The 288,358-nt window shown below is 41.7% G+C and overlaps 2 protein-coding genes across 2 annotated transcripts; both read right to left on the reverse strand.

The window, feature by feature from the left end:
• Nucleotides 1-11,292: 11,292 nt before the first annotated feature.
• LOC124594064 (Down syndrome cell adhesion molecule-like protein 1 homolog) lies at nt 11,293-148,935 on the reverse strand. Its single transcript, XM_047132414.1, has 16 exons — nt 148,808-148,935; nt 144,878-144,999; nt 140,486-140,721; nt 135,026-135,263; nt 116,047-116,193; nt 112,111-112,266; nt 108,153-108,292; nt 107,669-107,937; nt 107,362-107,516; nt 107,168-107,185; nt 81,776-81,874; nt 81,282-81,467; nt 59,260-59,553; nt 44,946-45,122; nt 18,103-18,404; nt 11,293-11,799 (listed from the first exon to the last, which is right to left on the reverse strand). Exons 1-16 carry the CDS (start codon nt 148,933-148,935, stop codon nt 11,686-11,688), a joined length of 2,781 nt encoding a protein of 926 aa, XP_046988370.1. The 3' UTR covers nt 11,293-11,685.
• Nucleotides 148,936-171,433: 22,498 nt separating this feature from the next.
• Nucleotides 171,434-184,389, reverse strand: LOC124594065 (Down syndrome cell adhesion molecule-like protein Dscam2). The gene is made up of 7 exons (XM_047132415.1): nt 184,371-184,389; nt 182,963-183,121; nt 182,552-182,836; nt 176,357-176,525; nt 172,594-172,718; nt 172,036-172,461; nt 171,434-171,519 (listed from the first exon to the last, which is right to left on the reverse strand). The coding sequence occupies exons 1-7, from the start codon at nt 184,387-184,389 to the stop codon at nt 171,434-171,436; spliced, it is 1,269 nt and encodes a 422-aa protein (XP_046988371.1).
• Between the last annotated feature and the right edge of the window lie 103,969 nt (nt 184,390-288,358).

Raw genomic sequence — 288,358 nt, forward strand, 5'->3', positions numbered from 1 at the left:
TTCAATTAGTTGTTCGACCTCCTAGACTGGCCTACACCTGGTAACTTCTGACCCTAGGTGCGGCCCTTGTATACCATACATTAAAATATATTCTCTTCATTTTATCCAATTTCCTGTTAAATCACTTAACGGCAGCCCTGGATGCCCAGTTACAAGTACTGACCACTCAACCTCCTGTATGTTATTGTTGCAAGCCGAATCCAATGACCATGTCCCCCTTCCATGTCCATGTATGGTGCCAGAAGTCCCTATGGCATCAGAATTTTAGTTTGTACAGTGGAACTTGATCAAAGCAGACCATGCATAATTTAGAACTCTGCTAAAACTGTACAAATATTTCAGTCCCAATGCGTAAGTACATTTTTAAGTACTAATTTTTTGTATAAAGCACAATGTGCTGAACACAGAAATGGAATGCAAATTTTAAGACTTAATTCATTGTGCAATGTGAAAAAGAACTTACACACTAGTACTGTATTACAGTACACTTTGGTTATTCATGACTCTACAAGGACACTGTCTTTAACAAAAGTGTCTTGTTTACTATTGTTACTGATGTGTGAGGGTCCATGATGGAACATTGTTGTGCACCTACAAACACTCTGCTGCGATCTGCACCTTGAAGGAGGTAGGTGTTGTTCTGTTAACAGTGGTCTTAACTGGCAGGGTTAAGCATTCCAAAGAAACACACTACCTGCACTACACTGAGGTGACAAAAGTCATGAGATAGTGATATGCACATATACAGATGGCAATAGTACTGTGAACACAAGGTATATAAAAGGGCAATGGATTGGTGGAGCTGACATTTGTACTCAGGTGGCTCAGGTGAAAAGTTTTCTGTCATGATTATAGCTGCATGACAGGAATCAACATACTTTGAACATGGAATGGTATTTGGTGTTAGATGCATTGGAATTCCATTTTGAAAATCATTAGGGAATTCAATGTTCTGAGATGCACAATGTCAATTGTGTACCGAGAACACCAAATTTTAGGCATTACTTCTCACCGTGGACAACACATTGGCTGATGGCCGTCACTTCACAACCAAGAGTGGTGGTGTTTGTGTAGAGTTTTGTTAACAGACAAGCAGTAGTGCCTGAAATAGCCACAGAAACCAATGTGGGATGTATGACAAACATATTCATTAGGGTGGTGTTGCAAGTTTTGACGCTAATGGACTATGGCAGCAGATGACTGACATGAGTGCCTTTGCTAACAGCATGACATTGCCTACAGTGGCTCTTCTGGGCTCATGACGATATTGATTGGACCCTAGGTGAATGGAATACAGTGGCCTGGTTGGATGAGTTCTGATTTCAGCTGGTAAGAACTGATAATAGGGTTGTGTGGTGCAGACCCCATGAATCAATGCACACAGATTGTCATCAAGGTGCTGCGCAAGCTGATGGTGGCTACATAGTAGTGTAGGCTGCATTTACATGGAATGGACTTGGTCGTTTCAACTGAATTGATCATTGGCTGGAAATGGTTGTGTTTGGCTGATTCAAGGCTATTGCAGCCAAACAATGATGGAATTCTTATGGACGACAGTGTGCCATGTCACTGGACCACAATTATTGTTCACAATTGGTTTGAAGAACATTCTGGACAATTCAAGCAAATGATTTGGCCATCCAGATCACCTGACATGAATGCCATCGAACATTATGGGACATAATTGAGACGTCTGCTCATGAACAATATCCTGCACTAGCAACACTTTTGCAATTATGGATGGCTACAGAGGCAGCATTGCTCAATATTTGTGCAGGAGACTTCCAAAGACTTTTCGGTTCCATGCAATTTCAAGTTGCTACACTACATTGGGCAAAATGAAGTCTGACATGATTTAAGGAGGTATCCTTACTTTTGTCACCTCAGTATATTTTCAGCCAGTTTCATTTGACAAGCAGCATTTTAAGTGATAATCTGATGTCAAACAAACAGTATGTGTCACTAACACTTAATGAAATGTTTAAGATAATCGAGGTGAGTGAGAAGGATAAACTCTATACGTGAAGTAATGTTGCATTTTAAATGTGGTAAAACACAAGTTTATGATAGTTTAAGAAACAAGGATGAGGTATGGGATCAATGGGTGAAAGGGAATGGGAAAATGAAAATAAAGATGAAGAAGATGGGAAACTAAGTAATTAATGAGATAGTGTGGGAATAGTTCATACATGCATGAGCTAAAAACTTACCTCTGCCTGGACTGATGTTGCAGAGTGAGGCACTGAAAGTCACTAAGGAGCTTGGAAATATGAAATTTAAGGCATCCACAGGATTGCTGGACAATTTCAAAGTAAGCCACAATGTCACGAGGAATAAAGTGTGTGGGGAAGCTAAGGATGTGCAGGAAAGTGTAACAACAGAATGGAAGGCAATACTGTACAATCTAATTGTTAATCAAAATATCCACGGGTATGCTGCCGGTCTATAGTGTCCAACGGGCACAATATTTCGGCGATCAAACATGTCGCCATCATCAGGTGAACTGACGGACTGAGCTCCTGCGAACGTGCCGACACGGAGATCCGTACGCTATGGCTGCTCAGCGGGAACTGGGTTCGGTCGCAGCGGCGGCCGATTTAAATACCCTCCGCCCGCGGCGCGCTCCCTCCGCCATCCGCGCCCAGCGCCACGGTCGCGCGGTGGAACAGATTGCGACGGCGTCTGAGATGACGTCGGTGTGATGGCTCTGTCCGCCGTGGTCGTCACAACTATACGTCTGCTCGATTTACTCTTGATTAACCCGATCGCTGGTTCCCAAGCCTTGCTAAGATTATAGCCACAGTCACGGTTTATGAGGTCGTCATTGGTGCGAATTTCGATGGCCTCTCTAACAACGCTGTCCCAGTATCTCGACGTCTGTACCAGAATCCTCGTGTGGTCATACTCCATGGCGTGATTTTCCGACAAACAATGTTCAGCGACCGCCGATTTGCTCGGATACATCAGTCGAGTGTGCCTCTGGTGTTCACGGCATCGATCCTCGACGGTACGCATCGTCTGACCAATATACGACTTGCCGCACTGACACGGAATCTGGTACACGCCGGCCTTCCTCAAACCGAGGTCATCTTTGGCGCTCCCCACCAGTGCACGAGTTTTATTTGGAGGACAAAACACAGTTCCGACCCGGTGTTTCTTCAGAATGCGGGCGATTTTCCCCGAGAGTGCGCCTGTGTATGGAATAAATGCAGTGCCTACCTCCTCCCTCGTGACTTCATCCATCTCGACAGGTTGTGCTGCAGTGGTTGGGCGGAGAGCACGTTGAATCTGCCACTCTGAGTACCCATTTTTTCGAAATACAGTTCTCAGATGTTCCAATTCCTGGGGTAGACTCTCTGCATCAGAGATAGTGCGCGCCCTATGTACTAGAGTTTTAAGTACCCCATTCCTCTGTGAAGGGTGGTGGCAGCTGTCTGCATGCAAATACAGATCAGTGTGCGTAGCTTTCCGATACACCCCATGACCTAGGGTGCCGTCAGCCCTTCTCTTGACCAAGACGTCAAGGAAAGGTAATTTACCCTCCGTTTCAGTCTCCATAGTGAATTTGATGTTGGGGTGTATGGAGTTTAGATGTGTAAGGAAGTCAAGGAGTTTATCCATACCATGTGGCCAGATGACGAACGTGTCGTCCACGTAACGGAAAAAGCAAGTGGGTTTCCATATGGATGACGACAGGGCTTCCTCCTCGAAGTTCTCCATGTACAAATTCGCTACCACCGGTGAGAGTGGGCTACCCATGGCGACTCCCTCCGTTTGTTCGTAGTATTCTCCATTAAAAAGAAAATACGTGGAAGTCAAGACATGCCTAAAAAGTTCAGTGGTCTTCTCGTCAAACTTCTGACTAATCAATTCTAGTGACTCTCGCAGGGGTACCCTCGTAAACAAGGAAACGACGTCAAAACTCACCATGATATCTGACTCATCCAACCTGAAGCTATCAAGGCGTTTAACAAAATCCACGGAATTACGGATGTGATGAGGGCATTTACCCACATAAGGACTTAATATTCCCGTCAGGTATTTGGCCAACAAATATGTAGGTGCCCTGATGTTGCTGACAATGGGGCGTAATGGTACCCCCTCTTTGTGAACCTTCGGCAGTCCATATAGTCTAGGCGGTACCGGACCTTGGGGTAACAATTTCTTAGCGTCACCCTCCGGTAAATCTGCGTCCTTGAGAAGCGCCCTCGTCTTGTTCTCCACCTTCTTTGTAGGGTCAACGCTGATCTTCCGGTAGGAATCGTCATTTAGCAGGCTCTGCATCTTATCAGTGTAGTCCTTATGGGAGACAACAACTGTAGCATTGCCTTTGTCAGCCGGTAAGACAACAATTTCAGAGCGCTCCCTCAGATCACGAATGGCCGCCCTCTCTTTACTGCTGATATTTGACTTCATCGGCTTGGATTTCGTCAACGCATGACAAGTTTCACGACGTATTTCCTCGGCTGATTCTGGCGGAAGTCGAGCTGCAACCTGTTCAACAGCACTAACAATTTCTGCAACCGGAGTGAACTTGGGGGTGGGAGCGAAGTTGAGACCTTTCTGCAAAACCGAGACCGCATCATCACTCAACACCAGGCCACTCAAATTGATGACAGTCTTGCACGGAACCTGCAGGGATGGTTTGTCAAGGAGACGTGAGAACTTAGCTGTTTGACGTCCTGTAGCCTTCTTATGGGCGGAATCAGCTGACACCCAGGTGACACCATCAATCCAATCCCAGGAACAAGAAGTGAACTTACTAGCCAGTTGCAAATGTAGTTTGAGTAATTCCTGTGAGATAAACTCAAGGCTCCGGCGGGTGAATTGCACTCTCTCACGTACCAATGCGAGGCTGGCTCGTTTCTTGATTCTCTTAGCTGCTGCAGAATCGATGTGATGCATAACCTTAGCAAAATTTTTTAGCAAAATTTGGAACAACATTCTCGGAACGACATCTCTTTAGAAAGGCAAGAGTACTTAGCAAACGACATCTACGGTGGCGCAACTTTTCAAATTTCTTCATGCCGAGGAAATACGTCGTGAAACTTGTCGTGCGTTGACGAAATCCAAGCCGATGAAGTCAAATATCAGCAGTAAAGAGAGGGCGGCCATTCGTGATCTGCGGGAGCGCTCTGAAATTGTTGTCTTACCGGCTGACAAAGGCAATGCTACAGTTGTTGTCTCCCATAAGGACTACACTGATAAGATGCAGAGCCTGCTAAATGACGATTCCTACCGGAAGATCAGCGTTGACCCTACAAAGAAGGTGGAGAACAAGATGAGGGCGCTTCTCAAGGACGCAGATTTACCGGAGGGTGACGCTAAGAAATTGTTACCCCAAGGTCCGGTACCGCCTAGACTATATGGACTGCCGAAGGTTCACAAAGAGGGGGTACCATTACGCCCCATTGTCAGCAACATCAGGGCACCTACATATTTGTTGGCCAAATACCTGACGGGAATATTAAGTCCTTATGTGGGTAAATGCCCTCATCACATCCGTAATTCTGTGGATTTTGTTAAACGCCTTGATAGCTTCAGGTTGGATGAGTCAGATATCATGGTGAGTTTTGACGTCGTTTCCTTGTTTACGAGGGTACCCCTGCGAGAGTCACTAGAATTGATTAGTCAGAAGTTTGACGAGAAGACCACTGAACTTTTTAGGCATGTCTTGACTTCCACGTATTTTCTTTTTAATGGAGAATACTACGAACAAACGGAGGGAGTCGCCATGGGTAGCCCACTCTCACCGGTGGTAGCGAATTTGTACATGGAGAACTTCGAGGAGGAAGCCCTGTCGTCATCCATATGGAAACCCACTTGCTTTTTCCGTTACGTGGACGACACGTTCGTCATCTGGCCACATGGTATGGATAAACTCCTTGACTTCCTTACACATCTAAACTCCATACACCCCAACATCAAATTCACTATGGAGACTGAAACGGAGGGTAAATTACCTTTCCTTGACGTCTTGGTCAAGAGAAGGGCTGACGGCACCCTAGGTCATGGGGTGTATCGGAAAGCTACGCACACTGATCTGTATTTGCATGCAGACAGCTGCCACCGCCCTTCACAGAGGAATGGGGTACTTAAAACTCTTGTACATAGGGCGCGCACTATCTCTGACGCAGAGAGTCTACCCCAGGAATTGGAACATCTGAGAACTGTATTTCGAAAAAATGGGTACTCAGAGTGGCAGATTCAACGTGCTCTCCGCCCAACCACTGCAGCACAACCTGTCGAGATGGATGAAGTCACGAGGGAGGAGGTAGGCACTGCATTTATTCCATACACAGGCGCACTCTCGGGGAAAATCGCCCGCATTCTGAAGAAACACCGGGTCAGAACTGTGTTTTGTCCTCCAAATAAAACTCGTGCACTGGTGGGGAGCGCCAAAGATGACCTCGGTTTGAGGAAGGCCGGCGTGTACCAGATTCCGTGTCAGTGCGGCAAGTCGTATATTGGTCAGACGATGCGTACCATCGAGGATCAATGCCGTGAACACCAGAGGCACACTCGACTGATGTATCCGAGCAAATCGGCGGTCGCTGAACATTGTTTGTCGGAAAATCACGCCATGGAGTATGACCGCACGAGGATTCTGGTACAGACGTCGAGATACTGGGACAGCGTTGTTAGAGAGGCCATCGAAATTCGCACCAATGACGACCTCATAAACCGTGACTGTGGCTATAATCTTAGCAAGGCTTGGGAACCAGCGATCGGGTTAATCAAGAGTAAATCGAGCAGACGTATAGTTGTGACGACCACGGCGGACAGAGCCATCACACCGACGTCATCTCAGACGCCGTCGCAATCTGTTCCACCGCGCGACCGTGGCGCTGGGCGCGGACAGCGGAGGGAGCGCGCCGCGGGCGGAGGGTATTTAAATCGGCCGCCGCCGCGACCGAACCCAGTTCCCGCTGAGCAGCCATAGCGTACGGATCTCCGTGCCGGCACGTTCACAGGAGCTCAGTCCGTCAGTTCACCTGATGATGGCGACATGTTTGATCGCCGAAATATTGTGCCCGTTGGACACTATAGACCGGCAGCATACCCGTGGATATTTTGATTATCAAATACGCCGTGCTCAGTGCTGATGAAATGGGACTTTTTTATCGTTCAGTGCTTTCAAAATCTCTAACAATTCGAGGTGAACAGTGCAACAGTGGAAAAGTGTCCGAGGAAAGACTCACTATACTGCTGTGTGGAAACGTGTTAGTTGAAATGGAGAAGCCACTGGTGATTGGAAAGGTGTAGCATAACCATGTTCTTTCAAGAACATAGATGTCAGTAAGCTTCCAGTCGCATGGTGAAGTAATAAAAAGGGAATGGATGGAGAGTGATCTTATGGAAGAATGGCTGGGCTCTTTCAATGCCAATATGCAAAAAAAAAAGAAAATTTTAAAAAAATGTCAAGTTCTCTTTTTCCTAGACAATGCAACCTGCCACTTGAAAGTCAAGTTATCAAACATGAAATTGGCTTGGTTCCTATCACGTTCAGCCAGCCTCACAAAACCTGTGGAGCAGGGAGTTATTTACATACGCAAGTCCCATTATAAGTGATTATTGATACAGTCTCTTATTCTTAGTGTTGAAGAAGCTGAAAGTGCATTTGCTCTTGCACATTCAGTTTCTGTCCTGGATGCAGTAAGTTCCTAATGAATTTTATGTAGCCTAGTTAGCATTGTGTATTGTGGAAACCTGTCCAATTTGGGAAATTATATTTTAGCATCCATGCAATTCTGTTTTGAGCAAGTTTTACTATATAATTTTTGATTATTAAGAACACGCTTCAGATTTTTTATGTTTATGTATTATGCTTTCTTTGTCACTGAAAAGAATTTGTCAAGGTTTGCAGGATTTAATCTGTTTAACTACATTTTCAATATTTCACATGGGAAATTATGCCTGAAATTCTCAATGATATCTCTGTAGTCATGTTTTATTGCTCTGTAACTATATTAAGTCTGTCTACTGGTTTTAAACATCTAGTTACACACATTTTTTCAAAGTGTTTGGTACAAAAATAGAAAATATGGCACATATTTTTAGTTTTTGCCTTCTATATGGTTTTGGGACGGACTATTTCCCTTCTGCATTGTTTTGTAATGTTTACATCATGCCCACTTCTCCAGTTGGTATAATTTAATCTGAAATTGAAGTTATAACATCTTTCAGCTTTCAGTGCAGATGAAGAGTTTCAAAGCTGGTGGCCAGAATCTTTTGAATTTTGTTTTTGCTGTAGCTTCAAACAGAAACTCACTAAGACCCAAAGAAAAACTTGAATTGTTTACAGCAAAGATTTGTCAATTCTTATGCAAAATTGATACCAGAAAATACTGTTGCTGGTATTCACACACAGAAGTTGGCCATCAACAGCTACAGGATGGGCATTGTATCACACTGCCTCAAGCATGGACTGGGCCATGCAGCTGGCACTTGTTGCCACATGCTCACAGTTTCTCAAGGTTGTTCTGTGCAAACACGGATTTTGCCTGCTGTGTGAAGAGCCAGGACACATACTTCCTCTCTCCCATCTCAGGCACCTTCCCTCCAATGGAGACATGGCTCACTGCCATGAGAACTACCCCCTTCTCATAAATTTCTTCAGTCTTTTAGAAGCCTGTCACCGCTCTCTGCCTATTATCCTTTTGTTCTCATGTGATTTTAAATGACATTTGACAGTTCCCAGCTGTGTGCGAATTCTCACACCATAACATGTCAGGTTTTGAACGGAACATCGTGATCTAATATTTTGAGTACTGCTTGTGAACTGAATATATTTTTTCTCTACATAACACATAACTAAGGAACAGCCTTTTTCACATTACCTGTGATACCATTACTTTGAACACACTGATAGTGTCATATGAGTAGTCCCTTGCCACCCATTGTGGCTAACATTTTAAGGAAGATCTTGAGGAGAGAGCATGCCTGTCATTTGAGTTAAAACATACTTGCTTTTGGTGTTATATGGATGACATCTTTGTAATCTGGCTTTCTGGCTTGCATTACTGGATGTATTTTTACAATTTCTGAATTATCTTCATTCTAACATCAAGTTTATAGTGGAGATGGAGAAAAAAATTGAGTTGCACTGCATACTGTAAACCTGTACTCACAAACTTATGTTTGTAGACCACCAGCTGTCATGATCCTTTACAGTGAAGTGGCATACTTGGACATTGGTCCACAGAGATGATCTGTTTCAGATTCAGACAGCTTAACTGATGAGTTACACCATCTCCATACCAAACTCCTACAAAAAGAATATTCCAAACAGGAGAACCATCATGCCTTATAACCAGCATATGTAAGATGATGTGAGGTGCTTGAACAAAATGAATGACATGGAGTAATAGCCATCTTGCCATTTGACAGCAGTGTTTCTTCAAAAATAGGAAAATATTTTAAAGAAACAAAGTTAAATGCATGTTTCATCTGCCAATTCTTAGTTCTTCTAGGCTAAGCGAAGGACAATCTAAGTTTTATAAGGCCTGATATTTATAAGATTCTACCTACATGTTGCAATCCATACACTGGACAAATCTGTTGCACAGTGGAACGCAGATGCAACAGACATCGATGACACGCATCTGGACTACCCATGGAAGTCTGCAGTGGCCCACATTTTCTCAGCATGGGGCACAATATGGGCTACAATAATATCAAAGGACTCTTATCAACATTTTTACAGTAGGTTAGCATAATTAATGAAGAGGGGAAAATTTGCAGCTGAATAAACCTTGTGAACAGAGAGAGAGAGAGAGAGAGTGAGAGAGAGAGAGGGGGGGGGGGGGGGGGGGGGTTCCAATGTAGCACAATACTGAATCCATTACTGATGGTTTGAAGTCATGGAGACCACAAAAGAGATACATTGATCAGACTAAGGGTGAGGCTTTGGTAGTGACTTAAGTATTTGGATGACAATAGTGGACATGAATTTCAGCTTGCAGCTTCTGTAGGAGGATGCTGGGGCAGCTAATGGCAGCATGCTAGGAATGACAGCCTTTGCATGTGTGCTGAAATTCTTGATGCATAATCTGGTTGGTGGAACGGCTATTCTTCCCAGTATCAATGAGGAAGTCTTTGTAACTGGCCACTGAATTTGGCCCCTTCATACCTGCACATTTGCTGTTCAGACTGGCTTAAGTAGTAGTTGTAGGATGCAAGTGCTACTCTGAGATGAAGAGGTTGACACAGGAGAGGAATTCATCACAGGCTGCATCAAACCAGTCAGAAGACTGATGACTCAAAAAAATAAAATAAAATAAAAGTAGGAAGCTTCAGTGACAGCTCAGCATTGTGTTCATCACACTTGAAGATGTCAGCCAGTTGTGCTGATGGAATGTCAGAGGGATTGCACAATTACATCCAACATCTCATCCAAAAACCATTTCTACAGTAACAGTGTAGCTGAGAAATTTGTTTAAGAACACTCAAGGTACCCTAGAGGATGTAATATGATTCTGAGGTTCTGTTCTCTTTCCTTAAAAATATCAAGTTTCATTCACTTTGATACACATTAGATATACTCAACACAGTATACAACAATCATTTTATTTTTCTGGTTACAACAAGTACATCAGGATTGTATGATAAATAACTTTTTGTGGAGGTTAATTCTGTTCAAAATAATTTAATTTCTTTCTCTTTCATTGACAATAAATATATCAAGATGCAAACATTTTATAGCTTATATTTCCAACAAAATTTTATAAGACTGCAATAATCTGGTGAAAAGTTACTTCCATCTGTTGTTGTTTGAATTTTCAAGAAGTACAAGAAGCTTCAAAGTATTATCTGGTGAGATAAACAGACATACATCATGTAACAAGTTTACAAAACAGAAGAGCATTTCTTATGTCAAATACTTGACAAACAATACTATAGATACCATCTTCAATTCACATATTTTACTTATCATTTTTAATCACTGTGACATTATGGCCTGTTCTAAATGTCAGCGTACCTGTTAACTTCCTGTGAGCATGACTTCATTCATGACAACATGGTTAACACTGTTGCATTCAAAACTTAAAACACTAATGATGTGTGATTATTTACCCCATTGAAGTACACTTACTGAAGTATTTATTTAATATGTCCAAAATAAATACTTGTGGATTGCAGTATTTTGGTATATTATCTTGTATACATCTGCACAGGACTTCTTGAAAAACTCAGTGACACAAATACTGCTACAATCAATTATAAAAATTCATACAATAATGAGTAGTATTATATAGTCACAACAATGATGCAACAAATATTGCAAAGGGATTTTCCAGCTATTCCACATGCATTTATTCTGAAATGTATGCCATACAAATGGAAGGGAACACTGAGAAATTGACACATATTTTTAAGCCTTTGCATGTATATGTTTCTCACATTATTCTTCCAGTTATTGTGCTTCAGTGTACTGCATTACATTGAGGGTGCAGAAGCCTCAAGCACTTGTACACAGTGGGCACTTAAGGTGTAGCTGAGGAAATATTTTCTTTTGACTGGCAACTTGAAAACTGTACTCACAAAATTTTAGAAAAAGGCACTTGAATGTATTGTAGACCATTAAATCCATAAACTCCTCCTCATTTGTTTGTATGCAAATGTCACAAATTGGAGGAAATGGTTTGGAAGACAGAGGCCTGCTTGCCACAAAACAGTTTAATGTCAGTACCTGTGGGATTTGTACAAACTGTGAAGTGGGATCCAGTCCACAGCATCATCATCATACTGTGATGTTTTACAAATTTTTGTGTAGACAGAATCTGCACTGCTGCCATACTGAAAAAGAAGACAAAAATAATATTTAGTGGTGTATTTATGAATATGAGTGAAGTATATGATACACAAGGGCTTTTTTTTTCAACCTCTGATCACTTAGTATAGAAGCTATGCAAATGGCAGAAAGTGGACATGCACTGTAGGCTGCTGCACAACTCTTGCACTACACACTCTGCCATTGCCGACCTCAAGGCATCAGTCTGCATTGCACTACAGCCATGTAAACATGGCTGCTGCCATTGTTGCTCCCACCGAGTGGAAGCAGAAGGGAATATTGCAGCAGAAATTCATTGGGGAATGAGCCGAATGTATGGTGATAACTTCATGACTTATGGTGTTGTGCATGAATGGTGCCGAAAGTTTAAAGATGGCCAAAATGATGTGCATGATGAATGGGGCCAAGGACACAAGTCTGTCGTTACAGCCGATATTGTTGAATGAGTTTTCGGACCAAAAAGGGGTGTTGCTTTTAGAGTTTATGTAGCCTGGAACCACTATCAATGAAGCTACTTATTTTGAGACTTTACAATGTTTGCAGAGAGCCATTCAAAACAAATGAAGAGGATTGCTGACTTCAGGAACCCTGGCACCCAGTGACTTTCACTTTTTTCATGAACTGAAGATGTGGCTAGGAGGGCAGCACTTTCAAACCAATGAAGATCTTCAAATCAACATCAATGCTCATTTGAAATCATTGGCGGCAACATCTTTTGAAGAGGGTATTGCAAATCTTGTCCACATCTACGATAAATCTCTCAATCTTTTTGATGATTATGTTGAAAAGTAACTATAAGTGTACAAAACTTTTGGTAATAAAATAACTGTTTTCTATGAACTTGTCTTTTATTTATAGTCTATCAGAAGTAAAAAAAAGGCTGTCTGTTAGTGAAAGGTGCTGGAATGAAGATAAGTCATGAGAGTGGAGAAAGGAATTAACAAATGATGCCGCTCTGAAACAACCAATGAACAAGAGTGCCAGAATAAAAAAATTCACAGTATATTCACTAAAACAGATTAGTGGAAAGTGGGAACAACATTTCATAAAAATGGTGATGTTGACCTGAGAAGATTGTTAAATCCAAAACAGTGGAAAAAAAGGAATCATATTCTTTGACAATCTGTACAAACTATCTGGTCCCCTTCTTCTTAAACTTGAGGTAAAGTATATAGGATATCTTCCTTTTACCCTCTCCTCATAATTATTCAGAAAGAGACAGGTTCACCAAGTCAACTTGGATTCCTGTAAGTAAAAAAAAAAAAAAAAAAAGAATACATCATTTACTACCTAATGATTGTTTTTAAACTACATACAATAGTGTGAACTGTAGGAGGGGCTTTATGCTCTGCCTTAAGAAAAATGGTAACACTTGATGTGCTGACAAGGTTGGTGAAGATGACAATCAACATCATGTGAAGCAAAGTAGTGGTTTTAGGAATAATGTCCAAACCAATGAATATTTACAGTGATGTCCTGTATGGGGATGAACTAGACTGTCTTCTTCCCTTTGTAACACTGGAAAATGTGATGAGAGGACATGTAGTCAGATAACCTATGAATCACTGCAGTGTTAGCTTACATCATGAGGTCCTGTTACAAGATCTCAGAGGGGAATAGAGAAGTTCTTCTTTGTACTAAGACAGGGGATTGACTATCAGTGAATCAGAGGCTTGTAGAAGAGTACATATGGGAAACATGCTGATATCAAAAACTACATGTAACTGTGAATTTAAGAGGATTGAGCAGTTTAAAACACCTGGGATAGACCATAACTGAAAACAATACCTTTTACAAAATTATAAATGACTATAGTTGAGACAGCATTAGAAGATCCCTGACAGCTCACAGAGCTGTTGCTGTCTGTCAACTGTGGAATGCCTATTAGCTGCAGGTGAAAACAGTAGCTGTTTGCAGAGTTGTGACAGCTCTGTGGCACTGCCATAGAGATATTTGTAAAATCACTTCATGTTATTATTTTAGGTAGGCTCACAAAACTGCTGTCCCATCCCACTGCAACTGTCATGGATCAACTTATGCCTATTCAACTATAGTTATAGCCAATGGAACCTATTTTGGTACAATGAAAGTACTTTCTTGAAGAGTTTTATCTCACAAGGCTAAATAGCATATAAAACACTTGTGGGATCAGTGTCCACATACACCTCAGAAACTTGGCCACTAACAGTAAGGAAAACACCTACATACTGGATGGCTTTGAAAGGAAGGTGCTCAGCAGAATAATAGGTCACATTATGAAGGTGGAAATTGGAGAATGGTGTAAAAATGGACTTTATGCTACCTGTAAAAATTCACCAATCAGAAAAATAGCAAACTCATTAAAACAGATAGGAGCCCATGAATAGATGGTAAAGAGGTGCCAAAGAAGAGCTTAACTGAACATTTCAGAAGTTGGTGAGAGTAAAATCACCCAAAAACAATGTGGGTTGATGGTGCTGAAAAAGATCTGCAAACAATGATATGTTGTAATTTAAAAGAATTAGCAGAAAATCAGATTACTTGGCAGAAAACTGTGTAAGAGGTGATGATTCACAATGGATTGGAGTAGTGCAACAGAAGAAGGAGGAGAAGATGATGATGATATGAAAAAAGTTCTAGCAAATTGTAGCAGTTGGTTTCGTTTTTCTTCCTGACAACTCTGCAGAATAAGCTATATAGATATTTTCTGCCAGACACAAATTAAGTTTTCAGAATCTCCAGTATATATTAATGCTCATTTTTTGTTGAGATGATTTAGTTGTTGGCATACAGACTATTTCTTGTGATTTGACAGTCTGCCTTTTGTAAGAGATTTATTTTATTTATTTATTTATTATTTGTCCCATAGATCAAATCAGTACAATGGCTTGTACAACTGATATGGGATAAGTCAATACAAATATACAGTTTACAGGAGTCTAAAATAGTAAACAAGAATACAGAAGAAAGTTTATTTTACATTACCTACAAAATTATGTTACTTAAAGTTACAGCTTTACTGAGAATTGTTAGATGATGTGACAAAACTGACTTAACAACATTCAGCTCTGATACATTATCATGCACTAAGACAATTTTGATTCCAAATATTCCTGGATGGTATAAAAGTATTCTTTTATTAAAAGAGATTTCACTGTCTGTTTGAATTTATTTATTTCTTGGATTTTTTGTATAAAAGTTGGAAGATGATTATATAATTTTATTCCCATGCACTTGACACCATCACTGTACAGTTTTGTTGAGTGGGGAAGTATTCTTAGAGAGGTTTTTGATCTTGTGTCATAATCGTGGTAGTCCATATTTTTGCTAATTTTGTTGATACTTTTTTTGGTAAAGAATAATAATTCTAGTATGTATTGGCATGAGAGGGGCAAAATATTTAATTTCTTAAATAATGGTTTACTAGTGTCTCTCTGTTTTTTGAACATAATTGTTCTGACTATCTTCTTTTGCAGTTTGAATATCTTAATTGATTCAGAATTTTGGCCCCAGAAGATGATTCCGTAGTTAAGTACAGAGTGAAAGAGTGCATGGTACATTGTGGTTAGGGTACTTGTGTTAGTGACGTTCCTTATTGATCTAATCATGAAGCATACTTTACTAAGTTTTGTGCTGGTAACGTCAATGTGCCTTTTCCATGTGAGCGTATCAGTAATGGTGACCCCCAAAAATTTTATTTCATTTTCAAGTTTAACATTATTTTTTTCCAGTGATATAGTTGGTAGTAATGGATTTCTGTTTTGGGCAGTGTGAAAGGTTATTCCAATTGTCTTTTTTGCATTAATCAGCAGCCTGTTACTTTGAAGCTATCGACTTATTTCATCTGTGTTTCTATCTATATTAGATTGGAGAATTTGTTCGGGCGCAGATATGAGTATAGAGGTGTCATCAGCAAATAAAAGGGTTTTTGTGTTTGGTAGGCTGTGAGGAAGGTCATTTCTGTAAAGTAAGAACAGCAAAGGGCCCAGGATGGAGCCTTGGGGAATGCCTTGCCTTATGGTATGTATGGAGGAATGTACAGTGCTAGCTGTACCTGAGAGCTTAGTGTCATTTAATTCGACATACTGCTGTCGATCTTCCAGATAGCTTTTAAACCAGTCATAGGCATTTCCTCTTATTCCATAGGAATGCATCTTTTGCAGAAGTATACTATGATTAACCATGTCGAATGCCTGCATACCCCCATCAGTTGTGATAATGATTATCTTGATGACAACAGTGCTACACCCCTCATACTACAGTCATAATGAATACACTCAGAGTGAAGCAAAGTGTGAAAACATGTTATTTCAAACCAGGGGCTCTTGAGACTTCACTGTGGAAACTTGTAAGCCATCATCAAATTGATTCTGAGCATTCACGTTATTTACCTGTAGCACACACAATTACAGTTATTGTGGAACCATATTAGGTCAGTTGATAACAGGATGATGGTAAAGGCTAGTTTGTGAATATAAAAAGGTTACTAGCAGAATGGAATTTATTAAAAATGAGAGAATTTTTCGAAAATACCAAATGTAAACATTACAGGACAGGTTGTAAAAAATAATAAACATTACTGGAATAAACTACAAAAATCCAGAAACAAAATAAAGAGGAACAACAAATAGCCATAGGTTAAAATTTACCATAATGTATTATTTTTCTAAATCACTGAACCACTCTGGATACAGGATGAAATATACTGATGTATGTGAGATAGCGCCTTTTCTCCGAAGTCACATAGCCATTGACTTAATACAGAAATCCCATTTCTCATATTGTCTTTCAATCCCCAGAGTAAACACTAACTACCATAGCAGCCATATCTGGTTGTTCTTACAGAGAATAAATTGTCATGATGGTGTCCACTTTCAATGTTCTGCCAATTGGGCTTCCACAGATCAATTGCAGACTGAAGAGGTCTTCAGGTGAAGGGAAGAGGTTCCAAGGTTAGTTTCTTTCAAGGAAGCTGATGTCCAAATATTAGGTAAGAGTCATTTGCTTAAATCTTGTTTTTTTTTCTCTGCAGCACTTTCTTGTCAGCATTCTTAAGAGGAAATGCCAGTCAGAAAGCATAACCTTAGAATGGTGTTCGTTTTAGGCACTTAGTAATAAGTCTATGTCCCTGTTTCTGGTCAGTGGTTGTACAAAATTATTTATTTGAGGAAGAAAGTAATGTAAAAGGCTGCATTCAATCATTATTGTCCTGGAATAACTTAAAAAATGGCTTTCCTCTTCCTGAGAAATTTCACTTTCAAGTAAAGCAGGCACATTCACATCCAGCACTTTAGTAAAAAAACTTAATGTAGCATTTATTTATGGTTAAAAGTGAATTGTACTTCAAAATTCAAATAATGAAAATAAAAATGCAATTTGACAGATTAATTTTTGATGTTGTAACATCACTTAGTGATATCATTAAACAGTATATTACTGGTATAGGTAAAGTGGAAAGCCATTATATTCAAATCAAATAAAAACAAATATTAAAGCATTATATTTCAGATATTTAGAGATGAACAAAAATGTTGTACAAATAATGTGTATTCACAAACTACAAATCATCATTGAAGAAACAGTACTGTATAACTGACTCTGTGTTGATTTGCCATGAAAATGCAAAAGGGCACACAGCCATAGCACATTTTTATCCCCTGTTATTTATCTCTCCATACCTGAAAGCAGTTCTTGAGTCTCAGCTGATGGAAATGGTTCCACAAGACAATCTTTTCAATAAGAAAGAAATCATTGGTCACTTGGAATTAGTGTATGAAAGGGGGATATGTTTTTGAGAATGACTGACAGATGCCAAGCACTGCATCTATTGTCAATCCTTTGTCAGTCTTCTTTGATTATGCTATAGTCTTCTGATGTTACAACCTCCCTACAGGCAACAGCATCTTCGACAAATAACATCACAGAGTGTACGACATTTCTGTTACACAGTATTTCATACTTTCGCACATACATGGTTTTCTTTGAGCTTCATATTCACTGCAAAGAGTTGAAAATTGGCAGTTTCCACAGTAACAGCAGGTGCAATGAGTCAATTACATCATCTGACCAGAATCAGGAAAATTGGAGAAGTCTGTCACATGGTAATGTTTCTTCAATGATGAAATATGGTACTGAAATTTCCTTTTAGGTCAAGTTAGTTACCCACTGCTACATAACAAAACAGAGTTAAAAAAGTATAAGTAAGTACAAGAACAGAATGAATTTACACTAACAAAGGAAAAGCTATACTCATTGCATAATTCGTTGGAATTTGGCAACCAAATTTGTTTTATCATAGCACACATCACTCCAAAGATACTGTTTATTACCTTGTATATGTCAACATTGACTCCTTCCAGAGGCTGACCCTGAGGGCAATGGTCCATAGTGAGTGGGACACCTTCCACTGCGCCTTCACTCCCCATGGAATTGGGGACCTGGAAAGTTGCATATGGACTAATATCTTGCCTGCGTCCCAATGACACACGCATTGGTGTGGGCAAGCAGACTGATTCATGTGGACTTGAGCTCATCATTCCACTACAGCCATTACTGCCTCCTGCAGTTGTATCAGATTCACATCCTCCAACCTTCCCAACATCAGGTACAAGTCCTATCTCTGATGGTTTCTCTGTAAAACAACCCCATTTATGAAAAACTGAAAGTGAACATCAAACTGGATTATCAGAAAGTTACATTCAGAAAATGTAACATGTTAATTATCTAATTAGATGCACAACACAGTCTGACCATGTTGCTCACAGATAGAAAATAATTTGTATACAAATGTTTTATTTGCAGAAAATGACAAGTACAGAGATAAGTTATTATCTCTTATGGGAGGGATGAAAATCACCTGCAATAAAAGAATGGCCTACCCACTGTAAAATATTAAAATATCCAACACTTAAGTTGAGCTCTTGACAGTATACAAAACCTTCAAACATTTCCCTATTTCTTACTACTAAACTCATTCAATCAAAATGTGGCACATCTTCACTCATACACCACAAGTACAGCACACTGTAGGTTTTTCTTACCACACAAAAATTGACCTTGTAACAAAGTGCAGTGTCCAATGCTCAATCACATCAAAGCCACTTATTTCCATCTGTGTGACCTTGACAGAACTGTTGGCTTAAACTGTTTGTTGCTTTATGCATCCAGCTCTCCCAATCATATGTAACTTTTTTGTTAAAAATGAAGTAATAGAAACCAAGGGGGCAGTTCATAGGAGTACACTGTTGTCAGTATAGGCACTCCTCACTGCCATGTCAGCCACTCATTGCCCTGTATACAAACATCTACATCTATGTCTCTATTCTTCAAACCACTGTGAGGTGCATGGCAGAGGGTACATCCCACTGTACTAGTTATTAGGGTTTCTTCCTATTCCACTCACCTATGTAGCATGGGAAGAATGATTGATTGAATGCCTCTGTTGTGCAGTAATTATCCTAATCTTATCCTCATGATTCCTATGTGAGCAACATTTACAGAATTGTAGTATATTCCTAGAGTCATCATTTAATGCTGGTTCTTGAAACTTTGTTAATAGACTTTCTTGAGACAGTTTATGTCTATCTTCAAGACTCTACCAGTTCAGTTCCTCTCCCACAGATGAAACAAAGCTGTGACCATTCGTGCTGCCCTTCTCTGTATACGTTCAATAACTCCTGTTAGTCCTTTTGGTATGGGTCCCACACACTAGAGCAATACTCTAGAACCAGTCATACAAGTGATTTGTAAGCGATCTCCTTTGTAGAGGGATTGCACTTCTCCAGGATTCTATTAATAAATCGAAGTCAACCATCTGCTTTACCCAGGAGTGAGCGTATGTAATCATTCCATTTCATATCCCTACAAAGTGTTACACCCAGGTACTTCTATGATTTGGCTAATTACAACAGTCACCCATTGATATCATTGTCACAGGATTCTACATTTTTTCGGTTTGTGAAGTGTGTTTACATTCCTGAACATTTAAAGCAAATTGTCAATCTTGGCTTAACTTTGAAATCTTATCAATATCTGACTGAATATGTGTGCAGCTTCTTTCAGATAGTAGTTCATTATAGATAACTGCATTGTCCACAAAAAGTCTGAGGTTGCTATTAATATTGTGTGCAAGGCCATTAATATACAACACGAACAGCTAGGGACCAAACTCGCTACCCTGCAGCACAGCTTAAGTTACTTCTACATCTGACGACGATTCTCCATCCAAGATAACATCCTGCATCCTGAAACTTCTTGGTAGATTAAAACTGTGTGCTGGACTGAGACTCAAACTCAGAACCTTTGCCTTTCATGGGCAAGTGCTCTACCACTTGCCCGTGAAAGGCAAAGGTCCCGAGTTCGGGTCTAGGTCTGGCACACAGTTTTAATCTGCCAGGAAGTTTCATATCAGTGTACACTCCACTGCAGAGTGAAAATCTCATTCTGAAAACATCCCCCAGGCTGTGGCTAAGCCATGTCTCCACAATATCCTTTCTTTCAGGAGTGCTAGTTCTGCAAGTTTCACTGGAGAGTTTCTGTAAAGTTTGGAAGGTAGGAGATGAGATACTGGCAGAAGTAAGGTGGTGAGGATGGGGTGTGAGTCAAGCTTGGGTAGCTCAGTGGTAGAGCACTTTCCCGCAAAAGGCAAAGGTCCCAAGTTCGAGTCTCGGTCCAGCACACAGTTTTAATCTACCAGGAAGTTTCATATCAGCGCACACTCCACTGCAGAGTGAAAATCTCATCCTGCATCCTCCTTACCATAAAGCTCTCAATCCAGTCACAAATTTCACTTGGTACCTCATACAATTACACTTTTGGCAACAAGTGTAGGTCTGGTACTGAGTCAAATGCTTTTCAGAAATCAAGAAATACTGCACCTATCTGACAATCATGATCCAAAGCTTTCAGTGTGTCTTGTGAGAAAAGTGGAAATAGGATTTCACATGACCAATGTTTTTCAAACCCATACTGGTTGGCATTGAGGAGGTCATTCTGTTCAAGATACATCATTATGTTTGAGCTCAGAATATTTTCTAAGATTTTATGATGAATTGAGGTCAAGGATACTGGACAGTAGTTTTGTGGATCACTTCTACCATCCTTCTTGTAGACAGATGTGACCTGTGCTTCTTTTCCAAGAACTGGACATGGTTTTTTATTCAAGGGATCTATGATAGATTGTAGTTAGAAGAGAGGCTAACTCAGCCACAAATTCAGTGTAGAATCTGACAGGGATTCCATTGAGCCCTGGAGCATTGTTCAATTTTAACAGTTTCAGCTGTTTCTCAACACTGCTAACACTAAAACTTATTTCATTCATATTTTGGTCATACAGGGATTGAGTTATGGGAATTATCCTGGGTTTTCCTTTGTAAAGAAACATTTGAAAATGAAGTTAAGCATTTGAGCTTTTGCTTTGATACCCTCAATTTGAGTTCTGCCTCATTCGCTAGGATGTGGACACTACCTTTGCTTCGGTGAAATATCATTTCACAGTATTCTGCTATGGTAGTCATTGAAGGAATCATGCATTAGTCTCTTGACAGCAAAATGTGTTTCATTCAGCATCTCTCTCTCTATAACCCTACACTTTGTTTCACACCTGTTATGCAGTAATCTCTGTTTCTTGAGAAGCTTCTTTACAGTGACTGTATATCATGGAGGTCCCTCCCATTATGTCTGTCCAGTGCATGGTCAACTATTCTTTTAGACTTGAGCCACAGTTACTCTACATTCTCCAGCCCTGTGCTGTAAGGTTCGAGTTCCTCACTGAGATATGGGACTATTGATATTTTTATCTAGTTTACTGAATGTATGCGTATTTCTGCTAATTTTAGTTGTCCTTTGCACTTTGGTAACCATTGTTGTCACAACTGTGTCACGGTCACTGCTACCAGTTTCAATGTGGACATTCTCAAAGAGGTCAGGTCTATTTCTGTTGCCATTAGATCCAATATATTTCCATCATGAGTGGGGTTCCTAACTATTGTTCTAGGTAGACATTTAGCAGTGTTTCACTAATGGTTACAGTATGACTGGGGAAGTTACATATAAGTGAAATGAGGTTTTCTCTAAAGTTTTTTTGGTCACATCAGAAGATGAGTCTGGTGGCTAATAGAAGGATCTAATTATCAATTTATGCCTACCTTGTCCAAACAATCTCATATGCAGCTTCAATTTCTATCTCAGCGGATTTGAGTTCCTTGTCTGCTGTGGCAAATCGGCCACCTTCATTTCTCTTTTGCCTATTCTTTCAATATACACTTAAATTTTTCCCAAAAATCTCACTGGTATCAATTTTAGGTTTCAGCCAGCTTTCTGTACCTCATATTATGTGAGCTTCACTGCTTTCCATGAGCGCTTCAAACCTTGGCACTTTGTTGCAAAGGCTTTAGTAGTTTACCATTAGAATTTAAATACTCTTTCCTGTAGGAGTGATTTCTATCAGTCTTACACTGATACTTTTGGGTTTCCTACAGCTTTCATTATCCGGACTGGATGGAGAGTGACCAATTCTAAAAAAAACCTTGTGTGCACCCCACACACACAGTCAGCTACCTGAGTAGCAGCCTCTGACATGTAGTGTACACCTGACCCATTTAGGGGGGACCCTACAGTTCTCAACCCCAAGGTGCAAGATGAGGAAGTCAAGCCTAAATTGTCACAGAACCTTTGAAGTCTCTGGTTCAGTCCTTCAAGTCAACTCAGAACCAAAGGACAATGAGCAGCTCTGGGGACAATCTACACCTAAATCTACTTCTATATTCTGAATACCACCATGAGGTGCGTGACAGAGGGTAGTCTCATTGTACCAGTTATTAGGGTTTCTTCCTGTTCAATTCATATATGGAGCATGTGAAGAATGATTGTATGAATGCCTCTGTGTGAGAAGTAATTATTCTAATCTTATCTTCATGATCACTTTGTGAGCAGTGTGTAGGGTTCTATAGAATATTCTTAGAGTCATCATTTAAAACCAGTTCTTGAAACTTTATTAATAGACTTTCTCGGGATAATTTGCATCTATCTTCAAATGTCTTCCAGTTAACTTTGTTTGGCATCTTTGTGACACTCTCCTCCAGATCAGACAAACCTGTGACCATTCATGCTGCCCTTCTATGTATACGTTCAATATCCTGTGTTAATTTCTTTTGGTACACTTCAGCAATATTCTAGAACTCGCCACATGAGTGATTTACAAGCAATCTCCTTTGTAGATATGTTGTGCTTTCCCAGTGTTCTACCAAAAACCAAAGTCTGCAAATTATGAGCTTTGCTGAAACACCATACATGAGATTGTGGTTGATTACTAATCAGTAGAATGACACTTACTTTTCTTGCTATTATAAAATGTGAAGAGGGTATTTTATTCTTCCATTTGCTTATGAATTGTATTCACTGAACCCCATAATTATGAGCCTTCAAGGATGTGAATGAAACAAATATGTTTTAGCATTTTATCTGCTAGGTACGTCTTCTGAAATCCATTTATGGAATTAGAGAAAATGATTCAAGTCTGCTGCCAATCATATCTCAATCATTCCACTGCTTCTGGGTTGCATAGAGCTCTGTGCAAAAAGCTGTAAACTTCATCTTGGCACAGAATCTTAAAGGCACTGTGAAGGAAAAACTACAGACTAGATGACACAATAATTTTTGTTTGGAGATGTACTTTTCATTCCAGTTGATTCATAGTGAGGATATCCTCTGGGCTGTGGAATGTGCCAGAAAAAAAGACTACACAATAAATACACACAAAATAAGATCAGAGAAAAGACTTAAGCATATTTACATTTAAAAGGATATGAAAATTATCACCAAATATTGAACTTTCAATACACTTAGGTGCATATGACAATACTTAGGCTATTGTAGCCATGCATCAGTAAATAACATATGACTGCATTACTGCAAAAATTTTTTACACATTCTACAAAATATTCACATTACGCGATATTATTAATAACATACACACTTCAGCTGGTTCTGCTAAGAAATTCATTAATGGAGTAGAAGGAGATGGCCACCAATAAATCCTTTAGACTCTTCTGAAACTGTTGTGTGCTGTCCTTAGGTTAGTTAGGTTTAAGTAGTTCTAAGTTCTAGGGGACTGATGACCATAGATGTTAAGTCCCATAGTGCTCAGAGCCATTTGAACCATCTTCTCAAACTGAACTTCATTATTAGATAAACTCTTCATGGCTGCTGGCATGTTATTGAAAAAGTGTGTTGCTGTCCAATGGACTTTTTTCTGAACCACAGTAAGAGATTTTAAATAATTGTGAAAGCTATTCTTATTTCTAGTATTGATTCCGTGAACTGAGCTGTTGGTTTGAAAAAAAATATATACTTGTAATGGCAACTTTCATTAAAGAATAAATATATTGTGAAGCAGTATTTTAGTATCCCCAGTTCCTTAAACAGTCCTCTGCAGCATGTGTTTGAGTTTGCACCACAAATAATTCATATTGCTTGTTTATGGTCCCAGAAGACTTTAGCTTGGCTTGGGTTACCCCAGAAAATAAACACGCATGACATTATGAAATGAAAGTAAGCATAGCATGCTAGTTCCTTTATTTTTTACATCACCTACGTCTGACAACATTTGCATAGCAAATAGAGATTTGCTTAGGTGCTTCAGCAGTTCTGTGGTATACTTCTCCCACTAAAATTTATTGTCAAGCTGTAATCCCAAGAATTTAACACTGTCAACTTCTTCTATCTGCTTGTCATTACATTTTTGGTATACACTTGTTTTTTCGAGGTTCAGTGATACAGAAACATTTATTAATGTCCATGAAAATTTCATTAGCTGACCTTTCTGAGACTGTACGTAAGTTACTATTTATTGAAATGTTTGTATCATCTGTAGAGAAAATAAACTTAAAATCTGGTAATGTTACTGATGAAAGGTCATTGATACACACAAAAATATATGAGTCCTAAGAGGGAACCTAAGGGGACACCACATGTTATTTGTTCCCAGCTGAATGGTGCCTGATGGCTTAATACAAGTCTCTTTCCTATTGACACCCTTTGTCTTCTGTCAGAGATATAGGAATTGAACTATTTTGCAACATTTCCTGTCACACCATAGTATTCTAATTTACTTAAAAGGATATTGTGATTTACACAGTCAAATACTTTTCACAGATCACAAAATTACTAGTAGCCTGTAATTTATTGGCTAATGAATTAAATACATTCACACAGTATGTGTAGAGAGCCTTCTCAATATTGGAACCCTTTAGGAATCTGAATTGTGACTTGGATGATATTTTATCTATGGTCAGATGGTCAAGAAGATGACTGTATATTATATTTTCTAAAATTTTTGAGAATGTAGGCAAAAGCAAAATTAGACAGAGGTTTGATATTATTTCTTTATTTCCTTTCCTAAACAGTAGCTTAACTTCTGTATATTTCAACCATTCAGGAAGTGTTCCACTGATAAAAAGACTGGTTACATAAATAACTTAAATGACACTACAGTCAGAGGCACACTGTTTAATCAGTTTTGTTCACAGCAACTAGATTTTTTTGATTTTAAGGATTTTATGGTGGGCATTACTTCTACTGGTGTTGTAAGGGTCATACTCTTATTATTGTAGTTATTTGTAGTGATTGGTCTGAGATATTCCATGGCAGCATCTACTGAACCTGACAACCCCATCTTTTCAGTAACAGCTATGAGGTGCTTATTGAAAAATTCAGCAACACTGCACACATCTGTTACCCACATATCATTTACTTTCAAATCTCCGTGCTCCTTGTCATCTCTGGTTCTGCCAGTCTTTTCTTTCACTATATCCCATATTGTCTTTATTTTGCTATCTGATGTGACTGTCTTTTTCTGATAATTTATTTGCTTTGATGTACATATTACTATCTTCAATATTTTGCAGTATGTTTTGTAATGATCTACAGAATTTACATTAGTTTTTTTCCTGACTGATAGATATAATTTCCTTTTTGTCTTACAGGATACCTTTATTCCTTGAGTAATTCATGGTTTTTGTCATAGATTTTGGTCTAATGTGGGCTAGTTTTGGGGGAAAACAGTTTCAAATAAGTTAAGGACAAATTCATGCTGTGAGCATTGTACACTTCATGCCAATCCATGCCTCTGAGAAGTTTCCTGAAACAATCAATTTTTGGCTTACTGACTACCCTCTTGAACTCAGATGCAGTGGGTTTTACATCCCGATCAAAATTAACATTTATCAAAAGGACTGCATATCATGGTCTTTTGCATTAGACATTTCTGTAAATATATTATTAATGGCTGTCTTTGAGCCTTTAGCTACTCTAGTTGGAAAGTTAACTTATCAAGTTGAATGACAATGCTACTGACTGCAGTAAGTTCTTACTGGAAGAGGTTTCAAGAAAATCTACATCAAAATCACCAGGAACCACTAATTCCTTCTTTTTTGTTTCTAGATAGGCCAGTACAGTTTCAAAGTGATTTGTGAACAGATTAAAATTATTAGTTGGTATACACTTACTATCAAGAATAGTTTATTATGGAATTCTAATTTGGTTGCACATGCTTCCATATGCTGCTCTAGGCAAACTAATGAATGTCTATGTTATTATACACTCCTGGAAATTGAAATAAGAACACTGTGAATTCATTGTCCCAGGAAGGGGAAACTTTATTGACACATTCCTGGGGTCAGATACATCACATGATCACACTGACAGAACCACAGGCACATAGACACAGGCAACAGAGCATGCACAATGTCGGCACTAGTACAGTGTATATCCACCTTTCGCAGCAATGCAGGCTGCTATTCTCCCATGGAGACAATCGTAGAGATGCTGGATGTAGTCCTGAGGAACGGCTTGCCATGCCATTTCCACCTGGCGCCTCAGTTGGACCAGCGTTCGTGCTGGACGTGCAGACCGCGTGAGACGACGCTTCATCCAGTCCCAAACACGCTCAATGGGGGACAGATCCGGAGATCTTGCTGGCCAGGGTAGTTGACTTACACCTTCTAGAGCACGTTGGGTGGCACGGGATACATGCGGACGTGCATTGTCCTGTTGGAACAGCAAGTTCCCTTGCCAGTCTAGGGATGGTAGAACGATGGGTTCGATGACGGTTTGGATGTACCGTGCACTATTCAGTGTCCCCTCGACGATCACCAGTGGTGTACGGCCAGTGTAGGAGATCGCTCGCCACACCATGATGCCGGGTGTTGGCCCTGTGTGCCTCGGTCGTATGCAGTCCTGATTGTGGCGCTCACCTGCACGGCGCCAAACACGCATACAACCATCATTGGCACCAAGGCAGAAGCGACTCTCATCGCTGAAGACGACACGTCTCCATTCATCCCTCCATTCACGCCTGTCGCGACACCACTGGAGGCGGGCTGCACGATGTTGGGGCGTGAGCGGGAGACGGCCTAACGGTGTGCGGGACCGTAGCCCAGCTTCATGGAGACGGTTGCGAATGGTCCTTGCCGATACCCCAGGAGCAACAGTGTCCCTAATTTGCTGGGAAGTGGCGGTGCGGTCCCCTATGGCACTGCGTAGGATCCTACGGTCTTGGCGTGCATCCGTGCATCGCTGCGGTCCGGTCCCAGGTCGACGGGCACGTGCAACTTCCGCCGACCACTGGCGACAACATCGATGTACTGTGGAGACCTCACGCCCCACGTGTTGAGCAATTCGGCGGTACGTCCACCCGGCCTCCCGCATGCCCACTATATGCCCTCGCTCAAAGTCCGTCAACTGCACATACGGTTCACGTCCACGCTGTCGCGGCATGCTACCAGTGTTAAAGACTGCGATGGAGCTCCGTATGCCACGGCAAACTGGCTGACACTAACGGCGGTGGTGCACAAATGCTGCGCAGCTAGCACCATTCGACGGCCAACACCGCGGTTCCTGGTGCGTCCGCTGTGCCGTGCGTGTGATCATTGCTTGTACAGCCCTCTCGCAGTGTCCGGAGCAAGTATGGTGGGTCTGACACACTGGTGTCAATGTGTTCTTTTTTCCATTTCCAGGAGTGTATTTGTGGCAGTTCCTAATGAATGTGGCAACTCATCCATCCTCCATTTGTTCCATACAAAAGTGAGAAGCTAATCTAAATCCTGCAACATTTATCTTAATACATCTGAACCAGTGTTTAGAGAGGCAGGTTATGTCAACTGGCTTGGATGAGTCTAATTCATCAATGCAGATAAGTATTTCATTGATTTTACTTCTTAGCCCTCGAATATGTTAATGCACCAAAGACAGTAGGCATTTCCCACTAACTGAGATAAAACTGGGTGAAAATAAAATTTCTGCTGATTGATGAAACTTTTGAACCAACAACTGTGTTTGCTGACACATGTGCCACAATTATGCTGTTTGGTTTCTTTCTCAAAGTGAAGGTCGATTTCAATCCTGACCTCACTTAAAACTTGACTTCTTTCTGTCTTATCTATCCTACTATCCTAAAAATCATGCTGCTCCAATGCCACTAGTATTTTAGCACTCATTGCAGTCACCCCCCCCCTCCCCCCCCCTCCCCCCCCCTCACACACACACCCCACCCCCGCATTTCCTGCTATTAGACCAGCCCTTTCCTGATGAGATGTAGCCCATCTCTAGTATAATCCCACCTACTGAGAGAATCGACAGGAGCCACACCAATATGTGAGCCTGCACCTGCCCCAAACAGCTGTTCCAACTCCAAATTAACTCTCCTGACAGAAGAGTTCAAATGAGGTCAGTCATGGCATATCAGAACAAACACAAACTTCCCATTGATATGTCTTGATGCTGATGCAATCTTTACCAGATCACACTCTACATTGTATCAAGGATATCTGTCAATACTGTTGGCTGGCCTACCTACAATAACCATGGTGTCTTCCTTGGTAAAGTCTTTACAGAGTGAAGCTAAATCCTCTGTCACCTGACCCAGACAAGTGCTAAGTTTAAAAAGAAAATGGTGACCTGGTATTCTGATCCTAATTCATCCTGCAAAAGTTGTCCTGTACCTCTGGCATCAAGGCTGCCTAACAAAAAACTTACTTTCTCCTTGCTGACTTCCCTACATTCTTGCTCAATATTCTAATGAAAGTTTGTTGTGCCTGTGCTTGAGGCTCATCAGTTTCTAACTGAAGCAACAAGTCTAACTTTTTTACATTTACCACAAAAGTGCCATAAAGATTTGGCACTCATATAAAAAGATGTTTAGAAATGAAATCAGATGAAAAAGATTTCTTATATTTCACCTAATATTGCATTTACTCCAACCTTGAGTTAAAACATTCAGGTTTTCCACAATAGTATCAGGTACTTGCTTGTTAATTCAGGTCCAAAAGTGTCTGGTCACACTTTCATGATTTAGAAACGTGTGTTCTGCTGATGACCAAATCACGAGATTATAGTTCTATGTTTGTCTATAATTATCTCATACTAAAACATTGAATAACCCACAAAGACACTGTCAAAATGAAGATACATTGTAAGAACTGTCTAACTTGTAATAAATGATTAGTTATCTCATACAAACACGTTGAATAACTAACAAAGATACCCTAAAAATGAAGAGACATAAGAACAGTGTAAGTTGTAATAAATAATTAGTTAACAATTCTTAAATATATAATTAAATCTTTACTGTTTTCTTGCCTCATAATATTGGAATGTGAGTACAAAGTTTTGAAAATGCTACTCTCTCTTTCCATCTTCTGGCAAAATGCTGATGTGTCACAGTCTGTCTGCTCATATAGATATTGGCTGCAGCATTTAAATCTCACAGTTGTCATTCCATGATAGTTGAACACTGGCTTTGCCATCTGTTTTATGCAGCCTTTTCAAAACATCATGCCCACACTGTGATATTATGTGGCAAGAAACCTGTGAAGATTTGATTGTATTGACACACTGCAAAGAAATTCATACATACAATTCTTAAAAATGGTTCAAAATGAAATTAGTAGTTGTTTCCCTCTATCCTTAAAAATGTTATATCTGTACAAGGAAGGTGGAAAGTCACATCCTAGTAACTAGAGCCCATCCTTTAAAACAGTAGAGTACTACATGCATTCAAAGTCTGTGATAATCTATCTATAAATAACGTTCTTAGTACTTAGCGTATAGTTTCAGGTCCAGTTCGTTAAAAGTGATATTCTCATTTGAAATGAGAGTATTTGTTAACGCTATGCTTGTGGATCTCAGCAAGGGATTTGATACAGCCAGCCACACACTCCACTCCTATGGATTTAGAGAACTGAAAAGCCATCGTAAAAATCATCTGTAATGTTGTTTAATTTTTGCTGTATGTGTGCATGTGCATATAATGAATATGTAATTTATTGTTTGGTAAAGAAATTGAAGTTTGGTCAGTAATAGTAATGGTCACTTAATGTACCAGTATGTACTGTGTTAGATATATTGTACCATGCAAGTTGAGGCAAATAAGACAGGCCATACAAAACAGACAGAATGGGTAGATATATTGAGATCCCTTTTACACAAAGTTACAGTGAAAAATGTGGCAAATTTTCTGAAAAATGCAAGTAATTTTTAATATTTATAGCTGCACAATTATGACACTGACTTTGTTTTCTTTAAACTGGATTATATACTTTTTTATGGCATTGGAAGGAGCCTTTGAAAGGAGTTCAGTTACATATTAAGTGTGGGACTTGATCAAGTAGTAACAAGAGGATAGTGCCACAAATCATTGTTCTAGTGTCTTGAGATGAGGTCCCACAAACATCTGGTCCAATGTTCTAAAAGTAAGCCAAAATGTGACTCAGGTGAAGTTCGCATGTTTATTGCAACAATTGTCATTTCTATTGTTGAAAATATTGCCCTTGAACATTGATACATGCTATATAGTGATTCCAGGCACTACTGAATGTTGAATTTAATCTGGACTTATTCCAGCACAGGCCTGTGTTATATGGAAATTCGCATCTTCAGGAGATTCCGTATAGATCTCACATTTTAATTTTCCCCATTGGTAAAATCCTAGAGGCGCTAATTCTGATGAGCATGAGGACAATTTTTCTGTTTCATGAATGACTGATACGATCATATCTAAATGTTTTCTTAAGTAGACTGTGATTATCAGTGTGGTATGGGTGGGAGACCCATTATGTTGGTACCAATGAATTGTTGTATGTCCACTATAGAGATTTCCAAAACTTGTGGCAGCATATGTATAGATGCTTGTGGCCCATTAAAGAATTCCATTAAAAAAGAAAATGGGTACCAATGATGTGATTCTTGAGATTAGATTAGATACTCTTTCTGTTCCACATATCCATAGTGAGGTGGTCTTCAAAGATGTAGAACATATCATAAAATAATAATACATAATACATATTTATAAAAAGGATATATGTTAATGCCCCTTCAACAGATCCTCAGTGAAATAGCCCTCACTGATGTAAAATAAATCAAAATACTGAAAATATTTTAACTTAAGGGGTAATATAGATGTACAATACACTGATGTGCATATGATCATTCTTAAGCTATTGTAGTCATGTGTCATAGAATAGAAAACTGTCTATGATATTTATAGTGACCTATATTTACATCTCCATGTATACTCTGGAAGTCACTGCAGAGTCCATATCTGCTCCTGGGTATGCCTTATTCAATATCATATTTTGGAATCTCTGTCTGACCAAGATGTAATCTAACTGAAATCTCCCCATATCTCCTGGCCTTTTCCAAGTATACCTCCTCTTTTCGTGATTCTTGAACAGAGTATTTCATATTACTGACTGAAATTTATTGCAGAACTTGTGATGAAGCAAGCTGGTATATTTTTATTTCCTCTCTTGTTTTGCCATTGCCTCCTTAAATTAATTTTATTTTCATTTTTCCCTAATTACCATTAAAATGCCTGAGTAAAAATCTACATTTTCATAAAAGAGAAAGGTTGGCCCTCAGTCTTAAGAAATATAGCACCAGGTCTAATTATGTGCTTAGTTTTGTGTGGGTAATTAATTTCTTAATTTATTTTGACCATTCATAGTTAATACTTTTGTTATAGGGTGAAATCAGTAATTGTTTCATGACTTAAATGCTATTGTTGACTTTTAAACAGATATAAATTCTGTACTAATTATAAACATTTGGAAGAAGAACTACTAGGATTCTTTATGTATTTATTTGGCTCCATTTGAAAACATGTTAGCAAAGCTAGCCCTTAACTAATTCCAAAATAAGTACAAGGTGTGTCAAAAGCATTGTTTGCCTAACTGTCTCTGTTAATTTCATTATTTAAACAAATAATTGAGCCTAGCCTGTGTGGTAGAAGGAACTCTTAAAAAGAGAGAATTCTTCTATACATTCAGTTAATTGAATGAGTTATGTTTTAATTGTAATTCCTGTAAATTAAACATTGAACAATGTATAGTTTCAGTGCCTATTATTGTGAGGATATATAAAGGCCTGATTTTTGGTCCTGAGACAGTCAGTCCATGGCTGATTTCCAGACGGGAAGTCTGTACCAATTTAGAGTAACAACGATGCATCAACTGAACTGTGGAACTAGTGTAACACCAATAGGCCATGTGTTAAAACTATGACAGTGTCTGTATTATTCTGAAAAAGCTTGAACTGTGTGGTTAGGTTTTAACTGCTCATAGATGTTCAACAGCAAACTATTGTAGCAATATGCTGATGCTTGCCTGCAAGCTATTAGTGAGGCTTATCTAAATTTACCAATAGTGAACTGGCCATATATCTGTAATATTGGGGGGTTGTGGACAGTGAGAGGAAAGAACTGTGAAACGCAACTGCGCAGCTGTCGGCTACATCATTTATAGTAGTCAGTGTTGACCTTCCACCCCCCATTTTTCAGCAAGTATAAAAATGCAGTACTTCAACATCAAGAAATATCAATGAAGAACAATGAAGCAGGTGAACATCGGAATTTTTATTCATCTCCCATTGCTACTACCAAGTCCATATTCTCCTTTTTTCCATTTCACTTTACTGACCCCCACTATATCTAGATTGAGCCTGTGCATTTCCCTTTTCAGATTTTTCAGCTTCCCTAACATGGTGAAACTTTGGGCATTTCACACCCCAACTTGTGGAATGCTATTCTTTTGTTGGTTGTCCAGCCTTTTTCTCATGGTCACCTCTCACTTGGCAGTCCCCTCCTGGAGATCTGAATGGGGGCCTAGTCTGGAATCTTTTGCCTATCATGACACTTTTTCAATTACAGACGCCATGTGGGCAATGGATACACATGTATCTTTAATGCAGTGGCTTCCATTGCCTTCTGCTTCCTCATGCTGATGATAATTGCTGATTATTCCACCTTTCAGGGACAGTTTCCCACCGGAAGAGCAAGAGAGAGCCCTGGACCTCTGTCCACCCCTTTGCCCACTTTGAGAAGACTGTTGGCAAACTCAGGGTGACTTCTTATGCCAGAAGTCTTTGCCTGCCATTGCTTGTGATTTTTATTCAAAATTTAAGCAGTGGCAGGGTTTGAACCTGGGGCCACGGATGGAAATACAAAATAAAAATATAAGAAAAAAATTTCAAAAATAAAACAAAAATCCACCCATGGGCAGCGACCTTGACATGGTGATGCATGTATGTTCTGAGGACACACTATACAGGATCAGTCATTCCCTGAGTCAACAAAAATCTACATTGGCTACCAAGCTATAGGAGTCTAATGTCAAAATTATGGTACAGTAAACATTGGGAACCAGAATGAAAAATGCTCCCATCATAGCACAAAAAGGCAAAAATTTCCAGGGCAGAGTTAGGGCTGTAAAAGAAGGGAACTAGCTTTTCAACTTATCTGGCAGCTTCAGAGACATTTAAATCGCAATAACTTACATATTCATGCTTTTTCATGAGTTAACCCTACTTCCTCAGTGGCAATGTGCTCTCTTAGCTGCACGGTGTTGGCACACCTGTGTCTGGCAATCAGGCTAAAGTCATTGATCCTGTGCCCAAAACACAGAAGATTCACCAGACACAGTAAACAATATATAATGTCATAGGACTCATAGGACTCAAGAGTGTACTTGTAATAGCTAAAGAACTGTTTCTAGAGGGGGAGGGGTGGAATGAAATTTCTGGAGATGGATATGTTCCTAAGGGGGGGGGGGGGCAGTAAAACAATTTTTGGAGATATGGGGGGAAGGGTTGATTTTTTCCTCCAGGGGACCATTTCTTCCACAAACACACTGTTTGGTACATTAATGGTGGTGGTGACAGGGGGGGGGGGGGGGGGGGGGAGAACAAATGGACACAAATTTATGTGCTTATAGAGAGTAAGATGCATCTACAATAGGAGGTATTTGAGAGTGGGGATACATCTATAATAGGAAGTATCCCAGAGTGGGCATGCATGAATCTTAAACTTTAATGACACATAGTGTCATACTGCATGGCATGACAAATGCCATATTGGATGGCATGTGTCATGTTATATGACATGACATCATGTATCGTATGACTTTACTTCACATTATGCATCATGATACATGACATGGGTACTAATATTAACATGTAAAAAAGTGTGAATATGTGAAGAGGTTTTGATTTAAAATTCTTTGAAGCTGGCAGGTAAGTCAAATAGCTAGTTCTCTTCTTTTACATCCCAAACTCCGCCCAGGTCATTTTTGCCTTTTTGTGCTATGGTAGACACATCTTTCATTCTGGTTTTATTTTTATTTATATTTGATCCATCAAATCCTACATATACAAGATATACAAGGATATTGGCCAAAGTTAAATTTTTAGAACAAAATTCAGTTGACAATATGTGATACAAAGTTAAACTATAAATTATACATCACTGCTAAACTGATGACCTTATGTAAGGTAATATGCTAATAACTGTTACTGCCCAATTTATCACTCTAGATTTACAGCTAAAAACTTAATTAACTGCTAATTAGAAACACTAAAATTTAAAAACAGAACACAAAATCATAATAGCACAACTCAAACCAATTAAATAATATTCCATTAAACTTGTATATTTAGACATACTACTGTACAGTCACACTGTACACAAAAAACACAAGAACGTTTAGAACAAATAGGATTTTAGGTAACCATCAACAGAATAAAAACAGTATGCAAGTAAGACATTTTTTTCCTTTATTTTTAAATGTATTTCTATTTTCCTTAACTGATAACTGATGAATTTATTGTAATGCACACTGCCCATACCTCGAACACTAAGCACACTTTTGGTTAATCTTTGGCTATTAAGGCAAATGTCTGCACTAGAGCAAGGATTACATCATGAACAGATTTGCTGGTCCCAAAAAAATGCAAATTCTTTCTAACAAAAGTCACTGTTTCTAACAATAAATGCAGGGAACTGGGAATATTTTCAAATCTCTGAATATAGGCTTAGTGGATATATGCAAAGACTCCTGCTTCACTATCTTTAAGAGCCTTTTCTGCATCACAAAAATTTGACTGGACACCGATGCCCAAAATGGGAGCCCATAAGAGAGAATTGAGTATACTAAAGAAAAAGGGTTGAGATATCACAGGACTGACTAGAAAGTCAAAAACCATAGCTCAGACTGCTCAATTTCTTTAGCATATTTTCTCTGTGAATATTCCATTGTAAGTTATTTTCTAACCACATCCCAAGAAATTTAATCTCATTGACCTCTTGTTCCATCATCAATCTGTATGGCCACCATATAGGTATGTTGATTTACGGACACACTGAAAAGCACATGGGCAGTTTTGCTTTTCTTTAGTAACTGTTTTTGTGTATCCAGAAAATTCACCTGTTGATAGAATCTGATGTTATTATATCCTTAAAAACCTAAAGAGATGGAGTTTGGAATAGGAGATTTGTGTCACATGCAGACAATACAAGTAAGTTGTTAGGGAGATTCAGAGGCAGGTAATTGACAAATAAGAGGAAAGTAAGGGCCCTAGAACTGAATCTTGAGGGACATCATAAATTAACATAGTTCACTGAACAGAACTTTAATACTGTATTTATTTGAGAATTCACCACCTGCCTCCTGTTAGTGAGGTATGACTGAAACCACACATTGCAATTGTCTCTAATGCCAAAAAACTCATTTCTCAAGTAGCAGAGAGTAAAGGGCTAAGTCAAAGGCTTCAGTCAGCTCCACAAAAAGACCAGAGACAGAATGTTTATCATTAAAAGCACTCAGAACTCAAGCAGCAGAATAATATAAAGACTACTTTATGTATCTGTGTTGAAATAACCAAACTGATATTTAATAATAATGATAATAATAATAGCTTTATTCAACATCAAATGGTACACCGCACATGTACAAAGAAACAGTAATGATTAAAATTATTTGTACTACGGCACACAAGATACATTCTTCTGAATATGTCATTAATTTACAACATAATTACAATAAGATGTTTACTGATTTCTATTCACATAATTTCACAAAGCATTTGTTTTCTTCATATAAGTATGGTACTCTTCTAATGTGTAGAAAGGGTGTTTCACTAAAAATTTCTTAAGCTGATGTTTCAGTTTAATTGTAGGAAGAACCATGACTGCACTAGGCAGTGCATTAGCTAATTTTATATGTGAGTACTGAGGCCCCTTTTTGTAAAGTGCTGTTCTGTGACTGCCAACGTAAAATCTTTCTTTATTTCTAGTATTGTACTGGTGGAAATCTGAATAAGTGTTTGGGTGCAGTCTTTTCACAAGCAATATGGCTTTTAGAATGTATGTGTTTATAACAGTTAACACCTCTGTTTTTGGAAGTAAGTTGTGACAGGATTCCCTATATTTTGCTCCACAGATTATTCTCATACCCCTTTTTTGAAGAATGAGTAGCTGATCTAGATTAGCTTTGGTTGTTGCCCCCAAAATTTCAATACTGTAGTTCAAGCGAGAGGAGAAAAGAGCATAGTATGCAGTCTTTAGGACTACAGTGTCTTTACAGAACTTGCTAATAGTACTAATTGCAAATATATTTTTTGAAAACTTAGTTGCAAGGGAGTCAATATGTGTGTCCCATTTCAGGTTGCTTTGGATTCTTATGCTAAGGAATTATACACTAGACACTTCCTTTACCAATTCGTTGCCAATGTATAATTTAATTTCATTATTCAAACTACTTTTGTTAAACTCCATCAAACATGTTTTACTGGTGCTTGCATTGAAGTGGCTTTCATTAAAAAACTGAACAATTTCTTTTGTCACATTATTACATTTGGCCTCTAGTTCATTGCATGATTCCTTTTTACCCACAATGGACATGTCATCGGCATACAGAACAATTTTGGAATTTATAGTACAGTATTTAATATAATTACATAGGTCAAGAACAGAAGGGGGCCCGACACTGAGCCCTCGTGCACGCCATATTTTATGCAAGTGATCTCTGATTTGTAGAGACCACTTTCCATTTTAAGCAGAACAAACTGTTTTCTATTGCTCATATAACAATTTATTAGGTCATAAGCAGCGCCTCCAATGCCCATGTTCCATAGCCTGTCTAATAGGATGTCAACATTCACACAGCTCCTTGTTTTAGATGTAAGTTCTAAGCAGATTATCAAGACTGCTAAATCTGAGTACAGGAGAGTAGTCAATCAACCAAAAATTGAATGTTTTAGAAAACTGCTCAAAGATATGAACTGGAAAGACGTTTATAGTGCTCATAACATGAATGAAAAATATAACACATTCATGAACAATGTCAGTACCATGTTTGGAAACTGTTTTCCTCTAAAAGTTACTCAAATTAAACAGAAGTCTATAATAAAACCATTGATTACACAAGGAATAAAGATTTCCTGTAAGACAAAAAGGCAAATTTATCAGTCGACCAAGAATAGCTCCAATGCTGATGATTTAGGTAAATACAAGGAATACTGTAAAACATTAAAAAAAGTAATTCAGACATCTAAACAAATGCACTACGAGAAGAAGATAGCAATGTCAGGGAACAAAATAAAAACAATATGGGATATAGTGAAAGAGGAAACTGGTAGAACCAGAAAGGAACAGGAGCAAATAGCACTAAGGGTAGATGACACATTAGTAACCGATGGGCATAGTGTGAAAATCTATTTAACAAGTACTTTATATCCATTACTGATAGAATGGGATTGTCAGGATCAGTAAATAATGCCCTTGAATATCTGAAACTAGCCTTTACAAATAGCTTCAGGTACATGAATGTGTCACTCACTACACCAAAAGAAATAACTTCCATAATAAAATTATGATGAAATATCAACAAAGTTAATTAAGGCATGTTCTTGTGAGTTTAGTACAATTCTAAGTTACTAGTGTAACCAGTCAGTTATAACTGGGACATTTCCTGACTGGCTAAAATATGCGGATATTATGCCTCTATTCAAGAAGGGGGATAAAGAGATACCATCAAACTACAGACCGATTTCACTTTTGCCAGCATTCTCAAAAATTTTGGAAAAAGTAATGTACAAGCAGCTTCTCAACCATCTGACCACAAATAACATATTATCAAGAACACAGTTTGGATTTCTGAAGGGTTCTGATATCAAGAAGGCTATCTATACCTACAGTGAAAATGTACTTAATTCATTAAATAACAAATTACAAGCACCAGCTATTTTCTGTGATTTGTCAAAGACATTCGTTTGTGTGAACCACAACATCCTTTTAAATAAATTAGAATTCTATGGTGTCACGGGCAGTGCTGCAAAGTGGTTCAAGTCATACCTCGCTAACAGGAAACAAAAGGTGTCAGTGCAAGGGACTAGTGAATTAAGTCATCAGTCATCATCAGAATGGGAAGAAATTACATGTGGTGTCCCACAAGGATCCATCTTAAGGCCATTGCTTTTTCTTGTGTACATTAATGATCTCTCATCAGTTACACTGCCAGAAGCAGAGTTTGTTTTGTTTGCAGATGACACAAGTATTGCGATAAATAGTATGTGGAGTGTAGTTCTAGAAAGATCTGCTAATGATATTTTCATGGATATTAATAAATGGTTTAAAGCCAACTCACTGAAATTAAACTTCAAAAAGACCCACTATATGCAATTCAGAACATGTAAGAGGTTTCCACCCAGCATATGCATAAAGTATGAAGAAGAGCAGATAGAAGAGGTTGACAGTCTTAAATTCCTGGGATTACAACTTGATAATAAATTCAGTTGGTAGGAGCACACCACAGAACTGCAGAAACGCCTTAACAAATCTGTATTTGCAATTCGAGTGTTAGCAGACATAGGCAACATAAAAATGAAAAAGCTTGCATACTTCACCTACTTTCATTCCATAATGTCATATGGTATAATATTTTGGGGTAACTCTTCAAGTCAAACAAAAGTTTTCAGAGTCCAGAAGCGTGTAATATGTATTATTTGTGGAGTAAATTCACGGACGTCCTGTAGAAACTTTTCAAACTGGGTATACTAACTACTGCCTCTCAGTATATTTACTCCTTAATGAAATTTGTCCTAAATAATACACTCTTGGAAATGGAAAAAAGAACACATTGACACCGGTGTGTCAGACCCACCATACTTGCTCCGGACACTGCGAGAGGGCTGTACAAGCAATGATCACACGCACGGCACAGCGGACACACCAGGAACCGCGGTGTTGGCCGTCGAATGGCGCTAGCTGCGCAGCATTTGTGCACCGCCGCCGTCAGTGTCAGCCAGTTTGCCGCGGCATACGGAGCTCCATCGCAGTCTTTAACACTGGTAGCATGCCGCGACAGCGTGGACGTGAACCGTATGTGCAGTTGACGGACTTTGAGCGAGGGCGTATAGTGGGCATGCGGGAGGCCGGGTGGACGTACCGCCGAATTGCTCAACACGTGGGGCGTGAGGTCTCCACAGTACATCGATGTTGTCGCCAGTGGTCGGCGGAAGGTGCACGTGCCCGTCGACCTGGGACCGGACCGCAGCGACGCACGGATGCACGCCAAGACCGTAGGATCCTACGCAGTGCCGTAGGGGACCGCACCGCCACTTCCCAGCAAATTAGGGACACTGTTGCTCCTGGGGTATCGGCGAGGACCATTCGCAACCGTCTCCATGAAGCTGGGCTACGGTCCCGCACACCGTTAGGCCGTCTTCCGCTCACGCCCCAACATCGTGCAGCCCGCCTCCAGTGGTGTCGCGACAGGCGTGAATGGAGGGACGAATGGAGACGTGTCGCCTTCAGCGATGAGAGTCGCTTCTGCCTTGGTGCCAATGATGGTCGTATGCGTGTTTGGCGCCGTGCAGGTGAGCGCTACAATCAGGACTGCTTACGACCGAGGCACACAGGGCCAACACCCGGCATCATGGTGTGGGGAGCGATCTCCTACACTGGCCGTACACCACTGGTGATCGTCGAGGGGACACTGAATAGTGCACGGTACATCCAAACCGTCATCGAACCCATCGTTCTACCATTCCTAGACCGGCAAGGGAACTTGCTGTTCCAACAGGACAATGCACGTCCGCATGTATCCCGTGCCACCCAACGTGCTCTAGAAGGTGTAAGTCAACTACCCTGGCCAGCAAGATCTCCGGATCTGTCCCCCATTGAGCATGTTTGGGACTGGATGAAGCGTCGTCTCACGCGGTCTGCACGTCCAGCACGAACGCTGGTCCAACTGAGGCGCCAGGTGGAAATGGCATGGGAAGCCGTTCCACAGGACTACATCCAGCATCTCTACGATCGTCTCCATGGGAGAATAGCAGCCTGCATTGCTGCGAAAGGTGGATATACACTGTACTAGTGCCGACATTGTGCATGCTCTGTTGCCTGTGTCTATGTGCCTGTGGTTCTGTCAGTGTGATCATGTGATGTATCTGACCCCAGGAATGTGTCAATAAAGTTTCCCCTTCCTGGGACAATGAATTCACGGTGTTCTTATTTCAATTTCCAGGAGTGTATATCTCTTTTTCCAACATACAGCTCAGTTCATACATACAATACCAGAAACGAAAATGATCTGCACAAGGACTTAAAAGCACTTACTTTACTTCAAAAAGGGGTCCACTACTCAGGAACACTCATCTTCAATAATTTTCCAGCAAACATAAAAAATTTAGTTACAAATAAAGATCAGTTTAAAAGGAGCCTGAAAGACTTAATAGTGGCCAACTCCTTCTACTCCGTTGACGAATTTTTTAATAGAAACAAATGATGTATTGTATATATTCATACTATTAGTATTGTTATTTCAACTTAAAAAAAAAAAAAAGAAATTATTGACATGTTCTACATCCATGAGGGCCTCCTCAGCACGGATCTATGGAATGAAAAACAAATCTGATCTAATCTAATCTAAACAATCAAAGGCTTTTTCCAGGTCTAGGTATACACTTGCCACATGTTCCTTGCTTTCGATACCCCCTAACACCTCTTCAATTAGTTGAGCAGCCGCAGTGCTAGTTGATTTACCTTTTAGGAATCCATTTTGATTTTCAAACATCAGGTTCCGTTTGTTAAGAAAATTTATAATCCTGTTGTATATAACTTTCTCAACTATTTTGGAAAAGACAGGGAGGATTGAGACTGGTCTGTAGTTTCCTATTTTGCTGTTGTCACCTTTCTTAAAAATGGGTGTCACCTGTGCTATTTTTAGTCTGTCTGGAAAGGTGCCTGATTCTATTATATTGTTGACTGCTACAGACAGAGGTACAGAGACATTTTGGCTACAGGCTTTTAAAACATTAATACTTAGGCCATCATGCTCAGCTGAATTAGAGGGTTTTAGAGAGCTAATGATGCCCATTATATCTGCACAGTTTGTGGGGGCTAGATATATAATATGGTCACATGTATTACCTTTAAAACTGTAGAGCATGTTTTTATGTTTGTCATTTATGGCTTCCCCTACGGAAGAAAAATATTCATTAAAAATATTTACAATTTCTAGTTGGTCTTTCATGAGCATGCCATTGTGGTTAATAGTAAAGTCCATACAGGATTTGTCATTGCAGGTTCGAAAACTGTTTATGACTGCCCAGATACCAGCAGCTATGTTGTGTGAGTTTTGAAGCTTTTTTGCAACATAGTTGCTCCTGGTCTGTGTGAGTAAGTCCTTATAGTGTGCTTCATATATTTTGAAGGCTTCCTTTAGCTCAGGAATCTCTCTATTATTCAGCATTGCACTGTGGAGTAGCTTTAATTTTTCCCTAGCTTCAGAGCTTCAGTGACATTACTATTTACCCAAATATTTTTGTTTATATTTTTTGTTTGTTTCATTTTTGTGATTACAACTGGGCATGTGGTATCAAAGCATTAATAGAAGTCAGCAGCAAAGCTATCATTTGAAAAGCTATTATTTTCAAACCATTTTATACGTGCTAGCATGCAGTTTAGTCTATTTATGTTGTCATTATACATCATTCTTTTGGTTACAAACTGTTGCTTTGTGGTGACAGTGGGGGCCTCATGTAGCTCCAATTTAAGCTGTACTGCATGGTGATCTGAGATGGCCAGTTTTAAAACAGATGCACTGTGGGATAGGTGGGTCATGTTCGTTATTATGTTGTCAAGACATGTTTTATTATTGCCAATTTCTCTAGTGGGTTCCTGAATGAGTGGGGTCAGGTTAAATTCATCACACAGGTGATGTAAATTTTTGGTGCTGACATCATTTGTTAATAAATCTATATTTATATCCCCTGTAACTATAATATTTACATGACCATTTGGCCCAGAAAATGTTGTGTCTGTATACACAAGCAAATCAGAAAGATTTACAAAAAAGGTATCTGCATTTACTGCAGGTGGCCTGTAAACACTGATAACTGTTATGTTATCTCTACCCCATTTTAGGTTTATTGCAGCAAATTCTGAGACTCCTTCCAAGTAGAAGGCACTCACATCAATAACATTAAAGTTACTCTAATTTACAGTGAAAATTGCTACACCTCCCCCAGTCTTGTCTTTTCTACTGAAAGCCATGGAGAACTTCATACACAGTGGTTGACTAATGCTAATCAGAGCTCCATTGTACCACTGTTCAGCTACAACTAATATATCGGGTTTGGCAATCTGTGAAATTACATCTAGATCATTATGCTTATGTGTAAGACTACCCAGATTCTGGTGTATGATTTTAAGGCTGAGTTTTACCTGCTGGACCTTAGAGGATAATTTTTGACTAGCAATGAGGCCAGCAGCCTTTACAAGTTTCCCTGGCTTGCCAGCAGTGGCTGATGTTGTGGCAGATTTTGCTGAGGTGGGTTGTCCCATGCCATGGCAGTGTACTTCTGTTCATCGCTTTGTGAACAATGTCACCTGACTTCCTCAATAATTTTGCTACTAACAATCTTTTTGCCTCTTTTGTTCATGTGCAGACCATGAGATGTGTGCAGCTCCCTTTATAGATAGCTGACATTTACTAGAGACACATTCTGAAATTTTCTACATAAAGCTTTAATCCTATCATTTGCCTCTGTGGAATGTTGACAACAATTGTTTTAGTGTCATTTAACTTACCCAGTACCATTTTCATATGTCTAATTGCATCATTTGCTTGATTTCTTGCTACATCATATGAACCTCCCATAATAACGACATAGTCATTAGATGAGACGGAGTCACAATCCTGCATGCACGGCTTCAACACAGCAGAAAGAGGGACTCCAGGCTGGATGTGGTCTACAGCTGCAAAGTTGTCTTTCATATTTGCAACATTTTGCACTGTTTCACATGCATGGCTGTCTCCATATAACAGAACCCAGCCCTCCTTGTGTTTCTGATTGTCATCGTTTCTTCTGTTTTCCTCTAGGGACGATTTCTTGCATGTACTTTTACAGATTCCATTTCCTTGGACGGTTTGTTTATGTTCAGTTTCATGTTTTGCACATGAGTTTGGGACTTGATGTTTTCTGAACTTATCACTGACAGTTTTTTTTGTTGCTTGAAGGATTACTTCTAGTTTGCACAGTCTGAACTTGTTCTTGTTTCACTATTTCATCAAGAATTTGAAACCTGTTTTGAGTAATGATGGCAGGAAAGCTTTCCTTGGTTTTTAGTTTAGGCCTACAGTTGTTCATCAGGCACTGTTGTTCAAATTCACACATCTTCTTACTTAAGAGAGTAACTTCAGCCTTTAGGCTCTGGATTTCACTTACCATATCGCCAACTAGTCCAGATAATTTACACCTACAGTCACAAATTTTTGCTTTATGGTAGTTATCTAAGTTCTTAATGCAGCACTGACTACAGTTCCAGCATGTTATAAAATCATTATTTTCTTTCACAGATGAGTCCACTTTTGTACATCAAAAATGATACAAATTTTTTGAGCATGCAATATTTATCAAGTAATGAAATCATGTGGCAATACATTAATTTTCCTATAATATTCTATATGCTAGAAAGAAAGAAGACTGGTGGATAATTGTTGATGTCTTTTACATCTCCTCTTTTGAACACAGAAAAAACCTCAGCAATTTTCAAAATATCTGGGAAACAGCCTGTCTTTAGGGAACTGTTAATTACAACATAAAGTGGAATTAACAACTTCTAAATAAACAATAAGCAAAGAGGTCATTCATGAATACAATCACATTTATTGGTGTTCTCAGAAAGTGTGATGATTCCATTCTCTTCCACGATGTTGTAGCAACTGGCAAAATTGTCTCTGTTATGGTATGATGCCTAGTTTGAATCTAAAGAGCAAGACCATCTAACTCATCATTCACAGTGGCCAACAAAGACAACTTGAATAGAAAGCTGGAATGATCAAGCAGAAATCCTGGAACTATATATTTTACGAACCACATGATAAAAACTTAAAAATCCCAATCCCACTCTTCTTACTCTCTCAAAATCATGGTCGCCTTTCCTGTAGTGGCTTGTGCTTCTAGGTGATCAAATGAAAGAAATTATATTACATTTATCTGCATGTAACAATGACTGAAACAAGAACATTGGTAACAAGGCTGAAATATAAACAATTTTAAAACTATTGTTAATAGTTTTAAATTTGCAGCTCTCACAATTTTCTGAAGTTCTTTCATTACAATAAACATGTGGAACAGAATAGACACATAATGAGACAATGGAAGAAGGAAAAGATACTGGATCAGAAGACACACAAGACATAAGAAATGATTTGAAAGCCAGTCATTCCATAAAATATTTTCCTTGTACTATTTAGTTTTTAACCAGTTCCTATGTATTGTGTCTCTCTTGATGCAGGGCTTTAAGGAACTTGTCTCTGATAACAATTAAATTATTTCTTACCTCCATATTTATTCACTTGAAACATTTCCTGTTTTTTCCTCATGTACAAGAAAAATCCAGCACCAGAAACAACTATGATTACTAAGGCAGCCACTGTTGGTATTATTATTCCTAAATCATTCAGTAAACTACCTTGCCCATAACCAGAGTGAACAATTAGCTCTGGAGCAACAATAGCTGAAACAAGGAGACAAAATTTAGAAAGATGCTATGTTTACAGGAAACTAAAATAAATTTTGAGCCATTGTTTCAGGATGACTTCTGTAGCTCAACAGCTAGCATCACTGTCTTCAGTGCAGGAGGATTTGGGTTTGATTGCCAGTATCCTCTCAGAGTTTTTCTATGGTAAGGGGTGGGGGGTGGGGGGTCTGTAATGGTTTCACTCAGCCTTTTGAGGCCAAATAAGGAATTGCTTGAATAAAGAAGCAGTGGCACCATCAGGATTTATCTGTTGGCATGTCCCATGATCATAGATTGCTCCTCACATTGCCTTGTGAGCAGCAGCCAGCCAGTCAGAACAGGCCTAGGGCCTAATTCATGGCTGGTGTTTCCATTTACAAGTACAATATTGCTTCTGATTTAAGATATGAGACATCACATAAGAACAAATAAAATAAGTAAAAAAGCTGCAAATTGTATCTACATCTGCATCTATATCTGCAGTCTTCTAATCATTGTGAAGTGTATGGCAGAGGGAACTTCTCATTGTACCACTGATTGGGGCTTCTTCTTGAGTCAGTCATACTTGGAGCATGGGAAGAATGATTGCTTGAATTTCAATGTGCACCCTATAATCTACATTCACAACTATACTCTCCATTCTGTCTTATGGTATGAGGTGAAGGGTGCTTTGCATACCACTATTACTTCTCTCCTTTCATGCTCCAGTCGCAAATGCTCCACGGGAAGAATGATAGTCGTAAGACTCCAAATGAGCTTCATTCTGATGGAGCACTGAGAAACCTAAGTAGAAATAAGACACCTGAACAGACAATTTTCTCTCAGAACTGTTGAGATGCTTTGGAGTACATACCCTGACACAAATACCCTACTTCTTATGGAAGATAAATGAGAGAGGCAAAACAATGTCAAGCCTTAGGAAGAATGTAATAATTATAATTCCAAAGAAGGCAGCTTCTGGCAGTGTGAATTTTTACAAGGTCATCAGTTTAATAAGTGATGGTTGCAAAATACTGACACATATTATTTAAAAATAAAGGAAATAGTTGTAAAAGTGGTTTCAACACTTCTAGAATGGTGATTTTAACATCATAGACTGGCATAGTGGTGGAAGCGAGTATGTTTTCGAAGATGCAGAATTGGAGACATTGCTGAGTGAAGGCTCGAGTCAAACTCAAGAAGAACTGGCATGATTAGTGGGAGTGACACAGCAAGCCATTTTAAAATGTCTCAAGGCTATGGGCATGATTCAGAAAGAATGATCTTGGGTCCCGTGTGAGCTGAAACCAGAGAGGCTGAACAGCATTTGTGTGTTTGTGAACAGTTGCTTCAGAGGCGAAAATGGAAGAGATTTCTGCATCACATTGTGACTGGGGATGAAACATGGGTTCAATATGATAACACTAAATGCAAAAAATCATGGGGATATCCTTGCCATGCTTCCACATCGATGGCCAAAACGTGTATTCACCGCTCCAAGATCATGCTCTGCATTTGGTGGGACCAGCTTGGCGTTGTGTACTATGAGTTGTTAAAACCAAGTGAAACAATCACAGGTGCTCATAATCGAACACAATTGAAGTGTCTGAGCAGAGCATTAAGAGACAAGTGGCAGCAATACAGCAAGAGGCATGATAAAGTGATTTTGCAGTATGACAACGCTCGACCCCACATTGCAAAAAAGGTCAATACGTACCTGGAAATGTTGAAATGGGAAGTCCTACCCCACCTGCCATATTCTCCAGACATTGCTCCCTCTGACTATCACCTGTTTAGATCAATGGCACCTGGCTGACCAACACTTCCAATCTCATGAAGAAGTCACAAATTGGATCGATTCATGGATCGCTTCAAAAGATGAACAATTTTTTCAACTCAGGATTCATACACTGCCCAAAAGATGGGAGGAAGTAAGTGGCCAGCAATGGAAAATACTTTGAATGATACATGTGTAACCAATTTGTTTCATTGAAGTCTCAAATGTTGGGGAAAAAACAGTGGAAGCAAAGTTGCACACCTTGTATTAGATTTAAGAATTTTGGATACATTAACTACATGTATTTTGTGTAACTGTTGGGTGATATATTATGAACCATGGATGACAGAGAGAGACAAGTTGTTTGAAAGGCTGCACAAATTACCTTTTTCAAATTACTGGCTGGGCTGTACATACCATGCACGAAAACATTAATTTTTACATAAATAATGAATGAATCACTAAACATAGCAGCATCATTATGAGGCAGACACAGTTATGAAAGTACAAAGTTTGTAATTTTGTTTATTTGTTAGTAACATTACAACTTGAAGTAGTGTTTACATGCTAAAATCATTATTTGTGAACAAACTAATTAAGTTAGAGAAAAACTAAGAACAACAATAGGAAGGTGAGGAAATTTACATGTAATCTGGTGTATGATACATGTATATAACATTAAGTTTATAGTTTTTAAGTATGTTGCAGAAGTCTGAAGTATGTGCATTTGACACACATAAGCCAAAGGCTTAAATAGGGGCAGCCATCTCACATGAGGGAGTTTTGGAAATGTTGCGTGTACACCCAGATCAGGGGAGGCTTACCAGATAGGATGGCAAGGAAAGACTAATCGTTGGGGACTGTACTGGATGAGATTTGAAAATATGAGAGATTAAAGATGTAGGATAGTGTAATAAGCAAGACAGATTACAGATCAAACATCATGCAAGACTTAATAAAAGTGGAGAGCTATGTGTATTCATGATAGATTGATGGGGAAGGGGGGAGGGAAGAGACATGTCTTTTCTGATCTGTCTACTCCTACCTCCCCCTTTCTAACACATATAATGTCCTTAGCTTTTTGCTCTTGTTGACTCCTGCATGAAGACTGTTCAGTAATCTCTATCTTGCTTATTACACTATCTTCCACATTTACGCTCTTTGGTTGTCAAATCTCATCCAATGCAGTCCTTTCTCATCCCATCCGTAAGTCTCTTCTGATCCAGGGCTCTGGATGAGTTTTCTGTGATTGTCCCCATTTAATGTACTTTGCTAGTGCTTTTACTTCATCCCTGTTCCTTTCCCTTCAACCCTTCTGCCAGAAGGAAGCTTCTGGCTCCAAAAGCTTACACATTTGCATAACTTTTTACATGTGTTTTCTCCTGCCACCACTTGGTGAGTAGATTTTTTTGTCTATCCAATAACAAAATCTCAGACTCAGCATGAATACTCAGAGGGACAGAGAAATAGAGATTCTCATTTCAAGAACTAACTTCGAGTTTGTATGGAATATCCTTTTGTTTCCTGTTTGCTAAAGATGACATATACACTGCAGGAATTTCAAGAGGATCTGTATGCCTCCACTGCTTGACGTGTATTTACATCAGAGCACAGTGCCACTCACCAATTCTGACAGCCAACTTTGATCACAGCCGCACTGTAGATTCGAGCAAAGAGCCAGTGTCATTAATCAGAATAGTGTACCAAAGTCCGGAAAGAAATGTAAAGTGATATTTGATTGTCATATTAGGCTGAACACATTTATGGATAGAAGTATCATTCAGTATAAGAACTAAAATAGTTGCAACACTCTAAAATTATTATTCAGTTTAAAGATAATTAGCATTGTGTTTTAGGATTGTGTAATAAAAGTCATCTCTCATATTGACATGAATATCTTCCAAAGTTAAATACCTATTATTGAAGTGTATTACTGAAACTGATATAATGTTAACTGTATGTTGTAGCAGCTACTTGATCTCCTCCAGAAGTTAAAATCTTAGAACTGTTGTCCAGGCTTGCTATGACATATAAATGGCGATGAGTAATTTTTAAATAGAACTCCACCTTCACCTGCCTGTGTGGATGTGCTTGGTGTACATCCAGTCATGGTGGCAATTATTTTTCTGTGTCATTGTATCTAGTCTGAAGTGTTTAACCAAGTGTGAGCCCCCAAATGAACTATCATTAAATGAACTTGTTCAATTTCAGGCACAGCAGATTGAATGACTGCTGGTCAGTGTTTAACAGATGACAATCTCTCTGTCACAACAAGAAGCACCACAGCCATTTGTTGCACCCAGATTTCACCAATTTAACTGCAAGGAAGAGGATTGGTCAGAATATTGCTCACAACTGGTTGCACATTTCTCAGCCTACAGAATTAGAGGTACAGAGTACATTGCATTCTTTTTGTCCTATAGGTGCCAGTGTCTATAGTCTGTGTCTCAAATTGTTTTCCACCTTTTGTCCACAAGATTTTGATTATGAAGGATGCATTAGAAAACTTGATGAGCATTAAGAGTTGAGATTTATATTTTTTGTCTTAACAAGCCGTCTGAACAGTCATTAAAACAGTGGACTGGTGAATTTAAATGGCTAACAAGGCAGTGCAGGTTCAAGAGTTCTTGTGGACAAAATTATAGTGATGTCATACTATATGATGCAAATGTGCAAAACATGCCAAATCCAGATTTAAAAACAGTTTTACCAACTGTAGTATCTCAAACTTTTGTGAACATAACTGAAGTTGGTTTTTAGGATCTGTCTATTTCTCTTGTATGTAGTGCACAAGGTGCTCCATCCTCAGTTAATGTTACAGTGAATAAAAACAGGGCTCAGAGTGTAGGTAAAGGCAAAGATAAAGGTAAAACATTTCAGTCATGTTGTACATGACGTGTGTTTCAGAATAAGTTGTGGCAGTTTTGTCCATAGAGATTTTCTACTCATGGTGGGAAAGCATGTCCTTCTCTTGAAGCAAAGTGTTTCACATGTGGTAAGCAAAGTAATAACCAGACCATCCGTTTAAAGCACCACCAGCTCAAGTATCTGTCTACTGCACAGCCATCATCTGGCTATCAGCAGGTTAATGCCATCATGACTGAGCCACTACAGCAGGTACAAATGAAGTCTCATTTTTCTGCTTCACAAAAATCTTCTCTTGTAGTCCACAGACAATGGAACAAACTTTTTGCCAACTAAGAGTGGCTAGCAGTTTAGTTTCAATTAGACACAGATGCATCTGTTTTCCTAATCAATAAAGACACCTAGCGTATGATCACAAAAGCTACTTCTAATTTGTCTGCTTATAATGGAGATGAAATACCAATGTAGGTGTGTGCAGTTTGCCAGCAATTTTTGTGACTTACAAAGTATGATTCATTCCATATACTTTTTTCTAGAAACAGTGGCTTGGACTTGTTTCGTTTGTTCAGCCTGTGCATACAAGATTACATGTTACAAATCAGTGTTTCAGTGCCTCATATCCGTGTTTCTGACTTTTACAATAAGTATAGTGAACTTTTTGAAGCAGGATTAGGAAGGGCTAAGGAATTCAAGGTGCACATTACTGTTAAAGATAATGCACAACCCAAATTTTATTGTGCTAGGCCTGTCCCCCATGCTCTGTGTCAGCAGGCTGCAAAGGAACTACAGAGATGGGTTGATATAATCTGTTTCTGTAATCTAGTTGGTGCCCCCTGGTAATTATTAAAAAGCAATAAGGGGGAAAAAAATGAAATGATTGTGTGGCATTGTTGACTGGAGGCCCCATCTAGGGAAGTTCAGCTGCCGAGTGCATGTCTTATTTCAGTCAACATTACATTGGGTGACTTGCATGTCAGTGATGAGGATGAAATTATGATGAAGACAACACAACACCTAGTCGACGAGTGGAGAAAATCTCCAACCCGGGTGGGAATCAAACCCAGCTCCCCTGCATGGGAGGCAAGCATGTTACCACTCAGTTAAGCAGGTGGACAGCAAACAGGAGGTTTACATCTTTGCATTGCTTTCAAAGAAACAGTAAACCCAGAAACTATCATGGGTTCTTTTCTTCTCCTGCAACTGGAGGAGCCGGCTGTGGTGGCCGAGCAGTTCTAGGCACGTCAGTCCGGAAGCGCGTGATTGCTACGGTTGCAGGTTCGAATCCTGCCTCGGGCATGGATGTGTGTGATGTCCTTAGGTTAGTTAGGTTTAAATAGTTCTAGGGGACTGATGACCTCAGATGTTAAGTCCCATAGTGCTCAGAGCCATTTTGCAACTGGAGGAACTAATGGACAGAGTGGGTCAGGGCAGATTACTTTCAAAGACTGATTTATACACGACATATTTACAGTTACCAATGGAAAGCAGTCCAGGTAATATTTTGTGATCAGTGCTCATATGGGATTGTTTCAGTTTCAAAGACTACTTCTCACAAGTGGTTCTTCTTACTATTCTTCAACATTTCCTGGAACAATTAACAGCTAAAGTTCCTTCATGTATGAACTATCTGGGTGATATTGTTACAGGTCACAAGCCTGCTGAACGTTTGGCAAATGTAGAGTGTTCATTTCGAGTTCTTGCCAAGGCTAGCTTGAAGTGTAACAAGGAAAAGTGCTCCTTCTTCCACGAAGGACTTGAATATTTAGAATATATCATAAATACAAAGGGTATTTGTCCTGCTCATCCACACTTGGCTGTGATTAAAGATTTGCTGGTGCCCCGTAATGTCAAGGAGCTAGAAGCTCTTTTGGGGAAATTAGTTCATTACATTAAGTTTATTGCTCACACTGCACATATTGCTGTTCTGCTGAATCAGTTGTGCCAGAAAGTTGTTCCCTTTATGTGATCCTCAGAATGTCAGTATACATTTCATCAGCTAAAGGACACTTTGTTATGTCATTGTTGTCTCAATCATTTTCATCCAGCTAGGCCTGCTGTGTTAGCTGTGAATGCATCTTCTTATGGGATTGGAACAGTGCTTTCCCATAGAACTAGTATGTCTGATAGGCCCACTGCTTTTGCCTTGAAAGCTCTGAACAGTATTCAGTGCAATTATAGTCAACTTGGAAAAGAGGTGGTCGTGATTGTTTATGATGTTAACGAGTTCCACCAATATTTGTATGGTCAAAAGTTCTATTTGATTACCGATCATTGTCCTTTAGTGGCTTTGTTAAATCCTTCCAAGCTTGCCCCATAAACAGCACAGAAATTGCAATGCTGGCTCTGTTACTGTCTAATTTTCAAATTAGTTGTTGTACAGGCTCACTGACTTGTTGTTTTAGTTACTAATCAATACCAACACAATGTATGATTCATCTGAGGAATCATTTTATCAGATTCACACTCAAGATTTAGATATTCTTTAAAGATTTTCTCTTGACTTTCAGCATATTGCTGGAGCACCAGCTTAGGACTCAGCTCCTTGTGTAGTTTTGCAATAAGTGTGCCATGGATGGTCATGTAGTTTGAAAGAAATTCTCCACCCAATGGCACATCGCTACTTTTTCCATTGCAATGCATGATCCGCATGGTCAGGTGTTCTGATGCTACATACAGGGAATAATGATGCACAGGTTGTGATTCCTCACTCTTTATAGCAGGAAATTTTGTCTTCATTGCAAGAAGGTCACTGGGTATAATGCACATGAAGCAACTCACTGGCACCACTGTACTTGCTATTTCCAATTACTGTATCAATGTCAACATCATTTACCAGTCATGGCTGGACAGACTGCATCACATCTTAGCAATCAAATATTAAAACAGCTAAGATAACAGACAAGAAGCACAGCACAACACTGATGTTATAAACAGTGGTTATAAACAACACTTTAAGCTCTTAAATGTTTCCAGTTTGTGGCCTCATGTGTGATCATACCTTATTGATCAGTCTACATTCCTATTTGTAGAGAAAAATTCAAAATTCATTTACAGAATATAGAGGCTGTTGATTGAGCACACGTATCAGTCTAGCTCTAAACATCCTCTGTGGTGATGTTTAGACTTCCATTGGAACGTGGTTGAACATCTTCAGGGCTGCTGTGGGAAAACTTTCCAGTGTCTGACTTAGGCAATAACTTGGAATATCAGTGTCACCCTTATTTCATGTGTTGTAGTTATGAATCTTTTGTCTCTTGCAGAAGGATCCTTGACTTTCTTTTATACAGACAAGAGAGTTGAAAACATACTGGATGAATATTGTCACTTAACCAACTGCTTGAAAGTGGATCTTCTGTGGTTGTATTTCTTACTGGAAGATATTATTCTTACAACCTTCCACTGTAGGAGCAATACATTTTTGCTTCCAGTAAAGTGTCCCCACAGCAGAAATCCATGCATGATATGGCTGTGGAACAGTGCATATTATATTGTGATTAAGTGCTGATCTGTTTGCAGACATTTGAGCTTCCTGAGGAGATAATTTACACTTGAGAGCTTAGAACACACATGTGCAGTGTATTCAGTCCTTGTCAACTTACTGTCAGTTGTAATTCCCAGGAGTTTGACACAGTTAACATTTTATATGGGCCCACAGTCACCAAAGCTGCATAATATATTCTGGAATTTCATTTTTTTTCTATGAACCAGTTTTTAGCTACTCCAAACAAAATTTCAGCATCCTTTAGTACCTCAGCTGAATTTATACCCTTAATCATTAACTCTGTATCATCTACAAAAAGCAGAGTATGACCATCACAACCTAAGTTATTGACTAATATTCAGAATAGCAGAGGGTCAAGTACGGAGCCCTGCAGTACACCTTGTTCAAGTGCCATTTCACGAGACATCACTCCCTGGACACAAACACTCTGCTGCCAGTTTCTAAGGTAAGATGACTGAATCTCAAAAATGACACCTTTCATAAAATAACATTTTAATTTCTCCAGCAATATCTTACGAGAGATGCAATCAAATGCCTTGCTTAGATCACCTAGGATTAACGCCATGCAGTTGCTTTTCTTCAAACAATTCCATTATTTCTGTTAATACATCAAGCTTTGCAGTAAATGTAGATTTCTCTTTTCTAAATTCGTTCACTGTTGTCTTTGAAAACACGTAAGAGTTGGTTCTTCATTACAGTTTCAATTGCTTTTGCTAGTATAGTTGTTACACAAATTCTTCTAAAGCTGGATGGACTGTTAGAATCACCTTTTTTATTCGCTGGTACTGTCTTTGCCAGTTTTAAGAAGTCTGGGAAAGTACCAACCTCAAGGTATAGCAGGACATGGATGTCCAAATTCAGCAAATGACTTCTTGTTACACAGCTTGTGCAGAGCATCAGTCTGTGCTGCCACAACAGTTTTTCCAGTGGCCACGTCTGTACAGACTGCTGCAATGCTTGCACATTGATTCTGCAGATCCATTCTGGAACACACAAGTGTTGTTGGTGGTAGACACAAACAGTAAATTTCCATCTGTCATCTCTGTAACATCCACCACTACTGCTGCTACTGTATCTGCCCAATTTCCAACAGTGCTGAGTCATAGCATGCATCATGTAACTACTGCTCTTTTTAACCCTCAGTCAAACAGTAAAGCCGAATTGCTTCATTTGAATGTACATGAGTCATATGGAGAAACTCCACTCCTCCCACACATGAGAGCAAGCCTTAAAGATTTTTCTTTCCTCCTACCACTCTTTGCTAGATTGTGGGAAATTTACAGCAGAAGTATTACACAGCCATTGTCACTGTACCCTGTTACACCCTATGTGGCCACTGTAGAAACAGTTCACTCTGCCAGACAAGCTGCAGGACAAAGTCGTCTTGAAAGGTTTTGACAAGAAACAGCACTGAGAGCATGGTTTCATCATACAAGTATGGGGTCATTTGTCTTACATCGTTCTAGGTTCCTCTGGCTGCATTGGCATAATCAGGATAATGTGCAGCACTCTTGTATCAATGATTCTGCTGCAGAATGCTTCCCCACAGAACAGAATGCATTGGGGACTACAACAGTCACCATCTCCAACTCTCTGGCTGTTGCAGTCAGCACCACACAGAATGGTGCAGAAGGAGATTGATATCGCACTGCCATTAATGGTCCTGCAACCAGACTTGACGTACCTTCAGGTGCCACCTCCAGACAACCACCATGACACCCCTGGAGTTCTGCATTCTGTCCTTTTGACCACAGCACCTGTGTTCCTCATCTATATCCACATTCAGGCTGCCCCTCCCCATCCCCCACCATCATCAAGCAATTCAGCGCTGCATGATGATGGTGCGGAGATTTGTAGGGGAGGAACATAGTGTCATCCAAAGAGAGAGGTCTTATGGCAAAGTTAGTACCTCACAACAGAACTACAAGCTAAAGACAGTCACTGCCAGACACAGCCACAAATGAGAGATATTGACGAAGACATGCCCTCAAGAGCTTCCACATGCTGCTGTTGCTGGAAGTCTACTTAAGTTGGAGCACAGCACTGCTTGCCAATTCTGATAGCTGACTCTGATATCAGCCTCATTGTATTTCAGATCCCAGCAGCAAATTAATGTCATTAGCCATTGTGTTCTGAGAGTGCACCATCCCTAATATGGACACAGATGTTTTCCAAAGTTAAGTATCTGTTATTAAAGTGTTTTACTGAAATTGACCTTATGTTAATTACATGTTGTAGAAGCTACTCTTCCCCTCCAGAGGTTAAAAACTAGAACTGTCATCTAGGCTTGCTGCAAAAAAAAAAAAAAAAAAAAAAAAAAAAAAAACATCATCTGATAAAGTGATAAACAGTGACCCCCACCCCCAGAACTGAACAATGGATTTGTAGTGTCGGCAAACTTGCCAACACTACGCACACTAATTGAAAGAGGCGGCCAAGATGCACGCACTAACTCACGCAGGCGGGCGTTAGGTCTGAAACAGGATACGTAATGAATGCTATAAAGAAAAGTACGTGGCTGCTGGAATACTTAACTTTAATCCATCCTTGTTGTACATCGCTCTTGACGATACAAGTGAGACTCTGTAGATACATGCAATGTAATGCTAATGGCGCCTTGCTAGGTCGTAGCCATTGACTTAGCTGAAGGCTATTCTATCTGCTCTGCAAATGAGCGAGGCTTCGTCAGCGTGCATCGCTAGCTAAGTCATCGGTACAACTGGGGCGAGTGCTAGCCTGTCTCTCGAGACCTGCCGTGTGGTGGTGCTCGGTCTGCGATCACTGACAGTGGTGACACGCGGGTCCGACATGTACTAATGGACCGCGGCCGATTTAAAGCTACCACCTAGCAAGTGTGGTGGCTGGCGGTGACACCACAGGATTTGTGCCTGAAACTACCCCAGACTTCATGAAGGTTTTAGCTACAAACAGCTGAAATAAATTCACTGAACTGAAAGGTTTCCAAGGATAAGAGTACACAATTACTGCTGATGGGGATTCTGAATGTCCTGAAGAATGTACATCACAAGATCCAGAGTTTCTTCGAAATACATCATCAACTGATGATGCACAAAAATTGTTTCAAGTGATCTCATTAGAGATCTGGAGCTCTCTAAAGCTAAGGCTGAGATTTTAGCATCAAGATTGCAGCAGTGCAATTTTCTGGAAAGCAATGTAAATGGTTCATTCTGCCACAGAAGAGAGCAACCATTCACTCCTTTTTTTTTAACATGCAAGATAGTCTTGTGCCATGTGTAGACATAAATGGTCTAATGATGGCTCTCAGAATTAATTACAACCCTAATGAATGGAGACTCTTTATTGATTCGTCAAAGGTGAGCTTAAAAGCAGTGCTTTTATATATTGGTAATGAGCTTCCTTCCATTCCAGTTGGGCATAGTGTGCATATGAAAGAGTCATACCAAAACATGAAAATTTTACTAGAAACCATCAATTATAATGCCTCTCAGTGGCAGATTTGTGGCGACTTGAAAGTGGTTGCACTGCTATTAGGTATGTAGTTAGGGTATACTAAATATTTCTGCTTTCTCCACGAATAGAATAGCAGAGCTCTTGCATATCATTACAGTAAACATGAATGGTCCACCAGAAAATCTCTTCAACCAGGTATAAAGAACATTAAGAGTGAACCTCTAGTAGACCCTAAAAAGATTCTGCTCCCACCCTTGCACATCAAGTTGGGTCTCATGAAAGACTTTGTTAAGGGAATGAACAAAGATGGTGATGCATTTAAGTACTTAAGGCAAAAATTTCCTCACTTAAGTGATGCCAAAGTAAAGGAGGGCACCTTTGTAGGCCCACACATTTGAGAGCTTTTTGGAGACCATACTTTTGATGGAATCATACAAGGTGTTGAGAAGCATGCATGGGAATGTTTTAAGACAGTTTGTTTACAGTTCATAGGGAACAAACAAGCAATAAATTACAAGGAGATTGTAGATAAAATGTTGTCATCTTATGAAAAACTTGATTCAGCATGTCACTGAAAATGCATTTCTTACATAGTCATCTTTACTTCTTCCTCAAAGATTGTGGTGCAGTAAGTGATGGACATGGGAGCAATTTCATCAAGATATTGACACATTTGAGAAGAGATGTGCTGGAAAGTGGAGCCCTACTCTTTTAGCAGATTACTGCTATACTCTCGTAAGGGCTGTTCCCGAGTATGTGTATAAGCGTCAAGCAAAGCGAAAATGATCATCTTCTGAATTTATCTCTGAACAAAATATGAAATTGTATATACTGTTCATAAGGACATTTAACATTTGTAATCCTTTATATTCATTTGTGACCAGTTAATTATATGTCTTATTTTGTGCTTTACATAGTTCTAGTACAAAGTAGACTTACAAAATATTTTCATTCATGTAGTATTATCTTCATTTTTTCTTAATATTTTACTTTTGTACTCCCAGAATGGCACTGAAATTTATCAGTGCATAACACATAACATAATTCAAGTAACTATTCACTTAAAATTTGTTATGCTGAATCTTGGAATATGAATGCCTATTTAGTTAGTGTTAAAAAACAAAGATGAGGTGACTTACCGAACAAAAGCGCTGGCAGGTCGATAGACACACAAACAAACACAAACATACACACAAAATTCAAGCTTTCGCAACAAACTGTTGCCTCATCAGGAAAGAGGGAAGGAGAGGGGAAGACGAAAGGAAGTGGGTTTTAAGGGAGAGGGTAAGGAGTCATTCCAATCCCGGGAGCGGAAAGACTTACCTTAGGGGGAAAAAAGGACAGGTATACACTCGCACACACGCACATATCCATCGGTGGATGGATATGTGTGTGTGTGCGAGTGTATACCTGTCCTTTTTTCCCCCTAAGGTAAGTCTTTCCGCTCCCGGGATTGGAATGACTCCTTACCCTCTCCCTTAAAACCCACTTCCTTTCGTCTTCCCCTCTCCTTCCCTCTTTCCTGATGAGGCAACAGTTTGTTGCGAAAGCTTGAATTTTGTGTGTATGTTTGTGTTTGTTTGTGTGTCTATCGACCTGCCAGCGCTTTTGTTCGGTAAGTCACCTCATCTTTGTTTTTTATATATAATTTTTCCCACGTGGAATGTTTCCTTCCATTATATTGATATCATTAATTTGAATCCAACAATCACGTTTGTTATTGTCACTGTTGCATTTCGAAATCTTTTCTGTCGTCTTATTTTCCTCTTTCTGTTTTTGCCAGTAGTTTCACTTTGTATTCACCTTCTCCTTTTTACCGTAATCTGCTATACTATTTTATCCCGCCTATATATATACTCAATAATACGTAACCCACTTCCAAACCATAACCAAAAAAAATTTTTTGCCGCTTTCAGCACTACCGCCGCTATAACATCCACCGTTTCTAGTTCACAATCAGCTCCTTTCACCTTTTAAACAAAGCTGGATGGATATGTGCGTGTGTGCGAGTGTATACCTGTCCTTTTTTCCCCCTAAGGTAAGTCTTTCCGCTCCCGGGATTGGAATGACTCCTTACCCTCTCCCTTAAAACCCACTTCCTTTCGTCTCCCCCTCTCCTTCCCTCTTTCCTGATGAGGCAACAGTTTGTTGCGAAAGCTTGAATTTTGTGTGTATGTTTGTGTTTGTTTGTGTGTCTATCGACCTGCCAGCGCTTTTGTTCGGTAAGTCACCTCATCTTTGTTTTTTATATATAATTTTTCCCACGTGGAATGTTTCCTTCCATTATATTTAGTTAGTGAGTTATTTATACAAAAGTGTAGATTACTTAAAAAAAAAAAAAAAAAAAAAAAAAAAAAAAACTATAGCTAAATACTTACGAAGAGATGACTTTGTATCATTTTATACTGAAATGAACATAAATAACTCAGAATCATGCAATTTACACACTTTCACATCAGATTTGTTGTTCCGTGATTATTTAACTTTTACACAATATTTAGCCAAAATATTTCCTTATATTGACCTTCATTATAATGGTGTCAGCAATAACACAGAGCTATAAAAACAGCTTTGCTTACCTCCTGAATGAGTAAGAGTTACAAAATCATATTTGTAGATAGTTGATCCAGCACTATTATGTGCAGTCATTCGAAGTGTATACCATGTCTCTGGATTCAAGTCAAGCACCAAAAATTCTGTTTGGTCAAACTTGACATTATTTGACACCAATGTCCAGTCCACTCCATGTTTCAATTTATACTCCACTACAAATGATGTAATGGGGCAGCCACCATCACCCCATGACGAAACATTTAGAGAAATTGAGGTTGAATTGACATGTATGAGGTCAAAAATGTTAGGTGCTACTGGAGCTGTAAAGGAAATATAACACTTACATGACTTTTATAGTGAAACTTCATTGTATTTTTTCTAAATTATTTTTCACCTCAACACAACATACAATGTCTGTTAAAATAGTTTTAGCTTAATATAATTAACATCCATAATTATCTACTCTATTGACTATAAATATGCTGTGATCTTCTAAACCTCTTCAGCTATGATTTAAGTTTCAATGGTCTGGGCCCAAAATGAAAACATGAGTGCCTGATATTCAAGCCATTCCATGGTTTAGTAAATCAGTCCACCATTGTACCAATTGCGCATGACTTATGATATGTAAGTACATGAATAAGATCCAGTGGGTTTAATTTGGTGAAATATTTGATGAGGAATTATAAGCTCATGTATTAATTATTTTAGAAATACCACAAAAGATGTATTATCAATCAATGCAATATAATATAAACTAATAGCATTTGTCTCCAGTTTCTGCATTCACTCACAATAAACATAATTGGCACTCTTACGGAAAGCAACACAAATCAGTAATGTTGAAGGGTGTGATATTGTTTGAAACATATGGGTATGTGTAATGGAACTTTGCATCTCTTGCAGTCCTGTGTCATTTCACAACTTTTTTTTTTTTATTTTTCATGCAAATTTTACCCAACTGATGTACCATAGGCCTGGCCCATGCAGTTCACATTTTGCCCAGCTGATGTATGTGTGTCAGGCACATGAAATTTACATTTCACTCAACTGATGTACCATGGGCCAGGCTTGTGATAGTCACATTTGGCCTGAATACCTTATGACAAGTCTCATATGTAGTTGTATGTTAAGAGGTTAAACATCTAAGTTCTGCAACTTTTGTGTTAAAGATAATATCAGATTTTGGAGATGAAAATGTCAAAAGATTGACATACTTTTCCTGTTTTTATTCATAAAGCCTTACAGTATCATATTCTGAGTTAATTTTTCACTGTGGAAAAAAGTATTTGCAGCAGAGAAATCTGGGGAAAAGGAGGGGAAGACATCTCAAGAAATAATGTAAATGTTAGAACATTGCTATACCTCAGGAGGTCACAGTTATGGTGCATGGAACATAAAAATAACAGTCATTCTATCTTAGTTCAACTCCATGCTCAATGAGATTAGGGTCATTGTCACTACCGAATGTAGCAGCTCCCATTGATACATTTTACACCATTTACCCCCTCAAACTACCTAAAAAGTTAATATATGGGTGATTCAGAAAGAATACCACAACTTTAAAAATGTGTATTTAATGAAAGAAACATAATATAACCTTCTGTTATACATCATTACGAAGAGTATTTAAAAAGGTTTTTTTTTCACTCAAAAACAAGTTCAGAGATGTTCAATATGGCCCCCTCCAGACACTCGAGCAATATCAACCCGATACTCCAACTCGTTCCACACTCTCTGGAGATGTTAGAGAATTGGCTGTTCCCTCAGCTCGAACAAGAAGCACAACAATTCATATTTCAGCAGGATGGAGCGCCACCAAATTGGCACTTATCTGTCCATAACTACCTGAATGTCAACTACCCGAGGCGATGGATCGGCCGCCAGGCAGCCCGTGACAGAGCACTTCATCACTGGCCTCCAAGAAGCCCTGATCTTACCCCCTGCGATTTTTTCTTATGGGGGTATGTTAAGGATATGGTGTTTTGGCCACCAATCCCAGCCACCATTGATGATTTGAAACGAGAAATAACAGCAGCTATCCAAACTGTTACGCCTGATATGCTACAGAGAGTGTGGAACGAGTTGGAGTATCGGGTTGATATTGCTTGAGTGTCTGGAGGGGGCCATATTGAACATCTCTGAACTTGTTTTTGAGTGAAAAAAAACCTTTTTAAATACTCTTTGTAATGATGTATAACAGAAGGTTATATTATGTTTCTTTCATTAAATACACATTTTTAAAGTTGTGGTATTCTTTTTGAATCACCCTGTATATTCTTCATAGTGCATCAAACCAGTCTCAGGACTGAAGACCACAACAACAAAACAGTGCATATGTGCAATAAGTAAAATCTTGTTATTTGGTATTTTATGAGTGTTGCAATTTTAATCTCCAACACTGTACAATCAGAGGCCACAGAGAAGATATTGTAGAAGGAGGGGTAACAGTTGCTAATATTTTACATAATGATATGCTTGCACCAGTTTATCAGATTTTTTGCAACAGTTATGAAGCTGAGGCCATGAATCTTTTGGAAGGAACCATATTGAACACAATCAACCACATTACACCCCAAATCACAGCAAATAAATTTTGGAAAGTAATTAGAGTAAAAAAAAAAAAAAAAATATTTTCCAGAGATCTGCACACTGCTGTAAAATTTATAAGTTATACACATAGTTACATATGTAATTTATCACTGATTCAAGACGCTATCTGACTCAAATACATAACTTCTAAGCCTCAAGATTACAAGACAGAGGCCTTCAATTATAGTGAATGCAAATTGCCGTGACCTTCAGATACGCTGTCGGCTGGATGAGCATGGGGAGAGCAGCGGTGGTGGGGAGTCACTTACAGCACTGTAGGGAAAATGATGAGTGCTGGGGGGGGGGGGGGGGGGGAAGTGCAATTCTAAACTGAAGCCTACACTCATATTTTTGGTAAATATTAAGCAGGGCTCCTCCATGCCCACACTTGCATGGTGACCACTCAAAAAGATCTGGCATCTCTTCTTTGGTTAGTACCTGAAAGGAATCCCACTGAAAATGGAGTGATTTGTTTTTACCTGGTTTGTTAACCAATTTTAACTTTCAGAGAAGAGTCACAAGTGGGGAATTTTGAATAAAACCTACACATTTCTCTTGTTGCCACATTAAAATTTGCTTATTTTGCCAAAACTCAGTGGAGTTTACACAGTCTCACCTCACTAACATCTTGTGCAGACGTAATTGTAAGAGAATTCTAAAACAGTGGTTTATTAGGTTTATAAAGTGAGGAACTGAGGAAAAGAAAGGTCAGCATCTTATTTAAAGCACATCCTTGGTACAAAATAAATATGTAATGACTTCACTCATGTTGTTCCAAAACGCATAGCATTTCTTGTTTCACCAGCTATCGAAGACCCTTAAAAATTACATTTATTCATCGGAAAAGTCTGTGGTAGTGGAATAACAAGGTATATAGTCAAGTTTTGCATAACAAGCATACAGCAAAATACTCTCCCCTTTGCGTGCTATCTTTTGCCAAAATCTCATTTCAATATCTCAAACTGTTTATGAAATATGAGGAATGTTGTGGATATTTCACTCTGGCTTTATTGCTGGTGTGGTGCAATTGCAAATGAGTGCATTATGCCAGATTAATTTTCTTAAGATTGGTGACAGAAACCTCTGGCCAAGTCTAAAGAAAAATTCATATGCAGTGACATGTTATTTAATATCCACCATACACACAATCATAGCAACCCCTGTTTTTCATTGCAAACTTTTTTTAAATTTCATGCAGTGTCTTAATTCCACATAAATATCCAATAACTATGACCATTAATGAAATGATAGGCATATCGTAATGAACCTGACATATAAAGCTACAAGTACAGCAAAAATGAAACTTTTTTAACTTGTAGTTTCTGTAAAATCATTTGGGAAAGATTGCAGAGCATGCACGTCAATTCTGTAACCGTCGACTGGCCAAAAAGCGTCAAATACTTCTTGGCCTCCTCTTTTGAATAAATGAATGAATCACCCAGCTCTTTGAATGAAAACCAGCCACTCCACATTGGTCACCATATCCTGTGTGGCCTATACCATCTAGTTTCACTAGTGACAAATCTTTCAAGACTACTTGACAAGCTCATGGTGACTTGAAGAACATCTTAAATACCACAATATTCTCAACAAAAGTCAATTTTGATTCTGAAGAAGCATTGCAAATGAACAGTCTGTATTACCATTTGCAGATCAAGTGTTACAGTTGATTAGCAATCAAGTGTATGCAGTGAAAATGTTCTCTGGCCTCTGTAAAGCATTTGACTGTGTGAACAACAAAACACTGCACAAGGAAGTAGAGCATTGTTGCTTTAGAGGAAAAAAAGCAGAGATTTGGTTCAACTTGTATTAAAAAAATCAATCTAAATACTGAAGGAAGAAAACCAACCTCTTCTGACTGGGGTATCAGGTGCAGGGATGCAGGTTGGATCCCCTGCTTTTAATTATTTTTGTAAATGATCTTTCAGTATTTTCGGTTTGTTAAAATTGCAAGACCATTTACAAAAATAATTAAAAGCAGGGGACCCAACATGCATCCCTGGGCCTGGTGCCTCAGTCAGAGGAGACTGTTTTAAGAGTTCAGTTGCATGAATGTGGCCTATGTGTTTGTGTTATCTATTTCAGATGAAGGCTTTTTGGCTGAAAGCTTGCTTCTTTAGCAGTCCTTTTGTTCATACCTTTCTGCAACTCAACATTTGTGCTATGTGGTGAGTAGCAGTCTATCCTTTTCATAATACTGTCAGGTTTTTGTCAGAGCTAGTCAAGCTATTGGGAGTTCAGTACACTGATACAAATAAACAAAATCACAGGCTCAAGGGTAGCACCACATCATCTTATGATGTCACCAATAGATTATGGTATTTCCATTTTATTTCTTTTTGATAGTCTCAATTTATTAATCAGCCTACATATCTCTGAGTGTGGTCTTCCACCCTTAACACCAGTAGCAACTAAGCTGTGGACTTACACTCATCATGAAATTGTGATACTAGGTCAGGTAGTTCAGCAATTAATGTATAAGAAAGGTGTGTGTTCTTTCTTTCTTATTTTGCAGTTGCAGAACCTTCAGTGGAAAATATTTTTGACCTGTATGCACATACAGCCTTTGTGTTTTTCATCCAACACTTGGTCCAGGCAATTAAGAACAGCCAACACCATTCCACATGTAGAAGCCAATTCTTTGTGTCTTCAATGTGCTCCTTTGTATCTTCAGTCCTGGTAATGGCTTCTAATTTTTATGCCCACATCACTTTAAAAAAAGTCAATAGTCCAAATTTTTCAGAGCCTAATACTAATAGCCTTGTGGAATGAGGTTAAAGAACAAATGAATTGTGTAGAGAAGTTAAAAGTGCTGTATCTGTTTGCTTAAAGCAGAAGCGCTTTACCTTAGTCAGCATTTGCAAAGCAGGTGGGGTATTACACCTTTGTGGGGATTACAGAAATACAGTAAATTCCAATCAACTGTAAACTCGTACCCCTGCTGTGTCCTGATGAGTTACTTTCAAAATTCACAGATGCTCAGTATTTCTCTAACAACAATATTTTGGATGCCTATTTTCAGTTTACTTTGGAGGAGGCTTCTAAAGTCATTCTGATATTAAATACTCCTCTTTGCCTCCAGCATTATAACAGATTACCTTTTGAAGCTGTTGTGTCCTGATGAGTTACTTTCAAAATTCATAAGTGATAGTATTTCTCTAACAACGGTCTTTTGGAAGTATATTTTCAACTCCTTTGGAAGAGGATTCCAAAGCCATTCTGATATTAAATACTCATTTTGCTGCTTTTGATGTAACAAGTTACCTCTTGCATTGCTAGTGCACCAGCAAACTTTTATAATTTTTAGCAAGTTATTTCCAATGTTCCATAATTTATCAATTTACTATATGATATACTGATCACTGGATGGACTCAAGAGGAGCACATGTCAAATCTCTGAGGAGTATTTTCCATACTTTTGCAAGTTGCATTAAAGTGTTATTTGTCAGTGCACTCCTTATTTTGGTCTTCCACTAAATATGTAGGATGTATTCTTAACGGGGATAGCCTTAAACTAATGGCAGAGAATGTAATAACCATTTCCCATATTCCTACACCAAAAGTACATAAAGGACCTACAGGTTTTTATTGGAAAGATTACATATTGTACAATATTTGTTCCATAAATTGTGATGATAGCCCATCTGTTTAATCTATTGTGGAGAAAAAGGATCACTTTTAATTGGTGCGTGGAATGCCACCAAGCATTTCTACAGTGGAAACAATGTTTCCAAATTACTCCTTGCCTGCCCTTTTATCATCCTCATTTATCTCTCATGTTTTTGTGTCACCATACACACTGTTGGGGCCATTCTGTTGCATAAGCACCCAAACTGTTCAGAACAGCCTATCACATATGCTTTTAAGATCATCACCGTAACACTTGAAAAGTATTCCCAGATAGAAAAGGAGGCACTGGCAAATAATCTTTGATATCCAAAAGTTCTGCAATTTTCTGCATGGCAATGTCATCTAGTCACAGGTCATATGCCATTGTCATCAATATTTGACCCTCAGTCAAAGTTGTCTGAACAGACATCTTAGAGTTTTCAGTGCTGAGTTCTTTCCTTATTAAATCAACACTGTTCCATTCATTATAATGTGTTGGCACAGCATGTGAACACACATGCATTATTCAGGTTCTCTATGGATCCTAGTGAAAAATTTGGTCAATGAGAGACTGCATGTTTTCAGATTGAGTCACAATTGGTACAGTTGCTGGTAGAGTTTCCCATCACTTTTAGAGATATCACAGCAGACAGACATAAGGACTTGCTCTGGAAACAGTTCACCAGTTTGCACAAATTGGCTGGCCTTTCCTTCGGCATCCTCTATGCAACTTCATTGTTTCTTTTCATGAAGTCATGCCCTTCATCTTTTCTAAGGTGTGCTATTAATGAATCAACATAATTGTCAGTGCCAAGTGATGATTTTGGAGGTTCTGCACTCCCATATATTGCTACTTGTGCATTAGTTCCACTGGGGAACTTCCAGAATGAAGAATCTGGCCATCAACATGTGTATTGGCTATGACTTGATGAGCACATTGCACCTGTGTATCGTCACTGTGAAGCTTGCCAGCTGCAGCAACCAGCACTGCCCTAAGTCTACCAACTGTGGCCCACATATACTAATCCATGAGACTGGGTGCATGTGGGTTTCGTGGGTCCTTTCCAAGGGACCATTTGGTTGATTTTGATAGATGCATATTCTCACTGCCCATACATCATCAAAATGCGATAGACCACAATGCAAACACTACTATGGCCCTGGCTACAATTTTATAGTGAAGGAGCTCCATGATTTCTCATCAGCGATAATGAACCTCACTTTTCACCTGCTGGTTTTCAATTGTTTTGCACCTGGAATTGAATCACGCTTGTTACCACACCTCTCTTTCAACCTGTCTCTAATGTCATGGCCAAGAATTTAGTATGAACATTTAAAATGCAAATCAAGAACTATTAACATCCGTGCCTATTAATTCTACACCTCTTCCTTTTTATCCTTTTATTGGGTGATACTGATCAATGATTGAAGCCCAAGGGAACTCTTGCATGGATGTCTGCTTAGTTCCCTGTTAGATCTGTTGCAGCCTTTATCAGTAGAAGAATGTTGTCATTCCCATCTGTGTGTACGCATTTGGATACATGCCTGGCTGGATGTGATGCCTCATCACTGACCAGCAAGTCCACCAGATGGTCTTGGAGGCAAACTCTGCTGTCTGATCTGCCACAATGGTGGGAGCACCTGGCTGCAAGGATCAACAGTAGATGTGGGGTTCACTTCCAGGATGACATTCCAAGTTGTGGGTGCCTGGCATTCTTGGTCCTCCGGCCATCATCCATCACCCCTTTGGATAGGGACATATGGACCTAGATGATATGTTGGCAACTGCCCCCCCCCCTGCCACCCCCCCCCCCCCAAAAAAAATCTGTGCTAGGTCAGATACCTTTTCCAGAATCAGCAGCAAGCTGTGAGTCTGAACCATCATCACTTCCTGCCTCTCTGATGCTGGACTTTGAAGCAGCTCCCCCATCAGCAGTAGCATCCAAAGCCACACCCCAGCCTTTGCAGCAAGCTGCTCACAGATTTCCTCCTCTACACAGGCCATTGGGATCTGGGCCCTATGGGCCAATTCAGTCCTGGTGGCTGTATCAATCGAGCAATTGATATTAGTATGAATATTTTCAGCGAGTTCACTACATGTGTTGTGATGCAGAAGGATACATGTGCAGGCACCAGGTCATGTGGCAAAACAGCCCTGGCAGATTTAAGGGATGCAATGGAATCATCACAACCAGCTGATGTTTTCAGCCAGTTCTCTGGTGTACCTATTGATAATGATCCTGCACTGTCTGGTTTTTTCCTGGACTGTGAGTTGGACTTTCTGTTGCCTGCTGTTGACATTTCAGTCACAGATGGAGCTTGCTTATCTGTCTAATGTGGCACTGTCTTCATTCACCATTCCAGCAACAGTTGTGCTTTCAGTGAGCAAACTAGCAGCATATGGGTGTAGTGAGAGTGTGGTTTGTATTAGAGTGCTTCCCATTCGAAACTACAATCAGCATTCACCTTCACTAAAGTGTGAGTTACTGAAAAGATCTGGAGTACTGTATTGGCCAAGAGGCATCTGCCTCCGGAAGCTTTTTGGTTTGTGTATTTCCAGAAGAGTCAGGTATAATTACTTACTGTGATTTATTTATAAATGATATGAACTTAATAAAATTTGTGTTGATGAAGAAGCAGAGTACAACAGCACAAATACCAATCTATTTTCTATGGCATTCACTGGTAATCTCTTGGAAGGAACATTGTCAGTGTGTCAGAGTATAAGCCCAGATTTCTCTGATTTTACTGTCATCATCATTACACAAGTTGTATGTTGGATGAAGTAATATTCCTAACATCTTACTTTGCAAGTGCATTCCTTGAATTTTAAGAACAAGTTTTTTTGTAATGTCCTCAAAAATGAATCATTGCTATCCTTTCAAGTAACCCAACTTTGTAGGTTTCCTTAAGGGAGGAGGAATAAGACTGGATATGGGTTTTGTGTAGGAGCTGCCTTGAAGTGAATTACATCCTTAATGTTTCTTGCATTAAATCTCAATCTGCTGCCTTCCTTTCCATCAGCTAGATGATCATATAAATTAATTTCCTGTGACAGGATACTCATAGACATTTGATGGTTGTGACTGATTCCCACTTACATACATCACACTTTTATGATGAACAGTCAGAACCTCAATACAAAGAATTGTCATGTTTAAGTCTCCCTCTATCTTTTAATAGTTTTCTAATAGTGTGCCCTTCCAGTTTAAGCTGCATCAGTGATTCAATAAGTTCAAATGGTTGAAATGACTCTAAGCACTATGGGAGTTAGAACTATTTAAACGTAACTAACCTAAGGACAACACACACATCCATGCCCGAGGCAGAATTCAAACCTGCGACCGCAGCAGCGGTGGGGTTCCAGACTGAACACCTAGAACCGCTCAGCCACAGTGGTCATCTGATTCAACAAGTAAAGTTCTTTTTTCAGATTCAGTGAATTCTGTTTTATCTTTGTGGTCATTTGCTTATTTTAATTTGTTCGGCTACACTATAATTACAAATGGCTTGCCCAACTATTCAAGATAGTTTTTGGAAATGATATTTCGTGCAATATCATAGAAATTTTTGTCTCTGCCATACACATGAAGTCTTCCAGATTATTACAACAAATCTGAAATCTCTCTCCATTACTATAGTAGTTGTTGTGGCCTGCAATCCAAAGGCCGGATCGACACAGGTCTCCATGCTGTTCTAGCATGTGTAAGCCTATAGTACAGCTGCATGTCCTCAGAAAATATGACAACTGTAGCTTGCTTTCAGCTGTTTGCAGTACCAATACAGTGAGGCCAAGTTGACTTATGTTACAAGGCCAGATCAGGCAATGATCCAGACCGCAGCCCCTGCAACTATCAAAAAGCCTGCTGCCCATCTTCAGAAACTATATGTTTGTATGTCCTCCTGAAAGACACCCATCTAACATGGTTCCACCTATGATACAATTGTATACATCAATGATGCCTCACTGTGGCAAGTGACATGGCTCATGGGGAACTTTACTACTGTATGATAAATGAATTTATGCATTGTATTACCCATGATTTCTTTGCAAGGTTTTGCCACTTTTATATTTATGTCAGCAGGTGGTGTAGTTGACTAATTATTATTTTTGATTCAGACATGTTTCATCCTTAATCCAGATTTATTTCACTTTTAATGACTGATTTTTTAAATGACTGACTGTTTTTTAAATGACAGTAAATAATTTGCATCCAGTGGCATCTAGCTAATCTGTCTAAGAAAAGTGTTATTTTTAATTCAGAATAATTTGTACTGATAATTCTATGTGTAAGTGCTCCTCATATACGTGGAAGGGTTTCTCTAATCCAGAAAACTCACATGTGTACACCATACCTGTAGTACATCCATAAAGGCCTCCTGTAGTACACCAATGGAAGTGTTTATGTAACAACCTACAAGAGTCTCAAAACCACAATCCAGAGAACAGCTATAGATTCTGGAAAACAATACTACACATTGCGAGCTATGCTTCTAATATGTTATTGAAGCTAGTGGTACTCTCTACATCAGACAGAATTTTCATCCTGGGACACAAGGGGAATCCTGAAGGAGATCCCAGCAGGGGGACTGAAATTTTGAGTAGTGAAGAGTTTTGAAGAGGAATATGATATGACCTAACAACTCAGAAGATTTCCTGTTGACACAAATAACAATTCTGAAATTTGCTGCACCTTGTATGGCCAACAGCCACTGATCTGAAAACTTCTTCATGCTGCTAGGGAGAGGAAGGGGAGGAAGTAATGGCTAGGACAGAGTAAGTTGAATTGTGCTGTGTTGGTAGTGTAACTTCTAGTGCCATTTCCCCAGTAGGCATTCTTAAGCTACATTTGTTATGCTGCAAAGCTTTCCTCAACCTGAAGGTTGGTTTGAACACTTGTATTGCATTGGTTTATTGGAGGTGGTGTGCCTTTGCCTTCCTCTTAAAACTTCGAACCAACTTATGAGGCACTTGCAGGGGGACCTATAGTTTAACATGGACTCCAAAACACAGTACAGCTTGACTTTCCTGCTTTTTCAGTGTAAGAAGTGATGCAAGCAATAAGTGACAGGAAAAAATCCTAAGACCAATGTGGGATTGAATACTGGACCTGTAAGTTTGTAGTCTGGAACTCAACCATAGAGTCACCAAGGTGTACTGTGCCACCTCTGCCTCAGTGTGTTGTTATCTGACTCACTTCTACAAGTGGACTATGCATCAAAACTGTTAAGCGTGTGTTTAATAGCACGAATTAGCAACTTGTGGTTTCCAGCATCTATTGTGTATATGGAATTTTGATTACAAAATACATGTTATCTGGCTAAGTTTGCTTCCTTTAATCTCAAATGATCTCAGAATAATTTCTATCTGGGGCTCAGATGAATAATTCACTGAGAAATTTTACTGTTTGGAGTGAGGACTAACTAACCATTTATGTGGTTGTTACAGAAATTAGTTATGTTTGTGTCTGCGTACCATCTCTGACTTGGTAAATGGAGGATCAATGCATCGTGAGGCAGTAAGGGTTAATATACTCTGTACGCTTGTAATGATTACGTAAGTTAATGTATAAAACTCTTACCAATAAATAGTGTGGAAATTGTATCTCTATGCTGCGTCACTATTCTGCTGGTACCCAGTTTCCCACAGTGTTGACTCCAAATTTCTGCATCAAACCACTATTCTGGTGGTATCCAGTTTCCCACAGTGGTGACTCCAAATTTCTGCATCGAACCACAATTTAGCTGTGAAGTCAAAAATCTGCTGCCTCAGTTATGCCATTGAGAATGCTGCCACTACAACTTCACTGTTTCTTCAGCAATGTTGACAACATCTCTCAACAAGTGCTTGTGAATTCCCCACACATTCCATGTGCAAAATCAATAAACATCCACCAAGGCTTGGATGACACTACACTGCTGAATGATATAGTGGCAATGCCATCATTGTTCACCGTATCTTTCGACCAAACTTGCAACACTGCCTATGCAAAGCAGCAAACTGTGGCATGAGGAGCATTGAATATACTGAGTGACTTCAAGATAAACATTCCAGATTTGACACTGAGTGAATCTATTCCTGGTGCTTCAGACAAAAATGCAGTAAAGAAACACAATAAACAGTGTCTGTCCCTCTTTGTAACAAACATTAATCTAAGTCCTTTGACTTTCACAAAGGAAAAAACATTGCCCGATCCAATGCTAGTGTTATGAGCCTTATGAAACATTAATGACCTGAATCATACAGATGCCTTCCACACTGCCATTACAGATGAACAACAATGCCTACACCATACCACCCCATCATTCTGTTTCATCATCCATCTGACAATGGACTGTGGGATCAAGGTTTACATCACCTTTCAGTACCTGTGCATTCTGATTTTCCAGATCCTGTTCTGACTGTTGTGACTACATGCGAGTTCTGAGAGACAGACTATGGCATAACTCACATCCCTGCTGTGCCAGGCAACACTGTTATAACCTTTAATCACTAATAAATTGCGTGGATACACAAAAGTAAAAACAATAGCGGGTTACATGCTACTAACTCCGTATCTGTCATTCGACTGCCGTGCTGTGACATGCGGCCAGCGCCGTTCATAGCCAGGTGGCGCTCTTGCGCTCGGCCGAGCTGCGGAGCGCCTCTATCGCCGTGTTCGCGTACTGACGTAGCGGCACTTTTAAATCTCGTGGCACTGTCAACACTTTTCCCCCCTTTGAAAAAAAACACTCACTTCCTTGGAGGCACGGACAGTGCGGAGACATCCATGGCCTCTTGGGAGGCCCCAAGAAGATCCCACGGAGAAACACAAGAGTATGGTCGAAAATGTCCAGGACGGAAGCTTGCGCGTGGAATGTGCCTCCTGGACGAGATGATGGGTGAAAACTCCAGAGCAGCATCCATAGGTGTCATGGACCTGGGGGTGTGCTCCAGCGAGATGAGTCCTGGAGAATGTGGCATCGCGACTGGGGCCGGTTCTGGCATACTCGGAAGCGGGAGCGACGTCAGCTGCAGCAACACGCACGGAAGATCAGCAGCAGCGATAGGACTGGCTTCTTGGGCTGGTGGAGGTGAAAGAAGGGGCGGTGGCACCGGCGTGGCCACCACTCGTGGGCGCATCTGGTCGTAATGGCGAACAACCATGCCGTCGTCCGTACGTATTTCACAAAGCCGGCGGCTGCGAAAAGCCTGGACCCCCCTGGAATCCATTTAGGGCGAGATCCATACCCTTGTGCCCACACGTCGGCGCCCACCGATTATTTTCCCGCATGAGGGGACACAGTACAAGGCCTGACAGGGTGAAGCAGGTGCAGTAGAGTGCGCGGTTGGCGGCCATGCAAGAGTTCAGCAGGGCTGCGATCACCCAGAGGCGTGAAGCGATAAGAACTTAGAAATTGCAACAGAGCGGCATCTGTGGAAAAATCACTAAGGAATTTTTTCATCTGGCTTTTGAAAGTGCGGACAAGGTGCTCGACCTCCCCATTCAATTGCGGATGGAAGGGTGGTGCTGTAACATGATGAATCCCTTGTCCAGTACAAAAATCACGGAAGGCCTGCGAAGAGAACTGAGGGCCATTGTCCGTGACAATCGTGGATGGGAGACCTTCTAGCGCAAAGATTTTGGACAAAGCCAGTGTCGTCACTGCAGTGATGGGCGACGGACATCGAACAACAAACGGAAACTTTGAGAAGGCGTCAATCAACAGTAGCCAATAAGTGCCAAGGAAGGGGCCGGCAAAGTCAGCATGCACCTGTTCCCATGGCTGCGCCGGATCAGGCCACGGAGAGGGCATTGTACGGGGTGCAGCCAGTTGTTGAGCACACTGACCACACGCAGTGACCATGTGGGCGATGTCCGAATCAATACCGGGCCAACAAATGTGCCTGCGGGCCAGGGACTTAGTGCGAGAAATCCCCCAATGGCCTTCATGCAATAGTTTGAGAACAGCTTTGTGAAGAGAGGCTGGCACCACGACCCATGGAGATGCGCCATCCATGGCCAGAAGAATGACACCCTCACGAATAGACAGATGAAGGTGCAAGGCATGGTAGTTGCGAAGGGGATCCGATGCCCGGCCCTTGGTCCTGTCCGGCCAACCCTGTTGAACAAAACCGATCACCTGACGCAGGACCTGGTCCCGCGCAGTAGCCGACACGACCTGTGAACTTGTAAGTGGAAAACCCTCGACTGCACAATGTTCTTCCTCATCAATGTGGAAACAGAGTAGTTCATCTCGATCGAAAACCGGGTCGGGGCCCATCGGCAAACGCGACAACGCGTCAGCATTGGCGTGCTGGGCCATGGGGCGATAGTGGATCTCATAGTGAAAACGAGACAAGTATAAGGCCCAACGTTACAGGCGGTGAGCTGCCTTATCCGGAAGCGACGCCGAGGGGCTGAACAGAGAGACCAGCGGCTTGTGGTCGGTGATGAGGTGAAACTTAGAATCATACAAAAAAACGCTGAACTTTTTTAGAGCATAAATGATAGCGAGCGCCTCCTTTTCGATTTGAGAGTAACGCCGTTGGGCATTATTGAGTGTCTTGGAAGTGTGGGCGATGGGTCGTTCCGACCCATCCTCATACCGATGGGCGAGAACAGCCCCTAGGCCATACTGTGACGCGTCAGTCGCCAGAACCAAGTGTTGACCCGGACGGAATGTGGCAAGACAAGGCGCCGACTGCAAATGAGCCTTCAGGCAGACAAAAGCCTGCTCACACTCGTCGGACCAACAGAAAGGAACGTTTTCGCGTAACAGCTGATGCAGAGGATGAGCCACCGCCGTCGTGGATGGAATGAATTTGTGATAATAAGCAATCTTGCCTAGAAACGCCTGAAGTTCTTTGACTGTAGACGGCCGGGGTAGAGCGGTAATGGCCGCAACGTGCTGCCGTAGAGGACGTATACCCTCACGGGACAAGTGGAAACCAAGATACACAATGGAGGGTTGGAAGAACTGTGACTTGTCCAGATTGCACTTCAACCCAGCCGAATGCAGAACCCGAAACAGTGAACGCAAATTGCGAAGGTGCTCCTCAGTGGAGGCCCCCGTGACAACAATGTCATGCAGGTAGTTGATGCAGCTGGGAACGGAAGCCGTGAGCTGTTCCAAAAAATGCTGAAAAATGGCCGGCGCGCTAGGGACGCCAAATGGTAACTGTTGGTACTGATACAACCCACAAGGAGTGTTGATGACGAGAAATTCCAACGGCAACTGATGGTATGCCTCCGATAAGTCAAGTTTGGAAAAGAACTGGCCCCCAGCGAGCTTGGTAAATAACTCCTCAGGATGGGGAAGAGGATAAGTGTCAATGAGGCTCTGAGCGTTGACAGTGGCTTTAAAATCACCACACAATCGCAGACTCCCGTTTGGTTTAGAAACCACCACGATTGGCGATGCCCATTCGCTGGAGGTAACAGGAAGGAGAATCCCCGAAGCTGTCAACCTGTCTATCTCAGCTTTGACAGTTGCACGCAACGCCATCAGATTAGGGCGTGCCTGGAAAAACTTAGGGCGAGCTGTAGGTTTAAGAGTAATGTGGGCTTCAAAATCCTTGGCACGACCCAGACCAGCAGAGAACACGGACGAGAATTCAGAACACAATCCATCCAGCTGTTGATACGGAATATCCTCAGATATGAGGTGCACATCATCATCAATGGAGAACCCGAATAACTGGAAAGCATCATAACCGAACAGGTTTTCAGTGCCCGCATGATCCACCACATAAAACGTGAGGGACCTAACAACAGACTTGTAGGCAGTGGAAGCATCAAACTGGCCAACGATAGGAATTTTCTGCTTATTATAAGTTCGTAGATTTCACGTAACTGGAGACAAGGGAGGGGAGCCCAACTCCAAATACGTGCGAGAATTAATGAGAGTTACTGCAGACCCAGTGTCCACTTGCATGCGAATGTCTTTATCCAGAACACGAACAGTAACAAACAACTTATTTGTTAGAGAAAGCACACAGTTAACATCCATGTCCGATGCCTCATCCTTGTCGACAGGAACTTTAGGGGACTGACACACAGAAGCAATGTGGCCTTTTTTCCTACATGAATTACACGTGGCCCAACGTTTTGGACACGCGGCCCTGTCATGCTGTATGAAACAACGTGGACAAGAAGGAAGTGCGGAACAAACCTGCTTCTGTGGTTGCTGTTTTCGCTGCGTGCGTGGCGGCCCAACGCGACGTTGTTGACGCGAGTAAACCGCCGCCACATCGTCGTTTCCCTGTGAAACAGGCAAATTGTCCGCGTCGAAAGTGGTCTGTACGACACCTACATCACACCACGCGTCTATTTGCGCACCAGCAGCGTGAGACACTTCAAAAGATTGAGCGATGCTGAGAACTTTCGACAACGACGGGTTTGGCAGTTGTAAGGCACATTGCCGAACTTCTTTATCAGTAGCAAGCCGTAGAATAGCGTCCCGAACCATTGAATCAGCATAAGACTCATGATGAGTGTCCGTGACAAACTGACATTTCCTACTCAGACCGTGTAGTTCCGCCGCCCAAGCTCGGTAAGATTGATGGGGCTGTTTACGACACCGGTAGAACGCCACGTGGGCGGCCACGACGTGGGTATTTTTTCGGTAATAGTTAGACAATAAGTCACACATTTCCTGGAAGGACAGAGAGGCAGGTTCCCGCAGAGGGGCTAACTGAGATAGCAGCTGATAGACCCGTGGGGAAATCCAAGATAGAAATAACGACTTACACATAGGAGCGTCGACAACGCCAAAAGCCAAGAAGTGTTGCCGCAAACGCTTCTCATAATCCTCCCAGTCTTCAGTGGCCTCGTCGTAAGGAGGGAACGGAGGCGGAGAAGAGGAAGGCAGACGATGAGTAAGCGACGTCGACAACACCTGAATAGCAGCCGTCAGCTGTGTTTGTTGTTCAATGAGCGCTTGCAGAAGCTGTTCCATGTCTGCCCTGACATGAACACACAATCCCACAATTGCTTATTTGATGGCCGAGGTTGTCACTCCCCACCTCCCAGTTGGCCACTTGATGTATACCTTGGATGTTGGTGGTGGCAGAGACAGTTGAACAGTCCTAGGAGCCAACTTCCTCCAGCACTACCAACTAATGCCAGATTTAAATCACATTCTCCTGTTATGACAGAGTGACGAGCAACTGATCTGTGGTATGGTAAATGATACACCACCTGCCGGCACTGCAGCACCCTCAATCACGCTGCTGCAACTCGATACATCACTCAAGCTGAAGCTACAAAGCGAAATACTTTTCAACCAGCTAAGCTTAACGACAGCTGAGACTCTTCATTACATCCTGACAAGGTCATGTACCTCACCAACAAACAACTACAGAGACAAATAGTGACACCACCATGTTACTACATGCAGCTCAACAGAAAGTTGGTGACCATCATCCTGACACTGATCACTACCACAGTGCTGCTATTACAACCACTTCTCAAGTTAGTGAAGCATAATAACTCCCACTTGAGAGGATTCCTGAGACAACGTCATCTGACATTAACAGTTATGGTGAATCACATCACACCCTGCCTCCTGGACACACTCCATGCTCCCCCATTAGACAGCATGCAATATGTATTGTGGGGGACGGTACAGTCCATTTCACTACAACCACACCAGACTCCCTGTCCATTCCTGTGTCCATCATCTAGCTCCTCACAAACTTGAAGTGGCTAAAGCTGCGGTGGACGAACTTTCACGAACTGGCATGAGCTGACTATGCCAACCCATCAAACAGTGCTTGGGTCTCTCCAATAAAACAGCTCATAAAAAGAATGTTACTTGGCACTCATGTGGCAACTGCCACTGCCTTAACGCCCATACAATCACTGACAGCTACCCCATTATGAACTTGCAAAAAATTTCAGTGTCGTTGACTGCAAAACAGCATACCTGCAGATTCTGATGGCAGATGAAGAGGTACCAAAAACTGTGATAATCATGCCATTCAGTCTCTTTGTGTTCCTCTATGCTGTATGGACTAAAAATGTGGCACAGAGATGCCAAGATTTATTGGTAGCTTACTGTTCAATTTGCCTTTTTGTTACACCTATCTGGATGATGTTATGATTATTTTGCAGAATGAGCAAGACCATGATGAACACCTTTTTATCCTCCTTGATAAGCTGGCCTCCGATGTGGTCAATGTTGCAGAACAATTTTTGACCTTCTCCACAACCTTGCTTATCTGAGCCCTACCACACGCCACATCAGGCCACATCTGGCCTAACATTGAAACGGGTTGTACCACATGGAACAGGACTTGTATGTGTGCCAGCAGGCAAGGACTGACATCCACACACAGTCCCCTTTTGGTAAATTGCTGATGGCAAAGGGGGAGTTCCATCTCATCAACATAGACATCTCAGGAGCACTCCCTGAAACGCATAGTTCCCATTACATTCTGTCAATCATAGATCTTTTTACATGATGGGTGGAGGGCACGTCCATTTCCAACATATCAATAGACACAGTAAGAAAAACTTTCATCAACAGCTAGATTGCCAGATTTGGCTGCCCAGCCTCCTTAATGTTGGAGCAGGGTCAGACTTTTGAATGCTCACTATTCAATGACTTATGCCACCTATGCAGATGCCACCAGTTCCACACAACCACCTAGTACCTCCAGTCCACTGGCCTCATGGAAGAGTGGATCAGGCGATAAAAGCTGCTCTCATGTGCCACTCAGAATTGTTGATGGAGGCCCTTCCAAGGGTTCTTGTAGGCATTCACACAACACATAAAGATGACCTTGATGTGTCGCTCACTGAAATAATATTGTTATGGTGTAAAGTCAAACACTGGCATACCATTTGGGAATGATAGAGCAGAGAGGGCTGTTGTGAAAAATGTCAGTCAATTGCACACTAACCAACCCCTCTCTAGGATGACAATGCAATGGCAGTGGCCTCTATGTGAAGAGGACATAAGCACTATACCTGATTGGTTGAGGCCCAGTAAAAGAGAAGCTTCAGGACTAGCAACCTGAATAGAAGCATGAACTGTATTACTTCGCTTGTGTTAGGAATTGTGCACACTGAGAAAGCTGGTTTATTTTGCCTGTTGCCCTTTGCTTGTGACACATCTATGTAATTCTCAAAGTTAAGTATAGTCTTTTATTTTTTGTAATAAAATTAGCTTGAATTGTTGTCTAGTGATCCAAGAAAGCAGGTTTCCTAGACACCACCTATTTGATGACTAGGTAGGATTTAACAACTATATGGTGGGCCCCTCACTCTACCCATTGAATCCATAGTGCATGCTATGGTCCACTTATCAGACTTAGTGGTGCGAATGTGCACACACATCCAAAACATCAGTGTGCCAACCCCTCATCTCATGGCACAATGAATTTTTATTCATAAAGACCTGGCCACTTGTTCTCATGTGATGCAATGTACAGACACAATGAATCCCGCTCTGCAACCACCATTTACAGGACCATACTAAGAGCTGAACTGCGATAAAAACACTTTTGATATCAAAATTGCTGAAAAAATAACAAGCAGTATGAACATAAGCAGATCTGTCACAACAGACACTCTCCACCCCCACCATCTCTTATGCACCTCTCAGTCAATTTCTAAGTGTGTGTAAATCTCCATGATTTTCTGTCTGATGACATATCTGCCACATTACATGATACGAACCTTGTGGTTATAGCTACCTAATGGACAGGTGGTCAGTTGCAAGTGCTGTCACACACAATCCACTGCTGTTCAGAAATTGATGTGATGGGACTCACCTCCCATTTTCAGCAGACAGTACACTCACCATCACCACCTTGGCCTACAGTACTACCAGCCCTGCAACACCTCCTGTGGATGAAACAGTGCAAGGAAACTCCGCCAACATGCCTCCCTCTCCAATTGCCACTCCTGAGTCAGCAACAATTAAAGATGCCCCAGAGACTACTTCCATATCTGCCAATGCCACCAGTGGTAACCTGTTAGTTGTACTGCTGACATCACACTTTGCGCATGCCCTGCAGCCCCCTGTGCACCTTGCTGACTACAATGTGTCTTCCATCGCATCAACCATTACAAAGCTGCCTACGTCACTCATGACAGACAACGCCCCACTGCAGCCTATTCTCACATGCTCTGCTCCATAAGGTTTAGGCTCTGTGGTGGCATAACACCTCTGACTCTGTAAATGGAGGATCACTGCCCAGTGAGGCAGTAGTAGTCAGTACTTTCCATATTCTCATAATGATTACATGAATTATCTACATTGTGCTTACCAATAAATAGTGTGGAAATCATATCTCTATGCTGTGTCACTATTTTGCCAACACTCTGATGATACTCCTTTTCCCACACATTCAGTTAATGTTGTGATCTGTTTTGCAGGGTTATAATATAGCCCAACATTCACACCCAGATAGAGTGTATGATGCAGCAGTATCAGCTACTACACATAAGATTGGAGGTAGCCGATATGTCATGGCCATCATCCCAGTTGTCAATCTGCTGTCACATGTCAGAGCAGCAACATGAAACATATTGATACCATCAATATGTCTTCTATCTGTCAAAAATGGCTTTCCATCTCAAGCTGCAAACAACCAGCATGGAACTGAGCAATCTGTCATTACTAAACACCATTTTTGAAGAGTATGGAATTATTAAAATACATAAAATGATTAAATTAAACTGATAAAACAGTGGAAGTAGAGTGAAACTGAAGTGAATGGAAAGTCCCATTGATTTTCCTGACAATGTGCCGTAAATGTTGTTAATGGTCCTACCCAAAGATGTACCCAGTAAGAGGCAAGGCAGAGCAGCTTACACTCTCCTGCCTCCCTTCCCTCTTCCAACCTCTATCAGAAAGACATATGTAATAATTCTGCATCAGTATGAACAAAGCCAGAACATGTAATAGACACTGTCTAGTAAAAGGTGGATCTAGAGCTGTTTCATTAAGAAATTTTGGATTTGACCACCTCCGGCTCCCCTTAAACTAACTTATGCTAAGGACAACACATACACCCATGCCTGAAGGAAAAATGTTTATTGCTTATTACTTTTCTGCTGTTCATGCAATAAAAGTACCACATGAGGCATGACATTATAATTTATTAATTCCTTGCTACTAACTGTATTCATGACATTTTACAGACAGTAAACACATATACCACTCAATATAAGTGCAAAATTATATCATTGCATGACACATGGTTCAGGACATATGACATCATTAACAGTGAAATGCATGAAAAACTGTCTCATTATGCATGATGTTTTTAATTTATTACTTCTTTGCTACTAACTCCATTCACAATAAATTTTACAGACAGTATCCACATATGAATTTACCTGCAATGGTCTATCATTGTATGACACATCGTTCATGAGATCTGAAGTCATAAACAGTGAGATGCATGAAATACTACTGCATTGTGCATGACATTAAATTTACTGCTTTGTCGCTACTAATTCCATTCACAACACATTTTGTAGACAGAGTCCAGATATCCCACCGAATGTACTTACAAAATTGTACCACTGGATGACATATATTTCAGGAGAGATAGTGCCATGAACGTTGTGCATGAGCCAGATGCTGCATAGTATGGGTGTGGATGCAAAGCTCTAAATACCTGGGCAGTGCTGGGTTTCTTCATAAGAATGAAATAAATAAAAGCACTACATTGTCACAGACAAATGTAATTTGGGGACTATTCAATTACAAAAGCTCATGGACAATAAATAAGTTAACCTCTTAGATGAAGCAGGCACTGCACAGCAGCCTTTGAGTTCAGTATGTTTCCCTGATAGTGGCTATACTACTACTGCAGAGATAATCTTTGAAATTTCATAGTACATACCAGAACCTTGAGTCCGCTGTGATATTGTAGGGGTTGGAGAACTCTGACCTAGCTGATTAAATGCTTGAAGATAGAACTGATGTCTGGTACCACACTGGAGATTTTTTAAAGTGAAATGTGATTCATGAGCAGGGATCTTTATCTTCTCCCACTCACCAAATTCTCTTTTGAAATGTAGATAATAACCTGGAATTACACCATCAGCAATTAAAAGCACAAATACAAACAAATAAATTTATTTATTGCATGAAAAGAGGTGGAAGAATGTTGAAACTAGAATAGACTTTTAGGACAATGGTTTGAGCCCCTAAGAGGCTGTACTTTCTTTTGTGATGAATACACTTTTGTTTAATAAGACAATGGATCTATAAAACATTTCTCCTAGTAACTTAGTTTGTCATAAAATCAACATATCCCTCCACATCCAGGTCAGATTCTTTTTTGAGGACATTTATTCATCACATTACATCAACAATTAATAGCATTCACCATACCTTTTACAGTACTCCCTCTTGATGGAGGTGGCAGCCATGACAGGCTGATGGTGGATGTAGAGTGAGAAGCTGCTTGAAAGTCTGTTGGAGCAGATGGAACTGAAACAATTAAAAATAAGGTTCATGTTTTTTGAGGCAAAAACTTTTAAATTTGTGTACAAATGCAGAAGATAACACGAGAGATAATATTTAATGGATGTAGCGTTCACATATGAGGGGTTAACTGAGATCACTGAACAAAAATTTGATGATCATAGCTTGGCCAAATTATATGACTGTGATATGCTGAACTGAATTTGTTTATTTATTTTTATTGTACAATTTCATAGCCAATTAACAGTGGTGACAATTAAGAGACAAAAAATGAATATAAGGATTATTCAAGAAATATCACATAGAAAACAATGCAAGTCATTACTACATAAAATCACATACAGCTATGCAAAATCTAATATTTGTCAGTAATCCATGAGAAGTTTTGTACAATAGGATTGAAATTTTATAGGAGAACCTCTGTATGACTATAACTTGATGTAGAAAAAAGAAAGAACCGATTGAAATATCACTACATCAAAAGTGTCTGTCAATTTGTTGCGAGTATATCTTCATAGTGATAAAAGAGGAGACACAAGCAGATGGCACAATAACTTTGTGTAGATTCCAGTAATTGTTACAAATCATAATCAATGCTGCATGCACTTAAGTAGCCCATTCCTAGTAAAAGGAAGTTTGTTTTATCATCAGTATGAGAGGATTCTGAGTACCAGTTTTGATGGATAAAAATTCAGTTTGTTTTGATAAAGAAGGTCTGGATGCGTTCCACATCTCCTGAAATTATTTTATGAAGTCATGGAAATCCTAAATCATGTTAGGCTAGTTAGATTTGAGCCCTGCTATCCAGAGTATGTTTAGAATTGCACCCTCTATCTTGGTTCATCACATTTCACAGATTCTCAATTACTGACTGATCAGCTAATTCTGCCAGACAATGAATTGACTGGTATGAGGTACTTCATAGTTGGACACTTGGTGCCATGAGTTGTAGCTTATTGTCCCTCACCACCAGCTACTATTCCATCCACAACTGCGTGATTCTTTATTTGAAGAGCAAGAGAAAAGCCTACATGAGAAAGCCTCCTTGTGTTGTCTTCAGGCGTCTTCAGCTGTTACAGCAGCTTGTTTGTTTCCCCACATCCTAACAGTATGATGCATATATTCCAGATTACCTTGTTATAGAACTACAAGAGTGTATAGTTTTCTCTGCTGACCACATTTGATGTATTGTTAACAAGGCACTAAAGAAATTATTGTGTTGATGTCTCATCTGCTTCTTTACTTTTTGGATAATATGCAGCTTTGCTCCAAGTATTGTTTAATTCTCTAGAAAGACAAATCTTGGAGAAAGCAAGCAGTCTATGAAAATCTTGTCTACCAGTGTCTACAATAAAACTGTGATACTTCTCTGTATAATTATAAAATAAAGACGTTGAAGTTAAGTGCATTTTTGTAATTTTGTCAGCTTTTAGAATAATATAGGCACTCTTAAGAAATGAAGCTATGATAAAGCTTTTATTTGAGGCATACCCATCTTTTAATGACCATCATCCTCATATGCCACTGGAATCATTGGTTGCAGACAATTAATAAAAAGTCACTCAACTGTCAGTAGGACCTAAGGCATGTGGGAGACAGTGGGATGAATAGTAGGCCTATTCTTTACTTTTTTGCATCATGAGGTGTTGTCACCTTGTGTTAAATGGCTTCTCTCTGGCATCAGCACAGGACTGGGAATATGATTGTCCCAAAAGCCTCCCATGAACATGCTAGCTCCCTGATGCTGCCACATGTCCAACTATTTTAGATAAGGCAAGTTGGGAGCCCTGTAGGCCATATATTCATAAACAAGCCAGGACACACAATAGCTCTGCTGCAGCAGGGGATCTCTACACATTTTAAAATATTCAGAACTTTTACAGGCAGTAGTTTGAGGTTCCTGAAGTGTGACAAACAGATAAGCTTGCTACAATCTACATCTCATCTATTCTTCAGAAACCACCTTACGGTGTGTGATTTTTCCCCCTTTCCCTTTTACATTCGTGAAAGACATGTTGTTGAGTGTTGATAAAGCTCCCTATCAACTCTGATCCCTCTTATATTGTCATCATGATAATTTTATGAGACTCATGTGGGAGGAAGTAATATTATGTCTGACTTCATGAGACGTACGTTCTCAAAATTTCATCAGTAAACCTCTTCATGAAGCACAATTCCTCTCTTGTAGTGTCTACCACTGGAGTTCATTGAGCAACTCTATACAGCTCTTGCACTTACTATAAATGACCCATGACAAAATGTGCCAATCTTCATTGGAGCTTCATCATGTATCTTGCTAAGGGTCTTAGACTGATAAACAATACCCAAGAATGGCTCAAAAATGAATTACTAATATGTTTCCTGAAGATTCTACCAATGAAGCTCATTTCATTTATTAGCATTCTTTTGTTGTATACATAACACAGGAATTGTCATGTAGACAGACTATGGTTACAATTTGTAGCTTTAAGAGTTAAGATATTTCACTGAATCTTGATACATTATAGCCATGAAAATGCAGACACAATATAAACACTTTTTTCACCTAGACCTTTTGCTAATGAAAAAATAAATACTCTTCATATATTTGTACAAATATGTGTAATGTTTACATTAATTGTAAGTATCCTGCAGTGAGGAGGAAGGGGAGGAGGAGGAGGAGGATTAGTGTTTAATATCCTGATGACAATGAGGTCATTAGAGACAAAGTACACACTCAGATTATGAAAGGATGGGGAAGGAAATGGGCTGTGCCCCTTCAAAGGAACCATTCTGTCATTTTCAACCTTTAATCAGGATGGCCAGATGCAGGTTTGAACCAGTCTAGTGTGCTAACCACTGTGTCCCCTCCCTCAGTCAGGTGTCCTGTGGTAGAGCATGTTGAATTTCAACTTGAGTGCTGGGATGAGTAACAAGAGAAACTGCTTATTGGAATGATCCTGTTATGCATATTTTAACTGTGGTAATAATTAACATATCCTGAGTGTTATAGAATCTTTGAGTTAATGACATCTTCCTTAATCCTCTTTAAAAGTAAGCATATTTTAAAGTTTCCTTCGCCTTTTAAGCAAAGCAGTGTACAAAATTTTTGGAAGATACAGTGCACTGTTCTGCTACATGCCTCTATGAAAATCAGTGTACCTGCTATAAGCAGATTGGCATCTGCTTTTCCTACTGTTACACAACAGTGTGGAACTGCACTGAATGCCTTACAAAAGTCAGGGAACATGGCATCAATGTATGTGCTATTGTCTACAGATCTTAGGTGCAACAAATTATATGGACAAACAGAACGAAGTGCATCTGGCTAGATCTCCTTTTGCAGAATCTGTATGTTGATTTTTATGGAGGGGATTTTCATTTGCCAAAAATGCCACAAAGAGTCAGCATAAAAGATGTCTCCTAATTTTAGAACAAATTGAAACTAGTGGTGATTTACGCTGAAGAGCGAAAGAAACTGGTGCACCTGCCTAATTTTGTGTAGGGCCCCCGTGAGCATGCAAAAGTGCTACAACATGACACAGAATGAACTCAACTAATGTCTGAAGTAGTGCTGGAGGGAACTGGTACCATGAATCCTGCAGAGCTGTCCACAAATCTGTAAGAGTATGAGGGGGTGGAGTTCTCTTCTGAACAGCAAGTTACAAAGCATCCCAGATATACTCAATAATATTCAAGTCTGAGGAGTTTGGTGGCCAGCAGAAGTGTTTAAGCTCAGAAGAGTGTTCCTGGAGCCACTCTGTAGCAGTTCTGGACGTTTGGGGTGTCACATTGTCCTGCTGGAACTGTTGAACTCCGCCGGAATGCACAATGGACATGAATGGTTGCAGGTGATTAGACAGGATGTTTACATATGTGTCACCCATCAGAGTCATATCTAGACATATCAGTGGTCCTATATCACTCCAACTGCACACTCCCTACACCATTACAAAGCATCCACCACCTTGAGCAGTCCACTGCTGACATGCAGGGTCCATGGATTCATGAGGTTGTCTCCATGCCTGACATGTCTATGCATCTATACATTTTGAAATAAGAGTTGTCCAACCAGGCAACATGTTTCCAGTCATTAGCAGTCCAATGTCAGTGTTGACAGGCCCAGACGAGGCATAAAGCTTTGTGTCATGCAGTCATCAAGGCTATACGAGAGAGCTTTTGGCTCTGAAAGCCCATATTGATAATGTTTCATTGAATGGTTTGCATACTGACACTTGCTCATGGCCCAGCTCTGAAATATGCAGCAATTTGCACGTATTGCACTTCTGTTACCTTGAACATTTTTCTTCAGCTGTCATTGGTCCCAGTCTTTCAGGATCTTTCTCCAGCCACAGTGATGTTGGAGATTTGATATTTTACTGGATTCCTGATATTCACAGTACATGCATGAAATGGTCATATGGGAAAATGCATTGCTACCTCAGAGATGCTGTGTCCCATTGCTCATTTGCCGACTACAACACCACATTCAAACTCACTGAAATCTTCATAATCTGCCATTGTGTCAGCTGTAACTGATCTAACAATTGCACCAGAAACTTGTTGCATTGCCAAATGCAGCACCATGTTCTCCCTGTTTACATGTCTCTGTATTTGAATACACATACCTATATAAGTTTCTTTGCTGCTTCAGTGTAGGAGGGGTGGCTCCTTGAACAGTTCATAATTGCTTCCTTTCCCAAGTTCTCTAATGTCCATAGGAAATTGTAGTCAATGAGATGCTTATCTTCAACCTACTTTTCTTCTTTCACACAAAGAACACTCTCACTTGCTTTCTAAATCCCTTGGCACATGGTAACTATGGATTAGTTACTACTAACTCACTATCTCTTGTTAACAATTTGGAACCATTCACACACACATCAAACAAATGAACACTATACTGGTATGTGTATGGTGAGACCTCCAATGGGATCATCCTGCATTCCTAGCAGAACTGCCTAAGCTGCCCTCTGTAGTACCTTTCTGCAATTTTTTTTGCACATTTAGCAAGTTTATAATTTCATAAACCGGTTTAATAAAAATGAAGCATTACTGAAAAATATTAATTAAATGAACTATACTTTTAATTTTTACTTAACATGTGGCATGGGCCTTATTGACCATACACCTACTCTATGAGCCTCTTGCATTTTTTTCTGTAGAGTGTACAGTTTGTCCATTGTATCATCCCAGCTGTGTCCTCCCAGATGCTAATTTTCTTGTTTATAGTAGCCACTGAACATTTGTTTTAGTACGTCATATAATAAAGAACATATTTTACTTCTTCCTCAGAAATTCATAATAGTCTTTAGCTGGGAAAACTGGAAGCCTTTGGTAAAATAGCACATTTGCTTCAGCATTCATTCACCAGCCCTTGAGATACAGCAATGCTGGAGTGAAGTAGCATCAACTCCATTGTTGAACACAAGGGAACTCTGTACGTATGAGTTGTGTGAACTACACATACAGCTGCCACAAAAACCACATTAGCAGTAGACATCTCTTCCGTGATAGTCATTTCTTTGTGAAGCTATTTCAATGAAATGATACTGTGACAAAAGCATTTGGTATGGCTCTTTATAGTGCAATATTGTCTCGCTGCTGACTGTCAGGACGCTTTTGTTTTTCATTTCATTTTAGCATCAGCCTTCTCTTTCGAAATATTCGTGATAGTTCAACATATGCCCTAAAGTGCAGGTGTCTAACCTTATTTGCCAAATGATCACAACCGAATGTCAAATGGTACATAGACTGCAAATGAAAATGTTTTGGCCTCCCCAATTAAACTAGTTCCTAAAAAGAACGGTACTCGGCGCCTATGCGGCAACTACTGCTACCTGAATGTCTGTACAATCAATGACAGCTACCCCGTTCCAAATGTGCAGGAGTTTTCCCACGTCTTGGCTGGAGCAACAATTTTTAGCGTCTTTGATTGAAAAACAACGTACCTGCAAATTCTGATGGCAGATGAAGACGTACCAAAAACTTCAATTATCACGCCATTCGGCCTCTTTGAGTTCCTCTCCATGCTGTACAGAGTAAAAATCGTGGCACAGACATGACAAAGATTTATTGATAGCGTACTGTTCAATTTGCCTTTTTGTTACGCCTATCTATATGGCATTATAATGTTTTCACTAAATGAGGAAGACCATGGTAACCACCTTCGTATCCTTCTTGATAAGCTGGCCTCTCACAGGATCATGATAAATGACGACAAGTTCCAACTTCGTCAACCATATGTGACCGTTGTAGTACACCACGTCCGTGCGTCCGGGGTGCGTCCTTCTTTTGAGAAAACTGACCAGAGACGCCTCCTACCACCTCCCAACAACTACCAAGAACTGCATAGGTTTTTGGGGGTCATAAATTTTTACTGGAACCAGCTGCTACACGCCTCTGAGACTTTGCTACCATTCACAAAAGCACTGCATGGTGATAATAAATTTAGTAAACAATGCTTCGATTGGACACTGTAAATGCTGGTGGCCTTTCAACAAAATAAAAAGACACCTGTTACGTGTCATGACCCTCATCCAGCCATCGACTGACACACATCTAATTATTGCGTCTGATGCTAGCGATCATGTGATCAGGGCTGCTTTACAGCCAGAGATAGGTGGAACCACTCAGTCACTCAGATTTATTGCAATAAGTTACTGACACCCAGAAAAAATGGTCCTTATTTGACCGTGAACGACTAGCCATATATGAAGCAGTTTGTCACGTTCAGGATGATATTGATTGGAGGCCCCTTACCATATATATAGGGCATCACCCATTGGCAGATGCATTCCGCAACCTGTCAGCAGATTCTGCTCCCAGGAGATTACACCACCTTGATTTTGCATCAAAGTTCACGATCAATGTGCGATGCGTTAAAGGTGTCAATAATATTGTGATGGACTGTCTTTCCCATCTGGTGGCTGCTTCCACCCAGCCAGACTTAGATAATGTCACAGATGCACAAGCCACAGATGATGATCTCCAAAACTTATTTAAAAAACTGAACACCGGGCTCCAGTTGCAATAACAAACGCTACCCGCCGTGATCAAACAAGGTTGGTATGACGTTTCAAATGGACAGGTCTGACCAATGGTCCCAGAGCCATATCACAGGACAATTTTTGACCTTCTCCACAACCTTACATGTTCGGGCATGCACCCGTCCGTATGCCTCATCACACAAGGTTTGTCTGGCCTAACATTAAAAAGGATTGTGTCATGTAGACCATTCCATGCCAGCAGGCAAAAAGTGGCCACCAAGCACAGCCCACCTTTGGTAAATTCCCAATTCCAATGGGGTGGTTCCAGCATGTCCACACTGACATCATAGGCCACTCCCTTAATCACATGGTTACCATTTCATTCTGTTAATGATGGATCGCATGACACGATGGTTGGTGATCACTCCAATTTCCGACATGTCAGCGGAAACAGTAGCAAAAACGTTCATCAACAGTCGGATTGCCAGATTTGGCTGTCCGCCCTCCTTAACACTGAACCAACGTCGGCTATTTGAATCCCAACTATTCAATGACTTATGCCATTTATGTGGATACCACTGGTCTCACACAACCGCCTACCACCCCTACTACAATGTCCTAGTGGAAGGGTGGCATCGGACGGTGAAAGCTGCTCTCAGGTGCCACTCAGAATCGTGGGTGGAGCCCTTTACAAGAGTTATTCTGAACATTCGCACGGCACATAAAGGTAATCTTTACACTTCGCTAGCCAAAATACTACACGGCGAGCCCCTCACTCTACCCACTGAATTCGTAGCGCGTGAAACGGTACCCACAGAAGAGGACTTACCAGACTTACACGTGAGCGTGTGCACAGATATACAAAACATCAGTGTGCCACTCCCCTTTGCATCTCATGACACAACGAAGTTTTATTCATAAAGACCTCATGTTCTCACGTGACAATATCTACAGACAGTGTGAAACCCACTGTACAACCGCCATTGACAGGACCATACCGAGTGTTGAACGACTATACAAACACTTTTGATATCGAAATTGCTGGAAAACAAACTACGATGTCTGTGAATGGGCTTAAGCCGGCGTGGACATAAGCGGGTCTATCACAACAGACACTCCCCACCTCACTGCCTCCTATACACCTGTTAGTCGATTTCCAAGTGCGTGTGAATCTTCACGATTTTCTGTCTGATGGCTTATCTGTCACATTACACGATACTGACCTTGGCATTACCGCTACCAACATGGACAGGTGGTTGGGTGCAAGCATTGTCACACTCCACACATGCACACCACTCCTGTCCCATCAGAAGTTGACACGGCGGGGCTCACCTCCCGTTTTTCAGCAGACGGTACACTCACTGTCATCATTCCAGCTTACAATGGCGCTGGCCCTGAAATGCCACCTATGTACGCAACTCTGCCAAAATGTCTCCCTCTTCAAACACTACCACCGAGCCAGCAATAATTAAAGATGCCGAGGAGACTACTTCCTTATCTGCTAACACTGCCTGCGGCAACTCGTTAGACGCACTGCCGATGTGGCGCCCTGGGTGTGATCTGCGGCCCCCTGCGCACACTGCTAACTACAACGCATCTTCCATCGCATCAGCCATCACACAGCTGCCTACATGACTTACGGCACCCCGCCACTGGTTCTTGTCTCATGCTCCACACTATGGGTTGGGGCTCTGTGGTGGCGTAACATATCTGACTCGGTAAGTGGAAAATCGCTGCCCTACAAGACAACAGGAGTTAGTATTTTCTGACACTCTTAATGCTTAGTCATGTTATGTGTATGTGTTCAATAATAAATTGTGTGGAAATCATGTCCCTATGCTGTATCACAATTCTGTCGTCACACCGCCAGTACCCGCTTTCCACAATGTGTTTACGAGCCACTACTAATTTCAGTACGAAATATTGTCTTAGTTAGTACACATGTATTTGAAACGTAAACTTTTCGATTAAGTCCCAATCTAACCCTGCTGAAATTTCACCCATGGCCTACTTAATGTTGGGGATTTGTATTGGGTCACAGGTAAAGGCACATTTTGCTGATAATGTGAGACGACATCTGACGCTTCTGTATGGCCCAACATGGACTGCTCGAGTACAGCCTATCTCTTACCTTCTAAAGTAAACTGACAATCACGTGGAGTTTTGTCTCATGGGTCCTCTTAAAAGTGAATTGTACCTTCAGAACTCCCATTGATACAGTTGAAGAACTGGAACGGCAACTGTGCAGTCTTGTCAGATTTAAGAGATGATCTGGTAGTATCTCAAAGAATTAGGTACGTACTGCAGAGATGAGTTCAGTATTAGCACGAAACATCTGTTTTTAGGAGTAATTTGAGCTCAGTTAGATGGGGATTTGATTGTAAAGCATAGATTTATACTAAATACGGCATTTGATAGAGAAGTCTACAAAGGAGAATGCTTACAAATCACTTGTACCACCCATTCTGGAATATTGTTCAAGTGGGAGGGACCTGTCCAAATGGTATTAACAGGGGATGTTCAATGTATACAGAGAAGGGCAGCACAAATGGCCACAGGTTTGTTTCACTCGTTAGATAACGTCATAGAAATGCTGAAGAAACCGAACTAGCAGACTCTTGAAGACAGGTGTAAACTATCCCGAGAAAGCCTACATAGAAAGTTTGAAGAACGGACTTTAAATGATGACTTGTAAGGCGTCCTTAACAGCAGTAAGATACAGTATGAGACCCTCAGAAAATATTAATTACATTATATCAACAAAAGGCAATTGCAGTTAATCTCATGTACCAAAAACTAACAAAACAATATCTACCAATATATGAACAGGGGTATGAATAAACAAGTTAACCCTGTGGTGCATGAATTTCACTGCAGTGGACAACTGTTAATGGTCAATTCTCTGGCGTTTTCAAACACCATTTAACAAGAGAACGGCGAGCTTCAGTGCAGAAAGGGATACGGCCAGAACAATACATCATTCCATTTAACATAAATACGGCCGGGACTGAGGGTAAGTGGCTGCATGACATTAACAGGTATAGGTGCGACCCAGCAAGAAAAATAAAGTTCACCTCTAGCGAGACGGTGATTGGCTGAAACCATACTAGGTGACGCAGACACGACACGGTGGGGAGCTCCCCATTATATAAAAAGCATTTTTAGAACTAAAATGGATAGATCTCTCTCTTGTCTTGCAGCAGACGGCACATGTGTGTGGAAATAAGTCAGGATGTGGAGAGCTTTGCTTTCTGCGAAGTGAGGATGATATTCTTCACGTATCGTGGCGACAGGTAGCAAAGAGGTAGATAATTATTCCTACGGGAATTTATGTGGGCAAAGAAATTGTGCACGTTGCTCCAACCCTTTGCGTGTGTGCAATTGCCCTTATTTCGACTAGGGAAAGATTAATGTTCTACGGAACGCAGGAAAGTTGAGACTGAGTGAATTCAGTCAAGGCCAGAGCAGGGAATTAGCATTTCAGCTCCAGCACGTCGAGAATGACGTTGCAGATGCTGCTTGGCGAAGTACTACAGTGCATTAGGCCACAGTAAATATTGATTGAGTCTAGATTTTGCTCACTTCAACTTGTGTATGCTCTGACCACTGAATTTCAAAAGCATGTATATTAACATATCCTCTCATTGAGTACATGAAAGTTTTTTCTTTGGTCCAAAAAGTAGAATTTATTCTCCACCAACTCAGTGCGCTGACCACCTACGACAATGTAGATTTAAATGAGTTGATGAAGATTTTTAATCATTCTTTCCTGTGATAAAAATTTGTTATGTGCAGAGATAACGATTTTTGTAATCGTCAATTCAATATGTCCAAAAGTTAAATATCTTGTTATTGAGTGTCAAAAGTAAATGAACTTGACCCCCTGAAAGCACAGTTGATAAATTATATGTAGAATAAAAAAGGAAATAGCTGTTTTGTCCATCTAGAATAGACCCCAACCTTTCACCGTTATTAATTCATGCATTCTAGTTACGTGACAGCAGCACTTCAAATGATTTTTGTTGCTATCCACGCCTGATGTTAGCTGCCTTACAGGGCCAAGTTCATGTTTATTTAGAATGTCTGTTTAACACCCTGGGCTTGAAAAGACAGTTCAGATGTTTTGTCCATTTGCGCACTAAGTGGTAAGCTAAGTCTGCACGCATTAGAACACTCACTGTGCAGATACAGAAGTGCAGACAATGACAAAATGGCAACCCTGCCAGGAGGCTAAATTACAGTATTCTGATTGATTGATGGTTTGCTTTTGATAAGTACAAAACACGCAATCCTCCCAAACAACAAGCTGACGCAAATTGGAGAAAAAAATTGTAAATGTAAATGTAACTCTACTGTGTAGTAAGAGTAGACAGAATTACGTATATTCATGTATTTCTTATTTGCTGGCGTCCCACATCGTTGAATTGGGTTGTGTTGAGTTGTGACCCAGCTTCAGTAACCAAAAGGCTATATAAAAGGCGAGGAAACGGGTTCAAATATTGAATACAGGACTGCGGATGATATTTTGGGGTAGAATCAAGTCTTATGATCTGTTGTTAACGTGTAGTAAGGTTCGGAAAATTCACGAACAGCAACGCTTAGTGGACCGCTCAAAAATGACAGAAAATAATCGATTAAGACAATGAGAAGTCATGGAAGATATTGATAGGATCGAGTAGAACACGCAATAGGTATATCAGCGTGACCAACACGAGACAGAACACGTAGAAATACCGAATGAGACCGAAAATGCAACACATGATGTCCAATATGGTCCTAAGAATGGACATGAGAACGGCGTTGTTAATGAAACAGACGCTGAGTCTGTAAATCGTGATTTACAGCATATAGAACCAAACGTAATGATATTGAATCATGCAGGCTTGCAATTGCATGAAAGAACGAATGTTAGTGCTCCCACACTATGTTCGGAAGTGAATACAACAGTTCACGAAAAACTAGATAGAGAACGGTTGCATCAGATGGCAGCTGGCGAAAATGGTGTAGATGAAAACGCCAACATATTTGGAATGTTGCAGCGTTTATTACAGCGATCTCAGGAATCGCAGCGTTTATTACAACAATGTCAGGAATCAGAAAAGCGTTAAGTACGCATAACACAAGGGCAAAAAGAATTAACATTGAGGCTGAAAGAAACTAACAAGGAAATACAAAAAATGCGTGATAATATTCATGGCCGATTAGATAAAATGTGAACTGAAGCTAAGAAAGCGCAAATCATGCTTCAAACGCTCGTTACAGGGCACAAACAATTGAGAACAGACACTGATACTGTCCTAACAGACATGATTACGTTGCTTGCAATTACGCAACAAGATGCCAAAAAGGTTAAACAACAGGTAGAAGCTTTTGCCATCAGAGTGACGATGAAGGCGAAACATGTTATTGCTGAGACGAAGTCTCACAAAAGAGCGACAAATGCAACATTAAAGAAATTCGATGCTCTTATTTTAAAAATGCAAGAGAGATACGAACACCAATTTGAACGTCTGAGATCGGAAGTTTTACGTTCGATAGAAAGTCGTGGTGACGTAGAAAGCGTTAGTGAAGAGTCGCAGACGACGACAGAATCTACTTTAGTGTCTGTAGATACTACTGCGAAAACTGCAAAATCAACAGTTGCCGATAATACGACAGAAAGGGTACGCGAAATTACGTGTGGCGTAAGACGAAAAAGCACATGTGGATGCCAGTCCGAACCCGCAAAGAGCGAACGGGAAATTAGTCCAAATCAGCGTAAGCCAGAACGTCACGTTAGCTGTAGGGAACAGTTGGGACTGGGACCACTTGTTCAAGAAAGAATAACAGGTCAATCGGAAATACAAGAGTGTAGTTTGCAGCAAGACTCAGCACGTCAAGCAAAAAGCGTGACATACGCTGATCAAACCATAGAGATGCGTTACGCAACGCCACAACCTGTAGGACGAATATCGACGGGTTACAGTACGGCGTCTAACGAGCCAGAGTTGCTTACACGTCAAGATACAGAGCCGGTAGCGGGCGTTATGCACGCATATTGCACAATAAGACCTGCAAGTGATTCAACGGCACAAATGTCACAGAATGAACCAAATTACACATGTTTACGTAGATTTGACGCAAACCAAAGACAGAATTCCAGTCTTCGAAACCAAGAAGGTACATCACAGAGAGAAGCGAGAGGTTTCGATGATAACCACTTTCTTAGTTTCCGGAAATACCAGCACTATAAGGAAGATGCAAATGTTCTCCATCCCCGCACATTTATTGACCAATTTAAAGTCGGAATACCGACAAATTGGCCATTGAAACATAAGTTAGATTTCATTTGCGCACATATGGAGGGAAATGTTGCTGAAACTATGCAGAAGATGGTAGATGATTCGTTTATAGCTGTCTTTATAGCAAGATATTGGTCTCCTGAGGCTTAGACAAAAATAAAATAGGGATTATTACAAAATGTCTCATTCGAAAATTCGCGTGAGAAAACAGCAGACAAATTCTTTGAGAATATGTCTAAAAGGAACCAATACTTAGATAACCCATATAGTGACGGAGAACTGATTCAAATATACACTCCTGGAAATTGAAATAAGAACACCGTGAATTCATTGTCCCAGGAAGGGGAAACTTTATTGACACATTCCTGGGGTCAGATACATCACATGATCACACTGACAGAACCACAGGCACATAGACACAGGCAACAGAGAATGCACAATGTCGGCACTAGTACAGTGTATATCCTCCTTTCGCAGCAATGCAGGCTGCTATTCTCCCATGGAGACGATCGTAGAGATGCCGGATGTAGTCCTGTGGAACGGCTTGCCATGCCATTTCCACCTGGCGCCTCAGTTGGACCAGCGTTCGTACTGGACGTGCAGACCGCGTGAGACGACGCTTCATCCAGTCCCAAACATGCTCAATGGGGGACAGATCCGGAGATCTTGCTGGCCATGGTAGTTGACTTACACCTTCTAGAGGACGTTGGATGGCACGGGATACATGCGGACGTGCATTGTCCTGTTGGAACAGCAAGTTCCCTTGCCGGTCTAGGAATGGTAGAACGATGGGTTCGATGACGGTTTGGATGTACCGTGCACTATTCAGTGTCCCCTTGACGATCACCAGTGGTGTACGGCCAGTGTAGGAGATCGCTCCCCACACCATGATGCCGGGTGTTGCCCCTGTGTGCCTCGGTCGTATGCAGTCCTGATTGTGGCGCTCACCTGCACGGCGCCAAACACGCATACGACCATCATTGGCACCAAGGCAGAAGCGACTCTCATCGCTGAAGACGACACGTCTCCATTCGTCCCTCCATTCACGCCTGTCGCGACACCACTGGAGGCGGGCTGCACGATGTTGGGGCGTGAGCGGAAGACGGCCTAACGGTGTGCGGGACCGTAGCCCAGCTTCATGGAGACGGTTGCGAATGGTCCTCGCCGATACCCCAGGAGCAACAGTGTCCCTAATTTGCTGGGAAGTGGCGGTGCGGTCCCCTACGGCACTGCGTAGGATCCTACGGTCTTGGCGTGCATCCGTGCGTCGCTGCGGTCCGGTCCCAGGTCGACGGGCACGTGCACCTTCCGCCGACCACTGGCGACAGCATCAATGTACTGTGGAGACCTCACGCCCCACGTGTTGAGCAATTCGGCGGTACGTCCACCCGGCCTCCCGCATGCCCACTATACGCCCTCGCTCAAAGTCCGTCAACTGCACATACGGTTCACGTCCACGCTTTCGCGGCATGCTACCAGTGCTAAAGACTGCGATGGAGCTCCGTATGCCACGGCAAACTGGCTGACACTGACGGCGGCGGTGCACAAATGCTGCGCAGCTAGCGCCATTCGACGGCCAACACCGCGGTTCCTGGTGTGTCCGCTGTGCCGTGCGTGTGATCATTGCTTGTACAGCCCTCTCGCAGTGTCCGGAGCAAGTATGGTGGGTCTGACACACCGGTGTCAATGTGTTCTTTTTTCCATTTCCAGGAGTGTACAAAACGAAACTTCCAAAAAAGTCTCAACAAGCCTTGATAGGACGTGGGGACGATAATCTAGATACTATCAAAGGTATTTTGAGAGAAGTAGAATTCATGTATGAAAACAACGCTCAAAGACGTCGCGATTCAGGACAGAATAATTTTGAAAGAATACGTAATATTAAGGAGAATAACAATAATGGTAGTGACGGTAGGCCACTATCGGGATTGAATTCTGGACGAAATGGGAATAATTACGGAAATGGTGGTAATGGAAACACTAGAAAAATGGTTCAAATGGCTCTGAGCATTATGGGACTCAACTGCTGTGGTCATCAGTCCCCTAGAACTTAGAACTACTTAAACCTAACTAACCTAAGGACATCACACACACTCATGCCCGAGGCAGTATTCGAACCTGCGACTGTAGCAGCAGAGCGGCTCCGGACTGGAGCGCCTAGAACCGCACGGCCACCGCGGCCGGCGGAAACACTAGACCACAGCGTAATAGATGTGTTTTTAATAGTGGTTGGAACAGGCGGAATGTAGACGAAAACAGAAATGGAAACTGGAGAACTCGGGATAACCGACAGACTGATTTTAATCAGCGATCTCCAGGTCCATGGAGAGAAATCAGATGGGGAGGTGGTGCGATAACGCAGCCACAGGCAAACACTTCCGGTGATTACCGGAGAAACGAACGACAGATGGAGGTTGAATTACGACCACTAAATCCTGGGAAGCGTGAGGACTGAATGACGTTAGGTATTGTAGGAGTTCAAGCGGATAACACACTTTCTGCAGAAACGGATGACAAGGCGACCGCAGCAATAAATAGGTAAGGTGTGACGTACAAGAGTCGTAATTTGGAACAGGAACGACAGAAAGATCAAAGGTATCAGCACAGATATTAAAAATAGGGAGGAAGTCACAACTGAAGTGTTGGGATGAAATAAGTTGGATTGACACTGACGATCAGGACGAACTCCCAGCATTACCTAATAATGAACCATTTGATTATGACGAAGCACTAATGTATATGGTGCAGATGTTTGATTCTGCATAGACGAAAAACGATTTTCAGCTGGATAATACATATCCTACTGTAACCTGTGACGGTACGATTGATCAAGACGATAGTATTAACCGACAAAATACGGCTAATACAGGTCTTAGAAGAAAGAAGCAAGTACGGATAAGTACACATGATCAAAAGTCTGACGTGCTACAAGATCTACTAAAATCCTTCCTCAAAACTTTGTAAGAAAAGCAGAAAGAGTCAGAGGCATTGTGGATAGCGAGAATCGACCAAAATCGGGAAGAACCAGTCGATAAGGGAGAGGAAAATGACAGGGAAAATATGCCGTCTGAATCGGAAAACGAACCAGATAATAAAGTATGTGAACAGTCTGATAAATCAGATTTTGGTACATAGGAGGACATAGTAAGGCGCTATTACCGAGACTATATAATCATCAAACCAGACACAGAAAACAGCGTCGTAATAAATGACGACACAGCTGAAAATTTGAATCTGCAACTCTCAGTGGCAGATAACAAATATGATAACGAATTGAGTCAGGGTGTGAGTACATACACACTTACCATAGAATCTGACGACTCCCCAGAATCTAAGTGTGAAATACTGTCACACTTAAAGAGTAGTTGCCAGGCTCTAAAATCCAAATTAAATACGATTATACTGATGTGTGACGAGGAGAAAAACTTAAAGGAAGTAGCAAGGCGTGAAAATGAGGATTTAAAATCTAGATTAATGTTACTTTAGAAGCTGATCTAGAAGCAACGAAACTAGGACAATTTAAAAAAGGGAAGTGTTTCTCCCCAAACTCTCGACGAAGGCTATCAAATGTTGATGGAAAATGACTTAACTATGGTGTCTATAAACATCCAGATGCGATGAAACAAACACACATAAATTGGTTAGATTACGAAGTAATTGAGGACATGTTAATTCGCAAGTCGAAGACGAGAGTACTTCAGAAATAAGTCCGATACTTCGTGTAACAGTCAAGGGTACTGTAGTTAACGCAATAGTAGATAGTGGGAGTGAGTTAACAGCTATATCAGAGCCGTTATTCAATCGTTGCAATGGTGACAATGACTTATTCCAACAGAAAGACCCAGAGGTGTTAAGGGTCAAACATAAGTGGAAACGCAAGAACTCGGTTGACATTCATCAGCATTATTTGCTGAAGAATGACATGCAGTTCCACATTCGCATCGGATAGAAATTCTTGCAGTAGTCATACAGCAATTAGCCATGAAAACTAAAAAATTAATCGATCACAGATGATACAGCAAAGGAATGTAGATATGTTTCAGGTAGCAGCAGATCTCAAGAGGCAGACAGGACGAGCTACAAACATGTAAATATTCAAATATAGGTACAATAATACTAATCATTTAAATCATCAAACTAGGTCAGAAAAAAATAATAATAAAAGAAAAGTAATTGTATGATGTACTAATTAACTAACCTACACATCATCAATTCATGCTCATTCAAGAAGTAAAGGAATCGTTATAAAATGAAGGAACTTAATGTGTAAATGATATAACTCTTCTGTAAAGTACTGGAAAAACCTACTTAAACGTTAATTTTGTATTATTCATGTGAATATTCAATTGTAAAGTTCATTGTAAATTTAGATAACGAAACTTGTAAGCAGTAGCATTAAGCAATAGTCATTGTAAACAAATGAAACAAAGAAGACACACAAACAACGTCACTACAATTTTCTGGGGAAGGAAGCCAAGCTGACGACAGAAGCAGAAAGTCGACGGGAAGCTACGGTCTGAGTGTGAGAGTTTATACGATTGCACAATATGGCATTGGCGACAAACCGGAGACCGAAGTAAGGAATTCACTGTCTCACGCTTCACATTAGTGCGGAGACCGAGCCATGTGTATTTTGAAGAATATTGTTCCACGCCTCACCTCAATAGCGAGAGGACTGTTCAGACAGTCTGGTCGGCTTTGGCCCGCTGATGTGTATCCTGCAGCTGCCAACCGGTGTGTATCGCAGCCGTTAAGAAATGATTATCGCACCGTGCTATGCCAAACCAATAACCACAGTTGGTAGTGCCTTCAGTGTGTGACAAAAGCGCAGCTCACTTTCCTTTCTCCTTGCATCCCCCTCCATCCCCACTCACACTTGCCAACCCCTCTGAGAACTCGTTCAGAACCCTGTGAGCACATTCTAAATGGTGCAGTTCACATGTACCTGCAAACAAACAAAAAAGTAATTGCTTTGTTGTTGTGGTCTTCAGTCAGAAACTGGTTTGATGCAGCTCTCTATCCTACTCTATCCCGCGCGAGCCTCTTCGAATAACTGCTGGAACCTACATCTTCTTGAATCAGCTTAGTGTATTCATCTTGGTCTCCCTCTAAGATTTTTATCCCACAAGCTTCACTCCAGTACTAAACTGGTGATCCGTTGATGTATGAGAACGTGTCCTATCAACCGATCCCTTCTTTTTGTTAAGTTGTGCCAGAAATTTTCATGTCTCCCTAATTCTATTCAGTACCTCCTCATTAGTTACGTGATCTACTCATCTAATCTTCAGCATTCTTCTGTAGCACCACATTTCAAAAACTTCTATCCTCTTTTTGTCTAAACTGTTTATCGTCCATGTTTTACTTGCCTACGTGGCTACAATCCATACAAATATTTTCTCTTTCAGAAAAAGACTTCCTCATACTTAAATCTATACTCGGTGTTAACAAATTTCTCTTCTACAGAAAAGCTTTTCTTGCCGTTGCCAGTACAATTTTATATCCTCTATACTTCGCTCATCATCAGTTATTTTGCTGCCGAAATAGCAAAGCCCGTCCACTGCCTTCAGTGTCTCGTTGTCTAATCTGATTCCCTTAGCATCACCAGATTTAATTCGACTACATTCCATTATTCTTGTTTGGCTTTTGTTGATGTCCATCTTATATCCTCCTTTCAAGACACTGTCCATTCCGTTCAACAGCTCTTCCAAGTCCTTCGCTGCCTCTGACAGAATTACTACGTTGTCGGCAAACATAAAAGTTTTTATTTCTTCTCCCCGGGCTTTAATTCCTACTCCAGATTTTGCTTTTGTTTCCTTCACTGCTTGCTCAAAGTACAGATTGAATGATATCGGGGATAGGCTACAAAGCTCTCTCACTCCCCTCTCAACCTCCGCTTTCCTTTCATGATCCTCGACCTTTATGACTACCACCTGGTTTCCGTACAAGTTGTACATAGCCTTTCGCTTCCTGTTTTTTACCCCTGCCACCATCAGAATTTCAAAGAGAGTGTTGCACTCAGCATTGTCAGAAGCTTTCTCTAAGTCTACAAATGCTATAAACGTAGGTTTGCCTTTCCTCAACCTATCTTCTAAGCAAAGACGTAGCGTCAGTACTTACTCGCCTATTCCTACTTTTCTCCTGGATCCAAACTGATCTTCCCCGAGGCCGGCTTCTACCAGTTTTTCCATTCTTCTGTAAAGAATTCGTGTTAGTATATTGCAACCATGATTTATTAAACTGATAGTTCGGTAATATTCACACCTGTCAGCGCTGATTTTTTTAGGATTGGGATTATTATATTCTTCTTGAACTCTGAGGGCATTTCGCCTTTCTCATACATCTTGCTCACAGGATGAAAGGGGTTCGTCGTGGCTGGCTCTCCCAAGGCTATCAGTAGTTCTAACGGAGTGTCGTCTACTCCCGGGGCCTTGTTTCGACTTAGGTCTTTCAGCGCTCCGTCAAATTATTCACGCAGTTCATATCTCCCATCTCATCTTCATCTACGTTCTCTTCCATTTCTGTAATATTACCCTCAATTACATCTCCTTTGTGCAGACCCTCTACCTTCCAGCTTTGCCTTCTTTGTTTAGGACAGGTTTTCCATTTGAGCTCTTGATATTCATACAGGTGGTTCTCTTTTCTCCTAAGGTCTCTTTAACTTGCCTGTAGGCGGTCAAAAAATGGTTCAAATGGCTCTGAGCACTGTGGGACTTAACATCTCAGGTCATCAGTCCCCTAGAACTTAGAACTGCTTAAACCTAACTAACCTTATGATATCACACACATCCACGCCCGAGGCAGGATTCGAACCTGCGACCGTAGCGGTCGCGCGGTTCCAGACTGAAGCGCCTAGAACCGCTCGGCCACCAGCGGCCGGCGCCTGTAGGCGGCATCACTCTGCCCTCTAATGATATCTGCTTCTAAGTCCCTACATTTTTCCTCTAGCCATTCCTGCTTAGCCGTTTTGCACTTCCTGTCAATCTCATTTTTTAGACGCTTTTATTCCCTTTCGCCTGCTTCATTTACAGCGTTTTTGTATTTTCTCCTTTCATCAATTACATTTAATATCTTTTGTGTTACCCAAGGATTTCTACGAGCTCTCTTCTACTTGATCCTCTGCTGCCTTCACTACTTCATCTCTCGAAGCTATCCATTCGTGTTCTACTGTATTCCTTTCCCCCGCCCTAATGCTCCCTCCGAAAATCTCAACAGCCTCTGGTTCTTCCAGTTTATGCGGGTCCCATCTCCTTAATTTCCTATCTTTTTGAAATCTCTTCGGTTTTAATCTACAATTTATTACCGATATATTGTGGTCAGGGTCCACATCTGCCCCTGGAAATGACTTACAATTTAAAATCTGGTTCCGAAAGCTCTGTCTTACCATTATATAATCAGTCTGAAACCTGACGATGTCTCCAGGTCTCTTCGACGTATACATCCGTCTTTCATGATTCTTAAACCATGTGTTGGAGTGAATAGTTGTACCAGGCTGCTTCCTCTTTCGTTCCTTTCCCCCAGTCAATATTCACCCACTATTTTTCCTTCTCTTCCTTTTCAAACCGTCGAATTCCTTTCCTCCAGTCTATTAAATTTTCGTCTCGCTTAACTATCTGAATAATTTCTTTTATCTAATCATACAATTCTTCAATCTCTTCATCATTTGCGGAGCTAGTTGCCATATGAACCTATACTATTCTGGTGAGTGTGGGCTTCGTGTCTATCTTAGCTGAAATAATGGGTTCACTATACTGTTCGTAGTAGCTTATCCGCGTTCCTATTTTCTTATTCAATATTAAACCTACTCCTGCGTTACCCATACCTGATTTTGTATTTATAACCTGTATTCACCCGACCAGAAATCCTGTAACTTCACTACTTCCCACTATATCCAACTTTAACCTATCCATTTCCCTTTTTAAATTTTCTAACCTACGTGCTCGATTAAGGGATCTGATGTTTCACACTCCGATCCTTAGAACGCCAGTTTTCCTTCTCCTGATAATGACATCTTCCTGGGTAGTTCCCGCCCGGAGCTCCGAATGGTGGACTATTTTACCTCTGGGACATTTTACCCAAGTGGACGCCCTCATCATCATTTAACCAAACAGTACAGCTACATGCCACTGGGAAAAATTAACTATTAATTAAATAGCCTTATTTTCCGAAATGACAATCCAGACTTTACGACTAACCATCGTACAACGTGAAATTTAATGAAATTCTACGTAATTGCTTTTTGTGCGATATGTTTAGCTTCAGGGTAAAGAATTTAAAGCTATTTATGAGTTTTATTTACAGAAGAAACAATGTACTTGCCAGTTGCTATGTTGCAGATTTCTAATCCTAGTTCTCAGTAAACAGGATGTATCCATTTTTGCTTCAGCACAATAGTCTGATTGCTACAAAAAGGGGTTCCTGTCGATGGTCTTGAGTCGGCCTCCGTTGGTGAGTGGTCGGCGCTGCTGATTGCTCTAAAGGGGACCCAGGCTCGACTCTTGGTTGGACGACTGGAACGGGATGCAGTCAGCCTCGTGATGCCAATTAAGGAGGTACTTGACCGAACAGTAGCGGCTACAAGTCACGAAAACTGATAACGGCCAGAAGAACGGTGTGTTGACCCCACTCCCCTCCATGCCGCATCCAAAGACGTCACTGGCGGGGAAGGACACGGTGGTCGGTCGGTACGATGGGTCCTCCTGGGCTTGTGGACAGAGTTTTCGGTTAAGTCGATAGTCATGACTATGAAGCTCCATTTAATACCTATTCGAATGCGGAAAAAGTACACTCAGTGCTGGTCTGACCATGAACAGGACTTTTACTTCGGAATCTGGAATCTACGATCCTCAAAAAGCGAAAGATTGTTTCTTTTACAATTCACTTCAGTTCTAAGAAGACTGAAGTTAAGTGTACAGATGTAAAAGCGGTACAAACTTGATGAATAATGACCAGATTAGTTTTTCTATAATGTCTGAATATGAAACCGAAACAACAAATTTGTTAATTAAATTACAAATAATCAATTAACATAGGTATTTTAGACGAGTTTTCTCCCTTAGGCCTATATTTTTGCGTATTGTATTTCATTTGACTTTTTATTTTTAACTGAACATGTTACTATTTTTACTTTTTCTGTAGTGTATATTTCTTCATAATGGGTTTTCATTCTTCAGATTTATATTTAGGACACTGAATAGTTTTTACATCTTTACGTGTCATATTTTCAATAATCTTGCTGAAGTTTAGCATCACAGATGAATCAAATATGGAAATAGAATGCTTTTATGGACCACCTGCATCAGGAGACGGATTGGCACAGCGCTTTAGAGATAAGTTTCCTGATCATAAGGGGAGACTTCCACTTGCCAGCTCTAGAATGGGAGAGTCTTATTAGAACTGGTGCCAGGAACAGCGATTGCCACGACATTATTTTCAATGTCTATCCGAAAACTACTTTGAGCAGATAGAGAACTACCTAGTGAAGACTTCGTCTTAGATTTTAATTTTAATAATCAAAAGCTTCAGTTGCACCGTTTACCTAGAATTTACCTAGGTTTCAGTCGGGATAACCCAACCTTCTTCAGAATAACAGTAACTACCGTTTGTCCATAGTGGGCATCGTCAAGCTAAAACTGCAAATCCATAAATTGTCGTCAGACTGCCGCGCGGGATTAGCCGAGCGGTCTAGGGCGCTGCAGCCATGGATTGTGCGGCTGGTCCCGGCGGAGGTTCGAGTCCTCCCTCGGGCATGGGTGTGTGTGTTTGTCCTTAGTATAATTTAGGTTAAGTAGTGTGTAAGCTTAGGGACTGATGACCTTAACAGTTAAGTCCCATAAGATTTCACAGACATTTGAACATTTTTTTTGTCGTCAGACTGTAAAAAACTTATCTGAAACTGCCTCGGCCCCACTTCGCAACCGCGATACGGCAGCCACGACTGCTGTACTGGAACTCGTACTAGCAATGAACCAGCAAACACCCGATTCTCTAAAGAATCGAATTCCCATGAATAAAACATCTTCAAACGTCAAATTCCACTGCAAATGCATTAATGTGTTATATATTTGACAAGTAGGTAAGCGAGAAGAAGTTTAAAAAACGTTTGAAATTACGTTTAAAGTTTGTTGGAAGTAATCAGAGCGCTGTCATTCTCATATGCTAGATGAATACAGTCTGGGTAATTGGCGCGCCCTGAGTTACGCTGCTTCAAAACACGTGCACGGTTTCTAACTGTAATACGAGCACTTCTCATACTGTGATAAAGTTTTAACATAATATTGTGCCTCTTAATGAGTAGATTATGAAAGCATTTTGAAATTTTTAATTCTCCAATAATAATGTGAAATATTGACACTAACATTTTTATTGCCCCTGGACGCGTTAGGCAGACAACCTGCATCTGGGATAGTGCACCGTGACCTGTGAACTGGGTTAGCGGTTTACTAGTATTGACACACATGAATTTTTCGAGTCAGTTAATGTAGAGGAAGCTTTAATGATCTTAAGCCTGTGATAGCATCAATGGCAATGAGTGTTTATATGATATTGTAGTACCTGTGTTGTTAAAAAGAACGATGCAATGTCCTTTGGACATGCATGCATGCATGTCCGAGGGAACAGGCGACTACAGCCGTTATGAAATACCTCTGGCACTTAGGAATAATTAAATAGAGAGGAAAAAGACTAGAATATGAAAAATAGATTTAGTAATGCTTCAGAACGTTGCCATCGTTTAATACGCTGGATCGATCGCAGTCTGGTACTTCTGACGCAGTTAATACACTGAGGTGACAAAAGTCATCGGATACCACCTAAGATTGTGTTGCACCTCCTTTTGCCCGACGTAGTTCAGCATCGTGACGTGGCATGGACTCCACAAGTCATTGACAGTACCCTGCAGAATTATTGAGCCATGCTGCCTCTACAGCCGGCCATAATTGCGAAAGTGTTGCCGGACCACGATTTTGTGCATGAACTGACCTCTCTATTACGTCCCATAAATGTTTGATGGAATACCTGTTCGGCGATCAGGGTTGCCAAATCATTCGCTCGAATTGTCCAGAATGTTCTTTAAACCAATCGCGAATAATTAAGGCCCGGTGACGTGGCGCATTGTCAGCCATAAAAATTCCATCATTTGTTGGGAACAAATGGTCTGCAAGTAGCCGAACATAACCATCAATTCAGTTGAACCAGAGAACCCACTCCAATCCACATAAACACAGCCCACACCATTATGGAGCCAACACCAGCTTGCACAATGCCTTGTTGACAACTTGGGTTCATGGCTTCGTGTGGACTGCGCCACGCTCGAGCCCGATCATTATCTCTTACCAACAGAAATTGCGACTCATCTGACCATGCCACGGTTTTCCAGTCGTCTAGAGTCCAGCTGATATGGTAACGAGCCCAGGAGAGGCTCCGTAGGCGATGAAGGCGATTTTGTACAGTTAGCAAAGGCACTCGCGTTGGTCGTCTGCTGCCACAGCCCATTAACGTCACATTTCGTCGCTCTATCCTAACGGATACGTTCATCGTACGACTCACACTGATATCTGCGGATATTTCACGCAGTGTTGACCTGTGAGCACTGATAGCTCTATGCAAACACCGCTGCTCTCGGTTGTTAAGTGAAAGCCATCGGCCACTGCTTTGTTCGTGGTGAGAGGTAATGCCTGAAATTTGGTATCCTCGGCACACTCCTGACTCTGCGGATGTCGGGATATTGAATTCCCTAAGGATTTCCGAAATGGAATGTCCCATGCGTTTAGCTCCAACTACCATTCCACGTGCGAAGTCTGTTAAATCCCAGTGTGCGGCCATAATCACTTCGGACACTTTTGATTATGAATCACCTGAGTACAAATGACAGCTACGCCAATACATTGCCCTTTTGTACTTTGTGTACACAATACTACCCCCATCTATATATGTGTTTATCGCTATTCCATGGCTTTTGTCGCCTCAGTGTATACAAGGTCAAATCATTACAATAGGTACACATGGATTCTCAATTTCACAACAGCGAATTTGCAAATGAATAATTTACTTACTGCCTTTGCTTCTGCTCTCTTCGTAGGTTGCAGAAAAAAAGAGAAGAACAATTAATAGGAATTGAACTGTGTACAATTATAAAATACGTAAATTCAATGAAATAATGTATTTGAAGATGATTTTATCGACTGTAAGATATTACCACAAACTATTTTACTTTACTTTTGAGAAAGAAGTTCTTAAGATGCTCTACCTTGGACAGATACGGAATATACAATTTCTTCCTTCCCGAAAACGTTTTCTGCTGAACAAGAATAGTTTCCTGCATCCGTGCTCTGCACGGAGCTGATATAAACTGTGCCTTCAGAATTGATCTGTACATGTCTGTTTCCTTGGACAGTTTTTCCACTGAAGGGAAGTAACAACTCTGAATTAATTTCATGCATTCACTTAATGTATTACTGTACTAAGACCTTCATAACAAATTAGTCACAATAATTAAAATGTTCTTAAGAAGAAATTTGCACAGAAACTATTGTCAGAAACTGGAATCTACTTACCTTTTAGTCCAGTGTAAAAGTGGAGCGGGTTGTCCCACTGTTAAGCATGGCAGTCTAAGCTCTTCCTTCCATGCCACCGTCATCGATTCACTGAATGAAGCAATTCTGGCTGGAACGTGGTTGGTTGGTGCCTGTACCACTCGTCTCGATGGATTGCCCTCTCCGACGATAGTGAAGGCAGTTACCCAGAATTCGTATCTGTGGTGAGTTTCCAAATGCGATATACTGTAGTAGGTCTGCTCTGAAGGCAAATCGTATTGGTCCCTGTCCTGGTGATCATATTGATATCAATACACATCGGAAATATGTCTGTTAATAAGAGACCGATACTACAGTAGGTTATATTTAACATAATTGTGTCCTTCATATTAGTAGCTTGTACACCAAAAAAAGTAGTTTCAAAGGCCGATCATTGTCTAAGAAAGAACAGACACATAAAAGCAGTGATTATTGAAGGCGTCTAACTTTCTTCTATAATACATACCAATCCAACCCCATCTATGGACCGCATGTATACTTTGTATTTCTTAATTCTTCCGTTCGGATATTTAGGAGCTCTCCAGGACAATAGTATTGTTCTTGAATCCATAACCAGTGCCTTAATGTCTTCAGGTTCTCCTGGAACTGAAGTATATGACAAAAATGAATACTCTTTTCGGTGTAGTTTTGGTTTGGGTCACCTACAAACTTCATAGTTATTTAAAAATCCATATAAATTAAAACTGTACGGTGCTGGGAACTTAACAGAGACCTTTGAATGTTACTGGGAACATAAATAGGCTAGTTGAGCTGTTAAAGCTCGTCTCAGGGTCACCTCAAATCATAAGTTTGACGACACCCATTTGATAATTTACGGTAAGAATGTTTTCGCAAAAGGCAGAAGTCCATGTTCGATTCCCGATCGGGCACACAATTTTAATCTGTTATATCCGGGATCAACCGTACAGTAAAAACTTCATGTTGTTTAATAATACCCGCATGGTGCAAGGAAAGGCAGCACAAAACTGTGAAACCCGTAAAACATTTGACATGCCTGAATATGAACACTGCATAGCATGAATTGAAAGTAAAGAAGCAGGATCGGTTCGAAAAGATTTTTCCATACAAGTGACTTGCCATTTGGGGCTCCCTCTACCTCCCCCCGCCCCCCCCCCCTTTCCATCGAACAATTTCATCCCTGTCAATTTTCACTACTAACTGTGATATGCACAGTATAGAACTCTAGCAGTGCCTCAAGCAGTCGCTACTGGTTGTGATACATTCTGTATAGAAATCACTGTTGGATCCCTCTGGCGCCCCTCTACAGGGAGAGGTCCCCAGCGGGGGGATAGACTTTTTGAAATTGTCTATACGTCCCAAGTTTCACACAATGCAGCCATTTACCCTGCTGAGCCTTCATTTGCGAGTAATCGACATAAAAAAATCGGGATTTCGCGTGATGTTCATCATCTTTGAAAAAGGAATGTTAAATAGACCGTTTGCAGAGTATAATGGTTGACATACTGGCCTCTTGATGGCATGTTCGCCTTCGCTTGACACCCCGTTGTACCCGTATATTGAAAGATACTATGCTTTTTGCCTATTCAGTTCACCTATTATCATTTGAAGCTACTCTATCAGTTGCTCACTCCCTCGTCCTGACCTTCTGATATGTGTCTAAAATATGACGACAATCAGATACAAGGGGTTGACGGTGTTAAATTCTTGGAATTAAAACCCACGATAAATTCAACTGGGAGGAGCGTAACAGAAAACCGATGAAATAACTAGCAAATTATCTTTTGCAATGAGGATGTAGTCAGGCATGAGTGATATAAAAATAAAAAAGATCTTGCCTAAATTGCTTACTTTCATTCATAATGTCACAGAGAATCGAATTTTGGGACAACTCATCGAGCCAAGCCAAGCCAAGCCAGGCTACACAAAAGCTTGTAGTACGAATGTGAACTCAAGGACGTTTTGAAAAGGCTTGTCCGAGAATCCTGTATATTTTTCAAACCAACAACTCAGTTTAAGTTCAGTAAGTTCTAAAAATAAGAATCACTTACTTTCGTCCAGATAGGTGCCGACTGAAACTACATGGGAGATTAAACTGTGTTCTGGACTGGGATTCGAACTTGTGACATCTGCCTTTCGCGGGTCAGTTTTATACTGACACCTCTCATCTGACTTCCAAACTTCACAGAAGTTCTCTTGCTTACCTTGCAGGCTTAGAACTCCTTTCTTTCACAGTGTTGGTCCCGCAAGACATGCAGCAGATCTTCTGTGAAGGTTGGAAGCTAGGAGAGAGCTACTGGCGGAAATGACGCAGTGAGAGTGGGTCTGCGAGTTGTGCTTGGGTAGCTCAGTCGGTAGAGCGTTCTCTCGTGAAAGACAAACGTCCTAGGTTCGAGTTATAATTTGACACGAGTTTTTAATCAAGCAGGAAGTTTCAGATCAGCGTATATTCCGCTACAGAGCGAAAATTATATTCCTGAATGTCCATTATTCTTGTACACACATTTTCATAATGTGCCAACAGCAAAAAAAGTTTGTCTACTAATAAGGTTCAGTTGAAGAGGAGCATACATATTTATTGGTGGCCAAATCCTTCTACTCCTCTGACGAATTCCCTAGTAGAACTGATTTGTACATATATTCGTAATATCAAAGAAAATGGGTGTTATATAAAATGTGAGCTCTGAAAATCCTTAATTAATCAGTTATGTGCTAATTTCTCAATGTGTTACATTGTTTTGATGACATCATTAAGCTAACACAGGCAATAGATAGTCAAAATATTTAATACTTAATACAATATTTGTCACTACATGCTAGTACAACCCCCCCCCCCCCCCCCCCCCCCCCCCACTCCCCATACACGTATGTGCGCGTGCGCCCACACACACACACACACACACACACACACAGAGAAAGAGAGAGTATTATTATATAGGTCTACTATAAAACAAAGCAATATTCTTTTATTGAAAATGAGTATATGCAGGGCGACTTTTTCCACCATATACGAATCATAGGGATTGATCGATGGGAGGATACGGAACAAAGAGGATCCAATAAACTTATGTCTGGAAATGGATGGTTCCCGTGCTAGAGACCATTTATTCAATCATACATTGTTATAGAGACTGCGGTCTAATACACGCTGTACCAAGCAGCTACAGTTCCAATATGTGGTGGAAGTAGTTGCCATGTGCCTCAACGAATGCATGTACGCGCCGTACCATGATCTGCCTCACACGTTCACATCGGCCAGGCTGCATCCGAACAGTGCCAAAGGCAGCATGAACACACTGCTCCAGTGTCTCCACATCTGGAATGGGCTCCACGTACACGAGACTCCCTCCAATGCGGCTGGAGCCCCTCGTTCTGTCCAGAGACCAGGAAAGACACGACTGAGATGCGTCCGGACGTTTACGACGAAGTGGGCTGCAGCATCATCATGTAGCAGCCACAAAACCTTTCGATTCATCAATGGCACTTCTTCCAGCATGTGAGGCAAAGTCACCCGTAAGAAACGCCGATAGTTCCGGTCTGTTAAGCGACGTGGAAGGAAACCTGGTCTCAAAATACTGTCGCCAGCTTTCCCGGCCCACGTATTCCGGTTGCACCCATACTGATGATTCGCTGTCACCATATCATGGGCGTTCTGCATACTATCCAACAGGTCACTGTTATGGAAGCTGAAGATACCACTCCGCGGAAAGGTGGACTCGTGTGTGAATACGATGGATGACACAAATTCCTGAATCGTGGTTGCCTGGTGAAGAAACCAGTGACAAAAACGCTCCCGATATGGAAAGTCTGTCGCTAGTAAGCCCTGCACACGCTGTAAGTGATAAGGGTGGTAACAATTGTCATGGAAAATGTTCCACGCGGTCGTCTGGTTTACCCTGTAGTAGTAAGCCAACTGCCTGGTACTGACACGGCAGTCGCCTTCCACAGTGTTAGTCACGTTTTCTTATAAGTGTGGTGTCCGAACATTTCGGGTACGTTCTTGATGTTACCTGCTTCCTGGAACGACACTGTCTCAGACAAACGGCGGAACACTGTTGCGAACATTGAATGCTGTGGTTGTTGTCGGCGGGGATAGGTCTACTAATAGAACCTTGCTGCCTGCCGCCCATTGCCATTTGCCTTTCCATAAGGAAACACCATGTAGGCAAGCTTTCGATTGGAATACGGAACCATTATGTATAACGCTGTATCACATGCACTACAAGATGGGTCAGCAGGAGAAGTGAATCGGGCTCAACATTACGAATTACTATGGCAGGAGAGGGCGTTAGGGCATGACGTTTGAAAAACGGTAATAATCTTCTAAGAGGAAACCATCCATACTGTAACTGTGGCTGCGTGGTACAGAGCTTATTAGACTACGGTCTCTGTAACAAATCGTGATATATATAAAATAACAGAACACAGAGATCTCTCAAACTCACCATCTTCCTGTGTTCGGCAGAAGATAGGTCGACTAGGCACTCCATCCCCCTTTCGTGTGAAGGCTTTCACTTCTATGCTATAATTACAGAAAGGAACGAGATCCAAAAGTTCTAACTTGTTCTCTATTGTTGTATGTTCATCCATGGTAATCATATCTGAAAAATAGTTTAAACAAATATTAGATGATATTTCTATAGGAACAAGTGTCATTTTACAGCTGCCTAGTGTTGATTAGTGGCGACACTACGTATTTTCATGTTAAGGATGCAGCAGCAAAAGGGCTTTATTGTATGCACCTAATAGCTCTTTAGTTATGAAATTTATTGCCATGCAAAATTTTGACAAAAATTCAAATTATCTTGTAGCAGAGAGGAGGGGGGATTCGATCATGACATCAGAAATAGTAACGTTCATAATAAGTAAATTGAGTTAATTTTAGTTCTACCACAGACTGTGATGACGACTGTGTATAAAACGCATCTGTTTATAGCAAAGAAATTTAAAAAACGGTTTGAGGCATCTATCACTCTCATTTTAAGAAATGTTATGTTCAGCAGGTAGGAGTGTGTGATTAAGTTACTCATATAGCTAGGGCACTGCTTAAACACGTTGTCTGGGAAGTCCTTGCACTCCTCTTGATTTTGTGTATTTTGGTACATGAATAGTTGTTTTCCTGGTATCCTCCGATGAAGCTGAAAACAAGCGTTGTTGTCAGTATTGTGTTATTTTGTTTCAGTGCTGCATTATTGCGGTTGTGAAGTCGTGACTGATGTGAGCGGACTCAGTTACACTATTGAGGAGCGATTAGTGGTGTGTGTGTGTGTGTGTGTGTGGGTGCACTAATCTCCATAGATAAGTGTGTTTGGAGATGATTTTGGTAAAGCCCCACCTTTTAAAGCATTTGGGAGAAATGTGCCTTAGTTTCAGTTAGTGTCAAAGAAAAACTTCATAGTCCGTGTAAAAGAAAGCGAGAGGAAATGTGTGCCACTTGTCACCCAGTCAACTGTGCGATCTACAAATAGACCCATTTAAAAAGAGCCATAGAATTTCAAGTACCACAGTCAATTGAGAATATGAAAACGAAAGGATTTAGACTTATGTTTGTGAATGACTTGCATGACAACTACATGAAGCAGAGTGCTTCAACCTGCCATGGGTTGTTATCACAATTGCCGAATATTGTGTCTCAGTCAGGAGTGTTGTTTTCTGATGAATGTGCAATACATTGCAATTCACGCAAGAAGAATGCCGTTTTCTGGTGCAAGAAAAGTCTCCACTATGTGCAACAATTGGAAAAAAAACCATGTCACGTTACAGTATTGTCCAGGATGTCACCGTCCACAGCTCGTGGTCTAGTGGCTAGCATCGCTACCTCTGGGTCATCGGGTCCTAGTTTCGATTCCCGGCCGGGTTCGGGATTTTCTCTGCCTGGGGACTGGGTGTCTATGTTGTCATCATCATTTCCTTCTCCTCCTCCTCCTCATCATCATCATTTGTGACTGTGGCTAGATTGGAATGTGTAAAAATAAATTGGACTTTGTACGGACACTGATGACCGCGCAGTTGACCGTCTCCCAAAACAAACATAATCATCATCATCAGGATGTTATCAGCGAGCGAGGTGGTGCAGTGATTAGCACACTGGACTCGCATTCAAGAGAACGATGGTTCATACCCCCGTCCAGCCATCTTGATTTAGGTTTCCCGTGATTTCCCTAAATGTCAGGATGGTTCTTTTGAAAAGGGAACGGCAGATTTCCTTCCCATCCTTCCCTAATCCCAGTTTCTCCTCCGTCTCTAATGACCTCACTGTTGATGCGATGTTAAACACTAATCTCCTCCCCCTCCTTTGGGATGTTATCACAACGCCTGTTCTGATGGTTTTTTTTAAGTTTACATGAATGGAAATTCTTATTTGCAGTTTTAGCAAACGGGGTTAACACTTCAGCATGAAAAGAAGGGAATCACAAATCTCGTGTGATCATACGATGTAAGATTTCACGGGTGGTACTGACATCACTTAAAACTTCCGAGCTATTATTTTGTTCAACGACCACGGCCTAATAGCCTCGAAGTTTCTGAGTGGAAGCATGTGTGGTTACAGAAGGGTGGAGATTCAGCATACATTGCTATTCATCCTTCATGAGCTCTTTGATGTACAAGTTCGAGGCTGCTGCGTTTAGCATGTTCTAACATCTCCAAGGCAAGTGAACTGGACACCATGAAGTCCAAAACTTACCACACTTGACAACAAATAATGAGAAATAACTATGTTCCGTGCTGCTCAAATTTGGTGCAAGACTTAAAAAGAATTTTGCAAAAGGTTTGACAAGGCATTTGGATGCAAAACTCCTGAGGTACACTGCAAGCCACGCAGAACAAGGAGACACATAGACGTCTGTGCACGAGGTGTGATGACAAATATACAGATCCGTTGGATACATACTCTTCATATGTAAATACTCTTATATACAATATAATGCTTTGACGTGGGAGCATGGAAACTTATCATACACACTGTACAGCACTGTTTGGTATTTGCCAATGTTTCAGCAATATTGAATTAAGAACGAATGAAACAAGAACATTTGTACAATGGAACAACCATATTAAACACAGCAACTAGAGACTTTCCTTGTTGCTGTCAGTGGAAATATTACTTAAACATACTACAACAATAATATGTGACAAGCCAATTATTTCTTGAAGTTTAACAGGAATCAACAAAAAATTGTTGATCAGTATTTCTATGACTTCATACCTGACAACATTAGTTCATAAATCCTAAGGAGAATAGTATACTGTAAATATTAGATTAGTATTAATGTACAAATTAATATTCATAACAAAATTTTATATATATTAAATTTTTATTTACACTGGTGTAAATTTCAAAACTTGCATGGATAATGTACAAAATATATGAGTAAGGGAAGGCCAAGCAATGTGGAAGGAAATGGTAAAAAATCTCTATTTATGTTATGCAACAAACAGTAATTTAAACAGAAAATGCACAGAAAAATATCCTTAATGATATTTGTAATACCAGTAATATGAGGAATAAAATATGAAAGATGGAAAATGAAATTATTCGTTGGACAGTTTAATATCTCCAAATGAATAAGAAAAATGTTGATATTGTCCCTAAAAGTACAATACCTACCAAAATAACTGATATACAAATTAATGTTTGTGGCAAAGCTTAGAATGTGATGAACATACATAATGAAATCAATGTTGTGGCAAAAATTAGGAAAGAAATTCTGTCCGCTTGTACATCAAACAATAGATATGTTATGCATGAACACTGAGAAGACAGACACAAACATGAAAATTTTTCCTTAACATGTGTCTCGCTGACGATTTGCACAGACATCAATATCAGGATACAGTTTCTTATTCTTAGAAATTCTGGTAGTTTCAGAAATATAGCATCGGTAATTTGCTTCTTTGTTAGAAAATTCGCCTGCTAAGATGATTTAATGTAAAGAATTTGATTTATAGAATGATACACATGTCTTGGCTAATAAGTATGTTTAACTTATGACTCTTAGCTTCAGTTAAATGAAATATAAAGCAGCTGTCTTTGTTACGAAATATTTCAAGTATGATCTTTGCAAACAATGTGACTGAGCTAGAGTACAAGTTATAATATTGCTATTGCTTGTTTTAATTTCTTAAATGTCTTTCAAAAAAGAAATAATGTTTCTTGGGTAGCGTTAAGTGTTTTTCATTTCTAGAGTTTTATTTTAGTAGCCATCCTTTTGGTTACCTACCAATTTAAATTTTTTTTGAAAAAGAAAATGGAGCAGTCTAGGAGTATACATTTATTGAAATTAACAATATAGTTGTCATGTATCAACAACTAACTAATCAAAATTTAGAATAAATCTGTGGTTGATCAAAGTAGAATGTCACTAAAACATTTAACTTACCATCCCAGTTGGAAAGCGCATGGTATACAACTCTGTAGCCCACTAGGATGCCATTTATTTCTTTGACTGGAGGTGGTGACCACAGAACCAGAATGCTATACGCTGATAAAGCAGTGCACTGTACATCAGTTGGAGGAGCTCCAGGAACTGAAATAAACCTACAGTGTTCAAATTTCTGTGTGGTAAATTTCACCAAATGAGTATGCAGTAAGAATACGTCAACTAATTTTAAATTTATAAACATTTCCTGTGTGGGTGAAATAATACTAAAACAGCAACATCTACAGAATAGACTACCATGTAAGAGAATAATTATTTAGCAATAGGAGTATTTGGGGAGAAACAGAAGTCTCACTGTGGCATAGAAACTAAATAATATACTTAACAATCTCGGAAGAAAATGATGGAGGTAGGGGAAGGATGGGAAGGTGTTAAGGGCGACAAATAATATTGAAGTAATATGGAACTTCCAACACTGTAAATGCACATTATCTGGAAATTCCTAATAATAAGATCTGATAAGTCTTAAAACATGAACTATTATTATCATCATAATTAGCAGCAAAAATAGCAACAGTCTGGAGAACCACCATAAGAAGAAGTGGAGTCCATTCATGGAATATTAACTTAAGAGGTTAAAGAGCGAATGTAGGAGATCAAAATATTCTTTGGACCAAATTTGACCTTTGACCATTGGGTTGCCTACATTCAGGGGGAGGGGCAAGCACATGGTGACATTATGAACCAACTCTCTCCAAAGCCATACCCCTTTTCTAAATCACAGCCATCCCCTCCACTTCCCCTTCCTTCTTTATTCTCTCCCCCCCCCCATAAATTGGACCTCCTCCCCTCTCCCCTTTCCCTCCCTATCACATTCTTAAGCCATGTCCCCCCTTTTTTCTTAAGCCATGTCCCCCCATTTTTTTTAGAACTAGTGCTTATAACCTGACACACATATGCAGGTCTTCCAATAATAGCTCAGTATTTTACTGTCCAATCACATTTCTCAACTTCTCCTTAAATCCCTACCCCATTTCCCAGAAACATTCTAATCAGAGCTTTTCTAAGCCCTCTGTGGTATTTCGTGGTCTTCGAGTAATAGCTCAGTATGTTATCGTTCACTCACATTTATCAACTCCTTGTTAAACCCCGGTACCTTTCTTGGAAATAGCTCGATCAGAGAACATCTAAGCTAGCTCACATATTTAGCCCAGTCACAGTTCAATATTTTATTGTCATATCAGCTCACCCAATACATTTCTCGTGTCCTTCTAACTTACGTCCTTTTCTTCAAAGCAGGCCAATCAGAAGGCTTCCTAGAGCAAGATGTGGAGTGACGTAGCACCATTCTCCTCCGGTAGTGCTGACAATTGCATAATGTGTTCATAGCATCGAAAATACTCGTGCTAACGCCAATGTTAGTTCACTTTCTGTACTCTAGGAGGCTCAAAACAGTGAAATATTACACTATGACTAGTCTTGAAGTATATTATTCACTTATTTCAGAAATGATTCACGTAACAAAACACCACTTTCACTTTAGGGGTGAAGATTATAGTGCCTAATGTTCTACATTAGAAAAATATAGCTAACTTTATTGGCTGGCTAACATATCATTTTATTAGTTTAGATTTTAAGCCTGGTTGGGATCTTGTTCCAGTGGTGGTACAAAAACGAGCTCTCATCAAATGCTATTTTTAGAAGTCTTTCACTGATGGCTCACTTCAACAGCCATCATTTTAGGAGAGAAGATAATAACGCATAATGTTCTACAGTAGAATAATTGTAACTGTCGAGTTGTTATTCCCCTTTTGTGTGTTTCGATTCTGAGGACGTAAAACGGAGAAATACTGTACTACGAGTAGAGATGGGTAGTTCGCGAACGAACGGGTGCAAAGGAACGGTTCACCAAGATGAACGGAAGGACCGAGGAACGAATTCCAAGGAACGATCGGTTCTTAGTTCACTTCGGCCGCGGCCGTCTACTTACAGTTCCCGGGAACGAGGAACGATCGGTTGATAGTTCACTTCGGTCGTGGCGGTCTGCTTATAGTTCCCGGGAACGAGGAACGATCGGTTCATAGTTCACTAGTTCACTTCGGCAGTTCTCGTTCCATCCTCGGTCGCGTGCTCGTCTCAGTCTCGGTCTCCCTCGGCCGCACTCGTCGTTCTTCGCATGACCACCTGTCTCAGTTCCACTGCCGACTGCTCCTAGTTAGTTCAGTATCCAGTTGTTCGTTTCGTTCACTGCGCTCGCCTATTTTACATGTGTTCCAAACTGTTCTTGCAGTTGGTTCTGGCTATTCAGCGTCCACAACCGGTAATCAAAAAGTATTTTATAGTTACGTAAATTACATAAAAATTACGTTGTATGTAATAGGTACGTCTTTTCACGTAATAAAAGGGCATATCAGCTCACTTCATTATATTGATGAACAGCAGATGACATACTCATAACAAGGCAAGTTTTTTCGTTATTCATATATTTTTTGGTTTCATCGACTTTCAATAATTTGCTTAACTTTTAGTGTAAGAAAATTCATATAAAACGATTTTCGTGTATCTTTCATACACAAAACATTACATTTAGGAAGGCTCTAATTATTTTTAAGTTTGGTTTTTTCCAATTTGTATTACCTGCTAGTTTGGTTTCTTTGAAAAAAAAAAAAAAGTGCGTTGTGGGTCATTTTGGCTCAGTAGGAAAAGCGGTGCCTCTCCATTTGAAAAGACATAGCTTGCCATAAAATCGTATTTACTTATTATCTCAAAAACATTTGTTCAGAAGGAGCTTTCAAACCAAAAACTTCGTTACTGCGAACTTAATTATTATTATTATTGCTCATTAACTTTAATAATGAAACATAAAAACCAAATTTTTACTAAGCGTGTGACGCAAGTATGAGAAAACCACATTTTATTCTATGCTTCCATAAAGTCTCTAATTTGCCTACTAACTCCGAGACAACGTGAAGTATATATAGGGTGAAACGATTATTGTTTACAATGTAGCATAGCTATGTAGTGGAAGTCGAAACGAAGAATTTTATACAAGACCCTTGTGGTCTATTAAGTTGGGAAACAGCCACCAACAGGTTTACAAGACTACATGAGCTATAGCCCATGAGGGTCGCGTGAGATTTTCATGTTCTTGTCTGTTTGTTGTATCTGCTCGTAACGGGCAACACATCGTTCGTAACTGGCGAGCAGTCTGTACTCGGGGCCGGTTTTACGTGCGCCACCCTGTATTATTTCCCTGCGATCAGCCACACAAGACTACGCTTGGCTAAACGAGAGGTTCTGCAGAATCACAGAAATTACTTCTAAAAGTGTGTAAGAATTCTGTACTGAATAAAAACTCTATACTTCAGATGGGGGGGGGGGGGGGGGGGGAGGCAAGTGCCCCCTCTTGGCGCCCTCCATCCTTCAGTCACCTACACTACTAGTTTTCAGTTTTTCATAAGAACCATATACCAAGCACAAATGAACGGTGAAGGAGTAAAAATGAACGGTTCCCAAAAAGAACGATCAGCAGTGAAATAGTTCCCAAGGATGAACAAGTTTGCCCATCTCTAATTACGAGCAGTTACAGGCTTATTATGCTTATGTAGGTATTGTGAACAGTATGCACCTAAACATATAGGTGTCAATCTCATAGGTGTCGGTTTTGTCTCGTATTTTAACGGTCTGGAAAAAAAAAAGGATTTGAAGGTCCAGTCATTTGCACATGAAAATCAATAAGTTATTTTATTTTGCTGTTTTTGAAAATGAGATGTACGTATTTGTGAGTAAAATGTAAAACAGTTGTTTACTTACTATATAGCCCCCAAAACAGTTTTACGCTATTAAGTGACTAAATGTCGAGTAAAACAAGTTCAATTTTAATGATAGTGTTGTATGTGAGGAAGAATAAATGCAATATTAACAATATCATTACTGCCTGTGAAGCATTTCTATCACAGACGTACAATAAGACTCCTTTACAATTCCGTAGGTCTGGAAACCATTTGAAATTCAACAAAAAGCACAACTTCTTTTGTATTGTGCTATTTGTCTTCGTTATTTTTTGAAGATGCTATTAATTTTGTGTGTGAGCTGATTGTGGTGTATTACGAAGGGCCACATATGTGTTTGTGTTGTGGGATGCCATTTCTGGTGTGAAACTACACTATGTGTTACAGTTGTGTGTTATTACATCTGGACTGTTCTTATTTCTGCTATCTTCTGTTTGTACGTTTTAATGGCGTTATGCAGCTTCAGTGCCAGCTTGATTTTATATCCATACTTTTGTTCTAACGCCAATGATCATGTCCTTTTTGACACCAGAGAACCGTTTCCACGTTACAACAACTGCACTGTTTTTCCGCGTTTCCCCGACATGCTTTATATGTCCTCCATTGCTAGTACTGCCACCTGCTGTCTATGAATGTTTTTTAAACGCTGATGTCGAGCGTGGTCGGTGGTCACATTAATGTGAATGGACTGTGTAGTTATTCAGGGACCACAATCTACTCTGAGAAGTGGCGTCTGAAGTTGCAAATAGACCCTCTGATTTTGTAATCATTTGAATTTTGGAGCTTGTGGCGCAGAAATAAAAATTTTAAGGTGTAAACAGTAATAGTATCTACAGGGTGTTACAAAAAGGTACGGCCAAACTTTCAGGAAACATTTCTCACACACAAATAAAGAAAAGATGTTATGTGGACATGTGTCCGGAAAAGCTTAATTTCCATGTTAGAGCTCATTTTAGTTTCGTCAGTATGTACTGTACTTCCTCGATTCACCGCCATGATTTCATACGGGATACTCTACCTGTGCTGCTAGAACATGTGCCTTTACAAGTACGACACAACATGTGGTTCATGCCTGATGGAGCTCCTGCACATTTCAATCGAAGTGTTTGTACGCTTCTCAACAACAGATTCGGTGACCGATGGATTGGAAGAGGCGGACCAATTCCATGGCCTCCACGCTCTCCTGACCTCAACCGTCTTGACTTTCATTGATGGGGGCATTTGAAAGCTCTTGTCTACGCAACCCCGGTACCAAATGTAGAGACTCTTCGTGCTCGTATTGTGGACGTCTGTGATACAATACGCCATTCTCCAGGGCTGCATCAGCGCATCAGGGATTCCATGCGACGGAGGGTGGATGCATGTATCCTCGCTAACGGAGGACACTTTGAACATTTCCTGTAACAAAGTGTTTGAAGTCACGCTGGTAGGTTCTGTTGCTGTGTGTTTCCATTCCATGATTAATGTGATTTGAAGAGAAGTAATAAAATGAGCTCTAACATGGAAACTAGACTTTTCCGGACACATGTCCACATAACATATTTTCTTTCTTTGTGTGTGAGGGTTGTTTCCTGAAAGTTTGTCCGTACCTTTTTGTAACACCCTGTATACATTGGGCTCCATCTGACGATTCTGAGTTATTTATGAACCAATTACACGCATTATTAACTTTCAAATAGAACGACGTATCGCAATATTAAATGGGCATTTTAATTTAAATGTCCAGAGCAAATACATAATACAGCTAAACTCTAGCCCATTGTAATTCCGTATCATCTGACACTCCCTCATACGATTTATAAGAAGAGTTATGGTAATCAGCAGTGCTGCCATTGAAATTTCTATAGAAACATCGAGACAGCGAAACAAATTGTATAAATATTTGAAGTCAAACTATAGGACTAAGGAATGAAAAAGGAACTGAAGACTAATAACCAAAAAACGAGTTGTATTAGCACAGTGGGAAGGCGTATGAAATCAAAATGGTGGTATGATGGTGTTTGGACTGTCGAGAGGCCTCAATCCAGGAAATACGTCAACGTTTGCCAGTTTTGTCTTTTAATGGAACAATATTTTCTGCCACGCTGACTCAACAACTGTGTGAGTCACCTTATCTTAGGACTTAGATTGTACAAAATACGATGGTACCCACAATTAATTAGATCTTGGGCGAAAAACGTTAACTCCGTACGTTAGTTAGATTAAATTACTTAAGCCTTCATGCCAACACATTGGCTATCCATATCAGCAAAAGTGATAGTATGTATAAACATGTGAAACTTAAGCCTACATTTCAATTTACAATAACTTCAAAAGGTAATGAACGTAGAATTTCTGTGAGCTGCTGATTTAGTCTGTTGTAGAGTTCAAATATAGTGTAATGCTTGTTGTTTCAAATTTATGACGGACTGTCAGTGTAACTTCATTTTAACTATCGAAATCAGTATTACTGTAAGAAGGTTAATCGACATAATTAATTAAATTGGTTGGTAGAACATTTGTACAGGTTTGCACTAGCAAAATTAGTTCCAATTTAGATTCAAATAGATGGACTCCAAAAATTCTGTAAAGAGCTTGCGTGTTAACGATTGGGTACACATAGGAATATTCTGTGTCAAGTGGTGCTACGTGACAAATGTAAATTAAACGTGATTTCCAAGCCAAGGAAAGTTACTAATCCTGATAGTAACATTCAACGCAGATAAACAAGTGGAGGATCTAATTTCAAGCGGTGTAGAAGAGTCATCGAACGAACTCTGTAGAGTAGGTAATTTATGGTAACTGTATGGTTTATCTGGACTGATCGTATATTGTATATTGAGCTGAATAATATTTCCAAATCACAGTTACAAAAGATCATGTTATGAAACGGACACTTTTGTGAGCTGAATAATATTTCCAAATCACAATTACAAAAGGTCATGCTATGAAAGGGGCACTTCATATACTATAAAATAGGGCAAGTATTTGTTAATCTCACGGAAATGATTCGTAGCTGGAACTGAAATGAAGGGGAGGTGGCATTACAGACTTATACTGCACGTTGTTTTGATGCTGGCGCCGCCATGTTTGATGACCCAAAATATTAATAGGTTATTTTTTACGTGGAGACTGTTTACAATTGCTTTTTGTTCGTAATTTCTTCCGTGTGTATGCGAGAGTTGTTTTAAATAGTAACTATTTTTGTGTTTACGCCAATAACATAGTCACGAATGGATTTTCAAATTTTTTCTGTTCTTAATGCGTGTTCGATTCAGTAATACGACGAACTTGCTCTCGTAAGTGTAACTTTCTTTTTGTTTCTACGTTTCAAACAACCAGGAAGAGAAGTATGTGATCTGAAAAGCATGCATTTGTAATCCATTTCAGTCCTCTTTTACGGTAGTTGCATCTATAGCTGGTGAAGCCAGAACTACGAAAACAATGTTTGTTTGCATATTGATACTGATTCTTACTCGTAACATTTTCAACTTCCAAATCATATGCCCAATATGTTATGCTAATATTCACGTTTCCAAAAACTTACCTACGCTTTATTAGTTAGCCCATAAATGTGTGTAATAAGCAAGGAAGTAAACAACGTTTGCTACCATGATTCGTGGATGTCGAGAAAGTGAAAGAGTCTTGAAATGTCGGAGGAACAAAACTGTGTGGACGTATGCCTCTATGCAAACAGAATTATTGTTTTATTAGACTGTCAGCGTGACACTGTTATTGTAGTTTAAATGTCATCCCACTCTGAAATCTTACCTATGAATTATTATTCACTTTGTTGCCAATAATAGCAAAAAACGATAAATTCATTTCTGATAGAATGTTCCAGCAATTTTCCATTCAACAAATCCCGGCCAGTGCGGCCGCGTGGTTCTGGGAGCTTCAGTCTGGAATCGCTCGACCGCTACGGTCGCGGGTTCGAATCCTGTCTCGGGCATGGATTTGTGTGATGTTCTTAGATTAGTTAGGTTTAAGTAGTGCTAAGTTCGAGGGGATTTATGACCTCAGACGTTAAGTCCCATAGCGCTCAGAGCCATTTGAACCATTCAACAAATGGTACCTGTCGATCACCTACACGTTGTAAACGAAGTTCTGACTATTACATTGCATGGTAATAACGCGTAGACGGATATATAATTGCACCAAATTGTGCATACAAAGTAGACAGGAAAATAGATTTTTCTCAGTAAGTTCAGGGGAAACACTCACGTGTTATCGGTATTGTGCATGAAGTTATTTCTCAAGTGAGACGAAGGCTTCAGGAAAGCCTAAGAATCAAGATGAACCTTCCAGTACTGTGCAGAATACATGTACAAGGAAAAGAAGAGTGTTGGGGCGTATTTCTGATTCTTCAAACAGATTACGAGCCATGAATCACGTTACAGATGACGATCGTATGTGCTTACAGTTGAGGTTTTTTCAGAATGTTCCATTTATAGAAAGAAATAGATTAAATTATAAGGTGCTTATTAATAGAGACGGATAAATACGGTATGTTCAGGCACCTCAGTCAACATTCTTGGCACTGCATGGCGTCACAAACAGACATATTACCCTTAAAAAGGCATTGACTGCTATAGGGAAAACATATGTGGAGATCAGAGGAACACTTAACACTAAACCGAACAAACTTAAAGAAGAAACAGTCTATAAAGAGAATCATCAATTACAGTCACTGAGAGGCCGTGAATCACATTATAGCAGTCATGATAGCAGACGGTTATTTTTACCACATGAACTACACCTGTTATATTCAGAGAAAAATCCTCCAAACCCTGTGTCACACGAACAATATCAAATGATTTTGTGACTAACTACGACGTAAGTTTTGGATGCCTGTAAGGGGACCGTAGGCCCTTACTATAAATTTGCACTCGGCACAGGTCGATAGGGCGAACAATCGATTGTGTCGTGTTGCGAGAACGAGTGTGGAGTTGAACCAGTGCCACGTTGCGGGTAGAGGTGTGTGGAGGTTTTTGTTGAAATACAAGGCTTTTAACGGAGAAGGGAGTCGCCATCGCCGCGGTTAGACGCCTTTGTACTAGAATAATACCGGGAAGGTGAAGAAGTATTATTACGAAAGTGATCAATGACATTTCTAGGGCCGATATTTGGTTTCGCGTCTACCGCGCCGGCATCTCCTTGGATTGCAGTGTTGGATTGCAGTGTTGGATACAGTGATGGTTTAGCGTGTGACGATAATGGAAAATGAAGAAGCCTGTGCTGAGATTAGCCGTAATTAGATATGTATGACGAAGGCAGTGGCTGTCTCCTTTTTTTTGTGTTTTTGAGACGAATATAGGTTCGTAATTAGTGAAACTGTGTTGGTGTTTTTCTTGTTACCAGACATTTCATTATCACAGTATTGAACAGGACGAACTGGAAAGTAACAACTTCCGTAGCAGTCAATTCCGATTACCAGCCCCATTAGGTACACGGTCATATTTATAATACATATTGGGCTGCTATTCGATCAGATCAGGTCGGGATAAATAAACGGAGGTGTTACACCTTGGCGACCATGACAGGACTAGTGCAATCTTCGGACGAATCGTAAAGAACAATAGATAATTTTATCTTGCTTAAAGCGAGAAAATATTTTTCAATTTCGGATGAAGACAGAGTATAAACTTTAAAATCATGACAAGAAACAGTGCATCTTGAACAATACGAAGTAATAGCATCTTACGATTGTGAATAAACTGTTTTTTCTCGCCATATTAGATAAGAGTAATAGTGTCGATAAACTGTGTTATAATGTGCAAACGCGTAAATCCGCACGAAAAACTGTGAAAAGTGAACGCTAAAGAAAGACACGCGTGAACATTACTACAACAAAACGAGCTAAGAATTCGTCACGGAAGCTTTTAAAGAAGTGTTTAGTAGTAATGTTATGACCGACATTGCTTTTTGAATAATGAAAATCGAGCAACTTCATGTGGACCCATAAACTGTTATGCAGGCGACAATTTATGTGGCGACGCAATTGCTGAATGACGTCACGCAGACCCGTGCAGCAGCTGCGCCAAAGAGCTTCGATCCGCGATGTGATTTCACACGTCATCCCAACTACCTGTGAAGGAGTAGGTCAGACGCAGACGCACTACACTGGACAGCGGTCAGCGCGACTTCGAGACACCGAGTGCCAACCCGGCATCTAGCGGTCGAACTACAAACTACTCCCGCCTGCAGCGCCACGGAGCAGCCGACTGAGAACTACGACGACTCGCCACAGATCTTCAGCGCGACTTCACGCGGCTCTGGTGGCAGTACAGCGCCACGCCCACTTCAAACGTCAAAACATGGCGACTCGTGGTTACGTCAGTTGGTGAGTGAAGACAACTGGTTAGCATAACATTAAATTGCAGTATACTGTCTTCACGATAAATAAACAGTTTTAAACTGTGTTTCACCTTAGAACAAGTGCCCAATTACAGTAATTTCCGAAAAGTTTACGAAACATACTCTGAAATATAGCATACTTATTTATGCATACTGCGCTGTCTAAATGGTGATTATACAGATATGCTCATTGTTTTTGGAGATTTTACATTTATAGATTCAATTAATGGTGTGATTTGTCTTATTTAATACATTTTACATAAACTGTGTACGTGAAAATTGATATTTGAATTTATTAGGTCTTGAGAGTTGTTATGTTCAGTACTCATACGTATTGTATCAATTTTGAAATTAACTGAAGATACTGCAGTTACTGTTTGATTAGTTTAGCGATAATCAGGAGTGTTTTGGGTTACAAGAGGTTATTTTATATTACTTGCTTGTGCATTAAAAATAAACCAAACATGTCTGCCGAAGATAAGCAGGTTTGTGAGGCAGTAGCTGAAAAGAAAGGGATAGGACAGGAAGACAGAGGTGATTCAGGAATCAGTGATTATGGATTGTCATTAGAAAGCCCATTAGCACATTCAACTAGTTATCCCGAGACACCGGGACAAACGACCAGAGATAATCCAGTTTCAGAGGGTGAGGATATATGGTTGATGTTAGCAGACCTGCTAAAGGAGACCAAGGCAACAAAAAAGAAATTAGAAGAAACTAGAGAAAGGGAAGAAATATTCCGCAAATCATTAATGGAAGGTTTACAAGAAACTAGAGAAAGGGAAGAAATATTCCTCAAATCATTAAAGGAAGATTTACAAGAAACCAAAGAAAGCTTAGAAAAATCATTTAAGGAAACTCTAGCACAAGAGATCAAAACATCGCAAATGAAGATAGAATATAATCTGAAGAAGGAAATGCAGGAGTTACAAGAACGACTGAAGATGGACATGAACGAGAGAGAGAGTAGGCTACAGAAGAGCATAGGCCAAGTCCAGGGAGATGTGGAGAAGATGGAAGGAAAGTTAACAAAAAAGATAGAAGACGATATTGAAGAAACTAATGCCGAATTGGGAGAAAGGATCACCAAACTGGAAACAAATTGCAATCATCGAATCGCTGAGGTGACGCAGATGCAGAAACAATGCAATGATGCGGTTAAGGGGATAGGAGATAGGCAAAACCAACTGGCTGTCAATCTGAGAAATGCTATAGCCGTGCAACAAGAAGAGGATAACAAGAGGGTTGCAATGGAGGTCAGGCAATTACAACAGGGAGTGCAACATTTGGAGAGCAAGACAGAAGAAATTGATAAACGAATTAGCAATGCCACTTTAACCGTTGGGGAAGGTAGAGTCATTACCTTGATGAGCGGTGATAATCGGTACGTCCAAAATAATACAGGGCAGAAGTTTAAACCAAAAGGAGGGTTGCACCCAATGATATTTATGAAACGATTAAAAGGAGTTTTCCCAGCACATTTCAAAGACGCAGACAAGATTCAATTTGCGATTGATAGGATGGAAGGTGAGGCCTTCACTTGGGGAGTCAGGAAGAAGGAAGGGACTACTAGTTATGATCAGTTTGAAGGGGAATTCTTGAAGAAATACTGGTCCAAAAGTCATCAGTGTGCAGCACGAGAGGATCGACGTAAAGAGGATAAGATCAGTAAAAAGTTGGAGGAAATGACACACCTAGATGGGGAGATTAAGAGGAAATGAGCCACAGTGTTATATAGGCGTCATAAGGTATTTTCTGAACGGCCAGGTATCATGAAAGAGGTGGAGTGTAAGCTAAAGATAAAGAACCATAAACCGTTCAATATAAAACAGTATTCCATTGCCCAGGCGAAAAGAAGAGCAGTAGATGAAGAGATACAGAGGATGATGGACCTTGGTGTTATAGAAAGGGCCAACAGTCAATATAACAACCCCCTATTTGTTGTTGATAAGAAGGATGAAAAGGTGAGGATAGCTTTGGATGCACAAACAGTGAACAAGATCATTGACTTGGAGCGGGACAAGCCTGAGACTATAGAAGAACTGATTCAAAAATTCCGAGGAGCAAAGGTACTTAGTAGTATCGACTTAACTGCTGGTTACTGGCAAATACCATTGGCCACAGAGTCCCGCCAGTATACAGCATTTACTTATGGAGGGAGGTGCTATCAATTTAGAGTGTTGCCGTTTGGGCTTAATGTGTCAGTGTCTGAGTTCATAAGAACAATGGATAAGATACTGGGCGAGGAGTTACTTAAAAAGGTCACCGTCTATGTGGATGACCTCTTGATAGCAAGTGAATCATGGGAAGAACATTTGAAGAGATTGGATGCAGTCTTGGAAGCTTTTGAAACCGCAGGGTTAACTGTAAACCTGGACAAGTCGGAATTTGGCAAATCAAAGATAAAATTCCTGGGCCATATAATATCAGAGGATAGTATCTATCCTGATCCTAGTAAAATGGAGGCTATTAAAAATTTTCTGACCCACCATAGTAAGAAGCAGTTGCGAGCATTCTTTGGGGTTTGTGAGTTTTATAGAAAATTTGTCAAAGGATCCGTACTTAATGCCCCAAGTATGAGGGAATTGACCAAGGCGAGGATGACGTGGCATTGGAGTGCAGAGTGCCAAACCGAGTTTGAGTATATCAAGGAAGCACTATATAGTGCAGACATATTGTACCACCCAGATTTTTCCAAGGATTTTTATTTGGGAGCAGACAGCTCTGACTATAGACTGGGGATACATTTGTACCAAATGGAGAGGAGCGGAAATGGTGAGAGTGTAAGAACAATAGCGTTCGGTAGCAGGAGTTTAAATGCTTGGGAGAGGAAATATTCGATTACTGAAAGGGAGGCATTGGCAATTGTATGGGGGTTTAAGTGGTTCCGTTATTATTTGGCGGGGAGGCATGTGAAAGTAGTGACTGACCATAAGGCCCTTACATTTCTGACCACAAGCAAGTTGAGGCATAGCAGACTAATGCGATGGGCCCTGGCATTACAGAACTATGACTTCGAGATAATTTATGAGCCAGGAGCAACCCATAGAATACCTGATGCCTTGTCAAGATTACCAGGTGACTCGAGAGGAATGTTGGTGGACAGGCCAGAAGGAGAAGGAGTTAGAATTAACCTGATGAAAGGAGTACACTATAAAGAATTCATAAGGAAGTTCCTAAAGAATGTGCACAGGGAACAGAACGAGGACGAGAAATTAAAGACAGTTAAAAACAAATACAGGTGTGCAGGAGAGGAAAGAATTTGCACATTTTATTATATTCATAATGGGATACTTTATAAAAGAAACAAGGAGAGTGAGGAGAAATGGAAACTCTGTGTGCCTGAGCATGTGGTAGAGAAATTAATTTGGTATACGCACTATAGTAATGTGCATTATGGACCGAAGAAGTGTCTGGAAAAGTTGAAGTTAGATTGTGCATTCAACAGCATGGGAAGGCATATACGTAAGATAGTGAGTACATGTGACACTTGTCAAAAATCTAAAACGACTACAGTACAGCACAAAGGATATAAGCATCCAACTGTACCAACAGCAATTAAGGACATAGTTGCAGTGGATCTCTTTGGGCCACTTCCTGCATCACGAGGGAATTACACACAAATCTTAGTAGTGGAAGAACTGGTTTCCAAGTACATAAAATTTTACCCGTTAAAGAAAGCCACTAGTAGAGCCATCATTAACCAGTTTAAGAAAGACTATTTTCAAAAGGTGTGTATTCGTAAGCGAATTTTGAGTGATAATGGGTCACAATTTAGGTCAAAGAGTGGACAGAGATGCTAAATGAACACAAAATAGAGCAAACTGCCATTTCTAGATATAGGCCAGCTTCTAACCCTGCAGAACGAACAGTGAAGGAATTGAACCGTTTATGCCGAACATACTGTCATAGGAAGCATGGTTCATGGAAAGAATACCTGGAAGAATTTGAGCGGGTCAGGAATCACCTCCCGCATGATTATACAGGGTTTGCACCATGTGAAGTATTGCTCAATCAAGAACCCGACAGTATTTTTCACGAGTTGCTAGTCTACCCACCAGGAAGTTCATTGACCTGGGAAAGGAAATTGGAGCTAGTGGAATTAAGTATGAAGGAGAAGGCTAGGAAAAGACAGGAAAGACACGACAAGCTAGTGAAACCGATAACTTACCGAGTGGGAGACTTGGTACTAGTAAATGTTCATGCAAAATCAAGGAAAATAAACTCTGAAATACAAAAATTCAACCACGTTTATAAGGGGCCATACAGGATTATAAAAATTGGTCATCCTAACACGGTGGAGTTGGAATATGCACGGACAAAGAGAGTGCATGGTAAGGAACATGTGGAAAACATGAAAAGGTACTACTCACACGAGAACAGGGATAACCCAGATGAGGAAGTGGAATTCGATTAGGGCGAATGTCTGAACTAGGGGGTGTTCAAGCTCCTTCATGTAGTTGGGTAAGACATGTTCAGAACATTTAGTTGTTAAACGGACATTTGAAAAAGGGGAATGTTTATTTGCATTGTATTTTCTGATGTATTATAACTAGAACTTCATATTTCATATCGACGGTTACCTGAGAATGGGTGTAAAACCTGTAACAACTAATTTGTAATATAATAACTCATATGTCATGTGTTCACGTAATAATTTTTGATTGTATGCTGTGTGTTACATTCAATATGGACTATAGAGGATTATTGCTGCTTGATAAAAAATTGTGATTTGGACAATGCCATGTTTGTGAGATGTAATAACCTTTTGTAGAATATTATTGTGGAGGCAGCCCACTACCGGAGTCGAGGGATTATTTGGTGAATTGTAATTTCATTAATTATTTACACTATGTGTTTTGTTCAGATGTAATGATATCTAATTTCCTTGCCGATTCTCTTACGCCAGAGGCTCCAAAGAAGTTTTCGAGAGCGGGGATGTAAGGGGTCCGTAGGCCCTTACTATAAATTTGCACTCGGCATAGTTCGATAGGGCGAACAATCGATTGTGTCGTGTTGCGAGAGCGAGTGTGGAGTTGAGCCAGTGCCATGTTGCGGGTAGAGGTGTGTGGAGGTTTTTGTTGAAATACAAGGCTTTTAACGGAGAAGGGAGTCGCCATCGCCGTGGTTAGACCCCTTTGTACTAGAAAAATACCGGGAAGGTGAAGAAGTATTATTACGAAAGTGATCAATGACATTTCTAGGGCCGATATTTGGTTTCGCGTCTACCGCGCCGGCATCTCCTTGGATTGCAGTGTTGGATTGCAGTGTTGGATACCGTGATGGATTAGCGTGTGACGATAATGGAAAATGAAGAAGCCTGTGCTGAGATTAGCCGTAATTAGATATGTATGACGAAGGCAGTGGCTGTCTTCTTTTTTTGTGTTTTTGAGACGAATATAGGTTCGTAATTAGTGAAACTGTGTTGGTGTTTTTCTTGTTACCAGACATTTCATTATCGCAGTATTGAACAGGACGAACTGGAAAGTAACAACTTCCGTAGCAGTCAATCCCGATTACCAGCCCCATTAGGTACACGGTCATATTTATAATAAATATTGGGCTGCTATTCGATCAGATCAGGTCGGGATAAATAAACGGAGGTGTTACATGCCCCAGAACGAACACATGTTCAGTGTGAAATTTAGAGCCGACTATTCTAATCTTGGTAAACAACGAGAAAGATGCAACTCAGATAATAATTCTGAATAAGCAGAAACAACATCTAACGACTCAAAATGAACTACATGAGAGGAAACCAGACAATTTATACGAGATTAAACGTTCCGAACGCTTGAAGTCCGGAAAATCTGTAATTAAGAACGCAATTTATGTGGGTTACCAGAAGAATCTTCCGCTTTCTGATATTTCAACCAATGACACATATTACGGAAGGCAGGTATCATTTTATTTGTTCAATATACATACGCTTTCTCCTACAAAATCTATATTTTACACGTGCATTTATAATTAGATTACGACCAGAACGATTAGCACACCCATAAACAATGCAAACTGGCATTTTTGATCGAACAACTTCCACTACTCGAAACGTTCAAAATGACTTACTTGACTCAATTCCTTTGGTCCCTATGGAGGCATGGGGCATCCAGGAGAACTCGCCATCTGTCTCTGCCTTTGGCCATTTGCATCAGTTCTGCCCATGTCTTGCCAACTCTTTTTGCTTCCCCTTCCACTGTCCTCTTCCATGCGCCCCTAGGTCTTCCTCTTTTCCTTGTTCCCTGAGGATTCCATTCCAATGCTTTTTTCTCAATGGCTCCATCTAATTTTCTCAATGTGTGCCCCCAACCACCTCCACTTTCTCTCTCGTATCTGGTCATCTATAGGTATCTGGTTTGTTACTCGCCAGAACTCTTCAATACATATTATTTCTGGCCACCAGATGTTCATGATGCGTCGGAGACCTATTTATGAAGCTTTGTAACTGGGGTGTTATCTTTTTATCCATTTTCCAGCTTTCTCTGGCGTACAGAAGGACAGCCTTCACATTTGTATTAAAAATACGGAATTTTGTTTTGTACCTGATATTTCTATTTTTTCCATATTGGATACAATTTTATGAAGGTAGAATTGCCTTTTTAAGACTGTTTTTCAGCTCATTTCCAGTTCCACCACCTTCCGTCACTATACTAGCCGGATACAGGAATGAGTTGACAGTCTCCACCCGCTGCTCCCTGTGAACAGTGGCACCTTCATGTTCCCTGAATTTACTCTCATTTCCTTTGTTTTGCCTGTATTTGTCTTGAGGTCAGCACTCTCTGCTTCTTCTTTCAGTAAGTTTAATTTAGCTTCCATATCAGTCAGCCTTAGAGCTAATAAAACTATATCGTCTGCAAAATCCAAATCCTCCAGACCTTCATAGAGGAAACCTGCATTCGTTCTTTTCATAAGTAGTATACACATCGATAGCGTAGCAGTGTTGAAATATAGCAAAATGGACTCCGCGTTATGTGTGTTTAGCTGGAATTTTTGCCCTAAAAGCTGGACTACCTATTTTACATATAAACAGAATCAGTTGGGTGTTGCAAATCGTTTATTAATAATTAATTACAGTTAGTTTTTTGCTTGATCAATCTTCAACATGCCTGAACTAATAAGGGTATCAGTAGCGCATGTCTCAACATTGTTGGAAGCCATGCGCGAGCGTGTTGGGACGGGAACGGGTTGGCAATTGCTAATGGGCACATTCTACCTTGCCTTGCTCGCTCTGCGCGTAGCGTTGCTGTGGCATTATGCGTTAGGCTCGTTCGGCCACAGATGTAAGAAACAGCATTGGGTGGTATACCTTTATACCCACAGTAGATCTCCTTATTCCTTCTTACACTAATGTCTCGCGCATTCGTCATTAGCTTGGAACGCGCCTTAGTTATGCGTTCTCTACTCAATCACTATAAAGTCTGATAAAAGCGGGACGAAGGGGGCTTGCATGTAGGCTGCACGCGATCGTAAAAATTAGGGCATCTGACAAGCCTACACATAAACGAATTGACAAGCACCAACATTTTTTCTGTGACATATCTTTCCAGAATCAAATTAGAAATAATTACCATCTTCATGGTTCTGACCAAGGATTTCGGGAGGTAGCCCTCGGATGTAAGGTGAATGCTGGAACTGGAATTCCCCTGCAAAATGTTGCCGATTTTGAGTCCCTCTATCCCACTACCATTTCACTTAGTATTAGGCGGAAAGGCCCTCGACTCTTTAATACGTCATTACTCGAACAGCACGTTCTATCTTTAGACGAAGGGAATGAAAATATTTTAAAAAAGTAAATGACCTGTACCTGTTGTTCTACATTAGTTATCAAGCGATTGAAGAAAACGTGAACAGTGAATAGTTGTTCCCCACTGTAGTTTACAGCTTGACAAACCCATCACACAACAAAATTCATTAAACTAATAGCTGTGTTACTATGCTCTTTCCTTAGCAATATTAAAGTAAGTGTAGTTCATTATCCTGTGCAAGCGGATCTTCTGAAAAGACGTTTCGAAAGTGAGCGTGGTTTTAACAAAAATGTTTTTCTTTAGGAGCTGTGGGAGAATAACAGGCGTTTGTTTGAATATCCACGTTGTAAGGAGCAGTCAATGTGCCTAACGGCTTTGCAAAGGTGGGAAGTGGCAGGTCAAGTTTCAGTAGTCCCTTTAACAAAAGCCGATGGTATTATTTTCAGACGAGAACTCGCTGGCGTGTTTCAGTAATCTGTCAATCGAGACATCAGTAGGAGAGTCATCAGATATTCACACAAACGCAACATTCACCACACACACACACACACACACACACACACACACAACACACGCACACACAACCAACCACATACGCATGCATATACACAAAATTTTAATTTTTTTCCAGGATAATGGATAACATTGTCTCTGAAATAAATTAGAGCATTTCCAATTCCCCAGTCCGACAAAGTTTTTCGGGCAGTTTCCGTCGGTCACTAGGTGAATGCCGGAAATGACAGTCTGCTCCCAAAAATTTCCAATTGGGATTCTCTGAGCGGCACTCCCAGCCTGCTGAGACATTTATCTGAAAAGAAATAACTTCTACAGCAGCACGACTTGCGCTCTCGAGATGGGAATCAAATAAGAAAAAATTTTTAGTGATGTCGCTCCACTATTTAGATGTCCTAAGGACTTACGAACAGTTGCTCTCACGCAAGATTTAATAATAACTTTTTGATTTTGTGGTTAGAGATTTGTTACAACCACTACTTGTAGCCACACAATGTACGATACTATTAAAACAACTGCGTAGGTGTCATTAATTACAATTACAGATAGTAATAAAACTTATCATTAAATTAACAAATACTTTTGTCTACTTACCGTCCTCGTCAGTTGAAGCAATGTATTCCTCACTCCGAGGTCCTGCACCAGCCCTGTTATAAGCTTGCACGACGATATTGTATTCGGTGAACTTGCGCAAATTTGACAAGGTTATTTGCAGATCTGTACCTGGAATTACTTCGTAGGTCTTAAAATGGAAAGGATCTGTTGAATTTCTCACTCGATAACCGACATGGTACCCCGTGATTTCACCATGTTGTAGATGAATTTCTGGCGGCTGAAATAATAAGTTTGAATTCACGTGAAGACACTTAATTTTGCAACATTTTCTGTACATTTAATTTAGACCATAGTTATTATGTACGTTTAACAGAACATGTACACTGCGCAACGGAATTGAAGGCTCACTTTGTCGAAAACCCGTAATCGTCTCCCGTTGCGACTCTTAAGTTTGAAATTTTGCTCAAAGGTGTCTGCAACTTTCCTCTGTAATGATACAAAGGCCTGGAGCTCTGCGCTTCAGGCAGAACATGTAGACACTTGTGATAAAAAGGCGAGAGCTCCTACAATGATGTGATGTGAAAGGTGGGTTAATAATGCCACGTTGTCTCCAAATTTCACCACTGTGCTACCCAACGCACCGTGGACCTTTCACACAGTGGGAAGATCGCCACAAACCGTCTTACCCAGATTTCACTGTTTCTTTTGATGGCTCTGTTATGGAGGTCAGAACTGCGACGCCCAGAATTGAAATCAAACTGTTTTATTACGACTGGCCGAGGAAAACATTTTAGGTACACCGCTGCTCAGAATCGACACGGAAAGGCCTCGCGAGGTGCTATAAAGGGAGTCACACTACCACTTTCCTTGGGGCATTAATTCCTTCACATCTCGCGATCGAAAACGGCAGTTCGTAGTACGATGGGAAATACGTTGATGTTCATGAAAACCTTTGACCCCGGACGTTTCAACCATTCTGTAACGACATTGTGCTGCTGCGTACCCACTGCACGTAATCGTTCGCTTTTGGAGTGGAGCGCGACAGAAATTTTGCTGTCGTGAATAGTATAGAAACACTAGGGACCGTTAAAAACCATTTGAGGAAAGCTGAACCTGATCGGAAGCAGTAGAAGGTGTTTATATTTTTACGGCTCTCCTGTTTCGCGTCCTCCTGTGGCATGTTGACACAAGCGCGAATGAAACAGGAAAAAGAGACCTTCTAAAACGCCCTTTTTCGGCAGAACCTCCACCATTATTGAAAATTTTAAAAATGAACTTATACGGAGACAACCTACGTGCCTGCAGCAGATACGCAACCCCTTGACATGCCTATGATTCCAGTTGCCTACCTGTAGGCGCCTAGGACAAGTTCACCGGTTCTCTCTGTACAGGTTCATTTTTAACATCCTCAGTGCAGTTGGGTGGGTGCCACATATGGTTTCGCCGAACAAAGGGGGCGTGGGGGGGGGGGGGGGGCGAGCGGGTGTCTTACAGCGCATGTGTCAATGCCCCCCCCGCCACGGTCCCTCCCCCGTGATCACGCTACTGGAGGACACGAAATAGGAGGGCCGAAAAGCATAAACACCCTTTGCTGCTTTCAATCGCGTTGAAATTGCCTCAAATGGCTTTTAACGGCCCCTAAGAGTATCATCCTGTACACGAGGACAAAAGTTGCAGTCGCGCTGCGTCCCAAGGTGTGCGATTACGCTTAATGAGGACGCAAATCCACAGTGTCGTAGCAGAAAGGTTGAAACGTCCAAGGGGAGGGGGTCAACAGAGTCAAAGGTTTTCAGCAACGTCGTCCTGTTGCTCATCGCATTGCGAAACTATCGCTTTCAATAGCGAAATGTGAGAGAATCTACACCCCCAAGGACAGGAGTGACTTCATTGACGCTATTTATGTTACCTCTTGAGGCCCTTTCGTGTCGATTCTGAAGGGTGGAGCTTGTGAAATGGTTTCATTGGCCACCTGTAAGACAGCTGCATGATTTCAACGCTGGGTGTGCAGTTCTGAGCTCCAGCATACAGAAGTCAAAAAACATGCGTCAAATGTGGTTAAGAGGGTTTGTGACGACCTTATCATCGAATGACATGTCGACGGTGGAGTTGGATAGAATTGTGGTGAAATATGGTGCCAACGTGATATCATTAACCAAACTTACACCTCACATGAGCTTCTCACCTGTGGCCTTTTTTTCGCATGTGTCGACACACAGCTGCCTGAAGCGTCGTCGTGCTCGAGGGTGACGTCGCAGAGCTCCACGCATTTGCACCACTACAGAAGAAAGTTGAAGGCACCTTTGAGCAAAATTTCAAAATTCTGCGTCGCAATGGAGGTGGTTACAGGGTTTCGAAAAAGTGATCCTTTAATTCTGTTACGCAGTGTACCTTAAAAACAGGCGTCCAAATGTCTTTCATTTTTGTGTTATCATATCCAGTTACATTTTCATGAATCAAAACCAAATGCTCCTAGAAATGAGTAAAAGTTAAAACACAATAATTGTAATTGAGTATAAGTTTTAATCCAGAAGCATTGGGCGTAGCTATCTTAAACAGGTTAGTGATAGCAAATTGAAGCAATTATTCTGAAGCACGTTAGCACCTCTCCATGTTCACAGCAGCCAGATTCAACACTTAGGGAAGAGTTTCAGACATCTTTTGAAAAAGCGTAAAACAGTATCATTATATGTGTCGGTTTCTTCGGAATCCCAAAAAAATTCTTTGCAGTGTCCAATACATCATGATATTTTGTACGCCAGTCGACAGAACTGCCTTTGCCAGCTCTCTTTCCGTATCGGTGGTTTGCAATCAGGCGCTAGATTGACATATTGGGGTGGCATTTTAGTCTGTTGCGTGTCCGGATTCACGATGCGGGAGCCCGTCACGATCTCAAACTAATCGTAATTATTTATTAATTCCTGAATCTCCGTAATGATCTATCATTTTGAAGCGTTCATTATCTATCTTAGGAGTAATTTATGTTCAAAGGGGTAGAAAAATGAGAACTTCAGAATGAGTTATGCAATAGAGTTGTCTGTTGATTGGAAACTTTTTAACACATTGATACAATTACCTCTCTCACACACTTGTTTTAAGCCGAATCTTAGTCTTTCTGTCTTTCTGACAACGCAGTACCAAAATTGCGCGCAGTCTAAAAATAAAAGTACAAACGCACCGATTTATCGGTCGACCGAGCAATCGACCAACTTGGTGGCAGCTTGCACAGTGCCCGTCGAAGCTCCCACCTGTCACAGCGCATCTCTGTTCCTGTCTTTGGCTGCGTGTTATTTATGTTGCGTTCTTTGATTTTGTATTCGTCGAGATGACGTGTGTTATAAGAAAGATGCGAAAACTAGGATTTGGCTTGGCTGTTTCAGAAGTGAGGAGGCTAAGAAAAGATGGGAGAAAGCTATGGGTAGAGAAGCAGGTTGTTCAAATGAAGAAATTCATCCACACTTTATTATTAAAGGAGCTAGTATCCAGCGATTTCACTAATTATTTAAAACGGAACGAGAAATGTTTTTCTGAGCTGCTGAACCTCGTCAGTTCACGTTCGACCAAAAGGAATACTATGGTGAAGGACGTTGTAAGCAATGAGAAGAGGTTGTCAGGTATGCTAAGGTTTCTGACTACTGGCAGAACTTTTGAGGGTCCCTAGTTCAGTACACGTGTATTTCTACAGTTACTATTTAAAATGATTCATGGGACTTACAACGTTATTTACAGGAGCCTGAGGAAATACAATACAAGTAAAAGGCATTATTTTTATGTAAGCTTGATTTATTTATGTAGGTAGAACAAAATATCTCCCCTATAAGTTTAGGAACCATCCAAGTTAGCAATAAAAAGATATCAGTTGTTTATGGCACATATTATTTGATAAATGCAGCTACAGATATACAAGAACAAGAAATACATTCACCAAAGGTTGGAAGAACAAAAAAAGTTTCAGTCCTTCACTTGGGCACCATTTGTCAGCTCGTAGTAGACGGTATGACGTTTGGCTGGATTGTTTTCAACTCTTCCTGCTACGAAGTACGTGCCTCATTTCTTGTGCAGTATCTCTATTACTATAATCCTCGCACGATGTGTCCCAGAGACGTCCACAAATTTTAAATTTCCCAAAATTTCGTCGACTTCACTTTCCGTCATGTTAACGATACTTGAACAGCATTTTTTCCCTCGCGATCACTTACAACAGAGCGACATCTAGGATCGTGTAACTCATCTGTAAAGGAGACTGCATATAGAACACGTGTGCTATCCATTCTTGAGTACTTGTCGAGTGTTTGGGATCCCCATCGGGTAAGATTAAAAGAAGACTTCGCAGCAGTTCAGAGCCATGCTTCTAGATTTGTTACCGGCAGGTGCGATCAATTTACGAGCACTAGGAAATGATCCGTGAATTCAAACGGGAATGCATGTAGGAAAGATGATGTTGTTTTCGCAAAATGTTGTTGAGGAAGTTTATGGAGCTGGCATCTGCACCTGTCTGCAGAACGATTTTACTGCTACAACGTATATCTCACTAGAGGACCGCAAAGGCAAGACAATTTGGGCTTGTATGCAGACATTTGTGAGTGGAACAGGAAAAGGAATGACTAATAGCGGAACAAGGTACTTTCCACTATGTGCAGTACGGTGACTTGCGGAGCATGGAAATATAGATGTAGAACGACAGGAGATTCCCATTCCTCTACAACTGAGTATTCAGGAAGAAAGATGACATATTAGGTCTCACTGTACACAGGAAACCAATAAGCAATATCCAATATTTTCAGCACCTCGTCACTCAGCCCATCATGGCGCTGTTCCATATAGAAATATGAAGACCTGTAGCTTGTATTAGTGTTTGTAAGTACGTGTAGCAATTTAAAGGCTTTTCAGACATGTCTTGTAGTTTGATGGTTTCACAACAGAGCACTAAATGATTCCACCTGTTGCGTCGCCGCTTCACTAAAAGAACATTGTACCTATCTCAGCCCAGCAATGCGTGCCGGGTCTTTTGTAGTTGCTTGTAATAATAATAATAATAGTAAAAGAACGATTCCTTCTTTCTCAGTAATTTTGTGTTCACAGGCATGAAAATTTATGCACATAGTACTTTGAGTTTGTTAACAGAGATTTCTGATACGAAAAATATCATGTCCATGTGGTTATTTTTGTTTTTTTATACGATCGTAAATAAACCATCCTAATGAACACGATTGTTCAGTCGCAGAAACGAGAATATGTGTAGTATTTGTATTAGCACCTTAATTGTTCTAGAGTAGGTAAACAAGTTAATAGTGATGACAGAACAAATAGTGACGAACTGCGCTTTCATTGCGTTGGTGAGGCAAATAGCGACGATGTGAGTAAAAGTTTTGTTATTTTTCTTTTTGGTTTACGCTGATCGTGAAATGCTATCTAATGTGGATGGCTCAGCCAAAGTCAACCTCATGATTTTTATGACAAAGTTTACAGCTACAGAATTTCTGTGTGAAAATATGAGCATACCTTCCAAGTGATAAGCAGGGCCTCCGAATTTCTCACTTTGATTTGTATATCACGAGGTGGCCCACCGGGTACTTCTTCTGTTGTCGTAACAGACACGACGTCACTTGCGTTAGACATACCAACAGAATTTTCTGCAAGTACCCGCAGCTGGTAGCTGTGAGCAGGATGAAGCCCAATGACGGAAGCTTTCTTCTGAGTGCCGCTCACTGCAGCACGTCGACTATTGTCCCAGGAACCTGACGAGAGACAGAGATCTGAAGAATGAAGATACACACTGCTGAAGACAGTATTTTCAAGGCCGGAGGCGGCGGAAATCAGTACCGGCTGCTAATAGGCGACACCGAATATAAATAACTTTTTGGTGCATCACAAACGAGCACCGCGCTGTTAAAGGCTAACATTGATCGATATGCAACATGCGTTGTATCAAAATTATTTGCTGATAGAGACTAATAACGTCACTGCATTTTAAGGTTTAAGCTGTTGTCATGGTTGATTCAGTGAAATAACACCTCTTTTACTTCAAAATCTTATCATCCCTCAGCATTTAAACCGAAGCAAATGTTTTTTACGGTTCTCAACCACACATGGCTATCTGACATGTCAGCCATTCTTCCACTGATTATGAGGTCCAAAGCAAATGTTAACTGACTTGTAGCCTATCAGAGAGATCAGTAGTAACTCAATGTTACAGTAATCTGTTATGCAGATATCATCTTAAGTGAAGGGATATACAGCACAGCCCACATTCTTGTTACTTAAGTTCTATTGCACGAATAATAAGTGTGGAAACTACCTTTAAGAGAAATCACTTTTCGGTAGCTAGACAATCGATACTTGCAGTATGACTTTTGTCTTTGCTCATAGCACAAGGCCAGCATACTATAAATTTTATTTCGAATGGTGTTAGTGGCAGTGATGTGTGTAGTTATGGCTTTGTTTGAGTAAAAATGATTATACTATTACTAATAAGCTTGGATGGCATATATTTCTCGTTTCCTACAGAATTCTGCAGCGTTTTGTTCCGAATGCTTGAGGTCTGTCACAACAATATTGATATCTTTAGTACACGGTAATTCTCAGACATTTGCCGTATTCATTATCACACTGTTGTGAGCTTTAATATTCATACCTATACTTGAAGCTTAGTTCTGAAAGGAATATCGAAAAGACAACGCTCCCGCTGTTCCGAAATGGCTGATTAACGATTTGAAGATGATTGACGAGGGAATGATACGCATTCAGATTAAGAGCGCTGTAAACTGTGTGTACACTAAAAGTATAGATAACGACGTTTGTGAAAAATGCTCAAGAACACTGACGGTATCATAAAATTCAAACACAATGATTGATCTATCAGCACAGTCTTGGATTGCGATCTTTTAGAGTCTGATTTACCGTTCGAAGTTCCACTCGAAAAGAGCACGGATTTTTTAGTCTGTATGGGATAGTTTACGTTATCAGAAAAGAAGTGTGGTCTGAAAACTTTTGGCGTGGCGAGTTCAGTGGTAGTCATATAGCTGAAGTAGAATTACAGGAGCACATACCATCTTAAGTGCCTATGTGCGGTCATAGTACGTATGTTGTGTGTGAAAACGAAGCCCCAATTCAGCTGAACGCTTGAGAGAAAATTGTCCTTAGACATCCCGTACAACTGCCTATTGAAAAAAATTCAGACAGGGATAATGACATATGCAACTGTTCTGCTAACTATCACCGAAGAGAAAGGGAGTGGCATGGCGAGTGGGAAAGCTGATAATTAACGTATATCAATCGACGAGCATGCAGTCAGCGTCTCTAATAACACACATGACGGGGAACATCGTAATGCGCCATGGAAGTGGAAGATCACGTGGAGATTGCAGTTAGCGTTAGTGGCACTATTACCGAAGAGCAGGGGAACGGAATGCTGAGCGATAAAATAGTCAATAAAAGTAAATCAATCGATGAGGATGTTATCAGCGTGGCTAGTAACACACAGGTTGAGAAACATCAGAATGCTCCTATAGAAGTAGAAGAGGATGTAGAGATGGAAGCCAGCGTTTGTGATGGCAAAAAACAGATGCGAAGCGATGAAAATAACTATTCCAAAAATGTAGCAAACAAATGCGATGACAGATTTCGAATTGACGAAGGCACCATGCTGGGAAAACCAGAGGAAAACTTGCACAGTAGCAAAACCTCTTCTACCAAGCTACAGTCTTCAAAATCTTAGTTGTGCAAGCACAGGACAACAAGAGTACCTTGTTGGAAACAGGCAAGGCAAACAGCGAAGAAGCTGAGAAACGAAACATCAACAGCGAACCTCAGTTCCTGTCTCGGTACCATAAAATTCGAACACAATGATTGATCTGTCAGCACAGTCTTGGACTGCGATCTTTTAAAGTTTAATTTACCGTTCGAAGTTCCACTCGAGAAGTGGAGATCTGCAAAAACCAGCTGGGAATCTAAACATTGTATCCTGGGCGGATGATTCATCGGCCGCACCGAATGTTTAATTAATAATGGTCTGACACAGAATAATGCAAACGACGTAGGAAAATAACTAACAGAAAGAAGCCCTAGAGTGTTCTTGATACAAACTACCAGTGGAACTGGAAATTTAGACCCTAACCCACTTCTTATACGAACGTCGATAAGAGTTTCCATGATACTAACACTCAGTATCCCGGGTGTTATCACATCGTCTAAATTGGAGGTTTTAGATACAGTATTAAAAACTAATTATGTCCACGTAGCGTTGCTGCTGGAAGTAGTAGGTCAAGACATTTCCCTTAGAATGCAGGAGAAAACGGACGCGGTTGTGTAATCCTAACAAAGAGAGGTCTGGAAATAAGTCAACTTGTATTTGAACTAGGCGTCCACGTGACGAAAGGAGTGATAAATGAAGTCACTCTCGTAAACGTGTATGCCGCAGCCGGATTGAACAAGAAAAGGACTAGATAAAATTCCTTTCAGAAAAATCTCGCCCATTGTTTGAGGAACTACCACAATGGACTGTTACTTGGGTGTGGCTTTAAATGTGTTCAAAAGTGGTTCAAATGGTTCTGAGCACTATGGGACTTAACATCTGAGGTCGTGAGTCCCCTAGAACTTAGAACTACTTAAACCTAACTAACTTAAGGACATCACACACACCCATGCCCGAGGCAGGATTCGAACCTGCGACCGTAGCAGCCGCGTGGTTCCGGACTGAAGCGCCTAGAAACGCTCGGCCACCGCGGCCGGCAAGACGTAGTCCAACAGCTTAACATGCTGATGAATCATAACGCCTACATCAGCATCCCGATTGGACAGATTTATGTTTAAAAAAATATGGACGTAGACGACTATGAAATAACACTGCGCGGTGTAACGGATCACAACGTAGCTATAATTGTAGTCGAAGGATTCTGAAGACAAATCCCGTACGGTAAGAGCTACTGGAAAGTAAATACTACCGTCCTCGAGGACGAACGTGTTGAAGAGAACTTTAGAACTGGATTCTTGAACTACAAAAGAAAGAAACGATTTTATATAAATCTCAGTTAATGGGGGAAGAAGGTAGACAAACTACGTATTGTAAGATTTTCAAAAAGTGACGTCTCTACAATTTAGAGAGAGAATAAAAAATAATGAAGAGAGTAATTGTCGGAACATAACAATCAGCAACCATGCAACGACAGGCAACACGCCAGACTTCCCGTTAATAATCTATTACAAGGCGCTCTGCAGTCACTGCCAAGTATAAGATACGAAGATAAATGCATTCTTAAACAGTTGTAAACAGAAATTAATGAACGAAATCAGAAATTCGTTCACAGAATCTGTGACAGAAGATTCACTGGAATCCATAGTCAAAACTTGCCAAGGAATGGAAGTTCAGGCATTGACCGGGTCACCCACGAATCTTAGCATAAAGGTGATGAGTTTTCCGAAACCACGAAACGTAAGATCGTAAACAGGAAGCTATACACGGCTACAGACCAGGATTAATAGTACTTTTGCCGAAACATCCATCAGCGAGCACAATATAGGATTATTGTCCAATCATGCTACTTTGCACAGATTACAAGAGAATAATAAAACAGAAATAATAATAATAACAGAAAAAATTGTCGCTGTGAGAATACATAGAGTACTGCATGAAATTACCGTAAGAGACCAGAAAGGTACTGTTGCGTTGCAGGCAAATAAATCTTAAATGGATTAGGGATACTTCGAGATTTCGGTGCAATCGCCAACGGAAATCAACAATAAGGCTTTGGTCTCTTCAGAAATGTTTTAAAGGACAGTGCGTTTGACAGTGGGTCACGAATTATTGAGAGAAGGGATTTATTACTTCAGTTTCTCGGGATCAATAACACAAGCAAACTAACAGGTAAATGGAGAAATAATCCAAGTGTCGATTACCTAACAGAAGGAACTCCAGTGTGAGTGATGTGTGATGTGTTAGACAAGGCTGTCCATTTTCTATAGTTTTATTTGTAATATCCTTAAAGCCATTAATAATACACTGCATGGCCATAATGAAGCTAAAAAGATTACGAACATCAACTTTAAAGTCAACGAATACGCAGATGTCTTAACCATAACAGTGAAAAATAACGCTGTACTGATACAAACGAACCAAATTTTGGAAACTTAGTGGTTGGAATGAAGAACATCTATTAATACTGGCAATAATACTTTCCCAGCCACTCATCCCTTCGACGAATGTGACAAAATAAAAGTACAAGGCATTCTACTTCGAAATGAATCAATAAGTTCTTGAACAAGAACGCAAGAAAGTTGTGCAGAAGATAGCAGATATGATACGCTTATGTGTCGAATGCGATAACACCTGCGCATTGTCCAAGGCAAGGCACATGTCACAGATACTTCCCTGAAAAATCAAATTATTGTCGTTATATAAACATGGATAGGTTGGTTCCTAAACAGAGGGATGCTGTTCCGCCGGGCCGGAGAACAGTTAACGCTCCAAACGAAGAAAGGGGAAAGGGGTACTACTCCCTGTGAAAAACTGTACTTCATGCACTTACTCTGAATAGACAAAAACTCTTCAAGGAAGCATGCGACATCCATGGAAAAACTGAACCACATAGACAAAAGGAATAAAAAATAAAAAAAAAATTAATAAAAAAATAAAAAAATCGACCTCTATTACGCACGTTCAGCAGGTTGTAGAGAAAATAGAAACAGAAATCAATCACAGCACAACGATTACTACAGGAATTTTATCATCAGATAAATGAGTGACTGCTCTCACTCAATTTAAAATACTGCATGTGCGCTGGAAGACTACGTGGAAAAATCTCACTATCCGGTATGTTGCCTCAGATATTAAAGAAAACGCAACCTATGAAAGGCAACAAAACAGCAGCCAGAACGAATAAATTTTGTAGAAAGTACTTGGAGTACAAAGGAGACGCCACAGGAAGAGCTTTGCTTTGGGCATTGGCTGGAAATGTTCCGTAGACTCGCGAGGAATCACGTGCGCTCACGTGTCGAGCCGCAAGGTGCGACAGTGCGTTGGCGGTGATCATAAGTGGCCGTACTCGAGGCCTCACAGGGCGGTGTCCGGAAGCGTCAACGTGGAAGGGACGGCATGGCCTGCCGCGCAAGTTAGAGGCAGGGGCGGTGTAGCCTGTGAGACACTTCGGAACAGACACCTGTCGAGTGGGGACGTCGGTACAGTTCAGGTCCAGGGCCTGAACGTGTAGGATTCGCTCTGGCTCTGCTCGCGCCCTTACTTATCGACATATCTCCCTCCAAGTGATTTTGCAATCACGAGTAGTATGCTTTCATTCAAGCCATTATCCAATTTTTGCTCGTACGACCAGTTAAAGGTTGTAGTTATTCAAGCCTTGCCTTTGTTCGATTATTTCCCGATCGAGCTCCATAATTATTTCAAACTTCCAGTTAGCCATCTCCATGTTAGCTGACTGGACGGATCTTCTCCAGTCTCCAGTGTCACTGACTGTCTGGACTGCTTGCTGGAAGCGACGTAGGGACTCGATTTTCTGGTGTCAGATATGTGGTGTTGGTAGTGGATTAGCGAGCAGTTTTCATGCCACGAGTTATAGGAATAGGTCACTTCTGTTTGGAATATCGAACCTGTTCAGCGTGACGTCAAGGAAAACGACGGAACGGCTTAGAGAACCCCTTTTGCATTACTTGAATAACCGTATGCAGGCCAGCGGCAGAGCCAGGAGCTAGGAGAGTGAAAGAGCTCTTGAGAAGCAGAACACGCCCTAAGAAAGAAGAAGAGGACGGGACTAGCCCAGCAAGAGACGGCGCCTGGGGACAAGGAAGACATCCCGGAAGGCGGCCAGGGACGATGCAGCCTCGGTAGCAGCAGTCACACGGCGCCTGAAGTCGAGGAGGACATCTCGGTAAGCGTCGACGGGCGTCGACGGCGCTAGGAGCCTGCGGCCACGGTAGCCAGAGTGGGGTCGCAGAGGGTGCGCAGAGGCGGTGCATCGGCACAGGTGTAGAGGACACCAGCGCGAGGTTCCAGACCACGGGGCGAGAGGCAGCCAGCAGTAGCGGCAGTCTCTGCGGGCAGCACGCGGTTGCAGACGACGAGAGGCGGTACCTCAATATCGGCGACGACAAACAGCGGCCGCAGCGCAGACAGACGCCCGACCCTGCAGATGGCGGCGTGAGACAGCGGAAGGCAGACAGTAGCAGCAGCGGCGGCGACGGCGGATAGTGGCGCAAGGGCAACGCTTCGCAGCAGACGGCACACAAAAGCAACGGCAGCAGTAATTCCAGAAGTAATTCCAGTCTTTTAGACTAGCAGCCATGTCACGAGACGGAGATAATGTTTCTGGCGCAGGCTCTGATGTACCTCAGTCCCAAAATAGACAATTTGTTAGTTTTTCAGCTATGCAAAAATTAATACCACAATCGTTTGACGGCGCTAAGGCCACTCTAATTGTGATCTTGCGTCTAAACTTATAGGCACAGAGTAGCGTGATACACTTTCGAAATTTGTTAAAACTAAAATGGCGGGCTCAGCACATAGCATGCTATTAGTCAGAGATTAAGCGCCACTTGGTGAGATGTGCATTGCCACATTAGTAGAAAATTATGGTAGTAAAAGGACACACGACTTCTTTGCATGCCAGATGTCTGCAAGTCGGCAAGAACACGGGGAACGTATAGCTCAAAGGGACCCGAAGTGGGGTACCATGCAGCACCATTTCGAGGAAGCAGTCGGAGATACCATGCGAGAATCGTAGCCAGAAGGCGGCCTTGCTCTCATTTGGAAATTAAGCGGAGCAGTGTTTATCCAAGGAATTCACGATGACAGGATAAAGACAACAGTGTGTGTGTGTGAGGTGAGCAGCTAACCTTAGAAGAGACAGTAGAGATAGCTTTGACAGAGGAGAGCGTGGTAGCCTGAGCCCGAGAAAAGATGATTTCCCGAGGTGGCGGTGCGGTGCCACGGACCGAGAAGAAAACCACAAAGTGTTTCACGTATGGGAGACTAGGCCATAAGACGCGAGAGTTCTTTTCGTGAATCGCTACTGAGGAAATTTAGAGAACCAGCATTTGAGGCTGACTGCAGTACAATTTTACTGCCGCCAACTATCATTTCGCGGAAAGACCACAAATATAAGATAAGAGAGATTAGGGCTCGTTCAGAGGTATATAGGCAGCCATTTTTCCCTCGTTCTGTCTGGGAGTGGAACAGGGAGAGAAGATGCTAGTTGTGGTACGAGGTACCCACCGCCACTCACCGTATGGTGGATTGCGGAATATGTATGTAAATGTAGATGTAAATGTAGAGTGTCGTGGAGATAAAACAGTAAGAAAGGTGGGGCTGGTTGTAGCAAGAAAAGGCAAGGAAACGGTCCAGTCACTAGTAGTGAGGTGCTCACAATGTAATTTGCCAAGTCCATGTGTGCATCTAAGGTTTTTAACGTGTTTCATATTCTAACGAAACGGTCATTTTGCGAGAGACTGTGCAGAAAGCGTTTGCCATGCACAGAATACACATAGCAAAAGTAAAAGCAAGGGAAACTAAGTAAAAGCGTAAGAAAGCAGTCGCCTTACGCCTTACCTGGTAAGTTATTAACAGTCGCCTGCGAAAGTAAAAATGAATTTATACAACTGGAGTGTCAGGACGGTATTACTAACTGACTGAGATTTCTCATAGACAGAGATGAGCAGATAAGCCTAGTTAGGAGAAGTAGTTTGAGAAACGGTGGAGAGTATAATCCAGCCGAACTTTTTACGATTTGGGGAATCGCTATTATGGTTGCAAGGAGCGACTGTGAAACGAAATGCAAGTGAGGCATCATTTCCAAGTAATTGGAAAAGATGTGGACCTACCATATGATGGGCTGTTGGGCCGAGACTTTTCCAGAGAACATGGAGTCGTAATCAGTTATGTCACTGGAAGCCTGTGGATCCGCTGGGAATGAATCAGAATGAAGACGGAGCAAGAGTGTGAGCGCCATCCGGTGCAGATTGGTATTAGGAGTCGGAAACTTGCTAATACGCTTGTGCAGGTACTAGAAATGGAAGGCTTTTTCAGAGAAACCTCTGACGTGGAGCGAAAAGCGTGTATGGAAAGGAAGACGGAGTCACAGGGTGAGAGACACTTTGGCGCAAAGCGGGAAACACTGGGAAAGGCGAGTGCGAATAGTGACAGAAACTCATTAACTGTCGGAACGCAGCTGAGGCAGGCAACAGGTAATGCCGGAGAGAAGCAAAAAGAGCGCAAACAAATTGTTTCAGTGTTAATAATAGAATCCCCCATGCTTCAAATGGCTCTGAGCACGATGGGACTCAACATCTGAGGCCATCAGTCCCCTACAACTTAGAACTACTTAAACCTAACTAACCTAAGAACATCACACACATCCATGCCCGAGGCAGGATTCGAACCTGCGACCGTAGCAATCACGCGGTTCCGAACTGAAGTACCTAGATCCGCTCGGCCACTGCGGCCGGCGGAGGAACGGGTGTGTCTAATTAAAACAGAGGCGAATAGAATGAGAGAGGCTATCACCCCGAAACAGGAAATCACCTAGAGTGTGTATTTACTTGAGGCGTCATTAAAAATAGGAGCAGGAGAATTCCTAACGAGTGTGCTGAACACTAAAGATGCGAGTGTGTCAGTACTATGCCCATGGGTGGTAACAGAAGCAGTTCCGGAGCGGACGTTCAGTGTGAATCGAGTCAGTAAAACCCAGCCACAGCTGAAATCAAGAATAAGTGCGCTAAAGGAGAACATCCGCACTAGTTATATGAATGCGGAAGAGAAGGTAGCAATCATGGAGTTATGCACCTTGTACAGAGAAGTTTTCCATTTGCCGGGAGATGTATTACTTTACGCGGATAGTATTAGGCTCTAAATTATACTGCTACTGGAAGCAGAAGGTAGGGTGATATGTTTGCGACACTACAGAATACTGGAAGCACTAAAGGAGAACCTCTGGCAGCAAATTTGAAAGATGTTAGAGGATGACATTATAGCACTGAGGAAAAGTGATTGGAATTTTTCCTTGATTTTAATCCTGAAAAAGATTGAGACCAATGGAAAGAAATAGTGAAGAATAGTAACGGACTATAGGTGACTTAATGAGAGATCCCCAAAGTCAGTGAACCCACTGCCTAGAACAGACGAAATCCTTGACAGTTTAGGAAACGCAAAGTACGTGTCAACCCTCGACTTAGCGAAGGGCTTTTGTCCAGTCTTATTCGACGAACAGGATCGAGAAAAGACGCCTTTCAGTACGCCTTATGGGCATTACGAGTGCAAACGAATGCTCACAGGTCTTAATACAGCTCCTACTACATTGCAGTACGTTTTGACAGGGCTACAAGGTGACAAATTGTTCACCTATTTGGATGACTTGGTAATATTTGGCTCCTCCTTAGAGGAACATAATGTGTAGCTGACAGAGGTATTACAAAGTCTTAGACTCCACAATTTAAAACTACAAGTGGACAAGTGCAAGTTTTTGCAAAAGGAAGTATGCCATTTGAGTCATATTGTATCGGCCCGGGGCTAGAGGCCAGATCCACAGGGGGTCAAGCTGATGAAGGATTATCCACAGCTCGAAACAATGAAGCAATTTAGACCTCGTGGGATACTACCGGCGTTTTATAAACAACTTCAGCACAATCGCGAAGCCACTGCATGAATTATTAAAGAAAGAAGTGCCTTACATCTGGGGTGACGAATAAGTAAACACGCTTTTCAGAATTTAAAAAAGAAGCTGATCAGTCCATCTATACTACAGTATCTGGACTTTGAAAAGGACTTCATAATTACGACAGACGCTATCTAGTCATATTGGAGCGGCTTTAGTCAGGGAAAAATTGGAGGTGACTTACCTTTCACATACACCTCGAGTACTTGGACAAGGCAGAAAGACGGTACAGTACAATTAAGAGGGAGATGTTGACCATTTGTAGGGTAGTGAAATATCTCAGATCGTATGTATTTGGAAGAAAGTTCCTGGTATGTACTGACCATAAACACCTAACAAGGGTAGGTAGTATATCAGATCTGTCATCCAGATTGGTAAAATTTAGGTTAAAGCTGGAGGAATATGACTTATAGATCCTATACAAGAGTGGTAAACGAAATCAAGTCGTCGACGCACTCTCGCGATTGAGGGAGGTTAGGGAAGCTGGCGCACGACCGAAAGGTGACAGTAGCCTCGGTCAAGTCACGGCAGAAACGGAAAGCATGGCCCGGTTTAAGGACAAATCGTCAGGTGACGACAGCAGGGCTGTTGGCGCACGCGAGAAGGTGGCAGGCATGGCCGACAAGGAAACAGGACACAAAACAGGTGATCTGTCAACAGTGAAAAATATTATTCAGGAATGCGGAAACTGCATCAAGGATATGGAAAAGTATGTCCGAAAATAAGAGACAGCTAAGTCGGGAAAGACGGAAGGAATAAGTGCGACTGAAAAAGCCACAGCATTAAAACAGTTTCACGACTTCTCCCACTCGAGGACACCAGGGCATAGCAAGAAACTATAAGCGAATAAGGAAGTACTGAGTATGAACCGGTATAAAGAAAGATATAGAAAAATATATTCAGTAACCTGAAAGTTGGCAACAGAGTAAGATCACTAGGAAACACATAAAGATGCCTCTAAAGATCGCGAAGACGCCTGAGCACGTTTTCGAAAGGTGTGACATTGACGCAGTAGGCCCATTAAACCAGACAGACAGACAGAGTAATTATATCCTTACATTTCAGGATGCGCTGGTGAAGTTTATGGTAGCTGAACCACTGAAAAATGGCTCTGAGCACTATGGGACTCAACTGCTGAGGTCATTAGTCCCCTAGAACTTAGAACTAGTTAAACCTAATTAACCTAAGGACATCACAAACATCCATGCCCGAGGCAGGATTCGAACCTGCGACCGTAGCGGTCTTGCGGTTCCAGACTGAACCCCTGAAAGGCAAGATGCCGACACGGTAGTGAGGATGCTAGATGAGAACATTATACTGAGGTATAGAATACCGTCAGTATTGTTAAGTGATATGGGAAGTAATTTTATGAGTGAGACTATGAAAAGAGTATGTAAATTACTGCGTATCGAGGAGATACAGACAACAAGTTATCACCCTCAAACAAATGAGGCGTTAGAGAGGTCGCATCGAACATTAACGGTGATGTTACGACACTATGTAAATAGAGCACAGACAAATTGGGACAGCTGGGTTCCATTCGCGGTTTTTGTGTATAATAAAACACCGCATAGTGTGACAGGTTATACGCCACATGAATTGTTCTTTGGAAGAACATGTAGTATTCGAAGAACACTACAGAAAGATCCTGCTGGAGTGAGGTATAATGTGGAGTATAGTTCTGATGATTGTGCGGCAGAGCTAAAAGAGCGCATGGAAGAAATACGCCAATGTGCAAGAACACAGAGTGTGCAATGTTGGATAAAAAATAAGGAATATTATGAAAGGACTCATAATCCAAAGGAATTCCGTTATGGGGATAAGGTTACGTTGTTTGATGAGAGCGTACGACGAGGCAGATTACGTAAGTTAGATACACAGTGGCGAGGTCCGTACACGTAGGTACGAACCAAGGGACCTGTTGTCATCTGTCTGAAACGAAGTAAATGTCTCACGGTTCATGCAAACAGACAGAAGGAATTTCTCTAATTCCAGATGTCGACGTCATACTGCTTTGTCGGTGTTCTCCTGCTGCTCATTCGGGATGAGCACACCAGACAAGAACCGTACACGCACGTGGCGAAGTTCCAGTCTTCACCTGAAGAGTAGTATGACAGTATGGGTCGAGTAAAAATTTAGTGTAACGTGGAAATTGTGAGTTATTTTAATTTAATGGAACTGAGAGAGAGATTTGTGTGCACTGAGGTTCTTGTGTGGCGAGCAATCGGATATTGTAAAGACGGATTGGCGTTATTGAATACCAGTGCAACACAGTGTAACAGTGTAGAACTTGGCGTTAAAATGGCACATACGAAAAACAGAAAAGAAACTGGGTCTGATCGGGTAATTTGTATGGCATAAATCCCGCATAAAGAAATGAGGAATCTTAAACTTCGTGGGAAAGGTCAGTAAGATTCTGTTCAGAACCCTAGACGAAAAATGAAGAAATTATCACGTATGGAATGAAGCAACTAAGCCGGCATCTAGTAGAATTTGAGATCAACACTGACAAACGGTTACAGCGAGCTGTAATTCTGATCACCGTTAACGAACAGCTGATACTATTGACGGGTATTTTCAATGAACTAGAACGGGAATACGGTGCGTTAATATCAGCGATTGTCAATGCTCAGAAAGGTATTCTGGAGCCGCACCTGATCACTCCAATTCAGATCCTAAAGTATCTAGAACTGTGAAAAGACGAAATCAAAGACAAGCGGTTCCCTGTCATCCTTATAGTGGACAGAGGATACCAATTAATCAGAATCGTTGATCTGTATGTTTTCATTGTTTGGAAAATCTTGTATGTTAAATGTCCCGATAGCAGACAAAAACGTGTGTAATCCCTACAACCGTCAGAAGTGGACATAGCGAGACATTTATTTACGTTTATTGTCCCAGACAAGTGGCTACTGCTAAGTGATGGCTCGAAATTCAAATATGTGAAGTTAAATAACGAGCAGTTAGAGTGTAAGACTGAGAATACGCAAGCAGGTATTTATACTTTTGTTCACGTATCATCATAAGAAGTGTGAGGCTAAGATGCTGCAAGCAGTACGAGAAGTTTCGAAGGATTGCGTGCAGAAGCAAACAGTCTTAAAAAAAGTCTGTGGGCACCATTAAGTAATAATGAATGACTGTTTCTTGCCTCGATAGACGAAGGCATTACCGCCATTTGTCATGTGGAAATTCCACTGGTCATACTCCGAGGCACGGGGAAGATAAAGTTTTTAGGTAAATGTCGTGGGTATATAGTTCAGACAGTGACACAGTCTGAACATAGAATACGAACAAGTGTTCCCTGTAGTGCTATCGTGCCTAACTCAAGCATGGAAATAGACTGCTGCATTGTGAATAATGAGAAGAAGAATATAAGTGCACTTAAGCTGGAACTGCGAGTACAACCTACAATTAGACAGTTACATGACCTAACAGCTGCAGAATGTAAGTTGGATGACCTACAAAATGAGATTGACTAGCATGAGAGACAACTTCTCGTTAAGTCAGTCATATCTCTTTCTGTGGTTTCATGGGCTCTGGTGTAGTAATTATAGTAGTGTTATACTGTTTAGGCAGATGTTGTACATGTTGTCTAGACTATTTTAACTTTGTGTGCAAAAGAATGGGTAACGATTGTTGTAGAAAAATATGCATTACAAACTCTATCATAAATCAATGACCAGAGAGTGGCACATCTAGAGGTAGTTGAGCAACAATTTTTGACGGATCTCTAGTGTCTGCTAGACACGTTAAAAGTGAAGTTAGAATTGATGTTTATCAAAGTGTTAAGACAAGAACGGACAAACGCTGAAGAATGATAAAACTGATAGAAAGTGTGAAAAGAAACTAGTGTGAAGTGTTTTCTCTTTCACGTATTGAAATGGTAATTATGCTATGCAATGTACAGCAATGTATCGAGTGTAATTCATTATAAAGTCGATTGTGAAATAGTTTATATATCCAGCCTACCAGAAAAGTGAATTGCTAGGATAATATGAAATGTCTCATAATGTAAAAAAAAAGTATCCTATTCCAGGTATCAGAATATGTAACAATGATATTCAGTGTGAGATGCAAAACTGAATTATAAATATTTATGTCGTGGGCAGTTGTAAGGCAATCATGTGTGTCTTTTGAAAATAACTGTAAAGCAAATGTGTATGCTTCCCGATTAAAGGAATAAAAATTTGAAAACTTGTATAAAATTTGTAGTCGCTGAAGACAGCGGGGAGTTGTCACATATTTAAGAAATTCAACGTCTCAAATGCAACAGAACAGCAGCCATAACGAATAATTTTTCTAGAAAGTACTCAGAGTACAAAGGAGACACGCCACAGGAAGGGCGTTGCTTTGGGCGTTGGCCGGAAATGTTCCGTAGACTCGCGAGGCATCACGTGCGCTCACGTGTCGAGCCGCGAGGTGCGGCAGTGCGTTGGCGGTGGTCATATGTGGCCGTACTCGAGGTCTCACAGGGCGGTGTCCGGAAGCGTCAACGTGGAAGGGGCGGCATGGCCTGCCGCACAGTGTGGAGGCGGAGGCGGCGTAGCCTGTGAGAGACTTCGGAACAGACACTTGCCGAGGAGGGACGTCGGTGTAGGTCAGGCCCAGGGCCAGGACTTGTATTATTTGCTCTGGCTCTGCTCGCACCCTTACTTAGCTGCATACCTCCCTCCATGTGAATTTGCAATCACCCGTAGTTTGCTTTCATTCAAGCCATTATCCAATTCTTGCTCGTACCAGCAGTTAAAGATTTTAGTTATTCAAGTCTTGCTTTATTCGATTATTTCCCAAGCGGGTTTCATAACTCTCAAATTACCAATTAGCCTTCTCCACGTTAGCTGGCTGGACAGACGTTCTCCAGTCTCCAATGTCATTGAGCGTCTAGAATGCTCGCTGGGCGCGATAGCAAACTTCGGACGTAAGTTCTGACGCATGCATCCTGTTTAACAATGTTTTACCTACCACAGAGCACCGTACAGAATCCACATATAGCAGAGCGCATGCTTCCACATGAACAATCGCTATACACAGAATTACTGAGTGGTCGAATACCATTTACGTTTGGAAATTGGCAAAGTACCACTGTGCAAATATGCTACATGAGCTCTTCAACAAGAAGCTTTTTCGTGCACGCAAGGGAGAACATTAACGTGGTTAATTTTAAATTTACATATCGTATGTAATAAGGTTTCCAGGACCATCTAATGAAGGAAAGGTGGAAAATATTAACAAATACGGAACAGGAAGAAAATACAAACCATACATACACGCAGTCATATAGAACGAAGAACAACATCAGTGGTTATCCTAACATACTAAGGAACCCTTCTTTCATCAGATTTCTAAACTGAATTTTCTAACAAAAATGCAGTTACGAAAGCCGACTCGCCAAAAGGACATTTACTTTAGGTTTTCCTTCCTGCTACAGTTTCTGCTTAAGAAGATGTTATTTGTTTTAATGGAAAAGAATAACTTTTAATATATTAGCTCTGGAGAAAGGAAAAAGTATTGCATTTTAAGACAAAGTTTTAAGTTTTAAAATTACTTGTACTATTTTAATGTTATCAAGGCGTGTCGCACTTGATTTACTTCACGAAGAAGTATTCCATTTCATTAATAATACCGTTCTTAAAGGAAAACGGATGACTGAAAGGAAAAAGTAGTGACAGCACAGAGTGGGACCTTTCTACAGAACATGTAGCGGAAGAGTTGGCGTGTGAAGGTGTAAATGGAGAGCGAAAGTAGAAAAAAAAAAGTGGGTACGTGCCAGCTTAGGACAGCAACGGTCTGGGGTTCAATCCACGCTCAGACCCGGTATTTTTATCTCTAACTTGTCATGTCATTCACCTTTGGAAATTTTTTGGTGTGTAAAGTGCTGAGATTCTTCGTGGTTCGATCACACCTTAAACTGTAGGTCCCCCTTTAACTGTTGACTGGGCGAGTCACTTGTAAGGTCGTGGGGACGCAAGCGAATAGCTCCTCAAATAGGACCATGTGTAGTAAAGAATGTGGCATTCAAATCGACCTTCGGACTGATGATAGCTTTACCTAGGTTTCTATTGAAATTACGGAAATATTTGTATTAACGTCAGAAATGTGAGAAACAGGTAGGCAAGAGAAGAAAGTCCGCTCGTTATGTCATATAAACAATATACTCTCTTTGAAGCGTGATTAAGTTAAGCCGTTACGCCACGACCAGTGATCTGTGCTATGTGGATGACGTATCCTGTCCTCTGAGCACAGAACTTAAGTGTATCTGCAGATTCCTGCTGTCCGCCATGTTTTAGTTATGCAAAGCTTTTCTATTGATCTGTATGTGATTGATGATTACTTACTTATTCCTGGTTATACGCCTTACGTCATCTACTGTGGCAGTGTCTGAAACAAGAAACTGTCAGCCCGGCACAAATTGCAATACTTTATTAGGCGGCACCAACACAACCACAATAACTCCCTACTTCATACAGAGTGATCAATCCCTAATGCTACCACTTTCGCGGCATGCGGTCTGCGGGCGAGGCCGGCTGCTGTGCCTGTGGCATGTGTGACAGGATATAAGGTGCCCGCATTTTTCGGACCTTACATAAGCTTCATACGTATGATACAGAACAAAATCCTCAGAAAATAACTCTATATTGTCAACAGGAAATAATTATGGCAATCTCATGTACCGAATAAGAAAACAATATCTACCGTTATAGCGACAGGGGCATGCGTAAATGAGATAAAGTGAACGCAGCTTGGAGACCATCGCACGTGGCTAATGGCATTGAGAAACCCCAATTAACATTAACAAAAGAAAGCCCAGCTGCAGCACAGAAAGAAATAAGGCGAGTAGAATAAACACAGCAGAAACCATGGGTAAATTGCAATACTACATTAACGAGGCTAACAGCGACCCGGGCAAGAAAAATAATAATTCACCTAAAATGAAGCAGCAGTTGGTTGAAGCCGTACTGTGTGACGTAGTAGCATCGCAGTGGGGAGGGTAACGTCATATAAAAGCATTTTGAGAAATAAATTAACACACAGAGAACTCTTGTCTCGCTGTGGGCCACACATGCGCGTGGTAAAATTAGCGAAGTCGTTGAGTCTCAAACTTTATGTTTGCGAAGTCAGGACGGTACACTTCACATATCATGGCGACCAACGTAAAGCAGTAGTTCATCTTTCTGCGGGAATTTTTGTGGGATGAGATTTGTGCACGTCGCTCCATCCCATAGCGAGTACACATTTGCCATTAATTTCGACCAGGGAAAATTTAACGTTCTACGGAACGCAGGAAAGTTAAGACTTAATGAATTCAGTCAAGGTCAGAGTAGGGAATTAGCGTTTTAGATACAGCACAGAGACAACGCCACCGCAGTTCCCGATTGGTACTGTACCAACGTGCATTAGGCGAGATTAAATGTTGAGTGGAGATTTGTTCACTCCAACTTGCGTACGCTTTGAATATAAAAATTCAAGAGTTAATTACTAACATACCCTCCATTGAATACATGAGAGTTTTGATTAGTTCAAAAGATAAAGTTCATTCTCCACCAAATTAGCCCATTGCTCAGCTACGAGAACGTAGACGTAAACATCAATTATAAAGGTTTAATTGTTTAATTTGTCATAATTCTTTCATACACAGAGATGAAGTTTTAATAATTATCTATTCAACGTCTAAATGTTAATTAATTTGTTGAGAGTTGAAAGTAATTAAACCACCTTGTTGTTTATGACTTGAACCTTGAAAGCTTTGATAAATAAAAATGTTGAATGAGAAAGGGAGAGGTTGTGTTATCATTTTAGGATAAATCCCAAACTTGTCATTTATATTAATTTGAGTATTCTTGTAATGTCACAGTTGCATTTTAATTAATTTTGAGTCAAGGCCAAAATTTATAGCTATGTGGAATGCCTGTTTACCACCCTGGGCTTGAGACAACACCTAAGATACATCACCTGCTTACAAGGGGGTCCGCAGAGAGTATAACATGGTTTGTCACATAAGTTATTTCTGCCATACAAAACATAAACACTTAAGAAAAAAGAATATTACTCACTTTTATTAATCAGGGGGATGCTGGAACAGCCTCATTTCGTTGTCAAGCATTTCCAACACCTGCTTACGAAATTGATCATGACACTCAGCAATTCCCTCTGACAATGGCAGCAATTTATTGACGAATGTTACATTTAAGTTAATCTAAAGTGTGTGGATTTCATTTGTACGCTTCATCTTTAAATGCTCCACACTCCAGAGATAAAAATTGCAAGGGCCTAAATCGGGGAGGAACGAGGAGGCCCAATGTTGTTAGTGATAACTGTACCTCGAAACACGACGTGAATTTCCTGTAATGGGAAGCTGACTGTATGTGCTATCGCAGAGTCCTGCAGAAAAGTCGTGAAAGCATGTTCTCTCTCAGTTAACTCGCCAAAACATTTTTCTTATTTATCTATGGCTGTTAAAGTTTTCCTTAAAAATGGGGTCTATTATTCTCTCAGCACTAATAGCGCACCACATTCATGTTTTTGCTATCATGCAGGGGTGCCTCATGTATTATGTTAGGCTATTCAGAACTCCAGCAATTGTTATTTCGTGGATTAACGTATCCAATCAGATGGAACCTTGATTCATCCGAAAGGAAATTTAGCTGAGGGTCAATTTTTCCATTATGTACCCTATTCAAAATCCATTCACAAAACCGCAACCTTTTTGCAGCGTCATTTGGTTTAAGTTCTGGCACTGCATTTATTTTATAGTGCTGTAACTTCTGTAACTTTGTAGCCATTTGAACAGAGCCATAGAAAATTTCTATTTGCTAAGAAAGACGTCGAAATGATTTTCTAGGAGACCTTTCCAGAGCATGCCCATTGTTATCGGGAGATTCTTCTGGAGTACTGTACATGGCGTTTATGTTTCCAGTCAAGAACACTCCCCGTTTCACGAAGTTTGTTTATTAGTCGATGGATTGTACTCTGATTAGAAACCTGGACTTCAGGAAATTCCTTTCGAAAAAATCTCCTTACGACACGTGCTGTAGTTCGCCATTTCACTTGAAACACGTCCACTCAATACACTATTGCGCCGCCTAACAAACACATGGTACCTACACAACTCTATACAAAGGCCTCGCAGCGGAAGGGAAATTACTTCCCGGGAGCACCGCCAGCGGGCAAAAAACATACCCACCATGCAGTTGGGTTAAAAAATGGCTCTGAGCACTATGGGACTTAACATCTGTGGTCATCAGTCCCCTAGAACTTAGAACTACTTAAGCCTAACTAACCTAAGTACATCACACACATCCATGCCCGAGGCAGGATTCGAACCTGCGACCGTAGCAGCCGCGCGGTTCCGGACTGAGCGCCTAGAACCGCTAGACCACCACGGCCGGCGCGGTTGGGTTAAGGAGGGATCACTCTGTAAAAGCAAACTCTCTTGTGGTTTTGTTCCTGAAAATGGTAACAGAATATTAAGTGCTCCAGAAATATTTCATGACATTAATTTCTTTACTACGCACATCCTGCAGTAAAATTATAAACATTTACAACAATATTTCGAAATACGTTATCTGTCACCTTATACAAGCATCTATTGAAAAAAAAAACAAAAAAAACTAGACGGCAGTCTTGCAGCATTTCAAAAGTACGGATAATAGTACCGAAAACTCGATATTTAATGTGCCGGAGAGAGGAATACATTGTCATATTTCCTACGCTCGTCTATATGACCACGAGTGACAACGCGCATGCTGGTAGGCAATTCACTTTCAGTTTATAATTAAAGAGTAATTGAATTCACTAAGTACAAGGAATTCATTTTATACTTAATGGGTATCTGCTTAGCTCATTTGTAATTTTTATCATCAGTAGTGGCATGTCTGAGTAAACGTTGACAATTTTGTACTAGGGGCCTCACTTGACTCTACGAAGTACCTATACTTCAAGATTTGGATAATATGGTAAATAATTTATCGATTTCAAGAGCATTTAAAAGCACTGTCTTGCATGATATTGGAATGAATGAGTAAAGCAGTAGTGAAAATAAAACAGAATAAATGTTATGTTCAGCCTGTCAATTTATGGATCACATTAGAGTTTTGAAATAATAGGGCAGAACAGAAATCTAAAACACGGGATGCAGTAGATTCATGTGGGCACAGAACTAGCAGGTGTTTTGTTTTGTCTTGTAGTGGCGCCTGGTGGTCCCCATGCCGCAGTTAGGCAATAAACGATATACACGGATCTGTGTCAGGCATTACACCTAATGGTCGACATCCATTATTGGTTGGGATCACTGGTATTGTACCATCTGTAACTGTAAACGATTTTTAAAAAAGTGGACAAACAGTCAAAATTCATTAGCTCAAGAATTTAACTGTGGTTTAGATACAGACCAAGTTTTAAACTTTTGGCTGTATAAGGTGGGCATCAGATCACACATCTGGTAAGCACCAGATTAATCTGAGCATTTCTTGTTAAACTTATCAGTATTTAAATTTCCATTGCCAGGCGACGAGCACTTAGAAGTTGATGCCTTATTCGAAGAATATTTGTGTTTATGTTAGTTTCCATAAAAGATGTTGTTGTGATCTTCAGTCCTGAGACTGGTTTGATGCAGCTCGCCATGCTACTCTATCCTGTGCAAGCTTCTTCATCTCCCAGTACTTACTGCAACCTACATCCTTCTGAATCCGCTTAGTGTATTCATCTCTTGGTCTCCCTCTACAATTTTTACCCTACAGTTGTCCTCCAATGCTAAATTTGTGATCCCTTGATGCCTCAGAATATGCCCTACCAACCGATCCCTTCTTCTTGTCAAGTTGTGCCACAATCTCCTCTTCTCCCCAATTCTATTCAGTACCTCCTCATCTACCCATTTAATCTTCAGCATTCTTCTGTAGCAGCATATTTCGAAAGCTTCTATTCTCTTCTTGTCCAAACTATTTATCGTCCATGTTTCACTTCCATACATGGCTACACTCCATACAAATACTTTCAGAAACGACTTCCTGACACTTAAATCTATACCCGATGTTAACAAATTTCTCTTCTTCAGAAACGCTTTCCTTGTCATTGCCAGTCTACATTTTATATACTCTCTACTTCGACCATCATCAGTTACTTTTCTCCCCAAATAGCAAAACTCCTTTACTACTTTAATTGTCTCATTTCCTAATCTAATTCCCTCAGCATCACCCGATTTAATTCGACTACATTCCATTATCCTAGTTTTGCTTTTGTTGATGTTCATTTTATATCCTCCTTTCAAGACACTGTCCATTCCGTTCAACTGCTCTTCCAAGTCCTTTGCTGTCTCTGACAGAATTACAATGTCATCGGCGAACCTCAAAGTTTTTATTTCTTCTCCATGGATTTTGATCCTACTCCTAATTTTTCCTTTGTTTCCTTTATGGCTTGCTCAATATACAGATTGAATAACATCGGGGAGGGACTACAACCCTGTCTCACTCCCTTCCCAACCACTGATTCCTTTCCGTACCCCTCGACTCTTATAACTGTCATCTGGTTTCTGTACAAATTGTAAATAGCCTTTCGCTCCCTGTATTTTACCCCTGCCACCATTAGAATTTGAAAGAGAGTATTCCAGTCAACATTTTCAAAAGCTTTCTCTAAGTCTACAAATGCTAGAAACGTAGGTTTGCCTTTCCTCAATCTTTCTTCTAAGATAAGTCGTAAGGTCAGTATTGCCTCACGTGTTCCAACATGTCTACGGAATCCAAACTGATCTTCCTCAAGGTCGGCTTCTACCAGTTTTTCCATTCGTCTGTAAAGAATTCGCGTTAGTATTTTGCAGCTGTGACTTATTAAACTGATAGTTCGGTATTTTTCACATCTGTCAACACCTGCTTTCTTGGGGATTGGAATTATTATATTCTTCTTGAAGTCTTAGGGTATTTCGCCTGTCTCATACGTATTGCTCACCAGATGGTAGAGTTTTGTCAGGACTGGCTCTGCCAAGGCCGTCAGTAGTTCTAACGGAATGTTGTCTACTCCCGGGGCCTTGTTTCGGCTCAGGTCTTTCAGTGCTCTGTCAAACTCTTCATGCAGTATCGTATCTCCCATTTCATCTTCATCCTCTTCCGTTTCCATAATATTGTTCTCATGTACATCGCCCTTGTACAGACCCTCTATATACTCCTTCCATCTTTCTGCTTTCCCTTCTTTGCTTAGAACTGGGATTCCATCTGAGCTCTTGATATTCATACAAGTGGCTCTCTTTTCTCCAAAGGTCTCTTTAATTTTCCTGTAGGCAGTATCTATCTTGCCCCTAATGAGATAAGCCTCTACATCCTTACATTTGTCCTCTAGCCTTCTCTGCTTAGTCACTTTGCACTTCCTGTCGATCTCATTTTTGAGACATTTGTATTCTTTTTTGCCTGCTTCATTTACTGCATTTTTATATTTTCTCCTTTCACCAATTAAATTCAATATTTCTTCTGTTACCCAAGGATTTCTACTAGCTCTCGTCTTTTTACCTACTTGATCCTCTGCTGCCTTCACTACTTCATCCCTCAGAGCTACTCATTCTTCCTGTACTGTATTTCTTTCACCCATTCCTGTCAATTGTTCCCTTATGCTCTCCCTGAAACTCTGCACAACCTCTGGTTTAGTCAGTTTATCCAGGTTCCACCTCCTTAAATTCCCACCTTTTTGCAGTTTCTTCAGTTTTAATCTACAGTTCATAACCAATAGACTGTGGTCAGAGTCCACATCTGCCCCTGGAAATGTCTTACAATTTAAAACCTGGTTCCTAAATCTCTGTCTTACCATTATATAATCTACCTGCAACCTGTCAGTATCTCCAGGCTTCTTCCATGTATACAACCTTCTTTTATTATTCTTGAACCAAGTGTTAGCTATGATTAAGTTGTGCTCTATGCTAAATTCTACCAGGCGGCTTCCTCTTTCATTTCTTAGCCCCACTCCATATTCACCTACTATGTTTCCTTCTCTTCCTTTTCCTACTATCGAATTCCAGCCACCCATGCCTATTAAATTTTCGTCTCCCTTCACTACCTGAATAATTTCTTTTATCTTATCATACATTTCATCAATTTATTCGTCATCTGCGGAGCTAGTTGGCATATAAACTTGTACTAATGTAGTAGGCATCGGCTTCGTGTCTATCTTGGCCACAATAATGCGTTCACTATGCTGTTTGTGGTAGCTTACCCGAACTCCTATTTTTTTTATTCATTATTAAACCTACTCCTGCATTACCCCTATTGATTTTGTATTTGTAACCCTGTATTCACCTGACAAAAAGTCTTGTTCCTACTGCCACCGAACTTCACAAATAGCGTGGTTATTACTCGTCAAGGGGATAGGAGCTAAGCTAAATCATTTTCTATTCACCCGCTCGTCACTATACAAGGTTTAGACGCGCGAAGGACCTGTGACATCATCACGAATCTTTTATGGACGCTGTCGATTCTTTTGTACTGAAAGAAACCTGTTTCAATCCCCTTTCATGTGATCATCACATTTGATACTTATCTTATTTTCAGTTAGTCTAACATGTGGCTCTTCTGCTATTTGTTTTACATATTTAATATCTGGGAGTAGGATTTATTGATTTTTATTTCTGTGTCCCCAATTAGCAACATGCATTATCCCTTTTCTATAAGCCCCACAATGAATAAACTCTGCAATGTATGGATGTGTGCGCAATTGGATGTGCACATGATCAAGTAGATGCCAGGGAATTGTTCTTATTTATCCTTGTAGGGGCTTAGGAACTTTCAGTCAAAAACTAAACTCCGTCTAAACAGGCCATGAAGGTGCAATTGTACTGACCGGCTGCCGTGTCATCCTTAGCCCATAAGCGTCATTGGATGCGGAGATGGAGGGGCATGTGGTCAGCACACCGCTCTTCCGATCGTATGTCAGTATACGAGACCGGGAACTTTCCATTAACCCGTGTTTTAAACTTGGTTTGTCGTCTGGCGGGGTCGGGGACAACAGATGTCTCTCTCTTTTTAAATGTACGCCTTACGATTGGTCAAGCAAACCGACGTGCAACTCTGCTCAAAAACTTGTCCGGTAAATTGGCGTGAGTCGAGAACGACGATTTTCCAGGTCTTTATCATCTAACTGTTCGTGTTAGCGCGTGGCACCTCGCTGGCATTTCTTGGCGACTGGGCGTCCACTGTCCGCGGCCTGAAATGCCGCACCAGACAACGGTGTCTAGGGAGGACATCTAAAATTCTCCTCAGGAGAGTGGTGGGTGAGACTTACTCTTACGAGTGTGCCTAGTACAAGTTCATTTTTGAATGGAATCCGTTAGTCATTTCATTTTTCAATGTAAGTGATCGTTAAGTAACTTAAATACAACAATCAACAGGATTAACTGCTCTTCGGCATCGTGTGACATGAGTATTTACTTACAAGGAAACTATTTGCATTCCAACGAACATAACTGTATGAAATTTTGGTTACAGGATCATTACGTACCTCTCATTGTGCTGATGAGTGTCGTTTCTCTGCAAGGCTCTGCAAACCTGCTCTAGAGTGCTGACATGAGGAAAGTTTCCAACCGATTTCTCATACCCAAACAGCAGTTGACCGACGTTGCCTTGTCACTGCAGATGTCATTGTAGAAGCCAAATGCAATGCATATGTCATAACTATAGATGCGTGTGAAGACTTTCAATAAAATGTCCAAGACAGTATGAATGAGTACAAAACGCATAATGACGAAAAGGATGTTGAACAGGTAGTAACCATACGTACTATAATATCAGTACTGAACGCCACATCAATGATACTTTTAAAGTTGTCCACAGGTTCACCAATCCCATAGCCAGCGTTCTGCCACGCGTAACGAAGCATTGGTCTGTATACTCCCGCAAATAATTGATTGTAAATGGCAGAATGCATTCTCGTAATAAAAAATCTATCATGCAGTTTTGGTTCAAATGGTTCAAATGGCTCTGAGCACTATAGGACTTAACTTCTGAGGTCATCAGTCCCCTAGAATTTAGAACTACTTAAACCTAACTAACCTAAGGACATCACACACACCCATGCCCGAGGCAGGATTCGAACTTGCGACCGTAGCGGTCGCGCGGTTCCAGACTGTAGCGCCTAGAACCGCTCGGCCACTCCGGCCGGCCTGCAGTTTTGGCTGCATGCTCGTGGAACGTAGTTTAAGAAAACTTGTTATTCTCTTGGCATACGTTGTATATTGCTTGAAGAAATACAGGTCCAGGTGTTGTGCAAATTTTGTGGTTTGAGGTACAATAGTTTTTAAAACTACATCCTTGCCTCCAGAGGCTTGCAGTACAATTTGTCCATCCTTACATCCGGACCAGGAGTGACAAAGTACGAGTAGCTTTGTCGACAAATGTGGATTCAAAATTGACAGAGAAAATCGTTTTCAGACGTTCTTTCGTCATCTTCCCGTTCACACTTGCATCTACGAAGACATTTGGAGGGCACCGATTTTCTATTTCTCTTAACATACGGAGTCCAAGCTTTCCGTTTCGTTCTTGGAAGCATACATGGTGTTCATCTGCCCGTCGTCTGTCCATTGATAAAGCAATGTCAATTGTCTAGGTGTAGGTTGCCCTGCTAACTGAATGCTACGCCAACACTATGTTTCTCTCTCCTTCAATGGGCAGCGTTCTTTCGAAAGAAAGCTCAAATTTGAACTGACTCTGATCACAGTCCCATACAGAACCCATTTGGCCGGCCGGTGTGGCCGTGCGATTGTAGGCGCTTCAGTCTGGAACCGCGTGACCGCTACAGTCGCAGGTTCGAATCCTGCCTCGGGCATGGATGTGTGTGATGTCCTTAGGTTAGTTAGGTTTAAGTAGTTCTAAGTTCTAGGGACTGATGTTAAGTCCCATAGTGCTCAGAGCCATTTCAATCAGCCATTTTAATCAGCTGTTCGTCGTCGTTATGTTTTCGTGCTTGGAGCATAGTTATACGGCGTGCTATTATCCTAAACTCCTTTTTAAAACTAGTAATAAATGCCAGTGACGCTGTAAAGTTTATACGCCCGAGACTTCTGACTACATCCAATGCCCAACGTTGTAAATGTCAATAATGAACGGAAGAACAGCATTCTCACGCTTCATCAAACATCGACATTACACGCTACTTGATGATACTGAATTGCAGCGTACGATTGTCTTTGAAAACTGTAGTTCCTTCTCTTTTCTTTGTTACATCGTCTAGTACGCTTTTAATATTGCTTTTAATCTTCAGTTTAAGGTATGTTTTCAGGAGCTTGTCATATTTGCTGAAACCTCTGAAGAAAGAAGTTCTCTAGTGTGTTGCCATCGAACACCGTGATCATACTTTCAACTTTAAACTTCTTACTAGCAGACGGTTGGAATTCACTTTCACTGCCTCTTCTCGAACGTGCCTATCTCTATCCTTTTCACAGTGAGATGTTCGTCATTATCAGCATCATAACTATGAATTAGTGTTACAACATCATCCGTTTCAAATCTGGTGATAATATTTTTGCGTTAAGGCGAATTTCATCTTCTAAAACAATACCATACTCACGAAGAAGACTTTATTGTAACTTCATCTCAGCCAGTCACAATACAATAGAAAAGTTGATTATCAATCGCCGATCCATCTGACCCTTCACTACACAAATAACTCCACAAAATACCACTTCAAATTCACACTGCACCTTCCCTCTTGGTCTCGACTGGCGTAGCGGGAGGATTATACAGCGGCCTCTAATTGGCGACTACAGAGGTTTGGAGGTAAACGAATGTGACCGGTTCAGTGAGGGACCTTAAAATGATCCCTCACGGTATTGTGGTGCAAAATATGTTTGTTAGAGTCCCAACACTTTCTTTGTTACATCTTTTGTTTCTTGCTTGCAGACAGCGAGTATCATCCTAATACCAAATTAATGCTATTTTCACAGTGTCAGACGAATACCAGGATCTACACTCCTGGAAATTGAAATAAGAACACCGTGAATTCATTGTCCCAGGAAGGGGAAACTTTATTGACACATTCCTGGGGTCAGATACATCACATGATCACACTGACAGAACCACAGGCACATAGACACAGGCAACAGAGCATGCACAATGTCGGCACTAGTACAGTGTATATCCTCCTTTCGCAGCAATGCAGGCTGCTATTCTCCCATGGAGACGATCGTAGAGATGCCGGATGTAGTCCTGTGGAACGGCTTGCCATGCCATTTCCACCTGGCGCCTCAGTTGGACCAGCGTTCGTGCTGGACGTGCAGACCGCGTGAGACGACGCTTCATCCAGTCCCAAACATGCTCAATGGGGGACAGATCCGGATATCTTGCTGGCCAGGGTAGTTGACTTACACCTTCTAGAGCACGTTGGGTGGCACGGGATACATGCGGACGTGCATTGTCCTGTTGGAACAGCAAGTTCCCTTGCCGGTCTAGGAATGGTAGAACGATGGGTTCGATGACGGTTTGGATGTACCGTGCACTATTCAGTGTCCCCTCGACGATCACCAGTGGTGTACGGCCAGTGTAGGAGATCGCTCCCCACACCATGATGCCGGGTGTTGGCCCTGTGTGCCTCGGTCGTATGCAGTCCTGATTGTGGCGCTCACCTGCACGGCGCCAAACACGCATACGACCATCATTGGCACCAAGGCAGAAGCGACTCTTATCGCTGAAGACGACACGCCTCCATTGGTCCCTCCATTCACGCCTGTCACGACACCATTGGAGGCGGGCTGCACGATGTTGGGGCGTGAGCGGAAGACGGCCTAACGGTGTGCGGGACCGTAGCCCAGCTTCATGGAGACGGTTGCGAATGGTCCTCGCCGATACCACAGGAGCAACAGTGTCCCTAATTTGCTGGGAAGTGGCGGTGCGGTCCCCTACGGCACTGCGTAGGATCCTACGGTCTTGGCGTGCATCCGTGCGTCGCTGCGGTCCGGTCCCAGGTCGACGGGCACGTGCACCTTCCGCCAACTACTGGCGATAACATCGATGTACTGTGGAGACCTCGCGCCCCACGTGTTGAGCTATTCGGCGGTACGTCCACCCGGCCTCCCGCATGCCCACTATACGCCCTCGCTCAAAGTCCGTCAACTGCACATACGGTTCACGCCCACGCTGTCGCGGCATGCTACCAGTGTTAAAGACTGCGATGGAGCTCCGTATGCCACGGCAAACTGGCTGACACTGACGGCGGCGGTGCATAAATGCTGCGCAGGTAGCGCCATTCGACGGCCAACACCGCAGTTCCTGGTGTGTCCGCTTTGCCGTGCGTGTGATCATTGCTTGTACAGCCCTCTCGCAGTGTCCGGAGCAAGTAAGGTGGGTCTGACACACCGGTGTCAATGTGTTCTTTTTTCCATTTCCAGGAGTGTATATGTGGACTTGCGTAAGCAGATTTTAATCGAATTTACTATTATTTTGGGGGAATGGCCTTGAAGCTGTCGTCTACCCATATTTGTACTCTACTCAATTTCCTGATCATGATGAGCCAGGGAGGCTATTGATAACCAGGAATTTGTTGAGTTATTGGAAATCTGGCCATCATTGTAAACCTTGTTGCTGCGTTTCTTCTGACACGTAAGTAATGACATTGCTACCTTGTATGCGAACCATATGTACCCTCCTCCTGTAGCTTATTGTTAGTCAGTACAAATGTTTGAATAAGTCTGAGTTTATTCCATTCAGAAGGGCATCCAGCTCCTATCGTCTCTACATAAAGATACCTTGCTGACGGTAGAACGTTTATTAAAAATCATCCCACCCACCCCTTATAGAATCAAATCAGTAAGTTTGTTCTATTTTTGGTTTACGATGTTAAGGTAGGTGAAAGAAAGCTTATAATAGATGATTATGTCATGGTATTTTTGTCCCCCATCCCGCACCCACCATGCACATTCCACTATTTCCATCTATCTTCTGTGATCACTAATAGAAATACCGCTGCTTGAGAAATGAGTAGCAAATGAAAATCATTCTCTGGACCGTCGTGCTGAAGAAGCAGTATTAGTTTATATTACGTTTTTCGAAAAATTTATTGGGTCAAAAATAAGTCAATTCCTTTAACAACCTTACAGGCCATTGTACACAGTGGAATTGGGATACAGAGAAGCATTGTTTACTCTTAACAAGAAGCACAGTAGGTTCACAAAGTCTATGGCATATGACAGAAAGTGCATACCAAGATATAACAAATTTTTTATGAAAGCGAATCAGGGTTAGTAATGGGTAGACTTTTAATCTACGACGGACTGCTCTTTGTATACCTATTACACCTCTAAGCTAGAGTCAAAGCAAGCGGCAGTATTTAGTAACAATGAATATGTATCGGTATGTGCTATATTTTTTAAAAATGATTAACGCCAAATGAGATGCCTGAACACAGTGATATGATACAATACAGGGCTGTAGTTGACTTTCAGTCTAAATACTGGTTCGATGCGGTTCTCTACGCTAGTATGACCTATGTGAGCCTCTTCATATCGACATAACTACAGCAACCTACATTCATTTCACACTGCTTACTGAAGTCAAATCTTGTTCTGCCTCAATAAATTTTGCCCCGCATACTTCCTTCCATTATAAAATTCACGATTCCTTGATGCCTCGGGATGTATGCTATCAACAGATTTCTTCTTTTAGAGAAGGTTTTTCTTAAATTATTTCTTTTTTCCCTGGTTTGATTCATTATCCTCTCATTAGTTACCTGATCTAGCCATCTAATCTTCAGAATTCTATTCTAGCACTACATTTCAAAAGTTTCTATTCTTTTCTTGTCTGAGCTTTACATCGTTTACGTTTTACCTGCGCACCAGAGTACAGTCCAGACAAATATCTCCAGAAAAGACTCTCTGACACTTAAATTTATGTTCATCTTTTAGATGCTAAACATTTTTTTCATAAACTTTTCCGCCCACATTTTATACTCTCACTGCTTCCGTCATCGTCAGTTATCGTGGTTCCCGAATAGTAAGACTCATCTACCATTTTAAGTATCTCACTTACTAATTTTGTACTCTCAGAATCCCCTGCTTTATTTAACCTACTTGCTATTACTTCTGCTTTACGTTTTCTATTCTAATTCCTATTCTAATTCTCCCAGCATCGCCTAATTTAATGAATACACATTCCATTACTATCGTTTTAGTTTTGTTGATATTCTTTTCATATCTCCTTTTAATACACTATCAATTATGTTCAGTAAGTTTTACAAGTTCTTGGAGGTCCCAAGTAGAATTACAGTGTCATCAGTTCTTATTTCTTCTCCCTGCACTTCAGTTTCTTTCCCGGATTTCCCCTTGGTTTTCTTCACATCTCGCTCAGTGTACAAACTGAATAACATGGTGGTTTACATTTCCCCTGTTTCAGAAAGGGTTGCCTAATACTTTCTTTGAAACTCTCAACAGTCTCTGGTCCATTCAACTTTTTCAGGTTGCATCTTTTTAACTTCTTGTCTTCCTGCAATTTCTTCAGTTTTAATGTGCAGTTCATAAGCAATAAAGTATGATCAGAGTCCACATTTACCCCTAGAGATGATTTACAGTTATCTGGAATTGAAATAACTGTTTTGCCATTATAAAATCCATCTGAAATATTCCAGTGGCTATGGATCTCTTCCATTTATGCAAATTCCTTTTGTGGGTTTTAGCTCAAGAATTAGTAGTCATTAAACTGTCGTATGTACAAAATTCAACCAGGGTGGTTTTCCTTTTATTTCTTTGCCCCAGAGTGAATTTTCTTACTATTTTCCTTCTCTTCCCTTTCTTCCTCTCGAATTATAGTCCTCTACAACAGTTAAATATGTCCCCCTTAGCGTTTTAAATAATTTTTATGATGTCTGCAGGATTATTAGCCATATCAGATCTTATTACTTTGGTGAGTACAGGTCCCATTACCACCTTGCCTGTGAAAACAGACGTCATATAATATAATGTAATATAATATAATATACAGTAAAATATTTTAAGACTCAGGCCCATACTGAACGCATGAATAGCTGCTTTTACAATTTTAACGACAGGCATTCTATGTCACCAAGAGAATAGGCTTTGCAAATGCAAATTCGTTTTTCACTGCAAGAAAGTCCTTGAAAATTTATGTATTACATTGAAACAAAAGCGCGCCATTAGAAATATGAATAATAATAGGTGCTCTCATTTAAAGTATGTCCTTAGAAACAGTCTTGCAAGAGTACTACAGTAGCTGATAGATTTTTGAAGGTACGTTGATGTCACCTAAATAAGTGAACGAAGAAAGGTACAAAAACATAATATTTTGCCAATAAGGCAGACAAAATGCTATAATAACAATCTATGCACAAAACATATTTTGCCAATAAGGCAGTCATAACCAATGACATAATACTGTAATAATAAGCTATTACTGACAACATACATAAATAACATGACTTGTTTCATACCTGAAACATTTTTGATCTGTATAATGAAAGTGTGTATCGGGCTGTTTCCATCATAAGGCATCTCCCAGCTAATATTGGCTGTTCTGCTCGAAAAATTAATCAAACGAACGTTAAATGGTGGTTCTGGGTTTTCTTGAACAATCAGATGGAATTCCATGCGGTCACTGCCATATTTATTGCTGGCTAAGCATCCGAATAAAGCCGAATCGTCTCGATGAACATGCTTTATCGTCAGTTTTGAGCGAAGCCCAAAATCCAGCTTTTCTTCCTTCACGTCCATTTTTACGTGATCCGGTTTAAGCAAGCGGTTTGCATGGTGCCATTTTATTTCTAGTGGTTTATCTCCGTCAGCTACGCAGTCCAGTATTGCAGTGCTGCCTTTTCTCGCAGTAACATTGTGAAATGCTGTGGAAAACCTTGCTGGGACTGAAACGGAAACAGATTTTTTTTTTTTAAATTTGAGAATCACAGTGTCTGATCTCGATGATGTGTGTTCAAGTTACAATGATTAAATGTCAACGGCGAAAAATTAAGAAACTTACACATGTAAGTACTGACCATGTACGGTGATGTAGATTCCCTTATTGAGAGTAACTCCGATACCGCTATTGGCTTCGCAGACGTAATAGCCTTTATCTTCTAGAAGCACGTCTTGTATCCACAGACTGCCATTCTCAAGAACTCTATAACAGCAGCAGATGAAGAAAATGATATACTGTACATTAGTTGCAAAATACAAGTCTAGAGTAACTGTAAGACTTTGTTGTTATGTGTATAGAACGTGTTACTAATTACTAAATATTGTCAAGAAATTCTGTGTGTATTTGAAAATGACATTCCTCAAAACCAAAGACGTTGACGGCAAAGCTCGTATTTTAAAGTTTTCTTACTCTACAAGAAACCTATCTTGTCTTAATGCGCATGAAAATCTTGTCAGTTTCTCAGAAGAAATTTCCGCAAAGTTTATTGAAGCTGCAGTTGGTATACCCATGACCAACGTGTCTTTTAAGTGCCTGTTATTCTGTTATGGCAATGCTTCACAACAAAATTAGGTAGATCAGAAATACCTTCACCGTGTATAAACTGATTTCCTTGTAGGCCTACCAGTGCAAGGGCAGCAAGACCAGGAAGTGATAGTAGGAGGATGACTTTTGATCCTAGGTTTTTCACTTAATACTGTTTCTTACAAGTTGGTAAGCTTGCGTTTGCAAGATAATTGGGGTCTGTCTTCAGGTGTCTGCCAGTTTAGGATTTACAACATTTTCGTGACAATTTCGCTTGGATCAAATAAATCTCTCACCATTCATACTGGATTTCTTCGAATGCTTTCAGTGTCCTCTGATTTATTTGATACTGGTTTCACACACTTGAGCAAAATTGTAGGAGGGTCGCACATGTGTTTAATAAACTGTCTTCCTTGCAGGCTGCTAGCATTTTCCAAATATGCTACCAATGAATGCACTTACCACCTTATGTCCCCACAAATTGTTACTCCTATTCCTTGTACTTGTTGACTGATTTAATTTGTGTTTTACTGATGCTGTAGCCGCAGCATACTAACTTTCTGTGCTTCGTGAAATGCACATTTTTACATTTTTGTACATTTGAAGCAAACTGTCAATCTTTTGCACCACGGTGAAACATTATCAATGTAAGTTCAGATATTTGTGCGACTCAGTACTTCATTATAAATAACTGAATCATCCGCGAAACATCTGAGTTTGGTGTTAATATTGTCTGCTAAGTCGTTAATTTGCAATATGGACACCAAGAGTCCCCATAAACTTTCCTGGAGCACGCCTGAAGATACGTACTTCTAGTTTTGTCGATCACTCACCATCCATGATAACATGCTGCGTCTTCCCTGACAAGAAATCTTCAGTCCAGTCTCAACTTTCCGTTTCCATTCGATCGGACTTTAGTGGATAAAATTTGGGGTGGTACTGAGTCAAATGAATTTTGGAACTAAATAAGTAGTGCATCTACCTGTCTGACTAGATTCAGGATGTCACGTCAGAAAAGTGTGAGTTGGGTTTTGCAAGACCGATGTTTGCAGAACCCATTCTGTTTGGAATCGATGAGGTCATTCTGTTTGACATACCAGATGTTTGAGCTCAGAATATATTCTTATATTCTGTAAAACATGAATATAAAAAAAAAAAACAGGACGGTTGTTTTGTGGAAACTTCGGCTATCTTCCTTGTAGACAGGAATGACTTATGCTTCCTTCTAAACACTTTTCATTTTAGAGTTCTACTTATATTATGGTTACAGTGGGAGTCAACTCAGTTGTTAGCTCTATTTAGAATCTGTTATAATTCTATCAGATCTGGAGCGTTGTTTAATTTTTGCGAGTTCAATTGTTTCTCGGCACTACTGACACTAATATCTGTATTACTCATCCTTTCAGTGGTGCTAAAATTACACTAAGGTATTATTGCTATATATTCTTTTGGAAAGAAACATTTGAAACCGATATTGAGCATTTCTGATTTTACTTTGCTGTCCTATAATTCGGTTCCTGTTTCATCCAGGAGTATATGGACATTTAACTTTGGTGTCACTGATAACCTTTACGTATGACCAGAATTTCTTGTGAGAGATCTTTCCGCAACGTTCTGTTATAGTAGTCTACAAAGGCTTTACACATTGTTCTTTTGGCAGGCAAACCCTTTTCATTCAACATATCTCGATGTATATCCCCATGCTTCGTTTTACACATGAGTATGCTATGAGACGCACCTTATTGCTCTTTGACCTTTTCAGGCCTTTCACCTGGCATAGTTGTAGTTCGAAACCAGAGTAAGTTCTCCAGAGCATTCGACATTTAAATGCTTATGTCTTCTGCGTTGGTGGACATTTCGTAAAATTTATTCTCACTTTCTGGACTGGACCCTGTTATCGGCGATTTTATTCGTTACACGGTTTGCCATTATGGCACACTGTGATCTTATTTAAACTGGTTTCCTTCCTACTCACTCACAGTAGTTCTCCCATCGCATATTCTCATTTCGAGAGTTATCCAGTATTACAGTATCTAGTATTGGTGGTAGTGTGGCAGCCGTCCAGTTAGGTGTGAATCAAATGTAGCTGCTGCTATTTCTCTGTGCTTCTGTAACGACTTCGCGAAACGCGAGGAACTGGAAAGCTAATAATAATGCAGTTCCTGCGAATCACATCAGTTCGGGAAAGCTGAGGTGGGAAACAGTTTGACCATTGCTGTAACTGGAAACTCTTGCTGACAATGAAACGTTCTGTCGACAGCTGCCAAATACTAAAGCTGAAGCTAACTCTGGACGTTTCGAGATACTTATAATCTGTAGTACACAGAGACGGGGAGAGGCACACGATTCAGGAAATGCTGCTGGTAACAAGCCTTCACAAAATGGCTTCAGAAGAGGCGGTCGGAACGTAATAAATCTTTAACAACGTGACGCTGTGTCGTAACCTAAGAAATTTACAAAGGGTAATGTAAATTTCGGAGTTCAAAAAGTGCTTTCAGTGCTCATGTTGCTCCGCAGATATATCCGGAGAAATTAATGAGGTACTGCAAGTCGTGCAATTCGGTTGTCAGTTTAGAAGAAATGCCACAAAATAAATTCTTTAGAGGACGTGTACATCGACCAGGAGAAACGAGAACTGGTAAGAATGAATACCAAGATACTATCTTTAGGTGGATGCTGGCAAAGTTTTGCTATCATAGTGTAAATGCATGCATATTGTGTAAAAGTGTGTGAAGTGAGGTGTCAAATGGCCATCACAATGGAAGCAGACAGATGGACACTAACAGAAAAAAGCCGCCCATACTGTCGCAAGCCGGCAAGCAGCACTATGCTAGAAATAGATACGTAACTTCCGGAAAGCCATCAGAAGATGAACAAGAAAAAGGTTCGAAAACTGGTTTATGGAATAATAAAGAGCTATTCAAAAAAGTGACTGATTTCAGTTTTATGAATTTACTTTCACGTTTTGTCTTCAAATATACGAGTTTAGCAACTTAAGCCGATTATATTTGATAAATGCTGACTCATAAGGATGCAAAAAGATCTTAGACCTCCCTCTCAATCATTATAATATTATTTTTGCTATGACCTTTCTTATGATTCACAGTTATTCCAAAATATTCAAATATACAAGAAGTGAATGCTATACTACTGCAGTACTATGAGCAGCATGTTTGTTGGAAGCCTTTTATATCTTTATCTGTGATTAGACGAACTATGATTAGCGAGAAACATAATACTGACATAGCTACTACTATATACTTGTATTCAACTAGAAAAAAAACCATTTCTTTGCTTGTTTATTTTTTTTCACTTACTTGAAATTTTCTGTCCTGTGTATATCTTGGAACGGAGACACAGGAATTGGTGATTCCTTTTTCCACTGAATGCGTGGCATGGGAGAACCATCAGCTGCGCAGTCCACCATAAGACTGCTACCAAGCACTACCTCTGTGTCGTTGGGCTCTGTTTGCCACGACGGAGGTACTGTGAAAGTGACGCAGAATGGTTTAGAAAAGAACGGTGTACTTACTACAGGTAGCAGACAATATTTACATATTGTTGGTAAACGTGAAAAATAATGCTCTGACACTCTTTCCTACGACACTGCTTGCAGTAAGAGATTTTGGTAGTTTTGAACAGAGTGTGCATTTTTTTTACTTTGAATTATGCATTTTCAAGGTACTGACTAAAATCAAAAGTAGAACTGCATTGTTAGTATAACATCTAGGTGGCAACACGCCCGATTGCTGTAAGTATGATAAAGGAAGAACGAGACACATTAATGATCTGACAACCCCGGCGTTGAGCGGCCTTAAGTTCCTCCACCTTCGACACATTAATGACGAAATATCTTTCGAGAATACAGGAGAAATGTACGCTGATTTGTTGACTGCACACGGTAGTTAAATGGGAATTAGTTAAATAAATAGCATAATTACAATTCACTGGAAGATTTAACAAAGTTGTATTTTCACGACCGTTGAGAAGATATCCATATGCTTACCATCATCTTATGAAAATAAATTCGAAGTTCGGATGTAGGTATTAACTTTCACCGATCGTAGTTCATGAAAGCTTGAACACGTGCGAGGAGCCAGTGTTGGTGGCTCGACGTGGACTTTGACTCTCTCTGAAAGTGGTACAGACAAATTCGCGACAGGGAATGCATCTATTATTAAGGACAAGGAAATGCTGCGGAATCAGATGCTAGTCGTGATACAGCCGACAATGTTCGTTAGGGAACATGCAGATATCAATGCAGAGAGTAGCCAATTGTTGTATTTACCAACCCAAATCAGGAAGAAGGTGCTAATTAAGGTATTCCTCTGTGGATCCCTTACAAACAATAGTTCGCACTCAAAATGTTACCTACTGATTAGGTAAAGTGGTGTAATGTATCATGTATTATGATCGATTTTTATGTATTACGGGTTATTTAGTCCCCATGCGGGGATCTTTAAAAGTAATATTATTATGTCACTATAATTATGCACATAACATAGAAAATAAACATTGTCAATTCGCATTTATGAGAGCTCAGCGCTCTTTGCCTTGGGCGTTTACTCCTTGAGGTGGAAATTTACCAAGATGAAACTGTAATTGGAATATATTTGTATCCGGTACGAGTACAACTTAGCCGTCATATTTTGTAACGTCACGTTAAGTGATATACTAGTCTGCTACTACATAATCATATGGTTTTGTTTGTCATACAATTACATTTGTTAGTGCCAGTACCGATTTTTTATAGGCCGCACTACGCTTTTTGGAAAATAATTCCCAAATACAAAGTGCATTTTTCGTGTACTATGTCATCTCAAGTGTTATGCTTGCGATGTGCGAGCTGCTGCATTATTCTGCTGACTTTATTATAAACATGCGCATTTCTGTAATTAATGATCTATCTTACTCTACAGACACAGGCGAATTGTTGTACAACTCTTGCTTACAGTTATTACACTTCTGACTTGAATGACGTTTAGTGTGCTTCGCTCTAGGAAGTTCTGCCTTACCGTTTATGAAAGAAATATATTTATATACCTCGTTGGTACTTATTGCTTATTAATTATTGCTGCTGTTGTGGAAACTCCATGTATGTGGGTCAGATATTTTTGTTCTGGCGTCATGTTTTTTGAGGAACTTTCAGTAGTTCTAATGGAATATAGGTCTGTCATGTTTCCTCTCTCTCTCTCTCTCCAATACACACACACACACACACACACACACACACACACACACACACACAAACAAACATTACGTTAGGATTTTTGTTTCTCAGAAAAGAGCATTTACCAGAAGCCCTAAGATGAGGAGAGCGTATATAACTACGCTGATTAGACCGCCACTTGTTGCCGCCCTATGTTGGTTATCCATTGTTGTGTTAGCTCGTTGTTTTTCAAAGCAATTCTGTACAAGAAGTAAATACTAGTTTAGAGTTTATATACCTGCATAGGCTATGTGCCAATTGTAGTTATTGTTTAACACCTAATTTTACTCTGGACAAACAGAGGGATTGTATTGTCGATCCACTATGTCTTACTAAATGCAGTAAGGAAGAGTATCTTATTAAAATCAGCTGCTTCACACTGCAAATGACGACGAAGATCCAGAAAATACGATGTAGAAATTTGTCAGACCTGACAGTTACATATATGAAATGTATCTGAAAACATTCTGGTGCCTAGCTAAAGTCCGATATTCCGACTATCATTACTACGATTAATACAACTGTACACTGCACTTGCACTGATCACGTTTTAGTAGCAATAAAATACTTTTAATTTATATTTAGATCCCAGAAAGATATGATTATCCAGCATCTGTTGCATCTGTCCAGTAGAAACGTTCGGTAGGCGTGACGTTGAAAAACATGGAGGCCAATGTTGCTTGTTGCTGGCGCCCAGAGCGCAGTAACGCATAAACAGCTTCTCCGTGTTGATTACATACCTCTTTTGTTACGACTAGATTCATTTGCGTAGTCTAAGCATTGCCAACAGTCGCTATTAAGGAATTTTCATTGCATGGTGACTTGGTCTAACAGCTGTGAGTTAATTATTAGAGAAATTTCAACGAACGCATAGGGAAAAGTTACTGCTTATTCAGGAATATAATTTGTTCACTATTCAAAAGATAAGCTGGCGCTCTGATCGCGCAGGCCAAAGCCTTATAATTCTTAGATACTTCGGTGATTCATAGAGCGTGAGGATCGATGAAGAATGGATGTATAGTTGGAACCTGCAATCACGGTCATAATTCTTTTGGAAAATATTTTTATCTTTACGAAATTTTCTTTACCTACGACAATAAGACGACTGCCAACCACTTTCCATTGAATATGCTGCACTAGCACACGAACGGAATGTGGGCGGCCTTTAAATACCGATTAACGCATTTGGAGAGTTTCCAATTTCTGATAGCGGTTGCGAAAAGAACGCCGAAAATACTGCGAGACTTCTTTAGAAAAGCTCAGCTGTAATTCGAGAAAGCTTGAAATATAAGGGGCGATTGAAAAGTGTCCGTTCGAAGGTCGAACAGTCCAGAATCGGTATGCTAATCATGCAAAACCGCCCTGAGAATAGAGGCAATCTTCCCGCCGAAGCACCACGTTGAAGATGCCCGCTCGGTGAAACACTGTGTCCCGCTGTATGAAGAAATCCGTAGCTACCTACTACATATCCTCTTCCGACAGGAATCGTCGAACTTCAAGGCTGTTCTTAAGGTATCGAAGCGTAACAATCGCATGGCGAAAGATCAGGATTATGGGGTGGGCGCTCGAGTATCTCGCACTTGAGTTGACGTAACTTCTGCGTTACAACATATACGGCTTGAGATCGAGCGTTATCATGAAGTAGCAGGACGGAACTTGGTGCACATTTCCACAACGGTGGTTTTCTACAGGCATGCTGCCCCGAAGACACTCTTCATTCTCCGATGGATGTCTGCCGGCGATTGTCCTTCGGCAGCCGAGAAAAGAATAACAGCATGTTGGTACTGTTTAGACGCATTTATAATAGCGTCATCATAGTTCACGTTTCAGAATTTACAACATGCACGTTGGAAAGACACGAATGCCCCACCAAACACTTACGTACATATCGCTGCTTATATACCCGCATCGGAGTCATGTTACGTTGCAAATGGCCTGCAGCAACACCCTCAAACGGAAACTTTTTGATTGCTTCTTATATAATTTCTATTGTCTTTTCGAGGAACAGAAATACACGAAAGAACACAATAACTTTTTTTCACGTGTGCTGTAACTGAAGAAAATGTCGCTCCCCCACTGATTAGCTGCTATTTTCAGCCCTAAGAATTTTATTACTCAGACTTTTCGCAACATTTCACTTTGCGTTAGATTGATTTTTGCAGTTAACTTTCAAACTGTTGAAGAAAGAATGTCAGGAGAATATTTCAGTGGCTGGCTTTCCAGAGAGCATTAAGATATCCACCGAGGATAATCACTATTACATGCGAGAGTTAGTCAATGTTTTAAATATCACCTGTAAAAGTGTCAAGCTGTGACCATGAAAACTGATGATGGTTTTAGATTTCCTCTCCATAGTGATCCTGGCTACAGCGCCACTGAGTTTTCAAAACCAGAAAATGGGATGTTGCGGCACGCACAAAGGCTAACTACACTTAGTCACTATGGCGGTGACGTCAATTGGTAGTTTATGTAGTGTTGCATTATGAAGTAATGTATGCATTGTATATGTATTTTGTGCAGTGACTGGAAGTGAGCAGTGCATGAACAGTGTTGCACTAGATTTTTACAATATTACATAACGCCTTTGTGAAACAGTATTGTACACTGGGGAAAAATCGAATGAGGGAGCACGGTTTTGAACAGAGTGACCTTGTATTTGCGGGAGTGGAGGCTACAGTCTCCATTTGACTATCCTGATTTAAGTTTTCTTAAATTTCATAAATTACTTGAGGCAAATGCTAGGATGGTTCCCACTACAAGACCGCAGACTACCTTTTCCATCCTTGTCAAACTAGACTTTTGGTATGTAAAAGCCTGTATGTATGAACTACGTTATTTTTGTTGTTCTTAAATTGCGTTTCCAAGACATTCCCAGCATCCTTGTAAAACTGATTTACCCGTTTACAGAATTATGATTACTACTGCGGAAAAAGAACTGAAACGTGAATCATACAAAAGAGCACCTAAGAAATAACTCTGTGGCCAATGTCTTACTGATTTCTGTATTGAAGACTAAAATGTGAATGTGTTATAGAGTGTATAATTATTTATAAAATGAAACATTGAATATCCAGGCTGGAATAATGATAATATCATGAAAAGGATAGATTGCTAATCACCATACAGCGGAGATGCTGTGTCGCAGAAAGGCGCAACAAAAAGACTGTCAAACAAGTTACCCAATGCTCATCCTTCTTTCCTGCGTTTCACTTATCTTACTTGTTTGACAGTCTTTTTGTTCTGCCTATCTGCGACTAACAACTCTGCTGTGTGGTGATTAGCAACCTATCTTTTTCATAATACTGTATTTATAAAATGAGTGTGTTTTCTGTTGTTTCCCGTTATGTAGTGTTATTATGTGATAATGATGAATGCTAAATAAATATTATGAAAGAAAAAGTCTTTCGTATTATACATGGGGTCTCATCATGTCCGTCAGAGGCTGGTATAAAAATTTCAAACTAATATCTTTAAGATATTGTCAAGTTAATGTATTTACGCTCAATTTGTATGAAAATAAAATGAATTCACCTAATCCATTGAAACAGTCTTTCATGATAGAGAGGGATTAAAAGTGAAAAATTTTAATGTCTCTTAAATTTACTGGGTTAGCTGAAAAATCTGGCTGCGGGTACAAACATAGTAAAACCGTGAAAAATAAATTTTGGAATGGTTTCTTCATTGCTATGTACAGTCCAGTTGATGAACATTCTTCCTAGGAGTATTCTAGCGATATCAACAGACTGCCAACTATTGATATAATTTTTGAGGAGAATATTTCGCAATGGCGACTGCTTAAGATAGTGTATGCCACTTGTCGCAAACAAAGGAATGTAAGTTAGGTTTTAACGTCCCGCAGATATAAAAGCAATTGGTGTTGGCGCCAGATCGGTTCGACAAAGTGGGGCGAGTAAATCGATCGTCACCTTATTAACCTATTCGCCTGATGTGGCTTACGGAAGACACAGATAGTCTAAATCTTGACGAGGAGTTGGTGGGGAAATAAACTTTGCTATTCAGTTAGTTGGTCTGGGAAGTACAATCAACTTTCAAGAGACATTAACCACTTCTCCACTTTTTACTTCATGAAGTAAATTGAACAAATACTTATAATTCTTCCTAGAATTCTAAGTATTTATCTTAGGAACAAAACTTCAAACGATGTATCCTCTGGAAGTAGAATGATTATTGCGTCAAATGTGAAATATCTTATCCGTATATTATCTCAAGTACAAGGCTAATATTGTGCTGAAGGGCATTAATCAGTTATAAGTTAAAATACTCTTTACAGTGATGTGCTTACCATTTACTATGATCGGTACCGTGTAGTTCGTGATGGCTGCCGCATTCGACGCCTGACAAGTATAATTTCCAGAATGATTCACAGCGAGGCCGTTGAAGCTCAGTGTGCTCGAGTAATCGTCTATCGTCTTTTCTGTGATTCCTTGCCCATGAGGAATTGCCTTGCCATCTTTCAGCCAACGAATGGACACTGGGAAATCTCCTTTACTGATAATACATGTCAGATGGATTCTCATTCCTCGCTGAAGGTTAGACTTGACCAATATGGGATCTATCTCCGGCGCCTCTGAAAGAGAATGGTCGTTACGCTTAAATCTATATTACAGATTCGGTTACACAAAGTTGGTCAATCATATTTGCATAAACGCTAATTTGGCGCCGTCGTGTTTGATATACCATGTAGTCAGCTTACCCATAACTTGAACATTCATCTTCCTTCTGGCGGTGTCTCCATCTGGGTTGCTGGCCACGCAGACGTAACCGCCCTCGTCGTCCACTTTACGGATGTCTCTAATCAGAAGCGTTCCATTTGAAAACACCGTTTGGCGGTGAGTATCAATAAGAGGTCTTCCTGAAACAAACACTTTAAATGAGAAAACAACTGATTTCCGAAAAAGGCACAGTGTATATAGTACGAGATGACTACCTGAAGGTCAGCGTTAATGAAAAACTACTTGTGCTAATTTAAAACCTGTGGGTGAAGAGCGGCACGCTGTATCTTTACGAGCCAACTCTTCCCCATAAGGGGCAAGGAAATTAAGGAAAGATAAAACTAGTAGTGCTAAAATTAAATGTATGAGCTGATAAACTTAAATGTTTGAGCTGTGATAAACTGGTTATTTGGTGCAACAAATTAAATTTAACATTATAAGTAATCCTTCCTCACTGAACGTACTACGTTGTCCTATTAGAAGGAATTGTCTGGTATTACCGAATCTTGTAATTATGTGGTTCAATTGGAATGACTACTTTACGCTTTGGGACACATAAGAGCTTTTCCACTTTCTTCTACAACTAATAAACTCGATAAGCAGAATGTGGTGGTAGATGCTGGTGCTGAACGAACGGTCTAAACCACACAGGTACTGTCTACGAAGCTCAATACTTACTTGTGTCTGAAAATACACCACCACATTTAATATGTTGTAAACTTATCACATATCTCAATAATCAATGACCAAATCGGCTAAGTCTTTATCACTTACGACGTCCGCCACATCGATGTTTTGCTACTGTTTGACCGTACATTCAAATTATTTCGTATAATGTGGCGATGACTGAATAAAGTTAAGTAAATCTTTTTATCATTCACGTAATAAAGTGAACTAATATTTCATATGATGTAGTTCCTGTCAACCATCTCCTAGTCAAAGATCTATGTTATGACCAGGTGATCGTAATTTCATCAGGTCATAACAGTTATGCTTAGTAATAGTCATAATTCTGTCTCTTGGCCCATGTGCTCTAGTTCCTTAGTTGCAAGTATTATAAACCATTGGGATCAAGATCAAATCACTAAATGTTTTGTTATACCAGGAACAAAACCGATGACTACCCCTTACACTCAAACTCCGCCAGAGAGTTTCAGATGACCTTGTCTTTGATTTGAATGCCTCTCTTTGAGGGCTCAACAAATTTCAGATGTCCACTTGGGGAAATGCCCCCGTAGTTTTAGTGACCTCCCATTCCTAGGTGCAAGCGTCGAAGGCCGGTGCGGCCGTGACAAACCCTATGTGCATAACCGCTGTGGTCAGCAGATTCTGAGCTCTCTCTGTGTCCAGTATCCCAGTCAGGCAAACCATATCTCCTTTAATGTGTACCGATACGCAACATCTTCATGTGTCACAGCACAAACGAAAACATTCCTAGCAGCAGTCTAGAGCCGCCGAAGAGTCGAGAAAGGTGCATCGCACACGGTGCACAATAATATATTGCTAGGCTCTATGGTGATAATACGACAAGCAACAACCGTTCAGTCGCAACAACTCACCATCTTTCTCCCAGTAAATGCTGCTGATGGGGTACCCTGTGACATAGCAGTTGAAGGTGACAGTCGTTCCGGCAACCACTCTCTTGTCCTGCATTGGTTTGATATACGGTGGGCCAATCACATGCAGGTACGCCTATTTCATAAGAATCAAAGACATACAATGAAAAAATATTTCTTCACATACATACAAAAGGATTCATTTTAATCCACAGCAATTAGTAGTGATGATAGCAGAAAATAAGTGTTAAATGCAGCAAAAAATGTTATTATAGTAGCTTTATTCATTAACATTTTCTTAGTATATGTAAATAACAGACACGGCAGTCAAACGACCTATTTGGCAGCACTGGAAATAGCACTTTACGTTGGGAACGAAAAAACGGGTGTGGTGCCATCTGGACAACGAACCTGTATCATTTCAGTCGAAATGTCGTCGTGGACCGATGAACGACGCACTGTTGCCATGAAGGCGTTTCACAAGAACAGCGGCAACTACAGGGCTGTGTAGCATGTATATAGTTCTAATTACAATCTTGCATGTCATTTCCCAGTCCCGGAGGTAAGTGCTACCAAAGTGTGGGTACAGAACTTTGAGGAAACTGGCGATACTGTGCGAAAGAGGGTTAGAAGTGCAAAACACGTGCACCACCAGAGAAAGTTGCCTGAGTGGGAGGAGCCTTCCGTCGAAGTCCCAGGCGTTCTCAAGCATGCACTGCAACTTAACATATCGGTTTGCGGTGTGCGGCGAATATTGCACAAGGAACTGCAGTACCACCCATACAATTTTTAGAAAAACTGAATGCGGACGACGTCCCAAAGAGACTATGCTTTTCCCGGGAATGGAACTCATGAACGATAACCCAGGCCTCTGTGACAGACTGATAGTGAGCGATGAGGTCAGATTTTATGTGTCAGACTTTGTCAATAAACAAAACTTTATACACTGGGAATCATAGATCCTTACTTTTCTGAAGACGATCGTGTTAAAGCTGTTGCTGTAATCACAGAACATTATATTCACATGTTGAATCATTTCCTAGTGCGACAGTTCGCCTATCTTCCTGTAGCTGTATACATTCTTCCGACAAGATGGGACCACATGCCTTACGTGGTTGCAATCCATTAACGCGCTACAAAAGATTTCCAAGAAAGGGGACATTTCTTGGCCTCCAAGATCCCTTGAGCTTTCAGAATGTGATTTATTCTTGTGGAGTCATTTCAAAACTCAGATCTTTCTGTTGGAACCACAAAACACAATGAACTAACTGAAAAATGAAATTCGAGAAGAAGTAAATCGAATTCCAGTGCCAGACCTGCAAGATGTTATGTCTAACATCCGTAAAAGACTTGAAATGTTTGTTAAGAGAAATGGCGGCCATCTACGTGAACTCATTTTCAAGTGATGGGCATTTTAAACACCAAGCGTAGTAAATTTGTGTTGTATTTATTCTGTGAATAAATTTGTATCGCTGGTGGAGGTTTCTAAATCGCCCATTTCACTAGCGCACCTATTAGTTTTGTATTTCAATATCTTCCGCTAGTATTATAGTGAACCTTTTACCTATATACATCAAATACTGTCCATTTTTCTATACATCAGAAAAATTTACAAATTTTATAATTTATAAATATTTTGTCCTATTTCGAAACTTTGAGAAATAAAAAGAATGATTGTGTCGAAAATAAAACCTGAAATATGTGGAAGAGGTCACTGTCCATCATATCACGCAGTTAGGCTTTTCTTGTTCCAGTCGGGTATGGTTAGCGGGAAGAGCGTCTGTGCGCGTTGGGATTCATCTCATTTTGCCTTCGCTTCCTGTATATTTAGGATATTTCATGGTTCCTCACCTAATACTTTCTTGATAATTCGAAGGCAGTCTTTCGTGGGATCACTGGCGTCTACCTTTAAGTTCAGGTTCTTTCAGCATGTCAGTAACACAACTGTGACCAATCGCGATATCGTTATTTGAACCCATAGTTAGTCCTATTTAGTGGGGGTCCCCCATTTTCCCAGTATCCTGCCAATGAACGGAGTCTGACAACTGCTATACCTAAGATAGAACCTGTGTGCTCATTCGATTTTGTACTATCCTCAATTGTTACACCCAGGTATTTGTATGAACTGACTGATTACACTTGTCTCATGCATCTGGAGTCACAGAACACTACTTTTCTGTGTTTTGTGAAGTGCACGATTTTGCAATTGTGATGGTTTAGAGCAAGTTGCCAGTCTTTGCGAGACTCTGAACTCCTATCAAGAAATGAATGAAAGTATTTTTAAAACCGCGTTCATTATAGATAACAGCATCATCTACGGATAGTCTGAGGGTCCTATTGATGTTGTCTGCCATGTCACTAACAGAAAGCGTCCCGGCAAGCTTGCCTTGGCTACAATTGAAGTAACTTCTATGTCTGTCAACCACTCTCCATCCAAGATAAAATGCTACATCCTTCTTACTAAATCTTTAGGCTAGTCAGAAATTTGAATTGATACCCCATACGACAATATTTACGTTAATGGGCGTTGGTGTGGTACTGTGACAAATACTTTTATTAAGTCAAGGAATGCTGCATATACCTGACTGCCTTGATTTATAACTTTCATAATGCCATTTGAGAATTGAGCGAGTTGTGTTTCGCAAAAATATGTTTTCGGAATCGATTCTTATTCGTATGATGGAGGTTTCTGTTTAAGATAGCTCACTATGTTTGATCTCAGAGCATGTTCTCACATACTAGAACAGATCTATGTCAGTGAGAACAGTGCAAGATGTCGCTTGCTTTAATCATAAATATATGTCTGTGAGATGATAAATGTTATTATTTGTAAATAAAGAAAAGTATTGTCTTCTCAATAACGGCACTTTTGTTGCCTGTTGTAAGTTTCAGAACTCAAATTAATAATCAAATTATTTAATTTAATAAGATTGAACCTCACATTTCTGGTGCACCCATGTACCACCACAATAAAATATAAACAATGAATTTTTGAGGGGTGTGTTGAGAATAGTGGTGGATTTAGGTTTACAAAGTAATGACAAGTTTTATTAACAAGCTGATAAATCTTACACAAAAATAACAAACACAAATCAGAAAAGGAATGGTGTTTGATTGGCAAAGCTTACATTGGGGTGGAAGCTGTACAAACACTCCCCTGAACTAATCTCTTTTGCAACGTAATCTGACTTCGTTTACATGAATCCACTGCGAGGCCCAACTCAATTCAAATGGAATCAACTACGACCAAGTATGGTTCATCTGAGAACAGGGAGCCGTGTATATCATTTAACAATCCTATGCAAGTGCAGCAATACTTTACCCCTTCACCTTGTTTCAGGCGGCGGCAGAAGACGGTGGGCTGTGAGTGAGGAGCGGTGCGCTACGGCAGCTGTAATGTTGTGACGCGTCCATGAGAATTTGTAGACTACGCGGTCAGGTGTTATGATTATCACAACGCGGGAAACGTCCCTATCAGAGCCCTGAAATCCCGGCAGACTTCAGTGTGAGGTGCACCAGTTTGCTGGTCTAGCCAAATGAATTTGACTCTCAGGCATGGCAGTGGATGCTGGAATTGTCAAACGTCGATGGCCGACTCAGGATGAATAAGTTCATCCTTGTGACACACAATACGATGATATGCAGTTCCACTGTTGATACACTTGGAACTGCCTCTGGCACTTAGTCCACCACAAGATACAGACCACAGGTCTCACTCACTTGCGAAAGACCTGAAGTTCTCCACCAGACGAGGACCATAAGATGAAGAATGCAAAGAATCACAACCACTTTCGCCAAAGCCTCGGTAAGGGAGATGAATTAGCAGAAACGAACCCCCCCCCCCCCCACCCCACATTGTACAAACCAATCGAACTATTCTCTACTCATTGAATCTCCACTGTTGACTGTTCCGTTGGCCTGGTAGCCAATCCAGACACAGCACCAGGGATTCCACGTTCAGGGCGCAACCCTCCACTTGCATATCCTGAGGGAAGCCAATCAGCGAATTCAAATCTCTCTCGTCTGAAAAAAGGAGATTTTAGACTAGGGAGGCGTCATTCTCATGGTAAGTATGACCATGTTTCTAGCAAAAAAATCTACCCGGATATGACCTTGGTCCCTCATTTGCAGAGAGATCTAATCTTTCTGGGCCATACATTTCCAATTTCTGGAAGAAGACTGTTAAGCTTCCCTGACGCTCGAGCCCATGAGATATGTTTTTGCTGATTGATAAAAGAACCTGGCAGCTTCCTGGCATCAAGGAAGTTAATCAGGGCAGTTACAGTCTTGCCTCCACTAAACACGAGCACCAGCTGCTCTGTCCGTATCGTCCCAGCTTATAACATGAGAATGTACGGAGTTTTATGAACCTCGCACGATTTTCACAAGGGCTTAGTGTACAGCTATCTCTCTTACAAAGCTTCCTCCACCCACTTTCCACCAACTGGCCAACTTTGCAATGGACTGCCACCCGGGTTAGGTAGATGTTTTGTGAATCAGCGCCCTTCTGTCTGATCATAAGTGGAAGAAGGAGAGTGCTATGGCCAGACATCCCTCTGCAGATACGATCCGCTGAGTGCTATCCCCAGAATCACTCATACTCAAAATTTATGGACCCAATGCATCTTTCTCCCTGTTCTCCATCGACTCCACTACAGCCCCTAAGGTACATGCAGTTAAAGAACATTCTGCTCAAAATTTTCTCACGTAAAATGTCATAAACCACGCATATCAAATGCACTACTGGGGAAAACCGAGACCATGACCTTAAATATAAACATTAATCTGACTGACAATGTTATTAAAATGAGAGAGCGCGCCACTCTCTGCTACAGTGTGAAGGTACGCTGCAACAATGGTCACCGTGCTGACAGACCACCGTGTTCCGGACGTCGTTGCACTGCCTCTGTGGATATTTGTCTTGCTGCAAACAAGCTCATTTTCGAACTCCAACGAATGTGCATCGCTGAGAAACCTTGCATGTTCGAGCATAAAATATGTCTGTTCTTTCTAGCGCTAGTCCACTGGGGCCATTGAGATCCTGCATGACGATGTGTATATAACTGTAGTAGGAGCACCAATATCGCAGCAAAATAAACTTCAGTCTCGAAAGACTATGATCGATATGCTGTCGAAATTCAGCACAGACCACCAAGATTTTCTCCTTATACGACGCATAACACGGTTATTTATTTATTGACCTTTGGTGTTAGCCATTTAGTCAGAGAATTGAGCATTCAAATGGTTCAAATGGCTCTGAGCACTATGGGACTCAACTTCTGAGGTCATTAGTCCCCTAGAACTTAGAACTAGTTAAACCTAACTAACCTAAGGATATCACACACATCCATGCCCGAGGTAGGATTCGAACCTGCGACCGTAGCAGTCGCGCGGTTCCGGACTGAGCGCCTAGAACCGCTAGACAACCGCGGCCTGCAGAAATGAGCATTGATGGATTTGATATACAATATCGTATATGCAACACAGGCGTATTAAATTACCCTAATGCCATTTAAAGTTCATGATACACGTTGTCCAGATGGTCCAACAAGTCTTACATGAGATACCAGACTGGCCCTTGACCCATAATGAGTGAATACGTTTATGTTGGCTTTCAAAATGGTTCAAATGGCTCTGAGCACTATGGAACTTAACATCTGAGGTCATCAGTCCCCTATAACTTAGAACTACTTAAACCTCACTAACCTAAGCACATCGCACACACCAATGCCCGAGGCAGGATTCGAACCTGCGACCGAAGCGGTCACGCGGTTGGCTTTCACACTGGTAGATTAACTTAATTACATGAAGTACATGGCGGTTAGTGTTATAATTCTATTGCTGTTTTTCTAGGTTTTCCAGGGAACTCCTCGAATCCGTGGCAAGAAGCATGTCGTCGGATTGATTTGCCGCGTATCGAAGGGCCTCCTTAATTGCAAGAACGTAGCCACTGAAGATGCTGGCTTCCGTGGAAGCTTGAACACAGCCTAAGATAGAGGACCGCTGTGGCAGTAAGTAAAAAGTGTGCCCTCTCCTGTTTTGGAACCGTCTCTGAATACTGTGGCCGATGGCGGCCACATTGGTGCAATAAGATGGAAGTTACCAGTTGGAAAAGTGAATGATGAATCCAACTCCCCGGGCTGATAGAAGATTTGGGGCTATTAGTTCAGTACTTCGTGACTCAAGCCAAATGCGGGAAGCTGAGAGTCTTTCAGTACGAGGGGTATGCAGTCTGTCTGCTAACTTGGACTAGTGGAGACGCAATCCTCCCTCGAATTTTATCGTGGTACCCAATGTCCTAAATGAAGCAGTTCAGTTTACGAAGGAGAGGATTAACTGTATGTGCTGCTCTGGTAAGAATGAGTCCCTGAGCCAAGAAATTCATCCTCAAATGTAGGGCCTTCACCAAAAGCTTTCTAGGGCCTTCACCAAAAGCTCAATCGCAGGCTTGAAATTCATTGCCCCAAGGCAGATACGTATAGGACGGTACTGCAGAGTATCGCTCTTGCGTAGTAGAAATGTGGAGGCATTTCCTTATGAAGTGCATCCATAACCCGATATTGAACGAAACATGCTACGGTACAGAGTGAGTAGGACTGGAACATCGGCTCTCGACTATACGCAGGATAACGTTCCTACGATATTCAGTGACCGACCGACCTTGGTACTCAAATCATCCACATGGCTTCCCCACGTCAGTCTACTGTCGACATGGAGTCCATATGGAGCATAACAAGATGATTCAGCTGCTATTTCTGAACGAGAAACCTACTACATAATTTTTGCCTCATTTTCAGGATATAGAAGGCGTTAATCCCAACTACTTCGTGTGGGTGACTGAAATAACCATATAGACACAGAAGTAAGAGGATCACTACAAAAGAAATGCACACTAATTTTGTAAAAAAAACCGTTTTCATTCTGCATGTGTGAAAGTTTTACAGTGTGTAGATACATCCTTCCCGCTTGTTTTCAACCTTAGTTCAACCTGTTCCCGTGAGTGGCGCCATCACTCTTCAGGATGGCTGCTACAGTTGACGTTCGTCAGAAGCAACGTGCTCTCATAGAATTCCTGTGCTGTGAAAACGAGACAGTGGAAAACATCCACAATAGGTTGAAAAAGGTGTATGGAAATGCTGCTGTCGATCGCAGTACAGTTAGTCGGTGGGCAAACAGGTTACGTGATGAAAGCGGGCACTGCAGTATTGAGAATCGTCCTTGCAGCGGCAAACCTCGTACTGCACAGACTCCAGACAATGTGCAGAGAGTTAACGAATTGGTGACTGCTGACAGACGCATCACAGTGAACGACTTGTCACGCTACGTTGGGATAGGGGAAGGAAGTGTTCGCAGAATACTGAAAGTGTTGGCGTTAAAAAAGGTTTGTGCCAGGTGGGTTCCCAGGAAGTTGACAGTAGCTCACAAAGAAACAAGAAAAACGGTATGCAGCGAACTGTTGGAACAGTACGAGAATGGTGGAGATGAATTTCTTGGAAGAATTGTGATAGGTGATAAAACATGGCTCCATCATTTTTGACCAGAGACGAAGAGGCCGTCAATGGAGTGGCATCATGCAAATTCACCCAAGAAAAAAAAATTCAAAACGACACCTTCTGCTGGAAAAGTTATGGCTACGGTGTTTTTCGATTCCGAAGGACTCTTGCTTGTGGACATCATGCCAACTGGAACCACCATAAATTCTTATGCATATGTGACGACACCGAAGAAACTTCAAGCTCGAGTGAGTCGTGTTCGACCACATCGGCAAAAGCAGGATGTTTTGATGTTGCACGACAATGCACGGCCACATGTCAGCCAAAAAACCATGGAAACAATCGCAAAACTCGTATGGACAACATTGAAACACCCGCCTTACAATTCTGACCTGGCTCCATGTGACTACCATCTCTTTGGGAAACTGAAAGACTCTCTTCGTGGAACAAGGTTTGAAGATGACGACTCCCTTGTGCACAGTGGCTCCAACAGGTTGGTGCAGGGTATACGGGCGCTGGTTCCAAGATGGCGTAAGGCAGTTGTGAGGGATGGAAATTATGTGGAGAAATGAAAATATTGTTCCTACAGGATGTATCTACACACTGTAAAGCTTTCAAACATGTGGAATAAAAGGTGCATTTAAAAAAAATAGTGTGCATTTCTTTTGGAGTGACCCTCGTAAGTAATACCCTTATGCCACTGTGATGTTTGTCGTAGGTCACCTTAAGCCGTTCATATACTTTCTCAAACTTTTAGTGATTAGCTTTTGTGGGACCATCGTACCTGGTGCGTGACGGAGCCGACGGCGTTGGTGGCGGAGCAGGCGTAGCGGCCGCCGTGCTCTGGCGCCAGGGCGGACACGTTGAGGTAGCTGAGGACGCCGTCGGCGGTGACGCGGTTGCTGACGGCGACGCGCTCCCCGCCCGGCGACGACTCGAGCGGCGCGCCGTCCAGCGCCCAGGAGACGGCGGGCGCCGGGGAGCCCGACGCCTCGCACTGCGCAGACCACGCAGAGCCGGGCGCCAGCGTCGCGTTAGCGAACGTGCGCAGCAGCACCGGCGTCGCGTCTGTGACCACCGGAGACAGGTTTGAGCAGCACATCAGCAACTGGGCTAAAGCTTACGCTATTGCTGGTTACATACATCAGATAAAACTTTGAACATAGCTGCTAAGGTTCATTGACCGTGCCAGAATTATATTGGAACAAATAAGCCCTCGGTCACAAATATTAAGTCAAAATTGACCTAGTTTCGACGCTACTATGAGCGTCGTCTTCAGAATTAGACTAACTGTTCTAAAACATATTAGGTATATAGTACATTAATAAAATTAAAGTTTGTACTGACTGGAAAAGATGCAGTACTTACAAGTCACGTATTAAAAAAGATCTAAGCGGGAAAGGCGACGTCATGAGCAGTTGTGAGATGGCGAGCCGCTAAGGGCTGCTCGTACTGTGAACAAGGGTTGCAACAAGACTGAGGTGCCCACTTTAGAAAGTGTGGGCAAGTGAACATGGTGTGGCTACGAGCGCCATCTAGTAGCCGCAGAAACAACTAGGCTACTGTACATTCAAAATTAGACTCATGAAATTGTGATGCAACTGATTCAGGCATAACGTAAGCATTAATAATTATTATATTTTAATGACGTCCACCCCGAATCCTGTACCATGTCAGTGACACTGTCTCCCCTATTCTGCGGTAATAATAATTATTAATGCTTACGTCATGCCTGAATCAGCTGCATCACAATTCCATGCGTCTAATTTTGAATGTACAGTAGCCTAGTTGTTTCTGCGGCTACTAGATGGCGCTCGTAGCCACACCATGTTCACTTGCCCACACTTTCTAAAGTGGGCACCTCAGTCTTGTTGCAACCCTTGTTCACAGTACGAGCAGCCCTTAGCGGCTCGCCATCTCACAACTGTTCATGACGTCGCCTTTCCCGCTTAGATCTTTTTTAATACGTGACTTGTAAGTACTGCATCTTTTCCAGCCAGTACAAACTTTAATTTTATTAATGTACTATATACCTAATATGTTTTAGAACAATTTGTCTAATTCTGAAGACGACGCTCATAATAGCGTCGAAACCAGGTCAATTTTGACTTATTATTTGTGACCGAGGGCTTCTTTGTTCCAATATACATCAGATAATCCACAAGGAATGACAGATAGCATCTGAGCAAAGGCTATGAACCTCTACAGAGGACAATTGAAGACAACACCTTTCGGTCATCGTCTACATCTACATGGCTACTCTGCTAATCACATTTAAGTGCCTGGCAGAGAGTTCATCGAACCACCTTCACAATAATTCGCTATTACACCAATCTCGTATAGCGCGCGAAAAAAAACGAACACCTATATCTTTCGGTGCAAGCTCTGATTTCCCTCATTTTTCTATGGTGATCGTTTGTCCATAGGTAGTTTGGCGTCAACAAAATATTTTCGCATTCTGAGGAGAAAGTAGGTGACTGAAAATTCGTGAGAAGATTCCGCCTTAACGAAAAACGCCATTTTTTAATAACGTCCACCCCGAATTCTGTACCATGTCAGTGACACTCTCTCCCCTATTCTGCGATAATACAAAACGTGCTGCCCTTCTTTGAACTTTCTCAAAGTACTCTCTCAATCCTGTCTGGTAAGGATCCTACATCGCGCAGCAGCATTCTGAAAGAGGATGGACAAGTGTAGTGTAGGCAGTCTCTTTAGTAGATCTGTTACATTTTCTAAGTGTCCTGACAATAAAACACAGTCTTTGGTTAGTCTTTCCCGCAACATTTTCTGTGCGTTCCTTCCAATTAAAGTTGTTTTTAATCGTAACTACTAGGCATTTACTTGAATTTACGGCCTTTAGATTTGACTGATTTATCGTGTAACCGAAGTTTAACGGATTCCTTTTAGCACTCATGTGTATGACCTCACACTTTTCGTTATTTAGAGTCAATTGCCAATTTTCACACCATACACATATCTTTTCTAAATCGTTTTGCAATTTCTTTTGATTTTCTGATTACGTCACTAGTCGATAAACGACAGCGTCATCCCCAAACAACCTAAGACAGCTACTGATATTGTCTCCTAAATCGTTTATACAGACAAGGAACAGCAAAGGACCTATAGCACTACATTGGAGAATGCCAGAAATCACTTCTGCTTTACTCGATGATTTGCCGTCAGTTACTACAAACTATGACCTCTGTGAGAGGAAATCACGAATCCAGTCACATAACTGAGATGATATTCCATAAGCATGCACTTTAATTACAACCCACTTGTGTGGTACAGTACCAAAAGCCTTTCGGAATTCTAGAAACACAGAATCAATTTGAAATCTCTTGTCGATAGCATTCAACACTTCGTGCGACTAAAGAGATAGTTGTGTTTCACAAGAATGATGTTTTCTAAATCCGTGTTGACTGTGTGTCAATAGACCGTTTTCTTCGAGGCAATTCATACCGTCCGAACACAATATATGTTTCACAATCCTGCTGTATATCGACTTGTAATTCAATGGATTACTCCTACTACTTTCTTGAATATTGGCGTGACCTGGGCAACTTTCCAGTCTTTGGGTACGGATCCTTCGTCGTGCGAATGGTCTATGTGATTTTTACGTATGGAGCCACTGTATCAGCATACTTTGAAAGGAACTGATTAATTTTGGCAGTTGTGGTATCGTCCAAAGATCGCAGCGCCACGCCACAGTCAGCAGCGTGCATCGATACCACAGACATTAGCGATGTCTTCCTGTAATCCGTAACGAGAGATAGGAGAGGTAAAGAAGATGCACGTCTCAGCACAGAAGCGCCCTCACACGGAGATGAACATACATCCGAGTATGGAAGTGCTCTGCCGCAGTTCGTGATGTCAGGTGCATCAGTCAACATCACGCAGTAGTGCTAAAGATTTATTCAAATCCCGGATGGAAATGTATTTTTGTAAATGTTGAACATTGTAGTTCAAGAGAAGAATTGTAATTATATCTATCAAGTGATGGTTTAATAGTCAGTGATAGTTGTAAATTACCAAGCACTCCTGTGGGAAAGAATTGTATCAAGTGAATAAGTATTTTTATTCATTCATGCAGTAAAGTGAATTAATATTTCTCAGGTTGTAGCTACCATGGCCATCTCCCAGAGCAATCAAAGAACCAACGGTTGTGATTGGAGGATTTTAGTTTCGCCTGGTCGTAACGTGAGTCACACCTCAAATCTCATGGGCTGATTCCGTAGATTAGAGTTTATGTCTAGAGACTGTTTGATATTTAAAAATTACTTTTCTCGTCATCCAGAAGTCAGGTAATGTGAGAACAGAATTTTATATTTGAGCTGGAGGCGCGGTCGTTCTAGTTAAATATTAATAATGTATTAAAATTTGGCTCAACCACGTAAACTTAGTGATAACATCACATGTTACAAGACACGTTTCGAGAACAGGCTCTCATCTTCAGGTAACATACACAAGAATCTTTAAGAAAAATGAAGACCATATTTTAAAGATTCTTGTATCTATTACCTTTGCATGAGAGCCTATTCTCGAAACACGTCACGTGCCTTGTAATCTTATCACAAATGTTATGTGATTGAGTCAAATTTCAGTATTTTACTATTGCGAGAAGGAGATAATATGGAGGGCGAAATGATGTCATACTTACTGCTTTATGCTGTTCTCTGGGCAAAGTGACAGTTGTAAATAACGGGAGGACTTGCAGTTTACTCACTAGCAAATGTCCAGTTTCTTCTTTCAGTTCCTGAAGCGTCCCATGTAGTTTATTTTCAGCAAATTATGCTTAACTAATCTGCTTTGGTTCTAGGAGGTTTGTGACCGTGACCTAGTCCACCGATGATTGGAAATAGGATTTATTTATTGACTATATCTACAAGGGCTCCAGTGATTTAACTGCATTTACTCTGTGAACTATAGCGATGGGCTCCTGTTTCTACACAGTCTGTCGAATAATTCACCATTATTTCACTGCAGGCGAATGCGACTCATTCATGTTTCTGGCGTCTGTTAAGCGGTTGGGAACAAGATAATGCAATATAAGTTCTCCTAGACGTCTCTTACTAGTAACGGTAACTCCAGCTAGATAGCCAACCTATGTGTGACGGTAATCCAAAATGGTGTCCCTCGCTTAGTATTGCATGGTTTTAGTAGTTGCATACAGTAGTTGCTGGGTCACTTCTTTCCGGAAGTTATCTTACACTTCAGCTATCGCTACTAGTGCCTCTTGATGTCATCTTACTGAAGGACAGTTATTGGTTACGCAGTTTCCGCTAACTGTACATGTCTGAATGCTCCTTTCACGATCAAATAATTATCACTCATCGCTGTAATTATATTGAGAGGATATACAGGATGACAAAACTAAGCTGCTCATGTCAAATGTTTCCAGAACCGCACAAGTCTTTGTAATTCTGTTTCCACCTTCATTTTACCTAAAAATCTTCACAAAACTACATTACTCTCTTCTCATATTAATTACAGTGATATCGATATCAACTTCGCTTTTTAAAATGGAACTATAGTGATAGCTGTAGCTCTGGTATCATAGAGCTCAAAGAGACGAATTCAACTGCGTCCCAACATTCGAAATATGATAAATAGTTTTGCAGAGGTTAAAATATATGTAACTTACGGTTTACATGTTTGAAGTATCAAATAGATTGCTGTCTTATGCAAAAGTTCGAGTTTTCATACCCATATAAGGAAACATGTCATGAATATGAAGGAAACAGGGTGCTGCTCTGCTCTAATAGCAGTATATCTACATCTATACTCCTCAAGCCACCTGCCAGCGCGTGGAGGAAGGTGCTTCTGGTACCACTATTTGATACCCTCTTTCACCTGGGAATAGAGAGTGGGAAGAATTATTGTCGGTGGACCTTCGTATTAGTTTCAGTTTCTTTTCACGTTATTTTCATTTCGCGAACAAACGTGGAGGAACAAGAGCGTTGTCCGACTCTTCGCAGAAAGTATTCTCTCGGAATGTCAATAGCAAATCTGTCCGTGATGCACAACGCCTCCCTTATAACGGTTGCGACTGTGGTTTGTTGATCCTCTAAGTAACGCTCTTGCAACGACTAAACGATCCCGTGACGAAATGCGCCGTTCTTCGTTGGATCTTCTCTATCTCTTCTATCAGTCCTATGTGCTATGGTCCCTGATTGATTAACAACACTCAAGAATCGGTTGAACAAGCGACTTCTAAGCCACTATTTCAGTTGATGAATTACGGATCCTTAAGATTCTTCCTATGAATCTGTCTGACAGCTGCTTCCCTACCATAGTGCTAATTTCCTACCATTGTGTCCATTCCACTTAAGGTCGTTCCATATGGTTAATACTAGATATTCTACATTAGTTAACGTTTCCAGAAATTTGTCATCAGTAGCATAGTTGCACGTTAGTGGATATCTCCTCCTATGTATGCGCGATCTTTTAGATAAATTTACGTCCAGTGTCACCTGGAAGAGACTACACCATGTATAATACTTCGTAGGTCATTTTGCAAATCCTTACTGTCTCCTGGCGTTGCTACTTTCTTACAGACAATCACATCATCTACGAACGAGCTTAAAGAGCTTCCGACGCTTTTGACTAGATCATCAGCCTGGGCGCCAATATCTACAGAACTGCGGTTCTCGCGGAAGAACAGAGCGAGCTGAGGTTCGCTAGGTCTCTGTCTGCGGAATCCGTGTTGAGTGTATGGAGGAGGTCATAATACGTGAACATAAACACGTTCCATGATTCTACAGAAGATTGATGTCATCGATATAGGCCTATAATTATGTGCACTGTCCCACGAATCTTCTTGGAAACGGGACTGACCTGCGCTTTTCTGCAGCCGCTAGGTACTCCAAAGACCTACGGTAAACTGCTTCTAGAAGGGGACCAAGTTCTTTCGCGTAGCCAATGCAGAATCTTACAGGTACCCAATCCCGTCCAGACGCCTTTCCACTACTAAGCGATTGTAGTTGCGTTTCTATTCCGTGATCAGTTGTCTCAATGAAACTTCCTGGCAGATTAAAACTGTGTGCCCGATCGAGACTCGAACCCAGGACCTTTGCCTTTCGCGGGAAAGTGCTCTACCAACTGAGCTACCGAAGCACGACTCACGCCCCGTCCCCACAGCTTCACTTCTGCCAGGTCCCGAGTTCGAGTCTCGGTCAGGCAGACAGTTTTAATCTGCCAGGAAGTTTCATATCAGTGCACGCTCCACTGCAGAGTGAAAATCTCATTCCAGTTGTCTCAATATTTGCCATTTTGGCGGTCATGCGGTGATTGAAAGGAGGGACCATATTCTAAACTACACTCCTGGAAATGGAAAAAAGAACACATTGACACCGGTGTGTCAGACCCACCACACTTGCTCCGGACACTGCGAGAGGGCTGTACAAGCAATGATCACACGCACGGCACAGCGGACACACCAGGAACTGCGGTGTTGGCCGTCGAATGGCGCTAGCTGCGCAGCATTTGTGCACCGCCGCCGTCAGTGTCAGCCAGTTTGCCGTGGCATACGGAGCTCCATCGCAGTCTTTAACACTGGTAGCATGCCGCGACAGCGTGGACGTGAACCGTATGTGCAGTTGACGGACTTTGAGCGAGGGCGTATAGTGGGCATGCGGGAGGCCGGGTGGACGTACCGCCGAATTGCTCAACACGTGGGGCGTGAGGTCTCCACAGTACATCGATGTTGTCGCCAGTGGTCGGCGGAAGGTGCACGTGCCCGTCGACCTGGGACCGGACCGCAGCGACGCACGGATGCACGCCAAGACCGTAGGATCCTACGCAGTGCCGTAGGGGACCGCACCGCCACTTCCCAGCAAATTAGGGACACTGTTGCTCCTGGGGTATAGGCGAGGATCATTCGCAACCGTCTCCATGAAGCTGGGCTACGGTCCCGCACACCGTTAGGCCGTCTTCCGCTCACGCCCCAACATCGTGCAGCCCGCCTCCAGTGGTGTCGCGACAGGCATGAATGGAGGGACGAATGGAGACGTGTCGTCTTCAGCGATGAGAGTCGCTTCTGCCTTGGTGCCAATGATGGTCGTATGCGTGTTTGGCGCCGTGCAGGTGAGCGCCACAATCAGGACTGCATACGACCGAGGCACACAGGGCCAACACCCGGCATCATGGTGTGGGGAGCGATCTCCTACACTGGCCGTACACCACTGGTGATCGTCGAGGGGACACTGAATAGTGCACGGTACATCCAAACCGTCATCGAACCCATCGTTCTACCGTTCCTAGACCGGCAAGGGAACTTGCTGTTCCAACAGGACAATGCACGTCCGCATGTATCCCGTGCCACCCAACGTGCTCTAGAAGGTGTAAGTCAACTACCCTGGCCAGCAAGATCTCCGGATCTGTCCCCCATTGAGCATGTTTGGGACTGGATGAAGCGTCGTCTCACGCGGTCTGCACGTCCAGCACGCACGCTGGTCCAACTGAGGCGCCAGGTGGAAATGGCATGGCAAGCCGTTCCACAGGACTACATCCAGCATCTCTACGATCGTCTCCATGGGAGAATAGCAGCCTGCATTGCTGCGAAAGGTGGATATACACTGCACTAGCGCCGACATTGTGCATGCTCTGTTGCCTGTGTCCATGTGCCTGTGGTTCTGTCAGTGTGATCATGTGATGTATCTGACCCCAGGAATGTGTCAATAAAGTTTCCCCTTCCTGGGACAATGAATTCACGGTGTTCTCATTTCAATTTCCAGGAGTGTATTTCGAAAGAACGAATTCTGTAATTGGGCTTTTTCTCTTTCGTCTTCCGTTTTGGTGCCAGTATGGTCACTGAGCGACCGAAATGATGATTTCGAACAGCTCATTGATTTTACGTAAATCAAAAGCTCCTAGGGTTTGTTAGGCAGTTCGGTTGGAAAAAATTTACTTCATGCAATTTTGTTATACGATGACATGGTTGGAGACCGTGGCTGTTATTTGAAGACAAATGTTGATGGTGTTGAGAAAGCAAAATTTACTTGCTTCTCTCGTTGCTCTCCTCACTTTCGTTTCTTTCAGCTTTTGTTTGTCAGCTAGATTTTGACTTCTCTTAAATTTGTGTGAAGCTCTCTTAGTTTACGTAGCGATTTTATAACACGGCTGTTAAACCACGGCGACTCTTCCCCATCCCTTAGTACCCTGGTCGGAACATACTTGTCTAAGGTTTATTGTATGAAAAATCTGAATTATGTCTGTATGTTCTCCATGTGTTCGTCCTCAACCTCGAGTGTTTGATAGTGACTACTCAGATTCTGAGAATTTAGTATTCCTCATTCTTTCTGAGCAAAAATATTCTCTTAGCTTTCGTAAAAGTCCTTATAACTTAACACAGTTATTATTGCTATCACAGCCTAGTGATCAGTGACTCTTTCATCTACATTACCTAACCCGAAAAGTTCTGGTCTGTGTCTTGCGAGGAGGTCTAAGACGTTAATATCACGAGTTGGTCCTCTAAATATGAGCTCGAGGTAATTTTCTGACAAGACATTCAGAATAATGTCATACGATTCCCTGTCTTTGGCACCACCTTTTATCGCATGGATTTTCCATTCTATACTTGGGAAATTGAAGCCTTCCCCTATTATAATACTGTGATCAGGAGACTTATTCACGGAACTGCAAATTCTCTCTGAAGCGCTCTACCGCTAAAGCTCCTAACACAGACGAAATACAAAAGTATCTGATTGCCATTTTTGACTCACTTGTGATGGTTAACTTCAAGTGCATTATTTCGTATTTGGAATCTGTAGTACATTACCTAAATATTATCGAATTTCTTACTGTAATCAATACTCCGCATCCTTTGGCGTCTAACCTATTCTTAAGATAAGTATTTCAATCTCATTTTTGGATTTAATTGTTATCACTTCCAGTTTCAACCACCTTTCTGTTCCCAATACTTTCTGGGCATTACTACTTTCAATAAACAAGTACCCTTGGTCTAGGGGTACTAATCAAAACGTCCTCGGTCCCAGGTTTGAAACCAGTGACAGCTTAAATTTTCATTAATTTTCAGCATTGGCGGCCAAAGACATCCGGCATAAGAAGTCATTCTCATTTTGCCAACGGCCTTGTCGTAGAGGGCGGGGAAGTGAATAGAGGTGCAGGTCACTCTCTCGTCCTTGGGATGGGAAACTGGCCCTAAAGGCGGAAAAATCTGAATGAGGATGCAGAAGGCAATGGAAACATTTGCATTAAAGACATAATGCATATCCACAGGACATGTGGCCTGTAACTGAAAAAGTGTCATGATGATCTCTTCATTGGTAAAAGATTCCAGAATAGTCCCATATACGCATCTCCGGGATGGGTCTACCAAGAGGGATGTGACCATGAGAAAAAGATTCGACAACCAACGAAAGGATAACGTTATACGCGTCGGGATGTAGAATGTCACAAGCTTGAACATGGTAGGGAAGCTAGAAAATCTGAAAAGGGGAATACAAAGGTTCACTCTAGATATAGTAGGGGTCAGGGAAGTGAAATGCAAAGAAGACAAGGACTTCTGGTCAGATGAGTACCGGGTAATATCAACAGCAGCACAAAATGGTATAACGGGCGTAGGATTCGTTATGAATAGGAAGGTAGGGCAGAGAGTATATTACTGTGAACAGTTCAGTGATAGGGTCGTTCTTATCAGAATCGACAGCAAACCAACATTGACAACTATAGGTATAGATGCCGACGTCGCAAGCCAAAGCTGAAGATACAGAGAAAGTACATGAGGATATTGAAAGGGTAATGCAGCACGTAAAGTGAAATGTAAATCTAATAGTCATGGGGAGCGGGGGGGTTTAGAATTCAGTTGTAGGGGAAGGACTAGAAGAAAACGTTACAGGAGAATTAGGGTTGCGACCAGGAATGAGAGAGGAGAAAGACTAATTGAATTCTGTAATAAATTTCAGCTAGTAATTGCGAATATCTTGTTCAAGAATCGTAAGAGGAGGAGGTATACTTGGAAAATGCGGGATGATAAGGGAAGGTTTAATTAGATTACATCATGGTCAGACAGATATTCCGAAATTAGATTCTGATTGTAAGGCGTGCCCAGGAGCAGATATAGACTCAGATAACCATGTAGTAGCGATGACAAGTAGGCTGAAGTTTAACAAATTAGTCAGAAAGAATCAATACGCAAAGAACTGGGGTACGGAAATATTAAGGAATGAAGAGATACGCTTGAAGTTCACTAAGGCTATAGATATTGCGATAAGGAATAGTTCAGTTGGCAGTTCAATTGAAGAGGAATGGATATTTCTAAAAAGGGAAATCACAGAAGTTGCAAAGTAAACGGTAACAATGAAGGTAACTGCGAATAAACCATGGGTAAAAGAAGAAATACTTCAGTTGGTCGATGATAGAAGACACTACAAAAATGTTCAGGGAAATTCAGGAATACAGTAATGCAGTAATACAACTCGCTGAGGAATGAAATCAACAGGAAGTGCAGGGAAGGTAAGACGAAATGACTGCATGAAAAATGTGAAGAAATCTAAAAAGAAATGACTGTCGGAAGGTCTGACTAAGCATACAGTAAAGTCTAAACAACCTTCGGTGAAATTAAAAGCAAGGGTGGTAACATTAAGAGTTCAATTGGAATTCCACTGTTAAATGCAGAGGAGAGAGTGGATGGGTGGAAAGAGTACACTGAAGGCCTCTATGAGCGGGAATATTTGTCTGATGTGATAGAAGAAACAGGAGTCGATTTAGAAGAGATAGAATCAGAATTTAAGAGAGCTATGGAGGACTTAAGATCAAATAATGCAGAAGGGATAGACAAAATTCCACCAGGATTTCTAAAATCATTGAGAGAAGTGGCAACAAAACGACTATTCACGTTGGTGTACAGAATGTATGAATCTGGCGACATGCAATTTGACTTTCGAAAAAAGTCACCCAAACAATCCCAAAGACTTGAAGAGCTGACAAGTTCGAGAATTATCGCACAATCAGCTTAACGCCTCATGCATCTGAGTTGATTACAAGGATAATAAACAGAAGAATGGAGGACAATATTGAGGATATTTTAGATGACGATCATTTTGAATATCTTACACGACACAATTTTTTATGCCGCTGATACTTTGAGCAGAAGGTACAGTCTAGTAATTTAGCTGCATGAGGACTGTGGAAGGACGTGTCTATAAATTTGTCGAAGAAATTATCCCGTATACCTCCTTCCCTGTGTGTGTAATACACGGGGAAACATAAATCAGGATGACCGGACTGTTGTGTGAAGCTAGTTCCTCATTGATCCAAGTAACTATGGCGTACGACTATTTCGGCAATGTAACAAGGTGTGACGTCTGCGTAGTAGCTACATAACTTACATGTTGCATTAACAAAGTTAAATATACTATTCCTCTCAAAATGAGTTCACTGATTTATCACTGCACTGTCTTGATTAGTTAGAAGTCTTTTCTAAAAAATTTTAATTTTAATTTTAATTTTTATCTACGCTCGTGTGAGAAAACATTAACAGGTTGTAGAGGTAGAAATTAGTGGCTCATTAACAGAAAGGGAATTAAAACTGTACTTACCGCCAAGCTTCAGTTGAGCTGTTCCTTGTGCGGTTTCTTCTGAATTGGACACCACACATTGGTACATCCCCCTATCTGATCTTTCTACGTGCGCTATTTTCAGTGTCTGCAACCAGTAAAACAAATTATTCTTCAGAAATTCCTGCAGCACAAACATATTTCATTTAATTGAATTTTCTCATTTTGAGAATACTGAGGGAGCGATCTGCTTTACCAAGTAACAACACTCAACAGCCTAGATTGCATAAAATATTTCTTTATTCAAGACAGCCGATTTTGAGAGCAAAGCCTGTCGAAAGCGGTTGTCTTAAATAAAGAAATATTTTATGCGATTTAGGCTATTGAATGTTAAAAAGTATCACTCTTGTTGAGCAGAGAGCTGTGTAAAGTAGAGGGCTATGTTTACAATTTATAAAACCAAAATTCTCATAGGCTGTGTGTCATAAACAAACAAACGAAAAACAACATACACGCAAAGACCTTTTCCACTGTTTTACGATGACATGTAAGACGACACCTAAGGGAGATTAAGTTTGAGTAACATGTAAGGATCATGTTTGGCACATTTATTTCGGTGTTTTGTCTAGATAGCGAACATATTTTTTTTCCTTTATCTTTTACGCTATCGCCACATCAAAACTGTTAAAATGAAAGAAAATTTACTACTACAATATCAGAGAAAATTAAGTAGGATGATTACGGCTGAGTACATGTGTTTCACGGCAAACTTAATTATAGGAGCACTAATTCCTGAAGTGGGTCATATGAATATGTATGATTTGCAGTCGTGGGAATGTTGGTAATACATGCACTGAGATTCATTTATAGAAGACGTCAGTCTTATCTGTAGCTGTGTGAAGAGACCATTTCTATTAGTGATGGTTAACTGAGCTGCCTACCTCTGAGGCGAGCAGGCGCACCCTGCTGGAGGGGGTGAGCAGCTGTGCGTCCTTGAGCCAGACTACCGATTGCTTGGGGTGGCCATCCGTCGTGCAGTTGAACAGAGCCGTCTTCCCCACGTCCACCACCTGCACCTGTGGGCTCATGTAGGCAGACAGCTGCTCTGCCAACAAGCACACCAAGATCCTGAACCACACACTTCATGGTTAGCTCTGCTTTCTGACATTGTATTGTGAAGCTTTAAGAAAAATACTCATCAGCAAAAATTTTTTTCTCTCTCAGTTCTTACAACATTTCCTACACAGTTCATAGAGCACTTGTAGAACTGAAAACTTTGTCATTGTCAACACCACACAAGTAAATCACTAACAGAAATGGAAAATGTTACACCATGAAGCCCCAGTCCGATTTTTATCAACTTTGTGGAGATGTTTACTGTGTAACGTCTATTGAATGATTAAAATTTTGTTCCATTCAGAACTGATTTTCGCCATCAACAAGTGTGGGGTGTGACTCCCATGGGCATGTATACTACCTTGCATGCATTGTTGTATGGAAGCAGCCTGTACCATAATGTCGTCTCAAGGAATTTCTGCTAGGCCTGAAATCCATGCTATGTCAGTTAATGCATATTGAAGGCTGATATGAAAATTTATGTCTCCTCATCGCTTACTAGACATGATCTGTGGGTGAACAATCAGTAGATTGGGCAGGACTGTAAATATTTATGGCGTTTGTGGTGAATTGCAGTATGGAATCTCGCATTATCCTGCTGGAATATGCTGTTTGGTACCCTGATCATGAAGGATATACAAACAGAGTACACAATACTTGCCACACACTGGCAAGCATAAGTCCTCTCTTCGCCAATCACCAAATCAGTCTAGTTACCATATCCAACACTTCTCCCTCTTCCCCACTGTCAGAGGTGACACTCTGCCTGTACCTCCACCTAGATTTCAGTTGTTGTCGCCCGTTTATTCGCCAGAGCCAATAAAACAGGGCTACGATATTTCATCATGTTCCCAGCTGTTGGGTAGATATGGGACTCGAAAATTGCTGCTTCCTGTGACCATTCACTAAATCGTCTGCAGATATGTTGGCGTCGATCTGACCGCCACGAAAGAAGCGAGGCTCAACAATAAACACCACACTCATAGTTGACTCTGGCTCCAGGCTATGGAAGTTTCTGTTGTATGTGGTATGGTGTCACCAGTAAACGACGCATTGATATTCGAGATCTTAACCCAGCTTCCAGTAATCTCTTCCCCACTGTCAGAGGTGACACTCTGCCTGTACCTCCACCTAGATTTCACTTGTTGTCGTCCGTTCATTCGCCAGAGCCAATAAAACAAGGCTACTATATTCCCATTGTGTAGTTCTTCTACAAGGACGCTTGTCTACTTTCCTTGTCGCAGTATTGTCTTGAGTTCATTTCGTCTCCGCTCGTTGTGCAGTCATTGCACCATACCCAACTATTTGTGCAATTTGTCGGTATGGTACTCCCCTGCCCCTCTTGCCGATGATTCGACCTTTCTTAATGTTTTCAAGACGGCAATAAACTGCACGTGAACGTAGTTTGGGAAGAATGTGTTGTGATCTCCAGCTGAAAAGTTACACTTACGGTAGACACAGCCATTAGTCAGCATATGCTCATCGCCAATCTTCAGGTGCAGAAATGGTTTTTCTTCCTATGCTGAAAATTAGCACGGATCAGGACGATTCTCTAACCAACAATCGCACAGGCATGTACGAGGGGCGTTCAGTAAGTAATACAACACATTTTTTTTGTGAAATGTGTTTGGTTTTATTTAAGATTCCAATACGCCATACTATTCCCCATTCTTTTGGCTGCAATACACTATTTTCAACATAATCCCCGTTCAATGCGATGGCCTTAAGCCACCTTATTGAAAGGGTCTGTATGCTCGAATGGTACCACTCTACTAGTCCACGTCGGAGGCAACGTCTTCCTGAATCAATAACGTCCCCCTCATCCATGTAGCGCGTTCCGAGGAGTGAACCCTTCATTGGGCCAAACAGATGGAAGCCGCAAGGTGCGAGATCAGTGCTGTAAGGTAGATGAGGAAAAACTGTCCAATGAAGTCTTGTGAGCTTCTCTTGGACGCGCATCCTTACGTTGTCATGGAAAACGAGAAGTTCGTTTGCAGTTTTGTGGCTTCTCCATATACATTCTGCAAGAGCCTGTGAATATCTGGGATGCTATGGTTTTCCGCTGAAAGAAACTCAGTGCCAGCTCTCTACTTGGAAAGCTGCTCCAGTACAGGCGCCATTTTGAAGGCTACGTACAGCACCTATCGAAACTGTGAGAAACTATAGGAGCTGAAGCGGGACTATTCCACGATGTCCCACAACAAATTGCGCATTTTTTCAACCGAAATTGACAAAGAAAAAAGTGGGTTGCATTACTTATTGAACGTCCCTCTTTAATACAGGGATATCAGTTTGGTTTCGTTGCGTAAGATGTTCACAGTGTAACTTTCTCCATTTCAGGCAGCATTGAGAGTGTAGCTACCTCTGCAATGCGGAAACGCACATATAGTAAAATGAGCACCATAAAACATATCATTGATACCAGACCATCGGTAGGATCACGTTGTATAGAACTGAGGGATTCGTAAAAATGTTTAGCAAAATATGCATGAAAACTAGTGTGAATGTAGAACGGAGGTACCGGTAAATGTGGAGCTATGGAGACAGGTCATCAGATGTCCTTTGATAGCACATTCAGTGAAAGCAATGCCTGGAAAACGCAAGGGTCTGGGTTCGAGTTTGTCTGATACAGAGTTTTAGCCTGTCAGGAAGTTCAATTGTGAAGAAAACGCTACACTATCAACAATGAAAGTAAATTCACTATTTCTGAAAGTGATCTTGTTCCCACTTACACGTATATTTTAATGAGATGGGCAAGCAAAAAGCTTGGTAATTCAACAAAGCTTTGTTTCATGACGAGAGGTCTAACATGTTGAGAGTGTCATCAAGAAGTGGCGAAGCACGTTTTCCAAGTTCCTTCCCTTCGTCTAAATGCTAGATGTGTATGAGTAACTAGGACAGAACTGCAGAAAATAACGAATTCGGCAATGTAGATGGAGGGATATGTACTTCATCAAAATTTTGCTTCATTTGTGTGTATAACTTGAAAGAAAAAAGTAATTCTTACCTTGACCGACACTTTCCAACTAGTTACAAGCATGATCTGTATTTTTTAAGCTAAGGCGTCTGCAAGTCCACGTTTTATTACTGTTAAATGGTTTTAGCTGGTGTTGTATGAGATTCAACGTTTACGGATTCCTGCATCCAAGAAATATCAATAGTATAATATGTTTAAATGAACGAACGTGTGAGTAATCATTGAAAGTAGCTATAAAATAAGGAAATGATTAGGAAAATCTTGTTGCTTAAGTATAAGTTACACGGCATATTTCACAGCTAATGGCATTCTGCATGCATAAAATCCGAAATTTTAGACTAGCTGATTAGCAACAATTATATATTACACTGAAATTTTTGTTAATACGAAGTCTTGTAGGTAAGGACACTAAAACATCCAGAAAGGAAGCAGACATTATTTACGTGAGACGACAGAACTCCCCACCATGGTCTCACAACACAAAACATGCAATTGCCCACCGATCAGTATTATGCGAGGGAAATAATTTCGTTTGTTCTCGCATGATAGTCGATTAGGAAGGTGTATGCCAAACTTATGATAACAATAATAGTCTTGATTTCGTGTTTGGGATATTCCTCACGAAGCTTTATAAAAGTACTGTAAGTTGTTTGCTTCGTTCTTCGAGGCAGATACTGAAAGCAACCTTCCGAAATAGTTCGTGAGTCTTACGCACATGATATATGATGTTTAGCCTCCATGAGTGTACAAATCGCCCTTCATCTCATTCGCATGATCACTCCGTAGTCGAGTGAATATTAGGTTGAGACTGATGTTGGCAAGAAAAGAGGTAAGTAAACTTGTATGCAAAACCGAACGATGAAAGTAACTTTAATAATGCGCCACTGCCAAGTAACATTACTTGATGTTATTTAGACCATACATAGAAAGAATTGCTGCAGTGTGCTACATAAATTAAGTCAAAGAAATACGCAATGAGATGAACAGAAATGAGACTTTTATTCAAAGATAATAGTTACGCTGAAGTCATTGCGATTTATGATCGTCACTTGGTCATTACAAAATGAGGTCCCTGGTTATTAATAGGGTGTGTGACGGCAGTGCGCGCTCTGCAACGTGTTACCACGCTGGCCACAAAGTTGTTAAGGAGTTCTTGTGGTAGGGAGTTCCATTCCTCCATCAGTGCAGTCGACAACTGTTGGATGGTCGCTGGTGCATTTGGACATCCAGCAATACGACTCCCCGACGCATCCCACTCGTTCTCGATAGAATTTAAGTCGGGGGAACGGACAGGCCAGTTGATTCGTCTAATGTTCTTTCGTTGCAGGAGCTCTTCGACTCGCACTATTCGATGCAGTTGAACATTGTCATCCATAAAAATGTAGTCAGGGCCGAATGCACCCCTGAAAATACGTACATCAGGAAGGAGTACACTGTCACAATTACGTCGGCCAGTAAGTGTGGCATGTTCACAGATCTGGAGGTTAGTACGCCCATGCAACTTTATGCCTCCCCACACCATAACACATGGACCACCAGAAAGATAATCTTCGACAATATAACTGCGTTATGCGTTCCTGCCTATCGCCACATGAGGGCAAGACCAGCAGTATCGGAAATGATAGGTTTGGTGCTCCAGGTGTTACGATGTGGAGGGAGGAATAATGTTGTTTGGACATACTAACTCCAAATCTTTGAATACAATACACTTACCGGTCAACGTTATTGCGACACTGTACTCCTTCTCTGTGTGCGACTTATCAAGGGTGCTTTGCAATTGACTTTACTTCTGTGGCTGAAAAAGACCGACTGAACCGAACAGCGCAAGGTGGAGGAGCTCTTGGAATGAGAGAGTATTCGGGGTCTGGACTGGCTTGCCCGTCCCCCTGACTTAAGCCCCATTGAGCACGTGTAGGTTGCGTTCGGGAGACATATTGCAGCATGTCCATATGCACCAACAACCATCCAGCACTTGTCAACCACACTGGTGGAAGGGAGGAACGCCGTACTGCCGCAACCCCTTACTAACCTTGTGGCCAGCAAGGGAGCACATTGCACAGCATGCAATGCCGTCTGCGGTGATCACACATCCAATTAAGAACCATATCCGGCCTTTTTTTGAAATCCAGGGGACCGCTATGAATCGCAGTGACGTAAGTATAATTGTCTTCGAACAAATGTGTAATTTCTTTTCATCTCATTGCGTATTTTTTTCAGTTACTTAGTGTACTGTACTGCAACAATTCTTTGAATGTATCGTCCAAATTCATTCGAGGTATGTTACTTGGCAGTGACACTTCATGCGAAGGTTACTGTCGTCCTTAAGTTTGCACACCAGTGTACTTTTTTTTCTAACGGATCTCCACAGCTCGTAAATATTTATGGGAGGTCATATTTATGTAGCACCTGCAGAAGCTGTTTAGACAGCTCTTTACTTGCGCCAAATATCATTTGAAACGATCACCATCAGACCACATAACATGGTTGAGGGATTTATATATTATATGACCATATGGAGTTGCATGGTTGGTTAGTGTATTAACGTGGCCTGTCTGTCGCGTCTACTAAGAATGATGTACAACCTGCAGCCATCCAACATGGCGCAACAACGATGGTCGCACGAATCCCAAGCGACTAGGATTGGAGAAGAGTGTCACGTCTTATCAGTGACAAGTTCTTTTATACACGAGAGGTCCACCACAACCATTTTCTGATCGATCGCTGTTAAGGTAACTGCCTTACAGGCAATGGATACCTAGACTCAGGTACATCGAAAATGGGGACTGTTCACAGTGGCACATAAAGTTGCTCGTCTTCAGCGGGCTAAGCAAAGACGTACAGAAACTGGACACAGCTGACTAGAGGCGTTTAATGTGGCCCCATGAGTCGCGATTTTGGCTCTTCTCAAATGGTGGTAGCCACTGAGTGCACCAAGGTGCCAACGAAGCATTTAACCAGCAATGTGTTGAGAGTTTAGATCAGGTGAGAGTGGGTTGTGAGATGTTTTTGTTGTGTTTTCGTACCATGACTTCATCCAGCTCATTCAGGTTATCTTGATCATAAACCAGGATGTTCATTATAATTTCTACGTCTTGACAATACTGCGGAAACTCTCGTTATCCACGATGACAATTGCTGTGTTCACAGAGCTGTAGGCATTCATTTCTGTTTTCACAAACACTCGAGGCGCCCTTTGCACCTTATCCGATCTTAATGCACAGAAACAACTTTGAGCAGCGGGTGAAACTTAGCTACAGTGAATCTAATCATCAATGAATGGATGCAGCTGGATACAGTATATCTGAATAAAATTGTGAACACCTTTCTTCGCCGAATTGAGGTCATTATCAAGGGTAAAGGTGCTGTTACTCGGTATTAGCTTGATGACTTCAGATAACTAATTTTTTGTCAGTTGTGCTTATGGTTTACTCTCAAAGAGGCAAGGCTTATATGTTGCGCGCACGGCGTACTCACTGGTGACGAGCAGCGAGGTGGAGGCGCGCTCGCTGCCCACGCTGTTGTTGACGACGCAGGTGTAGCGGCCAGAGTCCTCCAGCTGGGCGCTGCGCAGGTACAGGCTGCCGCCCACCTGGATCACGCGCTCGTCCGTCGCCACAGCAACGCTTTGCCCGCCGCGGCCCCGGTACCACCTGCAGACAAAATGCCAGTAAAAGCGGATGCCTTGAGCTGTGGGACAAGTATCTACGAATCCGTCTGTCTCACCAGGAAGCAGATTCAATGATTTACCCGATTATTATTGGCGTTCCAAAGCACAAGTGGCGCTTCTGATTGGTCAACTGTTTCATGTACACTAACTGTAGCGACTGATCTCACCGATTACGCCTCATCGACCAACTCACCATGTCAATGTACCATTCGCTCCCTTCCATTCCTTCAGAATTCCAAAGAAGTTATATAGTGAAGCTGTGGGACTAGTATCTACGGGACAGTCAATACAACGAATGCTTTCCTTAACAACTCTCTCGTTATAGAACACATTATTATTCTCCCGGCTGACAAGGGCAATCCAACAGTAGTTATAATTGTGACTATTTATAACGGTAACATTAAATTTATTAAATCTTATAACACCTCAACGACCCCCTTAAAGTCAATTAAGACAGAATATCGTAATCTGAAGTAGGGAAGAGTTATCTTGGCAAATACGACATCTTTGCCGATAACTTAACACCAATAACTTTATATAACAACAACATTGTACATCACTGAGAGTTTTTGGTATGAAAAGAGGAGGAGGAAACCTCAGATTTAATTAATGGACAAATATCCAAGTGATAATTGCAATTAATATCTTGAAAGCTAAGTCCAAGGTGATGTTAGTCAGAGATAACTTTTATATGGAAGAGAGTTGTAAGCGCAACGAAGAAATTCGATGCGCCTACAATACTCTTTCACAGAATAAGTCGCTTGCTGGCTCTCGTCCTGCAAAGACGTACGAGAACAATTATTGTCTTAGTTACTGAGAGTACGGAACGCGACGAGATTGTTTTGCATTCAGAAGTGTTTCTTGCGTGACGTGATTCACGAACTTCGGAAACTGATTTTCTAAGCAGAGACAGGAACTGATAGACGCGTTTAACCGTGCATAACGGGTTAATTGAACTTTATTGACGAAACTAGTGAATATTGGACTTGAATTTCAAATAGTTGGAACAGAAAGAAGAGTGGATAGTATATCAAAGGACTACACTCAATTAGTCTCGAGTAGGACACAATTACACGACTTCACGAGAATAATACAATTACACTGAAGAGTCAAGTTGTCGTAATTGTCAAGAAACTTTATTTTAATAGAACTGACTTTACCAACCAACTGCGTGTGCGTGTGGTGCGAAAGTTATAAAGTATTTAGTAGCCAAGGAACAATAAACAGTTCGAAACTTCCTGGCAGATTAAAACTGTGTGCCCGACCGAGACTCGAACTCGGGACCTTTGCCTTTCGCGGGCAAGTGCTCAACCATCTGAGCTACCGAAGCACGACTCATGCCCGGTACTCACAGCTTTACTTCTGCCAGTATCTCGTCTCCTACCATCCAAACTCATTCTGGAATAAACAGTTCGTTACAAGTGAAATATCAAACGTGGACTACATTATTAAGTGATTTAATTAATGATAGTTAACCAACGACTGTTTAGTAGGGACAGTTTAATCTGAATATCAAAATACCTACTTCATTAATTGAAAAGAGAACTTTTGAACATGTTTTTAACATTATGGCGTAGGTTCCCTCAGACGTGATCAAAGAGTATCTGTGGATCTCGCTTCATACAGGTTCAACAACTCCATAGCAACGAGTCAACAACGTACGAGAAGACTGATAATCACAATGTTTCCTCGCATTTGGTGGTGTGTACGGTGCGGATGAGATAAGATTTAACAACTACTGTATATCCGGGCAATGAAACATTCAATCTTAAACCAGAAGAAGCATACATCGTACGAGTTCGCATTTCTGTCTCCCGTTCACCAACGGGGACCTACGTCATCGCGCATCGTGTCTCAACTCCACTGCGAGAGCTGTGGCAAAAGCAGCTCTACGGCGTCGACAATATCAGCACGCGGTTGGAGTGCGGGGACGCCACAATCCGCAGACATGTAGTAACCTGAGTAAGGATCCCACTGACAATGTTCTTAGAAATGTTACATGATTGGTAAAAATACTCGTCAATCGATCAGAGCGTACAGAAAGACAAGTTCAGTTGCGCCACCACTATTTCATGTTGTGCCAAAAATTCATAAAGAGGCACATAGCAAGTGCTTTTGGTCTGCCAAACAGTTCGATTGCCAAGTTCTTGACAACTGCATGACGACTACATGCGGGCCGATCTTTTACATCAAGAATTCAGGAGATTTTATCGGTAAATTAAATGGCTGGGTTGACCACCTGGGCACATATTAATCATTGTTAATGTGGTACTACTGTGTACCAAGAATCCACTTAATAGGGTGATGGAGAAGCTGACTCGGATTTTTCCTGCCAATATTGCAGAACTGTTTAAGTAATATGACCAGATGGATGGCAAGGGTATTGGAAACCCCTTAAGCCCGTTGATAGCTGATTTCTTCATGGAAAAATTCGAAGAACAGTCATTAGAAACAGCCAATAAAAAATCGAATAATTGGTTACGTGCATGATACGTCTGTGTTGTGCACAAATGTCAGAGAGGAACTGTGTCGTTTTCATGAACATCTAAGTGAGATTAATCCGAGATTCAGTTCACTGCCGGCCGCGGTGGTCTAGCGGTTCTAGGCGCGCAGTCCGGAACCACGCGACTGCTACGGTCGCAGGTTCGAATCCTGCCTCGGGCATGGATGTGTGTGATGTCCTTAGGCTAGTTAGGTTTAAGTAGTTCTAAGTTCTAGGGGACTGATGACCACAGTAGTTAAGTCTCATAGTGCTCAGAGCCATTTGAACCATTTTTTTTTCAGTTCACTGTGGAGGAGGAGGTAGACGCAGGTTACACATTCTGTATGTGTTAGTCTTGAAGAAAAATGATGGTAGCGTAGGCCACACGGCATACCAAAAATCCTCACACACGGACCATTACCTACACCAAGTCTGAAATCACCACCCATGATAAGAGCAAAGTGTATTAAAAACGTTAGCAAATAGAGTGAGGAAAATTGTGAACCAGAGCTGCTCGACGTTGAATTGGAATATCTCACAAATGTGTTGCTGAAGAACAGATAATCATCCGCTGGGATTAAAATAGAATTAAGACAGCCACGAAGAAATCGTAGCGAAATATGGGTGTGAAACCAAGATTTTCCTGGATTTCATTAAAAACATTACTGACAGCGTAGCATATATCATGACGAAACGGAGTATAGCTAAAATCTAAAAACCTACCCGAAAGATACAAGAACGCCTAAAGTCGGCCAAGGATGCTCAAAAACGCTAGAAACTGCAGGATATTACAGGATTCTCTGTATCTGTAGAGACATGTATGTGAGCTTTTCTAAAAGAAGGGTCGAAAAACATCTAGAAGAACACAAGGTCAGCTGCAGAAGGAGAGAATCAAGTAGATCAGTTGTTGAGCAACATGGTTTGCAGCCTGGACATGACCGGTTTCGGTTTGATAAGCCTCAGGTACTGCCAGCCACTAGCGGACTACGGAATTCTAAACGCAGAGGATACAGAGCTTGCTAAACACCACAATAATTTTAATCGGAAGAAGGAGGATGTGGAACTGAATGGTATCTGGATTCTGGTACTGAAGAAGATGTATACCAGTCTTCCCCCATTGGGTGATAGCAACAGCGGACAACAGCATTTGACAATGACTAATTGCACTCAAGTTTTCAAAACACGTGAAGTCAAGCAACTGAGCCGGTGCCCGCAGAAACGGAATTTTGCGCCAATTAGTAACAGCAGTTAGGAACATCGGACCTTCAGAAAAGTTATAGCCCCCGTTGAACAAGTCCTCTGCAGATGGGAACGAAACGTTGGGTTTCAATAAGAGATTTATCCGACCGTGGAATAACACTTTGAGACATAGTGACTCTGTTTGAGTCCACATGGCCTTTTATTTTTTTCTCAGCTGGCTGAATCCACTTGCTCTCAGGCCTACATGGCGCTGCAATCTGCGTAAATTTTTGTACAGAGTCTGTTTCGTTGTCATAAGAAAGTTTCTAATACTGGTGTTCACTTCAGTTATGGTGGCTGCAGTTCAGTTTACTCAGGTAAACATTTCTTGCGCTTATATAAGGTATGTTCCCAGATACTTATGTTCGAAAATGTTGTAGATATAATGTGTAATATGTTAATATACGAAACAAAGCATATAGTTAGCACAATATGCATATGGTCGCTTCATATGGGGCCTCTGTACTTGACCACGTCTGTCCGAACCTAATCTGTATTTTCTTCCCCCCATAACACCATGCCTAGGAAAACGCTGTCTAAGAAAGAAATATTAGGAATATTAGAAATTCTTGACAAAGTGACATCTGAACCCGAATCAGAAAGTGATGAAAGTGACTTTAATACCTGTCCTGATCCTCTCCTGGATGTTATTGCTGAAGGAAGCGATATCGAGAAGCTAACACTCAAAATCCCGGAAGGTCTAACAATTTCAGAGAGTGAAAGTTATTACGATAATGATGATGACAGTTTTCGCTGTGATGACGACGTGTCTTTATCTTCTCTTGCCACTAATAGGTGGAGTAAAGTTTATTGTGGTAGTATAAAGTGTCCTGACTTCAATAAGTATGTTAGCGTAAAGGGCAAACTGAAAAAGGAAAGTAACAATATGACACCACAAGGTTCCTTTTCAGTTATTTTTTGCGATGATTTGATTGAACATTTAGTGTTTCAAACTAACTTATATGCTACTCAGAAAGCGAAACCATCTAAACCTGTAAACAAAGATGAAGTGCTAGTTTTTCTGAAAATAAATACTTACATGGGAATGAAACGACCTCGTAGTTACCACGACGGTCTTGCCATGAAGAGTTGAGGGACACTTATGTAAGTTCACTCGTGTCCCTAAATAGATCTGAGTGGCTACTATCATACGTTCATTTGAATGACAACACGATGATAAGAAGGGCTTCTCCAAATTAGGATATGCTTTATAATACAAGATCTATGCTTGGCATATTGAGTGAAACTTTCAAAGGGAATTATGCCCCCACCAAAAATCAAGCAGTTGATGAATGCTCGGTGAAATTCAAAGGTAGTGTTAGTTGTAAATGACACATGTCCAAGAAACCCATCAAAAAAGGATATAAGATATGGCTTCGAGCCGATATGTTAGGGTTTGTTTGTGATTTTCAAGTGTATACTGGGAAAAAAGATACGGCTGAGGTTCATTTGGGACAAAAAATTATACCTGATTTGTGTGAGGGCCTAGAAGGGAAAAGTTATAATTCATTTTTTGATAAATGCTTCACAAGTTTGCCATTATCAGAAAAGCTAAAACAACGTGGGATGTCTGGTTGTGGTAGTGTCAGTGTGATCGCAAAGATCTAACACTAGAGGAGCATGATAATAAACAGTAGAGGGGAACATGATTTGTCAGTAAGGAATGTGGAATAACCTGTATAGAATGGAAGGGCAAAGGCACTGTTTTACTTGTATCTACTATTAGTTCTCCAAATGACGTTTCCGTTGTAAACAGAAAGGAGGCTGATGGTAGCATAAAGCAAGTTGCTTGTCTTAACGTTTCTAAGGCAAATAATGCGAATATGGGGTGCTTTCACAAAGCTTACGTGTTACGATCATTTTGTACAATTGATAGAAAAACAAAAAGGTCATGGCTAATATTGTTGTGGTAATTTCTTTATATATCAGTAATAAACTCATTTATTTTGTAAGCTTTGTGCTACAATAGTAGAATTTGACGACCCAAAGAGTTTAGAAGGAGCTTTGTAACTGGTTTAGTAGGCACTAGAAATGTGACAGGTTTACCAGGTCCATCCTGCAGTATACCATAGATGCCCACGGAAAAGAGAAAGTCGGACGCAAAACACATGCCACAGCATGGCACTACAAAACGTTGTGTGTATTGTAGTATGAAAAAAAAAAAAAACCCTCACACATCCAGCTAAAGTTGTAATACGTGATGTGGACTTATGCTTGTCATCTGACATGAAATGTTTCATTCCTTTCCATAACTACTTATTTAGAGTCTGTTCAGGGTATGTTGCGTCTTTTGTGTGTGTTGTGCATGTCACTAAAATCTGCCACAGTGGCTTCAAGTGATGCCACCCCCAACTTGTCTGCAAATGTAAGAAAAAATTAATAAAGTTTCATTTTCAATATCTTATTGTGTATTTGATTTAATTTAATCAGTTTACACATGAAATTCAGTGGTTTTATGTTCTGTTCATCAAAGGGATACCAGCCCATAATATTTTAATTAATATCATCGTTTCACTGTTGAAACGAATATGATTCTTTTTTGCTTTTGGTGAAGTTTTTCAAGTGTTTCTAATAGTTGTCCTACGATGGGATACAAAATAGGTATTTTCAAAAGTCTTTGTTCCTCAGTATTGCACAACACTGCTAACGAATACCAAGATTGATGTAGTTGGGGGTTTGACAACACACGGAGGTGCCGGACGCTGTGGCCGAGCGGTTCTAGGCGCTTCAGTCCGAAACAGCGTGACCGCTACGGTCGCAGGTTCGAAACCTGCCTCGGGCATGGATGTGTATGATGTCCTTCGTTAGTTAAGTTTAAGTAGTTCTAAGTTCTAGGGGACTGATGACCTCAGATGTTCAGTCCGATAGTGCTAGAGCCATTGGAACCATTGAACAACACACGGAGGAATAGTGGGGCGAGCTTCACTCAAACAATACAGAAACATGCCATTGGTGGAAAAACTGAGAAGAAAAATTTAAACTACTCTGCATTACTCATTGTCTGAGAGCCTTACATTATTTTATTACTTTGGTAAAGAAGTACCGCCAAATTTACTAAGAACAAGAAACCACACAGTGGATTAATTTATTGAAGGCAAAAGGTAATGTTAAAAGCCACCAATCAGTAAGATTCTCGGGGGGGGGGGGGGGGGGGGGGGGGAGAGAGGAGTATAGAGGTGTGATTAATGAGTGTTTGTCACAAGGCATAAGGTGGTGAAAACGAGTGTTTGTCACAAGGCATAAGGTGGTGAAAATGAGTGAACAAGGCGCAGAAGTAAGGGAGCCATCACCAGGACAACACCGAATACGCTACTTCAGTTGGAGGGGGCCACAACCGAGCAGCCGAGGGAATTGTAGGCAGACATTAGCACTTCCGGCAGTCGTCTACGAAACTTCAACAGAAACAGTGAATTATTCCAGCGCGTAGCACCTAGGGTTAAAATTAACTAAACCAGTATAAATCTCGTGGATGAAGAGAACTGCATCTGCTACAGTTTGTATAGGAGACGTACCACGCCATCTAGAAAAACTCGAAGCCATTCCAGGAGAGTCTTTTAAACTGCTCGTGGCTTTGCAGCATCGTTCCACCTCATGAGTGACGAATATAAATAAACTGTCATGAAGCACGTGGAAGGTTTAATTAAGGGAATATTCCCAAGTGCCACGGGGAAAACTTCATAGATAACGCTCCATTACGAACTTCTTTCGGAACACTTGGCTAGGAGCAATTACTGAGCAGGCAGGGAGGCTGTTGGAGTGAATCTCTGAACACTGCGCTAAGGAGAAGTCGATGAATAAGTGGATATAAAAACCGATACAGAACTCTGACCAGCAGAGACTGAGAAAGAATTGAATCCTTCAGTACTGACTGCCCTCTTTACTTTTTGCTTGACTAATACTGCCACTTTAACCATACAAAGTGCTGCTGGATTACAGGCAATCATTTGCATCCCTTTTCAGGGTTCCGTACCTCGGTCGGTAAAAACGGAATCCTTATAGGACCATTTTGTAGTCTGCCTGTACGTGAATCAAGGCCTCTTTTTATCATGAAGTTGTAGAGGTCTCAAGATGAGATTTATGTCAAACACTAAGGTCTAAGGTTCCTTGGCGGTGTGAAAAATTTATGTCATACATACACAGAAAAAAACGCACACCACGAAAGAATTATTTGATTGGGACGGAAATCGGTAGATGTGACGTACATGTACTGAGGAACAAATGATTTATTCAAGACAATGAGCTTTCCAAAGTGAGCAAGTCAATAATGCACTGGTCCACCTCTGGTCGTTACGCAAGGAGTTATTCCACTTGGAATTGGTCGAAGAGTTGTTGGGTGTCCTTCTGAGAGATATCGTGCGAAATTCTGTCCAATTAGTATGTTAGATCGTCAAATGCCGAGATGGTTGGAGGGCCCTCTCCATAACGCTGCAAACGTTCTCAGTTGGGGAGGGATCCGCCGACCTTGCTGCCCAAGGCAGGGTTTGGCAAGAAGGAAGACAAGCAGGAGAAACCCTCGCCATATGCGGGCGGGCATTATCTTGCTGAACAGTAAGTTCAAAATGACTTGCCATGGAGTGCAAAAAGCGGGCCGTAGAATATCGTCGGCGCACCGTTGTGTTGTCAGGGTGGCGCGGATGACAACCATAGGTGTCCTGCTATGAAAAGAAATGGAACCCCAGACAATCACTCATGGTTTATCCACGACTGCTGGGGCGTCTCGAGATCAGTCTTCGGCCTGAATCCCATTGACGAGAGTAGGTTTTGTCTTCAGTGATGAGTTGTGCTTCGAATTGAGCCCCGATGACCAACGACGAAATCTCTGCAGATGCCTGGACAGTGGTGGGGTACCAACCCGACTTTTCCACGCCATACGGCCCGAAATTAGGAGTTAATATCTATGTGCTATTTCTTTTCACAGTAGGATCTCTTTGGTTGTCATCTGAGGCACCATTACAACAAGCGCTATTTCGACATATTTTACTCCCCGTTTCATTGTTCATTAGGGCAAACCAACGGGCATACATTTCAGCAGGACAATGCTTACCCATACATGTCAAGATTTTCTGTTGCTTATATTCGAGCTTGTCAAACCCTACCTTGGCCAACAAGGTCGCCATATCTCTCCCCAATTACGAAGATTTGGAGCATTATGGGCAGGGTCCTCCAACCATCTCCTTATTTTGACGATTTAACTCAGCAGTTGGACAGAATTCGGCACTGTGTCCCTCAGGAGGACACCCAAAAGTTCTGTTGATCAGTGTCAAGCCGAAAATTGTTTGCATAAGTGCCAGAGGTGGATCAACGTGTTACTGACCTGCTCAATTTTTGAAGCTCTCTCTCTTGAATAAATTATCGGATTTTTTTGAAATTGTAATCATTTGTTTGTCAGTATAAATACATCAAGTCCACCAATACACATCCTATTCGAATGATTCCTTTGGGGTGAGTCTTTCTTTGTCTTAGAGCGTTTTTTGATGTTCACAAACTCGCTCATCAGAACTTATAGATGAAGTTTCTATATACATAATTAAATTTTTACGAATATCTCAAAGCACGAGTCCTATTTGCACTTTTCCAGTTTTTCCTGGAATAAATAATAGTTTCTTAATTAAATGGTTAATAATTCCTATGTTTTGTTATCTCAGTTCCACTTGACTAATTTCACGACATTGACAGTCGTCCTTCAGCGGTGTTGGTTGTTGTCGAGAGCGCTCATGTTAACAAGGAGTTGCGAAACGAATACTACAGTTTTACCTTTCGCCAAGTCAGTGTTATACGTCACAGCGAAAAGCGAGAGGTGGGGCGTGCCTGCATCCTGCAGAAAATGAAAGTCAAGAGGGCTGCAGACCATCTGTGGCCAGGGCCGGAGAGTTTTTTTTGTGTGGACGACAACTTTGTGACCTCAGGCAGGAATTCGAAAGCGCTTGCTGATTGTGGAGAATGCGTTTTCTGTTAGTCAACAATGTTTTAATTATGACCCTGAAAGTTTTATGTTATTGAATCTGGCACAATACCATAATAGAGACAAGGCCTGTTGCTGAACTATGGTCGCGACCCTAGTCAGGAGAAATTTTTTTTAACTTTTATCGCTTGGGTGAACCAGAGTAATCAGATCAGGAGTAGCTGTATCGGAAGCCCTTATTTCAATATAATTGCATTATTAACAAAACTAAGCGATGTTGTTACATATTAATTGCAGGTACAAACAGTTAAACTCAAAAATGGTTCAAATGGCTCTGAACACAATGGGACTTAACTTCTGAGGTCATCAGTCCCCTACAACTTAGAACTACTTAAACCTAACTAACCTAAGGACATCACACACATCTATGCCCAAGGCAGGATTCGAACCTGCGACCGTATGGCTTGATAGTGTGAGGCGCGTTGTCGTCGAACAAAAATAATTTGTTATATTTTTGTGGTTTCGTATGTTACTTTGTGATATTTTGTGTTCAATAAGGAATTGGTACCATCGTATTACAAACTGAAAGTATTAATACAATGAATAATACTTTCAACAGATTTTATGGAAGTATTCCATCTTAAACGATTCTTCGCCTTCTTCCCTATGAGGAAGAAATTTTACAGATAAGCTGTAGTTATGGTAAAACAGGGTAGAAGAAATGGGGTAAAACTGCCTAATATTACCCAATAGCTTAATTGAATGTATATTATATGTGTGACTTAAGAAGCATATGCTTTTAACGGAACGCTATTTGTGCGTACACGTATAGTAATTGTATTTAATAATTACTTATACAATTTACAATTCTTTAGTGGCAAATTTTATACTATTTTTGTCACTAATAATCTGATTATTTATCGCTTTTTGGAGAGTTATCTTTTCATTTGAGATGGTATCATTAAGCCCTTTATACGATCAGGAAATTAAGATACGGCTTAACAGCCAACCGGAAAGATTTGACGAAATATCTCAGTTGTTCATGGGTGCTTTCTAGCTTAATGCAAATTCATTTGGCGAAGAGGCATTTCCATCATTAGATACAATCGAAAGAATAATGACAGGTTCCCAGAATACAACCGAATCAGTTATTATTTTCTACATTCTGCATAGTCGGTTGATATGCCAACACAATCCTCATTCACTGTACCACCGGGCAGTGAAGCTAGCCAGGTGAAGAGTAAAATGCGCCGTGATCACGTAGTCTAGCTAAAAAATGAATTCAATGCAACAAAAGCACCTTCCCACCCGCATAAGGAAATTGTCAGAGGACTCCGAGTGTAGACATTAAAAAGAGTCAGAAAAGTTTGAAGACATTTGAGGCAAATATTATAAAAATGAGAACGGAACGCCTCATCTTCTTCACTCGTCAACAAAGAAAGAAGATGGTTAAGTAAAATGTGCGATGTATGAGATGTGGGCCCATGAGGATTTTACAGGGTGTATTGAAGATGACTTGTATCGGTTTCGGTGTGTCCAATGCCTGAGACGGAAAATATAAACTGACCCGTTTGTGCCCCACAGAGTACCTACATTTACTTCAAGCTGTGGGGTATAATCATGGATTGCACAGTGATGAGTTATATTAAGTATAATTTGAACCTCAAAAATAAGTCCTCATAGTTCATATAGTTCATATTGTTGTTCATGCCTTGTTTGTTTTTCATTGAAATAAATTTGAAAAGCCACCAATGAAAATTGTCATTGTTATCTAGCTTTCTACTTAGATACCCGATTACAACCCAATTGTCTCGTTTTTGGTTTTAAAGTGTACGAGTATCTCAGCCCTACTTTTTCAAAGATACGACCCAGCATGGGTGTGATGCCGTTTAGGGAAACGGAGAAAAAAGCTGAAATAGAATGGTTAAACGTGTAACTCATATCTTAAGGACTGCAGCAACTCACTAGGTCACCAGACGTGATCTCGTGACTCATGTAGTGCGTGACTGACACAGAACAACCTCTCCACTAACAAAATCACGCCTCTTGGAGTACTGATCGATCATTGGGAAACGGTTCGAAAGTTCTCACTGGTTCGTGTTGCAGTCGTTCAGTAGCGCTGCCATCAGAACGCCAGCAACAAAAGCAGCGCGTAAAAGAAAATGAGTACCTGCCGGCATGAATTATTCAGGGGGGCCGGGCCGGTCAGTTCGTGAGAGAGCGGCGCGTGTTACGGCGTCTGGGCGGAGCTGGCCGTAATGTGACCGGCGCCTGCGCCTGAACGCCGACTGGTGTACACTACAGTAGCGCAGCGCCTGCACGTTAGGCCGCCTGGCGTCGCAACTGGCACAGACCTGCCTTTACTTTTTATGGACGATAACTTCGTGCTTACAGGAGACAAAGAACTAAGCATACGAATAAGAAGCAATGGGGTGTAGAAAGAAATCCGCTATCTCGTTGCAATGAAGAACGGCACGGCATTTTTCGCGAGTTACTTAAACCAAAGAAAACTGTAATCAGGAAATGTGAAACGCTGTATCATTCTGCTTCTCTCTAGCACACGTCCGCTGTCTTAACCACTTGACAACTACTCTCGACTCGAATTTATCTTCACGATCACACGATCCCTTCCTGCTCGACACTGGCAGCAGGATTTGGTAAACTTGCTGCACCCGTCTCGTATAAGACGGGTACAATGAAATGTACAGTCTCAGTGAAGAGGATCCTGAAACTCAGCGCCATGAACAATGTAGTAACGTGATATAGTAACCATTTAAACGAGCACTGTTAATATTTACGTTGTATATCCGGCAAACAAATGAAAGTACACTCCTGGAAATTGAAATAAGAACACCGTGAATTCATTGTCCCAGGAAGGGGAAACTTTATTGACACATTCCTGGGGTCAGATACATCACATGATCACACTGACAGAACCACAGGCACATAGATAGACACAGGCAACAGAGCATGCACAATGTCGGCACTAGTACAGTGTATATCCACCTTTCGCAGCAATGCAGGCTGCTATTCTCCCATGGAGACGATCGTAGAGATGCTGGATGTAGTCCTGTGGAACGGCTTGCCATGCCATTTCCACCTGGCGCCTCACTTGGACCAGCGTTCGTGCTGGACGTGCAGACCGCGTGAGACGACGCTTCATCCAGTCCCAAACATGCTCAATGGGGGACAGATCCGGAGATCTTGCTGGCCAGGGTAGTTGACTTACGCCTTCTAGAGCACGTTGGGTGGCACGGGATACATGCGGACGTGCATTGTCCTGTTGGAACAGCAAGTTCCCTTGCCGGTCTAGGAATGGTAGAACGATGGGTTCGATGACGGTTTGGATGTACCGTGCACTATTCAGTGTCCCCTCGACGATCACCAGTGGTGTACGGCCAGTGTAGGAGATCGCTCCCCACACCATGATGCCGGGTGTTGGCCCTGTGTGCCTCGGTCGTATGCAGTCCTGATTGTGGCGCTCACCTGCACGGCACCAAACACGCATACGACCATCATTGGCACCCAGGCAGAAGCGACTCTCATCGCTGAAGACGACACGTCTCCATTCGTCCCTCCATTCACGCCTGTCGCGACACCGCTGGAGGCGGGCTGCACGATGTTGGGGCGTGAGCGGAAGACGGCCTAACGGTGTGCGGGACCGTAGCCCAGCTTCATGGAGACGGTTGCGAATGGTCCTCCCCGATACCCCAGGAGCAACAGTGTCCCTAATTTGCTGGGAAGTGGCGGTGGGGTCCCCTACGGCACTGCGTAGGATCCTACGGTCTTGGCGTGCATCCGTGCGTCGCTGCGGTCCGGTCCCAGGTCGACGGGCACGTGCACCTTCCGCCGACCACTGGCGACAACATCGATGTACTGTGGAGACCTCACGCCCCACGTGTTGAGCAATTCGGCGGTACGTCCACCCGGCCTCCCGCATGCCCACTATACGCCCTCGCTCAAAGTCCGTCAACTGCACATACGGTTCACGTCCACGCTGTCGCGGCATGCTACCAGTGTTAAAGACTGCGATGGAGCTCCGTATGCCACGGCAAACTGGCTGACACTGACGGCGGCGGTGCACAAATGCTGCGCAGCTAGCGCCATTCGACGGCCAACACCGCGGTTCCTGGTGTGTCCGCTGTGCCGTGCGTGTGATCATTGCTTGTACAGCCCTCTCGCAGTGTCCGGAGCAAGTATGGTGGGTCTGACACACCGGTGTCAATGTGTTCTTTTTTCCATTTCCAGGAGTGTATGTCTCATGAGGTACGACACGAATGTCGGCCAAGCTGAAGTAGTGCGTTCCGCCTATTTATCTTGAGGAGATGTATTTATCAAAAACACAACTTCATTTCTTAGGAAAGCCAGAAGAACAAGAAGAGACAAATTGGTCACGACGATAAGAAAACTTGAGAGTGCCAAGCTTGCTTTGGCTACAGTGAAGGAATCACTAGACCTTGGAATTTTAGGTACTTGCCTTTAAATGTTTTTGTGACTTGACTGGTTGCATATGGATTATCATACACAGAAAACACGAAATAAACGCAAAACACAGTCAACTATGATTTTATTGCACCTTTTTGCACAGTTATTCAGAGTCAGCACTTCTGTAGCATTTTCTTCTTCTACCGCATCCTTAAGTATTTCACGGCATTCTTCGTTTACTCTGTATTTGAGAACTACTCCTCTATATATAGACCCGAAAGAGTATTCCTGGGAAACTTGTATTCAATAGTTTACCCAGCATTTTGATTTTTGGAAAATAGTGAGAGAGACAACTATGTCTAACTGAACATCGACTGGTGTGTATTCTGGAAACGTTATTCTGAAAATTTACTTTATCTGCTCGAAAATTAATATTTATAATAATCGTTAATAAGCAGCAAATATCAACGATATTTCATTGCAGAATTTCATGCTACGTTTAGATCATTTTTTTAATGTATTGTAAAACTCCCGAGTTGCTTTCCAGTTGAGTACCCTTCTTTCTGACCATATTCTCAATGTAAACGACATCAAGCCTCCAAGCATTTTGAATGCCTTCTTACGCTGCTGAGGTTAGGCCTACTTTTTTGTTCCTTCGTCTACAGGTACTTATATCACTACGGGCATCATCAGCCTCAATGGACGCCCCGTTTGTCACTTATAAGCCTAAAAGCTCATTTTCTGTCTCCTCATCACCCTCCTTCTCTTCTACCTCATGTTATTTCCAAGAAAGAGATGATAGGTATTCGAGAACATTGTTTTCCAGCGATAATTTCGCTTGAAAAACTTATTGTTTACACTTCAGCAGTTAATACAACAGCAGTGGAAAAGATATCATAACACTTTCTACAGGAATGTCTTAACATGTGACTTGTAGTGAAGAAAGAAATGTTTGGTAATGCAGTAAATATCAACATAGCGTCATAAACAAAAAATAACAAAAGAGAATTGATGAATCCCTTATAAAAACTGTGAGTAAACCAATAAAAAAACTAAAAAGAAACATCAAAGAGAATGAATTTCTACTGTTTATGGGAATAGATTTCCAAAATTTATGTTGATGCAGATTCCTTCAGTTCTAACGTCAGTTGTATAATGGTCACCACGTTGGCTTTTTACATGCTGCCTATGTTGTGATACTTCCACGAGTAGAAGTACTTTGATGGTAATCACGTCATACACAACGGTGATTGTAAACTGCACTACTTGTGGTATTCTTCTGTTTGTCTAATTTATCTCCCTTTACCAAATGTAAGATAAAAAATCCAAAATGAGTTCTAGAGGAACTTAAGATGCTGTTAAACTAGTTTAGTATTGATGATATTCTGGATGACGGATCTCTTGTAAGGCGTAACTGTGTTCTACAATTTAAAACATCGCGCATGGTATTCACTTAATAACTCTTTCCGTCCGAACAGGGCTTGGAAGGCCCAACGGTACCGACCGGCCGCCGTGTCATCCTCAGCCCATAGGCGTCACTGGATGCGGATATGGAGGGGCATGTGGCCAGCACACCGCTCACCCGGCCGTATGTCAGTTTCCGAGACCGGAGCCGCTACTTCTTAATCAGACAGCTCCTCAGTTTGCCTCACAAGGGCTGAGTGCACCCCACTTGCCAACAGCATTCGACAGACCGGATGGTGACCTAACAGGAACCGATGTTACCACTGTGACAAGACCATTGGTCATTCACTGAATATGTGGGGTGTTAAAAAAAGTAGTTCTCAGATGTCAACGAATTTCAATCGTGATAAAAAGCTCCTCCCAGAATACATTAGGAAAAAATAACTTTCTTTCAGATCCGTAAGATAAGCTAACAAATGAGATGTACACTATGTGATAAAGGATGTTCTAATTCAACCCAAAGGTGCTACACCGATTTCAGGACTGGGCAGGTCTGTCTATTAGAGAATGTTATTGTCTACAGTCATTGCCTCGTGATGTTGTTTTACAACAGGGCGCACTGTCATGCTGACACCAACAGTCATCGTCTCCAAACTGTTCCTTTATTGTAGGCAATACACAAAGCTGTAAAATGTTTTGATATCCTTCCGCATGAAGCATGCTTTTTAGTGCAGTAAGAAGACCACTTTCCAACCACGGAAAAATTCCCATGCCATAACACCACCTCCTCTGTACGTCACTGTTGGTACTATACATGACATCAGGTAACGTTGTCTAGGCATTCGCCAAATACAAACCTTTCCATTGGATTGGCACAGAGTCTAGCTATTCCTCACTTCAAATCACCCGTTTCTAGTCATCCATTGTTCAGAGGCGCCACTTTTTGCATCACCCCAAGCATCATTTAGCACTGAAATGTGAAGCTTAACCCCCTAGGCACAGTCATTGTGCTATCCAGACTGGCGGTAGAGTCTGAAACTAATGAGTGATACCTTACTGCTAATTTAAATCGATTTTTAGAACTACCCTCCACAATGGCTCTGAGCACTATGGGACTTAACATCTATGGTCATCAGTCCCCTAGAACTTAGAACTACTTAAACCTAACTAACCTAAGGACATCACACAACACCCAGCCATCACGAGGCAGAGAAAATCCCTGACCCCGCCGGGAATCGAACCCGGGAATCCGGGCGTGGGAAGCGAGAACGCTACCGCACGACCACGAGATGCGGGCCCTCCACAATGCTCTATGGTTTCTATCCATCTGTAAATGAGGACTGCCTGGTCCTGGTTTGGCTTTGGTTGTTCCTTCGTGTTTCCATTTCTCAAGTTCGTCACCAACAGTCGACTTGGGAAGCTTTGGTAGAGTTGAAATGTTCCTGATGGATTGGTTACTCAGATGGTATCCAATGACTAGTTCACGTTTGAAGTCGGTGAGCTCTCTGGACGGACCCATTCTGCTGTTACCGCTTTTGTGCTGACAGCAGAATACTGCCTGCCTCCCTTTATACTGGCATGACCACCTCTCGTGCAATCTACTGATCAATTCTGCATGACACAGGAGTGCCCAGTTTTGATTAGAAGGTGTATGTAAGAGTTTCAGTAAAGTTCTTTTCCATTGTGCTCGTGTCTTCATCTCATTTCGAGTCGTCTAAAGTGCAGTTACCTCATACATAGCATTATGACAACTTGATTTAGTTAGGAGGTACTGAGTGACGTACAGAGTGTCTCCCGTATCTACCATGACATAATAGAATTGTCCTAAGGATTCATTTTGTTGCATCATAATGTCAAAGGTTATATCTCAAAGTGAGAATGGTGTCAACTACAAACACAACGTAATGTATGAGCTAGTAGACCTATCCTTGTATAAGAAAACTATCTTATAAATTGGATTGAAAATTACAGAGTGTAAAACTTAGTACTTGTCGCAGCATGTGACATAGGAAGAAAATATTTCTTTGCTGTTCTTACTATGGCCCATCTTCTGTGAATCATGCATTTCATAAGCGAGTATGTGTACCATGATGTCGGTGTAAGAACTAACCCACATCAGCTTTGTGGTTAGTACTACATATTGTCCGGATGGATCACTGCCGAGTTAAAAATATTGTCTGAGTGATACAAGTTGGCCCAGAACATTATTGCAAACAGCATCAAGGAATGAACGTATGCAAAGTAAACAAATTTGTCCTTTCAATGGTGCTATATCAACACCACATAAAGATAAGGCCAAGCAAATCGTGTCACATCACACAGAGGGTGCCGGCGTTGGTGATGTGTTGTTCTGGTAGAATCGAGGTGCACGCCCTACAGTCTTTCTCAAACGATTTTACAGAATATATTTGGTAAAAAAGTTTGATTTATACATTGCTTGTAGGTTTGAGGTTAGCTTCATGGTGGAGTAGTCCTCATCTCGCTTAAGTGTCATACTTATTGTGATAATCGCATTTAAGTAACACATTGCTCAAAATTCGAAAAGTTTGCAATGGAAAACAGGGGTCGCTATGATTTTGTGTTTGGTTCATTTTACACCATACATTGCTGCATATAAAATTAAGGTAACATACTGAATTCTTCTTCAGACTTGGGAGGAGGTCTCAATCTGTCTCCAAACTCAACAAAGTTGATTTTTTGTAGCGCTTTCACTTACAATTGCTCCATAGGTAATGAAATATTCATAACATCTCTCATATCTCGCAAACCGTTCGAGATATCTAAACGAGATTTTCGTAAATGGTAGCATGAAAGAGAAGAGTATCTTGTCATATGGTTAACACATGAAAGTTTCTTATCTGTGGGTGGAGCTATACAATGAACTGGCAAAGGAATCAAAATTAAACCTGCAACAACAAAAATGTAGCCATTACTTGTAACTGATGATGCTTCTTGAAATGAGAGAAGGTTGACATTTCAAACAAAACAAATTGAAAATTCTGTTGCAGTTTTGGAGGAACACCGTAACCTATTCTATTTTTAACAGTGGACAGCTGGGACGGAAACTCACCAAAGGATATTTTTTTCTACACTTCAGTTGTTTGACATTTGAAAAATTGTAGCATATTGCATAACATCTTTATACTCCCTGTATGGAGTGAGGCAGTGAATCTTCTTAATATAAATATCTCATAATTAATCCGTGTTACTAACTTTAATAAGTAGGTGGCAAGGTTCTGCAAGTCGACAGTGTGTTCGCAGCTACAGACTTCGGTAAGTTTCAGTCCCAGCTGTTCAGTATTAAAAGTACGATGGATTGTGGAATTATGCAAGAACTGCAACAGAACTAGCGATTTACTTTGTCTGAAATGTTTACTTTTCTCATTTGAAGAGGCATCATCAGTTGTGAATAATGGCTACATCTCTGTTTTTGACATGTTTAGTTTTGATTCTTTTGCCAAAACACAGTACAACTTGCACAGTCTCACATTGCGCTAGCTGTTCTGACAGAGTCCTGAGACAGAAAGTCTTATTATACAAGCAGTTAACTACCAGAGAGGCCAATAATTTACACAAAACCTCATTGTGTAGGATTACAATAACATAAGAGAGGAAATTTCATGCATTTCATTGTCGATGACTCTTAATAAATTACAGTAATGGTTTGGAAAAAATTAAATAAAAAGTATAGTTTCTGCTATATTGCCAAAGATAAGGAAGTTATATATATTAACCATTTGACAAAGTACTCTTCTCTTTGCGAGCTATCATCTGCCAAACTCTCGCTTTGATATTTCGAACGGCTTATGAGGTATGAGGGATGTTATGAATATTTTATTCTTGCACGCTTGCGATAGGAAGCGAACGCGCTACGTAAAATCCATTTTCTCGAGACTGGGGGCAGATGTCCTCCTAAATCTAAAGCAAAATTTCGTATGTTAGCTAAAGTTTTTACGTGTAACCTGTTGTGTAATATACACCAAATGCAGAATCGACGCCTGTTTTTCACTGAAAACTTTCCATATTTCGAGTAGTGTCATATTTAAATGCGAGTGATGGACACTTCAGCATGTAGCTAACATGAAAACCTAGAAGTAAGACACAAATCATTTTTTTACCGAATAGATCCTGTAAAACCGCTTGAGAAAGATTACAATGTGTGCACCTCAATGCTGACAGCGCAGCGCCTATTCAACACTGACCCGCTCTGTGTGATGCCACATAGAGGCTGTGGAGGCTATGGATGATATGTAAGTTCTAAGGGCAGCTGCGTTCAACTTCTGCAGAAGTTTGCGAATGCATGCTCTTCATTTCCACCTCAGTGACATAAATGTATCACATATCTTGAATGAAGAGATGCCATAATCTTTCCTGCAATAAAAAGGATCAACAATGAGAGAAGCAGATTTCAGCTGTGTATTACCTACTGTTACGATAAGGTGATGTGCAGGCGTACTTGATTTGTTTATTATCCACAATGACCAATTCTTGATGTTATTTTGACTCTTGCTGTTGGTGTTATTTCTCGTGTCTAGACATCGATTCGGTTTTTTCTAGAGCTCTGTGAGACTTTAACTTGGTGACCATGGTTAAAGACAGCTATCTTTGCATTTGTGTTACGTGCGAACCATTTCATTAGGATGACGCTCAACGTAAGTCTTGATTTTAACTGATATCTGCAAGCAAACTGTTTAATGCCATTACCTCGAATGCTGTAATGATCTTCCCTCAATGACTGTTCTTTTTCTTTACCTACTCTAACATTAAGATCACTTACTCAGTTTTATTAATTTTATGAATGTGCTGTTGTAATTGTTGTTAAAAGATTTAAATGTCGTCTTTGTTTCCCCCAAAGCATACACACATTTTACGACCAGGTCTGAACCAATCACCCTGAGAAACATTAAGATATCTTACCTAGAAGGTTGGACAGGAAATCGTTCAAAAATGTTCAAATGTATGTGAAATCCTATGGCACTTAACTGCTAATGTCATCAGTCCCTGAGCTTACACACTACGTAACATAAATTATCCTAAGGACAAACACACACACACATGCCCGAGGGAGGACTCGAACTTCCGCCGGGACCAGCCGCACAGTCCATGACTGCAGCGCCATAGACCGATCGGCTAATACCGCGCGGCCAGGAAATAGTGATAGTACATGAAGCCTTTAAGAGTTTTGATATCTCTCATCCAAATCAGAGGGTAGATCTTGTGGATTCAAAATAAAGGCTCCTTTCTGAATACAAAACGCAATCAAAATATGAATAACCGAATCTGATAAGCGACTATCTCTACAAACAGGCGTATCCGTCCACCAGTGGAAGTGGTCATTTGTAAGAAGATAATGTCATGTTAAAGGCACTTTCACTTGTGCAACATTAGAAAAATCCTGCATTACAGATACTTTGATTAACCAACTGCAGATGGTTGTTTCATGTTTGTAACTACACTCCTGGAAATTGAAATAAGAACACCGTGAATTCATTGTCCCAGGAAGGGGAAACTTTATTGACACATTCCTGGGGTCAGATACATCACATGATCGCACTGACAGAACCACAGGCACATAGACACAGGTAACAGAGCATGCACAATGTCGGCACTAGTACAGTGTATATCCGCTTTCGCAGCAATGCAGGCTGCTATTCTCCCATGGAGACGATCGTAGAGATGCTGGATGTAGTCCTGTGGAACGGCTTGCCATGCCATTTCCACCTGGCGCCTCAGTTGGACCGGCGTTCGTGCTGGACGTGCAGACCGCGTGAGACGACGCTTCATCCAGTCCCAAACATGCTCAATGGGGGACAGATCCGGAGATCTTGCTGGCCAGGGTAGTTGACTTACACCTTGTAGAGCACGTTGGGTGGCACGGGATACATGCGGACGTGCGTTGTCCTGTTGGAACAGCAAGTTCCCTTGCCGGTCTAGGAATGGTAGAACGATGGGTTCGATGACGGTTTGGATGTACCGTGCACTATTCAGTGTCCCCTCGACGATCACCAGTGGTGTACGGCCAGTGTAGGAGATCGCTCCCCACACCATGATGCCGGGTGTTGGCCCTGTGTGCCTCTGTCGTATGCAGTCCTGATTGTGGCGCTCACCTGCACGGCGCCAAACACGCATACGACCATCATTGGCACCAAGGCAGAAGCGACTCTCATCGCTGAAGACGACCCGTCTCCATTCGTCCCTCCATTCACGCCTGTCGCGACACCACTGGAGGCGGGCTGCACGATGTTGGGGCGTGAGCGAAAGACGGCCTAACGGTGTGCGGGACCGTAGCCCAGCTTCATGGAGACGGTTGCGAATGGTCCTCGCCGATACCCCAGGAGCAACAGTGTCCCTAATTTGCTGGGAAGTGGCGGTGCGGTCCCCTACGGCACTGCGTAGGATCCTACGGTCTTGGCGTGCATCCGTGCGTCGCTGCGGTCCGGTCCCAGGTCGACGGGCACGTGCACCTTCCGCCGACCACTGGCGACAACATCGATGTACTGTGGAGACCTCACGCCCCACGTGTTGAGCAATTCGGCGGTACTTCCACCCGGCCTCCCGCATGCCCACTATACGCCCTCGCTCAAAGTCCATCAACTGCACATACGGTTCACGTCCACGCTGTCGCGGCATGCTACCAGTGTTAAAGACTGCGATGGAGCTCCGTATGCCACGGCAAACTGGCTGACACTGACGGCGGCGGTGCACAAATGCTGCGCAGCTAGCGCCATTCGACGGCCAACACCGCGGTTCCTGGTGTGTCCGCTGTGCCGCGCGTGTGATCATTGCTTGTACAGCCCTCTCGCAGTGTCCGGAGCAAGTATGGTGGGTCTGACACACCGGTGTCAATGTGTTCTTTTTTCCATTTCCAGGAGTGTAATTATTCTCTCACTGAAACATGATTTTTCTTCTCAACAGCGAGGTTATGGCGCTTAAGGCGATAGCAGGCGATAATACATTATTTTCGATGCCAGTATTCATTTCCACCAATGAGATACAAGTCTTGCTCACTGAAGCGTCAAGCGCGCTCATTCAACTGTCACTCTGGACCATCACGCCCTTTGTGGCCAGGGATAGGAGAAACTGTAGTCTGAAAACATCCCCATGCTAGTACCAATCGGTTGCTGCTGTATTTAGAAACATTCTTAGGTAGAAACGAACATTGGTACCAATCTTACCAAACGTATAGATTTTTTGTGGTGGCAATGATTGGCTTATCTGTGAAGATAAATGTGTACTTCAACTCCGTGATCAAAACGTGTCAGTCGAGAAAGATACCTGAACGGAATACTTTGAGGTAACAATTCATAGGTTGTGAAGATACATCTCAAGACCAATGGAAGCATGAACGCAATACAGAACGTGACTGCAATGTGTAATTGCAGCACTATTTTAAAATGACGTTTACATCCATAACAGAATACTTTAAAGTTGCTTAACACGTGTAATACACTTGCACACGAGGCGAGTGGTTTATGATTATTACGTTGATTCTCCTGTACGATCGAAGACCGTATCATCTACCTGTAATGTAAAAATGGTCCGCCGTTCGTCACAATGGCCATTTCGACCGATTCAATTATTCACCAACGGGAAAGTTCCTGTCGATGGCAACAAATGTCTCTCGGGGAAGTTGTGTTTACACGTTTCTGTTCAAATGTGTGTGAATTCCTAAGGGACCAAACTGCTGAGGTCATCGATCCCTAGACTTACACACTACTTAAACTAATTAATACTAAGAAGAACACACACACACATCCATACCCGAGGGAGGATTCGAACCTCCCGTGGGAGAGGCCTCGCAATCCGTGACATGGCGCCCCGGACCACGCGGCCACTCCACGCGGCTACACGTTTCTGTTGAGTGGTAATGATTCGTGCAGTGAAATGTAACATAAGTTACTTATTTAATCAGAAACATATTTTCAATTTCTTCGAACACTGAACAGAGTGGATAGAGTCTTGAAAACATAGTGTAAGATGGTAAAACAAGGGCAATGGAATGTAGTCTTGTTAAGCAAAGAGAGGTGGAGGGAATCAGATTAGGAAATAAGACACTGGAAGTAGTAGGTCGATTTTGCTATCTCGGCAGCAAAATAACTGATGATGGCCGAAGTAGAAAGAATATAAAATGCAAACCTAGCATAGCAAGAAATGTTTTCTCAAGAAGAGGAATTTGTAAACACCTTTCTGAAAGTATTTGTCTGTATTGTTTAAATGGCTCTGAGCACTGCGGGACTTAACTTCTGAGGTCATCAGTCCCCCAGAACTTAGAACTACTTAAACCTAACTAACCTAAGGGCATCACACACATCCATGCCCGAGGCAGGATTCGAACCTGCGACCGTAGCGGTCGCGCTGTTCCAGACAGTAGCGCCTAGAACCGCTCGGCCACCCCGGCCGGCTGTCTGTATTGTATGTAGTCCCATACGGAAGTGTAAGGTGGAAATAAGCAGCTCAGAAAAGACAATAGAAACATTTGAAAAGTGTTGCTACAGAAGAATTCTGAAGATTAGATGGGTAGATCATGTAATCAACGAGGAGCTACTGAATAGAACCGGGGGGGAAAAAAATTTTTGTGGCATAACTTGACTATAACAAGGAGTCGGGTGACAGGAACGTTGACAGGAACATCAAGGGATCACCAATTTAGCACTGGAGGGAAGTGTGGTGGATAGAAATGTTAGAGCGAGGCCAAGGAATGAATACGTAAGCAGGTTCAAGTGGAAGCAACTTGCAGTGGCTATACTGAGACGAGGAGGCTTGCACAGGACAGACTAGCGTGGAGAGATGCAGAATAACAGTCTTCGGACTGTAGATCACAACAACAACAATAACAGCCCGTCTTCTTGTTGTCACGTAAGATGGCCTAATAAGTCGCAAATCAGCTTGTGAGTAAAATAAATAACAGTTGCTGAACATCAGGGGCCTGTTTACTTTTTACATACTGTTTATTACGTCTGTAGGTACACTCTGCAAGGGAAGATTATTTCGGATCCCATTACCTTTACTAATCCTGCTCTGTTCTATTAGCAAACGGTGAGTGGGGAGAACGACTGTCGATAAATCGCCATACACGCCCTCTAATTTTTCAGATTTTCTCGTCGAGGTCATTTAGCGATACATATGTAACATTTTCTCTCGTTTACACGTCGATCGAACCTACTGCACTGATCCTATACATGTGACTGACAAATACACACCCCTTCACTGCTATGACGTATGTCAGCGGTGGAGAGTCAGATACCGCTCTGACACCAGTTCTGTACCATCTAAGCCTACCCTGGCGCCCAGTGTGCTTTTTAGGGGGCTGAGTACTTCTTTTTTCTCCAGTGTGCTTATGTAACGTGTGATGTTACCTTCATTTAAAGTTGTAATTTTCGCAAACGGTTGTGCATACCAGTATTTATTTCTGCTTTTGGGGGTAGAGGGGTTATGAGTGGACGAGGTGTGAGGTAACAGACGAATTGTAGCGCCCTGAATATATTCTAAGTTCGGAGTTGGCGTTGCAGCCCGGGCCGCTCAGCGGGCGGGGGCCGTTCAGCAGGCCGACCACGTCGTGTCGGACGTTGGCCGAAACAAGAAGGGTCCAGCCCGAGCCGCGTGGCTGGGAATTCCCTGGTGACGCTGTGTCAATGAAGGAGACATGCTGGGAGTGCCGAAGATGGCGGACTTTGTGAAACCTTAATGGCAGACATTTCACAGTTCGTATAGAAATTAATAGTAGCCAGATGAATCACGATACCTCAAAAAGAAACATGTACATTACCATTATTTGCACGGCGAATCTGATGGTGTAATCGGATTTTCAAAACCTTTATTAGTTTAAAGTTTAGTATCTGAGGGTAAATTATACAAGTATCACCCAGCAACAAATTTCCAAAATTTAAACGCCTCATCCGATTTCGTCGAGCGATTTGTCTTTAGAAAGCTATTAGTGTAAACCTAACTTGAATAGTACATGAGTTATTGGAGGTCAAAGTGGCCGATTACTATCGATCGCGTCAGGCCACAAGTACTCCAAAGTTTCACGAAAAACGGTAGCAGCATGCTCATAAATATATTTATTCATCTATGTCTTTGTTTATATCCGATATATACCATTCATGAAGAAATTGGTTAAATATTTACTGTGTTTTAGAAAGCACAGAGACATTAGGCTACTGGCCTACCTTTTGTTCTTTTCCTTTGACATATGCTTATTTAATTTGTTTATGTATCTAATAATGTGTGTTAGGGCGTGTTTATGTTCCAGCCATAGGAATATTTATTTAATTTCAAGTTATTTAAATGTAAATCCAGTATTTCGAAAGTGTTTCATTATGTGTGTGTGGATGCGTTGGCTTGAAGACATGGCGAGAGCGTTCTAGCCAATTACAGCGCTCGTGAATGGGAGACTGGATGGAAGCGGGCTGAGAGTTCGGAGCAGGACGGCACAGGACACGGCGAGTACGGGACGGGACACGGGGAGTGCTGGACAGTACGGTGCGACGGACGCACAGTCGCGGAGAGACTTGGACAGAGGAGCAGTTTGCGCGTCGGCGTGGGAGATAGAAATATTTCGTAGTGCCGACTTCTGAACTTGTGAGATTTCCGTGGTTTCCGCATCGAAGATCTAGTATGCGTTTAGAAGTGCGAATCTCGCGAGCTGTTTTGTCGTTCATAACTAATTACGTGCAGTAGGAATCTATTGTTTCTCTGTTATTCAACTTATAATTTATTTATCTGCTGCACCATCGACACCAATTAGTGTTTGGCAGAAATATACCACATTCCCTAAAGTACGGCCAGCTGGAGTGGCCGAGCGGTTCTAGGGGCTTCAGTCTGGAACCGCGCGACCGCTACGGTCGCAGGTTCGAATTCTGCCTCCGGCATGGATTTGTGTCATCTCCTTAGGTTAGTTAGGTTTAAGTAGTTCTAAGTTATAGGGGACTGATGACCTCAGATGTTAAGTCCCATAGTGCTCAGAGCCATTTTGAACCCAAAAGTACTTCTACTATTGTACTCATCATTTAAAGTCGTTAAGACAGAACCTGCAGATTTTATTTAATTGCAATCTTTCATATCCTGTAGACTCACACTATGTGTCTTGTAATGCGGCAACTACGTATCTCAGCCCAAAGACAACGAAACGAGCCAAAACTTCAACTCTGAGTCGGAGGGTATGTAGTTGGCGGGCCATCAAACCACATCACATCATTTCATTTATTATTTGAAAGCCCGCAGAGGTATGCAGAGAAATAAAGGTGAAGAGTCAAAGAAGATCGGGAATACTGCAACAACTATGACTTGTGTCAGCACCTTCGATCATGACAGATTACCTATAGCTCGTAATCGACGATTTAAAGAGATACGTTTTTCTTAAGGACCCGCAGCTATGAAGGTTGTACTGCTGTGTTTTGCTGAGCCACTTGTAATGTATGGCTGTGAATTTACACGTCATCTCTGAGTTGTTGGCTTCAGTCACAATTAGAGAGAAGCAGCAAATTACTGCAGTTTCCAGAAAATGACTCTATAATCCTTTATTAATACGTTTACTAACTCAGCGCAGGCGAGAAGACATACACGAGAAAGGAAAATGTCACAGTTTCGAGTTTCGGACTGGCAAACAGTTTTTATCTGCCAGGAAGTTTCAAAGGGGTGGTAGATTATGGTTTGACGATACGTTGACACCAGGTTTACTTATGTGGATTTAAGTATCCAGTTATGCTAGGGTGAAGGAGAAAATCAACAGTAGTCTGTAATAACAAATATAAATCAGAGATTCGAGCTCGCACTTGCGGTTATCAGCATTCGTTCTTCTCAGGAACCATTCGCGACTCGAACAGGAAAAGGGGAAAGCGACAGCCAGCCACACACCGAACATCTACATCTATACTCCGCGAGCCACCTTACGGTGTGTGGCGGAGGGTACTTATTGTACCACTATCTGATCCCCCCTTCCCTGTTCCATTCACGAATTGTGCGTGGGAAGAACGACTGCTTGTAAGTCTCCGTATTTGCTCTAATTTCTCGGATCTTTTCGTTGTGATCATTACGCGAGATATATGTGGGCGGTAGTAATATGTTGCCCATCTCTTCCCGGAATGTGCTCTCTCGTAATTTCGATAATAAACCTCTCCGTATTGCGTAACGCCTTTCTTGAAGTGTCCGCCACTGGAGCTTGTTCAGCATCTCCGTAACGCTCTCGCGCTGACTAAATGTCCCCATGACGAATCGCGCTGCTTTTCGCTGGATCATGTCTATCTCTTCTATTAATCCAACCTGGTAAGGGTCCCATACTGATGAGCAATACTCAAGAGTCGGACGAACAAGCGTTTTGTAAGCTACTTCTTTCGTCGATGAGTCACATTTTCTTAGAATTCTTTCTATGAATCTCAACCTGGCGCCTGCTTTTCCCACTATTTGTTTTATGTGATCATTCCACTTCAGATCGCTCCGGATAGTAACTCCTAAGTATTTTACGGTCGTTACCGCTTCCAATGATTTACCACCTATGGCATAATCGTACTGGAATGGATTTCTGCCCCTATGTATGCGCATTATATTACATTTATCTACGTTTAGGGAAAGCTGCCAGCTGTCGCACCATGCATTAATCCTCTGCAGGTCCTCCTGGAGTACGTACGAGTCTTCTGATGTTGCTACTTTCTTGTAGACAACCGTGTCATCTGCAAATAGCCTCACGGAGCTACCGATGTTGTCAACTAAGTCATTTATGTATATTGTAAACAATAAAGGTCCTATCACGCTTCCCTGCGGTACTCCCGAAATTACCTCTACATCTGCAGATTTTGAACCGTTAAGAATGACATGTTGTGTTCTTTCTTCTAGGAAATCCTGAATCCAATCACAAACCTGGTCCGATATTCCGTAAGCTCGTATTTTTTTCACTAAACGTAAGTGCGGAACCGTATCAAATGCCTTCCTGAAGTCCAGGAATACGGCATCAATCTGCTCGCCAGTGTCTACGGCACTGTGAATTTCTTGGGCAAATAGGGCGAGCTGAGTTTCACATGATCTCTGTTTGCGGAATCCATGTTGGTTATGATGAAGGAGATTTGTATTATCTAAGAACGTCATAATACGAGAACACAAAACATGTTCCATTATTCTACAACAGATTGACGTAAGCGAAATAGGCCTATAATTATTCGCATCTGATTTATGACCCTTCTTGAAAATGGGAACGACCTGCGCTTTCTTCCAGTCGCTAGGTACTTTACGTTCTTCCAGCGATCTACGATAAATTGCTGATAGAAAGGGGGCAAGTTCTTTAGCATAATCACTGTAGAATCTTAAGGGTATCTCGTCTGGTCCGGATGCTTTTCCGCTACTAAGTGATAGCAGTTGTTTTTCAATTCCGATATCGTTTATTTCAATATTTTCCATTTTGGCGTCCGTGCGACGGCTGAAGTCAGGGACCGTGTTACGATTTTCCGCAGTGAAACAGTTTCGGAACACTGAATTCAGTATTTCTGCCTTTCTTCGGTCGTCCTCTGTTTCGGTGCCATCGTGGTCAACGAGTGACTGAATAGGGGATTTAGATCCGCTTACCGATTTTACATATGACCAAAACTTTTTAGGGTTCTTGTTTAGATTGTTTGCCAATGTTTTATGTTCGAATTCGTTGAATGTAGGCTTTCGATGCTTGCATGTACAGGCAGACGCAGATGTAGAATCGTTTTGTAATACTGTTATGGAATTCAGTTTTCATCCTAAATGATTACACTAAGAGAACATTTTCACCGTTTTAGGTATCTGTTAAATTTGTCATAAACCCGGCGCTGAATCAAACATCTTACAACCTGCAGAAATAATGATGACAAATGTTTTAATTATTATACGTATTTTACTTTCCGAGCTGACAAGGTCGTAAGAGAAAAATTTTTAAAAGCTGTATTTCATCGGTTGTTAACAGAGTTGTCGCTACCAATGTATTTCTTTCGCTGCAATAGTAAGAAAATAAATCGGCTTCAGTCACTAGTCGTGATTTTACAACAATGCAAAACGCATTTCGGGTGCTTGGGCCTCATCTTCAGATACTAAACATTACTTTTACATCATAATTTGAAACAGGTTATCATTGTTCCTGTTAAATATACACAGGCATTTTGAAAGGTTATATAGGCCTAAAGCGTTGTAATAAGGCTGCAGTTTTTCAGAAAACTAGGACAAAAAAGATAATTAGCTCATATTTCCAGTAGGGGTTACATGGTCTTTAATAGAAAACACGCAAAAATATGTACATGCATACAAACACACCTAGTTTCATGGTACAAAATTTAGACATTCTCTGCAGCGGAGTGTGCGCTGATATGAAACTTTCTGGCAGATTAAAAATGTGTGTTGGACCGAGACTCCCGGGAAAGTGCTCTACCATCTGAGCTACCCAAGCACGACTCATGCCCCGTCCTCACAGCTGTACTTCCGCCAGTACCTCGTCTCCTACCTTCCAAACTTTACAGAAGCTCTCCTGTGAAAGGTTTCACTGGAGAGCTTCTGTAAAGTTTGGAAGGTAGGAGACGAGGTACTGGCCGAAGTACAGCTGTGAGGACGGGGCGTGAGTCGTGCTTGGGTAGCTCAGTTGGTAGAGAGCTTGCCCGCGAAAGGCAAAGGTCCCGAGTTCGAGTCTCGGTCCGGCACAAAGTCTTAATCTGCCAGGAAGTTTCAATTCAAAGAGTATCTGAAGTAAAGATACTACGTTTTTATACATACACAGATGTTGCTAATTCGAAGATGGTTGATTGGTTTGTGGGATTGAAGGGACCAGACTATTCGAAGATGATAACAAGACAAATTGGTTCAAATGGCTCTAAGCACTATGAGACTTAACATCTGAGGTCACCAGTCCCCTAGACTTAGAACTACTTAAACCTAACTAACCTAAAGACATCACACACATCCACGCCCGAGGCAGGATTCAAATGTGCGACCGTAGCAGCCGCGTGGTTCAGGACTGAAGCTCCTAGAATCGCTCGTTCACAGCGGCCGGCTGATATCAAGATGTTACGTGTTTATCTATACCCTGATACTATTTGCAAAACGTAATTATTGATGCAGATCTGAGATATGACTGTATGATTTAAAATAGTTGTAACCTTTCAATTGTGTCTTCTTTAGGACAAAAAAAACTTTTAAAATTTCCGAGAAATTGTGACTGACGATTCAGTTTGTTTATTTAACATGTTTCCAGAATTCTTTTTTTGTTTAGCAAAATTTTTTTCTAACAGACAAAGTTTTCTTGGATTTCTTTCTGTGTGGACTACAGTTACACTGTTGTGGAAGTGTCTTAGTTCCACAATGGTTCAGCCTGAAAACATCCGTGAGCTGTATGCTGTGTACACGGAAGATTCATTCTATTTTTGCCATATAGAACATAAGGGTAACTGTTTCCTGACCAGAATTCGAATCCAAACAACGAACGTTGTGGGGAATGTGTGTGAAATCTTATTGGACTTAACTGCTAAGGTCATCAGTCCCTAAGCTTACACACTACTTAACCTAAATTATCCTAAGGACAAACACTCACACCCATGCCCGAGGGAGGACTCGAACCTCCGCTGGGACCAGCTGCACAGTCCATGACTGCAGCGCCTTAGACCGCTCGGCTAATCCTGCGCGGCGAGTTTTAAGTTGTTAACAAGGCGTAGTGCAGCTTATGGTCCTCTACAAAGTATTAGATTTTATTTAATGGAGTAGTTGCAATAATATTTTCAACCTGTAAAGAGATTACGGCATCGTCGGACCCAAGTCTGCATGCGTTAACGAGAGATCAAAAGGATTCGTGACGTGTTTCATTTTGCGCTGTTCCACGTATCTTCTGCACCGAAGGCCGCCAAACTGTCAGCTAAAATAACGCTTCGAAGTGAACTGACACAACTGACAACCTCTGTCAACAGAGGTGATATCCGTGTTATCTTTCTCTCACACTGACAGACTAATTTGCAAGTCACGCGAGAACAGTACGGTTCTTAAGTGGTTAGTCACCTTTGTCATAACGAAACCAAAAGTACTTCTGCGAAAATCTGAATTGTTGACAACAACAAAAGAAAGCATCTTCCTTATCCTGCGAGGAAATAGGCAAAGAGCTAGTGGGTGGAGAAATTCCTTCCAGTAACACTTCTTAAGTTATCTGTCGTTGACACTACTATACTTTGCTGAATACGACTTAATCGCAATAAAAGAAAAATGATCTAGATTTTTCAGCAAGTGTCACAATCAGCAGTATAACTAACAGGACTTATCTTTTCGTCTTCCTCGATTTCTACTGCATTTCATTCCCTTGCAAGTTGTCTGTAGCCATTTATCTTCCTGCATCCATACTGAAGAGCCAAACTGGTACAGCTGCCTAATATCGTGTAGGGCCCCCGCGAGCACGCGGAAGTGCCGCAGCACACATGGCATGGACTCCACTAATGTTTGAAGTAGTGCTGGAGCGAATTGACATCACGAATCCTGCAGGACTGTCCATAAATCAGTAAGAGCATGAGGGGTTGAGATCTCTTCCGAACACCAGGTTGCAAGGCATCCCAAATATGCTGAATAAAGTCATGTCTGGAGACTTTGGTGTCCACTCAGAAGAGTGTACCTGGAGCTACTCTGTAGGAATTCTGGGAGTGTGGGGTGTCGCACTGTCCTGCTGGCATTGCCCAAGTCCATCGGGATGCACAATGGACATGAATGGATGCAGGTGATCAGACAGGATGCTTATGTACGTGACACCTGTCAGAGTCGTACCTAGACGTTTCAGAAGTCCCATATCACTCCAATTGCACACGCCCCACACCATTACAATACCTCCACCAGCTTGAACAGTCCCCTGCTGACATGCAGGGTTCATAGATCCATGAGGTTGTCTCCATACCCGTACACGTCCATTTGCTCGATACAATTTGAAACGAGACACGTCCGACCAGTAAGCATCGACAGAAGGTAATGTCATGCATCTGGTGGAACAGCGATGGTGTGGTTTACTACAAATTGATTCCCCGACGTGTAATCATCGCTGCTGACATTTATTGTCAACAACTGAGACGTCTTGCAGACGCAGTCCAAGAACAACGATCAGCAGGACTATCTACATTTTACTAGACTGAAAAAAAAAACCTATACAAAAGTGGTGTTGGAAAGTCATTCCGTGCTCGCCTTCTTCTCTTGATCTCTCGCCCTCAGATTTTTCACCTTTTCCACTCTCTATCGCACAGCCTTCATGGAACTCCCATTCCGGATGAAAATATGCTCCGAACATGGCTCGGCAAGTTCTTCATCTCAAGACTACGTCATTTCTACAGCCGCGGAATCGAAAAGTTACCGCAGCGTTGGAAAACTGTTGCAAACAGTGAAGGAGACTATACCACAGATGACTAAAATCTTTGGTATGTGTATCTGCTGTGTTAATTAAACTTATGGAAAAGACACTACGAACATATGCGCCAACCTAATAGTTGATTCGATTCTGATAGTGATAATTCACTTTATTTTGCGAGAGGGTAAAAAAAAAATATTACACCGACAATCCAAGCAACAACAAGTTCATCGACTAACTACAGTATCTGATCAAAAGTACTCGGTCGCCCTTATGTAATGGGGATTTGTCGACGAGATGTCAAGAGAACTGGACCCGCCATTATAAGGAGGCGGGGAGTCTTGTGTTGTCAGTTCAAAAGCTGTAAAGGAAAAAATGGCTCAAGTGATTCTAAGCACTATGGGACTTAACATCTGAGGTCATCAGTTCCCTAGACTTAGAACTGCTTAAACCTAACTAACCTAAGGACATCATACATATCCGTGCCCCAGGCAGGATTCGAACCTGCGACAGTAGCAGGCGCGCGGTTCCGGATGAAGCGCCTAGAAGCGCTCCGCCACAGCAGCCGGCAGTAAAGCAGAGCAGATTGATAGTGAGAACTTAGTAGCTTATAATGTGGACTAGTTATTAGATGTCACCTGAATAACAAATCTATCAGGGTCACTTCAACTTTTCTAAACCTGCCCCGATCAACTCTTGGCGATGTAACTGCAGGAACAGATAAAACACGCACAGCTCATGTACTGACGAACAGAAACACTGTGTTGCTGAGGATGGCTGCAAAAAATCGCAAAAATCATACGAAGGAACCGATCGTGTAATCCAAACTGCTATAAGTGTCCAGTTACCACAATCACTGTGCTTAGGGAGATAAAAAGAATAAGGTATAACGGTCGAACAGCTCCTCAGTATACACACATTTCTACAGTCAGCGTTAAGCGAGGCTTCTAGTGCCTAAAGAGCGACGCCACTGGCCAGTGAGCGACTGGGAGCAAGTGATTTGTAGTGATGAACCACGCTGTACCCTGTGGGAATTCAGTGGAAGACTTCGGATTTGGCGAATGCGTGGAGAACGTTACCTGGACTCATATATCAATGCTATCAGTGGAGTATGGAGAAGGCGGTATGACGGTATGGACGTGTTTTCCATGGTCAGGGTGTGGTTCCATTATTGCACTTAAGAAAACGCTTAATTCGGAAGGATATGAACATATCTTAGAGAACTACAGTAAACGAACATTTCTAAGATGATAATTATTTGCATCAGTATGACAATGATCTCTTTCATAAAGCAGCATCTGTGAGGTAATAGTTGGTGGACAGTTTCATTCTTGAAATGGACCGAACTGCCCCGAGTCCCGATATAAACCCAATGGAAAGCGTTTGTGTGAGTTAGGACGTCCAATTCGCTCCACACAAGCGTTTGTGTGAGTTAGAACGTCCAATTCGCTCCACACCCCAGCGTCCATCACTACCTACTCTCATTTCGTATCTTGAGAAAGAATGGAATGCCTTTCCTCCACAGACATTCAGGCACGTCATTGAAAGTGTGTTCACCTGAGTTCTAGCCGGCATGAAGATGCAGGTGGACACACCACATATTAATATCGACTAATCGACTTTTGATCATACAGTGCGACTCTCACTGAAACTGTACTTGCTAAATAGGCAAGTTATGAACGTGTTTGGCATTACCGAATACAAGCAATACGGAGTAACAGACATTTTCACTAATAATAAGTGTATATTGAAACAAATGTTAAATTTAAGTCGCATGTTTAATACTACTCCATCAACTTCCAGAGATTTTTGCATCTTTGGCTAACCCATAGAGCTATTACGAAGATGCTTTCAGGAGGAAGCACCTCGAAAACTCTACACTGGTTGAATCCCCCTAGGAATCACGGTAACATTTCAGTATAAAATGACGACCACCTAATAGCGAAAAATCTAGATTTAGGGGGAATTGCTGCAGGAAACGTATTAGCCGGGCGCTGTGGTCGAGCGGTTCTAGGCGCTTCAGTCCGGAACTGCGCTGCTGCTACGGTATCAGGTTCGAATCCTGCCTCGGGCATGGATGTGTGTGATGTCATTAGGTTAGTCAGATTTAAGTAGTTCTAAGTCTAGGGGACTGATGACCTCAGATGTTAAGTCCCATAGTGCTTAGAGCCATTTGAACCATTTTTGAAACGTACTGATATTAAGATAAATCCATCGATGAATGAAAGTGTTATTGTTGCAATTGTTATCATTAGATTTATTTGCATAGCTTTCCAGTTACAATTTATAGATACGAACAAAGTTCTGAAACCATTTCGAAAACGTAAGATGAAGAATTTCACCTAGACCGGACTACTGCCGTAACGCAAAAGGTACTTTTTATGAGGAAATTATGACGCCGCCATCTAGGGAATGCCTGGTTGGAGCTAATTTTTTGCAGCTACGTTGCTATGACATTATCGAGAAATATTTTTTCTGCACTTCGAAGCTGAACTTAGTGATGACAAAATTTAAATTCCACCCTTCCGTGAAAATAAATGGTTTCGGCTATAAAAAAATAATGGACCATCACAATGAATGTTGATCGTAAATTACGTTGTAATACTGACGATCGTTTATTCGTTTTTATGAGACTTTAAGCCTGTAACAACTGCCCTTTATGAAAACCGAAGCGTTTTATGTCTTTAGCACCGAACAGCGTTGCATTAAATTCATTTATTCGTAGTTAAAATTTACGATCCGTGACGTAGCGTACTCCACAAGCATGAATTTATTTGCACATTGTTGTGCCCTCTCAATGTATCTTAAAAACGATTTATCACCAAATGAACTCCAAAATGGACTTCATACGTCATACCAGCATGTTCCGTGAAAGGAATGTGATACGCAACGTTGCCGTATTGCTATCCACGAGTTGTCCCATAGAAAACCTATTGGTGATAGAGGCGATTTTTGATTTCTCTTATAGTAACCTCCTATAATCAGCTGAATGTAATTTGAAGTTAATTCGATATTAACAACGATATTTCAATAATTATTATTTTCACCAAGGGTTTGTTCCGAAACAAATCAGGACAATTTTTTTCTAATGTAATTTTAGCAACTGATATCAGCAGATAGTTGAGTAGAACAGGAACATGTGTAATTACTGCAGCTTCGAAGGACTAGGCTGTCCTGTATATGAACGATATATGAATTTCAGTCTGTTGAAAACTGTCATAACCTAACAGCAAATAGTTTTAATGACGTACTTCAATACATTCTTCTGCTTACAAAATATATGAAAACCATTGTGACAAATTTTAAGAGAACTGTTCTTGCTAAGTGTTTTTGTAAGGAACCGTGGTGTTCACGTCCCTGCTTGTTTGTTGGACGTGTGTGATCTCTCTTGAACCACGATGGTCAGATTCAATGAATTAGAGGTAAATCGGTCGCCATTTCCAAAGAAATTTGCTGTCACGTAATAGATGAAAGCAGCTACAACACATTAGATGATCAAGGGAATTATTATATGTTACACACGTTTGCCAGCACTGCTATGGTGTTATTGATTAACAGGTGACTTTTAATTTCTTTTCGAAAACAGCTGCCCAGAGTTTTGGGCAGCATCCGATATTCAGCTGACGATAGTACAGAACGGAAAGGCCGATCCGCCACTAGACAAGCTACGCTGCAAGATATTTCTACCTCTGACTAATGGATATGAAGGCGCTCTTTTACACTGAAACACTAGTACTTCAGAAATGAAAACAAGGAACCTTAAGACCAAGGACAGAAACAGCGGAATTAAAAAGAAAATAAAGAACAAAATGGAGATAAGCGCTGGCCGATGTGGCCGAGCGGTTCTAGGCGCTTCAGTCTGGAACTGCGCGACCGCTACGGTCGCAGGTTCGAATCCTGCCTCGGACATGGATGTGTGTGATGTCCTTAGGTTAGTTAGGTTTAAGTAGTTCTAGGGGACTGATAACCTGAGATGTTAAGTCCCATAATGCTCAGAGCCATTTTAACCATTTTTGGAGATAAGCAGTCATTTAGTACGTAGTCAGCACAAACCGTCAGCTATTTATACTCTCAACAACTGATAACTATAAAGGAGATAAGAAAGTTTTTCTCCAAGTTAAAACTGTATGTTGAAGAAAATACATTTTTACATGGCTCTTCCTTTGTCCCGATGTGACACATTGTAATAAATGTCAACAATCACCATTGGAAAGAATATCCGATACACGCTATGTGATCAAAAGTATCCGGACACCTCCAGAAATATACGTTTTTCATATTAGGTGCATTGTGCTGCCACCTACTGACAGGGCCAGGTATTCGATATCAGCGACCTCAGTACTCATTAGACATCGCGAGAGAGCAGAATGAGGTGCTCTGGGGAACTCACGGACTTCGAAAGTGGTCAGGTGATTGGGTGTAACTTGTGTCATACGTCTGTAGGCGAGATTTCCACACTTCTATCATCCCTAGGTCCACTGTTTCCGATGTGATTGTGAAGTGGAAACGTGAAGGGACACGTACAGCACAAAGGCGTACAGGCCGACTTCGTCTGTTGACAGACAGAGACAGCCGACAGTTGCAGAGGGTCGTAATGAGTAACAGGCAGACGTCTATCTAGACCATCACATAGGAATTCCAAACTGCATCAGGATCCACTGCAAGTCGATGGTCGAGCGGCTGCTCATAAGCCACACATTACGCCGGTAAACGCCAAACGACGCCTCGCTTGGTGTGAGGAGCGTAAACATTGGACGACTGAACATTGAAAAAACGTTGTGTGGAGTGACGAATCACGGTACTCAATGTGGCGATCCGATAGCAGGGTGTGGGTATGCCGAATGCATGGTGAACGTCATCTGCCAGCGTGCCAACAGTAAAATTCGGAGGCGGTGGTGTTGTGGTGTGGTTGTGTTTTTTTTACGGAGGGGGCTTGTGTTTTGAGTGCCCCTATCACAGAACAGGCCTACATTGATTTTTTAGGCACCTTCTCGCTTCCCACTGTTGATGAACAATTCGGGGATGGCGACTATATCTTTCAACACGATCGAGCACCTGTTCATAATGCACGGCCTATGGCGGACTGGTTACACGACAATAACGTCCCTATGATGGACTGGCCAGCACGGTCGTGACCTCAGTCCTACAGAAAACCTTTGGGATGTTTTGGAACGCCGACTTCGTGCCAGGCCTCACCGACTGACATCGATACCTCTCCTCACTGCAGCATTGTGTGAAGAATATGCTGCCATTCCCCAAGAAAGCTTCCAGCACCTGATTGAACGTATGCTTGCGAGAGTGGAAGCTGTAATCAAGGCTTAGGGTGCGCCAACACCATATTGAATTCCAGCATTACCGATGGAGGGCGCCACTTACTTGTAAGTGATATTCAGTCAGGTGTCTGGATACTTTTTTTATTACATAGTGTAACTGTAATAGATACGTAGTGACGTCAAGCAGTAAGTTGCGCATGTCGTCCCACGCTAATATCATTTCGGGACAAGAATGGCACATTGTCAGAAGAGAGTACATAAAGCTTGTTTCGTGCCAGGGCACTTCTACTGGGATACAGATAATAAGTGCATCACAGTGTGAGACTGAATGACAAAAGGAAATGTACTCTGAAGCTGAAGTACGCATGGCAGTACAATTCTTGTGGGTAAAACTTACTAACTGTACACAGATTCACAGTGAAATTCTGACGGTATGTGGACCAAATGCAATGTCGTGTCGAAACGTACAGAAATGGTGAAACAATGGGACCAGGGCTGCAGAGATGAGGGCAGTCCTGACTGGGAAGTTCAGTTCTTGCGTCATGCGATTTACATCTTGTTGTCAAACTGAAAAACCATTTGAAACGGAAGAGACTTGCCAACGATGGGGACGTTCACACAGCGTTTCTCGAATGGTACAATCATCAAGGAGCGCATTTCTACCGCCGGGGAACTGAACGAGTGGTAGGAAGTTCTGACTGTTGTTTGCAGAGGCTTGGTGACTAAAAAAAAAAAAAACAGTGTTTTTTATTTTGCCGCATTGAAGTGCACTGCAGCATTTGATAATAGTTACTTGGCTTGCCATTATAATGTGTAGCTAACTTTCAGAGTTCCTTTCGTTTTCGCGACTCCGTATACTGGCTCTGACGGGGCCATTCAGAACCGACCGATCACAGTGACAGCCCCTGCCAATGGCGTCGTTTGTTACGGCATGAAGGAGCACGGGGTCATCCCACTGCTCCACTGGTTGTTTCACTATCGCAAACCTCTTATTCAAGTTGCTCTTCAGTTGGCATCACGAGGCTGTGTGTACCCCATTCCCTGGTGTAGTTGGAATTAAAACAAGGTCACCTGCATATTTTTTTCACGTAGAAGACGGACACACTGATCACTTAGATATTGAGACGGACTACTATAAATAATGATGAGTCCTAAAGCTTGCTATCAAGTATCTATTACTGTTACATGGGTTACGAGAGGTTGTTCAAAGTTGTTTAAATGTATGGCCGGATGTCCCCCTGTTGATGAATCTTCAGTCACTTAACGGAGGGAAGTCATGTGCGCTACCTCTTTGTGAGCTGTTCTGTGTGTAATCATATTTTAACTGTTTGAGTGTCTTGTTTTCTGAGGCGGAAAATGGGGACGAGCCCAAAATTTGCCTAAACGAGCGTGAAAAATCAATGAAAAACCACATATGGGCCGGCCCTTGAACCAGCCACGGTCGTTACGTCGCCGCGCGGATTTGTGCCGCCGGGTCTGGTTCACTTCCCTGTCCCGGAGCTACCGCGCTGCGCATTTAGCTATACGATTATGTTGCAAGAGTTCCGTTCATTAGAGAGCATACAGGGAGAGGCAGCTAATACAAGTCACCCCAAATATAACAAGTTTGAATAAATATAGGTTGCTCGAAAAACATTTTGGAAATTTGTGGTAAGGTCTTATGGGACCAAACTGCTGAGGTCATCGGTCCTTAAACCTACTCACTACTTAACCTAACTTAAACTAACTTACGTTATGGACAACACACATACCATGCACGAGGGAGGACTCGAACCTCCGACGGCGGGAAGCCGCACGGACCGTGACAAGGCGCCTGAGATCGCGCGGCAGGTAGTTCGAAAATTGCCGTTACGAACTTCTAGGACTCTTATAGGGGACTGACAATAATATTTTGATTCTTGAAGTTTTCCCGGTGTATTGAATGTTAGATGAGATTTCGGGATTGCAGCCGGATCATGTTGACTTCTTGCCACGATATTTCGGCCGGCAATCGTCCAGCCATCTTTAGGTGAGTGTCTGTCACTGGAGACTGCAAGTTCCCGGAGTCAACTTTACAGCAAAAAATTGGCGCGAAAACGCACGCGCATGGGCCTCCGTCACAGGAGCGTCCTCTATCGAAATCCGCGCCCTCTGGAGCTACTGTTCTATCTGTGGCGCGCAGGCGCATGCGTAAAGGTGAAAATTACATGTCCGCCCTCTGTCGGAATGCGCGCCCGCGTTGCTAAAAACAGACGTCAGATATCGCCAGACGTGTCATTATGAATAAAATGTCTTCACTCAGAGCAAATGAGAGAGATCACCGGGTCCCAAGCCTTGTATAGACGAAAACCGCCATCACGATTTATAAGATTTTGCGCTAGGCGTATCTCCACAGATTCTTTAATTACTGAATCCCAGAAAGTTTTCGCTGGGGCCAAGATGTTCGTGGCAGAAAAATACATAGCGTGTCCTGTGGTAATACAGTGCTCAGCTACGGCCGACTTACTGGGCTGCGGAAGGCGAGTGTGGCGTTCAACACATGTTTCATGTACTGTGCGTGTCGTCTGGCCGATGTAAGCTTTGCCACACTGGCCAGGAATTTTACAGATCCCGGCCTTCCGCAGAGCCAGATCGTCCTTTACTGAACCGAGAAGGGCGCTAATCTTCGGTGGTGGCCGGAAGATTACTTTAACTTGATGTTTCCTTATAATCCTGCCTATTTTAGATAAAACGTTGCCGACGTATGGAAGGAACGCCTTGGACTTGAATAGCTCCTTATCTTCTTGATTTTGTAGGTGGTCACGTTTCTTCCTTCTTAGCGCTGCTCTACTCTGATGTGAGAGTAACCATTACCTCTGAACACCGACTCTAAATGTTCAGGCTCCTTTGTAAGGCTGTTTCCATCAGAAACAACATGAGCCCGGTTCACCAACGTTCTAAGGAAGCCGGTAATTTGCGCAGGATGATGACAACTCGACGCTTGCAGGTAAAGGTCCGTATGTGTTGGCTTAAGGTAGACAGAATGGCCTAATGACCCATCCACTCTCTTAGTAACCAAGACGTCCAAAAACGGCAAGCAACCATCCTTCTCTATTTCCATCGTAAACTGGATGTTCTTGTGGATTGCATTCAGATGATGCAAGAACCTTGACAGTTCTTCTTCACCATGGGGCCACACTACAAAAGTGTCTTCTACATATCACCAGAAAACTTTCGGTTTAAGTTCTGCCGAGTCTAGTGCCCTTTCCTCAAAGTCTTCCATAAAAAAGTTTACTACCAAAGGCGAGAGAGGACTACCCATGGCAACACCGTCAGTCTCCTCAAAATATTAGTTGTTAAATAAAAAGTAGGTTGAGGAAAGGACGTGATGGAAAAGGACTGTTATGTCGGCCGTGAACTTATTGCTGCTGAGCGACAAAGAATCCATAAGAGGAACCTTAGTGAAAAGTGAGATGACAACAAAGCTGACTAGTAAGTAAGTTTCACTGAGTTGAAGTGACTTCAGTCTATTGATAAAGTCAGCCGAGTTGCGAACATGATGCACGCACTTCCCCACAAAAGGTCTCATAAGAGAGGCGAGATGTATCGCCAAATCATACGTGGGGGCGTCAATATTACTGACGATCGGCCGTACCGCAACCTCTTTTTTATGGATCTTCGGAAGACCGTATAACCTGGGTGGCACAGAACTATGAGGTCTTAGACTTTTGGCCACTTATTTTTTGCTATAAAGTTGACTCCGGGAACTTGCAGTCTCCAGTGACGGACACTCACCTGAAGATGGCTGGACGATTGCCAGCCGAAATATCGTGGCAAGAAGTCAACATGATCCGGCTGCAATCCCTAAATCTCATCGAATCATCGAACAATAATATTTTGGATAGAGACCCATGTCGTTTGCTTGGTAGGTATGCAACAGGGTACTCGTAGTGGGGGTTGCTTAAAGTTGGATTTCCTGATGTCATTTGACGTCTATTCTACCTCTCTTACCTGGTTCGACCCTCATTTGCGTGTCTGTAAGTGTTAAAGAAACATGGCTGAGCACAGTTTTGCAGAACATAAGAACCTGCGGAGCTCACGGTAGTGGAAGAACTGCTCGTCACCTTTACCAAGATGGTTAACACAGCGTCCGACTCCATCACACACCATTTTTGTCACAATTACGCACCGGCTTCGAGAAGGGCATACCTTCAATGTCAGCGGTTGTAACTGTGGTGCACCAAGGAGACGCCGAACACCCGAACTGGAAGAGGTTGTATTGCATCATATTGAAGAGATCCCGAAAACGAGTACGTGAGCCATTGCGCGTGCAATAGATATTGCTCCCAGCTCCGTCTGTTATGTTGTGGATGACAAACAACTACATCCATTCCACCTCGAGCACTCCATACCACCTATAACACTCACAAACACTTGACTGAGGCTCGAACCAGGTCAGAGAGGTAAGAAAGACGTCACACGGCATCAGCCAATCAAGCGTAAGCTACCCTTTTCCAAACTACCTAGCAAACTTGTTTTCAAGCAGTTGTTCCATTTCTGGACATGCATTTCTACTCGAAATATCATGTACGCATCTCCCCCCCCCCCCTCCCCCTCAACAAGTCCTACGAGTTGTAACGGGAATTTCAGGACATCCTGTATATAGAGTTGCGGTTTTCGCCAAATTACAGCGGAATATATGGCGAATTTCCTGACGTTCGCAAGTAACTTTTATCGTTTAAAGTCGGCGAATTTCGATACCCACTTTGATTTTTCTAGCGGAAATATATACTTTTTTCTGAGACATTTGATATAAGCGTTTAAGAGAACTTCAACGACATAACTTGTATAGGAAATGGTCAAACAGTATCAAGATAACAGTGCCGCAAATAACTGTCCCACAGAAGGAGGAGAGGCTTCAGGGACGTCTGCCCTAATATACCAAATAGAAGCACGCACATAAATCACGTATATGTCTTGTATTTACCTACGCGCTTAAAGCCCATCACTATGTGATCTGCTGTTGTAGCAACCACACAACTTGCTCGTAAAGCTACAGAGACATTCACAGTGTATACGACACTCGAAAAAGTGAATATCGTATATGGCGAATGTCGCCAAACAATTAGAGCAGCGGTGCGGTAGTGTGCTGAAGAGTAAGCTATTCATATCCTTCCATGCACTCACGACGTGTCTTCTCAAATATTACAAAAATGAAGTTGTAGAAAGTGAAAGTTTGGGGAGTAAAACATGCCAAGGAAAAAGAAGAACAATCCCTGAAAAATGTGGAACTAACATTTTAGCAGTAGTACACACATTGCAAATGTCACTAAAAGGCAGCTCGAAAGTACGAGAGGGATCATCCAAACATGTGTTCTACGAACACTACATTCCATTGCATTTCATTCTCTTCACATTTCGCTGCATGTACAGCTTCTTGGCTCGGACTTCCAAAATTGGTTACAGTTCTCCTAATGTTATCTGCGAAAAGTGCAAAGTGATGCGGAATATCCATTAAGAATTTTGTTTAAGGAAGAACTATCGTTACAAACCAAGGACAAGCCAGCTTTGCAGTATGCATTAATCGTCAGTTGAAAATCCACGCTGGCTTAAAGAAGTGGACAAAAACAACACTCTTGGTCGATCACCGTTGTTGCGTCGTTTTCAAAATCTGCATCGTTGGTGCCTGTGTTAGTGACAGGTATCTAAATACATTCACATATCTCGAGTTCCTAGAAATGCTGCTACCGCAGTTACTGGCAGATATCCCACTGGACATGACGGATGTCCCTCCCGCTCCTCACACATCTACTGACATACCTTCTTAAAAGAACATTTGGAGAGCGTTGGGGCGATCGTTCAGAAAACGGAAAATTATCAGCAGTGTCTCCCCCGCCACTCCCCCAAGCTACACACTTCTGTACTTTTATCTGGGGCAAAAATTAAAACAGAAGATATGTTAGGAAACAGTGGCGACTTTCTAATGCCTGTGCTGCTGTTATCTCCAGAAGAAATTCACAGTGTACTATTGTTTCTCCAGAGTAACACTATAGCGTTTAGCAATTCTCAAGGGGATGTTTTTGAGCACATGGTATGACAGACTTGATCATAAAAACCCGAACCGCACCTGAGACGTGCTTGTCTGTATTTGGTGTAATAAGGCAGACGTTTGTGGAACTTCTGACGGCGGGATAGTGGTTTGCAGCGTTGTTATCTTGATACTTTGTTTGATCATGTCCCATAATGCTACGCCGTTGAAGTTCTCTTCGAAGCTTCTTCCAAATACCACAGAAAAATTAGAGAAAACAAAGTCGGTGTCGTAACCCGGCGACTATAAACAATAAAAAACCTTGTGAAAGTCAGGAAATTCGTCATACTGTGCGAAAACCGCACCTCGATGTATCTATTCATTTTGAGTGTATTTCCCTGTCTTAGCTGTCCCACCTAGTATTTATCTGAATGACAATCTAAAATAGTTCTCATTTATTGCTCAGTCTCACTTACACATTTTTAATTCTATGACAAGTTTCGGTCAGATCATCTTAGACTGAAGAAGCTGCGCCAGAAACCCGTGTTGTCTATTCAGAACCTCATATCAGCTTTGATATGAGGTTCTTAATAGATAAGACGGGTTGCTGAACGAACTACTTAGATCTAAAGACGAACCAGAGTGATCAGAAACATCTCATGCATTGAAAAATGTGCATATGAGGCTGAAAATTAAATCAGAATTATTTTAAATTTCCATACAGTTACTGGTTCTGTCGAGATATATGACAGCTGTAGCGAATGATACGAGGCGTGTTTTTTAAGTAAGTACCGTTTTGAAATTTTAAAAAAATGCGTGCTAAGATATCTCAATAATTTTATTTTTACGTTAAAGTTGTTTGTTGTTGTTGTGGTCCTCAGTCCTGAGACTGGTTTGATGCAGCTCTCCATGCTACTCTATCCTGTGCAAGCTTCTTCATCTCCCAGTACCTACTGCAACCTACATCCTTCTGAATCTGCTTAGTGTATTCATCTCTTGGTCTCCTCCTACGATTTTTACCCTCCACGCTGCCCTCCAATACTAAATTGGTGATCCCTTGATGCCTCAGAACATGTCCTACCAACCGATCCCTTCTTCTGGTCAAGTTGTGCCACAAACTTCTTTTCTCCCCAGTCCTATTCAATACTTCCTCATTAGTTATGTGATCTACCCATCTAATCTTCAGCATTCTTCTGTAGCACCACATTTCGAAGGCTTCTATTCTCTTCTTGTCCAAACGATTTACCGTCCATGTTTCACTTCCATACATGGCTACACTCCATACAAATACTTTCAGAAATGACTTCCTGACACTTAAATCTATACTCGATGTTAACAAATTTCTTTTCTTCAGAAACGATTTCCTTGCCATTGCCAGTCTACATTTTATATCCTCTCTACTTCGACCATCATCAGATATTTTGCTCCCCAAATAGCAAAACTCCCTTACTACTTTAAGTGTCTCATTTCCTAACCTAATTCCCTCAGCATCACCTGACTTAATTCGACTACATTCCATTATCCTCGTTTTGCTTTTGTTGATGTTCATCTTATATCCTCCCTTCAAGACACCATCCATTCCGTTCATCTGCTCTTCCAAGTCCTTTGCTGTCTCTGACAGAATTACAATGTCATCGGCGAACCTCAACGTTTTTATTTTTTCTCCATGGATTTTAATACCTACTCCGAATTTTTCTTTTGTTTCCTTTACTGCTTGCTCAATATACAGATTGAATAACATCGGGGAGAGGCTACAATCCTGTCTTACTTCCTTCCCAACCACTGCTTCCCTTTCATGTCCCTCGACTCTTATAACTGCCATCTGGTTTCTGTACAGATTGTAAATAGCCTTTCGCTCCCTGTATTTTACTCCTGCCACCTTTAGAATTTGAAAGAGAGTATTCCAGTCAACATTGTCAAAAGCTTTTTCTGAGTCTACAAATGCTAGAAACGTAGGTTTGCCTTTCCTTAATCTTTTTTCCAAGATAAGTCGTAAGGTCAGTATTGCCTCACGTGTTTCAGTATTTCTACGGAATCCAAACTGATCTTCCCCGAGGTCGGCTTCTACTAGTTTTTCCATTCGTCTGTAAAGAATTCGTGTTAGTATTTTGCAGCTGTGGCTTATTAAACTGATTGTTCGGTAATTTTCACATCTGTCAACACCTGCTTTCTTTGGGATTGGAATTATTATATTCTTCTTGAAGTCTGATGGTATTTCGCCTGTTTCATACATCTTGCTCACCAGATGGTAGAGTTTTGTCAGGACTGGCTCTCCCAAGGCCGTCAGTAGTTCCAATGGAATGTTGTTTACTCCGGGGGGCTTGTTTCGACTCAGGTCTTTCAGTGCTCTGTCAAACTCTTCACGCAGTATCGTATCTCCCATTTCATCTTCATCTACATCCTCTTCCATTTCCATAATATTGTCCTCAAGTGCATCGCCCTTGTATGGACCCTCCATATACTCCTTCCACCGTTCTGCTTTCCCTTCTTTGCTTAGAACTGGGTTTCCATCTGAGCTCTTGATGTTCATACAAGTGGTTCTCTTATCTCCAAAGGTCTCTTTAATTTTCCTGTAGGCAGTATCTATCTTACCCCTAGTGAGATAAGCCTCTACATCCCTACATTTGTCCTCTAGCCATCCCTGCTTAGCCATTTTGCACTTCCTGTCGATCTCATTTTTGAAACGTTTGTATTCCTTTTTGCCTGCTTTATTTACTGCATTTTTATATTTTCTCCTTTCATCAATTAAATTCAATATTTCTTCTGTTACCCAAGGATTTCTACTAGCCCTCGTCTTTTTACCCACTTGATCCTCTGCTGCCTTCACTACTTCATCCCTCAAAGCTACCCATTCTTCTTCTACTGTATTTCTTTCCCCCATTCCTGTCAATTGTTCCCTAATGCTCTCCCTGAAACTCTGTACAACCTCTGATTCTTTCAGTTTATCCAGGTCCCATCTCCTTAAATTCCCACCTTTTTGCAGTTTCTTCAGTTTTAATCTACAGGTCATAACCAATAGATTGTGGTCAGAGTCCACATCTGCCCCTGGAAATGTCTTACAATTTAAAACCTGGTTCCTAAATCTCTGTCTTACCATTATATAATCTATCTGATACCTTTTAGAATCTCCAGGGTTCTTCCATGTATACAACCTTCTATCATGATTCTTAAACCAAGTGTTAGCTATGATTAAGTTGTGCTCTGTGCTAAATTCTACCAGGCGGCATCCTCTTTCATTTCTTAGCCCCAATCCATATTCACCTACTACGTTTCCTTCTCTCCCTTTTCCTACACTCGAATTCCAGTCACCCATGACTATTAAATTTTCGTCACCCTTCACTATCTGAATAATTTGTTTTATTTCATCATACATTTCTTCAATTTCTTCGTCATCTGCAGAGCTAGTTGGCATATAAACTTGTACTACTGTAGTAGGTGTGGGCTTCGTATCTATCTTGGCCACAATAATGCGTTCACTATGCTGTTTGTAGTAGCTTACCCGTATTCCTATTTTCCTATTCATTATTAAACCTACTCCTGCATTACCCCTATTTGACTTTGTGGTTATAACCCTGTAGTCACCTGACCAGAAGTCTTGTTCCTCCTGCCACCGAACTTTACTAATTCCCAGTATATCTAACTTTAACCTATCCATTTCCCTTTTTAAATTTTCTAACCTACCTGCCCGATTAAGGGATCTGACATTCCACGCTCCGATCCGTAGAACGCCAGTTTTCTTTCTCCTGATAACGACATCCTCTTGAGTAGTCCCCGCCCGGAGATCCGAATGGGGGACTATTTTACCTCCGGAATATTTTGCCCTCGGGAAAAATTACGGCCGTAGTTTCCCCTTGCTTTCAGCCGTTCGCAGTACCAGCACAGCAAGTCCGTTTTGGTTATTGTTACAAGGCCAGATCAGTCAATCATCCAGACTGTTGCCCTTGCAACTACTGAAAAGGCTGCTGCCCCTCTTCAAGAACCACACGTTTGTTTGACCTCTCAACAGATACCCCTCCGTTGTGGTTGTACCTACGGTACGGGTATCTGTATCGCTGAGGCACGCAAGCCTCCCCACCACCGGCAAGGTCCATGCTTCATGGGGGGGTTTACGTGAAAGCCTGCACCTTAATCTACGCACTGACGCCATTACAGTCTGATTCTTCCAGGTTTATGTTGTGTACTGAGTGTTTAAGATGTCTCCGATAATCGTGAGTCATGCCGACTGTGAAGTACGGGCTGTTATAAGATTTCTTAGTGCTAAAGGCCTAAAAGCGATCGATATTCATCGTAAGATCTGTGCAGTTTACGGAGAAAACATTATGAGTGATGGAATATTAAGAAAGTGGGTGAGAGCATTTAAAGATGGCCGCATAAATGTGCATGATGAAGAACGGAGTGGGCGTCCTTCGATCGTTAATGAAATTTTGGGACAGGAAGTGGACAATAAGGTGAGAGAAAACAGACGCTTTACGACATCCTCCTTGCGGGATGACTTTCCTGTTTCTCGTATGTTTGTATGGCATTGTGACCGAGAACTTGAATTACCGAAAATTGTGGGCACGTTAGGTACCGAAAATGTTGACGGATGTGCACAAAACCAAGCGTTCGGACAGTGCATTGACTTTCTTTGAGCGGTACCACAACGACGTCGATGATTTCTTAAGCCAAACTGTTACGGGCGATGAAACATGGGTGGCCTACGTCACACCAGAATTAAAGCAACAGTCCATGGAAGTTGAGCAAGGGCATCGTTTTGCTGCAAGACGATGTCCGTCCGCGTGTGGCGAATCAGACCAAAGATCTCATCACATCTTCTCGATGGGAAACTCTAGATCATCCTCCGTACAGCCCCGATCTTGCGCCCAGTGACTACCATCTGTTCCTGCACTTGAAGAAACACCTGGGCGGTCAGCGTCTTCAAGACGATGACGAAGTCAAAACAGTGGTGATGCAGTGGTTAACAAGTCAGGCGGCAGACTTCTATGAGGAGGGTATTCAAAAACTGGTACAACGTTATGACAAGTGCCTCAATATTGATGGAAATTATGTAGGAAAGTAGATTAAGGTACAGGCTTTCATGTAAAAATAAAATTATTGAGATATCTTAGCAAGTCTTCTTTTTTAATTTCAAAACGGTCCTTCCTTGAAAAAACACGCCTCATAATTCACTGAAAATGGGTAAGTGTTTCACGGATTTCTTGTCTTGTCACATTTGTGTGTAGTGACAGGCCTTCTATGACCGTCTGCCAACATCTTCAGGAGTTACCTGCAGGACATATGGTACTTTATTTAACAGGTCGAAATATATCATGCGGAATGTACGAAGTCATGGAAGTTTCATATACTACCAAAGATTAAGTAGATGTGTGTGTTGGAGGTAGCGATGGTGATCTGGTTAAATGGTGGACAACTTAGTTCACTTGTATGTAGGCTTTCGGCATCAAGCGCTCGTTTCCAGGCTCCACTTATTTATGCAACTTGTATACAGAATGTAGACGGCAATAAGCCTAAATTATTTGTGCCGTTGCACTGTAATGTTAATCATTTGCATACGCAAGCTTGCATGTGGTCTCCGTTGCGTTACAATTTTGATGGCCAGCAGTGTATTTCGTCTGTACAATGTAGGCAGAAATATTCCCTCACCGTCTGGCAAGAGTGAGGTGTGTGCGAAACGCAAATCTCCGTTTGGCGGCGACTGCAGGCCGGGCGATGGGCTGGAACCGGCGCGCGTGCCGCCCTGTGCGGGGATTGGGTGCTCGGCGAGCTAACACAGGCCAATCTCCCGGAGGGCCGGGCCGCGCCGCACCGGGCCGGGGAGCCACCGTTTGCAGACCGGCGGACGACAGCTCCGTCCCTGAATGCCAATCGGCTCTTACACAGCCTTCGTTTGTCTTTCCTATCGGATCGAAGTACTCGGGGCCGCCGTCATGAATAACAATCTGCTGCCTCGTCAAGGCACTGCTCCGAGTTCTCCTGCAGGCCGAAAGACCCGCCCGACGGATTCCGCCACCTACTCGGTACCTACTTCGGAATATGCTATCCTGTCCTCCGATGAGACAGGGAGAGCCACTTCGACGCTTCAGCTCCTTCAGCTTTTCGGCCTCAGCACTGTGGAAGCTGTTGCTATTCCGTGCACAAATGCGCACCATCAAACGAAAACATCTCGTTGACAGAGATTTATGTAGTTCTTAGACATTGTGACTCCATGAAAAAAGAGGTATTAAATTCCTTTAAATCATTGAGAGGGAAATAATATACAATGACGCATCGTTGTTTTCTGACAATATTAGTATATCTTCGAATTTAATCGCTTCTATCAGTGTACAATCGATCATTATGTCTTCTGTTCATGGCATACTCATTAACTACAGCGGTGCTGAAAAATGTAACTTAATACACTACTGGCCATTAAAATTGCTACACCGAGAAGAAATGCAGATGATAAACGGGTATTCATTGGACAAACAGATTATACTAGAACTGACACCTGATTACATTTTCACGCAATTTGGGTGCATAGATCCCGAGAAATCAGCACCCAGAACAACCACCTCTGACCGTAATAACGGCCTTGATATGCCTGGGCATTGTGTCAAACATAGCTTGGATGACGTGTACAGGTACAGCTACCCATGCAGCTTCAACGCGATACCGTAGTTCATCAAGAGTAGTGACTGGCGTATTGTGACGTGCCAGTTGCTCGGCCACCATTGACCAGACGTTTCAATTGGTGAGAGATCTGGAGGATTTGCTGGCCAGGGCAGCAGTCGAGCGTTTTCTGTATCCAGAAAGGCCCGTACAGGACCTGCAACATGCGGTCGTGCATTATCCTGCTGAAATGTAGGGTTTCGCAGGTATCGAATGAAGGGTAGAGCCACGGGTCGCGGGTCGTAACACATCTGAAATGTAACGTCCACTGTTCAAAGCGCCGTCAATGCGAACAGGAGGTGACCGATACGTGTAACCAATGGCACCCTATACCATCACGTCGGGTGATACTCCAGTATGGCGATGACGATACACGCTTCCAATGTGCGTTCACCACGATGTCGCAAAACACGGATGCGACCATCATGATGCTGTAAACAGATCCTGGATTCATCCGAAAAAATGACGTTTTGCTATTCGTGCACCCAGGTTCGTCGTTGAGTACACCATCGCTGGCGCTCCTGTCTGTGATGCAGCGTCAAGGGTAATCGCAGCCATGGTCTCTGAGCTGATAGTCCAGGCTGCTGCAAAAGTCGTCGAAATGTTCGTGCAGATGGTTGTTGTCTTGCAAACGTCCCCATCTGTTGACCCAGGGATCGAGACGTAGCTGCACGATCCGTTACAGCCATGCGGATAAGATGCCTGTCATCTCGACTGCTAGTGATACGAGGCCGTTGGGATCCAGCACGGTGTTCCGTATTACCTTCCTGAACCCACCGATTCCATATTCCGCTAACAGTCATTGGATCTTGACCAACGCGAGCAGCAGTGTCGCGATACGATAAACCGAAATAGCGATAGGCTACAATTCGACCTTTATCGAGGTCGGAAACGTGATGGTACGCATTCCTCCTCCTTACACGAGGCATCACAACAACGGTTCACCAGACAAAGTTAGGTTAGTGTTAGGTTAGTGTTTTTTTTAACGTCCCGTCGACAACGAGGTCACTAGAGACGGAGCGCAAGCTCGGGTTAGGGAAGGATGGGGAAGGAAATCGGCCGTGCCCTTTCAAAGGAACCATCCCGGCATTTGCCTGAAACGATTTAGGGAAATCACGGAAAACCTAAATCAGGATGGCCGGAGACGGGATTGAACCGTCGTCCTTCCGAATGCGAGTCCAGTGTGCTAACCACTGCGCCACCTCGCTCGGTACCAGACAAAGCCGGTCAACTGCTGTTTGTGCATAAGAAATCGGTTAGAAACTTTCCTCATGTCAGGACGTTGTAGGTTTCGCCACCGGCGCAAACTTTGTGTGAATGCTCTGCACATCTAATCATTTGTATATCACAGCGTCTGTACCACATCTTCGTGGTTTAGCAATTTTTATGGCCAGCACTGTAATACTGTATTACCTTAAAAATGAACTTAAAATGGAATTATTTTACGAAAATTCAACACTGTTCTATGTTTTTCGAAGAAAAAGGAACTACAGCAAACACACTGGGAAATGAACGGGACATTATCTGCCCCCTAACGTACAATGACGGAAATGGAAAGTGTTGTACTATGAACATCTTGAACGAAAGCTACGAATCATATTCGACTATCTTGCGACATACCACCTGTTGAGGAATATGGGTAGATTTTTTATTCAGATTCCCTGTTGAGAAACTACCAAAATTAAGGGGTTGGTTGTTAGTTGGTATCTGGGCTATGAACGGCTCTTTTCCGAAAATGTGCCTTGATGTTGTCATAGGGACGAGCCGTGGCCCGTCTGCTTTCATACCTTTAGTTAAAGTTGTTGAAGTAACAGTCACAGATTGTGTTCCTTCGGTCAAATAGCTAAAGCACTGACGAGTTAAGCGAAATTTTAGCTGACACACATTGAAATTAAATGAATAATCATTAATGGCAATAAAAGGTTATTACTTGCTGATAAAAAATTTATGTTGACGACACCACAAATAGATGTTGAGTACAATGCTAATTTATTCATTTAGTCACTTGAAAGAACACCTAGCAATGGTGGTCCTACAATAAGTCAATTTAAAAGACGCAAATTGGTAATATTCAATTGCAGTTAAGATTGTGTAAATCTACAAAATCAGAATGGCAGTAGACTTTCCAGAAATCAATAAATCATCACTAGTTTGCCAAAATAACACATTCACATGCTTCTAACTAGGCATAAATAATTCCATAACAGCAAGAATTCACGTCGAATTTGTTTAAAGCACATCTTATGAAGTTCGATCACGGTCAAAATTCATATTAACTCCCAGAGACAAAGTCCCACTTGCCTAGGAATGTCAGTATGAGCAAATTTGAAGGTATTCGCGGCCCATACGTCAAATCCCTCCTATGTCACGCCTCGACACGAAGTGTTCTCTTTAACGACACCGAGTGTTTCAACAGTCTACCTCTCCCAGACATCCCCACCTAGCTCTCAAGAGCCACTGCAAGAATTAGAATATGCGACAACCTCACGACTTGCACCAACAAGAAACATTCTCTCCCTCACCAAATACCACGATTTATTAAAATCTGTAGAATAGACAAGCATTAGCATAGTAATGAAGTTACAGATCAGATGTATGGCTTTAATTAAAGAACCTTTCCTCCATCTTCTGTAGAGACCAAACACGATATTGTACGTATAAAAGCATAGACCTAATTAATTAAGCACGAACTGGCATATGCGCGCTTATAGCAAATAATAAAGCATACACATTAGAAGATATTAAAAAGTAGTTTGGGCTGCTCATCTGATGCGCCTTTTCACACTCAATCTATTGGCAGTATTAAATCCTACGAATCATCTACCGTTTTTAAGTTACAAAGATTTTAATGCTGGCCATCGTACCTTCTAGTTAGCACTTAGAAACAGTTGCTAACTAAGATAAACGTAACATGGTCACCTATGGCGTGACCTGAGAATTGTCATACTGCTCACATTTGCTGTGTATCTGTGGAGGATACTATGATATGATACATTTACACAAGAAAAAGATATAAAACGCAATAATCCAGTACCTAAAATATGTATCAGTGTATGACTATCAAGGATGGTAGCTCGAGTCCTGTGCTTCGTTTATAAACACTTCATGAAGCATTCAGTATTTACTAATTTGCAGTGACTACTGTATGTATGTTTGTTAAGTGTGATCAACTAGTTTCTGCAGTTTTTTTGATATTTATAATAAGAAAATCTTAATAAATGCTCCTTGGTGCTGCAAGCATGCTGATATGTTTTGATTTGTCGTACTGTGATACATCGGATTATTGTAAAATTTCCGCGCGGAGCGACCGCGCGGTTTGAGGCGCCGGAGGTTCAAGTCCTCCCTCGGGCATGGGTGTGTTGTCCTTAGCATAAGTTAATTTAAGTTTGTTTAAGTAGTGTGTAAGTCTAGGGACCGATGACCTCAGCAGTTTGGTCCCTTAGGAATTCACACATTTGAACATTTGTATTACGAAATTATGAAGTATTTAAAAATGGCCATCGTTGGTACTGTAGCAAAAGCCGCCATGTTTCGGACAAACAGTGTAGACCAGGATGGAAATCCGAAGCTTTGTACCTACTGATGGGGAAAGCTCTACTGTTGTCCGCTACTGGCAAGTTCCTTGTCGACGAGAAATCCCTGCAGCGAGATCCCCGTCTCATGATACATTTTAAAACTTCTCCGTGGCTGATGTCGAGCATATGCTTTTTGTTACAATCTCCATGTGTGTTGGATACGTCGACTGAAATTTCTTCTTTGTGTGACTTTAAGTGCAGAAAATCGTCATTGCTGCAGATGAAGAATGGCATAGAGTACACGATGGTTGTTGGGTGCGTCTAGAATTACTGAAGCGTTTTACCCGAGATCAGAACACAGAATGCCCAGAGAGGCCTTCTCTTGCAGCTCATCTTTCGAACTCAGAAAAGTCCGAATCAGTGCGATGAGGGATACTGGAGCACCATACCGACAAATTACTCAAATAGTCAGCTGTAACGCTGAACGACTGGTAACGACGTGGACTCAGGACAACCCTGCACCAACAAGAGATCCTTCCAGAACGACTGCACCACGAGATAATTGTAGGATTGTTCGATTACTTCCGACGAATAGACGGATGACAGCAGCAGAAATCCGGCAAGAAATTACAACAAGAGTGTCAGCACGAACCGTCAGGAACAGATTACTGGTAACTGAGTTTCTACGCGTCGTTTACCGCTGGCAGGATGCTACGGGTAACAGAGGCCTACAAGGTGTAGAGTCACAGTCAACTAGGACACTAAGTGGCATTTGTGGTGCCCAGCGATGGGTCCCACTTCTCTTTGTGGCAGTCACATCGACAACTACTTATACGACGATAAACCGCGCCCCAGATAACACTTTTGTACGTTTTAGCACGATTGTTCATGTATGTTGTTTAAATTAAATAACTTATGTTGTGAGAATTGACTCGGTGCTGGAGCCTTTGGATCTCACGATCAGCAAGCGCCCAGGTCTATATCACACTTTCACTGCCACTGATTTCTCCCATATACACATATGGAAAGAGAGTTTTGCATCACCTCGGCTTCGAGAGTTCCGGAACCTGTGCAGAAAATTGTAATGGAGATCAACATAAACATCATTTCCGCCCTTTTTATCGCTCATGAAAGACACACATTGCATGTTGTACCACCATACAGCGAGACCTTCAGAGGTGATGGTCCAGACTGATGTACACACCGGTATCTCTAATAACCAGTAGGACGTCCTCTTGCACTGATGCATGCCTGTATTCGTCGTGGCATACTACCCACAAGTTCATCAGTCCAGATGGCCCCACTACTCAACTGTGATTCGGTGTAGATACCTCAGAGTGGTTGGTGAGTAACGTCATCCATAAGCAGCCCTTTTAAATCTATCCCAAGCTTGTTCGATAGGATTAATGTCTGAAGAACATGCTGGCCCCTCTAGTCGAGCGATGTCGTTATCCTGAAGGAAGTGATTCACAAGATGTGCACGATGAAGGCGCGAATTGGCGTCCATGAAGACGAATGCCTCGCCAATATGGTGTCGATATGGTTGCACTATTGGTCGGAGGATGGCATCCACGTATCGTACAGCCGTTATGACGTCTTCCATGACCACCAGCGGCGTACGTCAGCCCCACATAATGCCACCCAAAAACAGCAGGGAACTTCCACCTTGCTGCGCTCTCTGGACAGTGTGTCTAAGGCGATTGTCTGGCTGAAGGCATATGCGACACCCATCGGGGAAGAGAACGTGATGCAAATCCTGACCGGTCCATTCCACATGTTGTTGAGTCCATCTGTACCGCGCTGCATGGTGTCGTGGTTGCAAAGATGGACTTCGCCATGGACGTCGGGAGTGAAGTTCTGGGAACCGGGTGATGCAAAACTATTTTTGATATGTGTATTTAGTGGTAGAATTTCTGGTAGTAGTGGCTGGAAGTCATAGGTAGAGCGTATAGTGAGCTGTAAGCTGTGGATGCTCAGGGAACTTTGGAATAAAACTAATTTTGTGTAATATACATTGAAATGCAACATACCGTGGTTTTAGCATCTGAAAACGCATTTGCTGCTTTTCTGCAGCATTGTTACACATTTGTGAGTAGTTTGAGTCGTAACACGACGTCCTGTGGCAGCACAAAATGCATTAATCAACATGGTAGCTTTGCTGTCAGGGTTCTTTCGAGCCATAATCCGTAGGTAGCGGTCATCCACTGCAGTACTAGGGCTTGCGCGACCTGAGCGAAGCAGGTCATCGACAGTTCCTGCCTTCCTGTATCTCCTCCATGTCTGAACAAGATCGCTTTGGTTCAATCCGAGACGCCTCGCACTTCCTCTGTTGAGAGCCCTTCCTGGCACAAAGTAACAATGCGGACGCGATCGAACCGCGGTATTGACCGTCTAAGCATGGTTGAACTACATACAACACGAGCCATGAACCTCCTTTCTGGTGGAATGACTGGAACTGATCGGCTGTCGGACTCCCTCCGTCTAATAGGCGCTGCTCATGCATGGCTGTTTACATCTTTGGGCGGGTTTAGTGATATCTCTGAACAGTTAAAGGAACTGTGTCTGTATATCCACAGTCAACGTCTATCTTCAGGAGTTCTGGGAACCGGGTGATGCAAAACTATTTTTGATGTGTGTATTTAGTGGTAGAATTTCTGGTAGTAGTGGCTGGAAGTCATAGGTAGAGCATATAGTGAGCTGTAAGCTGTGGATGCTCAGGGAACTTTGGAATAAAACTAATTTTGTGTAATATTCATTGAAATGCAACATATCGTGGTTTTAGCATCTTAAAACGCATTTGCTGCTTTTCTGCAGCATTGTTACACATTTGTGAGTAGATCGCGTGAATGGAAACGAAATGAGATGTCGTCTCCCAGACCTCAGAGAGTCCAGGGGAACACTATTTTTTGACGAAAAATGTCAGGCGTGTACTAGAAAATGTGGCAGTAAAGCAGGCAGCACAGAAGCAGCGGTAACCAGGTAGCTCGGAGACGACGTCAGTGTCGAGGTGGAGTGTGTCCACCGGCGGTTCTGTGAAGCACGCAGCGGACGCTGGACAGCGTCCGTCCTGCCGGAACGCGTGCTCGCCCCAAGCCTTTGCGGCAGGGCCGAGGTGGACACTCTTTCGCAGAATTTAATTTTCTGGCAAGAGCGCTGTGTTTCGTCTGCTGCCCAGCGCCCGCCGCGATGTGGGGCCTAATTGGATCATCTGACAGCCGGTAAGCGTTCTTGGGTCCTTTCCTCTGCTGCAATGTCTGCCAGTAAATTCGCAGATGTTATTTCTGCCACTACGTTTATACTGCATGGCATCCTGCAAACGTTTATTAAACCAATTATGCTGAGACACTGCAAAGCGAAAGTACTTATTTTTAGAGAAATATATGTTCAGTGTCTTTAAGGAATCAAAAATGTAATTGGTAAGGAACCATTCCTACACACATTAAAAAAAAGCGTTTCGTCAGACTCACCCTTTTTGGGATACGAACGCTGGAAAGAATCACAGGATATGGGGTGGAACTCGGGTCAGAACGGGATACTTTATGTTCAACAGTTTTTGTGAAAAGAAAGAAACTCAAGAAAAGATTTATTAAAGGTTAAAAAAATCACCTTGTAGTACAACCTAATGTGCCTTACTTGAAAATCAAATATCACAATTTGTTACGCATGTTTTTCATTTTTTAAAGAAATGATTGCACATTTTTCGTTCTGTCCCACCCACTGGGCAGGATGGGATAACGCATTTTTTATGAACTTGTTGCATAAAAGTTGAAATTATTAGGAACATCGTTTCAAAACAAAGAGATGAAGTTATCTGATGTACAACGTAGGAAAAAGATAGAAAAAATGTTGAAAAATCAACAATGAGAAAATGTAATATAATTAGAAAAATGAACACTTATTATTAACGCTTAATACCATGTTACTGTTATAGTAGCTGCTTCTGTTACTTTACTGAATCCCAGCGCTCGTGCACGGGATGTATTTTCTGTCTCGCGAGTAGATTAATAAGTGTAATAAATTCTACAACCCACTCGTGCCCAACCAGACAAGTTTATTTTTGTCAGAACAGTGTGATACGCTACTTCTTTCTACTAGTTGATTAGCTAATGATCTGGCAATGAGACGTTTCATTATTGGACTAAGAAATCTGCTCTCCATTGACTTCAGGTATGTTACCAGCTCGTCGTCTTGTTCTGCACTGAACTCATTTTTAAATTAGTCATCTGACTTGTAAACTGTGCAGTTCGGATAATTATCAATTTTACGATCCTTCCAACGTTGATCTGGGTACGTTAAACACCTAAGACGCTTTTAACACTCCCATATCAGAGGATAAAACTGTCTTTTCCAATGATTCCATTGATTTAATACCCAATTGTTGTAGATCAGTATTTCTAATGTAAGTTCAGACCGTGTGGGAAAGCAAGGGAAAAAAAGTATATAGTTTGAAATCTACTTGCATCGATAAATGGCTGGGAGAAGCAGGACACTATACCATTTATCACTTCCCGTTCCGCCCCACGAATACATTTCAGGTTAACATCTTTCGTGGTTCGTAATAATTGAAGCATTTAAACATATTTTATAACTAACATACAGCGTATGGAATGCACTTTGTGATTACATGTCTTTTAAGGTTGTTAACATCAACGGCTTACCTTGCGTTGAAACTCATCAAACATTACAAAAACACAAGTAGAAACATGAAGGACAACCGTTCACTCACAAGTAGGACTCCAAGTCAAAATTGCTGTCGCACAGTTCCTCCCATTCCGAAACAGAGTTACATGTCACTACAATTTGTTGTACCACTATCCAGGTAAGAAAACAGCATAATGCTTTCATGCCCCGCTATCCCGTTCTGTTTCGAATTCATCTACCATTTTTCACGCAAACCAATATGTACTGAGCACTCACTTCTGTCACAAACAACTTGGAGGAATACCGACCGAGTAGGCTTAATGATTTGACACCGGATACATACACCATCTGATGAAAAGTATCCGGTTACTGAGCTGAAAATGAGTTACAAGTTCGTGGCGTCCTCCATCGGTAATGCCGGAACTCAATATGGTGTTGGCCCACCCTTAGCCTTGATGACGGCTTCCAGTTTCGCAGGCATACGTGCAATTGGGTGCTGGAAAGTTTCTTGGGGACTGGCGGCCCATTCTTCACGGAGTGCTGCACTGAGGAGAGGTATCGATGTCGGTCGGTGAGGCCTGGCACGAAATCGGCGTTCCAGAACATCCCAAAGGTGTTCTATAGGATTGATGTCACGACTCCGTGCAGGCCAGTCCGTTACAAGGATGTTATTGTCGTGTAACCACTCCGCCACAGGCCGTGCATTATGAACAGGTGTTCGATCGTGTTGAAAGATGCAGTCGCCATCCCCGAATTTCTCTTCTACAGTGGGAAGCAAGAAGATGCTTAAAAATCAATGCAGGCCTGTGCTATCATAGTGCCACGCAAGCCCCCTCCATGAAAAACGCAACCACACCATAACACCACCGCCTCCGAATTTTACTTTTCGCATTACACACGCTGGCAGATGACGTTCACCGGGAATTCGCCATACCCACACCCTGCCATCGGATCGCCAGATTGTATACCGTGATTCGTCACCCCACACAACGTTTTTCCACTGTTCAGTCGTCTAGTGTTTACGCTCCTTACACCAACCGAAGCGTCGTTTGGCATTTGCCAGCATGATGTGTGGCTTATGAGCAGCCGCTCGACAATGAAATCCAAGTTTTCTCACCTCCCGTCTAACTATCATAGTACTTGCAGTGGATCCTGATGCAGTTTGGAATTCCTATGTGATGGTCTGGATAGATGTCTGCCTATTACACATTATGACCCTCTTCAACTCTAGGCGGTCTCTTCAACTCTAGGCGGTCTCTGTCAGTCAACAGATGAGGTCGGCCTGTACCCTTTTGTGCGTCCCTTCACGTTTCCACTCCACTATCACATCGGAAACAGTGGACCTAGTGATGTTTAGGAGTGTAGAAATCTCGCGCACAGACGTATGAGACAAGTGACATCTACCACCTGACCACGTTTGAAGTCCGTGAGTTCCGCTCTCTCACAGTGTCTAATGACTAGTGAGGTCGCTGAGTACCTGGCACTAGATGGCAGCACAATGCACCCAATATGAAAAACTTTTGTTTTTGGGGGTGTCCGGATACTTTTGATGATATAGTGTAATAGGGGCGACGGTGGTCCAAATCCCCCTTCAGCCGTCCAGATTAACGTTTTTCGTGGCTTCCCAAAATCTCATAAGGGAATTTCGTGATGGTTCTTTTTACAGGGATTTTCTCTGGTGACCTTGTCTTCGATGGGACGTTAAACCTTAACATTTCTAATTTGCAAGAACATAAAATTAGCTAGTTCATATATGAAATGATGACATTATAAATTTTTCATGGAAGTGCTTCATCTAAGCTCCACACGTTGGTCGCAAAGGGCGTGGTATGTTTTAACACTGAAACACGCGGAAGGGGGTCATAAATTTAGAAACGCTGTGTTTCCGCTGGGCTTGGTTATCAGAGTTAATGGGGAAAGCCGATGAACGAGTGGAGCAGTCTTGCACGTTTTAGACATTCCCGCTACATATTGTGAAGACGAATCAGGCAGGAAGTCTCCGCCATCTCTTCCTGTTGCAACGTCTGCTCGCGTCTACCTCTTCCGGAAACATTCAGTTTCCACTCATTCATATTAACAAGAAAATTTAACGTCAAGTATTTACTAATCCGTTGGGAAAAAAAGAAAAAGGAAACGACGAGTTAGGAATTTTCGTCTGTGTGCTACTTATACTTTCAGCAGCCAAAGTGTCTGTACGCGTAAAATAGACACACAAAATATACACAGAGCCTGTGAACAAATATCTCGAAAACGGCGTAGCTGGTAGAATGCTCACGTGCTACTGTTGTGAGCTTCTATGGAAAGTGGTAGAACGGCAGAGAAACTACCACTGGACAATGAGTGATAGGATGTCCACGACTCTTCACAGAATGTGAGATTTGGAGGCTTGCCGTCTGTGTAAAGCAGGATAGCTGGCGATCTGTGGCTCCTCTGCCGAAAGTGCACAACGCACAATGCACAACGCACAATGCACAATGCACATGCATAAGAGTTTCGGAGCACACCGTTCATAGTATATTGTCGAACATAGGGTTTCGCAGTAGCCGACCCATATGTGTTCATATGTTGACCCAACGAAATCGTCAATTACGATTGCAATTACAACGGGATCGTCGAGATTTGATCGTGGATCAATGGAGACGTGTCATCTCGTCGGAGGAATCACGTTTTTCCTACATCAGGTCGATGGTCGTCTCCCCAAACGCGGTCATTCACGCTAACCGTGGTAAAGTGCACAGCGCCAAGGACGACAGAACCGTGCTACAGTGGTTTGAAGAGCGCTATGGTGTACGCCCTTTTGGTGGCTTGGCTACGAAATTTGCTTGATGTGAATGCAGTGGAACCCGTTTGGGTCGCTGCCAGGCGTCATCACCGCGTACACAGATCAGCGGCCCACTGTTTAAGGAAATTACGAGTACATGGCTTGTGCATGGACATCTGGTGTGACATAGCTCCACAAACCTACCACCGATCTGTCGAATCCATGATACGCATAATCGGTGACGTATTGCGTTACAAAGAAGTACCAAAAAGTCATTAAATAGGAGGTTATAATGTTTTGGGTCGTCAGTGTATATATACCTTTCATTCTACAGCACATTTTGTAAACACAGGTCAAAACAATCAGCTCAAATCTTTTACTTGTTTTGACTTTTTTACAAAATGTTCTGTGTAATAAAAAGTGTACATATGTCCATAAACATGTTTACTCATACTGTGCTTCAAAACTGGAAACAGTAAGTTATTTTTCGGTTTGTGTTAGTTTTGTGAACTTATATTCACAATTAACCACTTTCTAATATACTATTGTAATCGTAACAGAATCAGAATTAACCTAAATCTGGGAAAAAACAGATGTACACAGTTAGAGCACCTGAAGATGAGTCACCACTGCTCGAAATGCATCGTGCATTGAAATAAAATCATTATTGCGACTGCAGACGGTTGTTCTTTATTTTACATTAACAGGTTAATCCTTTTTCGTTAGGTGATTTGCAATGATTAACTTTTTGTTTCAATTGCAAATTATTTTCCGTTTTTATTTACCTACTTGCGTTTATATAATAGATGAGCTACAATAGCTAACTGTAGAGATGATGGGTTTCTTTTGAGTTGCTGATCGTCTGCGTCATTCTTCTGCAGTGATTTAACAACGGCGGGTGGTGGAATAAAAACTGCAATAAGTACAAGTAGTTGCTAACTTTTCCTGAATAAAATTAGTCACAGCGAAATAGAATGAAAATATACTTGAATACGATGTAGAAAATTAGCGGCAACATGCTTTGAAGTTACGATTTGAAAACTACTGTGAGTTTAGCTCTAGAAGAACTTAACTTGCTGGTACACATTACGTAGGCATAAGAGACCGCATCGTTATTTATGGCTTAAAGCCTTTCGTGAACTTCGTTTACATGGATGAATATTCTGGTCGGTGCCTTTGAAAATTTAAAACGTTAAGTATCAAAGTATTTATTTTCTGAGGTAAGACCGAAACTTCCCTATTACTTAACTGGTGATAATTATTACAGTCCGCTGGTGCATAGCAGGAGCAATTTTATTATTATTTATTTTTTATAATGTGCTTCGCACTTAATTTGAAAGAAGTATATGTAAAGTGCCGCTGTTTTATATTATAATTTACAATTTAAATTTTATGCAAGTTTTCCTGTCTAAGAAAGAAAGAAAGAGAATGAAAAGAGTATCGGGAATCGAGCGTTATTCTAACGAGTGTATTCATATCGTGAAAACTGCCCTGAAATTAATTTCCAGTAAGTGCATTACTACTACGAGTGTCTAAAAACAGCTCCACTGTATGCTAACACTCAAACAGCTGATCCAAGTTTTTTTGTTTATGTATTCATGAGAATACAGAGCTAATATGAGAGAAGAGACATGGCTCTCAAAAAGTTTAGAACAAAAAATGATAAAAAAGTAAACCTTACTACATCAACAAGCGTTTTATACAAAAAAGGCTCCAAATAAGGACAACTGGTGTCACGAGTGGATGCTTTTCTCAGCGCTCAAGGTTTTAGATATCTAGGAAAGAATTAATCGATAACCGCTCCAGTTAGTTAATTTTAGTTCCCTACCGATGTTGGTTTTTATGTTGAGGCCATTTCCTAGTTAATCTGAAAATTATGCTATGGTGATGCGACAACAAACGACCATATGACACTGATTCACCAGAGCACCGTTTTCAGATCCACTAGAAGATGGCTGTCATATAAAAGCCGACACCGGTCTTGGACTAAAATAGAGAACATGTTAGCAGTTGTAAAGGATATTTATTAATTCAGTAAACTGCTTCGAAGCAGCAGCTTCCTCCAAACCTATAGAAACGAATAATCTGGAAAGATATTGACAGAGGTGAAATTAGTGCACCTGATGGCTTCTCCCTTGATTAACTGTCAACGGGGGTACTATCGGATTCCAATTATAAGAGACAACTGGTTAGCTCATTATGATGATCTGTTAACGACGAGCTATAAAACATGGTATTGTGTGACCTGCATTTTCAAAACAAAACACGTTAATAATTTAAATGGTTTTCGTTAGCCTATTTCACGTTCTCTCTCTCTCTCTCTCTGTCTCTCTCTCTCTCTCTCTCTCTCTCTCTCTCTCTCTCTCTCTCTTACACACACACACACACACACACACACACACACACACACACACACACACAGAGAGAGGGAGAGAGAGAGAGAGAGAGAGAGAGAGAGAGAGAGAAAGGGAGAGAGATTTACAGTTGACAAAACACGAACAAGGAACAGAAGGTGAACTAATAAAAGCAAGAAAGATTAGAATTTAGCGTCACGTGTCAGGCGACATCATTAGAGGTAGAACACTAACCAAATTCACGTCAAGTGACTAGAACAACTATGGTAAAGCTACATAAGGGTAACCTATCGGGAACTGAATCCTTCTCTTCCGGAATATTAGCCCTATGACGTTACCACTATCACCTCATCGTGCAGAAGTATGTATTTTTTTCGACATGATAGCGGTTCCAATTTCGGTGGATTGACCTGCTTTAGGTCCTTGGTGCTTTTCCTAAGCCATTTAAGGCAAATAATTAGGAATTCCTTTACACAGCCAGACCAATTTCTTCTTTCATTATTGGCCAACCGAACTGGTGCTTCCTCAGTATTTATTTTGACGCTGACTGAACATTCAACTCAAACCTTCATTCCCCCTTCATTAATGGGAAGTTATTAACTCGCTTGCGTATGTGTCTGTACCGTCGTCGGATAATGACAGCATAAGATGAAAGATTTGTCGCAGCGTCAGACATACCTGGACATACCTGGGCAGTACATTCATCATTAGGGAATTACATACACTTGATCTCTGCAACCAACCTGTTTCAACACTCAGCTCGATTCTAGCAGCTGGTGGCTGGTGAAGAAGCAGCCATCGGTCGCGTTTATATTCTGTGCGAATTCACACTCCGCCAGTGGAAAAAAAAGGAAGTTGTGGTGCGAGCGGGTGGAGAGAGGCAGTTTTCCGTTGTGTCAAACTTGGTACAACTTTTTCCATTCAAGTTGTCCGGCAGGCGGACGCTGATTTCAACGCCGCTGGCAGTCTGCGGGGACGGACCTGCGCGTCGTCGCGTTTCCGACGGTTCTGCTGCCTGAAGCACAGCTCGAGGAACGATACAAGCGAAGCACCTGGGAGCGCACTGCAACTGTCTCCACCTTGCTCTCTGCACATCGCGTTCAACCTTCATAGCTTACTCTTCATACAAACAGTCAAATTTGTCTCTAACTACTACCATCTAGGTTGGTTATTTCAGGCTTCCTATTCAATTATTCGTACGCATTATTCTAACATCATCCGTCGATATCCCTCTGAGATTGTTAGTAGCCCATGGCTCAGTGATTACTTCAAACAACTATGCCTCTACGGGTAGATGAGCTACATAAATAGCTCGTAAAACACTGTGCAGTACATAGCAGAGAGTACATGGTACTAATACACTATTGGCCATTAAAATTTCTACACCACAAAGATGACGTACTGCAGACGTGAAATTTAACCGACAAGAAGAAGATGCTGTGATATGCAAATGGTTAGCTGTGCAGAGGATTCACATAAGGTTGGCGCCGGTGGCGATACCTACAACGTGCTGGCATGAGGAAAGTTTCCAACCGATTTCTCATACACAAACAGCAGTTGACCGGCGTTGCCTGATGAAACGTTGTTGTCATGCCTCGTGTAAGGAGGAGAAATGCGTACCGTCACGTTTCCGACTTTGACAAAGGTCGGATTGTAGCCTATCGCGATTGCGGTTTATCGTATCGCGACATTGCTGCTCGCTTTGGTCGAGATCCAGTGACTGTTAGCAGACTATGGAATCGGTGGGTTCAGGAAGGTAATAGGGAACGCCGTGCTGGATCCCAACGGCCTCGTATCACTAGCAGTCGGGATGACAGGCATCTTATCCGCATGGCTGTAACGGATCGTACAGCCACGTCTCGATCCCTGAGTCAACATATGGGGACGTTTGCAAGACAACAACCATCTGCACGAACAGTTCGACGACGTTTGGAGCAGCATGGACTATCAGCTCGGAGACCATGGCTGTGGTTACCCTTGACGCTGTGTCACAGATAAGAGTGCCTGTGATGGAGTGCTCAACGACGAACCTGGGTGCACGAATGGCAAAATGTCATTTTTTCGGATGAATCCATGTTCTGTTTACAGCATCATGGTGGTCGCATCCGTGTTTGGCGACATCGCGCAGAACGCACATTGGAAGCGTGTATTCGTCATCACCATACTGGCGTATCATGCCGCGTGATGGTATAGGGTGCCATTGGTTACACGTCTCGGTCACCTCCTGTTCGCATTGACGGCGCTTTGAACAGTGGACGTTACATTTCAGTTGTGTTACGACCCGTGGCTCTACGCTTAATTCGATCCCTGCGAAATACTACATTTCAGCAGGATAATGCACGACCGCATGTTGCAGGTCCTGTACGGGCCTTTCTGGATACAGAAAATGTTCGACTGCTGCCCTGGCCAGCACATTCTCCAGATCTCTCACCAATTGAAAACGTCTGGTCAATGGTGGCCGAGCAACTGGCTCGTCACAATACGCCAATCACTACTCCTGATGAACTGTGGTATCGTGTTGAAGCTGCACGGGCAGCTGTACCTGTACACGCCATCCAAGCTCTGTTTGAGTCAATGCCCAGGCGTATCAAAGCCGTTTTTACGGCCAGAGGTGGTGGTTCTGGGTATTGATTTCTCAGGATCTATGGACCCAAACTGCGTGAAAATGTAATCAGATGTCAGTTCTAGTATAATTTTTTGTCCAATGAATACCTGTTTATCATCTGCATTTCTTCTTGGTGTAGCAATTTTAATGGCCAGTAGTGTATTATCAATTATTAATAATCCTTCCTATCCATTCGCGTGTTGAACGAGGAAATGTGACTGTCTGTATACCCCTGTGTGTTCCTTAATCCTTCTTGTCTTTTTCTGTTTATTCCTACGCGATATACACGTCGTGAGCATCATTATAGTCGCACAGGCTTCTTAGAACACACAGGGTGATGCAGCTGCCCCTGCCGCTGTCGCTTTATGCAATTCGTAATGTAATTTCTGGCCTTCATAAACCACACGCGAGATTTTCATATTCTCTTACTCGCTACGCCCAAAATCTTTATCATACGGAAAAAATGAACAGGACATTTATGGAAATTTAATGTAGTTTAACTCTATAAATGGATACGTTTTCGCTATAGGTCGTAGTTTTCCAGTTACACACGGAAAACTTACAAAAGTGACATACAGATGTGCCCCCACTTCCACACTCAGCCCTCTCTGGTCATGATTTCTAATATGTTGTTCATGGTTTGTTTCTTACCACTGTACAAATATTTGCGACTGCACGAACTATTTCCCACCTTAGACCTTTTCTGGTCTTCATTTACGCCACCGGCTTAGTCGAGCACTTAAATTCTAAACTTGACGTTTGTGTAAATTGTAGCTAAAGATTTTGTGAATTTTAACGATATAAACAAATAATTACATTGTTGCATTCCTCAGGCCTTCTGACTACGAAACTACTGTGGTTGTAGGATTTAGGTTTGGATCGTACTGTCAACGTAATTAGTTTTAGCGTACGGTTTATAAAAGTCATTTTTCATTAATTACCCTCAGAGGTACGTTTAAATTAATAATGGTTACGAAATATCCGACTATGCTGGTGACACAATAGCCCAATCAACAGAGTCCAAAGAAAGATCGAATACCGGGAATAATTTGTGCTGTCGGAAATTTTTGTATAGTGGTAGGAGGAGCGCCACCAGAAACATGCCACAACTCCTGAGTGGTGAAGGTATGAGTATGGGGTGGGTGTGCGTTTGAAGGTCACTTTTATACATTTCTCTTGAATTACTCGAAAACCGTAGCCTGTAGCGAAAGCGTATCCCAGTACAAAATGTAACTACACTAAATTTCCTACAAAAGTTCGTCTGTATAGTTGGGTGGTAACGTGCTTGCCTCCCGTGCAGCGGGCCCCGGTTCGATTCCCGGTCGGGTTGGAGATTTTCTCCACTCGTGGACTGGGTGCTGTTTGTTCTCATCATCATTTCATCCTCATCACCGGCGCGCAAGTCGCCAAATGTGGAGTCAACTGAAATAAGACTTGCACTTGGCGGCCGAACTTCCCCGGAAGGGGCCTCCCGGCCAACAATTCCATACGCTCATTTAATTTTTTTCCCTACAAAAAGTTCCTTTTTCTGTAGGACTAATAGTTTGCGCGTAGCGAGCGAGAGAATATAAAAATCTCGAGTGTTGTTTAGGAAGACCAGAGTTGCGTAGAACGACAGTAGGGACAACTAGATCACCTTGTATATTCTTGAACAATAGTATTTCCAGAGAGCTACGTCATTTTCCTTACAAGCGTTCCCGTTCAATTTGCGCAATGAATTTTCGCTCTGCAGCCGAGTGTTCGCTGATTAAAACTTTCTGGAGAATTAAACCTGGGTGCTTAAATGGGACTCGAACCTGCGACCTCTGCCTTTGCATTTAGCCAGGCTGTTGCTAAGCTGTTTCCACACAACAACCTTTCTTACAGGAGTGGTAATCCCTTAAGCAATGCAGGAGAACTTTTGTGGAGTTAGGAAGGTAGGGGAGATGTACTGTCGAAGGTAAATCTGTGGTGTGGGCCGTGACGCAAGTGTGGATAGTTTCGTGGGTAGAGCACTTGCCAGCAAAAGGCAAATGGCACGAGTTCAAGTACCAGTCCGGTACACAGTTCTAATGTGCCAGGAAGTTTCATTCCTATTTAAATTTCCCGAGAATATTTTTTACTCTTTCTCATGGGCCATATGAATCTTTTACAATCTTAGCAGCTGCAACTTCAGCATCCATTACAACAGGGCCAGGGTTAATTAGGCATTAAGTACAGGTAAAGCTGTTCCCATGCCTCGATGCACTAACTCACCCTGTCTCTTACAGAGAAGTCTACAGGTTAACCTGAATTCCATACCACAGAGCAGCTTGGCATTTTTAACTTTAACAAACGATTGCTAGAGGTGAAACTGATTGCGGTAAGTGACACACTAAAATTCTTCTAACCGTTCGTCAATGAGATTTTTTACCAATACTCTCAAATAAATTGATTAATTTCCTGCACTGTTTTTCAGTAAAAAAATTGTGGTAGGCAAGGAGGAGATGTTATTTGATCCTCACGCTCATCGTAATAGCCTTAGACATTTAAACCGTGTTAGTGTGAGTGCGAGTATTGACATTCCAGGTGATGCAACTAAAACGCCAGTGAATAAATCTGATAATCAAAAACGATTCTGCAGGTACTCTCCTTTGATGTGACAACAGAACCCCCTTAAAACAACTATATGAACATCCGAACCGTTACAGAACCTTCATTATACTTTACATCTGGAAGAACACGGTCTGAGTTTCATCCTTCATTTAGCGTTCTTCATACGTAGGGAACAATTTGAACTTAGATTCATACAAATATATTTTTCATTGCACCAATGAAAGATCTTTGCTTTCTCCTGATCAACAAGAGGACGGTGACATTTATGAGTTCCTACTCTGATGTCAACCAAAATTTTAAAAATATCAGAAAAACAAAAATTATAACTATGTCTAGCTCTGTCAGATAGCTCGTATGTGACTGAAATTGTTAAGGACCTACATCGGAACTCAAGTCATAAAGGAAGAAACACAACTAATAGTAAGGGGAAGATGGAATGGGTACGTAACTCCCATTCATCCAGTTTTCTACAGGTTAGATTCTAATACAGTCTGCGAATACTGAGTAATCAATTTAAGGAGGGTAGGACGTCAAACGGGCCGACTTGGAACAGAAGAGGCACCACAGGACATTTTAATTTTCACTGTCTATACTTTTACAAGTAAAATCATAAAAGTTTGTCAGCATGACCAGGAAGGATTCAGGATTCACACTCGTAGTAGCAGAAGTTCAAAAGCATAACATCATTTTTTCATTTACTATTGGCTGCATTTGTTGCTGTAGGTACTTTTCTTCATAAGTAAGAGAGACTGTTCGATGAATTTTGCACAGCATAAAAACCATACTTACAGGTCTCTGAATCTCTAGAATCTAATTTATGAAAAAATGAATGAGCTGTTACGTTTTAAACTTCTTTATGTTTAGAAAAAAATCAAATTTTGTATTTAATTGTCTCAATTTTTACCACAGTTTTTAATAGATTTGGAAAATTCTAGAGTTTCATACACCTGTAAGTATGGTTTGTATGCTGTGCAAAATTCATCTATGAATCTCTCTTACTTGTGAAGAAAAATGTACCTATAGCAACAAATGCAGCCAACAGTAAGTGAAAAAATGATGAGATTTCATATCCAAAAAAAATTATTTTGTTATGTTTTTGCACGTCCACTGCTATGAGTGTGAATCTTGAATCCTTCCTGGTCATGCTGACAAAGTTTTATGAATTTATTAGTAAAAGTATACACAGCAGAAAATAAAATGTCCTGTGGTGCCTCTCCTGCTCCAAGTCGGCCCGTTTGACGTTCTACCCCCCCCCCCCCCCTCCCCCCGGCCCGCCTTAAACGACACTGCGCGTGAAGTTGGAATCCAGCATGTTCCACAAATTTTATGCTACATGTATTAAAAGAATAAACATAGAAACGGCACATGTACACCTTACGCTGATACGAGAGGTGAGACGCGAAATTTCACACTGGGGGAACGGGCTGCTACCTCTGAAATTACAGGGCCTGTGTAATCGCCGCAAGTGGCAGGGTACGCTGACGAAAACTGCGCAGTACCCGACGAGAGTTTGAACCGCAATGTCTGTCGCTATCGCGGAACATCGCGCAGAGTGCAGAGCTTGAGACCGCTGAGACCGAGCGACCTCCTGGAGAGCCGTTAATCCGCAAGTGGTGCGGGGGTGGGAGGGCAGAGACCGCAGCGACAAGTACTCGTTAGCGACTGCTCGTTCAGCCGGCCATCACAGCGACCGCGCCACCCGCCGCGTCGCCGTGGCAACGGCACAGTAGGCCCACGCCGCTCCGGTCCTGCGACGTTAATCCGCGCCGCTAGGCTCATCCCGGCGAGACCCTCAGCGGAAAATCGAGCAACACCAATTTACATTTTAAATAACCCGAGTAATCTGCCGAAGCCTCTCGCGCCCGGGGCAGGCAACGGGGTATTCCGGCCCGATTCTCACGGCTCGCAGCTCTTCTGGGAGAAGGCGCCACGCTGGATTACTGGAAATAAAACCGCCAGCTGCAGCCGGCCTAATCTGCCGCTCATAAGAAGCCGGGCCGTAAACCGGCGAGGCGAGGGCGCTCCTTACCCGGCCAACACTCTGGTTTCCATAAATTAAGAAAAAAAGAAATCCTCAAAAACTTCAGTGCTGCGGAGAGTTGACACAGCACGAGTAAACATTGCGATACACTTATTGAAAGTTTATGTTTTTTTTTTTTTTTTTTTTTTACTTTATTGTTATTTTAAAACCTGTAATTCAGGTAGGCTGGCAGCGGCACACTACGCCGCTCTTCAGCCATAGCGTTTTACAAGAGTATAAAACATGGTGAATGACAATGAACAAAGTGACGGGCAAAAGAGAGAGGTCACAGAGACATAAAAAACACGGAGTCGTTCACATGTGACGATAACAACACTGAAAACACGTTGGCACGGCGCACAAAACACTGGTGAGTCCGACGGCACAAGTGAACGTAGGAGTAGGACGGCGGACACCAAAAACACTATATGACGTCACACACACGAAGCACAAGAGGCGACGATCTCCGGCGCGCGAATGTTCACTATACGTGTGCGAGTCCGGGGACCTGCCAAGAGACGAGGAGGAGGAAGGGGAGTGGGAGAGCGAGAGGGGAGAGCAGAGATGCCACGGGCAGGGGAGATAGGGGGGAGGGAGGAAGGGGGAGAGGAAGCCCGGGGGAAGAGGGGGAAGGGAGGGGACAGGGAGATGGAAAAAGAAGCGAAGAGAAGAGAAGGGAGGGAGGGTGCCGAAAGGAAAGGACACGGGAAGTGGGGGGTGGGGCAGGGTCAAAGTTGATAGGAGGGGTAGATGGAGGGGACGAGGACATCATCAGGGAGAGGGAGCTGGCGGAAGCCACCTTGGGAGAGGGTATGGAGGGTGGAGAGATGGAGACCGGGTGGGACGTGCGAATACAGGCGCGGCAACGGGCGGGGGTGGGAGAGGAGCGGGGAAACGAGCGGGTGAGGAGGATCAAGTTTACGTGAGGTGTACAGGATACGTATCCTTTCAAGGAAAAGGAGGAGGTGGGGGAAGGGGATGAGATCATACAGGATCCGCGTGGGGGAGGGGAGACGGATGCGATAGGCAAGGCGGAGAGCATGGCGTTCAAGGATTTGGAGGGATTTATAGAAGGTAGGGGGGGCGGAGATCCAGGCTGGATGGGCGTAACAAAGGATAGGGCGGATGAGGGATTTGTAGGTGTGGAGGATTGTGGAGGGGTCCAGACCCCACGTGCGGCCGGAAAGGAGCTTGAGGAGACGGAGTCGGGAACGTGCCTTGGCTTGGATTGTCTGGAGATGGGGAGTCCAGGAGAGGCGACGGTCGAGGGTGACGCCAAGGTACTTAAGGGTGGGAGTGAGGGCGATAGGACGGCCATAGACCGTGAGATAGAAATCAAGGAGGCGGAAGGAAGGGGTGGTTTTGCCTACAATGATCGCCTGGGTTTTGGAGGGATTGACCTTGAGCAACCACTGGTTGCACCAAGCGGTGAACCGGTCAAGATGGGATTGGAGAAGGCGTTGGGAGCGTTGCAGGGTGGGGGCAAGGGCGAGGAAGGCGGTGTCATCGGCAAACTGGAGGAGGTGGACGGGGGGCGACGGCGGCGGCATGTCCGCCGTGTACAAAAGGTACAGAAGGGGGGAGAGGACGGAGCCTTGGGGCACAACGGCGGAGGGAAAAAAGGTGTAGGAATTGGTGTTATGGATGGTGACATAGGAAGGACGGCGGGAGAGAAAGGAACCGATCAGACGGACGTAGTTAATGGGAAGGGCAAAGGTTTGGAGCTTGAAGAGGAGACCGGAATGCCAGACGCGGTCATAAGCGCGTTCGAGGTCAAGTGAGAGGAAGATGGCGGAGCGACGGGAATTAAGCTGTTCGGAAAGGAGATGAGTGAGGTGAAGGAGAAGATCGTCGGAAGAGAAGGATGGCCGAAAGCCAGACTGGGTGACGGGAAGGAGGCGGTGCTGGCGGAGATGCTGGTGGATGCGGCGGGTGAGGATAGATTCTAGGACCTTGCTGAAGACCGAGGTAAGGCTGATGGGACGGTAGGAGGAGACGGCGGACGGCGGTTTGCCAGGTTTAAGGAACATGAGGATACGGGAGGTTTTCCACAGGTCGGGGTAGTAACCGGTGGACAGGACTACATTGTAGAGCCTGGCCAGGGTGGAGAGGAAAGAGACAGGAGCTTCACGAAGGTGACGGTAGGTGGCACGATCGTGACCAGGAGCGGTGTTGCGTTTTGTGCGGAGGGTAGCAATGAGATCCTGTGTAGTGATAGGGGCATTGAGTTCCGTGTGTGTAATGTTGTCCAAGTACTGGAAGCCAGGAGCGAGGGGAGGGGAAGAGGTGTCAGTTCGATCGCGGATATCCGGGAAGAGGGAGTAATCGAACTGGGGATCATCGGGGACGGAAAATACATCGGAGAGGTAGGAGGCAAAGTGATTGGCCTTACTAAGGGAGTCAGGGAAAGGGTGATCATCATGGAGAAGAGGATAATAGGGGGAGGGTTTAGTTCCGGTAAGGCGACGGAAGGCCGACCAGAACTTGGACGAGTTGATTGGTAGGGTTGCATTTAAACGGGTGCATGTCTGTCGCCAGTCCCGGCGTTTCTTAGCCGCGAGCAAATTACGAACGTGTCGCTGGAGTTGCCGGTGGCGTCGTAGTGTGTCCGGGTCACGCGTGCGGAGGAAGGCACGGTAGAGACGACGGGATTCACGGAGGAGGAGAACGGCCTGTGGGGGTAAGGTAGGACGGTGGGGGTGGATGGCGACAGTAGGAACGTGGGCCTCCACGGCCTCAGACAAGGTCCGCTGGAGAAAGGAGGCGGCAAGGGTGACATCGTCAGGGTGGTGGTAGGTGAGAGGGTGGCTATCGACCTGGGTGGAAAGGGTATCCCGGTAGGCATTCCAGTTGGCTCGGGAATAGTCGTGGACATACTTAGGGGGAGGGTCAGTACGAGGGTCGGGGAGTTTATGTTTGAGCTAAGAACATTTGAATGATCATACAGCTGTTTCCTTCTGCGAGAAGTTCCCTTCTATGACGGGCACAAGTAATTCAATTTTCTATGTGGTGTACGCTCTTTCGAACATGTCCGGAAGAGCAGACACAACATACAGGGTGGTCCATTGATCGTGACCGGGCCGAATATCTCACAAAATAAGCGCCAAACGAAGATACTACAAAGAACGAAACTTGTCTAGCTTGAAGGGGGAAACCAGATGGCGCTATTGTTGGCCCGCTAGATGGCGCTGCCATAGGTCAAACAGATATCAACTGCGTTTTTAAAAATAGTAACCCCCATTTTTTATTACATATTCGTGTAGTACGTAAAGAAATATGAATGTTTAGTTGGACCACTATTTTCACTTTGTGATAGATGGTGCTGTAATAGTCACAAACATATGGCTCACAATTTTAGACGAACAGCTGGTAACAAGTAGGGTTTTAAAATACAGAACGTATGTACGTTTGAACATTTTATTTCGGTTGTCCCAATGTGATACATGTACCTTTGTGAACTTATCATTTCTGAGAACGCATGCTGTTACAGAGTGGTTACCTGTAAATACCACATTAAGGCAATAAGTGCTCAAAATTATGTCCGTTAACCTCAATGCATTTGGCAATACGTGTAACGACATTCCTCTCAACAGCGAGTAGTTTTCCTTCCATAATGTTCGCACATGCATTGACAATGCGCTGACGCATGTTGTCAGGCGTTGTCGGTGGATCAGGATAGCAAACATCCTTCAACTTTCCCCACAGAAACAAAATCCCGGGACGTCAGATCCGGTGAACGTGCTTCGACGACCAATCCACCTGTCATGAAATATGCTATTCAATACCGCTTCAACCGCACGTGAGCTATGTGCCGGACATCCATCATGTTGGAAGTACATCGCCATTCTGTCATACAGTGAAACATCTTGTAGTGACGTCGGCAGAACATTACGTAGGAAATCAGCATACACTGCACCATTTAGATTGCCATCGATAAAATGGAGGCCAATTATCCTTCCTCCCACAATGCCGCGCCATACATTAAACCGCCAAGGTCGCTGATGTTCCACTTGTCGCAGCCATCGTGGATTTTCCGTTGCCCGATAGTGCATATTATGCCAGGTTACGTTACCGCTGTTGGTGAATGACGCTTCGTCGCTAAATAGAACGCCTGCAAAAAAATCTGTCATCGTCCCGTAATTTCTCTTGTGCCCAGGTTGCAGAACTGTACGCGACGTTCCACGTCGTCGCCATGCAATTCCTGGTGCTTAGAAATATGGTACGGGTGCAATCGATGTTGATGTAGCATTCTCAACTCCGACGTTTTTGAGATTCCCGATTATCATGCAATTTGTTGGCTACTGATGTGCGGATTAGCCGCGACAGCAGCTAGAACACCTACTTGGGCATCATCATTTGTTGTAGGTCATGGTTGACGTTTCACGTGTGGCTGAACACTTCCTGTTGCCTTAAATAACGCAACTATACGGCGAACGGTCTGGACAATTGGATGATGTCGTCCAGGATACCGAGCAGCGTACATAGCACACGCCCATTGGGCATTTTGATCATAATAGCCATACATCAACACTATATCGACCTTTTCCGCAATTGGTAAACGGTCAATTTTAACACGGGTAATGTATCACGAAGCAAATACCGTCCGCACTGGCGGAGTGTTACGTGATACCACGTACTTACACGTTTGTGACTATTACAGCGCCATCTATCACAAAGCGAAAAAAGTGGTCCAACTAAAACATTCATATTTCCTTAAGTGCTACACGAATATGTAATAAAAATGGGGATTCCTATTTTTAAAAAATGCTGTTGATATTCGTTTGACCTATGGTCGCGCCATCTAGCGGGCCAATCATAGCGCCGTCTGGTTTCCCCCTTCAAGCTAGACGAGTTTCGTTCTTTGTAGTTTTTTCGTTTGATGCTTATTTCGTGAGATATTTGGCCCGGTCACTATC

The sequence above is a fragment of the Schistocerca americana genome, chromosome 2 (assembly GCF_021461395.2).
Source record: "Schistocerca americana isolate TAMUIC-IGC-003095 chromosome 2, iqSchAmer2.1, whole genome shotgun sequence".
Lineage (NCBI taxonomy): Eukaryota > Metazoa > Arthropoda > Insecta > Orthoptera > Acrididae > Schistocerca > Schistocerca americana.

What these genes read in the sequence shown, in the direction of transcription:
- LOC124594064 (XM_047132414.1), bottom strand. Translation starts at nt 148,935, where the DNA reads ATGGCGCTCACACTCTTGCTCCGTCTTCATTCTGATTCATTCCCAGCG. An exon ending in AAGAGGGAGTACTGTAAAAG is followed by an intron (nt 81,468 to 81,775) that starts GTATGGTGAATG and finishes GTGTAATTCCAG; the next exon opens with GTTATTATCTACATTTCAAA. An exon ending in ACAGCGGACTCAAGGTTCTG is followed by an intron (nt 59,554 to 81,281) that starts GTATGTACTATG and finishes TTTCCTTTACAG; the next exon opens with CTCCAGTAGCACCTAACATT.
- LOC124594065 (XM_047132415.1), bottom strand. An exon ending in CACAGGACAGAAAATTTCAA is followed by an intron (nt 172,719 to 176,356) that starts GTAAGTGAAAAA and finishes CTGCTGTTATAG; the next exon opens with AGTTCTTGAGAATGGCAGTC. An exon ending in AATCTACATCACCGTACATG is followed by an intron (nt 172,462 to 172,593) that starts GTCAGTACTTAC and finishes TTTCCGTTTCAG; the next exon opens with TCCCAGCAAGGTTTTCCACA.